General features: G+C 44.7%; 5 protein-coding genes and 5 non-coding genes across 11 annotated transcripts in view; 9 read left to right on the top strand and 1 right to left on the bottom strand.

The window, feature by feature from the left end:
• Positions 1-35,261: 35,261 nt before the first annotated feature.
• Fzd7 (frizzled class receptor 7) lies at positions 35,262-40,072 on the top strand. Its single transcript, XM_057758825.1, has one exon. It carries the CDS (start codon positions 36,050-36,052, stop codon positions 37,766-37,768), a length of 1,719 nt encoding a protein of 572 aa, XP_057614808.1. The 5' UTR covers positions 35,262-36,049; the 3' UTR covers positions 37,769-40,072.
• A 22,934-nt stretch (positions 40,073-63,006) lies between these two features.
• On the top strand, positions 63,007-165,211 carry Kiaa2012 (KIAA2012 ortholog). Its single transcript, XM_057758296.1, has 24 exons — positions 63,007-63,094; positions 70,544-70,647; positions 72,270-72,536; positions 83,892-84,051; positions 86,875-87,030; positions 87,219-87,226; positions 88,353-88,472; positions 89,887-90,049; positions 91,241-91,383; positions 95,420-95,588; positions 97,441-97,587; positions 100,897-101,064; positions 104,021-104,131; positions 120,075-120,154; positions 142,881-142,953; positions 152,809-152,899; positions 155,007-155,224; positions 155,319-155,377; positions 156,317-156,431; positions 158,461-158,792; positions 160,459-160,646; positions 161,489-161,661; positions 162,330-162,549; positions 165,041-165,211. Exons 1-24 carry the CDS (start codon positions 63,007-63,009, stop codon positions 165,177-165,179), a joined length of 3,492 nt encoding a protein of 1,163 aa, XP_057614279.1. The 3' UTR covers positions 165,180-165,211.
• Positions 165,212-168,371: 3,160 nt separating this feature from the next.
• On the bottom strand, positions 168,372-188,402 carry Sumo1 (small ubiquitin like modifier 1). Its single transcript, XM_057758586.1, has 5 exons — positions 188,238-188,402; positions 175,646-175,720; positions 174,305-174,382; positions 172,350-172,421; positions 168,372-169,195 (listed from the first exon to the last, which is right to left on the bottom strand). Exons 1-5 carry the CDS (start codon positions 188,247-188,249, stop codon positions 169,127-169,129), a joined length of 306 nt encoding a protein of 101 aa, XP_057614569.1. The 5' UTR covers positions 188,250-188,402; the 3' UTR covers positions 168,372-169,126.
• Positions 188,403-191,045: 2,643 nt separating this feature from the next.
• LOC130867152 (U6 spliceosomal RNA) lies at positions 191,046-191,150 on the top strand. Its single transcript, XR_009056419.1, has one exon. It is a non-coding gene; the product is annotated as a U6 spliceosomal RNA (small nuclear RNA).
• A 10,583-nt stretch (positions 191,151-201,733) lies between these two features.
• Positions 201,734-226,865, top strand: Nop58 (NOP58 ribonucleoprotein). Of its 2 annotated transcripts, none has more exons than XM_057758848.1 (15): positions 201,734-201,974; positions 205,527-205,603; positions 207,787-207,839; positions 210,649-210,770; positions 212,461-212,597; positions 214,494-214,558; positions 215,547-215,681; positions 217,513-217,658; positions 218,531-218,657; positions 219,710-219,873; positions 221,088-221,222; positions 221,505-221,566; positions 223,770-223,903; positions 225,990-226,153; positions 226,621-226,865. In XM_057758848.1, exons 1-15 carry the CDS (start codon positions 201,930-201,932, stop codon positions 226,669-226,671), a joined length of 1,617 nt encoding a protein of 538 aa, XP_057614831.1. In that variant the 5' UTR covers positions 201,734-201,929; the 3' UTR covers positions 226,672-226,865. The 2 variants fall into 2 exon arrangements, with proteins under 2 accessions (XP_057614831.1, XP_057614832.1); XM_057758849.1 differs by lacking the exon at positions 201,734-201,974 and adding an exon at positions 208,019-208,127 and having other exon boundaries at positions 205,530-205,603.
• Positions 206,549-206,634, top strand: LOC130867160 (small nucleolar RNA SNORD70). The gene has a single exon (XR_009056425.1). It is a non-coding gene; the product is annotated as a small nucleolar RNA SNORD70 (small nucleolar RNA).
• Positions 207,916-207,999, top strand: LOC130867161 (small nucleolar RNA SNORD70). The gene has a single exon (XR_009056426.1). It is a non-coding gene; the product is annotated as a small nucleolar RNA SNORD70 (small nucleolar RNA).
• On the top strand, positions 217,697-217,778 carry LOC130867163 (small nucleolar RNA SNORD11B). The gene has a single exon (XR_009056428.1). It is a non-coding gene; the product is annotated as a small nucleolar RNA SNORD11B (small nucleolar RNA).
• On the top strand, positions 218,717-218,800 carry LOC130867162 (small nucleolar RNA SNORD11). Its single transcript, XR_009056427.1, has one exon. It is a non-coding gene; the product is annotated as a small nucleolar RNA SNORD11 (small nucleolar RNA).
• Positions 226,866-253,932: 27,067 nt separating the features above from the next.
• The window catches only part of Bmpr2 (bone morphogenetic protein receptor type 2), a 98,443-nt gene continuing 74,875 nt past the window's right edge, over positions 253,933-277,500 (top strand). Inside the window, exon 1 of the mRNA XM_057758372.1 lies at positions 253,933-255,161. Within this exon, the coding sequence (XP_057614355.1) occupies positions 255,086-255,161 (76 nt within the window). The 5' untranslated portion in view covers positions 253,933-255,085. The remainder of the gene's footprint in view (positions 255,162-277,500) is intronic.

Raw genomic sequence — 277,500 nt, 5'->3', positions numbered from 1 at the left:
GAGGTCAATTTTTGAGTAAAAGGGAGAGCAGAGAAATATTTGGAGGAGGCTATGATATGAATGCTTGTCCCCATGTTCACATGTTCATAGCCTTACGTCCATGATAGTGGTGGGCCTGTGGGAGTCAACTAGGACATAAGGTGCCCGAAATATGTGGGATTTCACCTCTAGAAACCTGAGAAATCAATTTCTTTTGTTTTAAGACATTCAGTCTGTGGTATTTTTGTTTGCTTGTTTTGTTTCTGTTTTTTATCTCTCTGCCTATAGGGGGGGTACTTGTGCATGTGAGTAAACATAGAGGCTAGAGGGAGGATTCATGCATGTGTGTACACATGGAGGCTAGAGGGAGGATTCATGCATGTGTGTACACATGGAGACTAGAGGGAGGATTCATGCATGTGTGTACACATGGAGACTAGAGGGAGGACTCATGCATGTGTGTACACATGGAGACTAGAGGGAGGACTCATGCATGTGTGTACACATGGAGACTAGAGGGAGGACTCATGCATGTGTGTACACATGGAGACTAGAGGGAGGACTCATGCATGTGTGTACACATGGAGACTAGAGGGAGGACTCATGCATGTGTGTACACATGGAGACTAGAGGGAGGATTCATGCATGTGTGTACACATGGAGACTAGAGGAAGGACTCATGCATGTGTGTACACATGGAGATGAGACCTTGTCTCACTCTTGCTTTCCTTCATTTGGTCAATGCACATTGGTGGAACGCCTGTGTGCCCCACACGGCAGGAAATCCCAAGACTAGGACCATAACTAGAATACAGACCCTCCCTCAAAAAAGAAGTGGTTCTGAAGTATCCACGACAGGATGAAACATTGTCACAGCAGGGATAGAGAGCAAACCATGGGAACATTTGAAGGACAGGGCCCCAAAACTGAGAGGAAAGCAATAGAGTGTATCTTGCTGCCTATAGTGAGCCCCAATTGTCTGGTAGGGAGGACAACTTTCCCAGCTGAAGAAAGAACATGGGCAAAGTAGACCATATCAGTTGGCAGTCCTTTTATTTTTTAGATTTATTTAGATGGTTGTGAGCCACCATGTGGTTGCTGGGAATTGAACTCAGGATCTCTGGGAGAGTAGTCAATGCTCTTAACCTCGGAGCCATCTCTCCAGCCCATCATTAAAGCCAGAAGGAACAAAAACAGCTGAAGAAAGAACATGTCAGTGGACCACGTCAATTGACAGTCTTAAAGTAAGAGGGGATAACATAGGTCTGCTAAGATCAGAGATAGGAACTCAGTACAGAAACCAAACTGTGACACCACAGAGGGACAGATAATTTCAGTGCACAACTAAGGGATAGGAATTCTGACCCAAGGCGGTGAAATCCAAAAGGAATTGGTCTTTAAGTAGAAAAGCTCCCTGGAGGTACCTGTAAGACAGGTTGGTGTTTAGAGTTGGGCAAGTCAGGAAAACAAGGGCCCCTGAAAACCAGCAACAGAATGTTATTTCAGCGGCAGCATTGACAGCAAATGCCAGGCTGCTCTGGCAAACACTCTAGGAACCGGGTGATGCCAAGTGTTGGCAGGGGCAGGGGATACAAGGACCCTCGTACATGCTGATGGGGCTGTGAGCCGTTTCAGCAATTCCGGGGAACAACTGTAACAGTTGGTGAAACTAAGTAGGAGAAGAATTTACAGCAAGTGATTTTACTCTAGGCTGTAAATCTAAAACGTGGTTTTCTCAGTGGCGATAACGTTGATCGATTGGGAAGCTGGAGGGCATCCAAGAGTCGATCACTGGGAGATTGGGTAAGTACAGTAAACACACATCACGTAACGTGGCACAAAGTTAGAAGCAATCTTTTTTTTTTTTTTTTTTTTTTTTTTTGGATTTTTCGAGACAGGATTTCTCCGTAGCTTTTTTGGTTCCTGTCCTGGAACTAGCTTTTGTAGACCAGGCTGGCCTCGAACTCACAGAGATCCGCCTGCCTCTGCCTCCCGAGTGCTGGGATTAAAGGCGTGCGCCACCACCGCCCTGCTAGAAGCAATAAATTAAATATACTCCTAACAGCTTGGAGGGAATTTTAAAAATGTGGTGCTAAGCAAAAATAACAAAAAGGCAAAAATAAGTTGCAATGCCATTGTTGCAAATAAAAAATACAGGCACTGAAACTTTAGCGTAGCAAGTGGTCCAACCTTCTCCACTGTGGTCAGCATGCATCGCTTTCCTGTCCTAAATTATTTTTCCCACAGCACTTACCACCTTCCAACTATTGATAATTTTCTTTTGCAAGGAGGTGAAGGGAACAGTCAGGGAGTAGCTCACTATGTAGCCCTGGCTGATCTGCAACTCTATCTTGCAACCCAGCTGGCCTCAAACCTGCAGTGACCCCCTTGCTTCTGTCTCCTGGGGGCTAAGACTATAGGTATGTGCCATCACACCCAGCACCCATGCTAATCATTTTCTTTCTCTTCTATTTTTTTTTCTCTATATACTGGGTATTGAGTCCAGAGCCTTGAGCCTGCTAAGCAGACCCTACCACTAAGCCTTTATCTTCATTTTCTTCTGCCCCTTAGCAGAGTCTAAGGTATCTCAGGTCAACCTCAAGTTGTTGAGAATGGCTTTGGATTTGAACTTGACCTTCTGGTGCCCTGCCTCCACTTCTTGAGTGTCAGAATTACAGGTGTGTGCTGACGTAGTCACTTATGCGGTACTGGGGTACCCCAGTGCTTTGCCTAAGTTAGACTAGGATCTACCAACTGAGCTATACTCCCAGCCCCCGCATCCCTGTTTTCTTACTTTTATTTGTATAGATAAATGTTTATCATCCTGTTAGAACATACGGGCCATGAAAACAGGAGTCCTTGTCAGGTTTCTTCACCAGTGTGACCCGGAAAGTTCTGCCACAAAGCAGGTACCTCAAGTAACACTGGTTGAATGAATTGATGGCCAATGTTGTGCCTGAGTCCTAGGGCCCCCAAGAAGACCACCACAGAGCCACCCTTCCGAATGCAAAAGCAAGGTTTCGTTTACTAAGTTCGGGCAAACGTGGGTCCTCTGCCTCACAGTCTCACACAGCAGATGGGGGGAGAAGGACCCTGTCTACTACTGTAAAGGGTTTATAAAGACAAAAACCACAAAGCAGTCACAAGGTTACAGTCTCAAAATACAAAACTACTTATTCTATATCACACTCGGCTAAAGATTAGGTAAAACTCAGCTGTTATTCTCTGATAGGCTGTCATTCTCTAGGGGGCTTTGTTCACCCTCAGCAACTGTCCCCTGGTCATGTCCTCGGGACATCTGCCGACCCTCTGCTAACCACAGGGGCTGCTTGGAAACCTATCAACAGATGGGGGAAGTTAGATGGTCAGCATCTTCCCAGCTGTTTTGTGTGACTTGGGTTTTTCCCATTAGCTAATTCTTTCCCTAGAAGGGGGCTAGCGACTCCGGGGGTTTTCTCAGGGGTGGGGGTGAAGTTCAAAGTCCCACAAGGTCCTAGCACCAAAATGGAATCCCTTCCAGCCTCACAGCCAAGATACAAAACACAGTGTGTGAGGACACTTAACAGGCGAAAGGGATCCATTTTAAAGACTTTAAATGTGACAGCCTTAGAAAGTGGAAAGCACTCAGAGAAGGAAAGAACAGAAACCCTAAGAAAGCAGAAGAGGGTGTTGAGGCTAAAATGGGAACAAAAGAGGTATTTGATCAGGGAGGGTGTGGGGACAAGTCAGGAACCCGCCTTTTGAAGCTATGCAGAACCTTCTGGGCTTGGGTAGGTAGGTGGCTTCCTCCTTTGCCTCCCCGCCTCGCACTGGGCCAGCAATCAGTCATGCCTTTCTAAGGCATCAGATCTTGAGAACAGGAGCCCAAGGCTATGCCATGACAACCAGCTACGCCATGACAACCGGCTACTCTTATAAGGGAAACATTTAATCGAGGTGGCAGCTTACAGTTCAGAGGTTCAGTCCATTATTATATAGGGAGCATGGCAGTGTGCAGGCAGACATGGTGCTGGCTACATCTTGATCAGGAAGCAACAGGAAGTGGTCTTAGTATAAGACTGAGAGAAGCTTGAACACAAGAGACCTCAAAGTGCCCCCCCACACACACACACAGCTCCACTTTCTCTAACAAGGCCACACCTACTTCAACAAAGCCTAATAATGTCCCTCTCTTTAGGGCCATTTTCTTTCAAACCACCAAACAATCCTCATTCCCTAAAGATACCTGAGGGTCTGTGAAACTGTTGTGTATTGTTTTTTGATTCTCCAAGTAGTTGTGGCCTAACTTGGACCGAAGCCATTTCCATCCCCAAAGTAGACAGGTTACATGTCTTTATACTTAACTCTCCTCTGGGAAATGCAGTTATTCCCTGGGACAGGGTTGCTGCTCTGAGCTTCAGAAGCCAATGCAATGAGAACGCTGGGTGCAAGCCGGCAGACAAGGCGCCCAAACACCCCCTCAGCCCTGCACTAGCTTCAACATTCCAGGCCCACCCACCTGGGCCCTCGGTCACCAGGCGACCTCACGTGCGTGTATGCACAGGTTATAACCTGCCCTACACCCGGATCAGCTGCTCTTCCCAAGCGACTCTCAGCTTGCTGGAAACAAAGGCGATTGTTCTCTTAGGAATGCTCCGCGGGGAGGTGGATGTCTGTCCATCCTTTCTCTCTCTCTCTCTCTCTCTCTCTCTCTCTCTCTCTCTCTCTCTCTCTCTCTCTCTCTCTCTCTCTCTCTCAATCCCTTCCTGCCTGGGTTCCCGCCTTTAATCCCCAGGAGAGGTGTTTGAAATAGGGCCGCCCTTGGCACCTCTCCCGGTCCAACTGTGAAGCCACCGCTGGTGCGCCTGTTTGGTTACTGGTCCACAATCCCCCCCTCACACACACTCCGGGTGGGCGCACTCCGGCAGTCAGAGGCACATTTTCCACCCTGGAGGCTGAGGTGCGAGCAGAGGAAGGGATTTATTTTTTTTTTTAAACACACACTTGGAGATGCCAAGCTTCCTGTGGGAATCATCCTATTATTGAAAGGAGGGCTGTGTCTGTCCCTGCCCCCACCTGATGAAGCAGTAAATTGTAACAAGAGAATCTGGCTGAACAAGTTTCTGGTTCCTCGCTATCTTGCGGACAAAGAACTCTTTGAATATGGTTTCTGTGTTTGGCTTCCAGTGATGGAGTGGAAAGCGATGTTTTCACTATTGCTGGAATTTTCTCCCTTCGGCAATGTCCAATAACGGCCATTCACAAGGAGAGCGGCGTTGGGTCCCATGGGGGCAGGGAGGCCACGTGGCAAGAGAGCTGTGACCAGACCATTTCCTACTAATTAACCGGTGAATATTGATAATATTTCTCTCTGGAAGCTGCTGTAGATAAGGTGTCTGTTTCTTGCTGGTCACCAAATCATCAATAAGAAGACGGCCCCTTTTTTAAACAGGGTCTATAATCCAAACATGCTGGAGATGAGCGATTGATAGAACGCGCCCGTTTTAAAAGGAGTTCAAATCTAAACAGAATGTGTCTGGCTACTAACAAAATTAAATTACCCTCTGCTGAAGGAACTTCCCTTCCAGTAAAAACAAACTCAGAGTTGCAGATAAAATAGAAATTTGGGCATAAATTCTTGGCGGCTCCTAAGAACAAGCAAATGGCATTGTCAAATTTATGAGCTTAATTTTATTTTGTATTTGTTCCCTCTTTGATATATTTTGTCAGCGAGAAATAACTTTTTTTTTCTTTCTGTATTTGAAGGGTCAAAAGTCTAATAGGCTGGTCCAAAGTACCCAGAGGCATAGGTTTTATTTAACTTTCTTCTCTGGGCTGTTCTGGGAAATAATTCTTTTTTTATTTTTATTTTTTCTTAGAAACATGATAAGCAGGCTGCTGAGATGGACCAGGTATGGTTTCTTCCTGTCTGGGATGCTCTCAGGCCAGCATAGTCCTGGGATCTGGTAAGTACAGATGAGTCTACACGGAAACTAATGTGCTCACAAGTGAAACAGACAGATGCCAAGTGAGAAGGAAAATGGTCTCTGGATCTAAAATGCTTGGAGGCTGTCTAGGGAGGTTGCAGAGAACTCTCCAGAGAATGGATGAAGCCTTGACTCAATCCAGGGATAACCCACAAGAGACATACCCAAAGCACCACTAAGCCCTAAACGCTGAGCCTCCAGGTGCTGCTGATCAAAGAGCCCAGAAGTTCCACGCTGCGGACTTGGTTTATTAAGTGTTCCGCTGAAATGAGGTCTCCCCATGAAACCCAGGCTTTAACAGTGACTCTCTTTTCTCGTCTTTGAAGTCAGTTTCAAAATCTCTTCCCTGACAGAGAAACTTTATCTGCCACATACATCCTCAGCACCCCTTTTAGTTACATCATGAATATGGGGTCAGTGAGTCCGGGTAGAGCCTGCATAGCTATTTCAGACTGAGACACGCCATCTAAAGTGGCTTCGTGCTGGGGGAAATGTTGCTTTTTATTTTACTTTGCGTGAATGTGCTACAATGTTCCGTTACGGAAGGTGCTTCCAAGTCCAAACTGGATGGGTTTTCAGGGGAGTACCGGGGAAAATGTGGGTGTTTCATGGGTCTGTGTGGCTGCAAAGGAATGGCTCTTCATCACACAAAGTCACCACGGTCCAGAAAATGGTCTGAGCAGCCTAGCAGTTGGCCCAGTGATGACCACAGTGGGGTAAGACACCACCCCCCACCCCTCCACCCCCACACCCCCCCACCCCCGCCGCCGCCACACCCTTCTGTCCTTCTCAGCCTCCTTGTGGTATCTGTGGTTACCGGTAGGTTCTTCACCGTCCCGAGACCAATCAGGGAGCTCAACAAGGTTCTTGGCCGCTGTGTGATCAGTGTTGTGAGGCCCTCAGTGTGCCCTGGATTGCCACAATTAATGTGTCTCCTAAGTGTTATCACACCCCCGCTTTTTGTGCCCTGAGCCATTCTGTTTAAGCCCCCTTTCAAACTACCACCATTCCTTAAAGCTCCCGCCATGCGTGAAACAGTGGTTTTAAATTCCGGATCAATCTGGAACAAATTTAAGGAGAGCCCACAGACTTCATTCACTTCTCATTTGTTAATCTCCTATGTGATACCTAGGAATATGTATCCAGGAATGTGATACAGAAGTACAGCAGCAAACTAGGCTGGCCTTCATCACCGAGGCAAAGAACGTCCAGGACCACGCTGACCATTCATTCTCCCACCTTCCTGGGCGTTTCTCACGCATGCGTTCTCTCCCTGTCTCTTTGGCTCTGTTATGCAGGGATAGCCATGCCACGTCAGCCGGAGTCTCAGAAAAGGAGACTATTGGTGAAAGCGCACAGGGTCGAAGTACTGCTCAGCGGCTTCCTGGTTAGCTACTTGACATCTCTGAGCAGTTTCCTCTCCGGGTGACAATAAACCATTGTCTGGAAGAGCACAGGGGGGACCTCCAAATAGCAACAGGAGCCAACAGTTTCCGTCTGACCCGCGGTGGGAACCAAGGTGGTAGGCGTGGGATGCTACGCTCTACTTGTTACTACTGTTGCTGCCCTTGTTGGCCTCCCCATGTCCCGAGAGGGACTGTGTCACCTCTGCTTGGCCTAGGACTAGGAAGACCAGAGGGGAGACATTCGGTCCTAGGAAGTCTCCTAGGTGGATAGATGGGGGGCTATAACATCACACCAATTTGAAATGCTCATTCAAGGTGGCATTTTTCAGTAGCAAAAACCAAGGTTCTGTCTTTCTGAAGAAAGATCCTGTTGCATCTGCTGTTTTGTTTTTACTTTCATGTGGTTTTCAGCTGATTCTTCTGCTTCCAGGAATCAATCTTCCTCCTCCCCCTCCCCTCTTCTTCTTCTTCTTTCTTCTTCCTCTTCCTCTTCCTCTTCCTCTTCCTCTTCTTCTTCTTCTTCTTCTTCTCCTTCTCCTTCTCCCTCTCCCTCTCCCTCTCCCTCTCCCTCTCCTCCTCCTCCTCCTCCTCCTCCTCCTTCTCCTCCTCCTCCTCCTCCTTCTTCTTCTTCATAATTATGTTCTCTGGTAAGTCCACCAGGAAGTAAAGGATGCTGGAGGATTACTCTGAGTTATCAGAGCAGGGAACACTACAGGGGTTAGCAGTTCATAACTGAAAGAAATTGTCACCATCTAAAACCATCTTGTATGAGTATATACATTTTCTTTTTTATTATTATTATTTTTGTTGTTGTTGCTGTTGTTTTGAGACAGGGTTTCTCTGTAGCTTTGGAGCCTGTCCTGGAACTCCCTCTGTAGATCAGGCTGGCCTCAAACTCACAGAGATCCGCCTGCCTCTGCCTCCCGAGTGCTGGGATTAAAGGTGTGCGCCACCACCGCCCGGCGAGTATATACATTTTCATCTTCCCTCCCTCTCTCCTTCCCTTCCTTCTACATTTCCTTCTTCCCTCCCTCCATCCTTCCTTCCCTTTCTCCCTCTCTTCCTCTCCCCCTTGGGTCATGCACATGGTACATAGACATATATGCAGGCAAAGAATCCATACATGTAAAATAAACAAAAATCATTTCAAATAGGGGCTGGAGAAATGGCTTACCATTTAAGTGTACTTGCTGATCTCCCAGAGGACCAAGGTTTGATTCCTAGTACCTACATGGTAGCTTGCAAGAGTCTGTAACTCTGGTTCCTGGGAAATTCAATGTCTTTGCTGACCTCAAAGGGCATGGATGTAATAAACAGATATACATGCAGTCAAAACACCAATATGCATAAAATAATATTTTTTAATTTTTAAAATATATAGAAAATGTATAAGGTATTGTGTTCTTTGTATAAAAATATTTTTGGTCTTTAATATATGTAAAAAAATTAAATTTCACAGCTAACAGATTCTAGAAATTTCTGCAAGATAAACTAGACAGATACTCTCAATACATTTTTAAGTATTCTTTCAGCCAGGCATGGTGGCACACATGCCTTTAATCCTAGTTCTTAGGAGGCAGAGGCAGGCAGATTTCTGAGTTTGAGTTCAACTTGGTCTACAGAGCTGTTTCTAGGACAGCCAAGTCTACACAGAGAAACTCTGTCTCAAAACAAGCAGACAAAAACAACAAAAGTAAGAAAGAAAAAAATCCTTTCAATGTGCAAATTAAAATTATTTTTCTTGGTGTTAAGCCTAGGGTCTGGCTAGGCAAGTATGTTACCACTTACCCACATCTCAGGCCCCTAATTCACAATTTGAATACAATTTTTCTGTTTTCTTTTTACTCTTGACGTATCCAGTACTTCTATTTCCCACTGTTTAAATCAAAAGGGAAATTTCACCTGGCATTATTTATTTTTACTCTCTAATTCATAAGCCTCCAGAGAACATATCTTTTGTACGATTCTGTTTTTAAAAGCTTAAGGAAAACAGAAGATGGAATGCCATTGGCTAGGCCCCATAAGAGGTTGTTCAGAGGGGTCTCGCTTGTTTTTTTTTTTTTTAAGTCATATTTCAGGTCTTTGATGTTGACAGCCTTGAAATATTACCTTACAATTACATCATGACCATGAAATGACTTGCGCTGGCTAGTGACATGACTTTTTAAAGAGAGTTCCCGCTAAATACACAAATAATGAAATGAAAGGATGTCAAAGTATCCCAAATGATTGGTGATGGTATTAAAATGAGCAGTATTGCTATATATTGTGGCTCGAAGAAATTTATACTATTTATGGCCAGACCTTCAACTCACCAGTCTGTTTTCTCATTTTATGTTCCTTTTTTAAATGACGAGTAATTTCTTCTTTTCCTATTTCACATGATTTGCTGTTACCACAAGACATCAGAGTCATTGATTTTTTTTTTTTTTAGCCTTCATGGGGAAAAATGCTTACATTCATATCAGAGTCAATAGTGTAGCTGACCTAAATAATATCTCAAACATTTGCTAATTCAAAAAGTAGCCGCCACAGAGTATACAGTTCACATTTGACTGTGTGACGCAGCCATCCACCAAAAGGAAAGGGAAAGAAAAAAATAAGGTTCTCAAGAATGGTCATTGCCGGGTTGGCAGTGTGGCTCAGTGGTAGAGTCCTCCCCGACGTAATGCTTTAATGGTTTAACATATAGTGGCTATAATGGTTTCCCCAGCAGAAATAGAGTCAGAAACAGAAGACAGTAGAGACTATTTCAACCATCCGCCCACCCAACAAATGAGGCCCCAGAGTCAGTAAAAGTGAGGCTATGAACCCTGCATAGGTGCAGCTGATTTTCCTGCCCCTGTACTTCTCAGACATGAGGTGACTTTGAAGCTGGAGTGTAAAAAGAAAAAATGAAGTGTTTATAGTACATTCAAGCCTCTAAATATTAGGATCCAACTGGCTCATCTGGTTCCCAGCTAAAACAATGCGAAACAAAACAGCAACCTAATCCATTGTTAGAGCTGTGTAGAATTCAGTGAAGGGCATCCCTGGATGGGACTTTATAAGCCAGGGAGGGATTTTTCGAGAATAATTTAGACTCCACAGTGTTTTTTGCTCTACCATGCCTGGAAGATGCTTGATACAAAGTGTTCAGTTAGGTACAACTGCTGGATACAAGGTTCTGTGATGAAACAACAGGGGCAATTCTAGACCACTTAGTGAGTGTTTTAGAGACATCAGAACAAGATTATAAAGAGAGCTGTATTAGGTACATAGGCATCAGACCCTAGGACTAGCCACACTTCCGTAGCAGGGGCCAATTGTTATTGTTTCTTTCTTTGTTTTGTTTTTTGAGACATAGTTTCTCTGTGTGTATCTCTGGCTGTCCTGAAACTTGCTCTGTAGATCAGGCTGGCCTCGAACTCACAGAGACTCACCTGCCTCTGCCTCCCAAGTGCGGGGATTAAAGGTGTGCGCCACCTATTGCCCAGCTACGTGGACCAGTCTTGATATGGCCTTGATATGTCAGTGGCTTCAGCTTCAGAGAAAGTTTAGCTGAGGGGCTGGAGAGATGGCTCAGTGGTTAAGAGCATTTCCTGTTTTTCCAAAGGTCCTGAGTTCAATTCCCAGCAACCATATGGTGGCTCACAACCATCTGTAATAAGGTCTGGTGTCCTTTTGCAACCTGCAGGCATACACACAGACAGAATATTGTCTAGATAATAAATAAATAAATAAATAAATAAATAAAAGTTTAGCTGATCAATTAATTACTTATTTAAACAAAAAGATGTGGAACCAATTTATTTTTAGAACTAGAGAGTTTGCTGTTGGAGGTGGTGGTGGTGACAGTAATTTTGTTGTTTTGTTTTGACAGGATTTTTCTGTGTAGCCCTGACCGTCCTGGAACTTGTTTTGTAGACCAGGTTGACCTCAAATGTACAGAAATCGGCCTGCCTCTGCCTTCCAAGTGCCGGGAATAAAGGAGTGCGCCAGGCTGACAGCCATTTTTAGAACAATCTAGTGGTTGTAAAAACAAATCAGTAAATACAGACCACTCAGCTACATTAGTCCATAGCACATACAGTATGTACCGTTTGCATCGTTAACAGCAAACATTAGCTACTATACACATGCTGGGTCCAGGTAAGTAATCGCCTCCCTGCCACCAAATAGCGTGAGGAGCCCTGAAATACATCACGACTAGCATTTCTCCCTTCCGTTCTTAAACAGATAAGTTCAAGAAAGGCGAGTCCACCTGTTTCTAATTCCGCTCATTTACTCCTTAAGCGTCACCTTGCTGGAATGGTGCTGTCCTGAAAAGGAATCTCTGCAAGCTCTCTTTTTTTAAGTTTTGCAAGTGTGTAGACAGGCGGTCCATCACACAGAGTTCTCCCCTCTCCACCCTTTCAACTTCTGTTCAGTTCAAGTTCAGAACGAGTTTTATTTATTCAGTTAGACAGTCCAAGACGTTGGAAAATACACCACCCCTGACCATGGGGAAAGAACCAGACAGCAAACATGGCGCTTCCCACAAGTCAGTCCTAAGCCTTCTCTCACTCCTTACAAGATCAAATGGACACGGTGAAAGTCACGGGCAAATCTATTGGTAATCAAGAGAAACAAGGGTTACGAGATGGGGATGTGACTTTAAACAGAGTAGCTTACAATGACTCTTGGTAGCGTTATCTCAGAATGAAGCAAGAAATGCGAAGAGCAACCTCATTCGAGCTGACTGACCGGAGGGTTTCAGAATTCTTCTTGTTGCTTCCTTATCGTCGCTCGCGTTCCCCACGCTGGTCTGTGAAGCTGAGATCGTTACTTTAATCATCTACAGCCCTGCAAGCAGGACTCTGGACACACAAAATTTCAAGGGATGTTTGGCAGGACTGACTCTGGTGGACCAAAAGAACTCGGTGCCAGGTTTAGATTTTTAGTGTTTGCGGATACTCCTCCCCACACACACACACACCTTCTCATAATACAAGAGAAGGTTGTTTTCTGGTGTAATAGAGATATATTGGAATTAGAGTCTGGCAAGGTATTCGTTTGATCAACAAAACGCTGCACAAAGAATAATCCCAAATTGCTCTGCCTTCTATGACTCGACGGGAGATTCATTCTGCTAAAAATTTTTTCTTCTCCTGGCTTCCCCACAACCTCTTTAGAGGAAAAAGCCCTGACTGAAAGCCCCCATTTTACACAGAATGTTAATTTCCAGAGTGTAGGCAGCTTCTTCTTGAAGGAAAGAGCTGCCTTGAGCAGTCCGTTGGGTCCTGGCAGAGCTGCCGTGGGCAGTGCGTGGGTCCTGTGGAGATCCTCAACCTGGAGGATCCACTAACCAGTGTCTCAAGGCTCCCCACAAAGCGCTCTTCGGGACAGCTGTTGAATCCCAGAAGTCTGGCTGCAGATTCCACCCCCAGCCTTGGCTGTGCCCTGCCTGGACTTCTTTTTGCTTGTAGAGTAAAACCGCTTGGTGGAATGGAAACTTGAAACATTGTTTGGATGCTCCTGGTATTTGAATCACTCTCAAAATGAGTTTCACATGATAAAATGTTTGGAATCATTTTAAGGAAGAAAGGGGGAAACCGGAACTATCAAAAGAATGGTAATCTTGTAGTATAAAAGCCACAGAGTGACCCAAATGGCAGACGTCTGGAGGGTTGTAAGTGGCACTGGGTGACCCCTGGCCTCGATGGCTTCACAATCCTGCCGCCCACACTTCTGTCTGAGCATGTCTAGCAACATGTCAGTGCTGCTCTCCATTTGTACAGCTTTGTGGCTACCCAGAGAAAAATGAGGCCCAGCTGAAATGAGAGACAGGCTTCTGGCCAATCCCCAATCAAGAGGCAGTGTAATGGGCGGGGCTTGTCTCTTAAAGAGACAGGACAGACCAATACAGGCAGCCCACCAGAAAGTTCTTCCACGTACTAGCAAGACCTTTACTGCCGCTGGGTGGTGGCAGCGCGGGCCTTTAATTCCAGGCAGAGGCAGGCAGATCTCCGAGTTAGAGGCTAGCGAGTTCCAGGTCGGCCAGGAATGCACACAGAGAAACCCTGTCTCGAAAAACGGGGGGTGTTGATAAAAGACCTCTACTGTCTGATGAAATTGCCAAGGAAATTAGCATGGAGGAAATTACCCCATCTGGGCTGTATTAATGAATGCGTTAGATTCGCTATCATGACATGAGAGGGTTGGAAGAAAGGCAAAAGTGGTGTGAAGTCAACATAGCAACATAGCACCAGAACAACAGCCACAGGGAAAGAACGACCTAAGGGCTTGGGAATACGGCACACAGGGCTACTCCATATTAAGATACAGGAGGAGGAAAAAAAAAGTTATTCAAATAAAACAACACCATATCCCTGCCAAAAAGATAAGAAAAGTAGTCATGGGTCCTCTCCAAAGGATCTCGAAAGGAGCCAGGCTCCACGGAGGCTTCCGTTTTCCAACTCTGTCTCCTTTGCTCCTTTCGGTGTAGAGGGATGTGGATTTATTAGGCCGAAGTGAATTGAGTTTAATTTAATTCTGAAGCTTTCTCCACACGCCTTCAGACGGTTGGAGATGCTCAAGGTTGTGAAACAAAAGCTGGAGTCTCTGTAAGTGCACAAAGCTTGGCCTCGGAGAGCAGAGCCAACGCCTCGGGAAAGAGAAGTCATGATGAACGTGAGCACCAGCCCTGCTTTCAGGTAAGTTCAAGTAAGAAAAACGGTGGCATTCTAAAAAAAAAAAAAAAAAAAAAAAAAAGCCATCTCACAGTGACAATTACACTCACTAGTTTGCTTTGGGAGGTCATAATGTTTCATTCGGTGCCAGGAGTAACAATGTACATACATATTGAGACAGCTAGATCCGTCCAACATGAGCACCAGGGACCGTTCAGCTGCATCCCCCATTAGAAAAAGGCTGTGAATTCCTCTGCTCTTTTCTAGTTCCCTGGACCTGGCTTTGCTGACAACAGCTGGGAATGGCTGTCATCTCTCCCAATTCATCTTCATTTAAAGTGGAGGTAGCCCCGGCTTCATCACTGGAAGCTGTATAGCAGACTCCTCGGAGAGTATCTACTGTGGCCAGCGCCATTCGAGGCCCAGGGGGACAGAGGGAGCCAGGTTCCTCACAGGCTCCTGAACCAGGGCCACGGTTGCTAGGCAGTGGATTCAGAACAGTTACCCAAGTCAGGAAGTCAAGTCCTGCTTTTAGCTCTGCACCCTGACATGTGAGAGAAGTCACTTGTCCCGGATCCTCTGCCCACATAGTAATACATATAATTAGAGAATTACTTAACATCTTTTCTATAATGAGCATATACCCAGATATAGTTTCATGACCCCAATTAAAAAGGAATACATTCCATTCTCAGGTCTTCATGAGTAAAACCCAAATGTCCCTTCCCTTAGGTCACTTTTATCTCTTCGGTGTCCTCCAAATGCCATTCACAAGTTGGGAGTTTGTTGAGAGAATAAGCAAATGATTCACAAACCAGAGTTGGTTCCTCATGCTTCATCATCTGGCGTTTAAACGACTGTACCGCTCTCTGCCCTGGACATCTCCCATCTTTCCCACTTAGCATTTATTTCCTCTTTTTTCTGCTCATAGCTTCTGAACTGGCTTTGAGGGTGCAATCATGGTGGTTCTTTTAAACAAAGCTAAGAAACGTAACATCAGGCATGCAATCATAATAGTATCGAGAATAGACAGAGGTCAGAGGTTAGAGGTACGTCCTAAGGCGCTTACCTACCGCTGGGTCCTGCCCTGCCACCTGTCCTCTTAACCTGGATTTCCTGCTTACCCTTCATTTCTGTGGCTTTCTGCCTCCCTTTATAACAAGTCTCTTTTTGTTTGACTCAATGCCTGTTGCCTACAACTGAAATATTCTAACTGCTAACATACACTTTGAGAGTAGATGGCTTATTGCATTGGAATACCAAAATAAAAATTAGAAATCTTAGAACTAAAAGAAGTCTGGGAGTGATGGTGTTGGAGGGTCACAAGTGTGAGGTCACCCTGGCCTCTACAAAGACCCTGCCTAGAAAGAAAAAACAAAAAGGGGGGCCACCAAGATGACTCAGCAGGTAAAGGTGCTTGCTGCCAAGACCAACAACCTGAATCTGATCCCTGGAACCCACGCAGTGGGAGGAGGAAACCAACTCCATCCCAAGTTGGCCTCCGACCTCCATACATGCTGTGGTACAAACACACCTGTATCCTTAATAAACAAATAAACGTGAGTAATTTTGTTGTTGTTAAAAAATAAAATAAACTGATGAACTCTCCAAAGTCTAGCACAACTTTTTAAAATAAAAATTTCTAGACAATCAGACCCAAAGGCATGAAGTAGCATGATCATAATCCTAATACTGGTTGTTTTCCGTGCCTGGACCCCAAGTGAGCTGACTCCTTGGATAGGAGCCCTTCGGCTTTTCTACTGTTTCAGAGTTCAGCATTTTCTCCTAAGGTCACCGCCTATAACTGTGTTTTGCTACAAAGAATGGAAAAGCTGCCACAGGACACTTAAATACAGCCCAACAAGCCTGCAACACTGACTGACCTTTTAAAGTGAAAGTTTACCATATTCTGTAAGTGACTTGGCATAGCCTGGGTCCAGTGAAGTTTCATTCATGGGCAACAAAATTCATATAGGTTTCAAGTCTCTCAAAATATCATTTTGATTTATTCTAAACATTTAAAGATGCAAAGAACATTCTTAGTTCATAGACTGTACAGAAATAGGTATGGGGGCTGGAGAGATGGCTCAGTGGTTAAGAGCATTTGCTGCTCTTGCAGAGGACCTGGGTATACATAGTGACTCACAACCACTGAGAACTCTAGTTCCAGGGAATCCGACACCCTCTTCTGGCCTTCAGAGACACTTGGCATGCACGTGGTACATATATATATATATATATATATATATATATATATATATATATATGTGTGTGTGTGTCAAGTGTGAACACACATAGAAATGAATGAGGGAAGGAAGGAAGGAAGAGAGAGAGAGAGAGAGAGAGAGAGAGAGAGAGAGGGAGGGAGGGAGGGAGGGAGGGAGGGAGGAAGGAAGGAAGGAAGGAAGGAAGGAAGGAAGGAAGGAAGCCTTTTAAAACAAGACTAGAGTTAATTTCCATTCCAGTTAAGCCACCTAGAGTCAGATAGTCTGGGATTTGCAGGGATACAATGAACTTACCTGACAGATTCACTACAGTTCTACAGTGTCCAGCTACAGCCTGAACCTTAAACTCCCAATCCTCCTGCCTCAGATTCTGCTGGTCTGGGATTACAGGCATGTACCACCATGCTCAACTTTCACCCATACATTTTTTTTTGATTACTTTACTATGTGGGAAGCGTACAGCAAGGAATAAGATGCCGTCCTTTCTCTCTGTGGCTTCATGATCTAATTGGGGACTCTGGGCTTCCATGATTATAGTTTTAATTATTTAATTCTGCAGTGCAGGGGATTGAACTCATGGTCTCATATATACTCAGAAAGCACTCCCCCACTGAACTACATCTCCAGCTCATTTCATTTTATTTTTTTTAATATTTATTTATTTATTATGTATACAATATTCTGTCTGTGTGTATGCTGAAGGCCAGAAAAGGGTGCCAGACCTCTTTACAGATGGTTGTGAGCCACCATGTGGTTGCTGGGAATTGAACTCAGGACCTTTGGAAGAGCAGGCAATGCTCTTAACCACTGAGCCATCTCTCCAGCCCCTCTCCAGCTCATTTTAATTTGGGGGGAATGGCCGGCATTTATTGATCACTTGCTATGACGTATACCTTGCCCTTTAGATAAATTATAATTTAATCTTTATTAACAATGCCATGCAATGGCTCATTCTCATGTTACAAGTGAGGGAAGGGGAGGCCAGAGAGAGCACACGCTGGACCCCAGGTCATAGAACTAGACTTTATACTAAGACCCCAAGCTGAACCCTGGGGGCCCAAGAATTGTGTCAGGAGACCTTCCCTGGTATGGCTCCAACCACACTGTGATGTCAGCTTTCCCAGCTTCCCAGCCAGAGAAGAATGAATAAAATCCTCACCCAGATCTGTGAGCACCACAACCACCCACTCTTCATGGTCCTCCCCTGGACTCAGACCTGATGTCTGGATTCCTCATCTTGAGCTGCCAAAGGGTTTTGATCATCAGTTAACTTCCGTTTGCTTCTTTGCCCTGAGCTATCTATCCCATTGGCTAAGGAAACACAAATATTCTTCTGTCTCTTTAGGAATCCCCAGGGACAAACACGATAAGCTCAAAGCTTATTAAAAAATAAACTAGCAGGGGCTGGAGAGATGGCTCAGTGGTTAAGAGCATTGCCTGCTCTTCCAAAGGTCCTGAGTTCAATTCCCAGCAACCACATGGTGGCTCACAACCATCTGTAATGAGGTCTGGTGCCTTCTTCTGGCCTTCAGACATACATGCAGACAGAATATTGCATACATAATAAATAAATATTTAAAAAAATAAATAAACTAGCAAACAAAGAGAGACCAGGCAGCTAAAGATACAATTCAGAATCAAAACTCCACCACCTCCTATAAATAATGAAGAAACAGAAACAATGAACAGAAACAGGCATAGAAAGGAGAAACCCCAAAGCCAGATGTGGTGGGCCATGCCTGTAATCGAGTTTTTAGAGTAAACACACCTGTAATCCAAGCATTTAGAGTAGACACGCCTGTAATCCCATCTTTTAGAGTAGACACATTTGTAATCTGAGCATTTAGAGTAGACACTCCTGTAATCCCAGTGTTTGGAGGCAGAGAGATCAGAAATTCCAAGGCATCCTGGGATATATGAGACCTTGTCTAAAGAAGAGGAGGAGAAGGAGAAATTTTCACACACTGAAGAAGGGGAAAGGGAACAAGAGCAAGTAATGGGGGGGGGGAGACATATAATGTTTACTTTCATATGTGGACAATAAGTCACACAGAGGCACAGACACACAGACATACAGACACACACACGTGCCCTTGACATGAAGGCAGAAGCCAATCTATGTGAGCGTATGCTGGGGGTGGGCAGGGAACAAGAGAAGACAATGGGGGATAAACACAAGCAAAGAGCACTGATTTTCTGTATGAAAACAATGTCAGACCTATTATTTATGTGTTCACCTGCTATTTTTTAATTAACAAGCAAAGCAGGGTGGAGAAAAAGACAGTCAGCAAGTAGTCATTCTGAACAGAGAAGCAACAAGCAGACGTTCTAGGTTATGAGAGAATCGGGGGAATGAGGCACCAGCGAGCCTTCTCGGTGAGGAAGCGAAGGGGAGAGAAGCTCCTAGATGATTAAATACAACCACTCAAGAAACTGCCCAAATTAGAGAATCCGTGATGTGAAAGGCACAGGAAAAGTACTAGCAATAAACATTGAATCCAATTAAATACAGAATAAGGACAAACCCTCGGGAGTAAGTGAATGCAAATCAGGACACAGATGCTATAAACCCAAACAAATTAAAAAATCACAGAAGAGATACGGGCACACTAAAGCATCTCATTGCCTGACAGGGGTTCATCCAAACCCCAAAATCCCATTGAGTTCTCTCTCTCTCTCTCTTTCTCTGGCAAAGTCTCCTTATGTAGGCCTGTACTATGTACACCAGGCTGCAGGAACTTGCTTTAATCCTCCTGCCTCTGCCTACCGAGTGCTCAGATTACAGGCGGATGTCAGCATGTCTTACTTTCCATTAGTTCCCATCCTCATTGCTTTCTAGACTAGAATGATATTTGAAGGACTTCCAAGATTATTTTAATTACATGTATGTGGTAGGAGTAGGCACACGCATGTGGGGGAGTTGCCTTTTGAGACTAGAGATGTCTGGTGTTCCTGGCAGTTATATGAGCCTCCTGACATGAACCCTAGGAACACAAATTGGGGACTTTGCAAGTGTAGCATGTGTTCTTAACTGCCATCATCACGCTAGACCGCTGGAATGGTTTAATGCACTTTTGCATGTTCATTCATTTCAGTGTGTCTCTCCTTCCTTCTGCTAATGCTCAGGTAAACCCAATGCTTCTTAACTTTTTTGTTTATTATTATATGTGTATGTGGGTTGTGTGTGCATGAAAGTGTGTGTGCATGTGTGTGAGTGCATGTGTGTGTGTGCATATATGTGTATGTATGTGTGTGTGCCCATGATCTCCACGAAAGTCAGAGGACAAGTCAGTTCTCTCCTTCGGCCTTTCCGTGACTCCGGGATCAAATTCAGTTCCTCAGGCTTGAGCAGCAAGTGCCAGCCCTCCCTTTAAAGTGATTTTTTAAAGCACAAGTAACGTCATTATGTCACTGCAAAATGGTTCTATGTATATATACACATGGAGTATGTACATGTCTAGAATATCTCTGTCAGCTGTTACTCACAGGTTATTTTTGGTAACAACAAACACTCCTCCTTACTATGGTCTCGCTATGAGTCAGGCGCCGTCTTCAGGCCTTTCCTGTGAATCATGCGACTCGGAAGGAGTGAACACAATCTTCGTTCCCTTTTACAAGTGGGGAAACCGGAGCGTGCCGATGCCTCCTCCTGCAGTTTACACGCTGGCAGCTGGTTAGGCTAAGGGTCAAACCCAGTAGCCTGGGCTCTGGAGTCTGTGCACTGATCATTGCTACACACCGTTCTTCGTATCGGGCAGGTCACTGGTGGTTTTCGAGGTATTTGAAATTTTCAATGATGATGACGTGTGACATTTCTTTAAGGTCCAGGCTAATCAGATGGCTCGGTGGGTGAAGGCAGTTGTCCCGAACCCCAACACCCTGTGTTCCGCTCCCAGGACTCACATAGTCAAAGAAACAAAGACCAATACCGCTGACCTCTGACGGCCAATGCTCACATGTGCTGTGGTCACACATGTGTATGCACTTGTGTGTATGTGTGCATGCACGTGCGTGTGTGTGCATGCATGTGGGTGTGCGCGCGCACACACATACAAATAAATAAATAAAAACATGTTTAAAGGGTCCATTATTAAACAGCAATAACAACAACAACAACAAAAAGCCTGTCTACTCCTGCATGTTACCCAAGCTCACAGAGCAGAGCCAAATGATTTTTTTGTTCCCTTCCTCCTACTAATCCAGGCAGGCTCCTTGGAGGAGTTGAGAGGAGGAGGCTCAGCAGACAAACCCATCCAGGCTTTGGAGCAATAGATAGGCTTCCACTTCCTTGCTCATCATTGCAAAAGGATGAGAGTTTTATGGGCTTTGCGTGAATTAGCGGGAGGAAATAAGCCTCCTCAGTCCCCGTGGGTAGACAGCATGCACAGGAGAAGAAGCCAAGAGGCCCCAGGGCACAGACTCTCAGGAACCCAGGTTAGAGCACCTCTCAACAATTGACGGAAGGGACACAGCTTCATTTGAAACGACACGGTTTAGCCAGCAAGAGCCACTCCTCACCCAAGCACGGTATGATATAATAAGGGCAGAATTTTGTGTCACCTGGGAATGGTCCCGTCTCTTTGACAAGGATTCTAAAGCCCCTCCATCACTGTCAACTCACCCACAGAATCAATGACTAAAGACGAGAAGGACCACAAATGCCCAGCCCGTGAAACACGGAGACAGAGAGGGGCAGAGCAAGATAATAAATAAAACAAGAACCCGAAGGGAAGAGCTGCTTTGTCAGAATATAAATATTTCCCTTCCCCTTTTATCTTTAATGTAGTGTGAGAAGCTTATTAAAGGGAAATGCCTCCCATCCCTGGAGCCCTTGCAGAAGCTTGTGGGAAGAAGCTGCGGCTGGCCTCAGCCTCGGTACTTCTAAACTCTTCCCGGCTGGAAGCAAGTGGAAAGTGCAGAGCCATAAAGAAGGGCTGGGGAAGGAGGGGAAGCCATTGTGGCCATTAGGAGCCTTATCTCTATGGGCCTGGTGTCAGGTTAAGTTAATCACTAGAAGCCCCTTAGAGACTGAGAATGAGGAAAGATTGGACCTCAGATTCAGAGAGATGCATTGCTAAACTTACCCTCTGGGCTTCCTGAGGGCAACACCCAGGTTTAGACAAAGGGGAGTTTGTCCTCTGGGGTGAGCAAGGGAGGGAGTCCTGTGGGTATCCTCAGAGGATCCTCCAAGGTTACACACTCACGTAAAGCCCAGTAAGTGTGTAAGTTCCAATGGCTTTCCACAAGGCTGTGCTGATTCTGTTTAACACTGTCAGTATCTATGAGAACAAGGACAGGGCCTGGCCCACACCGCTTTGAAGAACGGTACATGAGCACATGCCTTTGAACACAATGCAGAGATTTTATTATATTTTTTCCCTGTTCACTATTTCTGCGGCTTTTCTAAGGGTTCTTCTCTTCTGGGTTGGGATCTGAATTCTCCCAGGCTTTGGGAGCTATCATGATTGCTAACATTTGGAGATATTCAGCCGTAGGGTCACAGAAGGTCAGGAAGAAAGTCATTCATATACCACGTGCCACAGAGAGCTGAACACTAAGGGTCAAAGAGAGAGCTAAAATTTGCTGCTAGAAGGGGTGCCTATCATCTGAGTTCTCCCAAGAGAGCTGGCCCTGATGCTCCTCTGCCATTGTCCTCCCCACCCCAGACCACACACCCATGATGCATTCTGATTTCGTCAGTGTCTTGAGTGGAACAGACTTTTTATTTATTTATTTTTTTAAGTCTGCCTTTCTAGCTCATCAATGCTTGGACCATTATATGACCTCATCAAGGGTCTAGAGCTTAGGTACCAACCACCCCATCATCCCTGAAGCAGAGCCTCTTAACATCCCATTCAGTCTTCTACCCTCCCCATTTTTGATGTCTCTTCAGATCTCATGCTCACTCATTTTTGGTACGGTCCCCTTACCCATGGAGTTCCATTAAGTTGGACTAAGACCACACAACAAAGCCATTCATTGCTAATTCCACCGCACTCCCGATCTCAGAACCAATTACACCTTACGGCAATGTCTGCGTTACAGACCAGCCTGTGATTCAGGGGTGGTGGTGGAGAAAGCTTAGCTGGTTCCTAGGGAGCTCTTCACTCATCCTTCTAAGCATTGCCTGGGAGCTATTTGAGATACCTGATTTAGCATTCCCTTCCTGATCATGAGAGGGCCTCTTTCCAGGGTTCCCACAAACCCTGCAGAGGAGGAGGCCGGGGGGGGGGGGGGGGGGGGGCGGGGAGTATTACACATGTATCTGAGGGGCGATCGTGTGGAAGAGGGATTAACTATGTTCTATGAAGATCAATGGAAGCCTTGGGGAGACAGACTTCAGTTTGATGTAATGAAGGACTTTTTAACAATTAAAGCTGTCTTAAAAATGAAGTGAGAGCCTTAAAGATGGCCCTCCCTTCGTGGAGTTCAGGCGAAGGTGAGGTCTCACCGGGCAGTGCGGCTCATTGGCCAGCAGTGTATACTCCTGGTACTTGGCAATGTGATTGCGTGGTACCAGTTCTGGAGTCAAGAGTGCCCAGGTTCGAATTCCAGGCCCAAAAGTCACTAGCTTCACAATCTTGGGCAAATTTTTCAGCCTTTCTAAAATGCCATTTCTGTATGTGTAATACACACACATATGAGATAAAAACACATTGCAAGGAATGGGGTATAATTTATTGGGAGATGAATTAATTATTTTAATTGACATGCAAGGGGCCCTGGCTTTGAACCCCAGGAACACAAAATACATATTTGTATTTTTTTTTTTCAAAGTGATAGAGAGCCTAGCAGTTAAGAGCAGTCTTCTAAAAGACCCAGGTTCTGTTTCTGGCACCCACATGGCTGTTCACACTCTTCTGTGACTCGGGGTACAGGAGATCATGGACCCTCATCTTGCTTCCTTGGGGATCCAGGCACACAGTGGTGCTCAGACATATATGCAGCCCAAATAGATACACACAGAAGATTAAATTAAAACATATTAAGAGGCTAGAGACACAGCTCAGCTGTTGAGAGCTCTTGTTGCTCTCGCAGAAAACGCAGTCATGCCTTCTCTCCGGTGGTAAAACAGAGTTTTCGAAATACTTGGTCGGAAAATTCTCCCCAGGCCTCCTAGCAGAATTAGAGATGTAAGCTGGTCACCAGGGGAGGTGGCCTATAAGTTTATAGCATCCTGGACCTGTGATGTCCGCTAGGACAGCTGGCTACGGAGGCGCTAGACAGAAATGCAACCTCATCTCCAGGAGCACCTGAGTTGTTGACTGTTTCTCTTCATTCTAGGGGGCTTTCTCTAGGCCAGATACACTGAGGCAGCTCTGGCTCTTCCGGGAGGACTGAATTTCAAGCTCTCTTTCTTTCCTTCCACACCTCTCCCCACCCACTTCTTATTCAAGGAGAGAATGGGTTCAAAGCTTGTTCCTTTGTGTCGGCAGGATCCCAGGCCTCCCTACAGCTTGGTACCCTCAGCGGCAAAGCGGGTCAAATAAAGAATGCCGGTGGATGACGGTTCAGGCAGTGAGGGATGAGGGTTTGAGGGATGTCTTTGGCATGGTGAGTATTAAATAAATGTTAGCAGTTCATAAAAATAGTACCGGTCCAGCTAGCCCCAGACGCTGGAGTCGGTCAGCTGGCTCACTCCCAACTGCTCAACTGGGATTTAAGTTAGGACATCACCGTCCCAGGGTGCCAAAACAAAGCAGGGCCAATACGGTCTTTAGAACTAGGGCTTTAAAACTGGGGGCCATCTCTTGTGGCCGGGACGAACTTTGTAAACGGACGGCTGGGAAGAGGAGGAGTGAAGTTTCACAGGGAGACCAAAGCGCCTTTTGCCGAAGTGAGAAGTCTGTCGCAGTTTTTTGTTTACCTCCTCTCTAGCTGTTTCCTCTGCCTCCTGGGCTGTCTTGCCTCTCCCTCTCTGCAGAAGCTCTTCACCGGTCTGCTGGAGGCCACAGGAGCAGGGGCAGCGCCTTCCCCAGCTCAGACACCAAGCAGACAATCCCTCCTTCCTCGGGTCAAGCTGGACCTCGACGAAACTTCTCCTACCCCTTCGCTGGCCCTTTCCGGTCCACCTCTGGCGACTACAGGCAGCAAGCAGAACAGCCACCCTCACTAACTTCCTTTCAGATCTCCCTGCAAGGTGCAGAAAGCACCCTGATAAAAACAGAGGCCCAGGAACCTAAACATGGATGTTAATTGCAATCCTTTCTGTCAGCCAATTCATTTCACACCTTGAGCATCAGCGTTCTTACCTGCAAAAGAAACTGAGAATTCGTAACCTTTCAGATTGCTTCTGAAAAACAGTTCCCTCGAGTCATTCCTTAATGCAGTCCTTCCGTCTTGATTTCTCTTATTCGTTTCTTAACATTTCCTCGTATTTATTTATCTTGCGTGTACGCGGTTTATTTTGCGTGTACGTGCAGGGCACCCGTGGCCGTGCACGCCACACCACATGAGTGGCAGTCGCAGGACAGTTAGAGGGAATCGATTTTCTCTGTCTATGAAGTGGGTTCCAGGGTTTGAATTCAGATTTGGTGTCAAATCCCTTTACCTGATGAACCATCTCACCGGCTCCTAAATACATATTTTCAAATCAGTGAAGGAGGCCATGAGCTCTTCTTACATGCTTTTCGACTCGAATTGAATTGGGCCATAGTAAGTCATTGACTCAATCATTTATTGGGCACCCCCCACCCCCGTGCACCTGGCATAGCAACCCACTGCAATCAGTGTGCCCCCCCCCCATTTAAGTAAACTTTTGTGACTAGCAATAAACAGAATAACTGGTGGGCGAGGCACGGAATTCAATGCAAACACAGATTCCTCAACGTATTAATAAGAGTAAACTAGGGAATAAAGGGCTTCTGTGTTCCCACCAGTCAGCATTCAAATAAAAGTCACCTTAGCTAGCTCGCACCTTCAAAGCCAAAGCTAGCACCACACAGCAGAGCACTTCCTGCTAAAGTCACAAGGAAAAACCAAGTCAAGGAACCAAGATTTTCACACGCAGAGGAGGAAACCTCAAAGCTCTCTCTCCAGTCTCCTACCCTCTCGGTCTCTCCTCAACCTGCCACCTCCCCTAGGGGGACAGCGCCAGGTCACGCCCCCTACTTCTGCTCAGGTGAAGCCATCCTCAAATCACAATGAGGGGCAGCCAAGCTGTAATGATCTGTGTTTATTTAGTAAATGGTTTGATTGCCCTCATTTGTGGAGATTAAGGGTTAATTTCCCAACTGCAAAGAGAACCTATTTCTCCAAGGGCAACCCCCTTATAATTAAGAGGAAAGAAACCAAAATTCAAATGACTCCTCACTTGCTCCAGCACCACCCCACTCCTTCCCACCCCATCTTGGTCTCTGGGGGAGAGGAGGGTGTCCTCCGCCAGGTATTCAAAGCCTTGGGTTCTCTGAGTTTTCTGAGCAAGGATTTGGTAAACAAAGGCTTAGGGATTCTTAGCCTCCTTCGAACTGACATCTGGCAAATTTGAAAACCACAGTTTCTCTCTCCTGCTCCCCTGGCTTTGACAAGCAAATGTTTCAAGGTTTGCATTCTCTGCCTTTTTAAATCGAGGAGTCAAAGCGCTTTGTCTGCACCTTAATGGAAGAGCCTGGCTCTAGAAGGTTAAAGTGCTGTTTATGATAATACGGAGGAGGCAGGGAAAGGAGAGGGAAGTGGAAACGAGACAAGCCAAGGCCACGCAGCCCTGAAGGGAACACTCGGCCCGTCTAACGTGGACTTCCTGAGACAAATCACACAGGCCCTGTTCACTTCTTCGCGATACACCCCGACTGTTGGGAGTCCTGGCTTAGTCCGAAAAGCCCCAGATAGAGCCATACCACAAAACTTAACTTCCTCTGTGGACAAGCTCTGGGGTGACCTTGGCTCCCACGAGGTCTCTCACCCACCACGTGGCTCCCTGCCTGGGACTGATGAACTGCACATTTGATTCAACAAAACAAATACCCACCTCGTGGATGCCAGAGCAGAAAAATAAAGTATAATCCCTGCTGGGGTCACCAAGCAGGAAGGGAAGCATTAAAGTGGATGCAATACAGGTTTGATACACTGACCAAATAGGTGTAAGGTTGGCTATGACTATCGAAAGGGCGTTCATCAGTACAGCATGGTGTCAGAGATCCTGACTCCTGAATCTCACTCCTTTCCCAAGTTGTAGGCTTCAAAAGAAGGGAAGGAGGTCATATCTATTGTGTTTATAGTGCATCCAACAAACCATTGCTGTCACCCACAATCAGATTCAGAGGCTACCACAATGGAGGCAAGAAAGGAAGCAAAGTGGATCCTATGTGCAGCCAACGACTTGGCCCCATTGCTTTGGAAAAAGAGAGGTTGAAGGACAATAGCAGTCCCCGCATCACGTTGAGGACAGCCTTAACAAATGTATTTCTCGTCGCAACCGAGAAGAAAAAGGCTCTCCTGAGCTTTTACTGAGAATTTACAGTCAATACATTGATTGCAATCCTATTATATTTTTCTGTTTTGGTTTGGCTTGTTTGTTTCTTGCTTGTTTGTTTTTATGCAGGGTCTGATGTATCGCAGACTAGCCTTGAACTTGCTACAGATGCAGCAGGGTATGACCTTGAAGTTCTGATCCTCCTGCCTCGGACTTCGTGAGTACTGAGATTACGGATGCTAGGCTACCCTGACGGGTCTTAGGGAATCTAGCCTGGGACTTCATGTGGTGTATGCTAGCTAAGCCCTTACCAACCAGCCTCATCCCAGCCCTGTTCTCAAGATCTTCATCCAGGCCAGCCCAGCAATACCAAGGCCTCTCTGCAGGACTGAAACTGGCTACTCAGCTGGGAGTAAATGCTTCTCCTAGGCTCCTGGGGATGATGTGGTCAGCTCTCTGAGACTGTGGGTCCACCCCCAACAGGTCAGAAGAAACGCACACCTTTAGCATTTTCCACATCCCGGCATGAGGTTGGTAGGGTTTTCTCTAGCTGCTTAGTAAAAGACAAGCGGTCAAATAGCTTCATTAGGGCATTGTGGGATTTCAGAGTGGGAAGAGAGCCAGGAAACAGCCCCCATGCAACGTGGGGTTTTGCCTTCTTCCTCCTCTTCCTCCTCCTCCTTTTTTCTTTAATTCTTTATTACTTTATTTTTACTTTATGGGTATGGGTAGTTTGCTTGCATTTATGTATGATCACCGCACGTATGTCAGGTACCCAGGGTGGGAGAGCAAGAGAAGGTGTTTGATCCCCAGGTTCCCTGTAGCTAGAGTTAATACAGTTTTTTGTTTGTTTGTTTTACTTTTATTTTTTGTTTTTGGTTTTTTTGTTTGTTTGGTTTTGGTTTTGGTTTTTCGAGACAGGATATCTCTGTGGCATTGAAGCCTGTCCTGGAACTAGCTCTTGTAGACCAGGCTGGTCTCGAACTCAGAGAGATCCGCCTGCCTCTGCTTCCCGAGTGCTGGGATTAAAGGTGTGCGCCCAGCTGAGTTAATACAGTTTTGCAAGCTGGAACTTGAACCCAGGTCCTCTGGAAGAGGACCCAGGGCTCTCACCACCGAGCCATCTCTCCTGCCCTCAGTCTTCTCCTCTTAAAACGCCTGATTCTTGTCCCTCCCTAACTTTCTTTCCCTTCTTCTTCCTCCCCCTTTCCCTTGGCCTTTTTTGTCTTCCCTGCTATTGTTCCTGCTGCGACCACTGAATCGCCCTCCATCTGCCCAGGTGCTCTGCGGCCCTTGCCTCCAAGGTTCTACTCCTCCTAGACCTTTGCCTTCCCTGTTCACTGGATATTTAAACTCAGGCTCCCCACACGATGGATCTAACTAGGCGACCACTCTGTATCCAGCAGACACACCTGTCGGGCAGTGGCGTCCGGACCGGCAACCCTGTGGCTGGGTCACACCATCTATTCATGACTCAGTCTGAGGGGTCAGGGTTCATGTGGTGCAAGGATGGTCGTGTCAGCCCGAGGAAGTGAACTGTGGGAGTAGCAGCTGTTACATTTCAGAATAGCAGCAGAGAGCCCGAGCCTCATAAATAAGGTCCCAGAAACCAGCATCTCATCATCCAGCCAGTCACTTGTCCAGGCCTCCCCCTTCTCTCTCTCTATCTCTCTGTCTCTCTCCTCCCCCCACCCCGTGTCTTTCTGTCACTCTGTCTCTCTCTTCCTCCCACTCTCTCTGTCTCTGTCTGTCTCTCTCCCCTCCCTGTCTGTCTCTGTTTCTCTCTCTTACATAGACACACACAGAGAGACACACACACACGCCTCTGCCTCTCTCTCTTACACATTCACTTCTTCTCACACACACACACACACGTCTCTGTTTCTCTCTCTCTCTCCTCTCTCTCTCTCACACACACACACGTCTCTGTTTCTCTCTCTCTCTCTCTCTCTCTCACACACACACACACACACACATGTCTCTGTTTCTCTCTCTCTCCTCTCTCTCACACACACATGTCTCTGTTTCTCTCTCTCACACACACAGTCTCTGTTTCTTTCTTTCTTTCTCTCTCTCTCCCCCCCACACACGTCTCTGTTCTCTCTCTCTCTCTCTCTCTCTCTCTCTCTCTCTCTCTCTCTCTCTCTCACACACACACACACACACACATGTCTCTGTTTCTCTCTCTCTCCTCTCTCTCACACACACATGTCTCTGTTTCTCTCTCCTCTCTCACACACACGTCTCTGTTTCTCTCTCTCACACACACACATGTCTCTGTTTCTTTCTTTCTCTCTCTCTCCCTCACACACACGCACACACACACACACACACACACACACACACACACACTACTCCCTTATGGTTCTCATGTTTCCAACCTTCATTTCAAAACTATAATCAGGCAGAATGAGGACCTGGAAGCCGGAGGACAGTCTGTAAGGTATCAGTGACACGTGCGTGGTGTGGAATAGGAGACTAGGTCAGAGGTTCCCAAGCCTGACTAACTCAGAAGAATCACCTAGTGAACTCTTAAAAGAATTGAATCTCCAAGTCCCATGCCAGAGATTCTGACCCAACATGTCTGAGGTGGCCTCAAGTTTCTGAATCTCTTCCCCCTTCCTTTCTCCTCTCATTTTCCTTCTCCCGCCCATCCCCCCTTCTCCTCTCCCATTCTTTCCCTCCATCCCTTTTTCATCCTTTTTTTTCCCCAGATGATTCTGGTGACCAGCTAGTTGTGAGCACCATTGTTCTAACTTCACTCTTCTAGAAGATTCTTTCACTACTGCTACTATGAATCTGTTTCCTGCTGTTCTGCTCCTAGCTCTCTGCTGGTAGGGCCTGCATTCTCTCAGAGGGATAGATAGCCTTAAAAAAAAAAATCACCGAATTTCCTGCCTGTCTCAGTGGCCAAGAGTGAAGTTAGAAGCCCACTAGGGCAGTTTCAGCATTGGGAACTAATTGTTCCTTGGAAAACTAGAATAAGTTGATGGGCTCTCCCAAGTGGGCTGAGTCCAACACTCAAGCAGCCACCGCTAACTCAGGCCTGATATCCCCAAGGTCATCTAAATTAATGACAGCAATTAGCCATAGAGTGCAGTGCAGATTTAAGCTTTAGTCTAAGCCTGGCTGCTGTAAAAAGTATTCTTCAGGGTTCTTATGAAATTTAGAAATATCAGATTTATAGCACCTGGCACTGTATAAACAGTGGTCATTATATTTTAAATGTGACTATTTGGCCGCTCAAAACAATAGGAAGGGAAGTTTTATAAGCCCACGAGTGTCCTACAAGAGCTCTTAGGGCTACCTGTGTATGTATTTTTTCAAGACCAAGCTCACTGACAGCGTGTTGGCTCATTCCCCCACCACGGCAGCAGTTTGTGAAACCCAGAATTTGAGAAAGGTACAGACCAAGGCTTTTCTCCCAGACAGTCATTACAAACATCCAGCAGGATACAGACCGCTGTAAAAAACAAACAAACAAACAAACAAACACAAAAAAATCCAACTTACCAACTTCAGCAAAGAGCCAGAGCCACAAATACATTGCTAAATGGGCTTTTTATTTCATCTTGAGCATCATATAACCAAACCAGAGTGCTGTCCTGATGATTTTCATGCACCTGGATCACAAGCATTACATCACCAACCCCCTCCACACACTGGAGGGAACTAGGGAGGCTAGGTGACTTGCCTGAGGCAGGTCAGGAAATCGGTCCTGAAAAGCAGAGCCAAACCAGTCTGCACTGGCCACCTGGGCCCTCATCCCACACCTTAGCACCTTCCAGAGTCACACCGGGATGCGGGTAGCAATTACCCACAGTGCTGTCACTTCCTTACCCAGATGACCCAAGTCTCTCTCAGACTGTGTTCCTGATCGCTAGAGTGATCTCCTTACTCTGCACCCAGGGGCTTCCCCAGAATTGCTTGAGGTAACTTCCTCGACATTCTTTTTCCCTTTGCCCAAAGATGTGTCCTTGAAAACAGTCCTCCAGGATCAGGGTTCCGCTCTGACTGTAACAGATACAACGTAACAGATACAGAGTGGCGCTGTCATTGGTCAACACTGTGTTCTTATTCTCAGACTGCGGGGTCAACTACCCAAGAGCTGTTTCTCTCTGGGTCCTCATCTTGACAACCCTCTTACAAAGAAGAAATGACCTTCTCAGGCTCCCATGAGTTCCCTACACCTTACTGTAATCTCCACCGCCTCCTAAGTGATGTCAATCTAGGGACTTTCCTCTAATGGACACAAATATGGCACAAATCACAGGTTGTCACATCAGGATTCGGTGGCTTCCCTCAGGAGGGTCATAGTCTAGGCCATTCTTCCTCTTCCTTTTCTTGCCATCTCTCACGAGCTTTCTCCCCTTCCGAGCTTTTGCTCTGAAGCAAGTGTCACATTTTGAGGCTCCTCAGGAGAGGTATGAATGCTTGGCGAGCAATTGATGGCTTTGGCCACCACCTGAGGCCTGGCCAGATGTCATTCGAGTTTGAAGTCATGACTAACACCCTGCTTGCGATAAGGACATAGACTCTAAGCCAAGGTGAGCTAAGTGCACCCAGATTCCTGACACTTAGGAACTGTAAGATGCCAAGTATTTGTTGTTTAGGTTGCTAAATTAGAAGGACTACTTTTTTATACAATAAATAAAACTCTTTTTGTTGTTGTTTTTTGTTTGTTTGTTTTTCGAGACAGGGTTTCTCTGTAGCTTTGGAGCCTGTCCTGGAACTAGCTCTTGTAGACCAGTCTGGCCTCAAACTCACAAAGATCCACCTGCCTCTGCCTCCCGACTGCTGGAAAACTCTTAACCAATGAGGAAAATGTTGGTTCAACAGGTTCAGCTACTGAATCCGCTATATAAATCATTTCTGCCTACGAACCATTACAGTATGGCCTCCCTCTTCTTTAGTCTGGATATCTTTAACTTCCATAACATTTGAAAGTACTTTAAAGATAAAAAAAATCCCTTTTGGATGGAGAACAAGCCAACACACTAAACTAAGATGAACTCAAGTTGATGTCAAACTGGCATCTGGATATCTCAAACTTTCAGTGTTGTGATATCAAAACTGGTAAAAGAGAAGCCAGAAAGAGAAGTGTGTGTTCCAAGATATCCTTCCTGGTCTTTCGTGAACAATTCTTTTTTTTTTTTAATATTTATTTATTATGTGTACAATATTCTGTCTGTGTGTATGTCTGCAGGCCAGACCTCACTACAGATGGTTGTGAGCCACCATGTGGTTGCCGGGAATTGAACTCAGGACCTTTGGAAGAGCAGGCAATGCTCTTAACCTCTGAGCCATCTCTCCAGCCCCCTCGTGAACAATTCTTGCAGCCAGAGTTTCATTACCACCACAGGACTGTGGCACCACGTGGCCATTTTCAAATCTGCCCTGACATCAGGATGCCATTTGGCTAGATAAGCCTGGGACTTAGCCAAAATAAGTAGTACTTGAAAAGATGGTGCTAATGACTATCACCACTTTCTTTGGGGCCATATATGACGATGACGTGAAGAAATAAAGGCCCTTGTTATTTTAAAGGGCAGGGACAATTGGAAGCTTTGCAGCAGACAGTTTCAAAATTTTCCACCCCTGGCTTTCCAAAGAAGATACCAGTCAGAGGCTTTGGGAGCTGGGTGTGGGAGGTGTTGCTTGGAAAGAAAATTAATCCTGGGGAGAATGTAAACCTACACTGAACACTTGCCAGAGAGTCCAAACAGACTTGGCTTCCTACATTAGGAACTTAACCTTTCTGGTCCACTCTTTTATAACATGGCTCCTTAACACCATGGTATTTTTGATTTTGTTTTTTAATCACAATAATTGACATCAGGCAAGCCTAGAAAGGTACAGCATTGTCTCTCACAACTGTAGTCTTTTTCTTTCTAATCTCTCTTTCTTTTCAGTGTGTGTGTGTGTGTGTGTGTGTGTGTGTGCGCGCGCGCGCGTGGGGTGGGGGGTGTTATTTGAATCAGGACCTCACTGTATAGCTCTCTGGTTGTCCTAGAATACACTATGTAGCCCAGCCTCAAGCTCAAGGAGATCCAACTCCCTCTGCCTTCGCAAGGGCTGGGATTAAAGGCGCCCGATACTACCTACACCCAGCCCAAACAGGAAATCCTTCTTTTCGTGGAGTAATTTTGAATTGAGATTTTCTTTGTTTGGTTTTTGGATAGTATGAAGGATTGAATCTAGGGCCTCTCACGCACTAGGCTTTTGCTCAATAACGCGCTAAAAGCCCCAAGCCCAGACTGAGTATTGCTTTTATTGTTTTAAATCATTTTTTAAAAAACAGTCTCCCCACCCCAACTCCTAAACTCTACTTTTGCTTCTCTACTACTTCTGCCTGGGAGAGAGCCCCAGACGTACAACGGGGGCATTCCTCCTCTAGGATGGGGTTCCTGCATCTCATGTGCCTTTCCTTATTCTACCCTGGCGCATCCCACGCGCTCTTCCTCCGTCACTATTTTTGCCTAACGTCAGAAGCTGCCTGTCTGGGACCAGAAGGATGCGCTGCTCATCAGCTGACTGGGTTCGGTTGTATTTGAGGCAGTGTTCTATCCTGCTGGTTTTCATTTTGTTCGACGACAGTGCTTGGTATTTCTCTCAATAAGCAGAGATGAGTTACCATCGGTGGCCTGATGAATAAGCACGAAAATTGGACTCAAAGAGGAAGGACACCCTGAACCCCATGGGGAGGGAAAAGGAATCCAAGCCCCACCACCCACACTCTCAGTGACAAAGCAAAACAGATCCCATGCCTTTAATATCTCCCAACAAATATCAACACAGCACAGTGGTAGGTGATAGGAAGGATGAGTTAGAAAGAGGAAGATGGAGTCTTGAAGAAAGTACATTTTAAAAAAAAAAAAAAAGGAAAATGTTGTCTATTCATCCTTATTGCTTTGAGGTAGATACTCCTAAGGGGGAAATAATCAGGTATGGGTAAACCTGATGGAAGGAAAGAGTTGATTTCTATTGGGGCGGTGGGGGTAAGTGACGCAGTTCTTGTTTCAAAGAGCTCTACTCTTTAGACGCACTAACCGGAGCACAAAAGAACTCCAAAGTGGAAGGAAAGATCTCAGCAAACCTCTGAGATAAAGTAAATAAAAGAAAATTACAAGAAACCCAACTTGGCTAGAAAAGGGAATCCAATTGTGTTAGGTTTAAGAATCAGCGTTTTCCTATCCTGGAGGCAGTGGCTTCTGCCAGCATTCAACATTCAAACTGATCAAAAATCCCTCAAGCAGCAGCAACCAACCGAGACAGGCAGAAGGACTCAGTCAGGAATAACGTTTTTCAAAGAGGACTGTCGAGACGACAGAGAGATTCAACAATTCAGCTTGTCATTTCCCTGCACGGGAATTCATAATATTCATGCTATTCCTTGCTGGCCCCTCTGAGAGGGCAGAGGCCCCTTAGTAACTTCCGACCCGTCCGGGGCAGCCAGACAAGGCGCACCAGCTCCCAGTGCCTGGAGCAGGGTTAAGATTTGACCGAGAACAAAAGAACGCTTGCCAATCAGAAAACGCTACCCCAGAAGGAAAATAACCCCTCTTTGTGTCTCGAAAGCCCTTTAATTAGAAAATGCCCTGGTTTCTAACGCGCATTAAAACTTTTCTATGTAGATTCCAAATGGAAAGATCAAATGGTTGTTTCTGCAACGAAGATAGGGTCCCCGAAGGCCACACACCGCAGTGCAAAGGGAAAACAGGGCAACCGAAGGCGCTCAGTAAATCGTACAGGGAGTTCCGGGCCACTCGGTCTCAGGTTACTTTCCTAAGCTTTCCCCAGCGGTGCCTGAGTGTTCTCCAAACCCCACTGGAACCTCTCGGGCTCCCAAGGCTCCCGGCCGTGAGCACGCGGGTGGGGGGCTGGCTCTTGAGCCCCGCGCACCCCCAACTCTAGGCCCTCTCCTCCAAGGGTCTGCACTTCCTCCCGCCGCCAAGTCCCCACCGCGGCCGACTCGGGTTTCTCCTTCCAGGCGGCCCCCCCTCTTTGTGACTGGGGGAAGGAGAGGGGATTGTGGCTTCACGTGGTCGGCTGGGGTGTGGGGAGAAAAAAAAGCGATCGTCAGTCGCACCCCCTTCTCGACCCACACTGATGCTAACCAAAAGCCTCCCGCCCAAGCCAGTCAGCCAGCCAAGGCTAACGTGACTCCTGATCACGTCTCTCCTCCCAAGTGCTGCGCTATTCTCAGCTTTTTGCCGAAGCCTTTGGCGAATGCGCCCTTCTGCTCAGGAATGTGTGTTTTAGGGTACCCGGAAGAGGAGCCAATCTTTCAAGCAAATTCCCTTTCTGGTGCGTTCTTCTCCCCTGAGCAAATTCTGGGTAAAAGTTTTTTCCTAACTTTTCTCTCCCGGTCCCCCGCCCCTCCCCTCAGGAATCCGCCCAGAGCGCTGCAGGCACCGCCTTTCTCGTTCCTTCGGCCGCCCCTTCCGACTTCCACCCAATCGGAAAGCGGCTACAGACAAAACAAAGCACGCTATTGGGCCTCCGGGGGGCTTGGGGCCCGCCCCCGGAGTGGTTTGTGAATGGGGGGAGGGAGGAGGCGGGGCGGCCCCCAAGCCCTGCGTGCCCGACGCTTTTTCTAGCCACCAGCGCGACTCCCAGGCGATACTCTGCGCTCCTTCCCCGGCGGGCGGGCGGCGGCAGACGCGGGGACTCGCGGGCCGGGACTGCGCGGGGCAGGCCGCGGGTGCAGGAGCCTCGGCGCTTCGGATTCCGCGCAACCGGGTTTCCAAAAAGAACTCACCCAGCTCTGAGCTCCTGAGCACGGATCGGACTCAAACTGAGAAACAGACGTTTGGCTGTAACTTGGGGCTGACCTTCCCGGGGCTGAAAGAAGCTCCAGGTTCGGTGGAGGAGGCGGCGGCGGCGGCTCGCGGGGCCTCTAGGCGAGAAGGCGGAGCTGCACCGCCTCGGCGGCGGCCCGGGCGAGCAGACAGGGGGACACCGGGCTCTGGCCTGGCGGAGGCCCGACTCGGTGTTGGGGGACGTGGGCATCGCCTTGCGCCCCGGGCTCGAGAGACTTGGGCAAACTTTGGAAGGTAACCGGAGACGCTTGTAGTCCGTCGCCGAAGAGAAAGCCGCACCGTTACGTCTCGGCGGGGAGGGTAAGGCGACACCCCCTCCCCCGATCCCCCATCCCAGACCCAGGAGTCTGAGCCCCCGGCGGCCGCGTGAGTGCCACGCGGAGGCGGGTGCGGCGCCCCCTCGGCTGGCGGCCTCGCCCCCGCCGTGCAAGCACCCTAGCGCCCTGGGCTCCGCGCCGCCCACGGCCCGGCCCCGGCGCCGGGAGGACTCTCATGCGCCGGGCGCAGCGGCGCCTCCCTGCATCCTAGCCGCTCCCCAGCGCCTCGTCTTTTTCCTCCTGCTGAGAACGCCACTGCACTCTCGGCCCGCGATGCGGGGCCCCGGCACTGCGGCGTCGCACTCGCCCCTGGGCCTGTGCGCCCTGGTGCTGGCGCTTCTGGGCACGCTGCCCACGGGCACCCGGGCTCAGCCTTACCATGGCGAGAAGGGCATCTCGGTACCGGATCACGGCTTCTGCCAGCCCATCTCCATCCCGTTGTGCACGGATATCGCCTACAACCAGACCATCCTGCCCAACCTGCTGGGCCACACAAACCAAGAGGACGCGGGCCTCGAGGTGCACCAGTTCTACCCGCTGGTGAAGGTGCAGTGTTCTCCCGAGCTGCGCTTCTTTCTATGCTCTATGTACGCTCCCGTGTGCACCGTACTCGACCAAGCCATTCCTCCGTGCCGCTCCCTGTGCGAGCGCGCCCGCCAAGGCTGTGAGGCTCTGATGAACAAGTTCGGCTTCCAGTGGCCTGAGCGGCTGCGCTGCGAGAACTTCCCGGTACACGGCGCCGGCGAGATCTGCGTGGGCCAGAACACATCCGACGGCTCCGGGGGCGCAGGCAGCAGTCCCACCGCCTACCCTACAGCTCCCTACCTGCCAGACCCGCCTTTCACTGCGATATCCCCCTCGGACGGCAGAGGCCGGTGGTCTTTCCCCTTCTCCTGCCCGCGCCAGCTCAAAGTGCCCCCCTACCTGGGCTACCGCTTCCTAGGTGAGCGCGACTGCGGTGCCCCGTGTGAGCCGGGTCGTGCTAACGGCCTCATGTACTTTAAAGAGGAGGAGAGGCGTTTCGCCCGCCTCTGGGTGGGTGTGTGGTCAGTGCTGTGCTGCGCCTCGACGCTCTTTACGGTGCTCACCTACCTAGTGGACATGCGGCGCTTCAGCTACCCAGAGCGACCCATCATCTTCCTGTCGGGCTGCTACTTCATGGTGGCTGTGGCGCACGTGGCGGGCTTCCTGCTAGAAGACCGCGCTGTGTGCGTGGAGCGCTTTTCGGACGATGGCTACCGCACGGTGGCGCAGGGCACCAAGAAGGAGGGCTGCACCATCCTCTTCATGGTGCTTTACTTCTTCGGCATGGCCAGCTCCATCTGGTGGGTCATTCTGTCCCTCACTTGGTTCCTGGCAGCTGGCATGAAGTGGGGCCACGAGGCCATCGAGGCCAACTCGCAGTACTTTCATCTGGCCGCGTGGGCTGTGCCGGCGGTCAAGACCATCACCATCTTGGCCATGGGCCAGGTGGACGGGGACCTACTCAGTGGAGTGTGCTACGTGGGCCTGTCTAGTGTGGATGCGCTGCGGGGCTTCGTGCTGGCGCCCCTCTTCGTCTACCTCTTCATCGGGACGTCCTTCCTGCTGGCCGGCTTTGTGTCTCTCTTCCGCATCCGCACCATCATGAAGCACGACGGCACCAAGACGGAGAAGCTGGAGAAGCTGATGGTGCGCATCGGCGTTTTCAGCGTGCTCTACACGGTGCCTGCCACCATCGTGTTGGCCTGCTACTTCTATGAGCAGGCCTTCCGTGAGCACTGGGAGCGTACCTGGCTCCTGCAGACCTGCAAGAGCTATGCCGTGCCCTGCCCCCCAGGCCACTTCCCGCCCATGAGCCCCGACTTCACAGTCTTCATGATCAAGTATCTAATGACCATGATCGTGGGCATCACTACCGGCTTCTGGATCTGGTCGGGCAAGACCCTGCAGTCATGGCGTCGCTTCTACCACAGACTCAGCCACAGCAGCAAGGGGGAGACTGCGGTATGAGACCCGGTCTTTCTCCCACCCTTGCCTTTTCTACCTCCCCGTAGGAGAGGAGGCTTGGTAGGGAAAGAACTGCTGGGTGGGGACTTGTTTCTGTAGGCTACCCCCTCCCCCACTTAGCTTTAACGTGGAAGTGAGAAGTTATTCGGAGGTGAGAAGAGATTTGGGGTGAGAGGTGATTTCGAAAGGCCTGAGTGAAAAGTCAAAAGGCGGTGTGGATGGAAAGACTGCTGGCTAAGACTTGCAGGATGCTAACTGATGCTAACTGTGAAAGATATGGGCCTGGAGGGCCCTTAGGGAAAGGTTGAGAGCCGAGACTGGTGAGTTCCTCCGGGCGCCAGAGCTGAGCCAGGGCTGAGTCCAATCCCTGCTGCAAGGCAAGTGGCTGTCCTCACTCCAGTGAGGCGGGGGAAGGGGGAAGATAGCGCTGTCTGCAGCCTGGCTTTGTTGGGAAGATGGGGGGCCCCCTGTGGTGCCCTTGTCAAGCGGTGGTCAAACCATAATCTCTTTTCACTGGGGCCAAACTGGAGCCCAGATGGGTTAATTTCCAGGGTCAGACATTACAATCCTCCCTCCCCGACCCCCTCCCGCCTGTTTTTCCTCCCCTTCTCCTTTCAAGTCTAGTAAAATAAGCATTTGGAAGGCCGGGGAGGCCTGCCTGCTAGAATCCTAATGCGAAGATGCAAAAGAAGACAGGAAAATTTCCGAGAGGAGACCGAGTGGTAGTCTGGTTCTGCTACTTTCTTCATTTTCTTGGGAAGGCGGGAGGCAGATAGAAAAAGAATGTTTTATTTGGTTTCATACCCTGAAAAAGAAGTGATGACTTGTTGCTTTTCAAAATAGGAATGCATTTTCCCCCTTGTCTTTGTTGTAAGAGACAAAGGGGAAAACAAAAGTGTCTCCCCGAGGAAAGCTTAGCTATGAAGGCAGCGGCTTTTCTAGGCAAAGCAGCAGAAATCTGAGCTTTCCCGTCGGTGGTTAATTTGGTTGAGATAAACATTCCTTTTTAAGGAAAAGCTAAAGACAGCGTGCTTTCATACCCATTCAGCTGAAGGTTCTGACTTGGATAAAGGAGATGCAAGAAGTTTTGTTATTTGTTTTAAACAGATTTAATTCAGAACACATGATCTAACAGGCTCTAGTAAACAGCTTAATGAAATCTCCCTCTATTCCGCACACCCCATTAGCCTAAATTTTGTTTGTTTGTTCGGTTTTTTTGTCCCCACCTCCTTCCGTCCAGTGTGTGTGTGTGTGTGTTTTGTGATTTCTTTGGAGTTTTGTTTCTTTTTTTGGTTTTTTTTGGGGGGGGTTGGTGATTTTTTTTTTCATTTGTTTGTTTGTTTTGGTTTTTCTAGACAGGGTTTCTCTGTGTATCCTTCCCTGTCCTGGAACTCACTCTGTAGACCAGCTTGGCCTCCAACTCTGAGATCCCCCTGCCTCTGCCTCCCGAGTGCAGGGATTCACAGTGTGGAGCACCACACCTGCCTCCCCCCACCATCCATTTGTGTTCTTCAAGATGAAAGAAGAGATATAATGCTCACAGAATCAAAACAAAGGGACAAATTCATTTAAAGAGTTGAAAACACTCTGCCCATGTCCCTTAGTTCCGTCAATCTGTGTATGAGAACCGGGTGAGAACCCTTCCTCTGGCTGCGGACCCAAAGAGGCGATGCGCCAGGATGCCAGCCAAGGAAGAGGGGGCGAGCTTGTACCGGGTTTAGAAAGTCATTAGAGGAAGGTAAACTTCAAAGTGATTCTGGAGTTCTTTGAAATATGCTCGAAGACTTAAATCTATTAATCTTAAATTATATACTTCCCCCCCCCCGTGATAGAAGTCTGGTTCTTTGGCATAATGGTATAAAGCTAACAGCATCATGGGAGCTAACCTTCACTCCACCTTTGACACTGACTGTCCTCCAGTCTTCAAGGCCGCTCAGTTTCTTAGAGCGGTTGTTAAATGCCAATCAGGAGGGTACTGTCAGGGGTACAAATTACTTTCTCTCTGTCACGTTCAGTGCAATGGAGCTGCTTTTACATTAAAGTGATCTTGTATTTCTGAAACTCAGAATATGATCTCACCTGTCAGATTTTTTTTTTAACTGCTACGACACAGGTTTGGCCTCTTTTGTGTTTATCTCTCAAGCGCATGTGAAATTTGTAAAATAGAGACAGTGCAGTATGTATATTTTGTAAATCTCCCATTTTTGTAAGAAATATATATTGTATTTATACATTTTTACTTTGGATTTTTGTTTTGTTTTTTGCCTTTAAAGATCTACTATGAAGCCCCACTTTATGACATGTACAGATCACAAATAAATTTTTTTAAAAAATATGAAGCGAGTGTTTCTTTACTCTTCCTGAGATAGCAAACCTAGGAACGAAACTTTATTGTGGAAAGAAGGTGTGCCGTGGGTGTGTCCCCTATAGAAGAGGATGGTGGCATGGGGTCCTGAAAGCTCTGTCTGTCCTGTGGTTTTGCTTTGTTATTTTCTGTCTCCTGAACAGGCCTTCTTCACACTACCTCCAAGCCAGTGTTTCTCAACGTCAGGGTTGGGGCCACATATCAGATATTCACATGACGATTCGTAACAGTAACAAAATTGCAGTTACAAAGTAGCAATGAAATAATTGTATGCTTGGAGTCACCACTCCATGAGGAACTGTGCTAAAGGAGTCGCAGCTGTAGGAAGGTTGAGAACTGCTTGCTGCTCTAACCTTTTCAGGGAAGCTTTTAGGACCTACTAAAGTTCAGGGTGCATGTCTCGCTGATCTGTAATTTAGTAACCTTGCCACACTACCCGTGCTTGAAAGGGGACTAGAAGGTATTTTGGATATTTCTACTGTTCCGTTGATCCACGACTCCTTGGAAATTGTGTGTGTCCCCTAGTAGGCCTTATCTAATTTATTAATATTTAAATACCTCGAATTCAGGTGGTAGGGAAAGTCCATAGATGCTTCCAGATAAGAGCAGAGGTCACCTTTGTTGCCCGCCCAGCTGGAGGCTTCCCTCTGCCTTCTAGGTAAACTAAAACAGGCTGGGAGCTGGGGGCGGGGGGAGTGACTCAGCAACTCACTGGAATAGACTCCTGCCTGACCCTCAGGTGGCCTCAGAAGCCGCTGACCCTGAGGTGGCCTCCAAAGCCACTCGGCTGTTACTTGCTCTTGAAGAGGCCAACTTAGGAATGGGATAAGGTTGGGGAGCCTCTCCGGGAAATGGTCAAGGCAGCCTCATGCTCCCAGTTCCAAGCTTTGATGGTTTTTCACTTGCTTCTTGTTGAATTCAGGTGCCAATACCCGGATGATACCCAAAGTAGGCGGTGCGCCACTGTTTCTCCCGTCCCACAACTGGCTGAAAGTTTCTGTCGTTCTAAAGCATAACAGAAACAGTTCTGTTTTCGTTCTAATTAACAGGCTCACACAGGCGGGTGTGTGCTACAAACTGGAAAGAATGAAAACCAAAGACAGACAGCTCTCTCCAGGAGGAGGACGGCTAGCTAGACACCGGCTCAAAAGCGGCTTGGTTTGTTTTTTGTTTTGTTTTTTACGAGTCTCCCGCGTTCTGAACATCCCAGTGGGCGTGAGGTCATTCCACCCGGTGAAGATTTGGGCAGCAAAGGGGAGAAAATTTAGGGACTTTGGATCTCTTGAGCTTTATCAAGTTCTCAGTCGTAAAATGACAACTTTTAGGTAAGCCATGCGTTTCACAACGGCAGTCAAAACTGCCTGTTAAGAATGTTTGTTTGCAGGGGCTGGAGAGATGGCTCAGCCGTTAAGAGCATTGCCTGCTCTTCAAAAGGTCCTGAGTTCAATTCCCAGCAACCACATGGTGGCTCACAACCATCTGTAATGAGGTCTGGTGCCCTCCTCTTCTGGCCTGCAGGCATACACACAGACAGAACATTGTATACATAATAAATAAATAAATATTTTAAAAGAAAAGAATGTTTGCTTGCAGACCAAGTGGAAGGAGTTTGCTGCTTGCTTACTTGCTCCTTCTCCTTTTCCCATTCTCTTTTTCTGACAAGGCACTTAGACCCTTCCAAGGGAAGCCTTGTAGCTGCTCCTGAGAACATATCCCTGCCTTATCTTTCCGAGCTCCCAATGATCGAAGCGGCTTGGTCTCTAATGAGGGAACAGGAGCCGCATGTGGAACAATCACGAACCCACTCTTGCTTAGCAGGAAAATCCAACTTTAATTCCCTTTGCATGAAGATGCCCTGTGAGGTCAAACCTTACCTTTTAGAAACCCCATGGGTTTTCCTAAAAAGTTGCATTTGAGCAGAAGCTTTGTGAGGGAGAAATGTTTGCAGAAGGGCCTGTGTAGAGATGAAGACAAACGTTGGCTGTAGATGGGTGCTAATCCCCAGATAAGGAACAAAAACATCGAAAACTTTTCTGTACTTTATAAAACAACACAGCAATGCATGCAACACCTAATCTTGGTAAGTGGGGGCGTGGGAGGGAAGTGCCCTGTTAACATCTTAGTATTATTTTTTTTTCAATTTTCCCAGACAGGTTAATATTAATTTTTAAATGTACTTAAAATAGTGATATTGGAAATTCTCTTGGTAGGACGATCGTTAACGTAAGAGCCAGAGGTTTGAGCCTGTAATTACTCTCAGAAAATCTCACTCTGCCCATCTTTAATTTCACTGAAAAGGCAGATGGCTATTTATAGATGGTATATTTTTGTGTATGCCTATGTGAATGGTGTATAACAGTCTACCGGGCTCCAGGAAATCCCAGAAAAGAGTGGAAACAGACTCCAGTGTGCAGTTAAATAAACATTTCATGGACCTCATGCTGGCCAGTTTTTATGCCAACTTGACACAGCCTAGACTCATTTGGGAAGAGGGAACCTCAGTTGAGAAAATGCCCCCTCCAGTTAGTTAGCCTGTGGGCGAGCTCACGGGGCATTCTCTTGATTAAGGATTGACGTGGGTGGCCCATGGGGGTGCCTCTCCTGAGCGGGTGGTCCTGGGTGGTAAAGCAAGCAGACTGAGCAAGCCTTGAGGGAAAAGGCAGTATGTCCTGCTATTCCATGGCTTCTACATCAGTTCCTGCCTCCAGGTTCCTGCCTTGGGTGCCTGCCCTGACTTCTCTGGATGGGAAACTACAAGCTGTAATGTAAAAAGCCCTTTCCACTCAAGGATGCTTTTGGCCATTGTATTTTGTCATAGCAACAGACACCCTAACTAAGACACATATTCTTTTTTTCTTTCTTTGTTATTACCCTTTCCTCAGTGAATTAATCTGCTTTCAAAAAAAATTCATTCTTGAACTCTTCTTTATAAGTCTTTTTTAAAAAAAAGTCATCTAAAACTATGTTGTTCACACTTCCTAGTAAATTGAACCTATTTAAAAGGTTCATAACAATGCCAGTTTTTGGTAAACATACTATATTTTTTATTCTCTTTTGTTATCTCTTGTGTGCATATGAGGAGGTAGGTGGGTGTGTGAAATAAGTATGTGAATATGGGTGTGTGCACAGGTGTGTGTACACACGTGTGTGTAACGGGGGCCAGAGACTGATGCTGACTGTCTTCCTCTTTCTTGCCCCCTTGTTGAGACAAGTCTCTTGCCAAATTGGAGCTCATCAGCTCCACTTGAATGGCTAAGCAGTGAGACCAATGACCTTCCTGTCTCCCCTCCACTCTAGAGTCACATCAACATATACACAGCTTTTACATGTGTGATGGGATATGTGTGGTTTACACGTGTGGGAAGACCCTAACTCAGACCCTTGTATTTGTGGGGCAAGCAAGCCATCTCTCCAGTCCTCTCTTTTGGGAGATTAGATAGGTAGGTAGATAGATAGATAGATAGATAGATAGATAGATAGATAGATAGATTATAGATGATAGATTAGATAAATGATAGATAGATAGATAGATAGATAGATAGATGATAGATAGATAGATGATAGGAAGATAGATAGATTGATAGATAGAGATTAGATAGATTATAGATAATAGATGATAGAGTAGATAGATGATAGATAAATGATAGAGATTAGGTAGATAGATAAATAGATTATAGATAATAGATTATAGATATTAGATAGATAAGATAGATAGATGAGAGAGAGAGAAAGAGAGAGAGAGAGAGAGAGAGAGAGAGAGAGACATATATATTCATTCTGGAATTTTCTCCTGTTTCATCTCCTGGCTCTGTATGGGGGGATGGGGGAGGGGTAGGATTAGGGGACATCACACACCTGCCATCCCAGCACTGCAAAGGCTGAGGCAAACCATCTGAGCCTTTGAGACGGGCCCAGCTTTATAGTGAGACTCTCAAAAACAAAGATTTTATTCCATGTACTTTTTGCTTTCTCTCCAAGCGAGTGATCTCATCATGGGCCAGGTTTACCCAGTTGCTTAGAATTTTTGCTGCTGGGTGTTTTAGTAGCAAATCTATACTCAAACCTTTGAAATGGTAGGGACAGACGTTTTTTGTGTCTGACCAGTTCGTTACACCCAGGCAGGAATTAAATGTTTCTCTAGGTTCCTCAAGCCTCTTTCAAAAACTGCCTAACAAGATAACCCTGAAGCTATAGTGAGGGGTTTGAGTGTGATTAAGTCAAGGGTCACTTAACTGCAAGAATACTTTGGGGAGCTCTGTTCTCCCACTTTTGCTAGTGAGTGCACTAACGCCTCTTACCTGTAAATCTCCTTCCTACCCAGCTCTGGCCTCAGGTTCAGCTCAGCGTTGGTATCAACGTGAGGTCAAGGGCAGCATAGACTAACTCTTTGTGTGTCCTTGGTAATAATGATTATCTTCTTCCTAGCTGTTGACATCTCCTGAGAGCCATCAATACACAAAGCCCTCAGTCCAAAATGGTAGAACGGACAAGACAACCTACCCCAAACCCTAACCATGGCATTTGGTACCTAATAAGTACTCAGTGAGTATCAACATCTTTATAATAAATACACAGTGATCTCGCTTACACATTATAACAACCCTAGGGGGTAGGTATAATTACCCCCCAGTCGGTGTGTGAGGAAACCTAGCCCTGCAAGGTAAGCCAGAGAGTGGCCGCGTTGGCTCTGGTTGGTGCCCCTAATCACCATGCCGCAAATATTTACTGAGTTCTTAATGTCTTCCATCCTCTATTATTCCTCTTAATTTGATCCAGATCGGTTCCAAAGGGAGGAAAATAACTTACATCCTGACAGGGCAGAACTGGGGAGGGGATTTTCAGTGCTAGTTCCTGATGAGTGTTTGGTTTTTTCTTAGAAAGAGGCAGAAGGCTCATAAATACTATTTAGATGCTTTCTTTTTCATTTGTGACAGTGTCTAGCCATGAGTTCAGTCTGGTCTGGACACATGTGGTCTGCCCGCCTCTGCCTCCTCGGTGCTAGGATTGCAGGCATGAACACCTAGACGGGTTCATCCTTCTTCCCCAATATGAATTTCTACATCAAGATCCAAGGATCTGGAACTGAGAATTAAGTTGGGATGTGTGACTAGAGATGCGTGAAATCCCAGGCTCGGTCCCCAGCACCAAAAAAAAAATTGCCTGAGTCCTGGAGATCAGAAGTTCAAGATCATCCAATGTTCCATAGGATACATGAGACCCTAATTTTTTTAAAAAAATTAGCCAGGCAGTAGTGACACATGCCTTTAATCCCAGCACTCGGGAGGCAAAGGCAGGTGGATCTCTGTGAGTTCGAGGCCGGCCTGGTCTACAAGAGCTAGTTCCAGGACAGGCTCCAAAGCTACAGAGAAACCCTGTCTTGAAAAACAAACAAAAAAAAATTAATTTAGGGAAGGCACTCTGAATAGCCTGGTAGAAGAATCCCTGAAATGTTGCATCAAAAACCACAGACCACCTAACAAAATCCCAGGGGTGAGAAGCCCCCTTTCAAATTGGTCAGGGAAATCTAAGAGACTCCCAAAACAAGACAGGCTATTGCTGTTGTACCTGGTGGCTTCTAGAGGTTGAAAGTAGGTTCCAATTGCTAAAGACATCCTGAACTTTGGACACAGGACCCAGACAATCTGAGCTAGATCTGATCGGAAAGCCTCTCTCCTACGGACAAGCTTTCACAGCACTGAAAGGCGGATACAAGCTGCCAAGGGAAGGAAGCAACCAAAGTCCTATCCAGCTATGAACCACAGCAATGACCAGCATGGTGCAATGACCTTAATGGTGTAATAATGGCACTAATATCTTGGCAGTAAACAACAGCTCTCTATTTGGACTTAAGGACTACCACCAACAGGGGGGAAATCATGCCTGGTACTGAAAACCTAGTCAACTACCCAGGGCTACAGAGCTCATACACCTTAGAGGAGAACCTGCACCTGCTGCTTTATTAAACCAACATAATCTCTAACTACACTCTAAATATTTATCTTTATACCATTATACACACACACGTGTGTGTGTGTATAAACATTTTTAAAGGCTATGCATTCAAAAGCATGCAAGGAGGGTACATTGGAGTTGTTGGAAGGAAGAAAGAGAAAGGGGGAAATGATGCAATTATATTTTAATTAAATTATGTATATGCATATATACATAAATTAACTTAATTAAATTCTGTGTGTGTGTGTCCCCTAGGAGGCCTCCCCTATTGCTATGGCTCCTTACTTACTCCTTCCAGTCATGAAGGAGAGGGTGGGTTCCAAATGGAGGGTTAAGGACGTAGTGGGAAAGTCCTGGCTTCTTGTTGACCAGGACAGGATGTCTCCCTACTGGTGAGTCAATGAGTATGAACATGACCAAAAACAAACCCAGCACCATGGAAATCCCCTTCCTGGAGGCCAATGCCGGGAATCACAGAAATGCTTCCATTGTGACTGTCACATACATAATGTCAATGTTATCATAGTACAATTATAATATAGACAGTTATCAGTTAGTGACTTTAAGTTTTATTATTAATTTGTTTCATTTGGGGAATTTTTTCCCAGACAGGGTCTGCCTATGAAGCATTCAATGATCTTCTCTCAGTCCTTGGGGTTAGAACGACATGAAGATCTTAAAATCTGTCAACTTTGTGCTAATCACTTACATTGACTCATTTTGTCCATACACGAGGAGATAAAAATTATTATTATTCTCGTTTAATGGGCTCTCCATGTCTGCCTAAAACAAAATGAAAATACAAGTACACACGAGTTTCAACAATTAACCCAAAGCATCTGCGGAGAAATAAATAGGCATTGCCTCCCCCCTTTTTTTTCCTTTTCTTTTTCTTTCTCTTGTGGGCAGGTGCAGGGTCTCACATACCCCAGGCTGGCTTCCAGCTTGCTATGTAGCTGAGGAACTTGAGCTCCTGATTATGCCGTCTCTACCTCCCGAATGCTAAGATTGCAACGATGTACTAGATGCCCAGCATATGTGGTGGTGAGGTTGAAGTCAGGGTTTCATGCATGCCAGGCAGGCACTGTTGCCCACCCTTGCCTCTTTCCTGGAGCTGACTGCCAGGATAAGCAGCATTTGCATCCCTGGTCCATGCTCCCTCTTCTGCATTTGCACCTTGACCGGCTTGCAGGGTTTCCCAGCAAGATTACTAGGTGTCTAACATTCTAGTTATAGAGGACGCAGCAGAGACTAGCAAAGACGAGCAAATAATCCCAAAGGTGTCCCCCAACACAGGCTAAACCTGTTGGGTAAAGACTAGGGTGGGTTCACATCTATTATTTTACTGTTATTATATTTTACTTATTTATTTTGTGTGTGCGTGCACACACAGAGACCACAGTCCTTGGCTGGAGGTCAGAGGACAATTTGCAGGAGTTGGTTCCTTCTTTCTAGCAAACGGGTGTTGGGGACCAAACTTCGGAGTCAGGCTTGGTGACAAGTACCTTGATCTACTGGGCCATCATCTCCCTGGACCTTCACCTCCAGTCTTTATTTCATTCAGGTCTGAGTGAGCTTAGATTGCTTAGAAAGAAAATCTAGATTCCCACTGTAGTAGATTCCCATTAGATAAAAGTTTTTGTTGGTGGTACATGGCTGATACTATTTAACTGTTAGCAGAAAATAATTCCCTGTAAGTCAGACTTCCAAACAGGCAAGCTAGTAAGTAATGAACTTTCCCAGGAAGTCGGTGAATGTTACACTAACTGGCTATCCATGCCCCCAGCTTCCAGGATCACATGCACGCATGCACGCATGCATTTACCAGGCCTTCTGGTAGCACTCTCCAAATGCCAAATGGCTTGATAAAGTTAAGAGCCCCAAGAAACAAGAACAAACGTTTCAGACCAAACCCTCCTCTCCTCTCGGCCCATGAGGGAATTAATTTTACTGTCTGTACAAGTGGCAAAAGAAAGGTTAAAAACTAAACCCTTAAGTTCTTCATTCCAGATCTACTTAAGTGAGTCCCCTTAAGAGAAGTGGGTTCTTGTTTCACTTGAAGTGGGAACCTATTTTACTGGAAGAGTCCAAACAGTGAGGAAATTCGATTCAGTAACTTCATCTCTGAGGAAGGCACAATTCCTCCATTCACCAAGTGAATTTGGTCTACAAGCTGTAAAAATGTGTACTCCAGATAATTGTGTCCCTTCATCTGCAAACCTCCCTCTTGGGTATTAAAATTGCTCTCTGCTTGTCTCTTGGGATTAATGGGTTCTGTCTAAGCAGCTGGAGTAACTCTTGGGGGGAAAAATCAATACAATATCTGATAGTCAATCAGAATACTACTTAGATGGCATTTTATGTATTTTAAATTAAAAAGCAAGATTTCCGCTAGTCAGAATATCAGGTTTGAGTAACACACAATAGAAAGACTCAGCAATTCTACCTCTAGACAGTTATGGCATAGGGAGAAAGAAGCAGTATTGAGTCTTTTACATCTGACTATTTGATTTTTAAAATGGAAAAAAAGATCAACCCAAATATATATCCGTTTGCATAAGATCAAGCTTCCAAACAATTACAACGGAGTCAGCCTCATTTTCCTCACTTCCTTCTTTAACCTAGAGATGTGTCTTATATATTTCCCAAGCCAAGGGAAAGAAATCACCTTTAATGTCAGCAGGCAGAAGGCAGAGGCAACTCTGTGAGTTCAAGGCCGCATAATGTTTCCATGTTTCAGAAAAAGGAAAGAAGGAAGGGAGAGAGAGAGGGAGGGAAAAGAAGGAGGGAAGGAGGGAGAGAGGGCGGAAGGAAGGGCAGAAGGAAGGAAGAAAGGAAGGGAATGAAAAGGGGAAAGGCAGAGAATTGGAGGATGTGTTCAAAGAAGAGAGGTGGGGCCTGGTAACACAGATCTGTAATTTCAACTATTTAGGAGGCTGAAGAGACAGACAGATCACAACTTGAAGGTCATCCTGGGCTATGGAATGAATTGTGGCCATCCTAGATAACTTAGACCCTGTCTCCCAAAGGAGTTTAAATAGAGTGTTTGAAACAGAGATCAGAAGTAGAGAAGCTTCAAGTACCGCAGAAAGAAAACCAAATAAATAAGAACAAGAGAAAGCACATAGACATAAGAGAACGCTCTGAACACACCTTCCCTGACCCACGACGCAACAAACGGCCAATTAATTAACTTCTCGTTGCTGTCATTCCCTGTACCCCAAAGTTACAAGAAATGACGTCACCAAGGGTGATACTTTACGTCTCATCCCCTCTCAGCCTCTGAGACACACGCGTTTGTTCCCACCATAAAGAGAAAAGGCTGAGACACCAAGAGGTTAACTTGCCAGGACCATGTGATTCCTGTGCCGTACCAGCCCTCTCCCGGCCTTACTGTTTTTTTTTCATCTAACCATGACTACCAAATTATTGATCTCCAAAAAACGGTTTGTTTCTTTGAAGTATCATTAGGCATGTGGTTAGCTCAAGCGGGGGAGCCTTGGTCCAGCGCAGTTACTTCTTAGCAGGGAATTAGACCCTGCTTTTCTATGCCCTGTGTCTACAGACCTCATTCCATGTGATAGGGCGCCACACAGGGATTATGGTCGCTGTTGGGGCTGATCTGCGGGTGGAACCGAAGTAGTTTTGGATTTCGTTCATCTCTTTTTGTGTTCTGACATAAAACGGTTGCAGAGAAACTGGGTGACGCCCCTGGAGGGCTAGGCACCATGGTCCCAAAAGGGCACCATTCAAATCATGGTGGTCGCAACATTGCTCCATTGTTCAGGCTCCAGAATCTCCCAGTTTTGGGGTTTCTAAGTGCTAAATGTAACCAAAATACACAAGGATACCCCACAACCCAAAGAGTTTTCTCCCCTCATAGCCTGAGATGCCCCTTTCCCTCCCAGGGGCAACCTAAGTAAGAAGTTGATGTTTCAAAGCCTTCCTACTCCTATTTTCCTAATGGGAAAAATGAGGGAAGGTGCACCAGGCTCTAAGATAGACCAATTGCAGCTCCCTCTGCAAACCTTGCAGAAGATGCAGGTAACAAGGGAAAAGAGCCAAAATCCCCGTGCTTCTCTGGACCTTCTTGGACACTGGCTTGCCGGCTGCTTCCTTGCAGGCCTTCAGGTTCCTGATGTCTACCGGCCTACATGAGACCCAGCAGCTTGGAGGTACATATTTCACCCTGCCAGACATTGCAATTTATCCTCAGTAACCCCCTTCCCTCAATTAGCTCATCACTCTGGACTCCCGTTTCTCTCCTCCACCCTCTTCCCCTTCTTGCTCAGATCGCTATAACAGCCGCTAACAAGATAGCCTTCCTGCCTCATGTTGGCACCTAATCCAACTTACTGCTGCTGTATGCCAAAGGGAGCGTGTGTCTTTTCCATGTCTGAAATTCTAAGCACGGCCCTTCATGGTTTCGCCTAGGCTCTCCAGCCTCACAATTCCCACAATGCAACAGGGGCTCACGTCACGATGATCGCAACAGGCAACGCTCCCGTGGAAGGATTTTGCAGCTATTGTTACTTTTAGAGGGGCGATTGAAGGTATCCCACCTCCCTTGCTGATTCCAGAAATGGGTAGGAATTTGGGTGCGCAGGAAAATCAGATTGAAGGCCTGGACATCTGTTCTGCATTACCGTAGTGTAGCAGGCTTTCTTATGGGACTCTTTGGGTCACCGCCTCCAAATAGGACTCAGAGACTTCTTATTAATTATGAAAGCCTGGCCTTTAGCTTAGGCTTGTCACCAACTAGCTCTTGTAACTTAAACTCACCTGCTTCTGTTAATCTCCATTTTGCCACATGGGTTTTTTTTTTTTTAACCTCTTGTCTATTATAGATGTTTGATTTGGTCCTCCTCTTGCTTATGACGGAGACTAGATTCATTTCCTCCTCTTCTCTCTCCCCCAGAAACCCCACCTATCCTCTCCTGCCTAGCTATTGGCTATTCAGCTCTTTATTAAACCAATCAGAAGGTGCCTTGGCAAAGACACATCTTCACAGTGTACAAAAAGATTATCCCACAACAAAAAGTTATCCCTAGGATAACTAAATGAAGCCCCAAAAAAAGGGTCTGGATTAAAAACATCAAACACGGTAGTTAGTAAGCACCATTAGAGCCCCCGAAGCAGAGACTTTCTACTTATGCTCTGTGCTCAGCACAGGACTCAGCACACGGCAAACGCTCAGTGTGCCCTCTGAATAAGGTCCCCAAATCTGTGTGCTTCCTAGAGTCACAGAACGCCACCCTTTTTGGAGAAAGGATAACAGCAGACACCATTAGTAAAAACAGGGTCATCCTGAGGAGGAAGGAACCCCATGCAGTGTCTTGTCCTTCCAAGAAACAGAGGATATGCCATGTTCTGACGGAGACAGGCCAGAGCCCAGAGCACTGCTGGCAGCTGAGAGAGGGTAGAGGGAGTGGGCTTCCCAAGAGATGCCTTGGCTTCGACTCTTGTCTCTAGAGCCCAGTGCCCTTCCTGCAACCTTTGTGAGCACTGGCTACAGCAGCAACTGCCCCAGGGGAGCCATGAACTCAATGAATATTTGTGAGATAAACTTCTTTAAAAAAAAAAATAAAGGAATATAACGATCACCTGAGGGAAATTATTTCAAACTAAATCAATATTAACCCTTAGAAACAGGATTTTCTAAATCAATTTCTTGCCCACTCCATGACCTCCTAATTCAGATACTGTGGGGACTGTGAGTGACGGAAAGACTACCTGGTTACAGTCCCTCACCAGAGCTAAAGTGGGGGGGCAAACAAAGACAGAAACTTCAGGGTTCCTTGCCAGGAATTACTGATGGCTGTGTGGTACTGGCACACGCCTTTAATCCCAGTACTCAGAAGACAGAGGCAGCTGGATCTCTGAGTTTGAGGCCAGCCTGGTTTACAGAGTACAAAGTGGGTTCCAGGACAGCCTGGGCTACACAGAGAGAGAGAGAGAGAGAGAGAGAGAGAGAGAGAGAGAGAGAGAGAGAGAGAGAAGAAGAAGAAGAAGAAGAAGAAGAAGAAGAAGAAGAAGAAGAAGAAGAAGAAGAAGAAGAAGAAGAAGAAGAAGAAAGACGAGGAGGAGGGAGGAGGGTGGAAGGGAGGAAAATCTGATGACATCTATGAATTCCATAGAAAAAGTGCAAGCGAAGTTGCGGGCATATATGTGTGTGCATGCAGGCACACACACACACACAAGATTGTAGACAAGAACCTTCTACCTTCCAAACTGGAAGATGCAGGTGGACTGCTAAGGTCATCTTTTCTCTGGACACACCAAAAAAGCAGCAGAGCTGTTTCTCTGTTAGAAACGGGGCCACTCCAAGCCACTGGAGAGACAGCCCAGGGGTTAGGAGCACTTCCCGCTCTTCCAGAGGACCAGAGTGCAGCTCTCAGCAGCCATGTTGACTCTGCTTATAACCCCAGCTCCAGGGGACCCGTTCCTCTTCTGCCCTCTTCAGCCATACACACCCACACATGTGGCATACACACCCAGATGCATAATTAAAAATAGAAATAATGGAGGAAAAGAATAAACTTAAAAATAAATCTGAAAGGGGCTGGAGAGATGGCTCAGTGGTTAAGAGCACTGACTGCTCTTCCCGAGGACCCTGGTTCAATTCCCAGCACCCACGTGGCAGCTCACAACTGTCTGAAAATCCAGTTCCAGGGCATCTGACACCTCCACACCAATGCACATAAAATAAAGTTAAATAAACCATAAAAAAAAATTTAAAAATCTGAAAGGAAGAAAGGAGACCACTCTGAGTCACCGGGGCCTCTTCTTCTGAAACAGACCCTGCTCCCATGTCCTCCCCAAGCGGCAGCTCAGCCTAGACACACAGAGGCTTGAATTCCAAACCTAGCTTCACTATTAAATTCCTTATTCCCCTGCCTCTTCTACTTGCTTGCAGGTCCATCAAAAGTGGGGTTCTGGGGGCCAGAGGATGGGTCAATTAGATAATGACTACAGAGGACTTTGTCCCTAGGCACAAGCTCCTATGTAAACATGAGATGTTATTAGACGTTATCAGACATCAGTCGGGTCAACAGTCGGTCCGGCCATAGAGGTGAAGTCCTCCTTCTTAGCACCTGTTTGCCTAATTGGGTCCTTTCTCTAAGGGAGAGTATGGGGGGGGTCTCCTGGTTAGTGTTGGGGACTTAATAGTGGCTTCAGCCATCCCCCCTCTTCCCACTCCTTCCCCACCCCCTCTCCACCCCCAGCAACACAATCAGATCATTCGGCTGCTTTTGGTGAGCAGCAACCTTTGGTAACGGTCCTTAATCTCATTGTGCACACATATTGAACCAGGCACCTTGGGGGAGGGGTCTTCCTTTATGATGTATAGCTTTAATATGAATTATTCGAAGACTTTAACAGGACCATAAGTCCCAGTTCATGTTTGGTGTTCTGAAATGGCTTTTATTGTCTCTGAAGAATGATTACATAGACCTTCCCCATCTCAGCTGTGCTATGGTACTTTGAAAAAAGAAGAAAACATAAATTCAGCAATTTCAGGGTCATTGGTTTCAGGATTGTGTGCGTGGTCTTTTGAGACCAGGTTTCTCTTGGTAACGGTCCTGCGTGTCCTGGAACTCACCTTGTAGACCAAGCTGGCCTCGAACTCACTAAGATCTATCTGCCTCTGCCTCCCAAGTTCTGGGGTTAACGGCCTGTGCCACCATGGTTTCAGAATGTTTAAAGGTAACAAAAATATAAAAAGTCATCTTCAGGGGCTGGAGAGATGGCTCAGTGGTGAAGAGCCAGATCTCAGGACCGATGGTTGTGAGCCACCTTGTGGTTGCTGGGAATTGAACTCAGGACCTCTGGAAGAGCAGCCAGTGCTCTTAACCTCTGAGCCATCTCTCCAACCCCACCCAGTGTTTCTTAATAAACACTTTCTTTTCTTTTTTATTAAAATGTTATTTTTTTATTATGAGGAGAGACTTGCTCATGCCGTGGAATACATGCAGAGGTCAAGGACAACTGGTTCTCTCCTTCCATAGGATCGGGCTTGTGTGGCAAGCACTTTACCCACTGAACCTTCTCACCAGCCCAGCACTGTGGTGGAATATTATTTTACGGTATGTTACATTTGTTTACGCTGTGGAGCATTTGTTTTAACGATGCAAAGATGTGCTGCTTTCATTTATGTTGCATTTGTTTAACTCTGTGAAGCTGTGTTACTCTGCCTGTCTAAAACACCTGATTGATCTAATAAAGAGCTGAATGACCCATAGCAAGGCGGGAGAAAGGATAGTAGGGGCTGACAGGCAGAGAGGATAAATAGGAGAAAAGGAAGGATGGAGAAGCAAAAGGATCTATCAGTGATAAAAGGAGAATTCTAGGGGTCAGCCACCCCGCTACTCAGCAAGTCACACAGTAAGAAGTAAAGAAAGGTATATAGAATAAAGATAATAAAGAAGTAAATAAAGGTATATAGAATAAAGATAAAAGCCCAGCGGCAAAAGGTAGATGGGATAATGTAAGTTAAGAAAAGTTGGCTAGGAACAAGCTAACTAAGCTAAGGCTGGGCCCTCATAAGTAATAATAAGTCTCCATGTGATTTATTTGCAAGCCTTTGGGAGCTGGGTGGCAGGCCCCCAAAGAGTCATAAAGCAAAGAGTGAAAAACAACCAACTACAGAGCACCTTATTATTAATAATAATAATAATAAAAGAATGATCATATCTGGCAAGTCCTGTCTCAGGCAACTTGGAAAGGCACAGTTAGGCTTCCACTGCTAAACTTCTTACTATTTGCTTCTGTTCTTTTCTATCTAGTGGCTCCGATGTGTGACAGGATGCAGAACCACCTTAAATGACCCCCTTCTTTAACCTGATCCTTGTCCCTGGGATACAAGTATTTATATCATAGGCTACATTTCAGAGATGTGCTGTTCCTGTAAGTCTTCTCCTGAGAATAGTGTTCTAGGAGCACGCTTCATCAGAAGGGAGTAAGAATGGATGAATGAGAGCCCCAGCAGGTTTGAAGAACCGTATGAAGCCCCGGAGTTATTTAAATACATATTTAACATTTACTGAATATAGCTTTGATTGCAGGAGGAAATTAATTAAAGCAGACAAAGGCTTCTAATCAGATTTATGCTATCTGACCGTAATGAGACCTGGCTCTGGGGCCATCCCAACAAGTTGATTTGGAGAGGAACAGAGACCGCTGTTTATTGGAATGGCAATAATTTGGGTTTCTTTCATTGACTCCTGGTGTGAAGACCTAGAAGCCTGCTGTTCTCTAAGAGGCAGCGTGGAAAGTTTCCAGGAAAGGCTCACATTCCTGGGGCAGCTTTGGAATCTACTTTCCACTGCAACCCAAGTCAGTCTGCCCTTGGGACTTGACTTAGTACCAACAAAATACCAGCTCTCAAAGGCAGGCTCCCCAGGCGGCAGCAACGGCAGCTGCACTGGGGATTGGGTAGGGATCCTGGCACTGAGCGCCAGTCAAGATGCTGGAAGGCATTTCCCCCGTCTTACCTTCCCCACATCTAAAGCGCTAAGGGCACCGGAGTCCAGAGTCCGGAGTCCGGAGGTGCCAACTGGGAAAATGAAGTCTCATCCCAGGTCTGGGTTCTATAGAGCAGAAACATGGGGAGGAGGGGGAGGGAAGTTGCTGACATCCTCTTCCCAAGGCTCCCAAAATCCCAAAAAGCATAACTGCCAGTCACCTGATGAAAAGGAGAACCTTCCATGGGAATTTAAGAAGGTACAAAATGAAAATAATCCTAACTCGCTTGAAAGCAGAGGCATGTTTCAGAGCTTGGCGTATCTTTTCTAGGAAATGTGGGTAAAAAGAAAGAGAGACTGGATGGGTATCCTGGAAGAGAAAATGGGAATTTCAAAGCCTGGTTCCTGAAGCTGAGGATGTAGCGCCATTGCACTAGCCCTAGAGTGGACCAGGCCTCAGCTTCACTCCAGCACTCTCGGTGATAATTGGTCATGTTTGTGCCCACCCGCAATCCCAGTACTCTGGAGCTAGACACTGGAAGACCAGAAGGACTTCCTTGGCTACATAGCTTGTTTGAAGCCAGCCTGGGCGACACGAGGCCCTGTCTTTTACAAAGAAAAAGAAATATCAAAGCCCAGGTTGCCCTGAAAACCTAACAGTGGGCCAGCATGCTCCCTGACCATGATAGCTGCCATCTGTTTCGGCACCTGTGACACATTACTGGGCAAACCTTGCCAGTTTTCATGGTATCATCCTAAGCTTACAGATAGAGGAGGTTCAGAGGTGTTATGGAACTGGCCAGGATTAGGTGGCAAGTTTAGCCAACGGTTGAGCCCAACTCCGTTAGACCCTGACTCCATAGTCTGTCCTTGGCTGTCCCAAGTATCGAACCTGGCAGTACAGTGTCCACCATCCTCATGAATTGGTCAAGCAGCGACCGCCGTGGCAGCCAACTATCCCAGATGTGAAAACAGGTGATGCTTTGATCCCCGAATTCATCTCGATGTCCCCTAAGTCTCTTTAAAAGGAAACAGACCTTTATTTCTCCCTCTCCCCCTATTTTACTTTTACCTTTCAAGAAAATAAAAAGGTACCAACCAGAGTCAGAAACAAAAGCCCTTTCCACCTTCTCCATCTGACCCATAGAGTTGCTGGAGGCAAGGGCCAGGCTGGGCCAGGCTAGACCAGACCAACTAAAGAACTTTTTCCCCCAACTCTTGCTCTCCTACCTCTTGACAAACAACCCTCAAAAATACACCCCTTGTTGAGTTCATGGCAAGACATGTTACATGGTCAGAACCACTGTGTGTGTGTGTGTGTGTGTGTGTGTGTGTGTGTGTGTATTCCAAGGCCTTTTGTATTCTAGGTAAGAACTCCACCAATTGTTCTCTCCAGCCCTTGTTTGTTTTGTTTGTTTTAGTTCATTTGTTTTACATACAAGGGTCATAGTCTATAGCTCAAGCTAATCTTGAATTTGCTACGTAGTCCCAGGTTGGTCTTGAACTCAGAATCCTCCTGTCTCAGCATACTGAATGGTGGTATTACAGATCTGCAACACTATAGCCTGCTAGGGGATCCTTTAAAAAAGAATCCCATCAAGTCATTCTGTTAATCAAAACCTTCAATGTAGTCTTGTCATCACCCTTACCCTGACTTACCAAAGACCACTTTGTCTGGCCTCTACCCTACCGTGGCTTGGATGTGGTTTGTCCCTCACCTCATCCCACGAAGGTTTGTGTTGGAAATGTGAGCCCCAGTGTGGCGATATTAGGAGGTACTAGCATCTTAGGGAAGTATAGCTGAATGGGAGGTCATTGAACCATCACAGTCCTATCCTCAGATGGGGCTAAGGTTCCTAAGAGAGTCATCATATAAAGCCAGACCGGATCCCTCCTCGGTGGCTGGCTGGTTTCCTGTCTTGTCATGTGATCTGTCCTTCTTACACATGTCCCCACCCTGGTGATGCCACAGGACCTTGCCAGACTAAGCACCATGCAGTTTGGATCATGCACCTTTAAAACTGTAAAATTAAGTCCTGGAGAAACAGCTCAGTCGGTGAAGAGCTACCACGTAAGCACAAGGATCTGGTTTCGAGCCCCAGAGTGTGTTTTTAAAAGCTGAGCATAGTGGTTGAGGCTTATAGTCTCAGCACCGGGGAGACTGAGGCAGGGGGAGCCAAGTTCAAACATAATCTGCTAAGCACACTAGCTCCACAGACCATTTTCTTCTTCTTTAAAAAAATACTTTATTTTATGTGAATGTACACTGCATGTGTGCAGAAGCCATTAGAGGTCAGAAGAGGTAGTGAATTATAGAACTGGAGTTATAGACAGCTATGAGCTGCCATGTTGGATGCTGGGAGCCAATGCTGGGTCCTCTTTAAGAGTAGGGAACTCTCTGAACCTCTGAGCCATCTCTCCAGCCCCAACCATTTAATTTTTCCTGACAGAATGGCTTTAGCAACCAAAACTAATTCATCCAGTGTGTTCTTTCCAGAAGAACTGGAGGATGCTACTTCCTGCCGAAATGCTAACGTGTAACAGAAAGCACACACACACACACGTACACACACATACACACACGTACACGCACATACAACTCATAACTGTCAGAGGAAAGAAAGAACAATTTACTCATATAAACTTCTCTGTGTGAGGCCAAGTGCTATCCTGCAACATTTTAATTATTTGTTGATAGGCTAACAACCCCCCTGGACTCCAAGCTGTCTGGGAAATAGGACTGCTATCCATGTCTTATGTCAGATCATAGCACAATGCATGGTGCATGCCTGTCGTTCAATACCTGTATCTGGAAGGGGAAGGAGGGAAGGGGAGGGAAGGAGGGAAAGATGGAAGGAAGAAGGGAAGGAGAAAGGAAGGAAGGAGGGAAGAGGAACAGAGGAAGGGACAGAAGGAAGGGAGGGAGGGAAGAAAGGAGGGACGGAGGGAGGGGAGGAGGGAAAGAAGGGGAGGAGGGAGGGGAGGAGAGAGGGATGGAAGGAGGAAGGGAAAGAGGGAGAAGGAAGGGAGGAAGGAAGGAAGGAAGGAAGGAAGGAAGGAAGGAAGGAAGGAGGGATTGAGGGAGGGAAGGGAAGGAGGGAGGGAAGAAAGAAAGAGGGAGGGAGGAGAGAAGGGAGGGAGGGGAGGAGGAAGGGAAAGAGGGAGAAGGGAGGAAGGAAGGAAGGGAGGGAAGAAAGGAAGAAAGGAGGGAGGGAGGGGAGGAGGGAAGGAAAGAAGGAGGAAGGGACAGAAGGGAGGAAGGGAAGAAGGGAGAGAGGAAAGGAAGGAAGGAAATAAGGCCACACAAACCTGGTATAGTAGCACATACTTGTCATCTCAACACTCAGGAGACAGAAGCAAGAGAATCATTGCAAGTTTAAGGTCATCCTGTGCAGTACGGTGAGTTTCAAGCCTGCATGAGGTATAAAATGAAAACGTGTCTCATTAAACCAAAACTAAAACTTAAAAAGATAAAGATATGCTTTAAAAATTTAAAAATGTATTTCATGTGTGCAATCTTCATGTGTGTATCTGTACCAGGCACTTCTCTGGTGCCCATGGAAGTCAGAAGAAGGCATCAAAGCCCCTGGAGCTAGAATTATGGACAGTTGTGGGTCACCATATGGTGCTGGGAATGAAACCCAGGGCCTCCGCAAGAGCAACAAGTGCTCTTAACTGCTGAGCCATCTCTCCAGTCCCTCTTTAAAAAGCTTATTAAAAGTAATTAAAATAAGTAAAAAATTAGGGCATTTCTCTAATTATCCTCTAGGTCTACTTTTTTTCCCCCTTGGTGAAAATTCCCCTTAGACATTTCTCCTGCTAGTTACAATGTCTTCTCCCTAAAGAATATCCAGCAGCACCAACTTCTAAAAGATGGCAGTAATTAGGAAGATAATTGGGAAGGAATAATCAAGCAAATGAAACAGGAGTTTTGGAACGCAGTGGGGATGCCGATTTGGCATAGTCACAAGAATTGTTTGTCCATCTGGGTCCTCCAAGAAACAGAGACCAAGACAAGATTAGATGTGTCTGAGATTTATTAGGGAAAACACCTGTGAGGGTAAACGGGACGGGAGCCAGGGAAGCAACAGACAGAGCACAGATCCATCCACATGAAGAGGAGTGGGAAGGAAGGCAGGCTGGGTAGAAGCATCTTAGATGGCTGTGCCATTGTAAAAAAAAAAAAATCCTTGCAGGGTTATTGGGAATCCCTACCCCATCACCCGTCAGAGGTACGCCTTGTCGTGGTGTCCCCAGGGCTTAGCCTGCCTGCCATGGTTCTGCTGGCATGCTCAGACTGGGCTAGGAGCAGCCCGTAGATGTCGAACTGGCACAAATGTGGTGATATAGTCAGAGTGTAGCAGCTAGGGCCCTGTCGTGTCCACTCCTTGGAGGTGGTGACACTGAGAGGTGCTTTTACATGGCTATCCCAAGTTGTGTCTTCTCTTTACACATCCCGTTTAGAACCTATGTCTTCAACATCCATTTGAGGGGCATCTGCTCCTCTGCCCATCTTTGAGTTCTTATAGTATTTCTAATATAATTTATATAATTTCTAATATAAATCAGTGTGTGCGTGTGTGCGTGCACGTGTGTGTTGTGTTTTTTTTTTCAAGAAGGAGTCTAGCCCAAGCTATAGCTCTCTTGAGCACATACCCAAACACAAAGACACTTGCTCAACTATGTTCATAACAGCTTTATTCGTAATAGCCAGAAATGGAAACAATCTACATATCCCTCGACCAAAGAATGGATAAAGGAAAGGGCTGGAGAGATGGCTCAGCGGTTAAGAGCACTGCCTGCTCTTCCAAGGGACCTGAATTCAATTCCAGCACCCACATGGTAACTCACAATCATCTGTTATTCTAGTCCTAGAAGATTCAACACCCTCCTCTGTGGGCACTGCACATACTTGGTGTACAGTTATCAAGGCAGGCAAAACCTCCACATACATAAAAATGAAGAAATATATTCACTTCCTTTCTACTTTCTTTATAGATATATAAAGGAAATATGTGTATATATATATATATATATATATATATATATATATATATATATATGAAGGAAACGTGGTACATTTACACAATGGAGTATTACTTAGCTCTTAAAAAAAAGACATCATAAAATTTGCAGGCAAGTGGTTGGAATTAGAAAAAAAAAGCATTCACGCCTAGGTAACCCAGAAAGACAAACATGATGGGTGACCAGCCCCACTGCCAGCAGAGACACTTCCTCCAGCAATTGATGGGAGTGACGCAGAGACTCACAGTCATCATCAGGTGGAGAGAGCCCAAATTGGACATCTCCATGGGGTCCTTGCCCTTGGAGCTTGGGGAATCCCTTGGAAGTGGGATAGGAAGGATTATAGGAGCCAGAGGAGTCGAGAACAACAGGAGAATCCAGCCCACAAAATCAACCAGGCGGGCCTCCTAGGGTCTCACAGAAACTGAAGCTGCGGTCACTCTTTGAGTTCGAGGCCAGCCTGGTCCACAGATCGAGTTCCAGGATAGGCTCCAAAGCTACACAGGGAAACCCTTTCTCAAAAAACAAACCAAAAAAAAAAAAAAAAAGTAAAGCTATGACAAAAGTTTCCACATCTTTATTCTCTGGGTCTTGGATATCAATCACTTCCTGCTCAGAGGAGAGAGCATGCTACAGGACAGGGAACTATACCTGCCTTCAATCTAACGCTTTGCCCTGAGGAAGGAGCAATGTAATTTTATTTCTATAAATCACACAGTCTTTTCAGCTCTATACCTAAGATGCTCTGCTTTTCAAGGAATTCTTCAGCCCCCAAATAAACAACTGTAGACAGCCTTCCATAGGGTTCATCTATGAATGAGTTCGGTTTGTTTTGATTTGTTTCATTGGTGCTAGGGACCGAACTTGGGGCCTCATGCGTGCTGTATATAATACATCCCAACACCTCTTCCACAGTTCTTTCCCCTCAGATTCTTTTTGTTGTTGTTTTGGTTTTGGTTTTTCAAGACAGAGTTTCTCTGTAGCTTTGGAGCCTGTCCTGGAACTAGCTCTTGTAGACCAGGCTGGCCTCGAACTCACAGAGATCTGCCTGCCTCTGCCTCCTGAGTGCAGGGATTAAAAATGTGCACCACCACCACCAGGCACCATCCACAGTTCTTTAAACTGGCTAAAGATCAGAATCACCAGGTGCTTCCCAAGCTTGCCAGTGCCCGGCAGGAGTGGGGTGCAAACCCCTGTCTGTCTCTGATAGTCTTTGTAGCATGCCTCCGTGTTAGGTCCTGTCCTCCCCACCTCCAGACTAAGGAGCTGAAATCAATTGTGCAGTCTCCCCAATTGTACCCCAACAGGGAACAGAATTGACTCGGACCCCAAATCTCTCTCAAATGCATGCTGTGAGTGTCCTCTGTAACATCTTTTGACAGCGTAGGTCAAAGTACGGTGATTCACCCTCACATAGACCCAAGGATCAGACTATCCTTGAAGCAGCAGGAAAGGTCCCTATTCCATCTCTTCCAGGCAATGGAAACACAAGTCCTGTATCCTTGGAACCTCAATTCTCTTGACTCTTCTCGCATCCCCATATAGACAAGGGTGCACACACACCAGAAGTCAACATCTTTGATCACCATGACTATAAATTTCAAATGCTTTTATTTCTTGGCCGTGCTCGGGGCTTAGATTTCTATGAGTCTAAATGAATTAGATGAAATTTGATTTTTTTTTTAAAAAAGGGGGGGCAGAATGAATTAAGCAGACAGACACAGGTGAACGAAAATAGCTTGCCTACTCTGTCAAACTCTGCTTTGTAATTTTTGATTTTATTCAAGTTCCAGACAAAACAACTCCACATGATTCTCAGTGAGGCCGGGAATCCCAAAAGAGTTCTCTTCTTTATTAGAGGCGCTAGCCAAGTTTTTTCCCCAAAAAAAATACGGAACCAAGAGCTCCTTTTTGCTGCCACTCTCAGCAAATCTGGAGCTGCTGACATCTTTGGGGGAGGGTGGAGCAGCTGTCAGACTCCCCAGGTTCTAAGGGAGACAGACTGTCCCGGCTTGCTGTACAAGCGGTCCACAGTCTGGATTTCTTGTCTGGGTTCTCTCAGCTCCGCCACGCCCCTTGTCAGAGCGCCTGAGCCCCAAAGTCACAGCACAGACCAGTTCAGGAAGCAGCTAGTCAATCACAAGAAGTCGGGAATTTCTGCCGAACAAAGAACTCCTGCGCTGGGAAACTTTCTGGCGGAGAGTCGTTTTCCTTCAGTCCCAGGGGAAAGGCAAACCCCTTGCACCTAGTCCTGGCGAAAACCAGGGCAAAGCAAGTGTGGTCAGCCCAATCATGGCGGAACGACCCCGCGCCCACAGATGCTATTTTTCATACCAGCTGCATCCCGAGCTAGGAGTGGAGGAGATGGTGATTAGTACTGGCGGTGGGCGGCTCGGTTGGAGCTTTCTTAAGAAGAAAGCTCTTTGAATGAGCCAATGAAAGCTGTTGCCAGGGAACCAGATGCCACGAACAGGCCACTTCAGCCGCGTAAGAATATAAGCATGCAAGCCTGGGATTGCTGGAGTGAGCATTAGGGTGCGTTTGGCAGCTGAGTCCTACCAGGCCGGTTAACCCTTTGCGCACCTAACCAGAAGCAGACTGTCAGGAGGAGGATGGTAAAATCCAAAGAGCCAAGTCACCCGGGCTGCTAGCACCTCCCACTGAAATGACTAGGGCAAAGCTGTCCTTCCTGTCTGACTGACAACTCCCCCGGACCAGATTTAGGATGGGTAGGTATCCCCAGGGGAGATGAGCCAGGGCTGGCAATCACATGATCGCAGAGGGCAATGCTCGTGTTACTACACTAATGATTCCTCCCAACTTGTGGCCAGCTTCTTCTGGCCATTGGCCTCAGGAAAGCAGATTCTGCTGCCAGTGTGTTCTGTGTGATGAAGAAGAGCCGCTTCCTCCCTCCCTGTATCCCCAGAACTTCCTGGACCAGTCAGAGTCTGGCAGCCTATCCTCATTTTAAAAATGCTGCTGGGAGGGGCGTAGGCACAGGCTAGCCCTCTGGAGAAATGAGGGACGAGCAAAATCGCCACGGGTGGGTCTTCTCGCCTACCTCCCAGAGATGCATACTGTCTTGTCCCTTGTCTTCTGTTTCCTTTTTTCTCAACACCAAACAGGCCTTCACATTGGCGTCCATTTCTGCACTGCCTGGTTAAGCAATCTCTACAGAGAAGCTTAAAAATTAATTCACAAGAGAACCTGCGTGTTTCCCTGAAGGAATCCATGCAAGCTGAACATGGGCAGTGGGGAGTCCCTGGGAGATTAGGGGCATCTTGGTTCACAATGCAAATTCAAGCAACGTGTGGACTTTGAATGATCTGGAAACACCCAGGTTTCCTGACTTCTTTTGCTTCAGTTCTGACTCTGTTGGGGCCACGGATGGGGGTGTAACTTGAACATTCAAAAACAAAATCTTACTAACGTGCTCAGATAACAGAAGGAGAATGTGTATTTTAACTTGGCCATTTGTTCCCAAAGATGTCTTTTCCGTATTAGTATTTCTCAAATGATCAGGGAATAGTTCATAGACAGATTCTTCTGCAATCAGAAAACAGAAATTATTCTTGCCACAGAGTTAAACAGAGAGCCGGAGGGCAGCTGATGGAGAAGTGTCTGGTTGTGTAGCCTAGTCCCTTGCTGCCTCCTCTGTGGGAGAGTGACCTTCAGAGCATTGGTTTGTACGGCAAAACCTTCCTTCCGTGGCCTGACAGTAGGAAGCTGTTCCTGTGAAGTCTGTCTTATGAGACAAAAGTATTTCTTGAACACTATTTATTGGCTGTATGTGCCTTTTGTCAGATATTTTATCATTTAAATAAGCATCATTCTAACAATAGGCAATAAAACTTTGTTTTGCTTTGCTTTGTTTGAGACAGGGTCTCTCTATGTAGCCCTGACTGTCCTGGAGCTTAGAATGTATCAACTCACAAAGATCCTCCTGCCTCTGCCTCTAATCTCAGCATTTGAGAGGCAGAGGCAGGTGAATCTCTTGAGTTTGAGATCAGCCCGGGCTACACAAGTTCCAGGTCAGCCAGGGCTACACAGTAATACCCAGTCTCAACAAGCAAACAGGACTGTAAACCTGTGACACAGAGAAAACATTCTCTTTTCCATCTTTGCGGTTTAATGGCTTGAGACCAGCAGAATCTGTAGGGTTTCTGTGAAAGACCTGTGCTCTGGCTCCTGTTAGAACTGCCCCCTCCTCCCTGATCAGTTCTTGGAATTGTTACTTTTGTTACCATTGATGGAGCTGCCCTGATCAGTTCCTAGAAACTGTTACTTTTGTTGCCATTGATGGAGTACCCTAATCAGTCCCTAGGAATTGTTACTTTTGTTGCCTTTGATGGAGCTACTGGCGAATCCGCTGTTATTAAAGAACCAAGAATGGGCGGTTGGTGTTTCTCCTACCAACTTGCTGTCTACCTACCATAAGCTTAAGAGTCCGCAGTTATTATGAGTGTCCCTGCTAGAAAAGGAAACCTGCAGCAAAGATTTTTAGAGGAACCAAGCATTTTCGACTCACAAAGCAAACCTCTCAAACAGACCCTGAGTAAGCAGATCCCTGGTGCCAAGCCAGTCAAGGTATGTGGCCTTGATTTACACCTAAGAGTAGAAAGGCTATGGGGGCCAACGCAGCCACCTTCTCCCGTCCTAACATTCCAGAGTATTCTGTGTTGCTTTCTGCATTGTCTTCCTTCACATCTGACCAGACTCACATGAGAAATCAGTTCTAGCACCTGAATAAGTCAGATACTCATCCTTAGCAAGCCTGTGCTTCTCCCAACAGGTCAAGAGGGTTGAATCTCCCACACTCTTTCTGCCTTTGTTTACTGAGCCTTGGGTTGGTTGATGCTTTTAACCTGTGAGTCTAAGCTTTGTACTGCAGCCAAGAAAACTACCAGCTACTAAGGCAGCTTTGACCTAATACTCTTAATGCTCTTCATTTATATCTCTTAATGGCTCAAAGATAATTACTCATCTCTTTGAGCATGCTACAAAGTGAATTGCTAAATGTTTAGTGAGCAGCTACTATGTGCAAGGGGTGACAGGGGGTGTAGATTAAGACCTTCTGTGAAAGAGCCCTCACGGTGTAAGGCAGCATGACATGTCAAAGGCAGAGGCTATCTTTTCAGGGTCTTTCAGTTTTGATTTTTTTTCCTGGAACCTGCGTTTGGTGTTTGTGGCAGATCACTGTGCTTAGCTCTCTTGACCTTCAGTTCACCTTTCCTGTAGTTCAAGAAGTTGAGAGCTGACCCAGACAAATCTACAAAAACCACTTTCAAAGAGGAGCTAGACAGGTGACATAAGAGTGGATGGAGTCTAGAAAGTCAGGTCAGAGGGCTAGCGTCTGAGGGGGGGGGAAGGAGGGAGAGAGAACAGCATCCCATGACTGACTGGGAGGCTGGGAGGCAGAGAGAAAGAGAGAGAGAGAGAGAGAGAGAGAGAGAGAGAGAGAGAGAGAGAGAGAGAGAGAGAGAGAGAGAGAGGGAAGGAGGGAGGGAGAGAGAGCAGCATCCCATGACTGACTGGGAGGCAGAGAGAGAGAGAGAGAGAGAGAGAGAGAGAGAGAGAGAGAGAGAGAGAGAGAGAGAGAGAGAGAGCAGCATCCCAAGACTGAAGAGGAGGCTGTGCCCTGTGCTGCAATTGTGGCACCTTCCTGATAGTCAAATATTAGCCTTGAAGGAGTCTCTTAGGGATAGTGACCACCACCCTAGTATAAACAACAAGTTAGAACCAAATTCAGGGAAGGTCCCATGTCACCTCTGTGTAGCTTTGTGAAACTATTCTCTCTGTGTTCTTCAGAAAGACTGCAATGGTGGATCCTGTAGACTGAAGATAGATAAAATTACACAAACACACTTTTGTAAAGGGGCAAGGCAGAAACAAAAATCCCATTGTCATCTCCCAGACCACTTTTGCAGAGTGGCATCCATTGAACCCAAGGACTTTGAAACTAGGGACAAATTCTCAAACACTCAGGGGGTAAGGCATCTATTTCCATCGTTTCATGTGGTTTTTATTTATTTACAGAGTACCATGGTTATTCATGATGCTTTACAAACCATAAAAACACGGTCTCCACCCTATAGAATTTACAGTGTAATTTAAACATGCTCGCCGCATGGGCTGACAGGTCAGGCATGCCAGGGGGTGGTGGCCGTGTTGTATAACACGGGTGTGGAGGGTTCTTTCTTGAGTTATAAATACTTCCCGGTTACGAGAGCCTTTCATCTGGGATCCCCAAGCACTTTAGAATGGCAATAACCCCGATTGCTTTCTGAATGCACTTTCCATAAACTGTTGTGGGGACTGGGTAAATGCTTTTAAATGCCTATTAATTGATCCGTAGATCTGTTCATTGTCCATATGAAACAGCACGGATGTAAACATGATGATTTAGGAGAGGCCTGCTGTGGCTTGGGGTCTGTCTGCTCACAGATTACAACCCCAGCAAGGCCTAACTGCCTTGCCTGGGCCTTGAGAAGGTCACTTGGACACCTGGGTGTTTTTCTCAAGCGAGATACTTGAGAAACTAGACTGGAACAGCCATCACTTCCTGGTGTCCCATTCACTGTCTGTGGGCAAATCGACATTTCAGAGTCTGTGGGGCTCACACACAAAAACGTTCATGGGAGCCAGAGAAGCAGAGTCACCGCTTAGCTGACAGCTGCGGCTCTCACTCAGAGTCCTCCCAATACTGTAATTTAAAATTTTCTGAGGTGTCTCGCACTCTTTTTAGCAATGCCATTTCTAAAATGTTGAAGATTTCTGTTTTCTTGCAACTGATGGAGTTTCCCTTTCTGTATCTCTCTCAACGGTCATATAGCAACTGAATAGTCATTCCTGACCTGTCTGACGAGTTCAGTCAAGTCCAAGGGAAGACTGGCCCGGGTTACAAGTCCTGAGAGTTCACCCAGAGGTTCATGAGATAAGCACCCTCCTTCCCATCACCTTTTACAAGTTTCTCAGACTTCCCTTTCAAAAGCCCCAGATGGAATCACATCACCTCCTTGCTTTGAAAACCCCATCTAAGTGGGCAGGAGGACCAGGAATTCCAGATCACCATGGCTACGCAGCAATTTCAAGGTCAGCCTGGGATATACAAGACCCTGTCTTAAAAGAGAGGATGGGAAAGGGCTAGGGAATAAAAGCCAGTGTGTACCTGACCTTCATGGCCGTGGCCGCCAGAGAGGTCACCCCTTTGCCATGTGCCTGCCTCCTATAAAGTCTTCTTTTATCCTTTCTCCTCTCTACCCTCACATCTTCCCTCTGAACTTCTGCCCTTTCACGTCCCACCCTAACCCTTCCTGTCTGTAGTCTTCCATGGCTCCCCATTCATGCCCCCCCAACACCCTCTGTCCTCCAGCTCTGGGAACACAGCTGTCTTTCAGGGAAGAGGTATTCTTCTAGACTAGGGCTTCCTCTCTGCTGTAGTTACCACTTGGGAAGCTTTGTGAAGGGTCTTCTTTACGTTTTGAAGAGGTATTGAAGAGGTATTGATAGGTGTGACTGTAGCCTAAGACCCCTGGAAACTATTTAGAGCCCTGGTTTTGGGGATTTTGTCCCACTTGTTGTAAGCAGGTCATTTCAGGCTATGCTGACCACTTGGATTAACAAGTGTTTGATTCAGCTTTCGAATTTCTGCTATATATTTGAAAAAATTTAGTTGTGATAAAAGATACAGAGGTTTATCATTTTTAACCAGATTTAAGTTAACAGTTCCTTAGAACTAAGAACATTTACCCTATGGTGAGGCGCTCTCCAGAGGCTTTCATTTTCCCAAAGGCAGTTTGCACAGAACACTAACTTTGCACATCCCCCCATTCCCCCTCCTCAATGTCCCCCCCCTCCCATCCTGTCTCCAACCTCCAGCCACCACCATCCCCTCCTTCCTGGTCCAGTGAATCAGACTACTCTAGATAGGTCATTTAGGTAACATCCTCCCATAGCTGACCAATATTGTCACTAGCGTATCTCATTTAGCGTGTCCCCAAGGTTCATCCGGATTATAGCACATTTTTGAGTTCCTTTCTCTTTTTAAGGCTGAATAATGTTTTATTGTCTACATATGTCAAATTTCGTTCAATCGTCTGTGTGTCAATGGATAACTGAATCGATTTCACGTTTTAACTGTTTCAGTCGGTGCGGCTATGAACACGGGGAAGACAAATCCGGGTGTCTGCTTCCAGAAACTCCTTTGAGGAATATACCCAAACATGGACTTACTGGACAATGTGTTGATTATATGCCTGGTTTTGTTTTGTTTGTTTGTTTGTTTTTTGTTTTATTTTGTTTTGTTTGTATAGTCATACCACTTTTCACGGAGAATGCATTATTTTATTTTAATTATTATTGCTTGCTTTTTGGCTTTATTTTGTTTTTTGAGACAGGGTTTCTCAAAAAAAAAAAAAAAAACTTGTAGCCTTGGCTCTGTAGACCAGTCTGACTCAGAGATCCACCTGCCTCTGCCTCCCTAATACGGGGATTAAAGTGTGTGCCACCACCACCACCACCACCACTGCTCTGCAAGGGTACGCCATTTTTAATGTACAAGGGTTTTTGAGTTTTCGCGTCCCTCATCAATGCTATTTTATTTTGCTTTGCTTTGTTTACAGCTTCCCAAGTGTGAAGCATTACCTCACTGTTAATTTGATTAAACTCATTTTTGAACCTCTGCGGTCAAGGTTTTAATTCCCCAGGTGCACTCAATCTCATTTCACAGCATGAGGTCTAACGCTAGGAGGTCTGAGCCTGCCTTGCGGTGGGGGCAGCGGGCGATGACGTGGCGCCCTGGGAAGACTCCGCAGAGAGGAAACCGATAGGTAGGTGGGCCTACAAGTTGTTGCGCTTCTGAATACCAACCAGCAGGGGGCACCTACACAAGCCGTTTGATTTCCCTGGTCAAAACTGGGTCCTAACCAGACACAGGGTCCTCTGACTTCCTGGCCCCCATGGGCTTGTTTTGTGCTCAGCATCAAAGAGAAGCAAGCAAGGGTGCCAAGTGACGTTCATTATGCAAGACAGTCATACCTTGCAGGACTTTTAACATTCTAGTGGTGTGGTATGGTCCTGGTGTGTGGGAGGTGCGGGGGTGGGGTGTGTGTGTGTTTGGTATAGCCTTGGTGTGTGTGTGTGTGTGTGTGTGTGTGTGTGTGTGTGTGTGTGTGTGTGTGTGTGTGAAATAAAATGTCCCCCATTGAGAACCAGAAATGCAAAGAAAGTCAGAACTTGCCCGTGTCTCCCAGTCACTCACACAAAGCAGCCATGAGTAAAATGAAGCCTTCTGTCTAGTTCAGGGGATCCTGGGGCACAGCCAAGGGACACATCACAAGTGGCTTTTGGTGACCTAGAAGACTTCCCGAGTCTGTTAATAGTTGGCAGTGACAGGCTCACATGTCAGGGGAAAGGGAAGACGCTTGTTAAAAGCAAGATGAACACCCATTAGAAAAAGACACCCCAATCCAGCTTCCCACCCCACCTCCTACCCCTAGGACTTGGTCCGGCCCCTTCAATGTCCAGTGGACAGCTTCCCACCCCCACCCCAGCCAGTGAAGCAGCAGTGCCTTTGCCTGGGTTAAAGGACTTCATTTCCCTATGCTGCCATAGCAACCAGGAAACAACCTCCCTTCACAATGAGAAGGATGTGGTGTCTTGGCCCAGATCCGCAGATGCATGTGGCCCTGTAGCAAAGCAACCAGGTCTCAGGGACACAACAAGGGTTCACGGGAGCCCAGAGTATACAGCCTGCTGTCTGAGGAGCCTTGCAGTTCCCCTCTCCTCCCCACAAAGATGTGCTCTGTCTAAACTGTGTGGCTGGAAGATCCTGGGTTTCTGTGAGAGGGGGAAATACATTTCATAAAAGACCCAATGTTCAGGGTCTCCTTTGGTTTGCTGTTGAGCTTTGGAAACCCTGAGGCGTGACCAGTTTTCAGCCTTCAGAACCGAGATGAACTGCTCTTGAGAGAGGGTGTAGTCAGGGAGGAGACATGCTCGGTCTCTCTCTCCTGAGCCGGGGACACGGGAAGTTGGTCCAGGACAAACAGAAGTTGGAAGTCTATTTTGAACCAGAGGTGAGTCTTAGAACTTGGGGGGAGTGGAGGGAGAGCACATTTTGAGCATGGGGTGGGACGTTCTGTCTTCCCAAGCTGTGCTTTGGTAAATGTTGGAGTCAAGATGGTAGAGGTCACAGGCAGATCTTCCCTTTTTGCCTGATCCCCATAATTGCCACGGGAACAGCCTGCCTGGCTCACCCTCACGCCCTACTGCCTTTGCTTGAGCCTGAAGGAGAATCTAGATTGTCTGGAGACTGAAAATTTAGTTCAAGACCAGAATTCCCACCTGTTCTGTAAGCGATATTAGAACTGACTGCCATTGCCTCTTAGGAGTTGTGCTCCGTTACTGAAATGCCAGTGGTTTTTTTGTTTGTTTGTTTGTTTTTGTTTTGTTTTGTTTTTGCCTTTGGGTGTTTGTTTTGAACTTTGTGGAATTCAATCCACAAGATTCCTATTTCATGGAGGACAAAACAAATCTCATTTTCAGAGATTTTTAAAGAGGTGGCATAATTTAACTCCTGAGGCCCACCAGGAACAATAAACACATCGGGGTACTTTGTAACTTCATAGGTCAGAGAGCTCTATCGTTGTGGAGGTTTGCCATGATATTTGACCTTCACTGTGTTAAAAGATATATAAAGTTTCAAAGGACTTCAGTGGCTGATGGAATACACTTACAAAGTATGTAACTCCTTTATAGGTTCCTATATATAGCCAAATTAGGCAATGTTCCACGATCTGGAATGTATAGGTAGCCTCTCTGTGCGTAGCTGAAATGGTAGTGGGCTGGATTAGTTTCTCATATTTAAACTGGCTACTAGTCCAAGCCGTCTATCGTCCTTGATAGTTCTGACTGCTTGCTTGCCTACCAGGAGATGCAACTGGCCTGTAACCTGTACTGCACTCTGCAGAAAGTCTGCAGGCAGTCACGGATCTCCTGAAAGTTGCATGGAATAAGATGGATTTGTGCACCAAGTTCTACTAACTTTTGTTATTGTGTTGGCTTTTTCTCTCTGTGTGTGTTTTAAGATTTCTTTTATCATTTTTAATTAAATGTAGGTGTGGATAGGATTGCAGAAAGTGGAAGGCAGAGACTGATCTCACACGCTGTCCTCTGACCTCTACACATGCCGTGGCACTTGGTTGGGCAAGAGTGTACACAATTGATGTGGGATTTCCCTCTGTATGCTGTGATTACCATTGATTAATAAAGAAACGGCTTTGGACATATAGCAAGGCAGAACTTAGCTAGGTGGGGGAAAAACTAAACTGAATGCTGGGAAAAAGAGGGTGGAGTTTGAGAGAAACCGTAGAGTCACCGCCAGAGACAGACAGGGTGAAACCTTGCTGGTAGGTCACAAACCTCATGGTAAAATATAAAATACTGGAAATGGATTAATACTAGATGTAAAAGCTAGCTAGCAACACACTTAAGTGATGGGCCAAGCAGTGATTGAAATAATATAGTTTCTGTGTGATTATTTCTGGAGTCTGGGCAGCCGGGAAACAAATAAGTGGCCTCCTACAACAACACATAAATAAATACACAGTTTTGAAAGCTGAAAACTTTGCAGAGACAGTATTGGCTACAGAAGGATTTCCCACAGTGTCTCAATCAAGGCATTTTCCTTTCCTTAAAGGACTATCTGAACTGGAAGTCCCCGGAAGACTATGTCCTGGTCAGCAAACCCCAGAATGGAGACAGTGCCAGCCAGCACTCCTGGAGCCTCTTTCTTCCTAAGACTTTCAGCACAAGGAAGGGGGCGCTGATCCTGTACTCAGAGGGGTTAGCTGTGTCAGCATGGACACCCAAAGAGAGGAGAAGAGGTCACCGGAAGAAGCCAGACCTTGAACTGCACACGCTTCAAGACCTCAAAGAAGCCATCTTGGCTTATGGAAGGAGACAGGTGGGTTTGGGAAAGGTGCTGGTGATGTGTTTGTAAATGCAACTGCAGCTTTGAACGCAACTTCTTGGTCCCCAGGGCATGAAAATCAGACTTCCAGCTTTGTCTATATGCCAAGAACTACTGTCATGAGGCTCACAGATCATTTATGGGAAAAACTTCAAAAGCAAAAGGACTCTGGTATTATCAATTCATATTTCTCTTTCAGTTACAGGGACACCAGACTGTAATCAGAACCCACGAAACCCTGCCTCACAGCCACGGGTATCATAATTCAACCTCTGATGCTCCTAGCTTGTGGAAATGAGAATTCTTTATTTACCTTGAGTCTTTTGGCATCAGCAGAAGTTAACTCCTCTTTCCATTTTGCATTTACTGTTAAGGGGAATCTCTGCTGCCCTCTGGCTCACTCTGTCTGATGTGCTGACATGCATGTATGGCTCCTGTTTTCTAAACCACATGCATCAGCCCTTTGGTGGAGGCCCTGAGAGAGTCTGTGAAGATGTGTCACTCTGAAATTCTAGATTGGAGATGGTGGGGAGAGTGAGCTACTCCCTAGTTTCAAAGGCTTTCACTCCCAATAAAACTTTAGCTTTTGATAGCAGACCCTTCACACACTGGTTCTCTCTTCCATGTCTACCCCTGTGTCCCACTTCTTCATCCCACCATCTCAATGATGGGCCCCTCAAATCCTCTTCTAATGCAGACTAGCTTGCCCCAGCAACCGCTTTCTCAACTCAACTTTGGTGCATGTTTCTGGATAACTCCTACACATCCTTCAAAACAGAACATGTCACCTCACAATCTTCTTCCCCTTTTCCAAGCAGAAATACACCCTGGCTTTCTCCTTCCACATCCCATGGTGCATTGCAAACTAGTCTCTTAGAGCAGCCAATGAGATGACATCTCCTCTAGGGCAAGCACTGTGTGAATTGGTTGTGTATGCGTTCAGTGTTTCTTAGTCTCCCACTGTAGTTACCAGGAGTCTTAATCACATATCCTACCACCTGCAGACCCTCTAAAAGGAAAACCTCTACTGTCCCCTCCCTCTATGAAGTAGAAAAGCTTAATGGCCCTGACCAAATACCCCACTGCCCTTTACCATGAAGTCATAAATTCTCAGCTGAAAGGGAAATATTTGTTAAATGTTTACTGCAACTTTAAGCTATTGTTTAGTTTGATAGTCCCAATGCCCCTGTGAGATGCAGGCTTTCTCAGCAACCTTCCTTGTCCACACATATCTATCCTTTAAAGACAGGATCTCACTGTGTAGCCCAGGTTGGTCTCCAATACAATCTTTCTGCTTTAGCACCACGCTGGCTCTTTTGCAGATAAGGAAACCGAAGCTTAAAGGGGTGTGTGTCTTGCTGAGGTCAGTGAGTGACAGAATCATCAGGATCCAAACCTGGGTCTGCCGACCTCTCCATGGCTAGCATGGGCATCCTGCTGTTTATGAACTTGAAGGGACTCCAGAGGTCATTGTGCCTGGCCCATTTGTTCTCTTGCTCTGCTCTGTTTATGGGGTTGAACAAAGGTGCCATGCAATTTCAGAGTCATCCCTGCCGACATCCCAGTTCTTTGCCAGTAGGGCACATTGGGAGAAGACCAGGAGGAGAAGAAGGGGAAAGACTGGAGAGTTCCCGTTCCATTCTGCCCCAGTTGACAAGAAACACCTGCAGTCCCACACCTGCTCCAGACTCTTGTGGGTGACCCTGAACCCTGCTCTTCTCTTTGTCCTTCTAGAAAAGGGTGGAATCAACTCCCCGAGACTGCGGATCTCAATGTTGCCTCAATATCTATTTGACTTTTGCACACTTCAATCACCTGTAAACAATACCTCAAATCAAATTCCTTCTGTGTTTAACATTTGTTTGTTTGTTTGTTTATTTGTGAGGGTGTATCTGCCATGGTATGAGTGTGCAGGTATGTATGTGCTTGCGTGTGAGAGCGCACACATCACAAAACACATGTAGAAATCAGAGGATAATTCATGCAAGTTACTTCTCTTCTTCCACCTTGCTAAGCCGGCATCCTCCTTGTTGCTTCTGCTGCTGGGCTTCGTTTTCCAGACTAGCTGACCCAAAGCTCCCAGACAACATTCCTGTCTCTCCCTCCCATCTCACCATAGCAATGCCAGGATTACAGATGCATGCTAAAGCACCCAGATTTTTTAATATGGGTTTTAGGGATCAAACTCAAGTCATCAGGCATGCACAGTTAACACTTTACCTACTGAGCCATCTCCCTGATTCTGGAGAATATTTATAATAATGACTAATACCGAGAATTGCTGCACCCGTTATCATTCTAATTGCATGACAGCCTTATTTAATCCTTTATAAGGTTTATACTATTCTCCTAGGGTGTTAAAGCATACATACATTTTACCCTTTTTATGTGACCAACACGCTGGCACTACACACATTCACATTATCGCACAACCATTACAACCATCTATTTCCACACTTCAAAAAAATTACAAAACTGGGGCTCATGGACCAAGCTGTAGAGACACTGGGTCTCCCCGATTCAACTGAGCTAAGAGCTAACCAACTAGTAGCCATGACAACACCTAGCAGAGAGCCGATAACCAGTAGATAGAGGCTGAGTGATCATATTCGTGGCCAGCATTGTCGTGGGGAGCCACAACATCCATACAACAGGAGGGCACATCCTGGTGAAGAATTCTAATTCATGTTTCAGTGACACGATACAGGCAATCTTCGAGACAAGCTGGAGTATAACTTAGTGATATGCTGTGGAACAGTTGAAGAGGGAGAGCTCTCTGATTCTTGTATTATTATTGAGTTATTGTTGTATGTATTTATGGGGTACAGTGTGATAATTAGATGCATATATAAAATGTGTCTTGATCAAACCAAGAGAGTTAGCATCCCATCAAAAGCATTCAAGCTGAGACATCTCACAGCTTCCCTTAGACTTTTCCCTAACCTCTTTTTTGCATAATTTTTCAGTTATTTTATTAGTATGGGTGTTTTGCTGGCATGTATCTCTGTGTATCACTGCATGTATTTCTGCATGTATGCATGCAGAGCCCTCCAGGTCAGAAGAGCACATTAGATTCCCTGAAACCACTACAGACAGTTGTGAGCCACCATGTGGGTGCTGGGAACTGAACTGGGATCTTCTGGAAAAGTGACTGGTGCTCTTAACCACTGAGCCATCTCTTAAGCCCTGTCTTAAACCTCTTATTAAGCTGGTAATAAGATCTGCATCTATAGTCCTGTGTACCCAGTTGGCTGAGGCAAGATCTTTTAAATCCAAAAATTCAAGACCAGCTTGGGTAGCATAGTAAGTCTCTCAAAATCCAAAGTCAGAAACAGCAACAATGCATACATTAATTTTTGATTTATACATAATGATTGTACAGATTTACGAGGTACAGTGTGGTGTTTCAGTACACATGTGCTATGTCTGCTCACACATACGTGTGTGCAAACAGGAGAACCGGAGTTTGACCTGGCTTAGCATCCCATTCTGTTTGGAGCCTTGGAGCATCTCGCCTCTAGTTATTGATAAAATAGGCAGTTGGTTCTTGTGAGCTAAGCCACCCCACTGTGCTGTAGAGCACCCGAACTTTCTCTTTCTGTACCCTTCTTACCTCCTCCTAACACACACTCCTACCTAGAGGTAGAGCACTAGAGTACCGGTCTACAGCCTCATCTGCTTCTTACAGCATCCGCGAGGGATTCTCTGCAGGTGTCGGGTGGGGAAATGAACTGTGAAGAGGTGAGAACAAAAACTTGGTTCAAATTGAGTTGGACCAAACCTTCTAAAGAAGTCTAACGCCAGGCGGTGTAACGCCAGCCTATTTAAACTCGGTATAATTTAGAAAAAAAAAAGTTTCCTGGTATAATACAATCCCCAGTGCACAAGAGGCATAATTACATTGAAATTCATCTCAGGGTACATGCCATTTCTTCCAAGAAGATGGGTTCCAGAGATAGGCTACCTGGACTAACTTAAGGGCCTAAGGAAGGATCTGGCCTGGTCATAAAGATATGGAGGAGATCACTTGTGCTATTAGACACTTCTGGTTGATGGTTATGGGAGCTTGGGGGAGCTCCTAGCAATACAGATAATGTACAAGTCGTTTAGATTATTAGGTAATTATTATCCAGTAGTCTAAATGACTGTCCAGGTTGTAGGAGCCTCATATGGTCTAGCCCAAGAGGTAACACAGAGCACCAGGCTGTTAAACACCTCAATTCCCAGTTTTCTGAATGAAGAACAGGTTCCACACCCATTCCTTTGAAAGGATAATACCGTGTGCTTAACATTCCTGGTTTTTCCAGAGATCTGTGGGCTCAAGGACCTTCATGTTGGGCTCCCAACACCCATGGGAGAAAGACTCCTACCCATTCATCTGATTGTGGGCATCTGGGACGATGCTATATCTTAGCTATTGCTGCCAAAATAAACGTAAGAGTACAGGTATGGTGATTTTATTTTCTTCAGACATTACCAGGTAGTGGGTTTGATTGTGAGATGGATCTGTTGCCAGTGTTTTTGGACCTCCAATCTGTTCTCCATAGCAGCTATATACTGATTAACACGCCCGTCAACTTTCTTCGCTCCGTATCGCACCAGTATTTAGTATTCAGTCATTTTTGTCCTTTTTAAAGATCATTCTGTTCTGTTCTCAAACTCACCACTCAGCTGAGAATGACCTTGAACTTCTGATGCTCTGGTTCCCATCTCTAGGGTGCTAGGTTTAGAGATTAGCACCCTATGCCTGGCTTGTCCGGCTGGAGATAGAACCTAAGGCCGTGACATGCTAGCAAACACCACATCCCCAGCCCCTGTGTTTTTGGCTTTTTTAAAATTACATGCATTATGTGTTATCTTGTGTGTGTGTTTGTGTGTATGAGTAGTTCAGAAGACAACTTTTGGGTTCCTTCCTCCTACCATGTAGGTTCCAAGGGTTAAACCCAGCTTACCAAGCTTAGCATCAAATACTTCTATCCCATGAGCTACCTCCCTGGATCTTCTTATTCTTTATAACAGTTTTTCTAATTGAGGTGAGGTGATCTCTTATTGAAATCTTGATTTACATGTCTCTGCAGCTAATGGCATTATGCCTTTTTCTTATAAAATCCCTTGCCCGTTTTAATTTCTTTTGAGAAGTATCTGCATAAATCCCCTCTCCTCCCTGACCCGAGACAGGGTTTTTCTGTGTTACTCTGGCTATTCAGGAACTCACTCTGAAGTCCAGTCTGGCCTGAACTCACAAAGATCCATTTGCCTCTGCCTCCAGAATGCTGGGATTAAAGGTGTGCACCACCACCACCACCACCACCACCACCACCACCACCACCGCCGCCTGGCTAATTGCCCATTTTTAAACTGGATTCTTAGTAACTTTTTTGGGTTCCTTCTGTATTCTGGATAGTAACCCTTTGTCAGAAGAAATACTTTGTATTATAAACACTCCATTATGCAGGCTTTTTGCTGTGCCAGAGCCTGTGATTCTGGAGTAATCTCATTTGTCTAACTGTACCTTTGTTGTCCGGGCTTTTGGCGTCTTCTCGCCATGACTGCCTCTGACTGGAAAAGCGGCCTCTTGGAGGAAGAAGAATTTAAACAGAATCTTGTGGTAAAAATAGAGACATAGATGAGCAGGAGCCCAGAGCAAGCAGAGGGAAACAGGGGCATCAGCCAGGCATGGACTCTTGGCTTGCAAAATACATCTGCAGAATCTGGCGAAGGCTGAATTGTGGAGAGCTTTACCTGCCAGCCCTGGCATTTCTGGGCATCTCTCTTCACCCCCTGTGGACTTTTACACATAGAACCAGGATGGTAGCAGCTGGCTGGCCTGGCCATTCTGACTTTCCTGGTGCCCTGCCACCCTGAGCAGGCATACAAGCCCTAAGCACAGCCGCCTTCTATCTTAGGATAAGTAGACAGGACTGCAGAGGCAAGGCTAGGCACAGGGACCCGGGAGAGGCCTGGTAGACGCAGAAAAGGCAGGCTGTCAAGCAAGCCTCTCATTAAAGGTGGAGCGGCTAACAGGCTGTTCCCTGAATGCTAATTACTTGTCTCAGAAGACGCCAGCAGAGGGTTGACTGGCAAAGCCAAGGCAGGCTGAGCAGCCTGAACCCACCGCAGCCTCCTGCCGTCCTGTTTATTTCTCTCATCCAGAAACTCCCTCCCAGGCTCCCTTCTGTCTCCCTCTCTGTTCTCAAGTAACCTCTGAGTGGGTGGTTACTGGGGAGGACGCTCTTGGGAAAAGAGGACTCGGGAAAAATATGGAAGAGAAACGGGTGGGTTCCATAAGTTTAGTTAGATTTCCTCTTTATAAATATGATCTAACCGTATTGTTAGAAATTTGATTTAAATTTAATATAAAAAAAGAATGATGTGTATTCTTGAGCCCGGCAGCATAATATTGCTATTTCTAGCATTTTAATATTTTCTTTCTGTCAGCCTTTCCACTGTCATTATATATAAGATGCACTCTTAAGAGGTTGTAATTACTCTGGGGGCTGGAGAGATGGCTCAGCGGTTATCCCTAGAGGTCCTGAGTTCAAATCCCAGCAACCACATGGTGGCTCACAACCATTTGTAATAAGATCTGGGGTCCCCTTCTGACATGCAGACACATATGCAGACAGAATGCTGTATACATAATAAATAAATAAATCTTTTAAAAAGAGGTCGTAATGACTGTAAGTCATTCTTCCATATTTCGCCTTGTTTCTACCCACATTATGCATATTGGAATAGCTCTCACCCTAACCGGCCTCCTTGGTGATCCTGGTCTTCCCTGAATGCTTCTGTTCATCCAATGAGGTGGCTTTGTTCACTACACAGGTGTCACTCGGGAAATTACCAAGAGAAAATAAATAAGAGCTTAAAGAAACTAGAGTTGGCAGAAAAACCATATAAGCACATGCACTCACCAACCCAGGACACATACATGCACATGCACACACATACACACCAACCCAAGATGCACACATACACACACACACACACCAATCCAGGATGCACGCATGCATGCACACACACACACATACACACCAACCCAGGATGCACACACGCATGCACATATACACGCACACACACACACCAATCCAGGATGTCTTTTCCCTAATCCCTAGACCCTGTTAGTATGTTACATTATAAGGCAAAGAGTAGAGGTTGAAATTGCAGACGGAATTGGGGCTGCTAATTGAACGGACTTTGGTTTGCTGAGGATTGAACCCAGGGTCTTGGACTCGCATGTCAAGTCTCTCCCACTGAGTTACACCTGTGGCCCTTGTGTTTTGTTTTGGTTTGGTTTTGTCTTGAGACAGGGTCTCCTCCTATAGTCCAGGCTGCTCTTAAACCTACAATCTTCCTTCCCCTACCTTCTGTACACTGGGATTACAAAACTGTGCTTGTCTTGCTGGTCTTAAAATGGGAAATTATTTTAGATTCTTTTGTGGGCCTGATGAAGTTACGAGGCTTTTTTTTTTTTTTTTTTCTGAGACAGGGTTTCTCTCTAGAGCCTTGACTGTCCTGGAGCTCACTCTGTAGACCAGGCTAGCCTCAAACTCACAGAGGCCAACTTGCCTCTGCCTCCCAAGTGCTGGGATTAAAGGTGTGCACCACCACTGCCTGCCCAGGTAGGGTTTTTTTTTTTTTTTAATATAAGGACTCAGGGGGCTAGAGAGAGATGGATCAGAGGTTAAGAGCACTGTTTTCTCTTCCAGAGGTCCTGAGTTCAATTCCCAGCACCCACATGGTGACTTACAACCATCTGTAATGAGATCTGGTGCCCTTTTCTGGCATGCAGGCAGAATACTATACACATAATAAATAAATCGAAAAAAAAAAAAAAAAAAAAAAAAAAAAAAAAAAAAAAAAGACTCATAAGGGAGAACCAGGAAGACTGTAGTGTAAGAAGGACCCTGTCCACCTTTGCTGGCTTGGAGCAGGGGTCACAAATCAAGGAACACAGGGTTATTTAGAAGCTGGCAAAGGCTTTAGGGGAACAGTTTGCTGGGATCTCCAACAGAAACACGGGCCTAGCCACACCTTGATATTATTGATGCATTGGGACACATCTCAAACTTCTAGCTGCTAGAAGTGTAAGATAATGCATTTGTATTAGCTGAGTCACTAATTGTATCTGAGTTGTTATAGCAGCCACAGGAAACAGATACAGTGGCCAAGGTCAGCTTTCAAGGGCTAAGTGAGACAATAGGCAAGTAGTTCAAATTCCAAGGCAAGGCCTCCCCTGACTTGTCTCGGAGACTCCTTGCACCTCAAGCAAGCAGCCCAGCCAAACTCCCACTGAAGCGTTCGAAATACTCACTAACAAGGGCAGCGAGGGAGGTCTTGTCCATCCTCACACGGTCATCCGTCTGCGTTAACAAGGCCATAGCATCTCAGAAGAGGCAGAGACGTGGACACTCAGGGAACAATCAGCTGCAGCAAAGGTTTAGAGAGAAGCGAGATTTCAAGCCACCTAGAAGAGGTCCCTATCTTAGTGGCCCCCACGAATCTAGAGATCACACACCCTTGGCTCCTGTCTAGTGACCCCCACAAATCCAGAGGTCACACCTTGGCTCCTGTCTAGTGGTCCCCATGAATCCAGAGATCATACCCTTGGCTCCTGTCTAGTGGCCCCCAAGAATCCAGAGATCACACCTTGGCTCCTATATAGTGGCCTCCACAAATCCAGAGGTCACACCTTGGCTCCTGTCTTAGTGACCCCCACAAATCCAGAGATCACACCTTGGCTCCTGTCTTAGTGACCCCCATGAATCCAGAGATTATACCTTGGATCCTGTCTAGTGGCCCTCATGAATCCAGAGATCATACCTGGGCTCCTGTCTTAGTGACCCCCATGAATCCAGAGATCAAATCTTGGTTTAAAGCAAAAACGATATCGCCAGCACGCCAGTCCAATGTATCTATCCCATCTTTGAGGAAGACAAGATAGTTCAGAAGCTCTCAAGAGCTTCCTGTTCCATCTCTTTGTCCAGAACTTGGTCGTGCAAAGGATTCTGGGAAAGGGGTTCGGTTAACAAAAAAAAAAATCAAAATGAGCTGGGAGTCTGTGAGTAAACAGCATCAAGAGGAAGAAGGATTTCACAATTTTCCGTAGTTTCCCACGTCCAAGGCCAGGAGAAGAAAGAAAGGCTCATATTGTCGACCACCTACTAGAGAGAAGTCTAGAATGTGTTACACGCCTCAGCCCGTTGCTCTTTCCGCTGAGAATGCTGAACAAGAAGAGTTGGGAAGTAATTAATTTGCCTAAGGACATGTGCTCAGCAGGAGTGGCTCTCAGAGCTGTTCTGCAGTCTCCTCCAGTGCTGGGGAAAATGACATGTGTTCACACAGCAAGGCAGACAGGAAAGAGACTGGGAGGACTGAGGGGAAGCGAACCCTCACCTCCCCAGGTCCCCAGGACCGGGCTTAGGAAGGCACGGCTCACGTGATTTTATGCACAGCACCTGAAAGCCCTGAAGGAGGGCTGGCAAAATGACTCAGCCAATGGGTGCAGTACCCCAGAACCTGCTTGGTGGAATCAGAAAACAAGGCTGTCCTTTCACCAGCACACACCCACGCACATACATATACACATATGTATGTACATGTGTGTGTTCAGGGATACACACACACACACATGATTCCTGAGGTAGGAAGACCCCAACCTCAAAGCCTGCCTGGGCAGCTTAACAAAATCCCAAGACAAAAAGGGGGAAACGGGGTGAAGCTGGGGATGTTGGTTGGCAGTAGAGCGCTTGCCTAGGTACCGTGTGGGAGGCACTAGGTTCAGCCTACAGTTTGGGCCGTGGGCTGCCCTAAAAGACAGAAAGTGCGTTCATCTCGTCGATGCGCTTATGTAACTTAGGTGACCGAGAAGTGGTGGAGCAGGGAGTACAACTGTGCGTTCACTTAGTTACCAATTTCCAAAGAATGTCTTTCTGGGACCTGTAAAATCAAACTCTAAATATCATGAACTTCCCACGCCTCACATGCTGCCAGCTCCGCTTTTGGAGACTCGGAAAGGCTTGAAGACTTGCCGTGGTCATAAGTCCTGAGGCAGCATGAGCCGTGGATGCTGACACCCTGACCATAATTCCAGGTGCAGACCGTCCCAGGCTTTCTCTTAAGCTCCCATCCAATTCTGCAGGGCATTCTGGACCCGCTCAGCGTGTCTGTAAAACTGGAGTGATAGATTTCTCAGAGGTACAAAGGGCCTCGCTGCCTGTGGAACGTAGGAGACATGGAGCCTCTGATTTCACCAGCCCCATTACTCTCCAGACTTTGGTCCTTTTGATACGTGAGCTAACATACTTCCTTTCTCATTGTATTGACCGTTGAGTCGGGTTTCACTGAATCCTAACAAGCTTGAGCATGCCGGACTCTAGTCTGAGCTCTGACTCTCCAGGACATCCGATGGAGCGCCTGCTTCAAACCATCTTTTGTTCTTCTGTTATCGGGATGCTACCTGGAGCTGAGTCCTGGTGCATCGGTGAGATTAAACGTCCTTGGGGAACAGGAGGTTTTGTGCTGATGAGAAACTTAAAGCTCTGAGTTCTGTCTGACTCCACAGGCGCCTGGTTGAGCCTTCCGCGCTCTGTTGTGGTTTAAATATAACCAAAGTTTCCATGTGAGGAATTTATAAACTCTGTGAGGCCCAGCCTGGAAGGCGCTCTGTAGACCAGGCTGGCCTTGAACTCCCGAGTGCTGGGATTAAAGACGTGTGTCACCACCACCCGGCTATTCACGGGCTCCACAAATCATCCTCAGCTTTTCCACATCACTAGAACTCGTGCACCTTACAGGATTATCGTGCGGTAAAGGCTTCCCATACAATAGAAAAGCCTCGTCAAGTATTAGATGTCTCTGTTTCCTCTGTGCCTTGCTTGCACAGAGGGACTGAATTTGGGAGGGAAAGTCCCAGAAAACTCTCCCTGGCCGAAACGAAACGCAACACAGTCAAATATTTTCAAAATGTCAGGCTCCCTGTGAACCCGGACAGGCACTGAGGACAGAGGTCGCAGCGCACTCTTTCCCACTGCCTCTGGGCCATTTTGAAGAGACTTACTTGATTTCCACTGCCGAAGGAATTCTCCCGAGGCTTTATTCTTTCCTAAAGCTCTCTACCAAGATGGGGTCTGGCATTTGTCATTTCTCCTTCCTCTCTGACTGCGTGTCTTCAGGGCTTTGCCCTCTGGGCTCTTGGATTGTGTTTATTAGGCAAGGCATCTGTTACTGCTGCTTTCTGACCCCTCCTGGGAGTCTCTGGATTGCTGGTGAGGATTGGGCTAACCGTCTTGCATCCTAGGAGACTCAGGGCTCAGCCACTGTACCATTTCCTGATTGGTATCCCCACAGAAGGAGCAGGACAGAGCCTGGCAACCTTACCTCTACTTCCGAAGCAAGCCAGAGAGCCAGACTCTACGGCAGATCCAGCCTGGGTATTCAGCCAAGAGATATCTCCGAGGCCTTTTGCGGACATGGCCCCCAGATACCATGTACAGACTTCAGTGCGCAGGTCAGTGGGGAAATGGGGGGGGGTGAACTCCAGTCTCCCCCACCTCTCAGTCTGATGTGAAGGTGTATTTCCCACTGATGCCAGAAACACCAGGATTTCAGGTCCAATTCTGCACTAAGGCGAAGTCCCCAAGCTTTGTAGTCTGCAAGCCTCTATCCCAGCTACTGCCTTTTATCTTTGTTGACATTTTCAGAAGGAAGGGCCAGCTGAGCACTTGGCCCCGCTCACACTGTTCAACCTCAGTTCCTCACATCCCGCAGTTCAGTCCAGAACTTGCTTCCCAACCTACTCCACACCGAGGCCTCAGAGACCTTCCCACTTAAACCCCAAGGTTCACAAGACAAGACAAAAAGGAGGTCTAAAGACACAAAGTATTTATTCGTCCAAGGTCAGTCACAGCCAGAAGCAGAGCTGGACCCAGAAGGCAGATCCTTCCGGCACCAATGGCTCCACATTCTTCCAAGAATTCCCAAGTTCCCTGTCTGAGGTCATCTCAGGTCCTCTTAAAGAAGGCAACTCTGGGGCACAGTCGCCTCAGGAGAGAGAAGAACGCCCCTCCTCCTGACAGAAACCCCAAATGCACTCTGTAGACTTAGGAAAATCTGAAGTGGGAATTTGAGTTGCCAGATCTGACACACTGCACCCACACAAACAGTGAAGCTCACAATATTTGGGACATATTTCCACTCAAAAGTGTTCATTGTTTATCTGAAACTTAAACTTAATTGGACATCCTGTATTTTATTTGGCAAACTGCTGGAGATGAGAGATGAGTGTTAAGACATGCCAGACCTCACTCTGCTGCTTGCGGTTCCTTCAGCACCAACACGCAAGACCAGAAAATTCTGGCTTGCTTCTTGTTTTACAGGTTTACCTGGGGAAGGAGCAAAACCATTCCTTGCCCCAGTAAGTGGGGGCTTGAAACGAAATAAGAAATGTGAGCTTGCCTGGCAACTGATTTTACTTTCAAGGCAGTCCCATGGTTCCAGGCTGTCCTGTTTGCTTACCACTTGTGAGAAAGAGCTTTCTCAACCAGAAAGGGCTGTCACTGGAAGGGGCCGTGGCAGGGCAGGCTACCATCCCACAGCCTGGGCCCAGTATCCTCAAGAAGGTAGCAGCGCCGGGCGGTGGTGGCGCACGCCTTTAATCCCAGCACTCGGGAGGCAGAGACAGGCGGATCTTTGTGAGTTCGAGACCAGCCTGGTCTACAAGAGCTAGTTCCAGGACAGGCTCCAAAACCACAGAGAAACCCTGTCTCAAAAAACCAAAAAAAAAAAAAAAAAAAAAAAAAAGAAGGTAGCAGCGTTCAAAACACCAAAAGATCTCACATCTATACGTGGTGTCATCTAGCATGTGTGGACTAAGAAAAGGTGCAGGGACCTTGCATTTGTGAGCCCCTTGCTATACATACCTCCTTGTTAAAGTCTCTCTCTAAAGTAGTTGGCAAACCAGCTGGTGGTGGTGGTGGTGCACACCTTTAGTCCCAGCTCTCAGGAGGCAGAGGCATGTAGATCTCAGAGAGTTCGAGGCCAGCCTGGTCTACAAGAGCTACTTCTAGATTCAAAGCTACAGAGAAACACTGTCTCAAAAATTAATTAATTAATTAATTGAAATAAATAAATAAAGCAAGTAAGCCCTTGAGCGGGAGGAGCAACGGTGAGACTCCAGAGAGAGTCCAGAGTCCCAACAGCTCCAACATTCTCGTCCCTCACTTCATAGTGTTAGCGAGTTCTCTAGTCTCTTCCGGCCACCCCCGTGATGAATCGACCCCACCCTTCAAGTCTGTTTCTTCTCTTTTTCGTCCTTTCTAAAAAGATTTCTGCTTGTATGTTTGTTTGTTTTGTTGTGTGCTTGTCTTTGAGACAAGATCTTTCCATAGATCCCTGGCTGGCCTGGAATTTAATGTCTAGATGTCTGGCTTCAAACTCGTAGACATCCCCTTGCTTCAGTCTGAGTGCTGGGATTAAAGGCATGAAACCATCATGCCCAGCTTTAAAAGTTGTTTAAATGAACGTTTGTCAGCGTACAGAGTAATGGGGTTCATGGGGTACCTTCACACACGTCATTAGTGTAGGCTTTCATTCCTTCTCCTTCCGACTGCCCCTCATCCCTCGTTCTGCACAGTTGGTCCCTCTTCTGCCTTACGACATCATTGCCCTCTCTACCTTCCACCTCCCTCAAGACTTTTTCCTGCCCTCTCATGATGCCCCTTTTAGCTTCCTCACCTACATGCACATGCGTGCGCACACATTTATGTAAACAAACACATACAAAGATTTTAATCTAGACTTCCCATCCAAGCCTGACTCTTCTACAAAGGCTTTTCTAACAATTCTAGTCAATCCTGAGCTTCTGGCCTCTGATACTCAGAGCTGGAGTGGAGTCCAGAGAGATCCATCTCTCCAACCGGCCGTGAGAAATCCATGACTAGTTCCTCCGTGTCTAGCCTAGCAGATGGTGGGTGCGTGGTCAAACTTCAAGAAGCACTGCAGAATGAGTAGATTAGGTTTAGAGGGATGATGACCAAGGGGCAGACAGAAGAAAGCACCACGATTAGATCTCTCTTTCTGAAGCAGAACAAGCCTCCAAGCCAACACCAGGGAAACAGTCATGGTTTTGTGTTTGTTTCCCAACAAGCACCTCGTTCTTAGGAATGGCGAAGTGCTCACAGCGTCTGAGTTTTCCAGTCCTTCTCATCTCTTGATTGTCCTCTTTAAAGTCTGTTCAAAGCCAAGACTACTGTGAGCGGGAACGTCTAGTTTTCTCCTGCCCTCTAGACTGGTCCTTATCTATCACATCAGTAACTCCTGCCCTGCCCCTCAGGACACATCAAGGATTCCATGTTGCTCCAGGGCAGTCAGCTTGGGATACCCAAGAATCTCAGGCCGCAGCAGGATCTCTCGGGTGTTCCCCGAAAATACCATCTCCTGCCTGTCTACCCTCCGTTTTGGATTCAACAAAGACCATCTTATGAACAAGGTACCTACCTGCTCATTGCTGTGTTTTCATCCTTCATGTGTGTGCACAGTGGGCTGTGCATGTGTATGTGCACGTTTGATTGCATGTGGGCACACATGTGTAGGTGGGTGTGCCTGTCCACACTGCGTGCTAAGGCCTGAGGGCTAGAATCACTGCACATTGCTCTTCCATCTTACCCACTGAAGCAGGTCTCTCAGTCAAACCCAAGCTCATTGCTAACCAGCTTGCCTTGGGGATCCCTTGTCTCTAACCTCTGAGGCTGAAATTCTGCACAGGCTGCCTTACCCACACAGCATTTAAGTGCGTTCTAAGAATCTGAACTCGGATCCCGAGGCAAGCATGGCTAGTACTTTAACCACTGAGATGTCTCCCCAACATGTACCTGTTAATTGCATCACCAGTTTACAGATGCTTGGATTTTCTTTTTTAACAGCTTAAAGTTTTGCAGAATAAGATTTAGGGATTCTGTTTTCATCGTCTTCATCTGGAAGATGCAGGGGTCAGTCTGGAAACTGTGACTCGTGTGCTATCCAGGAGAGTGTCAGTTAATCATGTATGTCTCGTGGGCATTGGAACGTAGCTACTGCAACTGCAAAACTGAGTTTTTAATTTAATTCTGATTCATTTGCATACAGATAGCCATATGCGGCTTGCAGCTCCTGTACTGGACAATACAAGTCTAGACTTTAGTGTTCAGATTTCTGAAGTATCTTCTCTAATATTATTTTGTGTTTGTTAGTGAGTTGGCTTTATTTTTTAATAAATATTTTAATAGATATTTTGAGACAGAGTCTCATTATGTAGCCCAGACTAACCTAAAACTCACAGTCCCCCTGCCTCAGCTTTCTAAATGCTGGGATTGCAGACATATGTCACCCACCAATTAATCCTGTGATTTTTGTGACAATGCCTTAAAAATATATAAACTTTGGGGCCATGAATCCGTTTTCTTCCCAAAGAAAACCACCAGGAGACACCCAGGAACCCCAATGTCAGGTTTGCAATTCAGCATCTCAGTGGTTGCAGGTCATGACACACAATCACACTGCCACCCAGGATCCCTTGCCCTTCATACAGAAATGGTCACTGTTGTTATCTGATTTAAGGCACCTCTATAAGGAAACGAGGGCAAAAATCAGGATCCCCATTTTACAAATGAGGAAACAGGATCCAAGAAGCAGCCTCACGTTCCTGACATCCAGGCAGCAGCCTTCTGACTTGGTAGTTGGTCCTGGCTGCCACTTCGGTGGAGGCTCCATGGTGTGTCTGTTCCCAGCTGATCCACTGTCCCCTCTGCAGATCCGCAGGGCCTGAAGGAAGAGGAAGCTGGCACAGATGCTCATGTGGACCAGGGCTCTGCCGCCCAGAACCACAACAATCCATGGACCCACCCAACACCACTCAGGAAGCAGTCACAGCAGGAAGATGAACTCCAGGCCGAGGTGCGGTTTCTGTCAGGACTCTCTGTTCCTCTTGACTTCAGAGTCTCCCTCCTTCGCCTTTTCTTGAGACGTCCCAGCAAAGAGAACCTTGACTCTGGATACAGTTTCTTAAACTATCACCCAAGGAACCCTGACATTGCCAGGTGCTCCTTTTAAAGGGGGGAGTGGTCTTCTGCAGGTAAAAGCCCTGAGAAAGCTGTCCACAGATTCCCCACCTGGGAAGTCACAGTAGGCTCTGGACAGGGGTGAAGGGGCTGGCTTCACTCCGTCCAACTCCTGGCTTCCCACACCGCTGAAACAGAGTCTCCCTGACTCCCCGCCCCATCTAGGTCTGTCTAGAAAGATAGAATTGTGGCCTTAGGCGTGGCCTATGTTCCTGACTAGCTGTAATAGACTAAGAACTTAACCTCCAGCCTCCTGAATGAATCCCTCGGCAGAATAGAGTTGTGAGTTAAAATGTAGAAGTGCTTTCTGTACTCTGAGACTGTGTGTGTGTGTGTGTGTATAGTGTAGTGTGTGTATAATGTGGGGACATGGGGATGTGAGAGAGATGTGTGTGTGTGTGGTGTATACAGTGTGGGGACGTGGGGGGATGTGAGAGAGATGTATGTGGTGTCTGTGTGTGTAGACATGGGAGATGTAAGAGATATGTGTGTAGTGTGTAGACATGGGGGATGTGAGAGAGGTGTATGTGTGTGTGTGTGTGTGTAGACATGAGGGATGTAAGAGATATGTGTGTGTGTAGTGTGTACCGTGGGTACATGGGGGTATGAGAGAGATACGTGTGTAGTGTGGGGACATGAGAGATGTGTGTGTGTACTATGTGTGTAGACATGGGAGATGTGAGAGAGATGTGTGTGTGTGTGTGTAGTGTGTGTAGTGTGGGGACGTGGGGGTGTGAGAGAGGTGTGTGTGTGTAGTGTGTGTGTAGTGTGGGAACGTGGGGTATGAGAGAGATGTGTGTGTGTAGTGTGTGTGTAGACATGGGGGTGTGAGAGAGATGTGTGTGGTGTGTGTTAGTTACACAGAGCAGCAGAGACAGTATCTGTTCCTATCTCGAATAATTTTGTTTGGCTTTATGAGGTCACACGTCAAGGAGAGCAGGGACATGGAAGAGCCACACTCCAGAAGGGGGAAGATTTTATGATATAAAGATCATGGTTTAGGCTCTTCATCCTGATTTCTTTTCTTTCTTTTTTTTTTTTTTCCTTCTGTAAAGCACTGTATGTCAGACGTGGCTGTGTGTCCTTCCCTTTTCTTCAATAGTTTCACAGAAACAGCCTTAGAGATTGTGCTGCTGTGGCCTTGTTTCCCACTCTGCAGAGAGACTTTGTCCTTGAACCCACAAGGCCTGAGTTACAGAGAGCTGCTTAATCCCCTTGTGTTTATAGCCTGTGTGTCTGTTGTTCCCTAGGAAGCACTGATAGAGAGCCACCTCCATGTCCATGCTCCAGAGGAAAGTCGCAATGAAAAGACACAGCCAGCCTCCAGGAAGGCCCTTGGGCGTGCCCACATCAGTCACCTCCAGCTTCCTAGCGACAAAGACCTCTTCACCGTCTACAGCGGTGCCTTCCCAGGTAGAAAAGCAGGTCTCAGTGTCAGAGCCTGAGGTCTACGTTAGAACACAGGCTCGCCAGATGCCGCTTCTCTTACCACTCACCTTGGAAAATAGCAAGGGGGGGGCAGTTAATGTGGGAACGAGACCCTGCGGGGCTCCGCTTTGCCCAGCGCTTAGCCGCATGAATTCCACCATTCAAGTGCTGAGTCTAGGATCTCAGACACATTGTTTAAGGTTGTTGAGGCTGCTTCCCACTCTGTGGGATGAGGATAAGGCGACTTTGAGACTGCCGTGGGGATTGCACGGGTTAGCACGTGTAAAACACGATGCACAATTTCCTTTCCGTTTTCAGTTCTCAGTACACTTGTGCTATTATCACCATTATTCTCACCACCGCCCGACTCAATCACAAGCTCCCAGAGAGTGAGACTGAGGGTCCCCTACCTGCCATGGCAAAGCCATTGCCATCTCAGTAACCCACACTCTCCCTCGTTTTCTTCTCATCAGTCAAATTTGCATAAAACTTCTATTTTCTAGTCATGCATATGTATTTGATTACATATTCATCCTATACATAGAAAGGCTCACGGGTTAGGAGATGGCGGTATAGATTTGTAATCTGAGCACTCAGGTTAGGGATGGCGGTGTAGACTTGTAACCCAGCACTCAGGTTAGGAATGGTGGTATAGACTTGTAATCCAGCAGTCAGGTTAGGAATGGTGGTATAGACTTGTAATCCAGCAGTCAGGTTAGGGATGGCGGTATAGACTTGTAACCCCAGCACTCAGGTCAAGGGATGGCGGTATAGACTTGTAACCCCAGCAGTCAGGAAGCTGGGGCGCCAGTTTAAGGCAGCTCTGCATTACATGGTGAGTTTCAGCTAGCTAGCTGGACTATAGTGTGTAAACCCCTGCTCTAACATAAAATTGAGGGCTAGAGAGGTGGCTTCATAGTAAAAGTCCTTCCTGCTCTTCCAGAAAAGCTCATTTCAGTCCCCATCACCCACACTGGATGGTGCACTACTATCTCAACCCAAAGGATCCAATACCCTCTGGCCTCTGCAGGCATGTAGCATGTATTGACACACACATACACACACACACAAAACAAATTTCTAAAAGAAAGAAAGAAAAGACTAGCAAGAGTTAAGATTCAGCAGTTCACCCCATACCTGCAGCTGACACACTTTCATTCCTACCTGTTTGTACAGATAATCAAGGGAACACACAACCCCACAAGACCAGAGGCAGCTGCTTGTCCCAGGAGCCTCCTGTTAGAGGGTGCCTTTTTCCTCCTATACCATCTGCCATGGGCTCAGAACAAAGAGCCCTTGGGGAAACAAAGAAAAAAAAGGTAGGGGAGTGTGCGTGGACCTGTGTTTGCAAATGTGTGTGCATATGTGTGTGCGTGTGTCTCTGTGTGTATGTGTGTGTGCATGTGTGTGTGTTTGTGTCAACAAGTGTGTATGTGTGTATGCACATGTGTGTATCTGTATGTGTGTGTGCAAATGTATGTGCGTGTCTGTGTGTGTTTAATTCCATTCTAGAAATTAAATAACTTAGAGAGATGTCTCTGAACTCACGAGGCGGAGCTGGGATGAGGTGCTGTGGCAGTTTCCTGTTGGAAATTGGAGTGATTCGGCAGCCCCCATCACTCCTGGGAACAACAGAACCCTGTCGTGTGAGGAGACAGGGAGTCTTTCTAAACACGTATGGGCAGAACTTGAGCCTGTGAGCAGCTGGTTCACTACCAGTTACAAATGCTAAGGAAACTGAGTCGAGCTATTTCACTCAGTTGACACTCAGTCAACTTTGCTAATGTAGGATAATTTGGTAAGCGTATGAACTCCTTTCAGAAGTCAAGAACAGGGCTGGAGAGATGGCTCAGGGGTCAAGAGCACTGGCTACTCTTCCAGAGGACCTGAATTCAGTTCCCAGCAACCACAGGGTGGCTTACAACCACCTGTAATGAGATCTGGCGCCCTCTTCTGACCTGCAGGCCTACGTGAAGGCAGAATACTCTATACATAATAAATAAATAAATCTTTTTTTAAAATGTCAAAAATCGGGCCAGCAAGACGGTGCAGCTTTAAAGGACTCTTGCCACCAAGCCTGACAGCCTGACTCAATTCCTGGGACTCACACAGTAGGATTCCAGGGCTAACTCCCACAAATTGTCCTTTGACGTCCACACGCACAGTAACAGGTGCCCATTCACGTATAAAATCAAAAAATAAATGTGATAAAAATTTTAGAAGGTGAAAAACACTTTCTTCCTTAAGGTGACTCTGGCCAGGGGCTAGACAGATGTCTCAGCAGTTGAGAGCCCTGACTACTGCCCCTCCACAGGATCAGGGCTCAATTCCCAGCTTCTATATAGTAGCTCACAACCATCTTTAACTCCAGCTTCAGGGGCTCTGACACCTTCACACAGACACAAACAAAGGTAAACACCAATGCACAAGAAATAAAAACAGTAAGTCATAAAGAAAAGGAAAGGAAAGGAAAGAAAAGAAAAGAAAAGAAAAGAAAAGAAAAGAAAAGATGACTCTGGCCATCTCTGACCTGACCCTCCCTCATGATTCTGTATGGAACGCTGGCATTTGGGAAACATCAATGGTGGATAAGACATGTAGAAGAAACTCCAAAATGTTCTGCCCCGTAGCTGCTGTGTGAATACGGACAGGCCATTACCATCTGAAGGTGTCTCTGAAGGACCGTACGCAATTTAGGTAAAGGGATGCTGTTTTCATTCTGCTCAGGACTCTGGGTGGTCCTGAGTCTCAGTCGTCTCCCAGGTTCCGTCGGGCCAGGAGTAAAGAGCAAACCTGAACTCCTGCATCACCACGGGATCAACACGGGCCTAAGCTCTCACACCTAGCCAGCCCTCACCTGAGCCAGGCACAGAGGAAAGGGGTGCCTTTGAGTCCCAGGCACTCATTCAACACAGGAAAGCAACATTTTTCACTGTGTTAAAACCCTGTGTCAATTTCTAATTAGAATAAAGAAATTAAGGCTTGGCTTCTTCAGCCATCCCTTACACAAGAAGTCTGAGTTCCCACACGGCTTTCTCAATGCGACCCTTGTGAAACAGAACCCACAAGGTCCGTATTCAAAGCAGGGCCGTTGGTGGGCAGCACCTGTGTGGGGAGGGTCTCTAGGAACAGAGATCTTGTGTGTGTGTTTGGCTAATCATTTTATTAATGTTTCAAAATTATAAATATTACTCTGCACAAATTGGATAGAATTTCCTTCCTCAATCAGCACCAAACATGTAGGATGCTTATGTGTGTTTCTGATTCCCGATTTTTTTTTTCCTTTTAAGCACTGGGGGAAAACAGAAAATCTTTATTTTTTTTCTTCCTCTGAAAACTAGCACTTACACATCTCAAAGCAGTAAATTCATATGTTAAATGTTGCAAACAAAAAGTGAAGTGTTCTGCAATTTCTGAATGACTGGAAATGGGGTAATATTATACATACGGTTGTGAGTGAGTGTGTGTGTGCGCATGTGCGTGTGTGTGTTTGAAGATAGGAAGTAGAAGCCAAGCCAAACGAGTCGTTAAAGCTGGCACGATGACTCTTTAATTGTGTTCATGTGACAACATGATCAGAGGCTGAGATTTTTCCACTAGGGGCCAAACTGAGTGCTAAACGCTAACAGGAAGAAATCCATCCTCTAGCAAATATCTTAGATTCCAAGTGTGGCGAGGCCATTCACGAGGTAAAGGAGGGAGAGTTGTGAGTTCAAAGCCAGCCTGGATTACACAGTGAAACAGAGGCTGGGAAGGCAACTCAGTAGTAAGGTGTTTGTCTAACATGCACCAAGCTCCACCCTCATCAACACACACACATACACTGCCACAGACACAGATACACCATACATACAGACATACCCTACAACACACACAAACACTTCACACACACATACATGCAGACTTACCACACACACACACCACAATCCAAACACACACACACACCATACATACAGACATACCACACACACACACACACACACATACACACACTGCACAAGTCATAAAAACAATCCACATTCCAAACACTACTGTGACTACATATACTAATTCATTTATATCTCCCAACTTTGCAGCATGGGTGGTAAGACTTCTTCCTCTTACTTTAAGGAAGAAATTGAGGCTTAGAAATTACCAAAGGGAGCTGGGGAAATCCTGTGGAGGATGGGGAGGAAAGATTGTAGGAGCCAGTGAGGTCAAGGATACCACAAGAAAATTCACAGAATCAACTAATCCGGGCTCATCAGAGTTCACAGAGACTGAACGGACAACCAGAGAGCCTGCACGGGACTGACCTAGGCCCCCTACATATATGTTACAGTTGTGTAGCTTTGCCCCCTTGTGAGACATCTAACAGTGGGAGTGGGGACTGTCTCTGACTCCACTACCAAAAAAGAGCCCCCATTACTCCTACAGGATTGCCCCATCCAGTCTTAATAGGAGAGGAGGTGCCTAGTCTCACTGCAATATGTTATACCATGGCTGGCTGATATCATGGGAGGTCTGCCCTTTTCTGAAGGGAAACAGAGGAATGGATAGGCAGGACATGTGAGCACGCACGCACGCACACACACACACACACACACACGACTGGGAGGAGAGAAAGGAGGGGAAACTTTGGGATGTAAAAAAAAAGTTACCGAAAGACGTCCAACCGTGGTGGTGCACACCTTTAATTAATCCCAGCACTCAGGAGGCAGAGGCAGGCGGATCTCTGTGAGTTCAAAGCCAGCCTGGTCTACAGAGTGATTCTAAGGTAGCCAAGACGACACAGAGAAACCCTGTCTCGAAAAACAAAACAAGACAGCAACAAAAAGAAGAAGAGGAGGAGAGGAAGAAGTTGTTACCAAGGGGAACCAGTTCCATTCTGGGCCCCTTCGTTGAACAGTGTTCTGCTCCTTGTTCCCTTTGCTTAACCTCTTAAGAACGTCAGTACACAGAAGTCCCAGCACTTCAATCCACACCGTTCTCCCTGTCACAATAGAGACTATTATTCTCAAAGGCTTTTATGGTGGGGAAAGGAAAGTTTGGGGCAGCCCAAGCTGGCTTTGAATTTGCCATTTGACTGTAGATGATCTTGAACTCCTGATCCTCTTGCCTCCACTTCCCATGGGCTGGAATTACAAGTCTGGATAAATCTCAGAAGAGTCAGGCAGGCAGTACATACTCGGAGCTCTCTGGAGACATCAAAGCAACACTCCCAACACACGCCAGAGCAATCAGCACCGGCTCCCAGCCCATCCATGACCTTTGCTCTCTTAGCAAGAAACACATTTAGATACTGTATCATTCAGCCCTCCGCAGGCAGCAGTTCTGATACCGATCACTTTGGTTTTGTGTTTAAACTTTCTCCAGGCGCCAAACGCTCTGAAATTACCTCCTATTTCAGAAGAATCACCCAGAGTCTTCAACCCCCTGAGGAGCCGTTTTAAAGCCAATGAACCCCCAATGGAGCTCTTCATTATTCCAATGGAGATTCATTTCCATGTCCCCCAGGCCTCCAAAGAAAAGGCCTGCGGGAGAGGTAGGTCCCCTGCCGACGGCACTTCTGAGGAACTTGGTCAAGTCAGAAAGGGTTAGAAGTCGGGATCCCTGCTGGTCCAACCCTTCCAGAAGTGCTGGCTGAGTTCGTCCTCAGGAAAAGAGCAAACAAAGGAAAATCCGTACCGGATTCAGTTGTCTACGCTGAGCCTTTCTTGCTTCTAAACTAGGAAAAGAAGACAGACAGATACATAAATAACTCCCGTGTGCCTTAGATAGTATAAATGCTCTGGAAGCTTACAAAAGAATTATGTAATACAAAAAAAAAAAAAGCAACTAAAAATGGAAATGGGGGAAAAATGTCCTAGTTAGGATTACTATAGCAAAACACCACCACCAAAAGCAACTTGGAGAGGAAAAGGTTTCTATTGCTTACATACCCAGTCACATTTCCTCCATTGAGGAGAAAGCAAGGCAGGGCAAACAGGCAGCAACCTGCAGACAGGAGCTGCTGCAGCAGCCATTGAGGAGAGCTGCTTACTGACTTGCTATCCATGGCTTGTTCAGTCTGATTTATTATAGAATCCAGGACCAGCAGCCCAGCAATGACACCACCCAACATGGGCTGGGCCCTCCCCCATCAATCACTAACTAAGAAAATGCCCTACAGCTGGATCTCATGGAGACATCTTCTCAGTTGAGGTTCCTTCCTTTCAGATGACTCTAACTTGTGTCAAGATGACATAAAACTGCCTGGGACAAAAAGCTTGATTAAAAAGATCAGAGAGATGGATATTATCAGACAACTTGGATGAAGTTAGGGCTTTAGGTTAAACATTAGATTTATTTAACTGAATATCCTGGCAGCCAAACTAAAAGCAATTATTGGCTATTTGGACCTTCATTTTATAAAAAGAAAAACTTTGCTCAAAAGAGTCTTTATATATATATAAAATATATTTTAATTTATATAAAATATTTATATTTTATAAATATAAAAATATATAATATATAATATATATAAAGACTCTTTTGAGCTCTCTCTCTCTCTCTCTCTCTCTATATATATATATATATATATATATATATATATATTGTTTGTTTTTTGATTTTTTTCAAGACAGTGTTTCACAGAGCCAGTCCTATATCTTGCTCTGTCAACCAGGCCGGCCTCAAACTCACAGAGATCCACCTGTCTCTGCCTCCCAAGTGCTGGGATTAAAGGTGTGCACCACCACCACCTGGCTAATCCTTTCGATTTTGAAAATTATTTCATTATCTAAAATACAATCTCAACAGTCCTTGTCAGGACTATGAGAACATGATCTAGGAGAACAGGTCCAGCTGAAGTAGGCACCTAGAGGAGGAGACTCGAGAGCCACCATTCCCGTGCTGGCCCATGCCACAGGGGAAATTCCCTAACTAAGCTGTTTTGCTTTGCCCTTGCTCCTGGGACCTCACTGGTCACTTTGGGACAAAAGATAACCCCCATTTTAAGGGACTCGGAGCTTCTAGAAACTTCAACAGAAATTGCTTCTGATTTCTTATAGAGTATCGACTTCTGGAAATTTTACAGGAGATTGTTTTGTTGAATTTCTTGGGGAATGTGTCCCTCCTCAGCATCACCCAAAGACGGAGAGAGGAAGGGAGGGAGGGGAAGAGGAGGGGAGGGAGGGACAGTCTGGCTTGGGCTGTGGCCCTTCCCTGGAACCAATCACTGTGGCTAAGATAATGTAGTCCTTTTATAATCCAAGCTCAATCACATGGTCAACCCTGGAGTCACAGAATGGATACAGATTTATTTAACTAAACCCCATCATGCAAGCAAGGAAGAGATGGGTCTCCACAAAGACAAGGCTCGTGCCAGAAACAACTTACTTTTCTTTGCCTTCTAGGTGCTCAGCACCCTGAATCCGATCCAGAACCAGAAGAAGCCACAACTTTATGGCGGCCTCCCCTGAAGCGTCTGTACTTAGAAAGGCCCAGGGGGATAACTGTGCATCTCCCAGTGGCCAGTGGCCAGGACACACCCTCACTTCAAGGTAGTTCCTTTTTCCCTCCAGCATCTCACAGGAACCTCACTCTAAAAGGAGACAAGGCAAGACACAGGAGGGTCCTCCACAGAGAGAAAGTCTTTCGGGGAGGTTAGTTCACCCCCAGCCTCTTGAAGACGGCTGTTTTTCCTGGCGGTCACTGCCTTAACCCCACAAGCTTCAACACAACTAACAGCATCTAGCTTGGAAATTACTTACTCACTGAATCAGCTCTCCATAATATTTTCTGGTTGCATTGGTAAAACAGAGCTAACCTGACCATGTGTGGCATTTAGTTCTCACCTGTCTTCAGGGTCTTTTAACCTCTAAGAATTCTCTAGGCATGGTTTTGTCCTGTCCTGTGGATTGTTGTTGTTGCTGATGTAGTTGAGTTTGTTTGGCTTGGTTTGGGATTTTGTTGTTGTTGTTGTTTGTGGTGTTCTGTTTGTTTAGTTGGTTGGTTTGGTTTTGGTTTGGTTTATCAAAACAAGGTTTCTCTGTGTAGCCCTGGATGTCCTGGAACTAGCTCTGTAGACCAAGCCTGCCTCAAACTCAAAGATCCACCTGCCTCTGCCTCCCAAAGATATGGGATTAAAGATATGTACACCAACCACCGCCAAACTTGGTTTGGTTTTTTGAGATGGAATCTCAAGTAGAAATACCGCCCAAGCTGTCTCCAAACTCACTGTGTATCTGAGGATGACCTTGAACTACTGATCCTCCCGTTCTATCTCTTGAGTGCTAGAATGACAGTTGCTCATGGGTACCTCAGGTTTCCAAGTTAGTTCTTATGACATCAGTGACAGCGTGTTCCATAGGAAGTGATGCAAACTGTATTTGGTCAAATATGGTGTCTGCCAGATTTCTCCACCGTGAAAATACTGTCAGGAACGGTGGCTTACACCTCTAAACCCAGCACTTGGGTGGCAAAGGCAGGTAGGCGGATCCTTGTGAGTTCAAGGCCAGCAATGATGTGGGAGGTCCTTCTGTCTATGTGTTGCTTTTATTGGTTAATGAATAAAGAAACCACTTTGGCCTATAGCAAGGCAGAACTTCTCTAGGCAGGGAAAACTAAACTGAATGCTGAGAAAGAAGGCAGAGTCAGTGAGAAGCCATTTAGCCCTGCCAGAGATAGACACTGGCTGGAACTTTACCTGGTAAGCCACAGCCATGTGGCGATACAGAGATTAATAGAAATGGGTTAAAATAAGATGTAAGAGTTAGCCAATAAGAAGCTAGAGCTAATGGGCCAAGCAGTGATTTAATTGATACAGTTTCTGTGTGCTTATTTTGGGGCTGAGCAGTCAAGAAACAAACAAGTAGCCTCCTACAACAAATTGGTGCCCATTTGTTGACAGAGGTTTCTGTCCTGCCCAGTCTCGCAGTCGTTCAGTCCCAAAGAAACACACAGAGGTCTACATTAATTATAAACTGGTTGGCCTATTACTCAGGCTTCTTATTAACTCTTACATCTTACATTAACCCAAAGTTCTTGTCTGTGTTAGCCACGTGACTTGGTACCTTTTATAAGAGAGTCAGTCTCATCTTGCTTCTTCTGTATCTAGGTGACGCCTGCAGACTGACTCCTCTTCCCAGAATTCTCCTGCTCTCATTGCCCACCTCTACTTCCTGCCTAGCTACTGGATAATCAGCGTTTTATTAAAATACAAGTAACAAATCTTTACAGGGTACAAGACCATTGTCCCACGGCAAGCCTGGTCTACATAGTGAGTTCCAGGACAACCAGGGCTATGTAGAGAGACCCTGCCTAAGGAAGGAGGGGAAAAATACTTCTTCCATTTATAATAAATAAACACCCTGTGAAATTTTAAGATTTCACGTGAAGCCAGTTTTTAAGACTAAATGCAATAGTTGTGTCAAATGTGAAACAAAGACCATCAGACCCTCATCTCTGACAGACAAGCCAAGCTTTTGTAGGTGTGGTCCCAGGTCCTGTCACCCCAGAACAGTCCATACTGCAGTGGAGAAGACAGAATGGAGATGAAGGGTTAAAACATGCTTTCTGGAGTACGTTTTCAAACAGTCCTGTGGCCTTCTGTCTACCATCTGGAGGGTGGTATAGTTGGCCCTCCAAATCAATATGTTTACTCTGCATCCACAGATTCAACCACCTACAGATCAAAAATATTTGGGGGAAAAAATCAACTGTACTAAACACCTGCTCTTTTTTATTTTTATTTTTTTGCTCTTCTCCCCTAAACAGTACAATATAACAACTATTTGCATAGCATTTACAGTATATCAGCTATTATAAGAAACCTAGAGACAAGTATACAAGGGGACGCATGTAGGTTATAAGTAAATGCTAAATGTCACTTTACATAAGGGACATAGTGAGGATATGAGTGTAGTGATACTTTGTGTTTTAACAAATAAAGCTTGCCTGAAGATCAGAGTGCAGAGTCAAGCCTCTAGAGGCCAGGCAGTGGTGGCTCACACCTTTACTCCCAGTATTTGGGATTAAAGTGCCGCACCTTTAATCCCAGCACTAGGGAGGTGGAGATAGGAGTGATGTGTTTAGGCAGAGAAAGGATTATAAGGCGGGAGAAGACAGAGCTCAGTGCAGTCTGGAGATGCAGTCTGAGGACGCAGTCTGAGGACAGGATCACACTTTTGGTTTGAGGATTCGATAGAGGTAAAAGGTCTCTCTAGTGGCCGGCTGCTCTGCTTCTCTGATCTCTCAGCTTTCACCCCCTGATATCTGATGCCATGTTTTTATTAAAAGCAATTATATTTCATGCTATATATGGGTATCCAGTCTATCCTGAATCAATACATCTGTACTTTGTCTACAACATAGCTTGAGAAGGGAATGTGATCATTGGCTTTGTCATCAGAAATCTGTATCCAGCTGGGTAGGGTAGCATAGGCCTGTGACCCCAGCATTTGGGAAAGTGAGGCAGAGAAACCGCACTTTAAGGCCAGACTGGGCTGCACAATCAGATACTGTCTCAAAAGGAAAGAAAACTGTATCCTATAATCAAAATCCCCTGAGCCTTCAGACTGGGGAGTCTGCAATCTCTCAGGCTCATCCCCATCTCTGGGTCCTGTCTATAAGAGAGTCACAGCTACCACTTCCCCACTCCTCCCCTCGAGGAAGGGCTCCTGTTCTTGCCAAGAGCAATTTCACTCTTCAGCCCCCTTCCCCTGAGCAGGTCTGGAAAGGAGAAACAGAACTGAAAACAATCAGAACCATTATCCCCAACACCAGCGACTATCAACCAAGCCAGAAAAGCCACAAACTGGTCTTCCCGGTTCCAGAGCTTTTCCACTCACGAGTTTCCGGCTTTGCTTTAGGAGATGGTGATATCCTGGTCCAGAGCGAGGACCAACCAGCGGGTCTCCCACTCCCAATTAAAGAACGCAAAAGTTCAAAGATCCAGAGGGACATGGACAGCCCCAGGACCTCAGGCTGCAGCAGTCCCACAGGTGACCCAAGTGAGAGAGCACTGCCAGAAAAACCAGGTAATCATTCTGGGGTGCGTGGAAACCGTACCCCATTCTTTTCTGTGGCTCCTGTCTAGATTCCCCACCAAAAGGGGAAATGGTGGTATTCCCAGTTGTATTGGTGAAATTAATGCTCAGCCGTCCCCCTAAAGAGTCTGACTTGTTTGGAGAGTTGGCTGCATCAGTATACACCAGCGACCTGTTGCCTCCTTCCGGCAGTCACACGTGATGATGTGGCTCCCTGAACTCCTGTGCCGCACACACCTGGGTTCAGTAGACATACTTAACATTGCTGCAGCCAGAACTTCCCTGGGCACAGGATCCTGTGGACCTGGCAGCAGATAAAGCTTCCAGAGGGAAATCATCCTCCAGGCCAGGGCGGACCTGAGGCCTGTTCCCGGGAGGGAAAAGATGCTGCCTTCCTATTGTAGGGTGAGGCAGGGCAAACCATGTCCTCTGTGACTGAGCCCCACATAGACACAGGCAGTCAAGGAGTGACCAAGATCAAATGCAGCACCGCAAGACAGTGCAGGGGCAGCGGGGACAGGGCTTACTTAGAACAAGACAGTGCAGGATGCAAATGTTGCTAAGAGTCTGAATTACCCTAAAAATCTCAAGAGGAGCCATCCTGGAAACTGACAGTCTGTCATCAAAGAGATGCAGCTGAGAGACTGAAGAGTCAGCTCAGGGATTAAGAGCATTTGTGCTTTCAGGGGATTCCTGGCCTGTTCCCAGCACCCAAGTGTCTGTAACCCCATTTCCACGGGATCTGGAACCCTCTCCTGGCCTCCTCAGGCACCAGGCATGCACGTAGCATATATGGATACATGTAAGCAAAACACTCATGCACATAAAATAAAACCAATAAATAATAAATCTTAATCTGTTTTTTTTTTAAATGCAGCCCACGCTCCTCAGAGCCATCCCTCCTCCCGCAGAGCTTTGGGCCATGTCCTCCTCTGGGGAGCACCACATGAAGGAGTTAGCCATGTGGAAGGAAGAAGGAACAACTCTCACTAGGGAACAGGGCTGAGAGCCGCAGGGAAACAACAGCTAGACTCCTATCCTTTCGTGATACTTAGAAACTGGCTATTTAAATCAGCTGCTCTCTCCCTGCCCCATCTGTCTCTCCTACCTCTCATTCTGTCCCCAAAGCACGTGAGGTTGAATTCTCGGAAGCATGAATTAAATATGTAAGTCAATAACTCCGTTCTGTGTTTTCAGTTTCTCTGTTTAGGGTTGAGGTCGTCACAATCAAACCCCTTCTTTCCCTCTCCTCCTTTCCCCACAAATGCTGTTGAGCCTTTTTTTTTTCTCAGTTTTATCCCCTTATCCATGATACAAATGGCCTAAGCTTAACTACTGTCCCTGCTTCACCAAGGGCCACCCTGGAGGTCAATAGCCCCAGAAAAATTACAGCGGACACAAACACACCTAGTCTTGGAGATTCTCATAAAGGGAGAATGTTATTAGACCAGAATAACACAGCCATAACTGAGACAAGGAATCCCAAGTGTATACGCTGGGTGTGTGTGCATGTGTGTGAGTGTTCGTATGGCCACGAATCTCAGAGTGTGTGACGGTATATGTATGCTAATCTGTCCATTTCAGTACATGTGTGTGTTGTGTGCATGATGCATGCCTATATGTGTCTAAGCATACGACAGTGCATGTCTGAGGTGCATTCAAGCCTGCAACAGAGTGCGTGTTTCAGTGCATTGTGCCCTTGTTGGAATGTGACATGCGTATAAGCTTGCATGCCTGCATGTATATGGCTGTGCGTATGTACATTTGTCTTTTGGGAGTTTGCACATGTATGCACATGCGTTTGTACCTTTATGCACATTTATATGCTTGCAAGTGAATTATGCATTTGCCCCTCAGCATCCACTCCAGCTGGAGGCCTGACTTACTGCTGCCCCTTTGCCTTAGAAGCAGGAAAAGTAAGAGTAATATGATATGAACTATATTTAGCCTTTGTCCCTGGTTTCTGTCACAGACCTAAAAACCCATGGAATTTCCAGATAGAAGTTTCTTCTTGTTCATGAGGAAACCTCTCTGAAAATGATGAAGTTTACACTAAGGGGTCACATATGCTCAGAGAGGATACAGAAGCTCCCAGACCCTGCCCTGTGCACCTCATCATCTGGCTGTTGGGCTCCTTCTAACACATTAGTAAACCTAGGGCCTTCTGTGAGTGTCTAAGAAAGTATCAATTTCAAGGAGGGAATCATGGAAGCCCCACTCATAACTGGTGAGTTAGAAGCACAGGCCACAAATGGGGGCTTGCAGTCCACAGTTAAAATGGGGAGAGCCTTGTGAATCTAAGCCTGGAACCTGAGGAATCTGGTGATTACTCCAGGTAGCAGTAGCAGCAATGGCCAGAAGTACAGGAAGCTCCACTGTTGTCTGCTAGAGGATTGCTTGGTGAGAGGGTCACAGTCTTTTTCTGTGCTGGGACAGAGGAGAAACGTACATTTTCCTTTCATAGTAAATTTACATAAACCTTGAGTCTTTGCAAGTGACCAAGGGACAGATGGCTTCTCTGTGCAGCCTGGGCTGCAATTCCTGTGTAGTCCCAGAGCTCAGTCCTAGCCTGTGATCACACATGTGCAATGCCACACAAAAGCATCTACGGAGAGGAAAAGCAAAAGCAAGAATCACCAAATCCTGTACCCAGGCTACGCTCAACTGGAGAGTGCCCTCCTGGCCTAGCCCTGCTACCTCCATCCAGACTCTGCATGCTGTGGTGTGGCTCGTGGGAGCCCCTTTATCTCCACCTCATCCTGGCCCCCAGAAGACAGGGCCTAGACAATAAGCCCGCTGTGCCGAGTGCCTCGGTGAGCCCTGGCAACCGGAGAACACACAAGCATCTCCAGTCACAGCCCACCTGGGCTTAGAGCAGCAAAGCCAGGCTCGGCCTCCCTCACCTGCACTAGGGCTAATGCTGTTTGCATGTATGTTTATTTTCAAGAAAACTCCAGAGATCCCACACTGGGACACTTCTTGCTGAGTACGGATGGTGAAAACTCCCGCCAGTCTCTCGTGAGGCGCACAGGAGCAGAGGTGCTCCCACTAGGACAAGGTAAGATAGCACACACTCCAGGGAAGGCTTGTGTTCAGAGGGGAATGTTTTACCTTCGGTTTCCAAAGGCTCCCAGTGGCAGCAGAGGCATCGTTAAAAGCAGCAGACAAGAAGCAGCCAGCTTCTCCCACTCCCTGACACAGAGGTTCCTCTGTGGTCCAGACACAATAACCCTATGTTCAAGGAACAAGTTCCCTCTTGCCGGAACATCTGGAGACAGGAGTTGCAGAGGGATGGCTTGGGAGGACTCTAGTATACCCATGCTGGTGCCTTGATCAGGATGATAAAGCCCTTTTGGTATTTGCCCAAACGAAACACGGCCTCTTCTCTTCTTTCCAACCACGTTCCCGAGGTGGAGTGGTTAATTGGTAATCCAATCAGGCATCCTCGTTATGTGTGTTTGTTCACCGCTGTGAGTCACCTGGCTCCTGACAGACAGCAGGGCAGTTTCCAAAACCCCTTTTGGCACAGCAACCTTTTGGAAAAGAGACGCTGGCTCTGGGCAATAGCCATTTTGCAAAGGAAAAAAAAAAGAAATAAGTCAGAGGGTGATGAGTGTTAAGCCTCCCCAGAAACCATCAGGATGGGCTTGCATGGGCTGTGCAGCCAGCAGGCCCCTTGATGAAGGAGATTAAAAGCTGCACGCATGGGTGAATTACGTCACAACTATCTTAATGAGCAGGTCCTGGATTCAGGGCCAGATTTCCATGGCCCTAGCTTGTCCTCTGTGTAGCCTGGTGATGTTTTCTGTGTTCATGGTTGCTCACCCAAAATGACAAGACACACACAACACACACAGATGCACACATGGCGTGGGGGAGGGCAGAGAGCCATCCCCCTGACTGCATCTCATAGCCTGTGTCTGTTGCTGCAAGTTCCACTCATTGTGGGGATTTCTGGGAAGTGTGATGCATTTGCTTCTGAACTCAGCACCCGAGAACTCCCATCAGCATTTGGGTTATCCCAGAAGATGACTTTTTAAATATCTTGGGTCTGAGTCTGTTGGAGCAGGAGTGAGGCAGTTGGGACAGCTGGTGTAACAGCAGGGAAGCAAAGGGGACTTTCACCTGCCTCACATTTGTCCAGAAGAAATAGTTTCTCTTTGGACAATTCAAAAGCAACCAGGAGAGACAGAAATGTTTTTGTTTTTTGTTGTTGTTGTTGTTTTGTTTTTTGTTTTATCGAGACAGGGTTTCACTGTAGTTTTAGAGCCTGTCCTGGAACTCGCTCTTGTAGACCAGGCTGGCCTCAAACTCACAGAGATCCGCCTGCCTCTGCCTCCCGAGTGCTGGGATTAAAGTTATGCGTCACCACCGCCCGGCTCAAGACAGAAACGTTGAAGCATTATGTTGGCTGTGGCCACAGGAGTTATGATGCATCAGACACTTCAGTATCCCCAGTTCCCATCACGGTCCCTAACACAAGAAGCAAAATCACAGCAACTGTTCGCTGAAAAAGAGTTCGGGGACTGAAATGGACTTGGGATAGAGTGTTTGATTGGCACGCACAGAGTACCGAGTTTGAGTCCCAGCAAATCCCAATTTCAGAGCTAGAAGGAAAAATAAAACTTAGGCTAAATAAATGGAGACTTGCCTGTATCTTCTCCTAGTCCTAAGGACAACACACTCAATCCGCTTGCTTCTCAAATTCAAAAGCATCCATTGTGCTCTTGCTGAATGAATCAGTTAGGCAGTCTTTCTCCATCTTTTCCTTAGTGTGCTTGGTTGACCTTCAGTCTTAAAGATAACTAGATGGTGCTTCAAAAGGAGAAAAGATATCTATTATTTTTCTTCTTGATTTTTCGAGATAGGGTTTCTCTGTGTAGTCCTGGCTGTTCTGGAACTCTCTCTGTAGACCAGGCTGGCCTCAGACTCACAGAGATCCACCTGCCTCTGCCTCCCAAGTACTGGCATTAAAGTTGTGCGTCACTACCGCCCAGCATGAGGAAATATCTTAAACTCACATCCTCCTACAATGATCCAAAGAACAGGTCTACCTTTCTAAGAGATTTCATTAATTGAAGCACTTTTTTTGAGGCTGTACTGATTTTATTTTATGGGTTTCGGATGTTGCCTGCATCCGTGTCTGTGCACCAGGTGCATGCAGTGCCCTCAGAGGCCAAAAGAGGGCGTCACATCCTCTGGAACTGGAGTTTCAGATGGCCGTGTGCTGAGAGTTGAGCCCTGGTCTTCTGGGAGAGCAGTCGGTGTTCTTAACTGCTGAACCATCTCTCTAGCCCCTGAAGGGTATTTTTGTTGTTATTCCGAGTTGTTTGTGGATCTGGGGGGGGGGTGTTGATCTTTAGATCTTTGATTTGATCTGACAAAGAGTATATTGAAAGTCCTTTCCCCTTTGCAAAAGACTTGTTCTACCACAAGAGACTCTGAAAACCCAGCTTTGTTCAGATGCTCAGATCCATCTTTTAAACTTTATTTTACTTACTTATTTTAATTTTGGTGCTAGGAATGGAATCCGGGGCCTCCCACACACGAGGCAAGAGATCCACTATTGACTATACCCTAGAGGCAATGTCCCACCTCCCTCTCAGTATCGCCTCCCACACATTCCCGCCTGCCCTCCAGTGACCCCTCCATCATCCCTTGATGGCCCGAATGTTCAGTTTCTGGACTTTTCTCTCCAGGCACTTTCCTGAGTCACCCCCCAAATATTTAGACAAGCTCTAAGTTCATCCTTTCTAGGACATTTCCCTGAATAATTTCACCTCTCTCCGTACAACCACCTAGATGCAACCTCGCGGCTTTCCTCTCTCTTAGTCCTACCTTTGTGATTTTGGATTGTTCTGCATCTGTTTTCAGTTTGGCTCGCTAATATATGAGTCCCAGGGAAACCTCCTCTCTATCCTGTGTCCAAGAAATGCGTGTTGATTGACTGAATATCCCAGGTGCCACACAGGAAAGTTCTTGGGGGAACACAGTTGGGTTTTTTTAATATTAAAAAAAAAAATCTTCAGAGGAAATATGATACCTCTGATGTTCCCGAAACTGTAAGGCTCTGTCAACAAGCATTTGGGAATAAATTCTTAGGCAATTAGATCATGATAGTTTGCTTTCAGACAGCAGAGAGAGATGAATATAACCTTTAAAAGGAGGAGAAGGGGAAAGATGTCAAGACTAGAGCTGTAATTTGGCTCACTCGCTCATGTTGGGCTATATTGCGACACTCCCAGAATTCAAAGGTTTAGGAAAGGAAAAGCTGGCTTGGAAGCGTCTAAGTCAAACATTGGTTACGCTCTCTGGATTGCTTATCCCTGATACAAATCCTCAAATATTCTTCTTGTCCCGCCGCCAGCAGCATGCATTTCCTCTCCAGAGTTCTTCTCTTCACTGGTTTCACACTGAGAGATATCCAAAGACGTCTGTGCCAAGAATTCAAGTTGGAACCTCAGGTTCCATACAGACTTCAATTCCTAATCCTTTCAGAGTTCTTAACTAGCATTCAGCCTTGCCCTAAATGGAGTTTCAGCCCAAAGTGAGTTTTCCGCTTGCTTGTTTGTTTGTTTTACTCTTGCTGTTTTGTTTTGTTGTCTAATTGCAGCCTTCCCCCTGCGATCTTTCCTGGTGTAGTGGTTTTAACGCATGTCTACAAATTACTTGACATATCTCGCCTCAAAAGGATATAATGGCTCATGCCTTATACTGATATGGACTGAAGTAAGGTGTACGGCTTTGGAAACAGAGTCTGGTCTTAGCCCACTGTCTGGTGCTGTCTTAGTTAGAGGTTGTTGTTGTTGTTGTTGTTGTGTTTTGTGTAGGGTTTCATGTGCATGTGTTTTGTTGTGTTTTGGGGTTGTTGTTGTTGGAGGGGGGTTGTTGTTTGTTTCTGTGAAGAGCCACCATGACCACAGCAACTCTTATAAAGAAAGCATTTCATCGAAGTGGCTCACTTACAGTTTCAGAGGTTCAGTCCGTTATTACCATGGCAGAGAACATGGTGGCATGTGAGCAGACATGATGTTGGAGGAGTAGCCGAGAGTCCTACATCTTGCAGGAAATCGACTGAGATACTTGGCAGTATCTGAGCATAGGAGACCTCAAAGCCCATCCCACAGTGGCACACTTCCTCCAACAAGGCCACACCCACTCCAACAAAGCCACACCTCTTAACTGTGCCACTCCTTCTGAGACTATGAGGGTCAATTATATCCAAACTGCCACATTCCACTCCTGGCCCCCATATGCTTGTAATAATATCATAATGCAAAAATGCACATAATGACACAGAATACACATTACCATTCCAAAACGCAGGGAGAAGGAAGCGTAGCGAGGAAATACTGGACCAAAGCAGAACTGAAAAAACAGGCCAATTACATTCAAACTACCACGGTTTCCATAACAGAATACGTGAGACTGAGTGATCTGAAAAGAACAGAGACTTCTTTTGATCCATTGTTCTGGAGACTGAGGAATCCCGGAGCACAGCATCAGCATCTGCCTGATGGGGGTAAGGGGAAGCTTAGGATGAAGGAAAAGTCAAAGGGATGCAAGTTAGTACACTTGAGTCCTAAGAACTCACTCCTACAGTGACTGACGCACACTCAGGAGCTTGAGAATACCCTTCATCGCCTCAGAAATTAGCCCACCCCAGGGGAGTAAAGCCCAAACACCTCTGATGTTCTGGCTGCTCTTCAGTTCCATGGCACAGGGTGGGGATCAAGTTGCAGTGTGAATAGGAGGACATTTTGTAGATGTTTTTGTTGTTAGTTTGGTTTGGTCTGTGTCACTCTGGCTGGTTTGGGACTCACAATGTCTTCCTGCCTCCGTCTCCAAGAGGTTAGTTCCAGGCTAGGCCTTTAGATTACCAAACTCCTCCCTGACATTTTGACTGAACCCTAATGATGACTGTACCAGAATCCCACTTTTCTGTTGCTCCTAAATTCCTACCCCAAATTTGTGAAAGATAAGTAAGCTTTATTGTTTTAACACACTAGGTTGAGGATAATTCATGTTGCAATAACAGATAACTCATTTTCTCTATTGAACCCTGGGTCAGGCAAGGGCCTTTCTGTGTTGGAGGATATGGGTCTGAGCATGGTTTCCCTTGAGGGCTTAACTCTTAGCAGCTGTAGCCATAAAGACGGTGCCTAGACATTTAAGGAATGCCTTCCAGTAAGTCTGTGTGAGGAAAAAGAAAGACCCCTGAAGTCAATGCCCACAGTCTTGGGTCTTATGACCCAATCTACTGGCTATGACTTTGGTGATCATGAATAAATAATTTCACTCCTTTGGACCTCAGCTTCTTCCTGTGGAAAAAAAGAAAGTTGGTTTGGTGTCCAATCTTCTTAGCACATGTCCCATGGTACACCAGTGCCCAAGAAGCTTATGAATAGCCTCGAAAGGGGAAGGGTTTGAGGGCAAATGTATTTGGGGACTACTAGAGTTAAGCAGAGTCCTGATGGAGCAGCATTGCCTCCTTAGAGATACAGAGCTATGCCTTTTCCCAAATTTGACTGATCACTGAACATTCTTTGTTTTTTAGCAAAATGTTGCATGGGTCTAAACCTTTCTTTTGGAGCATGCTTTGGAAAATGCCTACTGATGGATTCTAAGGTACCTCCCAGCTCCAGCAGCATTTGTTTCTACATAAGCCTCTTCCCCAGGAGGCTTCCTCAGTGGGAACAATTCTGCCCTCTAAGCTTGAAACAGGATCTCAGCATTCACTAGACTCTGTCCGTTCTTGCTTTCCTTCTCCAAACCTCAGTTCTGAATCATACAGCCCACAGTACATCCACCACTGGGTGGGAAGAAGAAAAGGAAAGCAAAAAGAAAGAGTCCCATGTGGTAATAATTCACATTGTTCTCTTGCCCAATCAGTGTTTGGTAATAACCCATCAGAAAGAATGCTGGCAGATGTTATCAGTTCTGTTGATCCCAGATCGAAAGTTTGAATAAAGGAAAGTCTGGCTAGGTGTGGTTGTGGGACACCCCACCTTCCTGTACAGTAGACTCTAGGAGACTAAAAACTACACTTCCCAGGTAACATTTGCAGTAGAAGCTAGAAGGCTAAAAACTACATTTCCCAGGTAATATTGCAGCTCGGGGATTGAATGAAAAGTGTGCTCTGCCAGTTAGCTTTGCTTGCATGAGTTTTGGAGGGCAGAAGTGAGGCAGAGACATATAAGTTTGGGGCTACTTATGTTGGCACCAAACTCATGAAGACAACATGCTAGAAGGCACTGTCTTAGTTAGGGTTTTATTGCTATGAAGAGACATCATGACCATGGCAACTCTCATAAAGAAAAACATTTCATTGGGTTTGGCTTATAGTTCAGAGGTTTAGTCCATGGTCATCATGGCGGGAAGCGTGACTGTGTTCAGGCAGACACGGCGCTGAAGAGTTAGCTGAGAGTTCTATATCTGGATCCACAGGCAGCAGGAAGAGAGAGAGAGCCACGGGGGGGGGGGCTGGCTTGAGCTTCTGAAACCTTAAACCCTCCCCCCAGTGACACACTTCCTCCAACAAGGCTGCACCTCCAATAATATCACAATAATATCACTCCCTGTGTCTATGGGGGTCATTTTCTTTCAAACCACACAGGCAGTTTCAACCGGTTTACAGCCCTGTTTCTTCCATGACTACCTGGGTAGTTTCTGCCCTACACTTAATCCTGGCTGATAAGCAATCCTTATAGTGGCTGCTGGGGATTCCCATCAGCCTTAGCACTGGACTCAACCGGGTCTGTCTCATGCTTCAGAAGGGACAGCTTGACCCAGTTTTCAAAGGGAAGCCAGGTTCTTTGCTGTCACCATGAAGAAAGCAGTAAGACCTCCACAACCAGCACTGACCACGTCTTGATGGCCAGCACCAAAAGTTCCTCAAGATGTTCAGGGTTCTCCTGACTTTCCTCCTCCTCCTCCTCCTCTTCCTCCTCCTCCTCCTCCTCCTCTTCTTCTTCTTCTTCTTTCTCCTCCTCTTCCTCTTCTTCCTCTTCCTTTTCTCCTCCCCCTCCTCTTCCTCCTCCTCCTCCTCCTCCTCCTCCTCCTCCTCTTCTTCTTCTTCTTCTTCTTCTCTTCCTCTTCTTCCTCTTCTTCCTCTTCTTTTTCCTTTCTCCTCCTCCTTCTCCTCCTCCTCCTCCTCCTCCTCCTCCTCCTCCTCCTCTTCTTCTTCTTCTTCTTCTTCTTCTTCTTCTTCTTCTTCTTCTTCTTCTTCTTCTTCTTTTCTTCTTCCTTTCTCCTGTTCTTCTCCTTTGACAGGGTTTCACTACCTACAAAGCAGGCCTGGAACATCCAATCCTTCTGCCTCAGCTTCCTGAGAGCTGGGATTATAGGCCTGAGCCACCACACCTGACTGTTTTCTCTCCTTTGATAAAGGCCTCTTGAGGTTCCTATGAAAGATGGCATCATCACCCCTCTATGGTCACTCCCCAAAGAAGAAAAAGGTCAAAGAGAAATTTAAAAAAAAAAAAAGTTTTTCCTCTGAACCTGCTAGCATTTTTATTACTATTGTTTAAGAGGTTCACTGTTTAGTCCAAACTGGTCCCAAACTCTCAGTAGCCCTCCCATGGGCTGGGATCACAGTGTACACCACCAGACCAGGCACAGAAATTCCTTCTTTGAAGAAAAAGCACACAAAAAGCTAAGGCATACTTAATAAATATAAAGCCACCTTGTCACACAACTCACCTTCTTCCTCTGGGACATGCTTGCCACCTCCGCCTTTCCCACTTTCCTTGCTCCCTTCCCAGGGCTGTGGACCCAGCACTGTGGCTCCTGTGTAGGTACCTCACAATAGAGGTGAAAAACAGATTCACCAGCGACTTTGTCTACCACAAGACAGGGGAGATAAGGCTGTAATCGAGGCCCAAGCAACATGACTCAGACTCAGGACTGCTCAAGGGGTCACTAACTCTAGCCTAGGAGACTAGGAAGGGCTGTTATGGAGGATTCCCATTTGCACAGGCCTTGGCGACATAGGTAGAAGAGAGGAAAGAGAGAACGGGGAGAAAGATGTGCTGCTGGAGACTTGCATGAACAGACGTAAAGAGAGGGAGAGAAGCAGAGAGCATGTGGCCCAGTATGAGTGGGCTGAGGACCAGGCCCCACAGGGTGCTGGGGCCTGCAGCAGGCCAGGGCCAGACCAAGGGAGGCCCGTGTGTCAGGCTAGAGCTGAAATGCCCCCTTTCAGACAACAAGGAATTGCAGGTTGTTGAGGAGGGATGTCATGATGCAACCCAACATGTGTGTGCTGACCTTCACGAGAGGACAGTAGAGAAGAGGGGGATGGCTCCAGCCGCCCCTCATTCAGACTATAGCTGATGACAGAAAACTCGGGAGATACAGAAAACCCCTCAGGGCAGCTGCTGCATGCTGGAGTTGAAACCAGGGCAACCAGAGACAAGTCGGTTGGTAGAGTGTCCACAAAATTGACTACAATTACCCTGTTTTTCCTTCCAGTTAAGAAATTACCAATGTGGGGTGGGGGCGCTGTATGTCTGGTATATTGTAATTAAGATAAAACAACAACAAAGGCCCTGGAGCCCGCATACGCATCGTGCCCCCCCCCCAGCAGCACCCACAGGGTCATGGTTCCCATGACTCCCTCATTTCTAGTCCCGTTCCCACCAGTTTAAGAAAAAGCAGCCGTGTGTTTCCTGGAAAGGCGGCATGGTTGGGGGTTTTGCCGGTAGAGAAATGCTTAGGCTTCCTAGCAGTGTGCTTTGGTAGCAATAAAGCATCTAAGGAAAATCCTGTGAGATTTCCTGGGAGCCAGGAGACAAAGGGAGTGAGTAGGTGCACGATGGAAAGTATGTGTGTAAAACCCTTCACCCTCCCACCCCCAACTCTCAGGGAGGTTTCGCTTTCAGGACTGTTCTAGCCCCCTTTTCCCTTTCAACCACTGGACCGTTCAATTCTAGGAGGGAAAATCAACATTCATTATGCAATTTATCTCTCTCCTTTTAATCCAGAGTGTCTGTCTCCACAGTCCCTACTCAATAATTAATGTTTGTTCTCATTTTCCATTCTCCAAAGCATCTATTCTTGAACTGAAGGCTCAACAATTAACACTAATTATGGCTTTTTCTCCCTCCACCGTTGGCTCTCTGGATTCCAGGTTGCTTTCTCAGCCTGGGTTCTGGGCGTGCCTGGGATGGCTTGTGTGTGCACAACACACACACACACACACACACACACGAGGCTGCACCACTGCAGCTGCGCAGATCCTTACTGCCCATTCTTTGGCAAACTCTAGTATACTTAGTATCAGTAATAGATTAATGAAGCAAAATGGATTTTAAAAGGGGAAGTACCTGTATTTGATTGAATAATTCACCTGGAAATAGGTCTCATCCAGTTTAAATTTTCTAAGCTGTTCTGTGATTTTTTTCTTCCTTATTACACCCACCTTTTATCTTCCTCCCTCTTTCCCTCCCCCTACCCCCACCTCTTTCTTGGGTCTGTCGTTCTTCTTCTCTTCAGCCATAAACCCATTTTCATTTTGACTAACAAGGACAGCTATAGTAATTCTCACCCCAGGTGACTCTATCAAATTGAGAAATAAATAGGTCTGTCTTTGGGGTCCAGTACTCCTCTTGTCTGTCCTGGTCCCAACTCACTTTATTTGGAGATGGTGACTGGGGCCTGAGGTGGCATCACACACCTGCAGCTCCCACCACACAAGTCCAACATCAGCTGACCACAGTCTCTGCTCAGTTTCAACACGGTGGCCCTGCAGGCACCATCTCTAAAAAACCTTGGATGAAATCAGCCTTCTCCTCAGTGGCTTTTGAATCCTAGACCAGCACAAGCACACACAGAGTTTCAAAGCTGTCCAACTCAGTGCCAGGCTTAAATCCAGGCATCCATTGACTTCCTATTTTTTCCCGTTTTAGGGTAAAGAAACTGGATCTTCTTTTTTTCAAGTTTTTCACACTCTCAGTTAAAATTCTTTATTGTTGCTCAGTCTGTCAATCTGTCCGTTATAATCTCCATCACAAAGAGAAAGGGTCCAATGCCTCTGAAAAGTCAGCTTTCTCTTTCAATTCATGAACATGTTACACCATACCTAGAACTCCAGAAATACAGTCTCCCCAAATACACCAGCAAAAAGGAAATAAGATGTACTTAGGATGTCGGAGAAATGGGGGGATCCTCATAAATTATTTCGGAAAGACCACTGGTTGGTACTGGGCAGAAATCTTAGTAGTGAAGTTGGCTTTTCCCAAGTAATTGCACCCAGCTGACCCAAGCAGGGCCATCTCCAGGGATATCCCATGACAATAAGGTGGCTGTAGCCCCCTACTGTGGGGCACAGTTCAGCCTGCACAACTACAGATTTAGGAAGCTGTCTGGAAAACCTTCTGTGACTTAGGTCTTAAATGGAGGACTGAGGGCAATTCCTCCTTCCAAGATTCCTTTCATTCCCCCTGCAGAGAGATGCAAACCTTCGTACCTCCCCCTCCACCCACAGACATGGCCGCCCCTGTTTCAAAACAGGGAGAAGGGCTGATTACAAAGAGGCTGGTCTCCTAAAAACAGTCTTTGCTGGAGAGGAAATGGTGTATGGTCTTCTGGTTGCTCATCTGGGGAGGCTGCCATGAACCCCAAGTGAGGGACACGCTGTATTAATGCTGGAACTACAGCAGAGGGCAAGAGATTGCAAAAGTAGAAGATACAATCGTGTCCTCATGATGGCAAGATGGGTAGACAGGAAGCAACTGGGAGGAGCAACTTCACCCCTTTGCCAGCATCCTCAGTGGGGAGTTTCTGTGTCCCTTTACTGCAGAACTGAGCAATGGGCAGCTCTTAAATAGGAGCCCTGTTCTGAAGACAGTGGTGATGGTGTTGGTGATAACCGTGGTTGTAGGACGGTAACAATTACAGACTTCTGATGTGCCAAGCATTGTGCTGGTTCCCATCGTCAATTCTTTCACTCATTCTCAAGCTGTGCTTCTTCTGGTTCTCAGAGTAGGAGAGCTTTGCTTGGTCCCCTGATGAGCTCACTGACCATAAAAAAAAGTTCTCACCTTTCCTGGTGCCTGACAGCCCCCCCACACACACATTTATTTTTAAGGTGCTAGACCAATATAACCGAACTCTTATCTTTGGTTGTGAGCCTAACCTTTAAGAGCTGAGCCATCTCTCCAGCCATCAGCGGTTGAGAGCACTGGCTGCTCTTCTAGAGGTCCTGAGTTCAATTCCCAGCCACCACATGGTAGCTCACAACCATCTACAATGAGATTTAGGGCCCTCTTAAGTAAGAGACCTGGTCAATCATCCTCATCAACTTAGACCATGAAACCCAACATGGACAAGTGCAACAGAACCGCCATTATACAGGCTGCCCATGAGTGCAAAAGATAAAAAAGATAGACATAACACTTCCCTGAGAACGGGTGATGCTTCCTGGAACTGAGCAGCTCACATCTGTTGCTGGAATCATCTACAGAATTGTCATACGTTTTTGTTTTCTGAGTACTTTGTTTTAATGAAATTTTTTAGATTAAATCGATAGGATCCTAAAAATAGTAAATCGTTGACGGACTTTGTGAGCATTTAGACACTGGAAAGTCAGTTTCAACTCTTTGAAAATGTCTTCAAAAGTCAGGAACATGTTGAATGATGATAAAAATAAAACAAGTCAGAGACACATTGAACAACAAATTTTTTTAAGCATACTATTTTTAAAAAGTCAGGAATAGGCTGTGGATATAGCTAAGTTGGCAGAATACTCACCTAGCAATAAATATGAAAGTACAATTTTATATATATGTAATGTATATAAAATTCATGGCCTATAATATATGATATATATATATATATATTCATGGCCCTAAAGTTGCTGGTATTGGTGATGGAAATAAGAAAAATGATCTAACAATTTAATAACTCTTTTCCAAAAACAAAAAATGAGAATAGGAAGTATAGTTCTGCACAGTACCGTAGCTAGCTCTTCACTTGTAGACTCCCTGACAGACTGAAAAGGCTCCCTTGTTCTACTCCAGTTTTGTTGGGTTGTGATACTTGCGTTATACATGCATCCTGCCCAGAACCTGGGATTGCTGCAGCAGCAGCACCGCTGGACACAGGGACGAGGGCCCATGCAGAAGACAACAACGCTAGATTTTAAGGCTCGCATGGATTTTTAAGAGAAGAGAATTGCTCCTAAAATAGAGCTCAGAACATTAGCTTTTCTTTCGCCATAGCAGCTAAAGGTTAGAACTCCGCTAGCCAGTCATCCACAGCATCACTCCCGTTCTGTGGCCCTCGGGGAATCTGTGCGCCTGAAGCATGAGAGATTGCTTCAGGCCTCTTAGCTTCTCCTGCTTCCTTCACACGCTGTGTCCAGAGGTTGGTTTCCCTACAACTCTTCACTTGGAAGTCAATGTAAGCACCAACACTGGAACATGTTCAGCAGAAAGAACTAGTAAAGGTTGTTTTACAAGACACAAAGAAATTGCTCATTCACTAATTCAGCCAACACCACATGACCATCTGCTAGCCACAAATACCACGCCAGGCCCAATAACACAGCTGAGAGACAGAGCCTTAATGATAGAATGATTGCTGAGTATGAGTTATGAAGTATGGGGGCTGTTGCTTTGGGAAGGAAAGAAAAACACCCACAGCAGGGTTTCTACAGATATGTGTAGGAACTAGCCAAATGGAAAAGAAGGACTCTAGAGGGAAAGAGACCTCGGGAGAGTTAGGGAACATAGCAAAATGAAAGAAGGATGAGCAACTTGTAATGCCTGGACGGCAGGCGCACAGAGGGGAGGGGAAGGCAGAGTGAGAAATGGGCCATCCAGGGCAACCAAAGAGGTGCTCATTCATGAATCTTATGACAAGTCTTCACTGGATGGTCTCTTAAGTCACTGATATTTATTGCCACACAATTGAAATTTAAATTCCACAGTGCAGCAGCTTAATTTCCATTTCAGGGTTGGTAAACTGCCATAAACCTCTGGACTTCTCCCTAAAAACAAAAACGATGAACCTTTAGAAGAAGTGTATATTCCCCAAACCAAAAGCTAGACCCTAGAGACTGAGCTAGGCCCAAGAAAAGTATGTAAATAGAAGAACTGATATCCCAAATTGGAAGAAAAATAGCGCTCTCACATTTGCAAGGCTTGTCCATATTTAAATCCCGACTGACTCATATTTTCTAGACAGGCTCCTTAGCTGGACCTCCCAGGGGTATGTCTTTCGCCTGGAGGCCTTCTCGGGTCCCTAGCAATGGTTTAATACGCCTATCTCACCCTCTTTCTCAGCCAGGAAGATTTAAAAGGAAAATGTGTATCATAAACAAAGCCTAAATCTTATCCTAAGAATCTGATAATGGCATCCCCAACAGGCTGGCTTGGAACTTGGTCTCTTTGCATTCAACAAACAGACTTGAGATTTATTATAACACTCCATAGGTCATAAGCATCTTGAGTCACGTCATATAAAATATTTTTAGATATTTTTAAGGAAAGGTCATTGGCACAGCAGCCTCCTTCCTTTTATAGTTAAGTTTACCCTGGGAAGAATTTTTTTTTTTAATAATCTGGAATTTGCATTTGCCATTTATGATCAAAACACAAAACCTTGAAGGTACCGGGGCTGACGTGGGGCGGGGGTGGCTTCTCTTAATAGTTCCTGCTGGGGCCAGCAAGGCTCTGCACGAAGCTGTGAGGAGGCCACAGCACTTGAGGTCTCTGTGTGGCAGATGTATCGCCTGCCTGACGATGGCACGGAAGGCTAGGAAGGAAACTCTGTGACAGTACCCCAGCGATCAAAGGGTGCGCTCTTGAGAAATGGCGTGTGGAAAAAGGCCCTGAACAGATTTCAAGAGGCTCCTGCCAGCACCTCCAACAGCTCCTGCCCTGGTAACCACAGAACATTTGGCCATTTCAGAGCCTGCCGGGCCGGTGTTTACCAAGCCCTGACTTGCAGAAGGAGCCAGGTGGCCCACCTGTCCTGATAAGGCAGCTCCTTGGAGTTAGGTTTCTGTCCCGCCACCAGATGGGTCCCATCAGAGTTTCCCCCACTCCGGAAAACAAGCACTGTGAAACAGCAGGAGTAAATATAATTGTCTTTCACTTTTATTTAAAACAGCAATTTGGGAATTAAAGATTGTCAACGCAGATTTAAATAGAAGGAAAAATTAAAGGAGCCAAACTCCATGCTAGAATCAGTTTCTCGCTCCGCCTTCCAGGGTTTGAGTGTTTGGTGAAGAATGCCACGATTTGAGGAAGGCAGAAGGGGTTGAGGCTAAAATCCCTCTAGGCAGGGTCACCTCTGAATAGCCTGGTTATCTAATGGGAACGCTATCTCCTCGCTAAAAGCCTATGGCTAGATTAATGGGAGCATTCGAAAATCTGATCAGTCTGGTTGGTGGGCCGCCAGGGATGTGTTTTCTGTTATCTCAATAGCGGCAGACCTGTTCATCACAGAAAGGCCCCAGCAGCTTCAGGCGGCCCGGAAGTGCTGAAGCAGTGTGAGGTCTTTGGTTGTGCACACCAGCTCCTGAAACAGGAAGAAGGCCCCACCGTAGGTTGACAGCCAGTGGCTTGGGTTGCACAAGAGGTAGATCTCCCCACGTCGCTCCAGAAGGGAGTTTTACCACCCCCATTGCTTTATCTCCCAGGAATGCAGCTGGAGCCTCAGCTCCTCCTTGACAGCATGGACCTCAGTAAATTACCAAGGTCTTGACCCAAGAGCTGAGAAGTCCTAAGAGATTTTTCAGTCTCCTATCTAGAGATGTGTTTACATTTCTTGAACTCTGGCTGACTGACTCATTCCCCTGCTGTTGCAAGAACTTCCCTTATGTATTAGGATTTATACATTTCTTTTCTGAAAAGCCCAGGGTTCTTTCCGAGCCACTGTGAAGTGAACCTCATCATGACACAGTTCTGCTGGGTGGCTGTGTCTGGAGGATGGGCCCTGACCAGGCAGCTGGGATGTGGCAAGCACAAGACACAGCTCAGGGCACCTGGCCTCTAGCTCCCGGCCGAGCTAGTTTAAAGTGGAGGCTTTGACCCCACACAAACCCATTCTCTGAACCTCAGTTTCCCCAATCCGATTTAGACTAAAAATGTGTTTTAAGTTTATGCAGAAGTCATCCTCAAACAAATCAGGAAGAAGAAAAAAAAATCCTGAGGAACCACAGAAAAAGAGCCTATAAAAGATAGATACTGGCCAGGTGGTAGCTCACGTCTTTAATCCTAGAACTCAGTAGTCAGAGGCAGGCAGATCTCTGTGAGTTTGAGGCCAGCCTGGTTTACAGAGCAGTCAGGGCTACACAGAGAAACCCTGTCTAGAAAGTAAGAGGGGGGGGAGGGGAAGGGAGGGGAAGGGAAGGGAAAGGAAAGGAAAAAGGGGAGAGGAGAGGAGAGGAGAGAGAGGAGAGGAGAGGAGAGGAGAGGAGAGGAGAGGAGAGGAGAGGAGAGGAGAGGAGAGGAGAGGAGAGGAGAGGAGAGGAGAGGAGAGGAGATTAGTGACACTTTACTTTGGAGAGTGCCATCACGCCCACAGCCACACTGACTTTTGCCTCTCTTTGCTACACTGCCTCACTCCACACTGAGGAGCAGGGAAATCTCGGCTCTCTTCCTGGAAGCTTTCAGAGCCTTTTCCCACTTCAGTAAAGTGTGATCATACAAAATTTATATTCAACAGCATCAGCAGTTTTTTTTACATCAATATTTCCTTTTAAATTTCAGCTTTTATCTGAATTCCAAGAGCACAAAAACATCTACTTTTTCTTTTTTTAAAATACCAATCCAAAGAAAATCCAAATTTAAATATAAAGCTTAGCCTCACTCAATAAGGTGTTGAGACGTGTCTGCAGAGACTCTGGGGTATAGGTAATGCCATAGGTGTGTGCTTTTAATCTTAAATGCACAATGAGCTAAGTGTGTGTGGCTATCATATGGTTTGTACAAAAGTTCATGAGACCTAGATCTGACACCTTGACCCCCCTTTCTCTCTGACTTTCCCCATAGCAAACACCGAATCCAGAGCCAATCTCCATCGAAATCCTTATGAAACCTCCTCACCTCTGACTCAAGCAACAGAGAAGCAGGTACAGTATTAACTCTGAGTGAGCGCAACCCGGGGAGTCGAGACTTGTCTGGGGTTCTTGTCCTGACTTGCTATGTGACCCTAAATGAGACTCTTATCTCTCCGGGCCTCATTTGTCTCATCAGTAAAATGAGCAAGTAAGCCGTTACGTCACTGGGTTCCTTGACTCTCAAGCTTGGGTTCTATTGTGTGGTCCTTTGTGGGTGTGAAGAAGCAAAGCAGACTCTTCCCAGACTTCTGCAAAGTTAGAAGGGGAACAAGAACACAGCAACAGCAACAAGCAGAAGGGCCACATTTTCCTTCCAAGTGGGCAGAGAAAATAGCGTTCACGTTTGCTGTTGTTGTTTTTAAAGCATCAAGGCTAGGAGCTGGGAAGCCGGCTCCCTTGGTAAAGCACCTGCCGTGCAGTCATGAGGGTCTGAGTTCAGATCCCCAGGCCCCACATAAAAAGCCTGGCACCCTGGCAGGCACAGTGGCTACATCTGTAATTGCAGCACTGTGGGAGGTGAGGAGACAGGCAGGAGCTTCCCCTGGAGCTCCCTGGGAAGCCAGCCTAGCTGAATGGATGGGACTGTTTCAACAAGTAACAGGGAGGATAAAGGAAGACAACAAATGTCAAGCCCTGGGCTCCATACTCATACACACACACACACACATGAACACATACACACCCATGCACACACATACACACACCCATAAACACATCCATGGACACACACACCCATGGACACATATACACACACCCATGGACACACATACACACACCCATGGACACACATACACACCCATGGCACAGATACACACACCCATGGACACACATACACACACCCATGGACACACACCCATGGACACACACATACACACCCATGGACACACACATACACACTCATGGACACACATACACACACCCATGAACACACACATACACACCCATGAACACACATACACATTCATGAACATACACATCACACACCCATCAACACACATACACACCCATGGACACACACATCACACCCATGAACACACATACACACCCATGGACAGACGGACACACCCATGGACACACACATCACACACCCATGAACACATACATCACACACCCATGGACACACACATCACACCCATGAACACACACATTACACACACCCATGAACACATACTCAAGCTAGGGTAAAGATGGAAGGTGCTGATTTGGGAGGCTTGTGAATATCTAATGATTCAAGGAAATGTGTGCAGAAATAGTGATAAGCAGGCCTCATGGGAAGCTCTGAGGGTGACACTCTCTTCAGAGTCTCAAGAGAAAGAATTCCTAGAGCTGCATTCAGGGACTGGGAGACCTGAGGCCTGCTCTTGGCCATCAGTGCTCCAGGGGCCTCTCCTTTGTCTACAGCCTGAGGCCAACTCTCTTCCCATTCCTCTCTTCTCTCCAGCTTCCTGCAGCTGCCACACGTCCCTTTTCCCAGCACTCAGTAACAGTCCGTCTGCACGCATGTTTGAGCTGAGCTCAGACAGGTTAAACTGCCAGGCTTGGGTCAGGCCTCCCCTGAAGTAAAGCACAATTAGACCATCTCTCTGCTACTGAGGAAGCCCAGAAATAACGTGTGTGTGTGTGTGCATGCGTGTGTGCGCGCGTGTGCATGTGTGTGCATGTGTGTGTGAGCGTGTGTGCATGTGTGTGTGAGCGTGTGTGCGCGCGCGTGCGTGTATGCTTGTATGTGCATGCGCGTGTGTGTGCGAGTGCGTGTGTGTGCTCATGTGTGTATGCGCGCATGTGTGCGTGTGTGTGTGTGTGTGCATGTATGTGTTCATGTGTGTATGCCTCCATTCAAGACACTCTTCGTAGGGGATCTGAAGACCTTAAGTAATCACAATAGCAATAATAGAAAGCTGTAACTAAGAAAACACAATATATTCTGATAATCGCTCAGCTCCAAAGGCCTTACAATTCCTACCACTACTCCCAGCATGGTCCAAACTCATGCGGCCTAAGGCTGTTCTGGAGGAGGCCAATAGTGCCTGCAAAGAGTGGCCCAGCCGGGTCCAATTAACAACTGAACTAAATTACAAACCTTGCAGTCAGGCTGAACGTAGACTTTGGGTCTTTAAGCTCCAACTCTGGTTCCTCTTGCAAGGCCTTGACGAGTTCACAAACTGAGACTGTACTGTGCCTACTTTTCCCTTCTGAGCTCCTTGGCTTGTTGACAAGACCGTGGCCTTCTTTCTCTAAAAAGACGCCCGGGAAGGAGAAGCCGTATGAAGAAAAGTCTAGGGAGCCCCACCAGCCCCCAAGCCAAGAAAATGAGGTGGAAGGTGCCGAGGAAAGTCCTCTCCCCCCTCCCCCTTACTTCTTGAGGCTAGCGGCCATTTATTAGGTTAATCACTGCCTCGGATTTTAACTACTTCCTCAGCCTACTCCACATAAGTGACTAATTTCATGTTTACTATAAAGCATCTGGGAAGGATTTAGAAACAAATTTCTACCCAACAGACTTCAGTGTCCTACCTTGACGGGCCATGGGCCCAAGCAAGCCGTGGCTTCTCTGCCTCTGCTAGGGCCTTTTCTTGCAACTGAAGAACAAAATTGGCTCTCAGCAGCAGCAGCAGCAGCAGCAACAGCCTCAGCAGCAGCAATAATCAAGCCCTTCTTTCTTTTCCATTAATCCCTCACTGACTCACCTCCTCCCTCCATCGTCAGGGTCTGGCCATATCATAAGATCTCCCACACAAAATACTTTAAAAAAAAAAAAAAGTCATAGTGCTAGCTGAGCATCCCCAAAGGTGGGACCTTTGGGATACAGCGGCTCCGAAGCCACAGGCCTAGACTGAGTGTCCCCGGGGTCTGGGGGCTGCCTCGGGCGCCCCCTCCCGGCAGCATTGAAAACGTCCGCTCTGAGCCTTCAGCAGCTGTCTCGCCAGGGCCAGAGCAGAAAGGGTGGGGAGACAGACGCCTTGCCTCCCTGTACCAACCCCAGGAAGAGGTCCCAGAAATCCCTACCACACCCAGCCCGAGGTTCAGGGCCTCAGCGCCAAGTGCATCCGTCAAATCAGTGCCGCAGCTGCCAACAGCAGCTTCCGTGGAGTTAGAGGAGGGGGTTAAGTCAGAGAAATGGGGGGGGGGGCGCTACAAGGGTAGTGTAGAGATGAAAAAAAGCAATGAAAAAGAAAGAGAAAAGAGACAAGCAGACATGTTTCAACTCCAAGCTCCCATTTCCCCTTTCAAATGAACGGCCTCCCCACTGAGCGCAGAATCAAGTATTTATGAAGGCATTTTTTGCATATTAATAGCTGCGTAGGGAGGAAGCCCGCCATCTCTGAAGTCCTAAGGTATGGTGCCCTTTTTTAAATACAGGTCTTTCCAGCTCCTCGCAGAATTTGGTTTTCTCCTTCAGATTTATTTCCCCTCCTGCCTTGTGGCTCCTCCTGGGGCCCTACAACTAACTGATTAAGAGAAATTAGTTCCTGGGTTGTCTCGGGAGACCCAGTCCTGCTCTTCCCTCTGTGGATCGCTGACATCAATCGCCAGAGCTTTTCCTCTTCCCCGGGGGCCTCTGTGGAGAGGCTTCAAGGTTGAGTGAGGTGACCCGCACCTGAAAAGAATGTTAAAATCCTAAATGAAAGTTCCAGAAGGAGAATTCAATACATCCATGTAGTAAGAGGAGAAACTAAAATTAAAAAGAAAAAAAATCAATCATTTCATTAACTTGGATAGATAGTACTTGTCTGTCCTCGGTGAGGCAAAGGAGTCAGACAGCCAAGATCATCCTGGACGTAGCAAGTTTGAGGCAGGCTGGGATACGTGATCTTCCTAGAATCTTTGATTTAATCCTGGGCAATCCCGAGGTTGGAGCAGGCCCTGGGGAGGAGCCAGCCTGGGCATTGCTCAGCACCCCTGACTTCCATTCACCAGATACATACTTGTGATAGCCAAAATGTTTCCACACGTTGCTGAACGTTCCCTAGGAAGCAACTGAACCCAGATTTTTCTCTTTGTCTCTTTTTTATTCCTTTCTATTTTCTTTTCTTTTTTTTTTTTTTTTTTTTTTTTTGGTGTTGTTATTCGTTGGGTTTTTTTGTTGTTGATGTTGTTGTTCTTTGTGGGGTTTTTTGTTGTTTTGGTTTTTTTGTTGTTGTTGTTTGAGACAAAGTCTTATGATGTACCCTAGGCTGGCCATCCTCCTGCCTCACTGAGATTATGGGTACCACGCCTGCTGTTTTAGTTGGGGTTTCTGCTGCCATGAAGAGACACCATGACCACATAACTCTTATAAATGAAAACGTTTAATTGGAGCTCACAGTTCAGAGGTTCAGTCCATTATCATCATGGTGAGACGTGAAGGTAGGCAGACAGGGTGCTGGAGAAGCAGCTGAGAATCCTACATCTTACAGCTAACAGGAAGTGGTCTGTGAAACTGGGAGTAAGTAGCCTGAGCATAGGAAACCTCAAAGCCCACCTACAAAGTGATGCACTTCCTCCAACAAGACCACACCTCCTAATAGTGCCAATCCCTTTGAGGTCCATTTTCTTTCAAAACATCATACCCACTTCGATTGAATGTCTTGAAAGTGCAAATCAAAATCCTAAGTCAATCATGATTGCACCTATGGTTGTTGCTTTTTCTATTTTGTTCTCAGGCATTCATAAGAGAAAGACTTGAAAACAGTACACACAACAAGGCTAGCTAGAAATTAGGGTGTGCTAGGTTCAAACCTTACTTCATTCTCCTGAGGTTATTTCTTTTTTTCTTTTTTTTTTTTTTTTTTTTTTTTTTTTTTTTTTTTTTTTTTTTGGTTTTTCGAGACAGGGTTTCTCTGTGGTTTTGGAGCCTGTCCTGGAACTAGCTCTGTAGACCAGGCTGGTCTCGAACTCATAGAGATCCGCCTGCCTCTGCCTCCCAAGTGCTGGGTCTCCTGAGGTTATTGTTTTCCTTTTTTATTCTTTCTTTCTATTATAAAGGAAAGAAAGATTGTTTTCCTTTTGCATTCTTTCTATTATAAAGGAAAGGAAAATTATAAAGAGTTTGTTCGTGTTCGAGATGAACATGGTGACATGCTCTTGTAATCTCGGGATTCCTGGAGGCTGAAACAGGAGGATTTACTGCTTCAGAACCAGACTGAGCACCTTGTCTGGAAAAAAAAACAAAAAACAAAACCCAGGGGGCTGGAGAGATGGCTCAGTGGTTAAGAGCACTGGCTGCTCTTCCAAAGGTCCTGAGTTCAATTCCCAGCAACCACATGGTGGCTCACAACCATCTGTACTGAGATCTGATGCCCTCCTCTGGCGTGCGGGCATACATCGAGGCAGAATGTTGTATACATAATAAATACATAATAAATAAAGGAAAGCTTTAAAAAAAAAAACCCAAGGGAAAAAAATAAGTAAATAAGTTCTTTCCTGTTTTTTGTTTATTGAGAGGATCCCCTATGCAGGCCACCAGGCTGGCCTCCCACTCACAAACATCCACCTGCCCCTGCCTAGAAGTCCTGGGATTGGAGGCATGTTCCACTGTCCCCAGCTAAATAAGTAGTTTTTATTTTTATTTTTTTCTTTTTTTGGTTGCCTCCAGAAAAAAGACAACAAAGATAAATAAAATAAAGCAAGCCTCACCTGTCTTACCCTTAGTCAATTTCCTTTGCTGAAACAAACTCCAGCTTAGAAAGAAAGAGCTAACGTGCTTTATAACGTGCTGTTTCTTGGGCGTTTTGGTTTGGGGTTTTGCTGTTGTCTCTTTGGAGATCAGAACTTTGGCAATTTCCTAAAAGTTATGTTAAGCTAGAATGACATTCCTTTTCCTTAGGTCCTTTCTATCTCCACCTCTCCTAACTAGTTTAGGTTTTGGTGAGCTTACTGTAGCATAATTCGTATTTAATCTTACAGTAAAAAATCCCCCCGTAGTGAATAACTCCGCTGATGCAATAAGTCAGATCAGACCAAATTAATAAATCCAGGTTTAATCTGAGAAAAATATTCCTGGGTGGTCCCAAGAAAGAGAAGATACGAGGGGAGACCATGAAGGGATCTATGGGCCAGACCTTAAATACCCTTCAAAGGTAGAGCCTCTGCAAGGTGGGCTTTCTTCGGGCAGGATCTGGAGAGGGCGGCTCCAGGGAAGATTCCCCAACATTACTGTCTTAAGTTTATCATTTTGGGGTTTCAAAATGTGGCCTGTCATTCTGACTATGACAGGGTTTGGGTCAAATAAACCTGTGTGTAGCCCTCACCTGTTTCACAAGGGATGTTTGAAGCTCCTATCAGCCTTTCTCCTTCTGGACAATAAACCCATACATGCACCTGTAAACACACTGTGTTGTACAATGTAGACATTTTTTTTTGGGTCACCAGCTCACAAAAAAAAATAATTCAGAGGCTTATTAATTATGAAAGCTTGACTTATAATTTAAACTTGTCCCACTAGCTCTTGTAACTTAAATTAACATATTTATATTAACCTGTTTTGTCTCTTGGCTTTTTACCTCTTTTCCCTTTGTACCTCCTGTTTCCTCTTCTTATCCTCTGGCATCTCCTGCCTAGATTCATCTCCTCTCCTTCTCTCTCTTTCTCCCCAGAAGCCACACCTAGCCTCTCTTGCCTAACTATTGGACATTCAGCTCCTTATTAAACCAATCAGAAGGTGCCTTCGCAAAGACACATCTTCACAGTGTACAAAAATATTATTTCCATACCAGGCGGTGGTGGCGCACACCTTTAATCCCAGCACTCGGGAGGCAGAGGCAGGCGGATCTCTGTGAGTTCAAGACCAGACTGGTCTGCAAGAGCTAGTTCCAGGACAGGCTCCAAAACCACAGAGAAACCCTGTCTCGAAAAACCAAAAAAATTTTCACCCGTCCAGCTAAGCCATACCATACCTTGTCTTCCATTTAACTTTTTAGCTTTAAAGCTTCCAAGCTTTAAAGGCAGATTTTTTTTTCTTTTGTCACCTAATTCTTCTTAGTATTCTGGTGTCTAACATGAAAGCCACCAGAAGAAATTGACAAACAAAATACCTCATTGGCATGGAAAATTCTGTGTCATGGAAAATTCACAGACCATAGAAACACATAATTCATGGGAAAAGCCCACAGTCCTTGGAGGATGATACTGAGGTGGTCATGTTTTACCACCACGGTATCGATAAAGAGGTTGAGTCGGCATTCTCCCTCATCTCCTGCAGGCTTCAGCGCTGCTGAATACTGGTGGCCTTTTAGACTTGGTTTTTCTGCTCCCTGGAAAAGCTCTAGTCATGTGCTCATTTGGAGATGTCACTTGGCACTCTCCTTAGAGATCCTTGTGAGGGTGTGAGATGAGTTCCAGCATCGATGCCAACAGTCAACTTTTTTCCTCTTAGAGGCAACTGTTCCATGCCCCCTTTCCTGCAAACATGCGTCCCCTCCCCCTCTGCCTTCCCCACTGCCTTCTCTCATTTTTATAAATATCTCCCTGGTGGTGAAACTGGATTCAAAGGATTTCTGAAGACCTAGAGCAAACTTCCTTTCTGGCCCAAATCTGTCCATTCCCAAACTCCCTAGACAATTCAAGAACGAGTTCCTAGAAGGGTTTATTTTTTATTACAAAACTAAAGTTTTATATGTCGGATTTATGTGGCTATCATTATTCCAATAAGTCTGCATGTACTGATGTCTTGGTTGCTGGTGACACACAACACCTGTCTAGTTAAGATCTCCTTCTGTTTTCTTTTTATTGTGGACAATTTCAAACGCATGTAAAAGTAAAGGGAATAACACAGCAAATCCCCACAAATGTGAACAATTTTCTCCCCATTATCTTTAGAGAGTCTTTCTGAATAGTAGGTAATAGCAGCTGATGGTTTGGGTGTTTTATACAAAGGACTTGGGATTATCTTTCCCAACCTTTATAACAGCTCAATTGTAGGTATGGTTATGGCCTCCATTTTACACGTGAGAATGTCAGGACCACCAGGACCACCATCACCCGTGACCTGCACCTCCAACGAGGCCTAGCTGAAGATTGGGGATCTCATAAAAGCACATTTAGCTCCCGTCTTCTTGCTTCCTGGCTCTGTGGCTTGAGGCAGGTTACTTAACCAGAGACTCAGTCTCCTCCTGTGTAAGGGAGAACATTTCCCCCATGGCGTCCTGGCAAGGAGTAAGGGAAGCAGCTTGCACAAGGGGCTTGCACAATGCCAGACACAGGAGGCGGCTCAGTGAAGAATCCCAGCTCTCTTATCCCCGCTGTTATTAGACAGGACCTGTAGCTTATGTGGGGAGGAGGGAAGCAGAGAATTGGGGAGCTTGGAACACAATGGGCTCCCCACCCCACAGCTAGTGGTGCTAGGGAAAACTTCGAAGTTAGGGGACAAACAGGAGAGAAAAGAGGACATTTTTGATTTTCTTCTCCAACCCTCTCCTGTCCCAGCATCACTGGGACTAGTTCAACTTCACAGTCTTTCTAAATTATGGGGTTGACAAGCTTTTATGGCCCAATCTAGAAATCCAAGCACCACGACCAACTTGTTTCTCTAGTGACTGATTTAAAATGACCCTTTTATAGTGGAATCAAGTTGAGATTCCCTGGCTGTTGATTGTCAGACTGGAAAAGTCACACCAACAAAACAGAGTGGGGGGGTGGAAGCCCTAATTAGGAGGAAATTTGGGGGAGGAGCTGTTTCTACCTCTCACCCCCCATCTTCCCATCTCTTGTCCAGGGCAGCTGTATCACCCAAACCCAGAGGAGGTTCTATCTTAAACCCAGCTCTAACCCCCTCACAGAAAACACTGGGCTCCAACCTCCCTAGGGGTTGAGCAGATTTCTCTTTTGGCTCAAAAGTTTTCTCCTCCAGCTCCAGCTAAGCTAGATAAACAGAGATTGTGTTGTGTCAACAAAACACTTAATTAAATTGAGGACAATATCAATTAGAATTCCTGGATAAGATTTATTTCCAGATAATAGGAGCCCTGGAGCGAAAGTGCCCTGTGTTTTCGTGACTCAAAAATCTCCTTGAGAACAATGGAAGTGAGCACTTTTTTGTAGGTAGAGAAACTGAGTCCCAGAAAGCTCAGTGACTCAGCAAAAATCACCAAACTAGCCCTCACCAAGAGGAGGACCAGAATTGCTGGATTTCTTTTCTGAGAACAGGACTTGGGGGCTAACGGGCTAATTTGATAAACACTGAGGAGAATGCCAACAACTTTTATGAACTGGAGATAGGAAAAAGTAGATGAAGGACTTGAGGTATAGCTCCGTTGGCAGAGTTCCGTTGGCAGAGCCCTTGCTTGCCTGGTGTGCTTGGAAGCCTAGGTTCTGTCCTTACCACTGCAGGACTGGGTGTGGTGGCACCCACCTGTAATTCTGGCTCAGGAAACAGAGGATCGGTTCAAGTTCATCCTCAGCTGTGAAGGGTATTCAAAAACAGCCTGAGACACAGGAGACCCCATCTCAAAAAAAAAAAAAAAAAAGGAGGGGAGGGTGATGGAGACCAACATTCTTAATGGGAGGAGGAGAACAAGGAAACCCTTTGATGTCTAAAAGTCAAACTGTCTCCGCCATGCCCACTGCTCCTAAAAAGACTCACTCGGGGGGCTGGAGAGATGGCTCAGAGGTTAAGCGACTGACTGTTCTTCCACAGGTCGTGAGTTCAATTCCCAGCAACCACATGGTGGGTCACAACCATCTGTAATGAGATCTGGCACCCTCTTCTGGTGTGTCAGCATACATGGAGGCAGAATGTTGTATACATAATAAATAAATCTAAAAAATAAATAAATAAATTTATAAAAAAAAAAAAAGACCCACTCGGCACATGTAGCCCACACTTCCCGGCAAACATAAAAGGCGGTGGCACCTCAGTTGGCAGAGTTGGATAAAACCATGGAACCAGTGAGGATGCTGAGCACATTGGCGGTGGGTGGAAACACGATGTAGGTTGCAGGCCCTTTGTCCCCTAGGAGGCTTCCAGGTCAGCTATTCTCAACCTGTGGGTCCTGACCCCTTTGGGGAATCAAGCGACCTTTTCACAGGGGTCAACTAAGGCAAATGGGAAACAGAGTTGCTTACATTTATACATTGTTACGATTGTTACACTGTTACGATTCATAACAGTAGCAAATTCACAGTTATGAAATAGCAACGAAAATAGCATTATGGTTGGGGGTCGCCACCACATGAGGAACTGTGTCAAAGAGTTGCACTCAACATTAGGAAGGTTGAGAACCACTGTTCCTGGTCCTTTGTGACTCTCTGTGCACTAGAATGCACCTTCTCTCCCAGGCAGAGGAGACCTGAACACATAAAAGGTCTGAGCTCAAGGATGGCTGGGTAGGAGACAGGTAGCAGTGTCTGCAGTGACCTCAGAGATCACCCTTTTGGAGAAGCCAGGTCACCAGGAGCCCCCCCAGAGTTCCATGTGCAACCCAACCCCACCCGTGTTCCCAATCCTACTGCATTTTAGTGCCCTAGGCTGCCAAAGGAAGAAGTAACTAGATGGCAAAACTCGGAACTTGTGAAGCTCCCTTCCAGAAGCTCCCATTTTCAGGATTTGGTTGTGGGGAGGGGGAGTTCAAATCCCAGCCCTCCTTCTCCTCTATACCTAGAGACTAAGCTTCTCATATCTCCCTTCCCCACCAGGGTTCAAAGCTCCCAGGAATAGAGGAGTAAAGCCATGGAGGGGGTCTGGTGCTCAAGACTCTTCCTTTAGTTTGCTCACAGGAGGGGACAAATGCCCTGTGTGCACAGAGGTTTGATGTAACAGCTTCAAGGACTTCACAGGGGTTTCAACAAAGGCATCTCCAGGGCTCTGCTCCCTCCTCCCGAACATTAAGATAATGGTGGGGTGTGTTCAAGTCTTGGCTACCCAGGCCCTCTCTCCCTCCTCCTGTTTCCTTCCCCACAGCTCAGCTTGCCCACAGGTTCCCAGAGACTTTTGGCAGCTGGCTCTCAGGCAGAGGGAAGGTGTGAGCTGCGTGGGAGGTGAGGCGGTTAGACGGCCAGAGTGTTGCAGCCTACTTAATGAGGGACAGGAGCTCCTGTTGGAGCCATTAAGCGGCAGCTACAAAGGTGGGGAACCCCAATTAGAAAGGAGTGGGAGACATCAGGAGGAGGCCCCGCGGGACACCTACAGGACAGATCCTTGTCTTGGATGACTCTGCGGGACTCCTGGGTGGAGATGTAGCCGTTCGGGTTCCGAGTCTCATTTTAAAGCGTGCTATCCCAAGGTCTGTCTGTAGAGGAGCGCAGTGAGGCTTTAAGAAATCTCAAGGGAGGAGGGGAAATGACTAGGGGGCCGTTCTCCTTGAGTCTATGGTTCAGATGTACAAAAGGAAATGATAAGCCATTTACTTAATTTTAACAGGCATCCCCTTTCAGTCTGGCTCATATATGTTCCTATGGATTTCTGTATGCAGCCAACTGCTCCCTTCTGTTGATGGCTCAACTGAAATCGCATTATGTTTACAGCAAGATAATAACCCCGGATTTTCCGTGACTCGCTCCGTCAGAGCATAAGATTAGCTCTTGAATTCATTAACAGCCCTCTCCTTTTAAATGTCAGATAACTGTTTAAATGCCAAGCACTTTGCGTAATGCCTCCTGTGCAATTCAAATCAGCTTTATCACGTTAACTCACTCATCTTTAGTGTTCCGTTTACTGAAGAGAAAGGCTTCCAGGTGTTTTTAGCAGAACCTAAAAATAGCATAATATTTACAGTAGACATAGGGAAGGGGGCTGGACGAGTTTCAATTTTTCTCTGAAATAGGTCACCTTTCCATCCCTTTTAAACCATTTCCACCAAACTGTGCATGTGATAAAACAGCTTCAGGCCTCCGCTTCCTTCCAGCCTGCATCCCCTACCCCCTTTCCCTGCCTTCCAGGCAGCCCTGGGTTTTCTTCTCCTTCTTGCCCTTTCCTTGGGTTACTCTTTTGGCTGTTGTCTCAGTTCTCAACACACCCCAGAGCTGCGTGGGTCAGTTTTGATTGCTCCACTCTGCAGACACAAAGAGGAGCTCGCAAGGTCAGGATGGGGCCTAGAAATCAAGAACTCTCCTTTCCTTTTCTTTTTTTAAATAAATACTATGTATATAGTGTTCTGCCAGAAGAGGGCACCAGAACTCACTACAGATGGTTGTAAGCCACCAAGTGGCTGCTGGGAATTGAACCCAGGACCTCTGGAAGAGCAGTCAGTGCTCTTACCCTCTGAGCCATCTCTCCAGTCCTCTACTTTCCTTGAGTTGGACCTCCAAAATCATCAGACCACAGAGATACCTACAGAGGTTCCCTCCTGACTGCCCTGAGGCGTATCACCAACCGTCCACATCAGTTCCCAGTCTATCACTATTACAACATCTTCATAGATTGAGTCACCATCAAAAATCACCCGCTGACCCATGCTAGCTTGTCTGGCACACGGTAGCCACAATAAATACCTGTCTAATGAACCGACAAACCACCCAAGCACAGGCCCTGCTTTTCTGTTTCTAACTCTCTGACATCTTTTTCCTCTTACCTCTTTACCTGTTCAATCATCTTGGCTCCCATCTCCCAGTCTCTCTTTTGCTCTCATCCATTTGTAGAACTGCTTGACCACCACCACCATCATCATCATCAATAATAATAATAAACAGTACTTCTCTTAAAGCATTTCATCAAGCTACAACTGATAGCTCCTAAACGACAGGGAGATGAGCAGAATGGCCAAGAGAATTGTTAAGAGGAAAAGACAAGTCCAGGGGTATAGATCTCAACAAGTCAAATTGAACTCCACACAGGAGTTGAAGTAATTCCAGCCATTGGACCAGGTCTTGGCCATGGCCTTGTCCTCCAGCCCAACCCAGAATAGATGATGAAGAAATTTCTCTCAGATTATGTCGCCTGATTTCTGTCATCCATCCAGTGATTCCCAACGTGTGGGAAGTTCCTTTACACCATGTGAATATTTGTTGCTGTGATTGATTTAATAAAGAAGCTGACTGGCCAATGGCTGAACAGGATAAGGCTAGGTGGAAGAGCCAACCTGAGGCTGAGGGCTATGAGGCTGGACAGCTTGGGTCCTGTCAGATTCTAACTTGAACCAAAAACTTATATTGGAACTGGAAGAGGGGAAAGGAAATTTCTGCCTGAAAAGCTAAGCGGGCAGAGATTAGGGTTGAAGCTGGAATGACAAGAAAAAAAATGCATTTTTCTAGAGAAACCTTTATCTTTAGGCACGTTTCAAAACAAAGGGGAGGGATGTGGTTGTTCGTTGGAATGACGGCCACTTGTGGGCTAATTCCTCATGAATGCTTGCAAATAATTTATGGCTGCCTGGAGAGACAGCTATCTGAAAGTTAGTCTCCTAGAAAATATGGAACTGATCAAATTCCCACCCAGGGTGATCTCACGGCACATCAATGTACGTGACCCCAGCAAATCGGCACCAACAGAATCAATAACTTTTCTCTTTGCAAATGAGGGACCAGCGGCACTTGGAGGTCAGGCCTGTGGAGGTCAAGGCCTGTGGAGGTCAAGGCACACTTCCTGTAAAGGTGCGTCTTGTGCCCTCCCTGTCTGACGGGAGCTGAGTTGCCTCTGCTGCTCTTCCATCTCTTTCCTACTCTGCAGCTCAACAAGTGCAATCAACCATGCTTACATCTGCAGTCTCTGAACCAGGCATTGCTAGAACCAGGGAACAAGGCAGCTATGGCTCCTGCCTCAAGAAGCTCACGGTCAGCTAGTGCAGACTAGGTCGCCCGGCCTCCACCGTCATTAGAGGTCATGACTGGGAGTGCCTGATCCTCTGGGAGGCCGAGGGGACACAAAGGATGAGGAGGATCAGAAGGGCAGTGGGTGTTTCCAGGAGAGTGACGGCCCAGCTCCTTGGCCTCTCCTCCATGTCCTTCTGCTGCTTTTTCTCCAGATCGGGAGTAAATCACATTCAAGCACAACTTCCTTCTTTGTTCCTTCTTCCTCTCAGTAGAGTTCAGTGTGCACCATTTCTCCCTACTCCGCTGGGTTTGAAACAGACACCCAATAAGTATTTGCTGAAGGACCGAAAGAGGCCAAAAAGACAGGGATCAGGCAAGAAGGGCCTCATAAATGTTTTAAGATAGTTGGCTGTCCTTCCATCCAAAGGCAATGATGATTGGACACAGATGAGGACCTGGTCATATCACTTCTGAGATCGCCCAGGTTGCAGTGGGAGGCAAGGGCTGAAAAGCAACTTCAGACCCAACTTGGAGTGCCCTGAAATGTGGCACCATTTGCTCATTTTGGTGACCACAGAGAGTGTGGCCCAAGAGATCATAGAGCCCCTGGGGCCTCCCAGTCTCCTGTCTCTGAACGTTCTTCCTTCCCACTTTGGCACATTTGTTCAAATCACTCTTCCCAACACATCAAACGCAGCTCAGTTTGCAAATAAAGATAGATATGATCTCGCCGTGATCATATATATGGCAAGACAGATTTGATGACCTCTCTAGAAGGTATGTAGAGATTGGTTTTTTTAAATTACATTTTTAAAAAATAGTCTATGGTGGCCCTAGCCTATGATCCCAACACTTTTGGAGGATAAAGCAAAAGAATCCTAAGTGTGAGCCTGCTTGGGCTGCACAGTGAGAGACTGTCACAAAAAAAGAAAGAAAGAAAGGAAAAAGGAGCCTTGTCTTGGACAATGATCTTACCTCTTCCAAACGCCGTCTAAATGGCTCTGGGTAAGTTGGTTTCCTGATTTGTGAAGTGGGGGACAGCGATTGCCTCCCAGGGTCGCTGTGGGTAGTGAAAGAAATAATCACCAACCAGAAAGATCCCTTTTCCTGCGTCTCTGGATACTATTAACTAGTCCAATTGTTCTCAATATATTTGTGTTCCCTGTGTCATTAATGACAAAAATAGGAATTGCTATTAGTTTTGTCATGATGAAAAAAAATGCTTTTTATAAATATTAGGGGGTTGGACCGGCTCTTGTTTCCCTGTGTATCATTCCTATAAAAGTCAGGCTTTCTGCTTCTCTCATAGGGAGCCCCACGGTCCTTGGAGGCAGCAGCTCAGAAGATGGGAGAGCCTCAAAGTTGTATAAATAAAGGGCTGATATGTTCAAACGAAAAAGAATTTTACACACGCAAGCTGCACATCGACATGATGCCGTTCCTGAAGGTGATCTCACACTGAGAAGACAAGGGGTTTATAGACGCACACACAGGAACGCCAGTTAATACACTTCTGCATGCTACAAAAACAGCTCAGAAGTCCCTCTGTGCGCTCACTTTATCAGAAAGGACAGAAAACAGGCAGGTTGTGGCAGATGAAGGAAGAACAAATTAGGACCATAATCCCAGCCAGCCATCGGGGACAAACCAGTTGGGTGTCTGGTTTAGGTAGTGGGGGACAGTGGAACAGAGAGAAAAGGGGTCACTTTGAACTGCCTCATAAAACAGGTAAATAGGATTCATTTCATCTTGACGGTAGCGAGCATAATTGCTACTGTTTGCCCCTATAACTTGGTAGAACGACATTCCTGAAAGTGCTGATTCTTGAGTTAATTATTTCGGGTTTGGATGTGGATTCTCTCCTGGATATCAGCCCTTGTTTTCTGTTCTCTGAGGGCTCACTGATCTCCCAAGCTCAGCTTCTCTTCTGGTTAAGGGCACTGAGCACTCCTGAGGTGAGGATGCCATTGGTCCACCCTTTGCTATACTCCCCTCCCAGTCCAGCATGTAACACAGCCCCAGCCGACAGACGGTGCTCCACAGGTACTTCATAAGCCGGCCCACCCTTTTCATCCTACAACCCTTTGGTCGAAGGCTTTTTCCCAACCCCTTCTTTGGACCTCTTTAGAGTATGCTGAACTGAAAAATGGTCACAAAGTCAAAGAAACTGCCCAGGAGTGGAGCCAAGATAGACATGGAGAGACTTCAGATCCTTCATCCTCTCCTAGAGGAAACCATCCTAGACTCTTGATAAGAAGAGTCTAGGAAAGACAGACACAGGAGAGGACAGACACTTGAGAACTCATGATGACATGCTATCTAGTGTCGTGAGGACCGACAGGAACTGTGGATGTCCCAACCTTGGCTAAGCCAGAGTTCTCAGGCCATGCTTCTGTGGGCTTCACACTCTACAAGGTAGGAGTCGGGCTGCGAGTCATACAGATAGCTAATGATTCTCACGTGCTTGGGATCTTAAGAGTTGGGAAGTAGAGGCAGAAGGATCAGGAAATCAACACCAGTTTCAGCTACACAGGGAATTTGAGGCCACCCTTGGCGGTAGGAGACCTGCTTTGCAAACAAACCAAAAAACGCCTGTAAGTTTACCCAACATCTCTTGATTTCTGTGACTTTCCTTGGCTCTTTCTAATGGAGGCAAGATGGCTCCTGGCCTTTTTTCCTAGGGTCATTTCAGAACTGAAAGATACAACTTAGCTTACATGTCCTAATGAAGCCACTGGTCCCGCCTGGATCCTCAGGGCGAGACCATGGAGAAAAGAAGCGTGACTTACAAGACAGAACGCTGATTTCTAAACAGCAAAACAAAAGACGTTTGTTATAAGAATAAAAAAAAGAGAGAGATTGCCAGGCTGTTAGCTTATGTTGGTGAAACGACCCTTTTCATTCCTAGGGTCAGTGTTGTCTTTGCCTTAAAGAAGTATGGCTGATTCCTTCCGAAACAGTGATTGAATCATCGATGTCACTGTTCATTTGTTCTTTTGATTAATATTTTGAGTGCCTACTATGTGCCTGGCACCTTCTGAGTGTCTGGGGTACGTCCATGAACAGAATAGACTGTGGCAGGCTGGGGCTGTAGCTCAGTTGGAAAGGACTTACTGAGCATGCTCAAAGGTTTCTAGGTTCCATCTCCAGCACAAGAGGAGAAAAAACAAACAAACAAACAAACTGACCGAGATCCCTGCTCCATTCCAGGTTAGTGCAAGGGGGAAACACTAAGCAAAACGAAGGAGCAAAGATGAAGTATGTCTAAGGTGACTTTAATATCATGTGTAACACTAATTATGTGTCATATGTCTAATGTAGCATTCCTTAGCATTGCTAAGGAAACAAAAAGAGAACACGTTTATGGAGCAACTGAGAAGCACAGAATTCTAAGGAGGAAATTTTGAAAGTCTGATTGAAATGCATGCAGGATCTACCCATTCTGCACGCTGACCCGGAAGGTCAGATATACTCTCTCTCAAGAAGACAGAAAGAATAGATAATAAGCTTTAAGTCCACAGCTGATGCAGGCATCAGCTAATGGAACTCTCAAGCTAAAAGTGGAGGGAGCCGACCATGCCTGCAGTTAGAGCAGCTCACATCTGTCCTGGAGTCCCAGGCTTTGTTCACAGAGACAGGTGCATCCCACCACCCAGAGGATCACCGCCACCGCCTCTGTGGTCACGCCAGGGAGGGTTTCTGTGAACAGAATGGGGTAACAGGGAAATAAGGCCTAGCTTAAGACGCTGTCCAAATATGAAGCCACTGCTTTATGAGGTAAGGTCTAGTCCCAAGCGTGTTTTGTTAACTTGGCAGGAATAGGTAGGGCAGAAGGTCTACAAGCTAGTTCCAAGATGCAGTGAATGCATGAGGTTTAGATAATATTGCCAGGAAAAATATTTAGGACGGCAAGTGTCGCCTTCCCAAGAGAAAAGCAAGGCCAAGATGAAGCAGGACATAAGCAATATTAAGGTGTCAGTCCAGTAGTAAGTAGTTGGCAAACCCCAGGTTTTCTCTGGTTCCAAGTGACCTTGCAATCCTCGGGAACACCAATTCCTCTTTGCAAAATAGAGATGATTACAAATAGTCCTCTCCACACCTGCTTCCCAGCAATGAGGTGAGAATTGCATAAAATAACAGTTTTGAACAGGTTCACGTCTGTAACAGACTCAGCCCAGGGGAGGAAGAAATAAACACTTGCTGGTCTCCGCTATGGCTGAGTCCCTCACACACGCTGAAACTTGTTTAAACTTCCCCACCCATCTCTCCAGTGAGAATTCAGATTCCCCTGCACTCAGGAGAAACCCAGGCTCACAGATGACCCATGGCATGGCCGACCATGCAGGGAGCTAGGATGAAAAGCCACACAATGTTGACCGAGGTCTCTCTGCGCGGCGTCTATAATTTAATTCACATCTTTGTTCTGGCCTCAGAGCCTTAGAAGGAGCAGGAATCTGTTTGGTTTTGGGGGTTGTTGTTGTTTGGTTTTTCAAGACAGGGTTTTTCTGTGTAGCCCTGGCTGTTCTGGAACTCACTCTGTATATCAGACTGGCTGGAACTCCCCTGTCTCTGCCTCCCGAGTGCTGGGGTTAAAAGTGTGTGCCACTACTGCCCAGCATGTTTTCATTTTTTTCTTTCCTTTTTATTATGTACCCAGGGTTCTACCTGCATATATGTCTGCAGGCCAGAAGAGGGCACCAGATCTCATTACAGATAGTTATGAGCCACCATGTGGTTGATGGGAATTGAACCCAGGACCTCTGGAGGAGTAGCCAGTGCTCTTAACCTCTGAAGCATCTCTCCAGGCCTCTTTCTTTTTTTTTTTAATTTATTTTATGTATGTATTTTATGTATGTATTTGCCTGCATGTATGTCTGTGTGAGGGTGTCTGGTCCCCCTGAACTGAGGTAACAGACATCCGTGAGCTGGCATGTAGGAGCTAGGAATTGAACCTGGGTCCTATAAGGGAGCTAACAGTGTTTTCAACTAAACCATCTCTCCAGCCCCTCCCGCACACATACACACACACACACACACACACACACACACACTCATGAAATAAATGAAAAAAATTAAAGAATTAATTGTTGCTGTGGGGTATCAAAATTTTGGGAAATTCATGTGACACAGAATTTCCAAATCTATCTTCCAAGTTGAACATTTAGGGAACTCTATGTAACGTCTACCATTTATTTTCAATAAGGTCTTTTTTGTAGTACGGATTACCTTTGAACTATGTAGCTGATGTCCTTGAATTTCTGATCCTCCTGCCTCTACCTCTGAAGTGCCAGGACTCTAAGTGTTCATCACTGGGTCCAGCTCTCTGTGTATTACTTATTATTGCTGTCATCCCAGTGACGGAGGGCCTGAGGTTCCATGACAAGTCATCTAGGCAACTGGAGACAGACAGACAGAAGCTCCCCTTCTCTCTTCTGTATCCCCTTCCCAGCAAAACCCTGGCGAAGCCTGCTGTGCGTCTAGAGGCACCATGCCCAAATGGAGGGCCCAGTTTGAGGGTGGAGGTCAAGTCTGGTGGAGGTTTTCCAAGGACAAATGAGAGCTTCAGATCACTTGACCAGAGCCTGGCTCACCAGCAGTTGTAGAAACTGAGGCTTGGGAGTTAAGTCGTTCCCTGGTCTCCACTTGAGAGCAAGCTTTAGACTCCACCACCCGTGAGTCACTGGGAACTGCCTCACAGAGAATCCCAGAATTGCCTGGGAGTTTACAGTGTTCTTTACTCTAATGGCTTCCACCCAGGCCTCGAACTCCACATGGCTGTCCTTGCCCATCCTAAACACAGTACTATCGGCAATTTGCTTTAAAAAGAAAAAAAAAATCTTTCCATGTTCACTCTGACTGTGCAGTTCCCACCTTCAAAGATGTATTTCTTTTACTAGCAGAAAGGTATAACATTCGGTTTTTCTAAAACTCCAAAACTGTCCCGTGCATAGCACCAAATGTGGCCTGTGTCTGTTTTACATGGTTTGCCACTGCAGCCGCCAGGCTCACACACACGCACACACACACTCCCCACGCTGCTCCCTCTGTTTGGAATTGCCCTGCCTTCCTGCTCCTGCAAGACTTCATACTCTGCCTACTGGTAAACAGACCCTACTGAGCCTAATTTAACTTCACCTCCCTTGAGGTCCCGGGGAAACCTGGACCTATCACAACATTTACACTCCGTCCCAGAACTGTGAGGTTTCTTGTCGTCTTGCTACAGGAAAGCAAGCTTTCTGCAAATAGATCTTTCAACCCTGTGTCCCCAGTGCCTCACGCAGTCCTTGGCACATGGCAGGTAAATGTCATTTGCGGAAGGAGCAGCAGACAAGCGAAAGGCTTAGGCAGAGTTACAGGGCTGGGATTTGAATCTTCATCTGTTTTGCTCACTCAACAAGATGAGTGTCGATAACCCCAAAACTGTGACATCTGAAATGCTCCCAAATTCGAAAATCTTTGAATAATGAAGAGTCACACAAATGGAAAGTTCCGTGTCTGAGCTCATAGGATAGGTCACAACATAAATGCACTTTTAAAATGGTGTGTAAAGCTATCCTCAGGCTGTGTACGTGAAATGTATCTGAAACATAAGTGAATTTTGTGTGTGCATTTGAGTTTCATTCCCAAATGATATCTCATCATTTGTTTGTATATATTCCAAAATTCAAAACGTGTGTGTGTGTCTGTGTAAGTGTGTGTGGTTTCTGTGTATGTGTGTGTCTGTGTATGTGTGTGTATGTGTCTGTGTATGTGTGTGGCTATGGCTATGTGTGGCTGTCTGTGTGTATCTGTGTGTGTCTGTATATGGTTGTGTGTGCCTGTGTGTGTCTGTGTGTCTATGTGTGTCTGTGTGTATCTGTGTGTCTGTGTATATGTGTCTCTGTGTGTGTATATGTATGTGTGTGGCTGTGTGTGTGGCTGTGTATGTGTGTGTTTGTGTGTGTGTCGTCTGTGTGTGTGTGTCTATATGTGTGTGTGTCTGTGTCTCTGTGTGTCTGTGTACGTGTGTGTCTCTGTGTATGTGTGTGGCTGTGTGTGTATATGTATGTGTGTGTCTGTGTCTGTATGTCTGTGTCTCTGTCTCTGTGTCCCTGTGTGTCTGTGTATGTGTGTCTGTGTATGTGTGTCTCTGTGTGACTGTGTATGTGTGTGTCTCTGTGTATGTGTGTGTCTTTGTGTGCAAACCCTGAAACACTACTAATTCCAAGCATTTAAGATACTTGTGGTTTGATCACTCAGTTTACTGATTTTATTTTAGTGTCTTGTTGCTGTCTGTTTGGGCTTTGTGGTGCTGGGGATTTGAACCAGGACCTTGCATGCTAGTTAAGTGCTCTACCGCAGAGCTATGCCCCCAACTCTTGGTTTGGATTTTTCAGACAGTGCCTCCCTTGAAGCTGCGAATGCCAACTTGACTGGGTGGCATGCCCAGGAGATGAGTAAAGGGCACCTCTGGGCGTGTCTGTGATGACATTCCCAGGGAGGACTAACTAAAGGGGGGAAGGCCTGGACGTGGTGGCCTCGTCCCATAAGCTGGAGGCTAGGATGAAATTAAACATGGACAGGGAGAGCCACTGGGAGTGTAGAAACGCTGTGAACGCTGTCTGTGCTCCCCGGCCGCCACGGTGCGTGCTGTCTCCATGCCTTCCTGCCACAGTGAACTGACTCCGTGGAAACTATGAAACCAGATATTTTCTCTCTTGTCTCTCCCAGGCGTTTGTCATAGCAACGGAAGTAACACATCTGAGCTGCTCTGTTTACCTCCTGAGTACTGGGATTCGTTTTGGTTTTCAGTTCATGTTTTGAATCTGAATGCACTCAGAAGTCCTTTTATTTTTATTCATTGGGGGTGGATGGGGCTCACGGCCTCACACTCACTATGTAACTGAGGATAACGTTGACCTTCTGATGTTACACACTCGCTCCACCCCCGGAGTACTTGGATTACAGGCGTGTATGCCGTGCCTGGCCCCGTGTGCCCTCACTGAGTGTAGAATGCAATACATACAAACATAGCTAGCAGGGTAGATTTTCATGGAAACTGGCATGTTACTACACACTGTTCAGGATCTTATTCTGAGATTTCATACAGTTCAGAGAGTTACCTTGTTCTTCCTAAATCACCACAATTTACTTAACTGGTCTCTAGTTGGTTGGCTATATGGGCTATTTCCTTCCATTCTGGGTGCAAAAGCCGGGAGCAGCTGCATCATCGGCACGGGGCTCTCTTTGGGTCACCAACTCTGCCTGCTGTGGTTTTCTTGGTTGTTAAGGAGCTGCCCTCCAACCACTAAAGGAAGACAGAGGTTCTTGATCCAACTGCACACTGGAACGAGACACCTTAAAAATGTACTACCCCAGCCAGGTGGTGGTGGTGCATGCCTTTAACCCCAGAACTCGGGAGGCAGAGGCAGGTGGATCTCTGCGAGTTTCACACCAGCCTGGTCTACAGAGAGAGTTCCAGGGCGGCCACAGTTACACAAAGAAATCCTGTCTTGATAATTTAAAAAAAAAAAAAAAAAAAAAAAAAAAAAAAAAAAAAAAAGATAATCTGTAGGAGGAGGGAGGCCACTTGTTTGTCCCAGCCACCCGACTGCTCAGCCCCAAAATAACCACACAGAAACTGTATTAATTAAAACACTGCTTGGTCCATTAGCTCTAGCTTCTTATTGGCTAACTCTTACATTAATTTAACCTATTTCTATTACTCTGTATATTGCCACGCGGCAGTGGCTTACTGGGTAAAAATTTTCAGCATCTGTCTCTGGCTCCATAGCATCTTTCTGGCTCCGCCCTTCTTTTTCCCAGCATTCAGTTCTGCCTTCCCTGCCTGCCTAAGTTCTGCCCTATCAACAGGCCAAGGCAGTTTCTTTATTCATTAATAATTTTCAAGCATACAGAGGGAAATCCCACATCAATAATCTCATCATCACCATCCCCACTAAACACTTCTAAAAAAAGAAAAGGAAGTTGGGGGACAGCTAAGGAAACTTTAGTCCGTTTTACTTGGAGGGCGTGGACAGAGGGATGTTTGCATTTATTTTGTCTCCTTATTCTTTGTGGTATGTAAACCCAACAGGAACATGGAGATGAAACTGACTACCACGAAGAACCAGGAGGACCCCACAGAGGGAATGACAAAGACAGCCAAGGTAGAGTCAGCTGACGCTGGGCATACAATCCTATCGCTGGGATTGCCCTGGGTTTGCCCTGGATGAACTGTCTGCTGCCCAGACCCATTAACAAAGAATGATCTTACCATTTCCCGTCAGACTCTGCCCTGAAACTTGAAACACGCTTATTGTTGCAAGAAAATGTGGGTGACGGGCTTTCTCTTCCTGGATTACTTAGACATCTCCTTCCTGCTAGAGATGCAGGCTGATGCCAAGAATAGAGGCTTCCAGGATGTACAAAAAACCCACTCCCCGTTCCCACCCTAAGCATCTCCATTTCTCTGTCCTCCTGCTTTCACGGGATTGTGGATATGTGGGTGAGGGGCCTGGGGTTCCACGCCTAGAGAGGGGTGCGTGCAAGGACACAGGACCCATCATCTGTAGAGACCTAGCTGCTGTCATCAAGAAAGTCTTGAGCCGGGTGGTGGTGGTACATGCCTTTAATCCCAGCATTCGGGAGGCAGAGGCAGGTGGATCTCTGTGAGTTCGAGGCCAGCCTGGTCTACAAGAGCTAGTTCCAGGACAGGCTCCAAAGCTACAGAGAAACCCTGTCTCAAAGACAGGAAGGAAGGAAGGAAGGAAGGAAGGAAGGAAGGAAGGAAGGAAGGAAGGAAGGAAGGAAGGAAGGAAGGAAAAAGAATGCCTTGATACGCCTAGGTAGATCTCTGTGAGTTCGAGACCAGGCTGGTCTACTGAGTTACAGGACAACCAGGGTTACACAGAAATCCTTTCTCAAACAAACAAAAAGAAAACTTGATGGTGGATTCCTTAAAAACAAGCCTGCATTTGTTCAGGTGGTAATGGTTCTGTGAAATACTTAGCCTGGGACCACTGGGTTTGGAGGCATACGAGGTTCTTATTCCAGAGACTCAGTTAGACTCTAAGGTCTTTTGCAGGGCACCTTGGCACATTGCTTGATACTGCAGCCAACTGGGCCTCCAGGAACTGAATTGGTCTCTGTCCTTATCGCCTCTGGTTTTGTTCTGGTTTTGCTTGTGTGTTTTGAGGCAGTCTCACTGTGTGACTCTGGCCGTCCTGGAACTCACAGAAATCCTCCTGTCTCTGCCTCTGGAGTGCTGGTATTAAAGCCGGTTGCCATCACGCTGGAATCTTCGTTTCTTCTTGCAGAAGTGAAAACGTGTGTGCAGGCCCATCTCTCCTTTCTAAGGGAAGTTTCCAGACCACACAGAAGTGAAGGGCTTACTGTTGCTATACAGAGGTGTCCAGCAGAGAGAGCACGCGGGCTGAATGCCAGCCTGGGCTCTGAAACCATTTGAGGCACCTAGGAACGCTTGTTTTCTTGGCCCCTTTTTAAAAGTCCCAGGCAAGTGTGCTACTCAGGTTGGTAACATCAGGTCTGTGCTACTGAATTGAGCTTGAGCTGTAGAGTGGTTACATCCACCTTCAGCTCTGCATACCCGGAATCTTTGTCTGCAGTCGCCAGGAAGAAATGCAGCCACTTAAAGAATACCAGTCTCAGCTGGGGAGAGGGGCAGGGCAGCAGTGCACGCCTTTAATTCCAGCGCTTGGGAGGCAGAGGCAAGCGGATCTCGGGTATTCCAACAAATGATTATCTACCCTCTTGAAGTCACTATTTACCAATCTACAAAACGACACTGGTTCTTTCCGACTCCTTTAAGTTGAAGATTTTGATCTTTTCCTGTTTATCTTTCACTGTTTCTTTCCATTGACATCATAGTAAAAAAATAACAATTTTTATACTGATTTTATTTTTTTTCTATAAACGTTTTGGGTTTTTTTGTTTTGTTTTGTTTTTTACGTGTCTGGGTGTTTTACCTGCATGTATGTCTGTGTACTGTGTGAATGCAGGGCTTGAGGGTATCAGATCCCCTGGAACTGGAGTTACAGACAGTGTGAGCCACCATGTGGGTGCTGGGAATAGAACCCAGGTCCTCTGGAAGAGCAACCGCTGGTCATAACCACTCTTAACCACTGAGCCATCTCTCCAGTCCTCTACTGACTTTTAAAGACGTCACTCTTGGTGGGTATCAGACACAGGATGGTGGTGTGAGCCCTGGGTTGGTCAAGGTTTTAAGGAAGGATTCTTTTAATATGAGGTCCTGTCACCTCCATCTTCAAAGCCGTGTGACTCTGGCCAGAAAAAAAAAAATGCTGACCTTCAGGTCCTCCTTATTGTAAATCACACATTCAGAATGTGAACCCTGACAAGGCTCAGAGATCTCGGCCAAGTGCAGTGAGGGCTTTAGGCACTACAGACCATGGCCCAAACTAAGCAATGACCAAGTCAGTCAAGACAGATTTCCTGTCTCATGGCACCAGGGCCGGCTCCGGCCGCGTTCCTCGGAGGTTAGCCAGACATTCTCTAATGTAGTGAAATGTCACCATGGAAAGACACAGAGGGACTTGCCTGTCCTTTTCAGAAAGGATTTCAGGTCTTGGAAGGCAAGAAGGAAGTGCTAAGGAAGAACTTTAATTGCTTAAAGAACAGTTCTCCCCTTTGGTCTTAATGGACAAGTGGGTTTTGTTTTGTTTGGGATTTTGATTTTTGCCCTACTAAACTCAGTGGTGACCTTCATGGTTTGTTATACGGATTGAACAAGAGACTGGGGATGGGGGTACCACTCAGTGTTGAGCATCTGCCTAGCGTGTGCAAGGTTGAGTTCAATCATCAATACTATGTATGTTACACACATGGACATAAATAAAATTTTAAAGAATAACTGAGCTAGGGAGATGGCTTAGGGTTCCGCTTTCAAGTTCCCCCAAGGCAAGGTCAACCAACAACCTCTAAATCCGAGCAGACTGGGGAAATAACTCTTGCCCCAAAGTCCAAGGAAAGAATACAACTTCATCTCTAGCTACCTCCTAGACCAATGGTTCTTTTATCAGTGCACTTCAGAATTAGCTGGAAGTCTTGGTTTTTTGTTTTGGTGTTTCAAGACAGGGTAGTATGGAGCACTGATTGTCTTGGAACCCATTCTGTAGACCAGGCTGATCTCAAACTCAGAGATCCACCTGCCTCTGCCTCCTGAGTGCTGGGATTAAAGGTGTGCCCCACCACTGCTCAGCTTCACCTGGGAGATTTACAAAAGGTTTCAAAGGCATTTGCCTAGAATTCCAGCAATTGGAAACCTAAGATGTGAGGTGTGCAAACCCAAGTCCTACGCTATAGAGACAGACTTTGTATCTAAAATTAAAGTAAACAGGGCTGGAGAGATGGGTGTATAGTTAGGAGAGCTCTCTTTCTTCCCAGAGGACCGAGTTAAATTTCCAATTCCCACATCAGGTGGCTAGCAACAGCTGTAGCGCCAGCGCCAGTATATCTGTCGCCCTCTACTGGCCACTAAAGACACCACACAAGGCATACACTTACACAGACACACATGTACATACACATAAAAAAAACTTACTTTTTTTATTTAAAGAGACAACACAAATAAAACCAACAATGGTGAAAACCAAAACATTTCTGGGCTTCTCTGCAATATTTTTAACCTGGTTCCCACTTGATGCTGGAGGCTCAGGGACCACACTCTCAATGGTAGTCTTGAGACGTGTTTCTCACGTTTATTTCTCTGAACTTTCCAGGGTCTATTTAGTTGTTTGTTTGTTTGTTTGTTTGTTTGTTTGTTTGTTTAAGTAATAGGGGTTGGGGAAGGAATTGGTGAGCAGGCACTATTTAGAATATGCTTAGATGCTGAGACTATGTCTCAGGCAGCTAGGGCTGAGGTTCAGTCAGGACACCATCAGTGCACCAAACACAGGATTCAGTCCCTAGAAACACATAATCTGGGTGTGTGGCACGTATCTGTAACCCCATACTCAAGAGGTGGAGCCAGGGAGATTGGAAGTTCAAGGTCATGCTGGCTACCTAAGCGTTTGAAGCCAGCCTTGGACATATAAGATCCTATTTCCAAAAGACAATAAAAAGGAATGCCTATCTCAGACCAAGTGCTTGAGGACAGTTAGCTATCCGTTCAGTTTGTAAGTCTTATTTTTAACTATGTATATTCATGTATACATCTGTGCTAGACACAGGCATGTGAATGAGGGTACCCATGGAAGCCAAGAGGCATCAGATTCTCCCTAGAGTTGGGCTTACAAGCGTGTGTGAGCTGCTCAACATGGGTGCTGGGAATCAAACTCAGTCCTCTATAAAACAGTGAACACTTTTAACCACTGAGCCGTCTCTCCAGGTTCCACCCTGTTTTATCAAAACCTCAATCATAACCATAACCTGCATCCTGTCAGGAGCCCACATGAGGATTTCTTTAAACCCTTGCATGTATGCTCTTTGATGAACACATTTAGTTCTCTACTGAAGTCTTTCTTGAGCTCAAGACCAGACATCACTGTGATTAAGAGCACTGATCGTAGCGTCTTACTTCCTGGGTTCAAATCTTAACTCCCGGGCTGGAGAGATGGCTCAGAGGTTAAGAGCACTAACTGTTCTTCCAGAGGTTCTGAGTTCAATTCCCAGCAACCACATGGTGACTCATGACTATCTGTAATAAGATCTGGTGCCCTCTTCTGGCCTGCAGGGACACATGCAATAATACATAATAAATAAATCTTTAAATAAAATAAAATGCTGCTAGTTTTAAAAAAATCCTAGCTCCACCACTTAGCTGTAGCCTTAAGAAAATTAATGAATTTCTCTGGACATCTTTTTCCTTTATCTAGAAGGCAGGGGAACAAATGGTATTTACCCCCTGGGGTGGTTGTGATAAAGAGGAGTTGAGTGGATAGGTCTAGATAAGTATCTATCACAGATGGTCCTCAATATGTGTTATTAGCAACTTTTTTGATTTGTATATTTTTTGTTTTTGAGACCTAGGCTGACCTCAAACTCACTATGCAGCTAGGGATGGCTTTGAACTCCTGTGGCTATGACTTCTACCCCCCAAATGCTGAGATTGCCAGCATGTGCCACCATGCCCAGCAAACCTATTTAAGAACAAACAGAAAAGGAAACCTTTAATTATATAGTCATAATTTGTATTAATATCTTATCAAGAGAGCCTTGTTCTAACATGATAACTACTTTCCAAGTCAGTCTCTGCAGCAGGGCAGATGGCACAACATCCCTCCTTGAGGAACAGGTATGGTAGTGCCTGCCTGTAATCCCAGGATATAGGCATATGGCCATATAGCTAGCCTGGTCTACATAACGAGAGACTCTGTCTCAAGAGACAAAAGAAAGCCATTCCTCGAAATGTGGCAGAATGCTTTAAGATTTATGCTGGACAGCAAATTCAGGTTCTCATGCATTTAGGCAAAGCCTCTACCACTCAGCTACCTTCCCAACCTTGCCTTAAGATAGACTGACTGTAACCCTGCATGAAGTACGTGAAATCTCAAAGGAGCAGCCTAGAACAGTAATGGAGGGGAAACCTCAGAAAGCAATGAGCCTTTCCACGACTCCAATCAGAAAGAGAAGGCCCAGGGCCTGCCACCTTATCAAAAGGAACTTATGGGGTTGGAGAGATGGCTCAGTGGTTAAAAGCACTGACTACTCTTCCAGAGTGTCTGAGTGCAATTCCCAGTACCCACATAGTGGTTCAAAATCATCTGTAACTACAGTTCGGGGGACTCAAATGCCTTCCTCTGGCCTCAGCGGGCATCAGGCACACACCTGGTGCACAGACATACATAGACGCAAAATGCTCATACACATAAAATAACAATAATAAAAGAGAGGGATGTGTGATCGGTGTCCTGTTCTAACAAAGGCAAAGTAATATAAGCAGGATGAGACGCTCACTCGTTTCTGCCTTGGAAACGAAGCCAAGCTGGCAGGTGGCGGGCAGATAGGGGGCAGGGAGGCTCCACCACCGGGCTGGGAGTCCCAGGTTCCCTCTCTGCTCGGAAATGACCCTAGGAGTGCTTTTTTTCCTTCCATCGTGTGGGGTCCAGGGATCCAGCTGAAGCCTGCAGGTTCTGCCACAAGTTCCCTCTCTCAGTCAGGGTTTCTCTTGTAATAAACACCAAGACCAACCCTCGGGACCCTCTGACCCAGTTACTAGGAAATGGGGAAAACAAGGTCTTGATGACTGAACCAAACTAAACACAAGGGGGCGCTGCTCCCCACAAGCAGAAGCAGGCAGGCCCAGCGCACATCAGATCTGTTTCTGTCCCGTAGGTGCTGCCCCCTTCCTGCCTCTGAGAATCACAGTCGCTTTTCCTAGCTCGGTTTGTTTTCTCTCTCCACCCCAAACAACAGGCTCTAGCTGCCCACACTGTGGCTGGCCTAAGAGGGGCTAGGATAGTCCTGCTCCCTCCACTGGTCTCTGTGGTAGCAAAGGAAGAGAAAGGAACATTTGATGCGTTTGTGAATTGTGCGAATGGGGGGTGTGATTCCCACCAATCCGAAGGAGAGCTGCCTGGGGAGTCGAGGCTTTGTACTTCGAAAGCAAGTTCTTTCTTAGGAAGCATCTCACACTGTCTGCTTCTCATTGCGCTCCAAGTCACTTGCTGCCTCTGCTTCCACGGGAGACCCGAAGTCTTACTCAGTTTCACAAATGTGTGTTGGATAGCCCCATGTCTTGTGAGTGTGCCTAAAGACAAGGCCATTCTCCAGACCTCGTACACGTTCCATAAGTGAATGAATGAATGAATGAATGAACGAACACACTGAGTTGTTAGGAGAGCCATGATGACAATGTCAAGTCCCCTACCCTCAGGAACTTACAGCGGAGATTTTAACTTTGGGCCCCACAAACTTCCCTGCTGGATTCAGCTCCAGCAGGGGTAATAAAGGTGTTGGAGGGGCCTGCTTGTTCATCCGGGCTGCCCAGAACCAAAATAAGTTTTCTCGGGTTTTATGTGGATTTTAGTCAACCACGTTGGCCCCAATTTGTTGGAGGAGGTTGCTTGTTCTTCCCGGCCGCCTGGCTATCTTAGACCCAAAACAATCACACAGAAACATGGATCCTCCGCCTGAGATTTGATTAAAGGTGTGCGCCACCACCACTCAACTACCATGCAGTTCTAAAAAACAAAAAGGGACTCTTTTAACATAACTACAAGACCATTGGTCTTGCCTAGCTTTATGTCAACTTGACACAAGCTAGACTCATTTGAGAAGAGGGAACCTCGGTTAAGAAAATGCCTCTGCCTGCCGGTGATTAAACAAACTCCTTAAATCCCAGCACTTGGGAGGCAGAGACAGGTGGATCTCTGTGAGCTCAAGGCTAGCCTGATCTACAGAGCTAGTTCCAGGACAGCTACAGCTAGGGCTGTTACACAAAGAAACCCTTTCTTGAAAAACCAAACACACACACACACACACACACACACACACACGTACCTCCATAAAACCGGGTGGTAGGCAAGCCTTTAGGGCATTTTCTTAATTAGTGGTTGATAGGGGAGGCCCAGCCCATTGTGAGTGGTGCTGACCCTGGTCCTGGGTTCTCTAAGAAAGCAGGCTAAGCGAGCCCTGGGCAGCAAGTCAGTAAGCAACACCCTCCATGCCATGACTTCCCTTAATAGACTGTGATTCAGGCTATGTAAGCCTAATAAACCATTTTCTCCCCAAGATGTAGAAAAGTATCTAAGATAACATTATCACACCTCAGCATTCAAAGAATTCTTTAATATGGCTGACTGTGTTTTCATAGTTTCCAAGTTCTTATTGTTCTACAATTGTAATTTTTTGAGTTGACTATAATCAGTTAATATGGCCTTTAAGTACCATTTAAATGATAGGTTCCCTTCTAACTCTTCCTTCTCCTCTTCAAGTTTATGCTCAGGGAATCAGGTCACTTTGTCCTGTTGCATTTCCGGTGGGGTTGATTTTGCTATGTCCTCCTGTTGTGGTTTCTTGTGTCTCTGCTTTCCTGTTTCCGGTACTTGGTCCTCAGGTCTAGGGATTTAATTAGATTCAGATTTCATTCTTCCTTTTGGCAAGGCCAGGTCTGTGTCTCTCAGGACACAGAATGTTCATTTGTCTTCTGCTGATGCAGTATCTACAGATCTATCAGTAGTGAGGTTGGCAAAATCACAATACCAGGTGGAATTCTGCAGCGCACAACGCCTGTCTGCACTCTAGCTTTGGGCAAGGGGCTGGAGATTGAAACATACAGAGACACACAGAATCAGAGAGACAGAGATACGGACCTCTAGTCACTGGTAAGAAGCCTTTTATTCAGTAGCACCACGGAGGCTCATATACCCAACAGTCAGGTGGGCCAACAGGTGAAAACCTTATCCTCTGATCCTCAAGGCCAAGGCAACGCGTGCTCGTGAAGCAGAGCTGGTAAACAACTCTGACACAGCTTTCAGTAACTCAAATCAGAAGGAAAGTAAAGATCTCTAGCAGGGAAGAGCAGCTGGAGGCCAGGACTCCAAATGGTCCCAACAGAATTCTATCAATCCTTTCTCAGTTTTTAGTTTGTGTTCTTTTGGTTTTTCAAGTCAGGGTTTCTCTGTGTAGCCCTGGCTGCCCTGGAACTCAATCTGTAGTAAGATGGAACAGTATAGTTTTAAGACATTATATGAGTTCATTTCAATACATAGAAATAGACTTGAATAGATATAATCTTCTCTATAACCTTGGATATAGTATTCACAGAGAGGAGGAACCATTATCATAAAGACGACAATACCAAACAGGTGTGGTGGCACTTGAGACCAGTCTGGGTGACCTAGCAAGATTCTACATGGAAAAAAAGGCAAAGAGACGATGGCAGCCCCTCAGTTAATCCCTCAATTAATCTAAGGCAATTGTGAAAATCCCATCAAATGTGTTGACACACGCCTGCAACTCACACTTGGAAAAATAAACAAAAGAATTTCTCTTTACTGAATCACATCCCCAGATCGCAAATGATAGAGTTAACTGCCAGGCTAAGCCTCTGTTTCTGGACAGTGCAATTGCACCATCTGGTGGCCATCTTTTGCTCTGCACCCAAGTTCGAAAATTTGTTCATGGGGCTGGAGAGATGGCTCAGAGGTTAAGAGCACAGCCTGCTTTTCCAGAGGTCCTGAGTTCAATTCCCAGTAACCACATGGTGGCTCACACCATCTATAATGAGATCTGGTGCCCTCTTCTGGCCTGCAGCATACATGCAGACAGAATACTGTATACATAATTAATAAATAAACCTTAAAAAAAAAAAAGAAAGAAAATTTGTTCATGGCAAGGCATGCCTTCAACAAGAGCTCCCCCTATTCCCCCAACCCAACTCGAGCCACCATGTTGTAGAAATAAATCCTCACGGAGATCTTCTTGCCATGGAGATACCATAGATACTGTAATCATCTCCTAGCCTGACCACGGTATTTGAAGGTCGTCAGGCTCCCGTCCCTAAGCTTCCATTATACAGATGACACTGTTTAGAGCAATTTCCTTTCTGCAGTTTTAACCACAGTGGGGCTTTTGTTTGGTTTGGTTTTAGTTTTTCAAGACAGGGTCTCTCTGTAGCTTTAGAGCCTGTCCTGAAATGAAACTCCCTCTGTAGACCAGGCTGGCCTCGAACTCACAGAGATCTGCCTGCTTCTGCCTCCCGAGTGCTGGCATTAAAGGCATGGACCACCACTGCCCAGCGTCTCTAATTTTTCATTACCAACAAATGAAATGAACAAGTTGTTACAAAAGTTGATTTGTTCTTTTGAGTTGTTTCCTTGTGATAAACTCCCTGATGAAGGTTCAAAGGGGTTTTCTGGCTCTAGACACATACTGTGCTATCATTTTTCTGAAGGATAGTTTGTAATTTTAATGTCACTTGTTACAAAAAGCTCTCATCTGCACTGCTCAGGACTCGCCAATAGACATTTCCCCCTCTCCCGATTTCCTCCTGGGAAAACTGCCTGGGTTGTTTGCTGATGGAGGATACTCTGTTTCCACAGACCCAGAGTCAAGGGATGTGACTCTTGACCGCTTCAGTACTCTCGTGGATGAGTACAACCAGACCCCTGAGGCTGACACTGTGAAAAGCACGTAAGTGTAACACGTGTGTGTGTGGCTCGTAGCAACTGTGGCTTCTCCCCTCCATCATGGGTTTTGCTTTCATTAATTCACTCTGATTTTTTTAAAAAAATTTATTATGTATACAATATTCTATCTGTGTGTATGTCTGCAGACCAGAAGAGGGCAGCAGACCTCGTTACAGATGGTTGTGAGCCATCATGTGGTTGCTGGGAATTGAACTCATGACCTTTGGAAGAGCAGGCAATGTTCTTAACCACTGAGCCATCTCTCCAGCCCCCTACTCTGATTTTTGTTTGTTTATTTTCTGAGATTCATGCCATCACATGCTGGCAGCTGGGATTAAAAGCAACAGGTCCCTGGGTAGTTTATACATGGATGAGTGAGCCACCTAAACCGAGTTCTCCAGGTTAGGTGGGGAAGAGTGAACTTCAGTCACCTTGAAGCAGCTCTTTGGTGTGTCAGCAAATCTGACATTTACAGAGACCGTAGAAGGCTGAGACAATCAGTTCATCCTGGCTCCTCCAGTTGTTAACTCTGAGCAGAATAAAGATGGCCAGCCATCACCATGGCTTCTTCTCATCCCCGCCAACGCAGGAATACTTTCCCTGGATGCTTTCTGTGATCTTACTGGCAGCAGCCCAGACAGGCTGGTCCAGGCCTTTGTCCCCAGTCTCCTCTGGTTGTGGCCTCTGCTGTGGTCTTCTCCACTACCAGGTGGAACGAGACCTTATTGTGGGTTCCATGAGCCTAGGGTGATTAGAGATCAGCAGTATAACTCTCTGGTCTAAAAGGTTTTGTGCCAAGCCAGAAGCAAAAGAAGGAAGCCTCCGTGGTTGAGGCAGTCGCTAAAGATTTTTCTTTCTTTCTTTCTTTCTTTCTTTCTTTCTTTCTTTCTTTCTTTCTTCCTTCTTTCCTTCCTTCCTTCCTTCCTTTCTTTCTTTTTTATTTTTGCTTTTAATCCCTTTTCTGCAACATATTTTAAATAGGTTATTACATCTCCCTAGCTAAAACCAATGAGATAATCAGAGAGTTCTTTTTTTTCCACAAGAGGACAGAAAAAAAAACATAAACACTCCACAAAATGCATTACAGTTATTGTGACTTAAATTGGGATTTAACACAGATTCCTAAGTGTGGAAGAGAAAAACAGCAACACAGTCAGGCCCACAGTGCTCATTTGCAGCGGGCTCGTTCCTTGGGGAAACAGGTTTTCCTCGCACATTCTGAAGCAGACTTCTGTGAGTTTTTATAGGTTGTCACTGAATGACTTAAAGACTTTAAAGACTCATATATTTACAGGAAATTCCATTGACCTCATTCAATAAATATTTCTCAAGTCTCCACAGGAAGGCCCTGGGCTAGCACACCACAGTAAATATATTGATTTAACTAAAAAGAAAAAAAGACCCAGATGAGACCCAGCACCCAGCAGGCACAGGGCATCTCTGATGCTGTCCTTGCCACCCACAGACATAAGCCAGCGATGGCAACGACACTAGAACACACAAGACTGGGCACACACACACCACCTTGTAGTGGCTGAATCGATTGAGAATAAAACTCATAGAGGAAAAGTAACAAATGGGACAATTACATGTTTTTGAGGTCATCTTTGTTAAATGTCGTTCTCCTTTCCCGGCTAAGCCTTTGACAGAAGACATCTCAGTTGTGTGATTCTGTGAGAGTGATCTGACGGCTACACGGCACCACACGGATCAATCGCCAGGGTTGATTCAGCTGATCTGACTGGCGAGGTGTATGGCCCCTCCTCCCTCGCTGTTCCACGCATGTCCCTCCCGAAGCTGCCAGCCCCACTGAAGAGGACAACCTTCCCCAAACACGGGAGAACCTGTCTTTCTTTGGTCCAGGGTCCTCTCGTAGGCAATGAAAAGAAGTGGACTGTTTCTCCATATGTTTACGTACGAGGGCTTAAGGGAACCCCAAAAGTGAAGCTCACCCTTCCTAACCGCCCTTATGCGCGAACACGAGGAGAAAGTTGCCTAAGCATGACAAATATCCCAGCAGCCGATGTTCGATTGGCATCTTCCCTTGCTCTCTTCCCTCCCGCTTACATGTTTGGTCATGAAATTGGTCTGCTGGCTTACTCTTTTCAAAGGGACAGGGATCTGCATGGAGGACTACTAGAACATGAGCCTGCATCCCCAGAGAAGCTGGGGTCTGAGACTGCATCTCTTCTTCCAAGGAAAAAAAATAAGAAAATGAAACCGAAACCCAAATCGTTCGGCCAGCAGACCTCAGCTGCCGCCAGTCACGTGAGTGTGAAAATAGAGAATCTGGTCCAGAAACCCTGCCTGGACCCCTCCAAGGCTCCACGTAGACTTATGAAGGTTGCTTAATAGATAAGAACACCTCACAAAAGGGGCAACGGGGGGGGGGGGGCGAGGTCCAGCCACGGTCTGCTCACCAGGACCTGTACTGCGTCCCAGACTGCATCTTCTTGTGAAACCCTCCGAAACTACAAAGCAGGTAACCAGGGCCCCACTCTGCCAACCTCTTTTGGGAGATGTTGTCACAGTCCACATGGAAAGGCTAGCATGGCTCTTGCTACCTGTTAGGAATATTTCCTAACGTGAGCTCTCTGCCAACGCCAAAAATCCCAATTAAGCCAAATCACAAGCCGAATTAAAGGATATCCAGGTTTTAATGGGATTCCTGCACTCTCGGGTGACCCCCGAGGGGAACCGGGAAGCCGGCAAAGCAACCATGGTGGGGGCGGAGGGGACGGGGGGGGGGGCACCACGAAGGAACTCTCCCCGCAAATAGACTTGGGGAGTGGTCAAGATTTGGTGGGCCGCCTTGACACTCATCCGAGGAGGGGTCAAAGTTTGGCGGGCATAGGGGCGGGGCCTCCAAAGATGGGGGCCAGAGACTGGGACTTACGCTACCTGCCTGAAGGTTTTCTCAGAGTTAGCACACGATGTAGCAGTCAGTGGACACAAAGCCGGTCTGAGTTCCATCAGTTGGCCAACAGTAGCAGCGCTAACAAACAAGAAAATCGCTTCCTTTGCATCAAGCTCTGCAGACCATGACATAACATCAGAAAAGAATGCAGGCCATACAGAGCTTTTCTTACTCTTTCTTCTCTGAAATTTTTCCTGGTTATTTTAAAGAAAAGGTGTCCTTTTCCCCACCAGCTCCACACTCTGAAGTTGATCACCTATTTCATCCAGAACTCAAATGTGTTCCATTCTAAGCCACCTTGTTCTTCCGGCACAATCTCCATTTGATAAACTCTTTCTCTTTGGAGCCTGTCCTGGCCCTCGTACACCAGGCTGGCCTTGAACTCACAGAGTTCAAGCCTCCCAAGTGCTGGGATGAAAGGCCTGCGCCACCACCAGCCGGCTTGATAAACGTTTTTTAGTTCTTATGTGAATCAAGGTCCTCTTTCTAAATTTCTTCCTTTAGGGAAAGGATTTGGTTGACAAGGCGAAGAGGAAGAAAAGAACCAAGACAAACGAGGACAGAGGACCCAAAACAGAGAGAGAAGGAAGGGTCTTGGGGCATGCAGAGGCTGCTGGAGGTAAGGAAGGATGCCCGTGAGGAGTAGCTCAGACTCTAACAGGCAAAAAGGTAATGTGGACAATGGACTTGGCTCCTGCAGGTCAAGCTTTGCCTGACTACCTGGCCAAGCTGGCGCTTTGCAGTCTGATTTCATAGAAGTGTCTCGGTGCACATGAGCAGAGAAAACCATGGCTGAGTAGAGACCTGTGATGACCATGACGGGGGCTGCTAACAACGGCACTCTGTGAATGTTGAAATGAGTACCGCCATGCTGTCTCACCTGAGGCTGAGAGAGGTGGGGTAAACGGCATCGGAGGAAAAGTGGACCCAGGGTTTGTTGCAGTGTGCATCACTATGGCTGCCACTATGAGCTGATAACTACAGGCTGAGATCTGTAATCTGAAAAAAAACTGAAATGCAAAATGGACCCAAGTCTGAAACTTCCGGAATATCAACAAGATGCCACAAGTAGATTGTGTACCTGAACTCACAGAAAATACTGTGTACGGCTCATGAGTTTACAGTGTATTTAAACTCAGCTTTTTGTTTGGTTGGTTGGGTTTTCAAGACAGGGTTTCTCTGTGGTTTTGGATCCTGTCCTGGAACTAGCTCTTGTAGACCAGGCTGGCCTCGAACTCACAGAGATCCGACTGCCTCTGCCTCCCGAGTGCTGGGATTAAAGGCGTGCGCCACCACTGTCCAACTTGAATATAGTTTTATTTTGATTCTGAATAAAACCCCTTGCTACTTTAAGAAAAACATCAAACCTTTACCTTCAAGCTGAGGGCCAAATGTTTACATGAAGCATTAACAAACTGTGGAGTTGGGCTAGGATCCAATCACCAGGATTTTAAATTATATGCATTTAACATATGTGTAAATATTCTAAAACCAGGAAGGATCCCTAATCTGAAATGCTTCTGTTCCCAAACATCTCAGGAAAACGATGCCCAGCTTAGGCGGTGAGAGCTTAGGAAGGGGAGGATGAGGTAAGGTCTGAGTGTTCTGAACCTTAGAAGACCTCAGACGCTTCCGAACTTCCTTTAGCCTAAAACTCACACCTCCTCTTTATCATTCCTGAGATTTGTGAACCCTTTAAACAAGTCACTTTTTTTTTTTTGCAAGGACAACAGAGGGTCCCTGGAGACAACCCTGGAGACAGATCTGATTTTGGTTTGCTCTTGGAACTCTTTTTTTTTTTTTTTAATATTTATTTATTTATTATGTATACAATATTCTGTCTGTGCGTATGTCTGAAGGCCAGAAGAGGGCACCAGACCTCATTACAGATGGTTGTGAGCCACCATGTGGTTGCTGGGAATTGAACTCAGGACCTTTGGAAGAACAGGCAATGCTCTTAACCTCTGAGCCATCTCTCCAGCCCCTGCTCTTGGAACTCTTGCTGCAATTACATTTATTTAGCCCTCAGCATTCCCAGGAGTAGGGAAAACAATGCCCTTGATCCTCTGAGTATTAAACCGACCCCGTTAGAGCTGTGATCTGGGCAGGACCTGACAGAGATTCTCCTCAGGAGTCCTGCCCCATCGTCATCAGGGTGAGATGGAACCTTTCTTTGGGCTCATTGGGGATTGAACCTTGGGCCCTACGTACTAAACGCATGCTCTACCACTTAGCTGTATCTGCAGCCAGAAATGCAACCTTTCCAGCAGTGATACTGCTGCATGGTTGCATCTTTATTGGTCTAAATATAACGCAGGGTTGCTCTTCTCAAATCATTATTACAATGCATATTCTATTCACCCAGATTCTAGTCATGAATTCAGGAATATGCGCATCAATTTATCCCATGCTTAATCTTAAAGGTTATTAAAGAGCCAGGTTTGGTGGCACACGCCTCTAATCCCAGCACCCGAGAGGCGAAGGTATAAGGGTCTCTTTGAATCTGAAGACAGTCTGGTCTATATAGTGAGTTCCAACACAGCCCAAGCTACATAGTGAGGTCATGTCTCAAAAGGGTTACTAAAGAGAATGAGCGGAGGTCACGTTTTTCCTACTCAGTAACCTCTGTCCCCCGTTGCTTCCCCCAGGAAAGTCAAAGGATTCAAGAACTGAAAAGAAATCAGAGCTAATTCCGAGAGAAAAGAAACTGAGAATCAAAGTGAAAAGGACACGGAAAGAGAGGAACGCGGGAATGGCGGAAGAGCTGAGTGAGCCTGACGTTGCCAAGGAAGCAGGTGGTACCTCAGAGAAAGGTCTTCTCCGTCCACACTCTGCCACCGAGGACCCTTGGCTTTCTCCTGAATCGGACGCGCTGGAGAGCCAGGTTTTTATAGACGGAAGATTGTCACACACACAGGCAACGGGTGTCACTAACAACATGGAATCTGAAAAAGAGAGAAGCCCTGAAGACCCTTTCAAGGTACGAACAGGTGTCCTCTCTTTTTTTTTTTTTTTTTTTTTTTTTTTTTTTTTTTTTTGGTTTTTCGAGACAGGGTTTCTCTGTGGCTTTGGAGCCTGTCCTGGAACTAGCTCTTGTAGACCAGGCTGGTCTCGAACTCACAGCGATCCGCCTGCCTCTGCCTCCCGAGTGCTGGGATTAAAGGCATGTGCCACCACCGCCCAGCCAGGTGTCCTCTCTTGGCAAGAGGAAGCTTTTCCTCTTCACTCAGCAGAACTTCAGATGAGGGAAATGTCCCTCAATAGGTTGGACTTCCCAAAACAGCTCTATTACGTGGCAATTGATAGATAGATAGATAGATAGATAGATAGATAGATAGATAGATAGATAGATAGATAGATAGATAGATTGATTGATTTTTGAGACAGGGTTTCTCTGTGGTGCCCTGGCTGTCCTGGAACTCTCTCTGTAGGTCAACCTGACCTCAAATTCAAGAGATCTGCCTGCCGCTGCCTCCCGAGTGCTGGGATTAGAGGTATGTGCCACTGCACCTGGCAAGCCGTGGTCTTACTTGTTCTTCTTTGGTGGCTTGAGACCCTAGTTAGAAGCCAGACCTGATCTCACTTTGAAGTGAGTGAGGCATTCTGGGATGCCCCCAGACTGCCAGGGAATGTGTCCCATTCTAAGGAGTAGGAGGGAGATACGGGGGCCATCCGTGAGAGGTGCGTGTCTCACTGGGACAGAGAAAGGGAGACCCAGAGGCTGTTAGAATCAAGCCACGCCCTTAGCTTGGTCTGGCACATTGCAAAGGCTATGGTGTACAGCAAGACCAGGTAGCTCATGGCATGGCTTTCACGGGGCGCATTTTATGAATTGCTGCGTAAGCTCCAGTGACCTCGATTCTAAGGTGCACGTTTGAATAGAAAATTTGAATGAGCCAGGCAGTGGTGGCACACCTAAAATTGTGACCGAGTAAGGAGGCAGCATTGGAGAGAAAAAGGAAGATACATTTTATAAGCTGGGAAAAAAACCTCTACTGACTGCATACTGAATCTGGTAAAACACCCTCTTTTGTCGTTGTTGCTTGTTCGTTTGTTTGTTTTTCAAGACAGGGTTTCCTGTGTAACAGTTCTAGCTGTCCTGGAACTCACTCTGTAGACAGGGCCTGCCTCTGCCTCCTGAGTGCTGGGAATAAAGGCGGGTCCCACCACCGCGCTGCTAAAACAGACCTCTTACCAGGACCGTGTCCCCCAGCCCCAGCTTCAAGTTCCAAGTTTCTAAAACTCCAGGAGTCCCACCCCCACCCCCGAGATTTTCATTTGTTGGCCCAAATGGAGCCCTAGCATATTTTAAAGCTCCTTGGGCAGTTCTGAAGTGTGGCTAGGGTTGTAAAGGCCAGAACTTCTGACACACAGGAGTATGATGGCACCTCTGTTATCTCAGTGAGTACTGGATGTAGCCGTAAGGAAGACCGTATCAGGACAGCCGTGCTCCCCCAATCCCAAAGCAAGTGAAAGACTTGAATGTAGGTCATTCCAGCCACTCGGCCGGCCAGGCAAAGGCAGTCTATGCAACTGTGGTGGCAGTGTTAAGTCAGCTTTAGGATTCCATCTCTGATGAAGAGAGAAAACTAATCTGGGCTGCAGCTGGGTCTGTCCCTTACACTGATACCACTCTGGTCTCTTAGGCCCTCCTGGATAAGGCTTCTCGGGACAGGATTCGCCTAGAGAGGGCAGAGATGAGGCTGCTGGAGGTGGAGCGCAAGAGAAGGGAGCAGGAAGAGCTGGCCAGGCTCCATAAGGAGCAGCTGGAGAGAGCAGAGAAGATGAAGGAGGAGCTGGAACTGGAGCAGCAGAGGCGCGCTGAGGAGATCCGGTGGGCCAGCAGCCCAGAGACACAAGGCAGGGCAAACCTTCCCCAGGGGCATAGCTCGGTGCTAAGGCTCCTGCCCTGACCCGAAATCACAGGAACAACCTGGACCAGAGATAAGAAACTGCCTTGACCATGTGGGTTATTCAAGATAGATGCTCATGCCGGGCGGTGGTGGCGCACGCCTTTAATCCCAGCACTTGGGAGGCAGAGGCAGGCGAATCTCTGTGAGTTCGAGACCAGCTTGGTCTACAAGAGCTAGTTCCAGGACAGGCTCCAAAGCCACAGAGAAACCCTGTCTCGAAACCCCCCCCCCAAAAAAAAAAAAGATAGATGCTCATGGGGAATTTGGGGGAAGGTGTTGAGATTCATTCCCACATTTATCCAACGTCTGCTGTGTCTGCTCTGTACTAGGCTTTTAATCTCCACAACCCTAAGAGGCAAGAATTTCAAGATCCATACTTGAATAGAAAATAAAGGGGCTAAAGAGATGGCTGATCCTCTAGAGGACCTGAGTTCCATTTCCGTCACCCACAAGCCAGCTCACTGCCACTCCAGTTCCCAGGGATATGCCTATGCAGACAGGCAAAAAAATCCCCATCCACATAAAATAAATTTTAAAAAAATAGAAAATAAAATGCAGAGAATTTAAGGCGCTTAAATCCTGTGCCACAGCACTGAGCTATATGCCGAAACGTATAGGTTTCTTCCTCTAGACCCCTGTCTCTCATCTCTACCTTTCAACCGTGGCTGTAGAAAACCTGTTCTCGAAGGTGCTTCCAAAGCCTATTGCCAGTTGGTTGGGCCTGTATCTTCTGCCCTTCCTCTGACATCTGCTGTGTTCTCAGCCTGAGGAAGCAGAGGCTGGAGGAAGAGCGGCAGCGGCAGGAGGAAGAGGAGAGGAAGAGGAGGCGCCAGCTGCAGGCGGCCCAGGAGAGAGCCCGGCAGCAGCAAGAGGAGCTCCGGAGGAAACTACAAGAACTGCAGAGAAAAAGGCAGCAGGAGGAGATGGAGAGGGCTGGTGAGAAAACCCCTGAGCTTTTTTTTTTTAGCTCCCATCTCCTGGACCAAACATATTTTTAAATCCACATGTGTAAGCTGTTTTGTTCTTTTTCCCATAATGGTAATTATGTCTGACTATAGAGGGTGGATATAAAAGGATGGAATATGAACGGAAGACTCTTGTGGAAATGACTGCAGGGTTGGGTCGGTCTTCCAGTTCAGCAATTGCCCTGGCCAGCATTGCTCAGGCACTATCTGAACTGCTCTACTTGGCCCCTTCCCAGACAGGCAGAGATAGTCACGAATATCTGAAGAGCCTCAGGCCACACCTTCAGGGGTGGATCAGATCTTTTCCAGATCAGCAAACTTTTCCAGACAAGGCAGAAAGTTCAGCAGATGATGCTGTGGTCAATTCCTGGTTCGCACTCTTTAGACTAGTCAGAGTCTAGGTAGGTCAGCGTGTTTCTCTAGACCCTGGTCTGACGCTCCTGCCCACACAGCTGAGCACTGCCCCATGAACTAACCGTTAGGAAAATCTTCCCTAAGGCTTTTTAATACCCATAGGCACTTTGCCAGAGGACTTGGATTAGTAAACTCACGGAGGCTCTCAAATATTAGAAAGGCAGACCAGAAATACCAATTGCTCTAGTGAGGCCCCTCCACTGAACACCTCTTTATGTCCCGCAGAGGCGGAGAAGCAACGGCAGAGAGAACTGGAAATGCAGTTGGCAGAAGAACAGAAACGCCTGATGGAAATGGCTGAAGAAGAACGGCTGGAGTACCAGTGGCAGAAACTGGAAGCAGAAGAGAAGGCTCGGCAGGAGGCTGAGGAAAAGAGGCAACGGGAAGAGGCAGCGGCAAGGCTGGCTCTGGAGGAAGCCATGAAACTTGCCCAGGAGCAAGACAGGTACTTCTTGTAAGCAAGAGTTGGACAGAAGCTACCGTCAGGGCTTGTTTCGGAGGCTTGATGACCTGGTGCCAGTTCTCACCTTACACGGCCTTAAACCACAGTTCTCTCATCCCCTAGAGCACGGCTAGGAAGACTACTAACAGGGCAGGATTCTATCATGGCTTATAGAACTTATATTGAAGCTAGACGCACATTTAAGAGATCATTTCTCTTTTTTTTTTTAAATACTTATTTATTATGTATATAATATTCTGCCTGCAGGCCAGAAGAGGGCACCAGACCTCATTTCAGATGGTTGTGAGCCACCATGTGGTTGCTGGGAATTGAACTCAGGACCTTTGGAAGAGCAGGCAATGCTCTTAACCACTGAGCCATCTCTCCAGCCCAGATCATTTCTCTTAATCTGGTTTACAGATAAGTAAATCCCAGGGCTAGTGTGCAACAGGTTGGTAGAATATTTAGATTATGTCCTATGTTCAACTACCCAGTAAAAGAGGAACAAGATCTCCATCAGGACCAAATACTTAGTTATGGCCAATACCAAGACACGTTGTGTAAATTGTAGACTCTAGGGATTCAGAAGTATGATATTCACAGTCAAGGGATGAGGATGGAGAGATACCGAAAAAGACAATCTTTTTGGTTTTGTGTGGTTTGGTTTTTTTCGAGACTGGATTTCTCTGTGTAATATCCCTAGTTGTCCTGGAACTAGCTCTGTAGACCAGGATGGCCTCAAACTCATAGATTACCTGTCTCTGCCTTCCCACTGCTGGGATTAAAGGCATGTACCATCACACCCCACCATGTTTGTTTTTTAGGCTAGCTACAAAATGCTATGCAGAAAAACTTTAAAGATGTGACAGAAAGCTTGTCATATGACATGTTAAATAAACAGAAGCCCAGGCCGGGCGGTGGTGGCGCACGCCTTTAATCCCAGCACTTGGGAGGCAGAGGCAGGCGGATCTCTGTGAGTTCAAGACCAGCCTGGTCTACAAGAGCTAGTTCCAGGACAGGCTCCAAAACCACAGAGAAACCTTGTCTCGGAAAACCAAAAAAATAAATAAATAAATAAATAAATAAATAAAATAAATAAACAGAAGCCCAGCATTGCTGGGATGAGGGTGAAATGTGGTACTTTGGATGAAGCCAGGGAGTTACGCCAAGACCAGAAGGAACTAAAGTTCCTTCTTACCTGGGGCCAAGAGCACTTCGATCTTTTACCACCATAGAAACGGGAAGGTGAGCTAGGTGTGGTGGCACAGTTCTGTAGTTACGACACTTGAGGGCAGCTGCGGCAGGAATCTTGGAGGACTCCTGGGAGAATTGCAGCCAGATTCTTTCTCAAAACTGTCAGGATAGACGAGGTACAACCTAGGAAATCATGTCTCCAGCACTAAATGTAAGCACTCCCTCCATTGATTTCTAATTTTCCACAAATTAAATGGACTCTACTCTTCTCTAAAGAGAAGGCACCAGAACTCTCAAGACTTCATTAACCTTGAGTCGTTCCTTCCTTGGACTTTCTTCAGCGGTCAGGGGCATTACAAAGTGGGGGATTAGAAAAGTCCTAATTCAGCTTCAATAGTCTAGACATCACGTATCGTAGCAGTAGTAGTACGACAGAAAGCAAGCTCCTAGAACCCCAACTTTCCATGAAAAACTGACAGGCATTATCAAGGTACTAGAACAATTATGTAGAGCTAGTTCCAGGACAGGCTCCAAAACCCTGTCTCGAAAAACCAAAAAAACAAAACAAAACAAAACAAAACAAAAAAACACAATTATGTAAATAAAACCAGTTCAGGTAGCTGAGCAAGTGCCGATTGAGCTGACTTCATCTCCATCTGTGACATCCACCCCTGTACTTTAAACTTTTCTGGACTGTTTCCTCATCTCTAAAGCAAGGGAATCCACTTTAATCCTAGCACTCAGAGGATTAAGCCTGCGAGTTTCCAGGACAGCCAAGGGTACCCTATCTCAAAAAAAAAAAAAAAACCCTAAATGAAGCAAGCAAACAAGCAAAGGAATCCCTTCCAGCAACACAAGTTTAAGAACTGGGAATTACCACTTCCCCTCTTCCTAATAGGACTCTCATGATGCCCCCAAATGTCTCATGTAAAGGCACTAAATGAACAGAGTATGATCTTCCACTAAAACCCACAACCCAAATCCAAAACTCTACCAACTTCTAAGACTGAGTGCACGCCTTTAGTCCCAGCACTCAGGAGGCAGAGGCAGGCAGATCTCTGTGAGCTCAAGGCCAGCCTGGTCTACAAGAGCGAGTTCCAGGACATGCTCCAAAAGCACATAGAAACCCTGTCTCAGAAAAGAAAGAGAGAGAGAGAGAGAGAGAGAGAGAGAGAGAGAGAGAGAGAGAGAGAGAGAGAAAAGAAAAGAAAGACTGAATGGAAAGAAAAGAAAAAAGAAAAGAAAGACTGAATGCTGAATGCTAAATCATTTCTGGAACTGGGGTGGGTTGTCTCCTTAGGCAAAAAGCAGCTTTAGAGAAACAGCTTCGTTTTCATCAAGAACTCTTAAAGGAAGCCAGCGGTCTGCAGTGGACACAGAACATTTCCAGACCATGGGTCTACTCATATTTCCAGTTCCTGCAAATCCCCAAGCCATAAGGCTAGAAGAAAACAAAAAAGTAAGTTGAGAATTGCTGACAGAAAAAGCTATACTTCTATAATAAAATTCGGGCCTGAGCTCAATTAGTCCATTTCATCTGACTTCCCTCAACCCATACCTCCCACTTTTAGAGACACAGTTTTTCTGCGTAGCTTTAGAACCTGTACTGGGTCTCGCCCTGCAGACCAGGCTGGCCTCGAATTCACAGAGAGCCACCTGCCTCTGCCTCCCGAATGCTGGGATTAAAGGCCTGTGCTACCACCACCCAGCCCTCCTCGCCTCTTTACCCTGGACTGGAACCTCTCTATTCCCCGTATTCCTGTACACTCCACACATGCGAACCCAATAACTTACCACTTACTTAAATCCTTTTGTGTTTCTAGGACCACATTAAGTTCAAAAGCCTTGGTGCTAAACCATTCCATAGTTCCAGCTGGAGACACCAACAGTCTTAGATACTGTATGTATCTGAGTATGTTCAAGAGTTGATGGTGAATGGACATTATTTTGTCATGCAGTAACTCTGGATTAGCGAAGAGGAGTTAATCATGTATTAAATCCCTCTATGAAGCACTTCATCCTGGGAATTTAAAACAAATGTCTTCCGAGAAGGCATGTTTGGGATCACTTAATACAGGTTCCCTTGAGCAAAAGGGGCTGTTCTGTGAAAATCCTCTCAATCCTTAAAGAGCGGCATGTTTAAACAAGGCTGTAGCTGTGGAACCCAAAACATGCTTCCCTCCTACTACTCACTGTTAAATGTTCACGGCCACAGGTAGTTGCCGGGGGCTACATCAACAAAGGAATACAACTATTCATCAACTCAGAAATCCCAATGCTATTTTTGATCCTTGAGAACAAACTTTATGATTTTATTCCCAACTGTGCCTTTAAAACCTACACATAAAACTCTATGACATCATCCTATCCGAAGTCTTTAAGTCATTTAGCAACTCTTCTAAAAATGTCTAGTAAACATCCCTTTTAACAACACATCACAGGCGGTGGTGGTGCTCTTTAATTCCAGCACCAGCCCTTGGGAGGAAGAGGCATCAAGGCCAGCCTGGTCTACAGAGCTAGTTCCAGACAGCCAAGAAAAAAAAAGAAGAGAAAAAGAAGCCAACCCTGTCTCGCTGGGCAGTGGTGGTGGTGCACACCTTTAATACCAGCACCTGGGAGGCAGAGGCAGGTGGATCTCTGTGAGTTCGAGGCCAAGTATCACAGAATAGTAAAAGAAATTGTTTGAAACAACATAAAAGGATGTTAAATCAAGCATTGGTGTTTTTGTCTGTATAAGGCTATCAGATCCCCTGGAGTTACAGTTGTGAACTACCATGTGATTGCTGGGAACTGAACCCAGCTCCTCCGGAAGAGCAGCCCGTGCCCCTCACCACTATGCCATCTCCCCAGCCCAATTTTCCTAACTTTTGATCCACACTTGTGTTAGTTTTCTTATTACTACAACAAAACTATACACACACCCCAAAAAAGCACCTTAGAGTTAAGCAGCTGGTCACCCTGCATCAGCACCAGGTCAGGGATGGATGCTGGCTCTTGGCTCACTTTAGTCTTCTTACTCAACCCTGGACCCCACAGAATGGCAGTACCCACAGGGTAGGAATTCCCACCTCAAACCTTTCTGGACACACACCCGAAATCTTCCCAAAGTGACTTCAAGCCTAGGGAAGTTGACAACCAAGATTTAATCAGACACCGCCTACAGGTAAAGAACTGTATTTACTCACAAGGTATTGCTTTGTACAGGAATTACTTCTCCAGCCTAGGAATTTAGCTAATTTTCCCATTCTGTACTGCAGGAACTAAGTAAGTCCTTGTTTCATGAAAAACAGAAAATGGCAAACACTAGGGATAAGATCATAGTAAACTTAAATGTCACTTTTTCTGATGCTTGTCAATCAACACACACTCAAGAACAAACACGCGCGAAACCATTACCGCTCATGTTTTCTCCCTTTTGCAAATTTAGGGTACCGCACCGAAGCACCAGACAGAGTGGCTGCTAAATACTACTTGGGGTCCTTTCCTAATATTATCTATTACACTTCTGCTCCCAAGTGTCTATTTTAAGAGTAATACTTTATCAGTCAAGGGTATTTTTTAGGCCAACAGTAGAGTGTACTTTAGAAGACCCTCCAAAACCCCCAAAACAAAAATTATTTCTACCATTAAGCTCCACCACTAAATGCTGAGCCTTCATATATCCATGAATTCTGAAAAGCTCAAATAACCAATCAAATCTGTTAATTGAGCTTGACAGATGATGCAAACTCAACATTTTCTACAATTGAACCTAATTTCCAGTTACTACTTAAAGAACCTAACAGTAAATGCCAGGGAAGTCTAAAAGCTCCATTTAGTACAACAGAAGTAATTTTAAAGATAGGGTCAAATGTGAGTTTCAGGCAATCTTCTTTGTGAGCAAATTACCTGAGAAGGGTATGTAAGCTGTTAGCAGTGTATAAAATGCATCTCAGAAAGGTTTATTTGCTAAAGTAGCCAGATGGCACAGTATCTGGAATGACATGAAATTGGATGTGCACATACATATATAGTTCTGCGACTCACTGGAATTTTCTTAAAGATGAATTTATTATTATGTATAGTATTCTGCCTGCATGTATGCTTACAGGCCAGAAGAGGGCACCAGGTCTCATTATGGATGGTTGTGAGCCACCCTGTGGGTGCTAGGAATTCAACCCAGATCCTCTGGAAAAGCAGCCAGTGCTCTTACCCACTGAGCCATCTCTCCAGCCCCCAACTCATTGGATTTTAAAAATACTCAAAAAGGAAAAACAAAACGAAAAACAAAACAAAACAAAAAACCCAGTAATGGTTTATGCATAACATCCAAGAACAGCACAGTCAGAAAAGACACGACAGTGGTGTTTCTCTGTGAAACATTCCTGCTGTCCTCGAACTCAGAGGTCCACCCACCTCTGCCTCTGAGTGCTGGGATTAAAGGCGTGCGCCACCACCGCCTGACAGTGAGTTTTTAAAAAGGCACTGTGATCATAAGTAAACGATTGATTCAGGAGGCACACCAGTAACTCCCATTGCTTCAAGTCATTAAGGTCACTACTGTCAGCACTAAAGAAAATCCTATCTGGGGCATTTTCATCTTTCTCCCTACAAAACTAAATAAACTAAAATAAAAGGGGCTTTCGTACGGTTTTTACAAATATTGTTTATTTTAATGAAGCTGGTACAGACAATGTCCCTTGAAAACCCATGTCCCAGGCCAAAAACTACAAACAGAATCAAAAGGAGCAGTGTCTGTTGCGTACACTTCTGCAAGAGTAACTTTCCTACTAATTGCTGATGGAAATTACAGCTTTCCTGGGATCTTCAGACAGCCTGCCTTACTCTTCTCTCCGGTGAAGCCATCCTGGAGGTAGCTGTCACTCTCACTGTACCTGTCATCTTGACTACAAACGTGATGCTCTTCTTTTGGTCCAGACCCTCAGATTTTAAAAGTAGCTTCAAGCTGAGGAAAGGTCATTTTCCCACAGTTCAGGTCTCTGAGGACCTTCCATCTCCCACTGAAAACCACGGTCCAGGCGTGAAGCAACTGCATGCTGGAACTTCAGGGCCAACTGGAAGGTCATAGGAAAGCTCCCACTGGTCCATCTTTTTATCATCACAAACTTGAAAATACACAGTCCTGAAAAGGGTGGCCTCTCTGTGCACATATGAAATTGTTTAAAATAAGGGCAATATTAAGGGAGCTGAGGTCTGATCACCAAAAATCAGCACAACAAAAACAACCAATAATGAATATTGAACACTAGAATTCAGATTACCAGATGTTCTAAAGAGATGGAGCGCCAGTATTCAATTTTCATTTTGAACACCACATTACAAAAGAACTATTTTTAAAAATAAAAAAGGATTAAGGGAAAAGGAAAAAAAAAATAAAAAGAATTATCTAAACCCTTGAATGACCCCCCGTTTGTTCCTGATAAACTTCAATCACATCTTCTTCCTCCATTCCCAGCTGCAAAAAAAAAGAGAAATATGTTAACACTGAACTAAAAAAGCAACATTTTTACACTGGCTGCAATTATGTGGCCACTATTTTAAAGTACAAGACAATCCACGTGTCACCTGGAAATAACCCCCAGGCTGAAATTCTTCTCCCGTGAGGCCAACACCTGGGAAGTGGAACACCTTTTAATCCCAGCACTAGGGAGCCAGTGGCAGGCAGATCATGGTGAATTTGAGACTAGCCTTGTCTATAAAGTGAGTTCTAAGACAGCCAAAACTACATAGTGTGACCTTGTCTCAAAAAAACAAACAACAAAAACCTGAATCAAGCCATTCAACAAAAACAGCACTTGCCTGCCACGTGCAAAGCCATGAGACTGCTCTGGCCCAGACTGGGAGGGGAGGGACACTCTGCTTATTCACTCTACAATATGGAAGTGGTTTGTTTTGTTTCTTCTTTGGGGAGCGGGGATTTGATTTTTGAGACAGGGTTTCTGTGTAGCTTTGGAGCCAAGCTGGTCTCAAACCCACTGAGATCCACCTGCCTCTACCTCCCAAATGCTGGGATTAAAGGCGTGCACCGCCGCCACCACCACTTGGCCATAGATGGTAATTTTTATTCTGCACTTGTAACTTCCCTTTAATCTGAAAAATATTTCAAAATAAAAACTTCTTTAAAATATGGAGAAAAGTGAAGAACAACACAGGTATCAAGTTGAAGGTACCTTAAATGGGCAACATCTAAAGGACAGTCACACATTTAAAAAAAAAAAAAACTTTGCAGGCCACTGGTTAATTAAAATGATTACAACTGGAAGTCACTAAAGCCCAGGAGGCTGGATACACCTGTGAGAGGTTCCTTCTTTCCTTCTGTCTTTGGTTTTGTTTTTTTGAGACAGGGTTTCTGTGTAGTCCCAACCATCCTTAGAACTCCACATGCAGACCACCTAGGCTGGCCTCCAGCTCTGAGACCCACCTGCCTTTGCACAACTACACCAGTTTAGCTGAACCTGAATCTCTAGAAACGGGAAGATCTACCTTCTGGTGGCAGTTTATATAAAAGACTTGGAGGAAGGAAGTTTTTGCTCTTTGCCCACTGTTCCTGGAAAGCTCGTTTCTTCACTGGTATTACAGCCCACTTCTTCAGGATACTCAAAACTAGCTGAGACGTCCCAGCCTCACGGACTGAACAACTACTGATCCTTGGACCTTCCACTGGTAGACAGCACTGTTGGAACAGCACTCTAATAAGTTTCCTTTATATAAATATTCTTCAGTTCTGTTCCTCTAGAGAACCCTACTACAGCAACTCCACAATGAATGGGTCTGGCAATCATCATTTAACAGAGGCAGGTAGATCCCTGTGAGTTCCAGGACAGCAATGGCTCTGTACAAAGAGACCCTGTCTCAAAGCAAACAAAGGAAACCAGCATTACCCATAATGGAACAGAGAGGCACCATGTCATACTCAGAAACATACAGCTCCACTCTGGCTCTAAATGCCACAAAAGATATTCCAACTTTTTTCATGCCTTATCAAAAGTAATAGCTAAATAGGAAAAATGGCTTATTTAAAGCAAAGTGACTTTATTAATCACGATTATGAAAACACTTTGTAAACAAACGCAAAGGACTGTTGAACTATATATTCGGATCTGAGGGACTGCTCCAGATTCCCTAAGTCCTCCGAGGTTACCATCAACATCAAAGTACCAGAACTTGACCAAATGTAAGATGTGTCTGTCTTTTAAAGACAGACCACAGATGTCCTTTTTTTTTTTCGATTTTTCAAGACAGGGCTTCTCCATAACTTTTTGGTTCCTGTCCTGGAACTAGCTCTTGTAGACCAGGCTGGCCTTGAACTCACAGAGATCCACCTGCCTCTGCCTCCCAAGTGCTGGGATTAAAGGCGTGCACCACCACCACCCGGCTGACCATAGATGTCTTATCCAATCCTCCACCCCTCTTCTTAGGGGCACTTTTGAAAGTACATAAGGAAATCTCAATTCAATAGATTATTTCCCCTCTCTGATAAACCAGCAAGAATTTCACAAAAGTGCATTTAATGCTAATGAAATGTTAAAAATTTATATAAATTTATTTATATATATATAAATTTATTAAATATTATTTGTGTATGAAGGTATGTATGAGATGAGGGGGGAGAACAGGCAAATGTGCATGGCTTGTGGGTAGAGGCCAAAGGACAACCTCATGGAGTTAGCTTTCTCCTCCCCCTCTGTGGGTTCCAGGGATAGAATGCAAACTATGGTGGTGGCAAGTGCCTTTACTGAGCCATCGCAATGAGCCACCTCATCTCCCTAAGAGAAAAAAATTCCCTTTTTAAGATTTATTTTCAGCAGAACAGGCTCCAAAACCACAGAGAAACCCTGTCTCGAAAAACAAAAAACAAAACAAAAACGATTTATTTTCAGCTGGGTGGTGGTAGCACACACCTTTAATCCTATCACTTGAGGCAGAGGCAGAAGGATCTCTGAGTCTGAAGCCACCCTGGTCTAGGTTGAATTCCAGAACAGCTAAGGTTGTTACACAGAAAAACCCTGTTTCAAAAAAACAAATCAAACAAAAACAAAAATATACATTTGACAAAAATGTATTTGTCAAATATTTGTCAAATGTATATTTTTTATTTACACACACACGCGCGCACACACACACACACACACACACACATCATGTTTGTGCCTGGTACCCAAGGAAGTCAAAAGAGGGCAGCAGATCCCTCAGAACTGGAGTTACAGATGATATACCATATGGGTGATGGGAACTGAAACCAAGTCCTATGCATGAGCAAGAAGTATTTTTAACCTCTGAGCCCCAAGGAAAAAGCTATTTTTGTCCCCAGGATGTTGCAACAGACACGGGACCCAGCATCGCAGGATGCCCATGGTAGAGAAATGACTCCCTCCCATATATGCATCATGACCCTCATGAACAGGTATGCATGTGAACATATACATAATAAATAAATATAAATTTTAAAAACTGTTACTTTTTTCTCTTTTATTTTGGCACTAGAGATATCAAACTCTGGGACACACACATACTAAGCACATTCTCTATCACTAAGCTACAATCCTCATCTGTTTAATCCAAAATCTTATTTATTTCAAAAGTTTGATTCAGAAAGAAACTATACTTACTTCTTTTGGAGTATGGTTATCAGCAATTCTCTGACCTTCAAATAGAAACCTGAGTGAATTCATTGGAACTCCCTAAAAAAAGAAACTGTGTGTAAAAACTTTAGGTTTTAAATAACTATTATACTCTAAAAACAAAAACAAAACAAAACAACATAAAGGCTTAATAAACTACATTGATCATAAAATTAGATTACCAATTCAACCATGATTACCATATAATAAGAACTAATTATTTGTTAGGAAGGCTATCCTGTACCAAGTACTTTACTTGCAGTCATAAAAAAAGCTCTTTGTAAAGACTCAAGAGGTATTACCACCTCATCTTCAGTTTACAACTAGGGAGCTTATGGTCTGTAGATAAAAGAAGTTAGCTAAGAATTTTAGCCCCAAATGATTAATAAGCCTTTCTTCCCAACCATATTGTATTTACTTCCCCCTAAGTCTGAGCTAGCATAAAAGAAAATAAGGCTGGTTGGTGGTAGCACACACCTTTAAAACTACACTCGGGAGGCAGAGGCAGAAGTATCTCAATGAGTTCCAGGACAGCCAAGGTTGTGTAAGAGAGACCCTGCTTCAAAACAAACAAGCAAAATTTCAACCTTGGTTATCTCTAATGTACTGTTTTTCTTGTTTTGGTTTTAATTTTTTGAGACAGGGTTTCATGAAGCTCAGGGTGTCCTCGAATTTCTTTAATAGTGGAGGATAACCTTGAATTCTTGACCTCCTCCTATCAGTGTTGGGATTACCCAGCATGAACTACACTCTTACATATGCTTACATACACAGACACACATACACACATCTGTGTATTTGAGGCAGGGTCTTACTATGTAGCCCTGGATATCCTGAGACATTTTTAGCTGAAGCTAAAGATTATTAATTCTTGAACTTCCCCCCAATTTTTATTTAATATTTGTGAGCATAAGATGTATGAATGTAGACAACCATACAGATACTTTTACACATATAATTTATTTTATGTTCATTGGTGTTTTGCCTCATGTATGTCTGCGTGAGGGTGTCAGAAGCCCTGAAACTACAATTATAGACAGGTTTGAGCTGCCATGTAGTTGTGGGAAATTGAACCCAAGTCTTCTGGGAGAGCAGCCAGTGCTCTTAACCACTGAGCCATCTCTCCAGCCCCTATACAGATATTTTTTAAAAGAGAGAAATTATCTTGACATATGCTTGAAAATATGTTAAATAATTAGCAGCAATCTATATTATGTATAAAGAAAAATACTTTTAATTTTTTGTTTGTTTGTTTTGTGTTTTGTTTTTTTGCTTTGTCTTGTTCTTCAAGACAGGGTTTCTCTGTGTAGCTTTAGAGTCTATCCCGGAACTTGCTCTAAAGACCAGGTTAGTGTCAAACTCACAGACATCTGCCTGCCTCTGCCTCCCAAATGCTGGAATTAAGGCATGTGCCACCACCACCAGGTATTTATTTTTTATAGGGTGTTTTGCCTGCCTATATGTGTGTGCACCATCTGTGTGCAGTGCTCACAGAAGGGCATCAGATCCTCTAGGACTGGAGCTGCAGATGGTTATGAGCCATCAACTGGGTACTGGAAGAGCAGTCAGTACTCTTAACTGCTGAACCGTGTTTCCGGCCAAGAAAATATATTAATTATAGATTTAAATTTGATATAAATGACCTAAACCTCATAGAAGCACAGGGAAATTTCACAATAATCACCAAAAAGGCTTGCCTTTATTGTTATATACAGATGCAAACCATCAAAAATATTCATTTGAGCAATCAGTAAAAGTGCGTTACTTTCAAACGTTTTCTATATCCTACTAAAACTTTGAAATGGGTCACAAAAGGAAAACCATGCATGAGCAATGACAGACAACACTACGGTATTTCCCTTAAGTTTCTAATGGTGAAAACAGAATACATTTCAACAACCTTCAGTAAGGAAGTGCTGTATTTAACATCACAGTATACAAACCTGTCTTTGACAGTACGATTCCTTGAGTTTCTTAAGATGTGTTGTCATTTTCACTTTGAAATGTATCTCACTGCTATCCTAAGGAGATAAAGGGAAACATTATTCCTTCTTTTTCTACACTACTTAGCTAACTTGAACCATATTATTTAATTACGTCTTGTTACAGTTTTCTATCATAATATTCTTTTTAGCATTCCTAACTAGTTTTATTAAAAACAGTCTAGTCAAAATCCAAATTACCTTTAGCAACTCACTATAAAAATAGCAAACCAAAGATGTTTTAGGTATCAAAATTATTAATATAAATTTGTATGCCAAATAAAAGCATTCTTTCGTTACATCATATCCATAAAAATACTGTAAAAAATAAAATAAACTGTTACAAACCCTTATAAGCAATAAAAACAAAACATACTGGGGGCTGGAGAGATGGCTCAGAGGTTAAGAGCACTGGCTGCGCTTTCAGAGGTCCTGAGTTCAATTCCCAGCAACCACATGGTGGCTCACAACCATCTGTACTGAGATCTGGCGCGCGGGCATACATCAAGGCAGAATGTTGTATACATAATAAATAAATCTTAAAAAAAAAAAACATACTATCCCATTCACACCAACTAGTGTCCCTAGGGGGTGTCAAACCTAAGAGAAAACAAACTTTTTTTAAAGTTATTTATTATGCATATAATGTCTGTCAGGGAACTCCTGTAACAGGGAAGGGAGGTGTAAGATCAAGAGTAACAGCAGACACTAACATCCTAAGCAACTGAGCGCGCTCACTGCGTCCATATACCACACTCAAAGCAATAAAAAAAAAAAAGAGTAAGAAGACGGCTGGGGATATGGTTTTGCCAGGCCCTAGATTCCACTACACACACACATTTAGACGCAGTAAGCAGACCTCCCAGCAAAATAACACTTTCTCAACGATCAAGGAAATGCATAGGCAAAACTGTCACAGTGACATTGATTTCACCCTTGGAAGAGGGTGGAAAACTATCATACTGTGATGGTGAAGGGTGTACCATTTCACTAATTCCGATCTTCTAAAAGAAGTAACAACATGCCAGTGTGGTAGCACATGTTTTTAACTCCAACACTTGGAGGAAGAAGCAAGTGCATCTTTGAGTTTGAAGTCAGCCTGGTCTGTGTAGTAAATTCAAGATCAAGCAAGAGTACAGAGTGAGACCCTGTCTCAAAAACATTATCAGCCTCTTTTACCCCCAACACATACATGTACAACAAGGGAAAATGTAATTTTTAAATAACATGTCCTACCTAATGTTTTTTCCTATGTTTTTACACATTGGAAAAATGTCAAATGAGAAAAATAATGAAACTCACCTGTCCAATAACTTTGAGCTTAATGTATTCTCCTTCCTTCTTATCCCCTAAGTCCTCAGTTGAAGGTTTTGCCTCCTGAAAGAAATTTCCAGATTAACTATTATAAATACTCTGCTGTTTATGAGCATCCATTACTTTCCCCCAGGTAACAGACTCTGCACCTGAAAATACAGAGCACACTTATTTTTCCAACACTCAATTACTCTTCAAACTCCCCATTCACTAAAAATCAATAAAGCGCCCCCATTTATTTATTTTTTATGTATACAGTATTCTGTCTGCATGTATGCCTGCACACCAGAAGAGGGCACCAGACCTCATTACAGATGGTTGTGAGCCACCATGTGGTTGCTGGGAACTGAACTCAGAACCTCTGGAAGAGCAGCCAGTGCTCTTAACATCTGAGCCATCTCTCCAGTCCAAGTTTGTTTGTTTGTTTGTTTTTAACAGCATTATTTCCTACAGTAAAAATCTAAAATTTAACCATGTCTTAGTCAGTCACCCTAAGGACTTAAGACAAATTAATGAAAATGTTTCTAACAAGTTAAAGGTGACAAAGATGCTGGTGTCAAGAGGAGCAATTTGGAAACTCTTGCCCTAAAGTCAATTCCTCTTAACTAGAAGTTCATCCTCCTAGAGTTTTTTTTTTTTTTTGGTTTTTCGAGACAGGGTTTCTCTGTGGTTTTGGAGCCTGTCCTGGAACTAGCTCTTGTAGACCAGGCTGGTCTCAAACTCACAGAGATCCGCCTGCCTCTGCCTCCCGAGTGCTGGGATTAAAGGCGTGCGCCACCATCGCCCAGCCCTCCTAGAGTTCTTAGTAAACATTTTGAATCTAAGAGTTTGTTCTCATGGTCTATCCTGAGGCAACCTCCTATACCAAGATATGGAAATATATCACAAGCAAAGGCTATTTAGAAAGGACAATCAAATAGGAAAGTATTGGTCTAAATACTAGAGTCAAAATGAATCAGTTTTATATCATCTAGTATTTTAATCCAAGGTTACAAGGTAATAAGGCCTGACTGAAAGCAGTAACAAAATGGGAACGGAAGAGGCTGGAATCTAGGAGTGAGAAAGTACAGAAAAAGGAGACTTATGGGAAGACAAAAAGATTTACAAACTCATCTCAAATAAAGGAGTGTTTCAAAGCAACTGAAATTAACAGACTGAATTAGATGAGAACAATTTCAGCATAAAGCACATCAGTTGAGTCATTCTTAGTGAAACAATGTCCTGGAAAGTGTCCCACACACTTCAACCATCACACTTAAATATTTAAAATATTCTTGCTACTTGTATTAATTCAAAACTAATCCAGTCAGGTAGTAAATTTCTGTGAGCTTGCAGCTAGCCTGGTTTAGAATTCCAGACCAGGTAGGGATATACAGTGAGACCCTGTTAATCCACACTCACTAATAATTAGCGCACTGAGGCGGGTATGATGGAACACTTTAATCCTTTAATCCCAACACTCAGTAGAAGCAGGTAGATGTGAAAGGTCAGTCTGGACTACAAAGTGAGTTCCAGGACAATTAGGCCTGTTACACAGAGAAACCTAGTCTCAAGGGGGGAAAAAGTAAGAATCAACAAACTGAATTTTACACGTAAAGCACATATATATCTATATAGCACATGCTAGTACAGCTAACACTACATTCTCTGACATTTTCAAATGAACAGAACACAATTCAATAGCATTGATAATTATTCCAAGAACTGACAAATGGTATTGCACAATAATAAAAGTTTCTACACAGCAAAGGAAAATAATCAATAGAAGCCGGGCGGTGGTGGCGCACGCCTTTAATCCCAGCACTCAGGAGGCAGAGGCAGGCGGATCTTTGTGAGTTCGAGACCAGCCTGGTCTACAAGAGCTAGTTCCAGGACAGGCTCCAAAGCCACAGAGAAACCCTGTCTTGAAAAACCAAAAAAAAAAAAAAAAAAGAAAAAAGAAAAAGAAAATAATCAATAGAGTGAAAAGAGCCTACAGAATGGGAGAAGTCTTTTTCAACTATATATCCAAAGGGGGATCACTATCTACAATCTATTAAGAAAAAAAAAAACTCCAAAAATTAAATACAACAAAAACCCAAACAATCAATCAATGGGCTATGTTTCCTCTCAAATGTAGACTCTAGATTGAAATTTAAATTTGCGCCGGGCGGTGGTGGCGCACGTCTTTAATCCCAGCACTTGGGAGGCAGAGGCAGGCGGATCTCTGTGAGTTCGAGACCAGCCTCCAAAACCACAGAGAAACCCTGTCTCAAAAAACCAAAAAAAAAAAAAAAAAAAAAAAAAAAAAGAAATTTAAATTTGCATGTATAAAGGAGACTATCTACAGTGGGCGATAACAGGAGGGGGTAACAGAAGGGGGTAGCAGAGAGGACTGCAGGAGGGGACTACAGAGGAGGAAGAGAAGGGATAGAGGGGATGGAGCAGGAGGGGACTACAGAGGAGGAAGAGAAGGGATAGAGGGGATGGAGGGGGGGGACAAAGACAGCAGGGGGTCTGGGGAGGGGCGATACAAAGATCTGTATGTATACAGTAACATGTACATGTCATTAAGTGTGAGGAGGGGGAGAGACTGAGTAAGCATACCAAGCTCCAAGTAACTTTTTCCTCCAAGATCAGTACAGTGTCTAAGGAAATGCTTAGATGACAGAAGAGACAGTATGGGACAGGATGCCTGGTTTTTATTCAGCTGTGCTTTCAATGCTTGCAGACTGGATATCTGCAGGCAAAATTAACATCTTTAGTCACAGTACTTCACCTGAAAAATAGGTGACTATCTTCAAACACTGTCTTGCCATATTTCTATGAATTTATAGTCATACTGAAGAGTTACTTCTTCCTGCAAGTATCCAGAAAGCAAAGAGCTTATTCTCTGTGGTGAAGGGCAATAAAAGGCAACCCCCAACCCTGAATCCCTTTAAGAAGAGGAGAGGAAGTGAGTTTTGTTTAGATTGGCATAAAAGAAGATATTCTAGTTTTGTCTAGGCTAATATGGCTATATAGAAGATACTCAGAAACAGCAGATCTCTGTGAGTTCGAGACCAGCCTGGTCTACAAAGCTAGTTCTTCCAGGACAAGCTCCAAAGCCACAGAGAAACCCTGTCTCGAAAAACAAAAAAAAAAAAAAAAAAAAAAAAGATACTCAGAAACAAAAAACAACCCCCCCTCCTCTCTCTATTCAAACACCACAGACCTCCCCTTCTAAAGCACAGTTTTTCTTGAAACCTATAATACTCAAAAAGCACAAATGGCTTCCAACACCTTAAGGTCTAAAAACAAACCCCACAACATTTCACTACATACATACTGACCCCATTCTCACTTCCCTCACATTCCTTTCAGTAACCTAAGAAATCTCTCCACTGTTTGCTAAAGACTCATCTTTGTCTATGCCACGTTAAAACAGCATAACCAAGGCAAATAATAAAGAAAGCCTTCAACTGAGTTTACATTTCCATAAGATCAGAGTCCATGATGGTAAAGCAAAGGTGAGGTGACAACAACATCTCAATACAAGGAGGAGGCAAAGAATGGGCACTAGGAATAGCTGGGTTTTTTGAGACCTTAAATCCATCCCCAATGACACAACTTCAACAGGGCCACACCTCCTAATTCTTCTCAAACAGTCATCAACTAGGGATCAAATATTCAAAAATATGAGCCTATGGGGCCATTCTCATTTGAACCAACCCCTCCACCCACACACACAAATATGTCCATCGCCTTCTCCCATCTTCGGCCGTGTATGGCCTAGTTTCCTTTGCCTGAAGTAAAGACAGCTGACGTCTACTACTGTAAGGCCTTCTCAGATCACAGCAGTCTCCACCACTATCTTTCTTTAACGCCTCTACTTGCAGTTTATTCGTACCCCACACTGGCCTCCTTGACTTGACTCTCTACTGCAATCTTTATTTTCCCACCACAGTCACAACTGACAAGTCAGTATTTGCTATGGGCACTTTTACTCTCTCCTGGCTGTTCTCTGGGGTATGTATCAACATTCCACTCAAAACTGTCCTCAGTTTCAACTGCAGTCCTTACTGCTAAATCCAAAGGACACTCAAATTTCTCCATTTGTGCCTTCTCATCTCAGCTGTTTTCTTCAATTCTCCTTCAGTCCTCTGCTTTCCTTCCTTGCCATCAGATGACTCTTAGATACCGTGTTGATTAATTTTTGTCAACTTGTCACAACCTAAAGTGTTTTAGGAAGAGAGAACCTCAATTGAAGAATTGCCCCCTAGGGTGGGGCACTGGTGGCATCTTTAATCCCAGAACTCAGAAGGCAGAGGATCTCAGTGAGTTCCATGACAGCCAGAACTGTTACACAGAGAGACCCTATCTCGAATTGCCTCCATCAGAGTCCCCTGTGGGCAAGCCTTTAGAGCATTTTCTTGATTCCGGAGATCCCAGTGCACCCTTGGGCAGGTAGTCCTGGATCATATAAGAAAGCAGGCTGAGTAAGTCACGGGGAGAAAGTCAGTGAGCAGCATCCCTCCAAGACCTCTGCCACAGCTCCTGCCTTCTGATTCTACTTGAGTTGCTGCCCTGGGATCCCTCAATATTGAACTATGACTTGGAAATCTAAGGAAAGTCTGGTTTGGTCAGTGTTTTATAATAGTAACAGAAAGAAAAACAAGACAGACACAAATACTAACATCATCCTCTCCAACCTAACAATTACAGAGCTCACACTTTTATCCAAGGGCCTGAACTTGTGCATGTTAGGTATCTGAAGTATGTGAAGGCATTACTTCTAATTCCTGTTAGACTTATTTCCTTTTTCAGAAAACCACAATCAAAAACTGAGAACAACATAGTTCAGGGGCAAAACCCATGTCTGGTGTACAAAAAGTTCTGAGTTCAATAGCATTAAAGCCAGCAATCACAGCAGCACTCAAACAAACAAACAAAAATCCTCTCTGGATTCCCAATTACAACAGTTATCCACACTCATCTGACTACAGCAAACACTGTGACGATCTATGACTTCTCTTTCAAGTTTCCTATTTAATCATTCATCATTGCGACAATTCTCATTCTCTACAATCACTAAACCACTGTAGGAATGGACATCTCTACTTCTTGTAAAACCGCCTTAATGCAGTCATGCACCTTCTCATGGACTCACAGGGTCTCACTATATAGACCAGGCTGGCCTCAAACTCAAGAGATCTATCTACCTGCCTCCACCTCCCAGCACTAAGATCAAAGGTGTAGGCCACTACACCCAGTGAATGTCTTTTTCCTACTGACAGACTAGAAAATAAAAAGATCGTAGACAAAAGGAAAAAACTAAACCTGTCTCCAATAGTCTTGGGGTCTTGTATGCTTTCCTTCTCTGTCCTGTACTTTTTTTAAAGGCAGCCAATACAGAATACAGCACACTTCACACAACAGTGAAAGCATTCGGTGTAAGTCTGGGACTGTACGTCATCAACGCAAGGACAGTTCTAGAGAGCAAATCGACCTGGCTGGCAAGAATATACAGTCAACAGAGCAGAAGTCATGAAAATTTTCAGGACTAAATCACTGGGAGATTGAACCCTCCTAACTGGTAAAGGAATTTACTGGGAACTAACCACCATAACTCTGCTCTCCAAGGAACAACATGGAAACAGACGAATGATTCTGGGAAGTGAACTAAACTGGAAGATATGGAAAACACAGAAGTTTGCATTTAAAGTGCACTAAATTCATACTGTGCTATTTCAAGTTCAATGATCTTCACAAAGGGACAATTCAGTCACATGGTCAGAGCATCTCATCCAATCCGCCACTGGTCCTTACAGCTACACAAGGATTGCTAATTCTTACTGAAAGAGGAGGAATCCCTGGAAAATATTAAATTTTCGTTTCGTTTTTGGTTTTGAGACAGGTTCTCTCTATGTAGTCCTGGAACTCACTTGATACACAGACCAGGCTGGCCTTAAACTCGAGATCCTCCTGCCTCTGCTTCCTGAGTGCCCAGATTAAAGCGGTATTCCCTGCTCAATCTTTTTTTCTCTTTTTTGAAGATATATATTTTATTTTATGTGTACAGTTAATATAGTTTATGTGTATAGATGTTTTGCCTGCACGTATGTCTACATACCACATGCATGCAAGTGCCCACGGAGGCCGAACAGGATGTTTGATCTCTGGAAACTGGAACTACAGGCGATTGTAAAACGTCATGGGTGCTGAGAGTTGTACCAAGGTCCTCTGAAGAGCAGTCAGTGCTCTTAACCACTAAGTCTTCTCTCCAGTACCTATTTATTTAATTCATAACTATGTTTTTTAAAAAGGAGGGGAAGGAAGAAGAAGAAGAAAGCTAGGTAGAAGAGAGAAGAAAAGTAGGATACAGTATTGTGGCTATTATTAAAAGAAATAAAAAGCCCTTCACAAAAAATGTGCAGTGACATTGTGGATTGTGTCTCCTAGAAATGTCAGAAGCTACACACCCATGAAGTCCTGTCTATCTGGCTGTTTAAACATGACCTGAACGTGGATGACACCAACAGACATGCTAATGTGGGTGGGGAGGGGAAGCTCAAAATAACAACTAAGAACTACTAAGGAATGTCAAGGGGGGGGAACAATAGTCTTTCCCACAAAAAGTGCACAAACTGGATAAGCCAATACCAAATGGTCAGCACTGAAAACACATAAGCAACAGTATATCGACTATGCAGTTATATTTACGTACTTAGGACTGCTCACAATTAAAGAAAAAGAGTGTTTGAAAGAGCAAGAGGAGTAAGCTATCAGGGAGTTCTGGACGAAGGAAAGGGAAAGGGGAAATGATTTAATTATAATTTAAAAAGAAATTTAAAGCCCTATTTACACATGAATGCCTGAGACTGGCTTCCAAAATAGCATGGAACGGAGCTGTAGATTTGAAAAATAAGACAAGGTAAGACATACGGGGTACACTGTATATATTATTTAACTTTTCCATAATAAAAATTTTTCAAAAGCCAGACAATAGTGGTCCAAGTCTTTGATCCTAGCACTTAGGAGGCAGAGGCAGGTGGATTTATTTTGGGGTCAGCATGGTCTACAACGTGAGTTTCAGGACAACCAGAGCTACATAAGAGAAACCCTATCTTGAAAAACCAACAATAATAATAATAATAGTAGTAGTAGTAACAATAATATTTTTTAAAAAGCCAGGCGGTAGTGGTACACACTTTAAGATTTATTGTTTATGTATTTATTAATTTTTTATGTGCTCTGTCTGCATGTACAACTTTATGCCAGAAGAGGACATTAATCCCACTATAGATGGTTGTGAGCCACCAGTGGCTGTTGGAAATTGAACTGAGTCCCAGTGTTTCACCCCTTTAGTCCCACTGCTCAGGAGGCAGAGACAGGTCAAGGCCAGCCTGGTGTACACAGAAGGACAGCCAGGGCTACACAGAGAAACCCTGTCTCAAACAAAACAGAATAGAACCACTGTTTTCCCATTTGTAAAGGGCCCTATAACACACGAGATAAGAATATAAACTTTTTTTCTACATTTTCTCCACCTCATACACCAAAGCAATCTGTGCCTACACTTGTTTCATGAGAAAAACTAGCAGCATACTTGTCCAACCTAAGATCTATCAGACAGTCTGTTACTCAATCCAAAAGCAATCCTGAGCCGGGCGGTGGTGGCGCCCGCCTTTAATCCCAGCACTCAGGAGGCAGAGGCAGGCAGATTTCTGGGAGTTCGAGACCAGCCTGGTCTACAAGAGCTAGTTCCAGGACAGGCTCCAAAACCACAGAGAAACCCTGTCTCGAAAAGCCAAAAAAAAAAAAAAAAAAAAAAAAAAAAAAGTACTAAAAGCAAGTATCACCTGGATTATGTTTAAAGCAAGTCTATACTGGATAGGTCCTCACAGATGTAATCTCAACACTTAGCTGATTCAGGAGGAAAACTGGCACAAATTTGAGCCTAGCACATGGTACAACATAAGAACTGTCTCAAGAAAAAAAGGCCCACAGTACTACTTTAATATACTTCAAAAGACAGGCCATCTTGTGAGTTCGAGACCAGCCTGGTCTACAAGAGCTAGTTCCAGGACAGGCTCCAAAACCACAGAGAAACCCTGTCTCGAAAAACCAAAAAAAAAAAAAAAAAAAAAGACAAGCCACTATGTACAAATACCTTCAGTAGAAATAGGAACGTAACACAGCAATGGCATTCAGTGATATGCACATAGGAGGCTAGAGAGTAGGGCTTATGTAAGTACCAGAGTTAACCCATGGGGCACACCATTTATAAAGCGCTACTATGTGGGGGCTAGAGAGATGGTAAATGAAAGCACTTGCTGCCAAGCTCGACATCCTAAGAGCAATCCAGGAGAAGCACACAGTGGACCCAACTCCACAAAGCTGTCCTCTCAGGTCCAGGTGAACTCAGGGCACCCACAAAAAATAAATGTAATACAAAGTTTGAACTACTATGTTGTCTTTTGTTTTTTCCTTTCTGCGGGATTGAGATCGGGTCTCACATGAGTGTAGGCATGTGCCAACACTCAGCTACTATATGTATTTTAAAAATTCAGTACAGGTGGCTGGAGAGATGGCTCAGAGGAATAGAGCACTGGCTGCTCTTCCAGAGGTCCTGAGTTCAATTCCCAGCAACCACATGGTGGCTCACAACCATCTGTAATAAGATCTGGTGTCCTCTTCTGTACTGCAGGATACATGAAGGGAGAAACCTATATACATAATAAATAAAAAATCTTAAAAAAAAAAATAAACAGCACTCGGGAGGCAGAGGCAGGCGGATCTCTGTGAGTTTGAGACCAGCCTGGTCTACAAGAGCTAGTTCCAGGACAGGCTCCAAAACCACAGAGAAACCCTGTCTCGAAAAAAATAAAATAAAATAAAATAAAATAAAAATTCAGTACAGTATATATGCAGGGTGTGATGGTAGAGACAAAGGCAGGAGAATCATTGTGAGTTCAAAACCATCCTTGTCTGTTTCAAATAAATAAAGTACAGGAGCTCTTGATGGGATATAGATTACACAGACATCTTCCATCTGCAAACCTTTAAATAACCGGACCTAGATAAGGCAAGAAAACATAACTCCACCCTTCCTCCTTCCTTCCTGTCTTTTCCTTCAGATCCTTATTAACTGCAAAAAGATAACTAAATGCAAGGAGAAGAGGAGGCAATCACATATCTTTAAACGTATGTTGCAGGAATATGCAAGTTTTTGTTTTGTTTTGTTTGAGATAGGGTTTCTCTGTTGCTTTGGAGCCTGTCCTGGAACTCACTCTGTAGACCCGGCTGGCCGCGAACTCACAGAGATCCTCCTGCCTCTGACTGCCTTTGCCTCCAGAGTGCTGGAATGAACTAAAGACATGTGGCACCACCACTGACTAGAGCATATAAATCATGAACTACAAGACTAAGATGATCATAACAGTATCTGTGTGAACCTGCCTACAAGTCTGTTAAATCATGAACTACAAGACTAAGGTGATCAGTAACAGTATCTGTGTGAACCTGCCTACAAGTCTGTAAAAACTGAATGTTCACAATTATCTATGTAAATATCCACAATTTCAGAGAATTCCCAAAGAGAATGCTAAAGATGTTTTGAGAGACTGTTATCTACAACACTTCGGAGCCTGGCTAAAGAGAGCTTAAGGTTAAGGGCACTGGCTGCTCTTCCAGGAGACCAGATCCAGTTCCCAGCATCCATGTGTGGGCTCACAATCATCCTTAACTCCTGTTCCAGGAGATTTGATGCTATCATGACCTCTGGAACCACCAGGCACACACACAGTACATATACATACATGCAAGCAGAATACTCACACACATAAAATAAAATCCTTTTTTTTTTTTTTTTTTTTTTTGGTTTTTCGAGACAGGGTTTCTCTGTGGTTTTGGAGCCTGTCCTGGAACTAGCTCTTGTAGACCAGGCTGGTCTCGAACTCACAGAGATCCGCCTGCCTCTGCCTCCCAAGTGCTGGGATTAAAGGCGTGCGCCACCACCGCCCGGCCATAAAATAAAATCTTAAGAAACAAATTAGAATGATACTTATGTAAGGAATATTTTATGTAAGTGCTATAACAGAGCTAACCTAACTACTATGAAATATCACAATTATTTGAAAAATATTTTACTTTCATAGTGTGCTGGTACACATCTTTAATCCCAGGAGGCAGAGGCTATCCTGGTCTACATAATAGGGAGTTCCAGAATAACCAGGGCTACATGGAGTAGAGACCATCTCAAAAAAAAAAAAAAAAATTCAGTTTTGAAATTTCAACTACTCAACTGTGAATACTATTATAATATTTCAATATATTATAAAATAGTTGTTGGGCTGGAGAGATGGCTCAGTGGTTAAGAACATTGCCTGCTCTTCCAAAGGTCCTGAGTTCAATTCCCTGCAACCACATGGTGGCTCACAACCATCTGTAATGATGTCTGGTGCCCTTTTCTGGCCTGCAGACATACACACAGACAGAATATTGTCACTGACCATCCATGAAAGAATGACAAAATTTAATTAATTACACACCAACTAGCCAGGTATGACAGCAAACTCTAATCCCAACTACTCTGCAAGGCTGAGTGAGGGAGGAGCATTCCAAATCCAAAGACAGCTGTGCTACAGAGTCAAGTTCAAGACCAACCTAAGCAACTTAATGAGACTAAGCAGGAGAGATGGGGATTGAGCTCAGGGATACAGAGCCATGTCCAATGCCCAGTAATCCCAGTGAGGTGAGTACTACATCTAGTGCAGTTTCACAGGCCCTGAAAACAGACTGTGTCCTACGTTCTTCATATTCTTAAATGACGTGAGTTCAAACCAGAGCAAAAATAATTGTAAAACTTATTCCATAACTCTTTCATCAGGCCAACATGCCTTCTAGTTTCTTCTAAAATAAAAGGCTGATGAAAATAAGCATTTACAGCTGATCTTTCCTTCCTTACTTGTAACTAAGAAAACAACTGTCTGGAGAGATATTCATGAAGTCATTTGTATCCAGATTAAATAGAAATTAATCCAGATTATTAATAATCAAATCCACCCCACAACTAATCTACAGTATGAGTAGGCTAAAAATTAGAACCACCTTGGCCTGGCAGTAGTGGTGCCCGCCTTTGATTCCAGCACTCAGGAGACAGAGGCAGGCAGATCTCTGAGTTTGAGGCCAGCCTGGTCTACAGATCGAGTTCCAGGTCAGTCAAGGCTACACAGAGAACCCTGTATTGAAAAACAAAAAAAAATAATAATAATAAAAATAAAAAATAAACAGTTCAACTACACTGTAGAGTTGAAAGAAAAAGTTTACTGATTATCACTATAAATGTCAAAAAAAAATACTTTGAAAATTCAAATTCGTCTAAGCAAACAAAAGAAGACCAAAAAAGTTCTTTGTTTTGTTTTGGAGACAGGGTTTTTCTGTAGCTTTGGAGCCTGTCCTGGAACTACCTCTTGTAGACCAGGCTGGCCTCGAACTCAGAGATTCACCTGCCTCTGCCTCCCGAGTGCAGAGATTAAAGACATCCACTACCACTGCCCAGCTCAGACAAAAACTTTATGTATCAAAAACTACCCACAAACGTGGTAAACAATAACAGGATGAAGAAAACTTTAGGTGGCAGTGTTTCTATCTGAACGTGAATAACCATGCAAATTCTTGACAGCATTTCACTTTTAATTGGCAGTTTTCTGTAAAAATATTCTACAACTGCACAATACACAGTTTTTCTCTTTTCTATTTATCACCTGAAAGAGGGGATATGGGAGCGCAAATAATCAAAATACATTGTTTAAACGTATGAAATTGTGAATAGGGAAAAAAGGGAAAGATGTGTTGTTTTGGAAAAAGTCAATCATCTGCAGGCTAATGCTAGATGAGATGGCTTGCTGGTGGTAGGACGCGAAACACTTTCGTTGTTTCTCGGTTATTCTGAGCACTCCCACAGCTAGAGAGTTGATGGACCAATCCCGAGTAAGAAATGCAAAGTACAGAAAGAGAGTCGACCGCTCCGCAACCCCAGATGGAAAAAAAGACTCAGAAGGAACAGCGGCGGACCGGCCCTCCCCGCAAACACAACGGAAAGCGGCGTCTTCTGGGTTCCCCAGAATCTCAGGCCAGGCTCCCTCGCCGCCCCGCGCCCCGCCGCCCGAGACCCCAAGTGGAGCGGCGCCGCTCTGGGGGCCACCTACCCTCAGCCAGGGCCGCTCTCCCGTTACATAACTAGGCCCGGGGCCCTGCTCCTGCCATCAGTCGGCTCGAGGGAAACGGCCGTTTCCCCAAGGTCGCTCTCGGCGACTGGGGAGCGGGCCCGGGCCCCCAGCGCACCCGCAGGAACCCGGGAGCCGTCGAGGGAGACGCGGCGCCGAGCAGCGGGACCGGGGGGGAGGGGGGCGCCGCGAGGGCGGCGGAGGGCGGGTGCGCCCCGGAACCCCGCGGTTCCCGGCGGCTCGGCCCCGCTCGGCCCCGTTCGGCCCGGCGCCCCTCGCGGCCCCCTCCCCGCCGGCGGCCCCCTCCCCCAGCCGCGTCCCCTCCCCCGCGTCCCGGTGCCCGGCCAAGCCCGCGGCCGACAGCCCGGAGCCCCGAGGCCTCGGCCCGGTACCTGGTCAGACATGGTGACGGTAGCTTCCCCGGGGGTCTCCGCACCGCAGCGGCCTCCGGCAGGCTGAACCTCACTCTGAGGTTTACAAATCTGTCTCTTCCCCACAGCACAACACCGCGGCTGCAGGGACTTCCGCTACGTCTTGCGTCACTTCCGCTGCGCGCAGAGGAGCGTTGGGGAAGACGGGAAAAGGAGGCGGGAAAGCGCCTTGGGGGAGGCCGGGGGCGTCCGACCTGCAAAACGGCTTGCCTGGAGCGAGAGACTGGGTGTACGGCCGGCGGAAGAACCAGGCCCGCTATCTCAGCCCCTCGGGAGACCAGGGCTTCGCCACCCCAGGCTGAATGTCCGGGGTCAAACTGACGCCCTAGACTCCTCCCTCTCGGACACCTTGCGCGCCTGAGGGCAGAGCCTAGACCGGTCTTTGTCTCCTCCCAACCTTCCGTACGCCCCTAAGTACAGTGAGTTCCCGGGATAATGCTTTTACTACCTCCTCTTGCTTGCTGCCGGCGCACTCATGACTTCGATTTAAAAACCACAAGGAAAAGACGACCCCTTGGGACACACTTTTTGTTGTTTTGTTTTTTGAGACAGGGTCTATCTAACTACGCAGCCCTGGCTGTTCTAGAACTCAACTATGTACATCAGGCTGGCCTCGAACTCACAAGATCCTCCTGCTTCTGCCCCCAGCTCTAGGACACAGTTTTGAGGGCTATAGATGACTAAAATGTTGTTGAAAGTTTTGAAGTTGTAGACAGAAGGAGCTACCCTCAACCCATTAATTAGTTGCATTTCGTCAAAGGAAGACTTAAAATTCTCTGACTACTACTATCCACAGCATTCAATGAGGATTAAGAATAATCCCAGCACTCGGGAGGCAGAGGCTGGTGGATCCCTGTGAGTTCGAGGCCAGCCTGGTCTACAAAAGCTAGTTCCAGGATAGGCTTGATAGCTACAGCGAAACCCTGTCTCGAAAAACAAAACAAAAAGAATATATATAAGTAAAGGGAATAAAATTGAAAGTTCTAAGATAAATCAATAATCCTTCACACTACAAGACAGTAGTAAAAGGATCTTTTCTATAGTTAGTAATGAAGTGATTAGAGATGTCCCAGCCATCAAAGAGCACTTGGTTGTTCTTCCAGAGAACTCTGGTTTGAGTCCCAGCACTCACATACTCATTCACAACTACCTGTAATTCCAATCCCAGAGAATCCAATGCCTTTTTCTGGCTTCGGTCAGCACCAAGCCAGGCCTGCACATATGGCATAGACATACACGCAGACAAAAATACCCATACACATTAAACATTTAAAAATTAATAATATAATTAGTAATGAGACTACTGAACATTCAGATGCAAAAGAAAGAATTTGAAATCCCTATCTCACTGCAAATGCAAAATTAAAATGTCTCAAATGCGTGTATATATAAGACTGTCTTAGTTAGGGTTTCTATTGCTGCAATGAAATGCTATGACCAAAAATCAAGCTGGGGAGTAAAGGGTTTATTTGGCGTACACTTCCACATTGTATTCCATCAGTGAAGGAAGTCAGCACAGGAACTCAGATGGGGAGGAACCTTGAGGCAGGAAGTGATGCAGAGGCCAGGGAGAGGTGCTGCTTACTGGCTAGCTCTCCAAGGCTTGCTCATTGCAGGGGTGGCCCCACCCACAATGGACTGGGCTCTTCTACATCAATCACTAATTCAGAAAATGTCCTATGAGCTTGTCTGCAACCTGATCTTATGGAGGCATTTTCTTTTTTTGTTTTTAATTTTTTTTTTTTTTTTTTTTTTTTTGAGGCAGGGTTTCACTGTGTAGTCCTGGCTGTTCTGGAACTTGCTCTGTAGGCCAGGCTGGCCTCAAGAGGATCACAGAGATCCTCTTGCCTCTGCCTCCCGAGTGATGGGATTACAGGCATGCACCACCACTGCCAAACTGGAGGCATTTTCTTAATTGATGACCCCTCCTCTCTGATAACTTTAGCTCCTGTAAAGTTGACATAAAGCTATTCAGCACGGGCTGGAGAGATGGCTCAGCGGTTAAGAGCATTGCCTGCTCTTCCAAAGGTCCTGAGTTCAATTCCCAGCAACCACATGGTGGCTCACACCATCTGTAATAAAATCTGGCGCCCTCTTCTGGCCTTCAGGCATACACGCAGACAGAATATTGTATACGTAATAATTAAATAAATATTTAAAAAAAAAAAAAAGCTATTCAGCACAAAGACCTAAAAGTAAAGCTCTTAGGAGAGAATATAAACAAATCTTTATGACTTATATTTGTTGATTTTGCTTTTGGAGGCAGGGTGTTTATATTTGGCCCAGGCTGTCCTGGAACTCAGTTCTCACAGTGTCGGCCTCCCAAGTACTAGAATTTCAAGTTTACACGACCCCACCCAGCTTGGATTAGATCAATGATGGATTTTCAGATATGACACCAAAAGCAAAAATAACCAAAGGAAAATTGAAAATCTGGAGTTCATCAAAAGTTTAACTTTTGCCGGGCGGTGGTGGCGCACGCCTTTAATCCCAGCACTTGGGAGGCAGAGGCAGGCGGATCTCTGTGAGTTCGAGACCAGCCTGGTCTACAAGAGCTAGTTCCAGGACAGGCTCCAAAACCACAGAGAAACCCTGTCTCGAAAAAACCAAAAAAAAAAAAAAAAAAAAAAAAAAGTTTAACTTTTGCTGTTCAAAAGACAGTAAAAAAAAATGAAATATTTGAAAATAATACATTTGCCAAAGACCTAAAATCAAATGTATAGAGAAATCTGTTACAACTCAGCAATAAAAAGACAATCCAATTTAAAAATGGCCAATAGGGCACATATACTACAATTGGAAAGATAACAGCAAAGATTACCATAGCCCCTGTGCAAGGCTGACACAAAAATCCATGAAGCAGTACATAGTCTTTATGCTGAGGTCATCCCCACGCTGTAGGCCTCCATCAAGAACATCAAGTGATAGGTCACCCTGACTTGTCCACTTCAGAGAGCTTTGTCTTTGACTTGCTTTGATGGTGGGTGTTTTACCAGCAACCCGCCCCCCCCCCCCCCGCCCTAAGAAACAGTGTCTGATATGCTAATGATGACAATAAAGCAGACTCTGATTTTCTTTGTGGAAACTGTCCAGAGCCAGGCAGTGGTGGCACATGCCTTTAATCCCAGCACTCGATTTTGAGGCCAGCCTGGTCTACAGAGCAAGTTCCAGGACAGGCTCCAAAGCTACACAGAGAAATCCCGCCCTGAAAAACCAAATAAATAAATGAAAATAAAAATTGTCCTGTGGGACATTGTTTTCTCCATCAAAATGCATAAATGGCTATGAAAAGATGCTCAACATCACCTGTCACCACTGTCAAAAGGACAAGCGGCTCGGTGAGCAAGCCTTAGTCTGTATTAGTACCAGCCTGTGCTGTTTAAGGAGAACTTGTCTGGGGGAAAACCAGCAGTAACAACATGTATGTGCACAGGTCTGGGTTTGATCTCAAACACCGCAAAAAAAATTTAAAGAAAATTACAAACGGGGCTGGAGAGATGGCTCAGTGGTTAAGAGCATTGCCTGCTCTTCTAAAGGTCCTGAGTTCAATTCCAGACAACCACGTGGTGGCTCACAACCATCTGTAATGAGGTCTGGTGCCCTCTTCTGGCCTGCAGACATATGCACAGACAAAATATTGTATGTATAAATAAATAAATAAATAAATAAGTAAATAAATAGAAAATTACAAAGAGATACCACTTTACACCCACGGAGATGGCTAACTGTATGAAAGATGATAACCAGTAGTGCCAAGCCTATGCAGAAATTGAAACACACATACACGGGTGGTAGTAATCGCCTTAAACTGTAAAACGTAACCATATGACCTAGCAATTCTTCTCCCACATACTCGAGAGATGCAAACATACAGCCACACAAAACCAAATGCACAAAGGTTCACACAACTTTATTCATAACAGTTGAATGTCAAGTAATAAATGGATGATAAAAAAAAACAAATCTTAGGTAGATGAGAGATGGCTCAGTAGTTAAGAGCACTGGGGCTCTTCCAGTAGACCCAGGTTTGATCGCCAGCACCTACATGGGAGATAACAACCATGTAACTCCAGTCCCAAAAGATCCACTATCTTCTGGCCTCTACAAGCATTATACACAGAGTGAACACACACATGCAGACAAAACACACACATAAAATAATATATATACATGTTTAGTAAGATAGCTTATTGGGTAAAGATGCTTGTTACCAACTCAGAGGATGTAAGTTTGATCTCTAGGTCCGACGTGGTAAAAGGAGAAAAACAATTTCCTCAAGTTATCTGTAGACAACAGGAACATTCCTTTACATTGTGTGAAGATGTCACTGTGATTGGTTCAATAAAAAGATCAATGGCCATTAGCTAGGCAGAAAGAGGTCAGACAGGTCTTGTGGAGAGGAAAGGCAGAGTCTTTGGCAAGGCGCAAAGGAAACAAGATAGGCAAATGGAGATGAGGTAACAAGCATATGGAAGAATGTAGCTTAAAAAATATTAGAGTTTTTTTTTTTTTTTTTTTTTTTTTTTTTGGTTTTCAGCAAGCCAAGCTTTCATAATTAATAATAAGTCTCAGTGTCCTTTATCATGAGCTGGAGGCCGAAAAAAAAGTCTGTCTACAGTTGTCTTCTGAACTCCACATATACATGTGCATACACACAAATAAAATATAATTAAAAAAAATATGATGGAACATTATTGGGGTTATAAAAAATGAAGTGCTGATACATGCCACAATATGGATGAACTTTGACTCACTATGCAGAGTGAAAGAAGGCAACTCCCAAACATGATTCAATTATATGACATGCTCAGATAGGCAAATCAATGACCACAGATTACTGAGACTGCACCAACCTCTCACCAGGGCCAGAGACTATGGAGCAAGTAGAGAGCAACACAGTCTCACTATGTAACCCATGCAAATACAGGTTCAGGGGGTAGCTGGATAATTCAACCGGACTTGCAAGTGTAACAACTTAAGTTTGATCCCTGGGATGGGCAGGGTAGAAAAGAGAACTGACTCCTGCATGTTTGCTCCGGCTTCCATACACAGGCCATGCTCCTTGCATGCCCACACACTTATAAATAAATGTAATTTAAAATTTCTTGGGGGCTGGGGAGATGGATCAGAGGTTAAAAGTACTGATCTTCCTGAGTTCAAGTCCCAGCAACCACATGGTGGCTCACACCATCTGTAATAAAATCTGGTGCCCTCTTCTGGCCTACAGGCATACATGCAGACAGAACAGTGTATATAAAATAAATCTTTTTTTAAAAAAACATAAAATTTCTTAAAATAATGTAAGACAGATTCAGTGGAAAGGGAGAGGGGTATAGGGAAGAGGAGACAAGAAAGAAAATGAGGTAGATGAATATGCTTAAAGTACATTAAAACATATACAGAAATGTTCCAATGAAGCCTATTTGCACAATTAATGTATGATGTTTTATAAATCTAAAAGATTGTTTATTCAACAGGGGTTTTTTTGCTTTCATTTTGTTTTGTTCCATTTTGAGACAGACTCTCACTATGTAGACCTGGCTAGCCTGGAATTTACAATGTAGACGAATGCATATGCAGAGATCTACCTGCCTCTTCCTCCTGACTACTGACTGGGATTTAAGTGACCTTTTACCATGCCCGGCTACTTGTTTGTGTTTTGGAACATGTTCTCATTATATAGCCTTTAGTTGACTTCAGATTCATGATAGAGATAAGCTATTCTCAAACTTGTAGAAATCATCCTGCCTTCCTCCACCTCTAAAGTGCTAGAATTACGTGTGCTCTACAATGTCCAGAAAAACAAATCCATTAATAATAGCTATACTACAGACTGAGGGGTGTTTACTGGTGAGCACTGACCACTAAACAGGCAGGCTTGGAAAAGACTAAAGCTTTGTTTGCAACTATGTAAAAAGAATGTATCTGCAGCTGCTGTATTTTTAACTTTGGAGTTGCAAGTAATCCCAAAGTCCTCATTTATGCCCTTGGTTAGCTCTGCTGTAAAAGCACAAAAGAGGGGTCTCCCTCCGTCTGTGGGGTCTCCTCCCAACATCCCATTTTTTATCCCACCTGCCTCAAGCTCAGACCCAATCTTTTGTGTTTTTTCAGAAATAGCCACCATACTAAGTAAAAATGGCTGCATTTCTTCACAAAGAATATTCAAATGATGTCATTCAGTATTGAAACAACAAAATTAATATTAGAGTTTCTTGCTGGCATTTTAATAAATTACCATGAACCGTGACTGGAATCTGAAGTCTGTAATGCTTGCTATTTTAGGGAAGAACTAAATTGGTAGGGAAAGCAACAGGAACTGGTAGAAGGAAACAAGTTTATTAAAAAGCCAGCACTGAGCCGGGCGGTGGTGGCGCACGCCTTTAATCCCAGCACTCAGGAGGCAGAGGCAGGCGGATCTCTGTGAGTTCGAGACCAGCCTGGTCTACAAGAGCTAGTTCCAGGACAGGCTCCAAAACCGCAGAGAAACCCTGTCTCGAAAAACAAAAACAAAAAAAAAAACAAAACAAAACAAACAAAAAAAAAAAGCCAGCACTGGCAGTCAGGTGGTGGTGGCACACAACTTTAATCTCAGCATCTGAGAGGCAGATGCAGGCAGATCTTTGAGAGTTTAGGGCCAGACTGGTCTACAAAGCGAGTTCCAGGACAGCCAAAGCCATTACATAGAGAAACCCTGTCTCGAAAAACAAAAAAACAAAACAAAACAAAACAAAAAAAGCCACCTCTGAGGCAGGCAGTGGTGGAACACACCTTTAACCATTTAATTCCAGCATTTAGGAGGCAGAGGTAGGCAGATCTCTGAGTTCGAGGACAACCTACTCTATAGAGTGAATCCCAGGACAGCCAGAGCTATTACAGAAGGAAACAATCTCAGAAAGAAAAACAACAACAACAACAATTGGGAGGCACAGGCAGGCGGATCTCTGTGAGTTTGAAGCCAGCCTGGTCTATAAGAGCTAGTTCCAGGACAGGCTCCAAAGCTACAGAGAAACCCTGTCTCGAAAACCCCCTCCAAAAAAAATTAAAACTGTGTAGCTCTGGCTGTCCTAGAACTTGCTCTGTAAGTTAAAGGAGTGTGCCACCACTGCCTGGTTTACATAACATTTTCTTTTCTTTCTTTTTTTTCTCTTCAAGACAGGGTTTCTCTGTATGTTGGACACTTAAGGAGAAGCTCCACGAGACCACTCTCACACCACAGTTGATGTAAAAGCAAGAGGATTTAATTAATTCCGTCGCGACAGGGTCTTTCAGCATTCAGGAAGCCAAAAGACCCCAAATAGCTGGTACTGGCTACTTTTAAAGTAAAAAGCCACATAAACAAGGGGGGAGTCTGGGGGTTGTTTTTCCAACTATTAGGATTGGCTGATTCAAAGGGCTACTAGCAATGATTGGTCTGAGCCAGGGCTGGAGGACAGTTGCCAGATCAGGTGAGGTAAGAGGAAACATTTGAGGGTTAGTTCGACCCCTTCCCAGGGACCAAGTCAAAACATCAGGAACTGAGTCAACACCTGAGGGTTATCTTGCCCCTATTTCAATAACTGAGTTCTATCTGGAGAACACTCACAAGGACACAGAGAGATGGAAAATCCCCAACATTTCGGTACGTGCATGTACGTCCTGAAACTCATTCTTTTTTTGTTTTTTGGTTTTTCGAGACAGGGTTTCTCTGTGGTTTTGGAGCCTGTCCTGGAACTAGCTCTTGTAGACCAGGCTGGTCTCGAACTCACAGAGATCCGCCTGCCTCTGCCTCCCGAGTGCTGGGATTAAAGGCGTGCGCCACCACCGCCCGGCCTGAAACTCATTCTGTAGACCAGGTTGGCCTCCAACTCAGAGATCTGCCTGTCTCTGCCTCCCAAGTACTAGGATTAATGGCTTGTGTCAACACGACCCAGCTATAATATTTTCTTAAAACTCAAAATTTTACTCTGTATACTGTTCTAGCTTCAAGGCACAAAATTTGACATGTTGCAGCCAGTTTCATTGTTTAATATTCACTGTAATCTCTTCTCTGACTCACCAATTATTTAGAAATCTATTCTGACATTTTAAAACATGAAGGAATTTCCTATGAATTTATTACTAATGTCTAGCTTAATTTCACTATGATCAAACAACATACTCTATAGATTTAAAATTCATTGAAATTTGCTCAAGTCCTAGTGTATGGCCAATTTTGGTTAGTGGTATATGTGTACTTTTGAAAATGTACATTCTTTATGTGCGTGATATGTATGTTGCATTGTGTGCTCATGTTCAAGTTTATAGATGTGAAGCCATAAGTAGATGTTGTGTATTTCCCTCCGTGGCTGTTTGGTTTCATTCCCGATGATGAGGACGTAAAGTTTGTACATAATTCCAGGTTATAGTCGATTACTTCAGGGAAGTCAGAGCAATAGGCGCTGGAGACAGCTGGTCCTGTCGCATCACATCCACATCCAGGACAGAGAGAAGACGCTGCTGAGCTAGTCCAGCAATTATAGTCCAGAGAGAGACTACTGCTGCAGAGGACCTGAGTTCAATTCCCAGCACCCACATGGAAGCTTCATATTCTGAAATTCCAGTTCCAGGGGATCTGATGCCCTCTTCTGGACTCGAAAGGTGCCAGTCCTTAAAGATGCATATATCCCAACATAGAATCGCACATGTACACATAATTTTAAAAGCCATCTTTTTTTTTTTTTAATGCAGGGAGAAGACAGGCAGTCGTGTCACATACATTTAATCCCAGCCATTCAGGAGGCAGAGGCGGGTGGATCTCTGTGAGTTTGAGGCCAGCCTGGTCCACAGAGTGAGTTCCAGGACAGCCATTGCTACACAAAGAAATCCTGTCTTGAAAAGCCAAAAAACCAAAACAAACAACCAAAAAGAAAGAAAAAAGAAAGAAAGAAAAAAAAAACAAAGAGGAGCCAGTGAGATGGCTCTGTGGGTAAAGGTACTTCTTGTCACCAAGTCTGACAACCTGAGTTTGATTCCCAGGACCCACATAGTGAAAACAGAGAACCAACTTCAGTAAGTGGTCTTCTATCCTCCACAGGAATACTGTGGTTCTCATGGTAACGTACATGCACAGACACACACACACACACAACGCATGCACATACACACATATACATTTGTAGTCTTCAAAAAGAAAAATCTTTTAAAATAAATCTGGGAGGGGAGTGTTTCATGCATATGTCTGGAGGCTGGAGGTCCAAGCAGAACAGCACAGCTCTTGCAAGGCTTCTCTTGGATAGGTTATCATCTTGGCTGGACCATTTGTGCACTTCTGTGAGGTTTCTAGCCCTCTCCTTAGAAAGTTACCAGGATCCAATCTTGGAGGTTCTCCGTTCTAATCTAACCACTTCCCAAAATAGAATGGCTGGGATTACATCTGTACTTTCTTATCTTTCCTTTTCTCTTTTTCTCTTCTGCCCCCCCCCCAACAGGGTTTTTCTGGCTGTTCTGGAACTCCCTCTGTAGACCAGGCTGGCCTTGAACTCACAGGGATCCACTTGCCTCTGTGTCTCAAGTGCTATGATTAAAGATGCCTGCCACAGCTGTGCCCAGTACATCTATCCACATCCCACCAGCACAAAACCCTGGGGATTAGTCTACTCCATGACAAGTGGACAACTGTATTTGAACTGCAACACTAGGTTGTTTTTCTTCTCTGAGATTTTTTGTTTTGTTTTTGATTTTTTTGTTTGTTTTTTGAGACAAGGTTTCTCTGTGTAATTGCTCTGGCTGTCCTGGAACTCATTTTGTTGACGAGGCTGGCCTCGAATTCACTGAGATCTGCCTTTCTCTGCCTCCCAAATTCTGGGATTAAAGGTGTGTGCCAACATCACCCGACTCTTCTCTGAGATCTTTTTCCTGCTAAATCCTCATTGCCTTAATAACTCAGATGCATTTAAAAAAATACATTCCATATTTTTATCTCCACTTTTTCTAGTTTCTCAGAACAGAGTAAGTTCAAAACCATGACATAGCCTCCTACTTCCCTAAGTAGAACTTCCCCTCCTAGACAAAACAGCATATATTGTCTCATCACTTGGAAGGTTGAGGCAGGATTGGTACTTTGAAGTCAGTCTGGAATAGAGTGAATTGTTGTTCATCCTGGATGCAAACCGTTCCTCAAAATTAAATATTGCCTAGACTGACCTTGACCTCACTACATAGCCAAGGCTGGCCTTGAACTCCTTGATCCTCTTGCCCTGCGCTGTAGGTAATGGGATCCCAGATATTCATCAAGGACAGCACCTAACATAAAATCTTCATAAAAGTGAAAGGACCTCTATTGCTGGTGAGGCTGTAGCTCAACATTAGACCATGGGAATCTGTGGCTTTTATCTCCAGCAGAAAGGAGGGAGGGACAGAGAGATGGAGAGACGGAATGAACATGGTTGAGTGCTGCTATTGCTCCCTCATTGCAAAAATGATGATTATCCATTCAACCTACACTGACTGGGCCTGGCGCACAACCGTGGTGGGGTAGCCAAAGAGGATAAGCAGGATGCTTGTGAGTTCAAGGTGAACTTAGGTCACATGGTAAGAACCTGTGTCTGATGTGGGATTCCCCTCTGTAAGCTGTGAAAATGTTTTATTGCCATTGGTTAATAAAGGAGCTGCTTCAGCCTATGGCAGGGCAGAACAGAACTAGTGGGAAAACTGAGTGCAAGGATTAGACGGTGGAGTCGAGGAGATGCCCTGCAGCTGCTGAAGGAGAAAGGTGCTGCTGGAACCTTACCTACCGGTAGACCACAACCTCATGGTAATACACAGATTAATAAGGTACTACCGGGAGTTTTCAGAACATTACTGTATTTGGCCAATATCTAAATCCATATCTGAGACAGTTCTGAAGGACAGCATTGTGGGAATTATGGAAGTGGCAGATACAAATGCTTACTTGTAAGGAAAAGAATTTTACTTCCAAGCCGGGCAGTGGCGCCTTTAATCCTAGCACTCGGGAGGCAGAGGCAGGCGGATCTCTGTGAGTTCGAGACCAGCCTGGTCTACAAGAGCTAGTTCCAGGACAGGCTCCAAAACCACAGAGAAACCCTGTCTCGAAAAAAAAAAAAAGAATTTTACTTCCTGAAGGCATTCCTTTATTTAAACAGTAAAAGAATTCTTTAATCCCAGCACTCGGGAGGCAGAGGCAGGCGGATCTCTGTGAGTTCGAGGCCAGCCTGGTCTACAAAGGGAGTTCCAGGACAGGCTCCAAAGCTACAGAGAAACCCTGTCTCAAAAAACCAAAAAAAAACAAAAATAGTAAAAGAATTACCTAATCAGATCTTATGATGACTAACACCACATAGTTCTTTGGACACAGGTAAGCATAAACTGCAGGTAGACATCTCCAGGAAATGACACATATTAGGGACACGAGACACAAAAATAGAAGGAGCTAGAACTAGAAAGAGACATAGTTCTTCTAGCTCATACATCTCCCTACAGCCTTCGTCTCCCAAATGAAGCGATTTTGGTGTTACTTTCTGCCCCATTATATTGTTAGACCCTTTCTCTCCTCTCCCTTTGGTTTCTCTTATCTTCCTAAATATGATGAATTTTACTGTTCTAATCAACTCTGCTCTTGTCTGCACCCCAGGTTTCCCTTAGAATCCCTTTTCATTTTCTACAGGTCAGTCTTTTCAGAACTGTGCTATTGAAATCCAGTCACAGAGTCACAGGGTCACACAGATATCTAAGTATCTAATCTTAGCACTCTGAGGCCAAGGCTGGAAGACCAAGATTCAAGGCCAACCTGAGTTAGATATAGAGACCCTGTTTCAAAAAACCAAAAGAGGGCTGTGGCTATTAGTATTTGGCTGCAATGCACTAAGTCTTGGGTTCCATCCCCAGCAACAATATGTAATCTCAATACTGTCAACATAAAGGTAGGTGGATCTATGAGAATTCAGGTCACCACAGCCTACAAATTTCCAGGACTACAAGAGAGACCTTGTCTTAAACAAACAAGCAAACATTCAAGGTCATTCTCAGCTCCTCCTGAGTTTGAGGCCAGTCTGAGGTACCTAAAACCTTGTCTCAAAATAAACCCAGCCACGAAGGCTGAAAGTTCCCATAAAAGAAATCACACTGAGACAGGCTTAAATTCATGCCTTGAGATCATTTCAAACACAACAAAAAACAGAAGATGTTGGTATCTATACCTATAAACAAAATGTGCTCGCAACCAGTTTGACGAGAAAAAACAACCGGGAATGGTCCCGGTATAAAAATTCATAACACTGGGGCTAGAGATGACTTAGAGGTTAAAAGCACTTGCTGCCCTTGCAGAGGACCGGGTTAGGGTCCCAGCACTGAAGTGGCTACTTATAACTACCTACAATTCCACTTCCAGGACTTCTGTGGACACTAGGCACTACACAGTGCACTTACGTACAAAAAAGCAAAATTCAGACGCGTAAAATAAAGTTTTTTTAAGTCCTCTGCAAGAAAATATGCTCTTAATCCTTGAGCCATCTCCTAAATAAAACTTTTTTTTTTTTTTTTTTTTTGAGACAGTGTCTATGTATTCTTGAAACTTGATATTCCCAAATGCTGGGATTAAAGATCTGTGCCACAACACCCGGCTAAATAAAATATTGAAAACAAAAAAAGCCTTGGTGTTGTTCTGATGTTTTCTCTTTAAGGCACGGTTTGAAAGAGAGTAAAGTTTAAAGGCAGTAAATACCAATTTTATTTTTCAGGCGTTTTGAGACAGTTCTCTCCACATAACCCTGGCTATTCTGGAACTCACTATGTAGACCGAGCGGACCTGGGACACATTGATTTGCCAGCCTCAGTTTTGTGGTTTTGAGTGCTGGGATTAAAGGTGTGCACCACCACACCAGGCCCTTTTGAAGTCTTGGACTGCATTTATATGCACAGTCTTGTTTGCTCAGACTCGGGACAAAACAAACAGCCAAGTCCTGGCCTTTTTAAATTCAGATGCCAACAGCAGACACGCTGATCTAGTCAGCTCTGAAGTTTTCTTTCTTTTTTCTTTTGATTTTTTGAGACAGGTTTTCTCTCTGGCGCCCTGACTGTCGTGGAACTCACGCTGTACACCAGGCTGTCCTCGAACTCACAGAGATCCTCCTGTCTCCTAAATGCTGGGATTACAGGCGTGCGCCATCACCCGGCTAACTCTGTATTTCTTTAAAGATAAAATATGTCACTCATATGGCGGGGCAGGGCATAATGAGGTGTAAATATATATAATATATATGTGTGTGTATACATTGTGTTTATAAACTACATATTTGATTTACATAGAATTTACTTTCCTTCACCGCACAAACCGGCAACGCCAAATTAACAGTGCAGGGCCTCAGAAGTATCGCGATATTCTGATGCCCTCTTCTCTCCCGACTTCGCAGGCGGGAAAAAGCCCGGAAGTTACCTCACGCTCTGCTGCGGCCGGAAGTGACGTCTCACCTCAGCATCCTTAGAGAAGGAGACACGCACGCTGGCTGCTCCATGCGGGGAGGCGTGGGACGCTTCGGCGGTGTGGTCTAGCGGCTCCGAGGAAGGCGGGCGTGTGTGCGCTCCCGCTTCCCCGGCCTAGCGAGTGGGCCGTCGGTGGCCGAGAGGTTCGGGGTTTGCAGCGGCGTAAGAGCTCGCGGCTAGCCGCGCCCCGGCCTCACCATGTTGGTCCTGTTTGAAACGTCGGTTGGCTACGCCATCTTTAAGGTAGGTACGGTGGAGGTGTTGCTCCGAAAGGCCTGTGTGGATGGGGTAGACGGGGAGCATGGTAAGACTTAGAGGCCGACACGACGAGCACGTCCGAATGTCTTTTTTTTTTTTCCCAAATGTCTTTTAAGTTTCCTGGGCTCCGGAAGGGTATGAAAAAGTGAAGGGGCCGGGTGTTGAAGTGAACACGTGGCTCGGCGGGCTTTAGGTGATCCGCTCTCCTTCAGATGATTAGGCTCATAATAAGGATATTCGCGGTAGATAGAACCTAAGGCTTAGTACATGTTCAGCCCCCTCCCAATCACAGCTGCATCCCTAACCTAACAGTTCATTCATTCTTTCACTCATTTATTTATTGAGACAGGGTCCCGCTGTGTAGCCTTGGCTGGCCCGGAAAACTATTTAAAATAGACTGACTAGATTAAAGCCCGAGCCCAAGATCAGTTTCCTTTGGGCACGGTTGGAAGCTTTTGAGTGGTGACTTTGTGTGGCTTGACTTATTAAAAGTTTGCTGTGTGACGATAGCGGGAAGAGGAAAGGAAGAAGAATGCTTGTGCTTTAATGTAGACAACATAAATGTTAGGTCTCAAAACACAGGACAGATGGCTGAGGTGCCTATTAACTTATCAGCCGACTAGACGCCAATACACCTGTTACAGGGTCCTCCTGGGCTGGACCCTTTACCCGGCTTCATTGATTCCTGTATAACCCGGCCATTTTGGCTACGCTGGTGATCTTGATCTCGTGGCCGCTGGACTCTTCCGGATCCCTGGCTGTGCTTTCCCTTATATCCACAATAAACCTCACCTCCCAATAACTACGAGTGTCATATGCTTTTTTTTTGGGGGGGGGTGGATTAAGTGAGATTGCAAAAATGTAGGAAGGTTGGGGGCATGGTGTTCATGATTTTCAATTTGGGCTGTGTGAGGCTTGCCGATATGTTAGGTGATGTAATTGTGTAATCGGGGAGTTCATGGTTTCAACCTTGAAGTTTAGAATACAGTCTCTGCACATACACATCTCCATATGATTAAATAAACTTAACCCGGAACAAGCCTGTAATCCAGCACCACAGAGGCAAGCCTGGTCTTTTATAGCAAGTACCAGGCCAGCCAAGGCTGCACAGTGATTCTGTCTCAAAAAAGGAAGAAAGAAAAGCAAGTAGAAAAGTTGTGTGGTTTTGTTTGTTGTGGTGGTAGGTTTTGTTTTTTGTTTGTTTGGGTTTTTTTATATTTATTATGTATACAATATTCTGTCTGTGTGCAGATCTGCAGGCCAGAAGAGGGCACCAGACCTCTTTACAGATGGTTGTGAGCCACCATGTGGTTGCCGGGAATTGAACTCAGGACCTTTGGAAGAGCAGGCAATGCCCTTAACCACTGAGCCATCTCTCCAGCCCCTGTTTGTTTGTTTTTGTTTTGAGACAGGGTCTAATTATGCAGCCTTGGCTGGCCCCAAAAGCATTTTAAAGTTGCCTGTGTGCGGGAAAGGGGGAAGATTTTTATCCCTAGCACATGCATGTGAATCCCAGAAGAGGGCTTTAAAGTCCTTAGAACTGGAGCTTGAGGCCATTATGAGTTGTAGTGTGGGTTCCTGGAACTGGACCCAGGTTTTCTGCAAGTCTGCATCTCTCCAGTCCTGTGAGACAGTGCCTGTACTGACGACAGAGGACTGCTTTGTGGTGTGTTTCTCTTCTAGCTCAGAAAATGGGTTCTGAGTATTGAGCTTAGATTGGCACTTGCACCTACTGAGCCATCTCAGCCCTCTGTCTATTGTGAGACATTTCACAGTAGGGAGAACATTTGTGTACTCAGTGATTTGGGTTGCTTTTTGGGATCATTGTTGCTTATTTGTTATAAGATGGGGTGAGCTCACTATGTAGACCAGGCTGGCTTCATTCACCTGTTTCAGCCTTTAACAGACTCATTTTGTTTTACCTCTATCTTGCTCCATTACTGATGTATTTTGAAACAAATAATTCTGGATAATTTTTTTTTTTCGAGACAGGGTTTCTCTGTGGTTTTGGAGCCTGTCCTGGAACTAGCTCTTGTAGACCAGGCTGGTCTCGAATTCCCAGAGATCGCCTGCCTCTGCCTCCCGAGTGCTGGGATTAAAGGCGTGGGCCACTACCGCCCTGCATGGGTAAATTCATTTTATATACGTATTTCAGCATGTTCAGGCTGTAATATACAAAGAAGTGATTTTTTTAATATTATGTATTATGCATACCTTTATGAAGGCTTGCACACCAGAAAAGGACACCAGATCTCATTACAGATGGTTGTGAGCCACCATGTGGTTGCTGGGACCTCTGGAAGAACAGAGTTAACCTCTGAACCATCTCTCCAGCCCACAGAAGTGTTTTTAAACTGAAAAGCAATATAACAATGCCAAAGATTTTTATGGTAGCAATAACTATACACTATTTGTACTTAGAAATTGTTCCATTTTAGTTGAAACAATGAAACAATGGATTTTTGTGTGCAGATATTATCAGTTTCCCTGTGTGAAAACCAGTAATTTGAACATGGTGGCGGCTGGGTATAATGGATAGTGCCTGTAATGCACTTCAGAGGCTGTGACGGAATAGTCTGGGGTTCGAGGCTGTTTAATCTATATAACAAGCCCCATTCTCCAATGGGACTTTTTAAAAAATATATAAAATTAGATAATTGTGAAACAAAGCTTTTTGTTCAGAAACAATATATAGTAGCACGATTGGGAATACAATAGCCAAAGTGTTTTTGCTTTCATAGTTTTTGTAAATGTTTGGATAAATATGAATCACTACGCCTTTATTACATTTCCTTTGTTGCTTTAACTTTAGTTTTAACTATGACAGTGTGGGGTTGAAGAGATGGCTGAGTGGCTGAGAGCACCTGTCCTTGCAGAGGCCCTAGCTTCCCAGAACCCACCTCTTCCAGCCGGTGCTGCACGTAGTTTGCATGCAGGCAAAACAGTCACATCCATGAGATAATCTTAAAGTGAAGAGGGTGGTGACAAAATACAGCAGTTCTGTTAATGCAAATATTATATTCCAAACAAATGTTATCTTGTTTGTTTTTTGAGACAGGGTTTTCTCAGTAGCTATAGAGCCTGTCCTGGAACACGCTCTGTGACCCCGAATTCAGAGCTCTCCCTGCCTCTGCCTCCCAAGTGCTGGGGTAAAAGGTGTGTGCTACCACGCTGGGCCAGAAATCTGTTCTTAACATGTATCAATACAAAAGAATGTTTAAGAGCTTAGGTTGAAAATAGAATCAAAATACCAGTAGGGGCAGAAAAAAAAAAAACCACAGGAAATGTACTAGGTTAATTATTAATTTGACCAAAACTTAGGCTGTATAAGAAAACTAGCTCAACTCAATAAAAAGTAAAAGAAACATTTCTCTACTTGTTTTTTTGTTTTGTTTTGTTTTTCTCTGTAGCTTTGGGGCCTGCCTCTGCCCTCTGAGTGCTGGGATTAAAGGCGTGGGACAACCCCGCCCAACTCTTTCTACTCATATTTTGCATGAGTAAGGTTGTAGCTTGAAAAATGTAACTGGTCTATTGCAGGTTCTGAATGAGAAGAAACTTCAAGAGGTTGACAGTTTGTGGAAAGAATTTGAAACTCCAGAGAAGGCCAATAAAATGTAAGTAATATTGAGTCTAAGGATTTAGGCATTTACACTAGTTTGTGGGTATTTCCATTTTGGGTGTTATTTTCAACTTTTTGGTTTTTAGAACATAGGCTATCACAGCGAATCGGTATTGTAGACTGCAGTGGACAGTGCCCCAAGATTAATGTTTTATGAGATGTTTGAAGGCACTAACAAGAGTTAAGTGTAAATTTCTTTTATAAAAGCAGTAATTGTAGCTGCATCTTCCATGACTTTCATTTCTAGCTCTAGGGTGTAATAAATCAGCTAAGTTGTAACTCCTTGAAAAGTATGTTGTGATTCCTCCATGTCTTTTGGTAACTAATGGGTTGGGAGAGACAGTAGGCTTTTCTTCAAGGTAGAGCCAGGGTTGCTGTTTGACCATTTGTGAGTCACCTTGTGAAATAGCCCACTGGATGCATGTGGTCTGAAAAGACGCTCGATGATCTTATTGGTGCTGGTGGATTCGGAGGGCACATAGCTATGGATCATTCATCTGTTAGTGCTAATAAATACACAAAAGAATAGAGTGATAAACCTAGACAAAGGGCAAACAAGTCATTGTGGTGCTCCATTGACAATAGCATTATTGAACAAATCGAGAGATGTCCATGATACACTCAGGAAAATCAACTTCAGAGTAATTGGCTTAATGTGATTCAGTTTATGTCTCTCTTGATCCTTAAACGTTTAGACAAGTTCTGAGAGACTGGTGGCACTCCCTCGAGGTAGAAACAGGGTTAGAACAGGGCCAGGGAAAGATAAACTCAGTACTTTGTTGTTAACATCTGTGTGCTTTTAAGTATACATTTGATGGACCTTACCAGCATTTACTTTCCCAGGTAAGAAAACTTCGTTTCAGCTAATAATACTGTTTTAGGCATATAGAGACTAGTTTTTCCATTTTAGAGGGTATCTGCTTTGCTGGGCTAATCTTTATTCATTGCTGTCAATGATGTATTCCTTTGGAACTGAGTCTAAGTGATTTAGCAAAAGTTCGTCACTACCACTGAGACAGCAATGAATACATTTCTTTATACAAAAAACATTGTGACTGTAAACGCTGTAGCGATGTTGAAAAGCAAGGCTGACAATAGGTTTGCTTTTGTTTGTTTTGGGGAGCGAGGAGACAGGGTTTCTCTATGTAGCTCTGGCTGTCCTGGAACTTACTCTGTAGACCATGCTGGCCTCAAATTCAGAGATCCACCTCCGCCTTCCAAACACTGGGGTCCAAGGCATGGGTGGGTAATAGGCTATTTTTCACGTGTGCTTGGTGTTTGTTTATCTAGTTAGTGGCTGACAGTGCTGAGGATAGAACCCTGGTCCTCATAACACAAAAGTAAATTATAGTCTTGGCTGCCCTGGAGCTTAATGTGTAGACTACGCTGGCCTTGAATCCCCGCCTCTACTTCCCAAGTGCTGGGACTAAAGGCGTATACAAACCGCACCCTGCACTTTTTTTGGGGGCGGGGGGGTTTCGAGACAGGGTTTCTCTGTGGTTTTGGAGCCTGTCCTGGACCTAGCTCTTGTAGACCAGGCTGGTCTCGAACTCACAGAGATGCACTTTTATTTTTATGTGTTTTTTTTTTAAATATTTATTTATTTATTTATTATACAGTATTCTGTCTGCTTGTATGCCTGCAGGCCAGAAGAGGGCACCAGACCTCATTACAGATGGTTGTGAGCCACCATGTGGTTGCTGGGAATTGAACTCAGGACCTTTGGAAGAGCAGGCAGTGCTCTTAACCGCTGAGCCATCTCTCCAGCCCTGTGTTTTTTTTTTTTTTTTTGGTTTTTCGAGACAGGGTTTCTCTGTGGTTTTGGAGCCTGTCCTGGAACTAGCTCTGTAGACCAGGCTGGTCTTGAACTCACAGAGATCCGCCTGCCTCTGCCTCCCGAGTGCTGGGATTAAAGGCGTGCGCCACCATCGCCCGGCCTTATTTTTATGTGTTTTAAAATAAGTTGAAACAAAGTTCAAGTAGTAACCTGCACTGCCCTTGAGTTTGTGATCCTTGTGTGACTTCCTAGTAGCTGGAATTTCAGACACGGCCACCACATCTAGCAAGTTTCTTTTAGTAGTATATGCTATAGAAACATCCAGCTTCTCTTTTTCTGGCTATGTAACTTTTGCAGAATTACTGTGTTCCAATAATGTATTTGTTCTCTTTCAATTCTAGAGTAAAGCTAAAACATTTTGAGAAATTTCAGGATACAGCAGAAGCATTAGCAGGTAAAGTAAGACTAGAAACTTTATTTTACTTATTTAATTAAAAGGTTGTTTTCTTCAGTTGCCTGAGTTAATCTTACTCAATGTTGTCGATGATGCATCCTTATTGGGGTGAATTCAAGTGATCTGACCCATTCGTCACTACCACTGAGACAACATTGAGGTAGCTTTTTTCACTGTAGGGCTGGTTTCCCCCATGTGATGAGAAGTGATTAGATTGATCTCCCTGTGGAAACCAGCAGCCTAATGCTGAAGCACAGTTCAGTAAAAGCTGTTCTACAAGGGACCAAGGTAACGTGGTCATGTACCGAGTCTAATACTTGTGTAATTTAAGGTGAAGTTGAGGATAGCCACCTGAAATAGAAAATGTAGAAACATATCAATATTCGAAACTGAAGGGAAATAGAGTTACTTAAGTGTAGGCAGGTACTGTGCACAAGCAAACCACCAAGGGGCGTGGATTTATATGTTTTTATTTACATGTGCTTTGTTTTAAAGGAGGGAGTGATTCATAGCCTTCAACGTTGGCTTATGATGGACGAACAGGCATGCTCTGGATCGCTAATCAGTCCATTATTTGATAACAAAGGGCTGTAAGGAAGAATGGTTTAAAACTAGACAAGATTTTTGTTTGTTTTTAGGGGTTTCTATGAATATCCCCAGCTGTCCTAGAACTCATAGATATGCATGCCCCAGCCTCCTAGCACACAAAGCAAGTTTCTTTACCATTAATTACTAATAAATTAACAGCCCTGTGAAGAGAGATTATCTGTTATAAACAGTAGAAAGAAAATTTATAATAAACATTTTGGAAGTGAGAGAAATTAGTAAGCTATGTCAGGAATGCCATCATATAAACCTCTAAAATGTCTGGTCTGATAAAATGTTTTTATCAAACAGATAAGTTTTTTCCCAGGAGTTAGTAGTATGTCTCTCTCATGAGGCAGCTTAAGTGCTGGAGACCAGACCCAGGAATTCAAGCTTGTTTGGAAAGCACTTTACCAACTGAGCAATATCCCAGGTCCTCTGAGGCAGTTGTGGGGACAGGCAGGTACCAATGCCATGATACGCGAATGAAAACAAGAAGACACTTTTGTGATGTCACTTCTCTCCTTGTGCCTTTTCATAGACTCCAGGAATTTAATTTAGTTGTACAGGGTCGAATAGCATTTACCTTTTTTTTTTTTTTTTTTTTTTTTTTTTTGGTTTTTCGAGACAGGGTTTCTCTGTGGTTTTGGAGCCTGTCCTGGAACTAGCTCTTGTAGACCAGGCTGGTCTCGAACTCACAGAGATCCACCTGCCTCTGCCTCCCGAGTGCTGGGATTAAAGGCGTGCGCCACCACCGCCCGGCTAGCATTTACCTTTTAAAAAAAAAAATATTTATTTATTATGTATACAATATTCGGTCTGTGTGTATGCCTGCAGGCCAAAAGAGGGCACCAGACCCCATTACAGATGGTTGTGAGCCACCACGTGGTTGCTGGGAATTGAACTCAGGACCTTTGGAAGAGCAGGCAATGCTCTTAACCTCTGAGCCATCTCCAGCCCTTTTTTTTTTTTTTTTTTTGAAAAATTTAGATAGGTGATTTGTCTGCACACCATAAGGGGGCATCGGATCCCACGGGTTGTAAGCTGCCTTGGTGGTTGCTGGGAATTAGACTCAGGACCCCTGGAAGAGCAGCCAGTGTGCTTAACTCCTGAGTCATCTCTCCAGTCCCCTGAAGTTATTTTTTTCTCCCCCATTCCCCAAGACAGGGTTTCTCTGTAGCCCTGACTCCTGGAACTTGCTGTATAGAGCAGGCCTTGAACTCACAAGAAATCTACCCAACTCTGCCACCTAGTGTTGGGATTAAAGGCATGCACCACCACACCCAGCTTTTGAAATTATTTCCTAAAATATTTGACGCATTTGATTTTTTAATTTCATTTTTAATGAAATGGTAACTATTTTGTATATGATAACTTAGAATAGAATCTAGAATTATTCTAGTGTAGAGATTTTACTCAGAAAAAAAAATTAAGAGAAGGGTTATTGTGCTAGGTTAAAATTAAAATTGTGTGATATAGAATATTACAAACTAGAGATGAGCCAAAGACTCTTGCTGAGGACCTGGAGTTCAATTCCCAGCACTCAACATGGCAGCTTTCAGGTGTTTGTGATCCCTGTTGCAGGGACTCTGCTGTCTTCTGGCCTCTAGAGGCAGGAGGATACAAGTGGTGCACAGGAATACATGTAGACAAAATAACCATATATGTAAAACAACAAAAATTTAAACTAGGAATATGAAGTTCAACTTTTAATTTTAAAGTGTGTGTGGATCTGGCCCAAGGCTTTTCATATGCTAAGCAAATGCTCTATCCCCAACCCAAAAGACAAAAAAATTTAAGTAAGGAATGAATAAAAGGAAGAAGTCTCTTTATAAAAAAGTAGATGCTAGGAAAACAGTGTTGAAGGTAGATTGAAATAGCCAGGTATAATAGGACACTCCTAGCTCCCAGCAATGGAAGACTAAAGGGAAATCACAAGTTTAAGGGGAGCCAAAGCTATAGCAGTGAGCTATAAAAAGTTGAATCCTAACAACCTTATTATTTGTGTATGGAGGCAGGTGTCACAGCCTGCTCCTCTCTGCCTATGAAGTACTGGGAGCGAGGGTGTGCACTACCATGGTGGACATTTATGAATAAAACAAATACATGAATCGTTTATATTTCAAAAGAAACATTTGAGTCTTTTTAAAGGTAGTATTTGCTTTAAAATTTATATCAGAACTTTATTAGTTACAGTTTTTTCTCTCCTCCCCTCCCCAAAAAGCATTCACAGCTCTGATGGAGGGTAAAATCAATAAGCAGCTGAAGAAAGTTCTGAAGAAAATAGTAAAAGAAGCCCATGAACCTCTGGCTGTGGCTGACGCTAAACTAGGAGGGGTGATAAAGGTAAGGAAGGCGGGGCCGTCATGGTTCTCCATGCCTTTCAGACCTATGTGGTCGGATGTCACGTGTTCTCACAATCCCTGTTTCTTTTAGGCAGCATGAGAAGCTGAAGTGGAAGTTGCAGAAACAGCTGTTCCCTGTACATTGTAGAAAACAGATAACAAGGGCCTGAGAGATGGCTCAGTGGTTGAGAGCATTGCCTGCTCTTCCAAAGGTCCTGAGTTCAATTCCTGGCAACCATATGGTGGCTCACAACCATCTGTGGTGAGGTCTGGTGCCCTCTTCTGGCCTGCAGACATACGCACAGACAGAGTATTATATAAATAATAAATAAATATTCAAAAGCATTTTTAAAAGAAAAAAAGAAAACAGATAACAAGAAAGGATAAAGAAGCCCTCGCCCTGATGCTGTAGTCTGTTAATATTTTAGGATAGCCGGGCGGTGGTGGCGCACGCCTTTAATCCCAGCACTTGGGAGGCAGAGGCAGGCGGATCTCTGTGAGTTCGAGGCCAGCCTGGTCTACAAGAGCTAATTCCAGGACAGGCTCCAAAACCACAGAGAAACCCTGTCTCAAAAAACCAAAAAAAAAAAAAAAAAAAAAAAATTTAGGATAATCCTTACATAAACATTTTCCCATTCAATACAGTCATTAAAGATGTGTTCATTGGAAGCTTTTAGTACAAGAGAGAAAACCTGAAGTGAAGTCTACCAGTGCATCCCTGCAATGAGTTGTTTGAGATGATATAAAAGTATAGTTCAGGGGAGCTGGTAGAAGACTTCTTACTCATTAATACTGGGGGAGGGGTGTATTTAAGAGACACTTACCACTGGAGGAAAGACGTAAAGATTGAAACTTTTTACCTTTACTTTTGATTAAAATGCTGTAGCATAGAAATACTTCCATAATTCTAAAGTTAGGAAAGGGACTGGAGAGATGACCGGGTGGTAGAGAACACACACAGTAAGTACTCTGCAGAGGACCCGGCTTCAGATCCGTTACCTGTCAGTTCAGTTCCAGGGGATCTGACACCGTCTGTCCTCTGAAGGCACCTGCACTTCATGTTTAGTTTCCATCAACTTTTTTTTCTCCTGGTAGAGATGTGTTTCTGTATCCCTGGTTTTCCTGGAATTTAATTGTAGACCAATCTGGCCTTGAACTCAGATCCGCCAGCCTCTACCTCCTGAGTGCTGGGATGGAAGTTGTGCCCATCACCTCCTGGCCCATGAACTTTTTGTTTTGTTTATTGTTTCTTTCCTTTTTTTAAAAAAAAGCTATATGTCTTTGTTTATTTTTATTGTATGAATATTTTGCCTTTGTGTGTGTATGTGCCTCGTCCCTGCGGAGGTCGGTCAGAAGAGAGCATCAGATCCTCTAGGACAGGAGTTACAGGCAGCTGTGAGCCACTGTGTGGATGTGGGGAATCAAACTCAGGGCTTCTCCAAGAAGCCAGTGCTGTTATTCACTGAACCATCTCTCCAACCCCTATAAATACTGTTGTAATAGTTCGTGTTGTTTCAGAATCCAGTGCGGTAGCTCATGTTTGCCATTCCAGGATTCTGAGGCAGGATTTTTACTCTGAGCTTTAGGTCAGCCTGTGCTACAATAATAAGTTCTTATGTCACTATCTGAAAACCAACAAAGATGCATTTTCAGGAGAATTTCCTTTTCATCTAATATAAATGTTCTTATAGGAAAAACTGAATCTCAGCTGTATCCACAGTCCTGTTGTTAATGAGCTTATGAGAGGAATTAGATCACAAATGGATGGCTTGATTCCTGGGGTGGAACCACGGGAGATGGCAGCCATGTGTCTTGGACTGGCTCACAGGTAACACTTGACAGAAAAATTAGGAATACTCACTTTTATACATACATTTAAATACTATTTTTTATTGTTTTGTTTTTTGTTTTTCAAGACAGGGTTTCTCTGTGTAGCCCAGGCTATCCACCTGCTTCTGCCTCCACAGTGGTGGGATTAAAGGTGTGGGCCACCACACCCAGCTCTTGCCTGTATTTAAAATCTCATCAGATTTTCTTTTCCCCTTTAGTGTTGGGTTGCTTATTTCATGTCTTTTCTCTGCAGTGGTCTGAGAGAGAACTTTTTTGCTATGTGCAATTGTATGTGGTGTATGTCTTAAGGCCAGAAAATGTTGTCCTTTTCTGTTTTCCTTATTTCTTTGAGGTAGAGTCTTTCTTTTTTTTTAAAAAAAAATATTTTATTTATTATGTATACAATATTCTGTCTGTGTGTATGTCTGCAGGACAGAAGAGGGCACCAGACCCCATTACAGATGGTTGTGAGCCACCATGTGGTTTCTGGGAATTGAACTCAGAACCTTTGGAAGAGCAGGCAATGCTCTTAACCACTGAGCCATCTCTCCAGCCCGAGGTAGAGTCTTTCTTGGAACCTGGGACACAGGTTTCCTGGGCTAGGCTCTAAATCAGTAGACTCCATCAATCTTGTCTGAGAGCTGGGTTTCAGGCATGCATGGATTGCTCCCTGGTGTATAGGTGTTGGAATCTGACTCCTGGTCACAATTGTATAGCATGTGCACTATTGCTATGCTGTAATCATCGAAAGCAGTATTTTAGCAGCTGGATATGATGGGCCATGCCTTTAATCCTAGCCTCTTTAGGCAGCAGCAGGTAGATCTTGGAGTTCTGGAATGGCCTGGTCTCTAGAGCAGGTTCCAGACTGCAAGAGTAACACATAAACCCTGTTTCAGGGGAAAAGCGAAAAGGTTGTGAGCATATTATTTAAAAATAATTCAACACACCGTGTGGTGGTACGTGTCTTTAATCCCAGCACTGGAGGCAGATATAGACAGGTCTCTATTCGAGGCTAGTCTGCTCTACACAGCAAGTTTTAGGACAGGCTCCAAAGCTACAGAGAAATCCTGTCTCAAAAACACAAACAAACAAAAATAGTTCAATACTTTAAAAAAAAAAGATTTCTTTTTGTGATTAAAAGTCAGAGATACTGAAAATGTCCTGTAATGTAAAGGACACCCTACAATATCGATCGCAAGGCTACAAACGTCATTAGTGGTGAGATCTGACACCTTCCACCTGCAGTTCCCGTAACATTGTTTTCAGGTGTTATACAAATGTTATGCTGTTTCTTTTCTGGAATGCTTTGAAGTCGTGCTGTGTAGCCACACAGCCCTACAAGATCAATATAACTTGCTCTATCTTATTATTACTTACTCTCCCCACCAGAACAAATTCATATGGAAATACATATAGGCCGTGGTCGTCAGCTCTGTGTCAAGTTCAAGGCTAGCTCAGTTGCAAAGTATTTATCACACAGTCATAGGATTTGAGTTCAGGCCCCCAGGACTCACATAAAAGTCCTGGGCTTTAATCCCAGCACTTGGGAGGCAGAGGCAGGCGGATCTCTGTGAGTTCGAGACCAGCCTGGTCTACAGAGCTAGTTCCAGGACAGACTCCAAAGCCACAGAGAAACCCTGTCTCGAAAAACCAAAAAAAAAAAAAAAAGTCCTGGGCTTGGCAGCATTAAAATCCCAGAGCGTGGGATTTTACACAGGCAGGTCCTTGGAGCTCATTAGCTAGCCAGCCTGTCCCGCTATGCAAGTTCTAGTCCAGTGAGAGAACTGCACTCGCTACCCACTGACATGAACACACCAGTTCGGGGAAGGTGGGAATGGGGTGCCTTAATTGAGGTCCTTTGTAAAATGTTGTTTATTTCTCTTCATCTCCTTAGCCTGTCTCGATACAGATTGAAATTCAGTGCTGATAAAGTAGACACAATGATTGTTCAGGCAATTTGTAAGTACATGGCAGAATCTGATCTGTTTAATTCTGTTTTTCTCTCAGCTGTTGTTGCTAATTTTGTCTGTTAAAGATGAACTAGATGAGTAGATGGCTGGGGAAGCAAAGTAGGAAAAGATAAACCTAGAATTATGTTAATATTACATACCACTTTCTTCATTGTAAGTGCTAAAACTGCAAGAAAGATTTGTGTACTTAAGTGTTCTTTTTTTCACCTGTCTTTTTTAGAGGTCATGGATTGAACAATTTTAAGAGACATGGAAGTAATAAAAACTGCTTTGACTAACATATTACTAAATGTGTATCAAGAATTAAAATCATGGGCTTAGTAGTCCCTTGGGTTGTCACACCTCTGTTCATAGAGTATACTAGCTGAAAAGGAAAATTTTTATCAATAAATAAACAAAATTAGATACAGGTGCATACACACCTAAGATGGCATTTGGTCTTTAAAAGAAATAACGTAATACATGCCACAATGAGGAAAACTTCTGTGAAAGAAGCCAAACAGTGTAGAAAGTTAGCTCCTGCAAAGGACCAGGATTTAATTTCCAGAACCCACATGGTGGCTCACAACCATCTGTAATGAGATCTGGTGCCCTCTTCTGGCCTGCAGGCATACACACAGGCAAAATATTGTATACATAATAGATAAATATTAGCCGGGCGGTGGTGGCACACACCTTTAATCCCAGCACTTGGGAGGCAGAGGCAGGTGGATCTCTGTGAGTTCGAAACCAGCCTGGTCTACAAGAGCTAATTCCCGGACAGGCTCCAAAACCACAGAGAAACCCTGTCTCGAAAAACCAAATAAAGAAATAAATATTAAAAAATTAGTTTGTTGCATAATGGAACAAGTCTGAAAAAGGATGGTGTTAATGGTTTGTATGGTGTAAATGTACTCAATGCCACTAAATGCTTGAAAATGCTTCAAGACAATTTGTTATCAGTCCCTCATTGCTTCTGTTTTTATTTCATGTTGCAGCCTTATTAGATGACTTGGATAAAGAACTAAACAACTACATTATGCGGTGTAGGGAGTGGTATGGCTGGCACTTCCCCGAATTAGGGAAAATTATTTCAGATAATTTGACATACTGCAAGTGTTTACAGAAAGTTGGTAAGTCGGTTGTTTGCCCTTTATGTTAAAACTGCATGAATATAGCTCAGTATTAATTATACATTGATGTAATTTAGTAGAATTGGTTTTAAATTTTTCAGGTAAGTGACTTCTTTTAAATATCTTTTTTTATATAACTTATTATTTATTTATTTATTTAACTTTTATTTTATGTGTATTGGCGTGAAGGTGTCAGATCCCCTGAAACTTTTTTTTCTTTTTTTTTCTTTTTTTTTTTTTTTGGTTTTTCGAGACAGGGTTTCTCTGTGGCTTTGGAGCCTGTCCTGGAACTAGCTCTTGTAGACCAGGCTGGTCTCAAACTCACAGAGATTCACCTGCCTCTGCCTCCCAAGTGCTGGGATTAAAGGCGTGCGCCACCACCGCCCGGCCCCCTGAAACTTTTTACAGACAGTTGTGAGCTGCCATATGGGTGCTGGGACCTGAACCCAGATCCTCTGGAAGAGCAGTCAGTGCTCTTAACCACCAAGCCATCTCTCCAGCCCCTCTTTTAAATATCTTAACTTTCCAAGTAACAAAGTCACTAGTTCCAAATGGTTCCAACTGACCCAGATAACAAAGATTATTGTAGCTATAAATAATGCTTTCAGCTTTTATGGTATATTTTAAGATTGCAGCTTTACATTAAGTTAGGCTCTAAAAGTTGATTCCATGAGAAATCCAAGCAAATGAGGTTAATTGCTGCATTGTTTTAGAAGCAAGTTAAAAAACAGGCTGAATAGACAGTAGGATAAGAATGTTAAGTCTTGAGTAACCTCAAGGTATATTATGAAGACTTTGTGAGATCCAGCTAAAGTTCATAGTTTCAGCCAGGTCGTGGTGTTGGTGCTGACACTAGGCTGGCCTCTGGCCTACAGAGCAAGTTCCAGGACAGCCAAGACTACACAAAGAAACCCTATTTTGAAACAAAAACATATATAGTTTCAGAATGTTGCATCCTTTGAATCCTCTTATGGTATCCTTAATTCTTTTCTTGGGGGGTGGTGTGTTTTGAGATAGGCTGTCCTGGAACTTGCCTTGTAAACCAGGCTGGCCTCGAACTCACAGATACACCCACCTCTGCCACCCAAATGCTAGGATTAAAGCCATTACCACCACTGCCTGACCCTTAATCCTATTCGTATCTGTCACCTTTTATGAAATATGTTTATGAGATGCTTTGTCTTATTTTTGTTTTCAAAATAATTCTTGGGGTGTGTTGTTTTTTGATTGTTTTGAGTCAGGATTGCTATGTGTGTCTTTAATACCTATCCTGGAACTTGCTCTGTAGTCCAGACTGGCCTTGAACTCACAGAGATCCACCCACCTCTGCCTGAGTGGATTGTTTGTTTGTTTTGGATTTTTTTGTTTGTTTTGAGGGAAACATTGAGGTATTTTTCCTTTTGGGGGAGGGGGTTCGAGACAGGGTTTCTCTGTGGGGTTTTTTTTGTTTGTTTGTTTGTTTTTTGGTTTTTCGAGACAGGGTTTCTCTGTGGTTTTGGAGCCTGTCCTGGAACTAGCTCTTGTAGACCAGGCTGGTCTCGAACTCACAGAGATCCACCTGCCTCTGCCTCCCGAGTGCTGGGATTAAAGGCATGCGCCACCATCGCCCGGCTGTTTGTTTGTTTTTTGAGCCTGTCCTGGAACTAGCTCTTATAGACCAGGCTGGTCTCGAACTCACAGAGATCCGCCTGCCTCTGCCTCCCGAGTGCTGGCATTGAGGCATTTTCTTTGTGGGCCAGGCTGTGCTACTATTTGAGTTATTTCCCTCCCCTCCTCCTCTTCACTGTTTTTATTTGAGAATGATTCTGCTTATCTTCTATGCATTCCGCAGGCGACAGGAAGAACTATGCATCTGCGACTCTCTCTGAATTGCTGTCAGAGGAGGTAGAAGCAGAGGTGAAAGCAGCCGCAGAGATATCTATGGGAACAGAGGTTTCCGAGGAAGATATTTGCAACATTCTGCATCTGTGTACCCAGGTACGTTACACCCGCGGGGGCTGTAGTTGAGTCTTTGCTGATGGCAATGATGATGTTTGCATTGTTGTTCACCTGACAGTATATGAAGGTGTTCAGTCACTACCTCATCTGATGCCATGTTTTTGGGTGTGCGTATGCAATAACGACAACATGAAGTAATTTATGTGTATTTTTTGTTTGGGTTCTGGTTTTACGAGAAGGAGTCTCTGTTGCCCTGTCTGTCCTGAAACTCACTATGTAGACCAGGCTGGATTAGAATTTACAGATTTTCTCGTCCCCACCATCAGGGATTTCCCAATTGTGGGATTAAAGGCATGCACCAGCACACCTGGCCTGAGCATTATATTTGGAAGAGTGGTTTAACCTAGTTTGTTAAGAGTACCAAGAAGCCGGGCAGTGGTGGCGCACGCCTTTAATCCCAGCACTCAGGAGGCAGAGGCAGGCGGATCTCTGTGAGTTCGAGACCAGCCTGGTCTACAAGAGCTAGTTCCAGGACAGGCTCCAAAACCACAGAAAAACCCTGTCTCGAAAAACAAAACAAAACAAAAAAAAAAGAGTACCAAGATAATACTGATCAGATTGCTTAATTATAGGTTTTTTTTTTTCGTAATTTTTTCCTCAGACTTTCTGAGTGCTGGGATTATAAGCATGAACTAGCATAACTAGCTTTATTTTATTTTTAGAGGTTGTTCTTACCAAGCACCTAGGATTGGTCTTATCCCCGTGCTCTTGTAATCTTGCCCCAGCCATTGTAGTGTTGACTTAACTGTCAGTAAGTTGCCTGTGCATATCTACTTGTATCTATTGCAATCTGATATTCTCAAAATGCATCATACGCTCTTTACCCATAACCTTTGTTATCCTCATTCCAGGTGATTGAAATTTCTGAGTATAGAACTCAGCTGTATGAGTATCTGCAAAATCGCATGATGGCCATCGCACCCAATGTTACGGTCATGGTTGGGGAGTTGGTTGGAGCACGACTCATTGCTCATGCAGGTGACAGTGTTAATGTGGCTTGTAACATGAGGGTAACACTTAGTACAGACTGGGGACCATGGTTCAATGATGATTCCTGTTGCTTTGCCTGAGTTCTTTTTGAATAATGAGGGCATCTTCAGTCACTACCTCTTCTGAGACACTGTGGTCCTTAGTCAAAAGGCTAAAGTTAGTTTGCTATCATATTTTAGCCATAAGTTTAATCAGTTTTCAACATCTAAAGGAAAAATCGTACCAAGATTTGAATACATTTTAAAAATTACAGTATTAACAGGATACATTGCTATACTTCATCACAGATTTCTTTTAAGCTGGAATAATTCTTTCAGCGATATTAGACAAATACTCCAAGTCTCCTTTTCTGTAAAGTCATGATACATGGGCTGTTTCCATTATCTTCACTCTGGTTCAGTCGGTAGGTAACCTTGCCAGCAGCAAGAGATCATAGACTAAAAACTGAATTTGTACTTTAAATATATTTCTAATGTTTGAGTTTGTACCATTAGTGTCTTAAATATTTCTAAAACTTAAATGCAGCAAATCCAACCAAGTATGTTAGTCTATATCAAGATTTTTTTTTTATTTCTAAATTATTTAATTTTATTTTATGTGCATTGGTGTGAAGGTGTCAGGTCCTCTGGAACTAGAGTTACAGACAGTTGTGAGCTGCCATGTGGGTACTGGGAATTGAATCTGGGTCCTTTGGAAGAACAGCTAGTGAGTGCTCTCAACCACTGAGCCATCTCTCCAGCCCTAGAATGTTTAATTTATCTCTACAGCAAGGGTAACAGTGGCTCTGTACCATTGATATGACTTGATGTATCTATAGCAGTAGCATACTTTATTTTCAGAGTCTTAGACGATGGTCAAATTGCTAATGTTTACATCACTCATACTCACATGATAATGCAATTAGAATTCTCCAGCTCATAGCTTTCCTTACAGTAGGAATGAAAACATTTAGGGTTTGAGGAAATTCAGTACACTAGTATAGAATTTTTATATACTTGAAAGTACATATTTTAAAATTTTTTAATTAATTTATTTTGTAGGTTCTCTTTTGAATTTGGCCAAGCATGCAGCTTCTACGGTTCAGATTCTTGGTGCAGAAAAGGCACTTTTCAGGGCACTCAAATCTAGAAGAGACACCCCTAAATATGGGCTCATTTATCATGCTTCTCTTGTAGGACAGACAAGTCCCAAACATAAAGGAAAGGTGAGTTAAGTGTGTTTTGTTTTGTTTTTTTCAGTTCTTTTTTTTTTTTTTTTGTTTTTTTTTTTTTTGGTTTTTCGGGACAGAGTTTCTCTGTGGTTTTGGAGCCTATCCTGGAACTAGCTCTTGTAGACCAGGCTGGTCTCGAACTCACAGAGATCCGCCTGCCTCTGCCTCCCAAGTGCTGGGATTAAAGGCGTGCGCCACCACCGGCCCAGCTGTTTTTTCCAGTTCTTAAGGGCTTCGATTGTGAGCTGCTATGTCTATGTTGAACTATACCCAGATTTTCAGTAAGACCAGCAAATGCTATTAATATCTGAGCCATCTTTTTGTTAGTTTTTTTTGTTGTTGTTGTTGTTTATCAAGACAAGGTTTCTTTTTTTTTTTTTTTAAGAATTTTTTAAGAAAAAATTATTATGTATACAATATTTTGTCTGCGTGTATGCCTGCAGGCCAGAAGAGGGCACCAGACCCCATTACAGATGGTTGTGAGCCACCATGTGGTGCTGGGAATTGGACTGAGGACCTCTGGAAGAGCTTGACCTCTGGGCCATCTCTCCAGCCGCACGTGGCCCCCCCCCCCCCCCCCCCCCCCGCAGCCATCTTCTTAACCCTTGAGCTTTACTTCCCCACCAAACTCGTTTTGCTCCTATTCTGATTATAGTATACATTCAAACTGCAGTTTCAGGTAGCGTGAGAGGCAGAGACAGGAGGACTCTGTTAGTTCAAAGCCAACCTGGTTTACAGAGTCAGTTCCAGAACAGGCACCAAAGCTACAGAGAAACCCAACTTTAGTTTTTCAAATGTGTGTGTGCAAGCCTGTGGAGGTCTCTCTCCTTCTCTCATGGGTCATGGAGATTGAACTCAGGTCAGGAAAGGGGTAGAAAGCCAGGCGGTGGTGGCGCACGCCTTTAATCCCAGCACTCGGGAGGCAGAGGCAGGCGGATCTCTGTGAGTTCGAGACCAGCCTGGTCTCTATAGGCTCCAAAACCACAGAGAAACCCTGTCTCGAAAAAACAAAAAAAAAAAATTTTTAAAAATAAATAAATAAATAAATAAAAAGAGAGGGGTAGAAAGACATGACTAGACCTTTTCATTCTAGTCCAGAATCAATGGTAGTATGGTGATTTTCTGTAATTTTCTCTTGAGTAAACAATTGAGTATTTATAATCTCCTTGGAAATAAGCATTGCTGTCTGGTTTATGTTTTGTTAATAGATTTCTCGAATGTTGGCAGCCAAAACTGTCTTGGCTATCCGATACGATGCATTTGGTGAAGATTCCAGTTCTGCAATGGGAGTTGAGAACAGAGCCAAATTAGAGGCCAGACTGAGAATTTTGGAGGACAGAGGGGTAAGAACCACACCCTGTCTGGCAAATGTTAGCCTACCAAATAAATTACAGTTTCATAAACACAAAAATCGCCTGGAAACAGCTTTTTTCCATGTTTTAATTATGCTTATATATTTTCTGCTGTTGATTTATCTTTACATTAGCCAAGAAAGTGTGTTAAACAATGTTTTCCGTTTGAATGTGTTTACTCAATAGCAAAGAATTTATCACATACTGCTGTATGCTATCCAATAGAGGATATATTGTAGATTTTTGACTTAGTAATTTTATTTTTCTCCTTAGATAAGAAAAATAAGTGGAACAGGAAAGGCATTAGCAAAAGCAGAAAAGTACGAACACAAAAGGTAAAGTATATATAGAATGAAGAGTCGCTTGTTTAAATATTTTTTATTGTAAATTCAGTGTGAAATAAGGGGCTAGAGAGATAGATGAGCAGCTAAGAATGTTCATTGAGGTTATCTTGGAGAAGACCAACATGGTGGCTCACAACCAGGTACCCTTGTACATACACATACATACAGACAAAACACTCGTGTGCATAGCAAATCATTTTTTTAATTATTTATTTATTATGTATACAATATTCTGTGTGTTGTCTGCCTGCAGGTCAGAAGAGGGCATCAGATCTCATTTCAGATAGTTGTGAGCCACCATGTGGTTGCTGGGAATTGAACTCAGGACCTTTGGAAGAGCAGGCAATGCTCTTAACCACTGAGCCATCTCTCCAGCCCCATAACAAATCATTTTTAAAACTGATGGGGCCGGGCGGTGGTGGTGCACGCCTTTAATCCCAGCACTCGGGAGGCAGAGGCAGGCGGATCTCTGTGAGTTCGAGAACAGCCTGGTCTACAAGAGCTAGTTCCAGGACAGGCTCCAAAACCACAGAGAAACCCTGTCTTGAAAAAACCAAAAAAAAAAAAAACTGATGGGATTGGAGCAATGGCTCGGTAGTTCAGAACACTTACTGCTCTTGCAGAGGACCTGGGTTTGAGTCCCAGGACCCACATGGCAGCTCTCAGCTGTCAGGACACGCACACAGAAAAACAAGGTTTTTTGGGTTTGGGGGGTTTATTTGTTTTTTGACAATCTCATTTATTTACTGTACCCGTATTTTAATAGTTTGTAGTTGTGGAATCACTTAAGTCAAATTGGCAGGTAGATAGGTAGATCTTTTGTGTTTGTTAATATGAGCAATTTTCAGGAACATGTTAACTACAGCCATCACCATGCTGTGTACATCTTTTATATGCATAATTTTTCCTTGCCATTTAGTTTTTCACACTTTCAGCTTTTTATGTATTTGGGGGTGGGTTGTGTGTGTGTTCACAAGCCACGGCACTCACGTGGAGGTCAGAGGACAACTTTCAGGAGTTGGTTTTCCTTCTACTATGTGAGTTCTAGCGATTATCAAATGCTCTTCCTCATCGAGCCCTCTGGCTGGTCCTTCATAAGCATGCATTCATTCATTTGACCTACTTGGTAGTTCATAGTCATATAGAAGCATTGTGGCCTTACTTGCATGTAGAGGGCGCTTTGGTTATCATTTGATGATAGGCTAGGTTGAAGGCTTGTGAGTTTCAGTGATTGGGATGGAGCTGTGATCGTGTATCAAGGGCCTCATTCAGTAAACCCCTTGGGAAATGGGTGCAGTGTGGCTAGAGATGATGTTCATCCATCATAACTGTTGGAATTTAAAATTGTTCTCCTTAGTATCACAGCTTCTTGGGTTATGATCCCTAGTGAGGTATGTGTGGATTTTAATGGCAGCATAGGTTAGAAGGGGACCGAGCAGTATTTAATAGCATTGATTGTAGGCATATAGACTCCATGATTTGGTTGACTTGTGTGGATCTCTGTTATTAAATGGTATTTACAGCTTATAAGTTGAGCAGCCATTCATCTACAGCCCTGCCAGACAGAACTCTGCTCAGTTCGGTTCAGATTCCTGTACTGCAGCTATGAGATTTAATTTAATTCACGTCGTAGGGGATCAGTGTGTTCTTTGTTACTGTAAAATTTTCTCGGGTTGGGGCTGGAGAGATATCTCAGAGGTTAAGAGCATTGCCTGCTCCTCCAAAGGTCCTGAGTTCAATTCCCAGCAATCACATGGTGGCTCACAACCATCTGTAATGGAGTCTGGTGCCCTCTTCTGGCCTGCAGGCATACACACAAAGAGAATATTGTATACATAATAAATAAATAAATATTTTAAAAAAATTTTTTTTCTCGGGTTGTGGTAAAGATTTTTCTTAAATGGGATTGCAATCAGTGCGGTTTTACTTTGTAGTTAATTGGAAAGTGATTTACTTCATTGTTTCCCTTTTAATGCTGTTGTATTTCTATATAATAGAATTTAAATTCTAAGTCTAAATAAGAATTTGACTCACATTGAGTGTGATTGACTTATCTAAACTACCTTAAAACCGCTAGAATGAAACCATTGTGTGCTTTTGCCTTATCCAGCAGTATTTGCTTTTTTTTTTTTTTAATTATTTCAGTTACAGGTATTTGTAAAGATTTTCCACAATTTATCTTTTTTTTTTTCAGTGAAGTGAAGACATATGATCCCTCTGGTGACTCCACACTTCCAACTTGTTCTAAAAAACGAAAAATAGAAGAGGTGGATAAAGAGGATGAAATTACTGAAAAGAAAGCAAAAAAAGCCAAGATTAAAATTAAAGGTTAGTTGGATTTTTTTTTTTTAAATATTTATTTATTATGTATACAATATTCTGTCTGTGTGTATGCCTGAAGGCCAGAAGAGGTGTGCCCCACCGCCCGGCAAGGTTAGTTGGAATTTTTTAAACAAGCATTGCATTTTTATTCTGTTGGAATGGGAGTGGCATGGAAGAGTGCACAGAAGTTTGAGGATGCCACGTATGACTGGATCCAGAAATCAGACACAGGTCCGCAGCCTTCCCCACAAATGCATTCAGCCAATGAACCATCTTGCAGGCCCTCGTTAGAATTTTTAATTTTTGCCAGACGGTGGTGGCGCACGTCTTTAATCCCAGCACTCGGGAGGCAGAGGCAGGTGGATCTCTGGGAGTTCGAGTCCAGCCTTGTCTACAAGAGCTAGTTCCAGGACAGGAACCAAAAGCTACGGAGAAACCCTATCTCGAAAATCCAAAAACAAACAAACAAAAAAAAAAGAATTTTTAATTTTTAAAGATTCTTCAATAAGGATCTTTTAAAACTACAGACTAAGTATGAGAGAAATGTCTGTCATTGCATTCAGTGAAAACTGATAGTGTTTTAATATGCCATTCTGTTCTTTGACAAGTTAAGCTGTTGTTAGATTTTGGTGTCTTTTTTTAAAGATTTATTTATTATGTATGCAACATTCTGCATTCATGTATGCCCACACACCAGAAGAGGGCGCTAGATCTCTCATTACAGATGGTTGTGAGCCACCATGTGGTTGTTGGATATTGAACTCAGGGCTTCTGAAAGAGCAGCCAGTGCTCTTATCCACTGAGCCATCTCTCCAGCCCGATTTTGGTGTCTTTACCAATGTGTAGAACTCAGGATTTTACTAAATGTACAAAGACTTTATATCCTGTGAAATATTTGTAGTTAGGTGGCTTCTAAGTTGGTTCCCCTGCATTTTAGTTGCATGATTAAAAAGAGATATACGTTGGTGCAGCTTCATTGTTTGGTTTATGAATAGACCCCGAGGAATATCATATTGCAGCCTGCTGTTCATTATCAGAGTATCTCAAGGATACCAGTCAACTTGATAATAAGCAAGCGCCCCTGATCCTGCATCCCTGCTGGTATTTAACTTGTGTTTCTATTACTGAAAGATTTGAAAAACAAACAAAGGCAAAGTCTTATTTCCAGTATTTGAAAGCACGTTCCAGAGTGGTTTCCTTGATTAGCAGTTGTATGTTCAGCCATTGGCTTTCATGCACCTGCCTGTCATCTACGCATACAAATGATTCACAAAATTCTCACTTTCCGCCATCGCTGCCCCTTGTGTTGAAATATCCATGTGTAACTCCGCTTCTGATAGCTCCCTGTTTCATTTTTATCCTTAGTATTTATTAGTCTGTTTAGTATATTATTTACTCACCTCTCACTGAAGGTTTACTAGGCTGGGTCTCTGTGTGTGTTGTGGATGTATGCCTGTGTCTCTAGAGATTAGAGGTAAGCATTGAGTGTGTTCTGCCTTAGTTTGTTCCTCTGTCTAGATTGATTGACCCACAGGTTACAGGAACACTCCATCTGCTTGTCCCCCTCTGTGGGGTTACAGACTTGCAACAAACACTCTGCCTGACTTCTTGGTAGAGTCAAGAGTAGAGCCAAGCTCAGGTCCTTATGCTTGTGCAGTGGGCACTTGAACTATTGATCCATTTTCTGCCTTCAGGATCTTGAGCAGCTCTCACTTCTTGACCTTTTCTAATGTAATTGACGCTTCCAGGTCACCACGCTACGTAACTGATTGCCATTTATTTTATTGCTGACTTCTTTTTTTTTTTTTTTTTTTTTTTTTGATTTTTCGAGACAGGGTTTCTCCGTAGCTTTTTGGTTCCTGTCCTGGCACTAGCTCTTGTAGACCAGGCTGGCTTTTTTGCTGACTTCTATTAAGTAATAGCTGGTGGTAAAAATTACTTCTGATCTTGGTCTAGATTATTTATAGTTAATAGTGTTAGACAATAAAATGATCCTAATAATAAACACTAGAGAGTTGACTGTAGTGAAAGGAAGAAAAATATTCTAGGGTTTGAGGGAAGTCTAATTCAATTCTAATTCTTCCTATGCCAGCTGAAGTAGAAGAGGAGGAGGTGGAGGAGGCGGCAGCAGCAGAGGAGGAGGAAGAGGTAGAGGAGGAGCCATCTGTAAAGAAGAAGAAGAAGAAGGATAAAAAGAAACACATCAAGGAGGAGCCACTTTCTGAGGAAGAGCCGTGCACCAGCACAGCAGTTCCTGTATGTGATCCTGGTTGTTCTTTATCTCTTGAGTTTATTACAGGACATTGTTAACGAGCCTGAAGTATGGATGTTAGTAATAGGAATTGTTTGTATTCGAGGTCAGAAATGACCAGGTGTTTAAAGGAAGATGTAATAGAAAAGTGAAGTTGTTTATTCTCTTTTGTTTTGTTATAGAGGCCTTTTCTCATTTTGTTTTTGTTGTTGGATTTTTTTTTTTCATGAAAAGAATTTACTGGAAGGAAGGAAGGAATGTGGAGTTTTGTTTTTTTGCTGTACTGAGGATTGAGCCGAAGGCTTAGTGTGTACAAAGTGCTGTGTCACTCCACCATACCCCAGGCTTTCCTGGGGTTACAGGTTTAGATTTTATTACAAAGTTTGTTTTCTGGGAGTAGATACTACACTTTATAAGGATAGGTTAATATATTAACACTGTTTCAAAAGCATTTTTTGTTGCTTATTTTCAGAGTCCAGAGAAAAAGAAGAAAAAGAAAAAAAAGAAAGAAGCTGAGGACTAATGGAAAGGAACCCTAATGTCACCTGAACACATCATGCTTAAGACTGGGTTGGGGCGTACAGATGCCGTGTAAAATAATGAAGGGAGATTAAATCCAATAGCGATTATCTGTAGCTTCTCAAACCTTTTTTGTGTCTTGTCAACAACTGTTAACCTTAGAGTCTTTGATACAGAAATAAAAGTATTTTCTTTGTATTATAAGGAGTTCTGTGGTCTCTTTATGTTTAGGTAGGGAATTTCTAGCCCTTTTTATCTTTGACTTAGCATTAATTGAATTTTGATTGTTATTTTTTTTTTGGTTTTTCGAGACAGGGTTTCTCTGTGGTTTTGGAGCCTGTCCTGGAACTAGCTCTTGTAGACCAGGCTGGTCTCGAACTCACAGAGATCTGCCTGCCTCTGCCTCACGAGTGTCGTTTTTGTTTTTTCGAGACAGGGTTTCTCTGTAGCTTCAGAGCCTGGCCTGGAACTACCTCTTGTAGACCAGGCTGGCCTCAAACTCAAAGAGATCCACCTGCCTCCCGAGTGCTGGGATTAAAGGCATGCGCCACTGCAGCCCGGCTTTGTTTTTTTTTTTAAATATCTCAATGATGTTTTGTCTACATGTATGTATATTCCCTGCGTGCTTGCCTGGTACCCATGATGCTGGAAGAGGGCTTTAGATGACATACAAATAGAGTTACAGTTGAAAAGCACCATGTAGATGCTGGGAACCAAACCAGGCTCTTCTGCAAGAGTAGCAAGTGCTTTTAACCCCTTAGCCATGTCTCTAGCCCCTCAAAATAATTATGCAAAAGTTCCTTTAGGTATGGTAGTAAATGCCTATAGCCCCAGCACTTGGAAGGTAGCTGAGGCAGGAACACCATGTCCAAAGCCAGACTACATAACACCCTTTCTCAAAATTGGTTCCAAGCCAGATGTGATGGCCTCTGCCTCCCGAGTGCTGGGATTAAAGGCGTGCGCCACCATCGCCCGGCTCTATTAACTGTTTTATTGTTACTGATTTTTTTCCCTGCAAAAATATTCAAGGGCTTTTTGTTTTTATTGTTTTGTTTTGTTATGTTTTGAGGTGGGGTCTTGCAATGTGGTCTCTGAACTGCTGGGATCAAGTGATGCTCCTACCTGTTGCTTCTTGAGAAACCTGAGCTGCAGATTCACACCAGGATAATGTGTGTGTGTGTGTTTGTGTGTGTGTGTAGTGGCTTCAATAGTATCACCAAGATATTTCCAGTGAGAAGCAAAATGGGATGCAAAGAGTAGTAAAAACAGTTTGTTTAGACCAATTTCCTCTCTTGACTTTGCGTTCTCAGATTTTATCATTTCTACTCCAAGCTGAGAAGTCACCACGGGTATGGGGTTACTGAAGCCTGGCCCTCACTTGATAGTAGAAGAGTCGCAAGACAGAACTGCCTCTCTGATTCCTAAAACTCCTTTTCTAAAACATTAGGCTGTGAAATGCTGACTACATTTAACACAAATAATCTGGTTTGAAGCTAGAGAGATGGTTCAGCATTTACGAGTACTGGCTGTTGTTGCTGAGGACCTGGGTTCAATTTCTAGCACCCACATCGTGCACAGATATACATGCAGGTATACAGACAGACATACAAGCACTAATATATATATACATATGTATATTATATTATGCATATGTATATGTATAATATATACATATGTATATTAGTGTTTGTGTGTATAATATGTATATATTATATATGTGTGTATATATACATGAAATAAATATGTATTGTTTGGGGTTTTTTTTTGTTTTTTGAGACAGGGTTTCTCTGTAGTTTTGGAGCCTGTTAGATCACACTGGCCTTGAACTCACAGAGAACCACCTGCCTCTGCCTCCCAAGTGCTGGGATTAAAGGTGCACACCATCATCGCTTGGTTTGTAGAGTTGTATTCTCTCTCTCAACAGGATTTATCTATTTCTCTGTGTAGCTCTGGCTGGCCTCGAACTCACTCTGTATGTTAAAATCTGACTTGACTTTAAAAGATTTTCCTTGTATTAACTCCAATGCCCTGGACGTGACTGAGTGTCCCACCCCTCCTTCCTGTGAGGACTTTTTTGTCCTATTCTTCCTTAGAGTCTTTCTGTTCCTATAGTTTATTTTTGAAATTTGTGTTTATTATTATTGTGTAGCTCAGTGATGTGCAGTGGTCAGAAGACAGCTTTATGAGGTTGTTTTTCACCTTCCACCTTTCTATGGGTCCTGAGGATCCACTCAACTGCCAGGCTTCGTGGCAAACACCTTCCCCGACAGATCTGTCTTGCTTGTTCCTTATTATTTCTTAATCTCTCATCAATTCTCGAAATTGGGTTTTCTTTCCACTTCCCAAATCACAGACGTCCTCCCATCCCGTGAAACCCAGGGACTGGCTGGCCTGAGTGTTACTGTAATTGTATTCTGGAGAAAACCCTGTCTTTGACTGCCAGGAATCTCAGTTTTGGGGTGAGGGGGTGTGGCAAGACTTTGACACGGTGCCAAGTCACAGCCTTCTTTCCCTTTAGCCATCCGCAGGCGACTGGCTGGAGCCCATGGGTAAAACCACAGATCCAAGCTTGGAAGGAATGGACTTATGGGTATTCTAGAGGAAGGCAATCATTTTTCTGCCATACAAACAGGACCACTTTCAAACCACAACCCAGCTGATTTATACGCCTTCCGAAATGTTGTTCGTGGGTCAGCAGTGTTGCAAAACCTGTTAGGATGCTTTTTTCTTTCATCTGAACTAGAGGTTGGAACTACAGATGCGGTTCTAGGGTAAGCATGTGCCTAGCAAACATAAAACCTTCTGGCTCCCCTGGACTCTGCACATATGTGGTTCACTAACATGCACACAGGTAAATACTCATACACATTAAATAAGAATAAAATCTTTTCTTGTGTTTGGTTTTCTGAGACAGAGTTTCTCTGTGTATCTCTGTCTGTTCTGGAAACTCGCTTTGTAGACCAGGCTGGACTTGAACTCAGAGATCCTCCTGCTTCTACCTCCCAAGTATTGGGATCAAAGGCATGCACCATTACCACCCAGCTGCAAGAATTTTCTTTTTCTTTGTTAAGATTCATTTATTTTATGTATATGAGTCTTCTATCTGCATGTATTTCTTTATGCCAGAAGAGGGCATCAGATTCCACTAGAGATAATTGTGAGACACCATGTAGTTGTGGGAATTGAACTCAGAACCTCTGGAAGAGTAGCCAATGCTCTTAACTGCTAAGCCATCTCTCCAGCTCTACAGGATTTTTTTTTAAACTGGAAATAATTTTTGAACCAAACTCAAATTACAATATTATATTTGTCTCTAATTCTATAGTTACATGACAGGAGACCTTTTAATTTTTACTGCCTTTTTTTTAAAATATGAAAACAAGTTTGTGACTGGGCGATGGTGGTGCACAGCTTTAATCCCAGCACTCAGGAGGCAGAGGCAGGAGGATCTCTGAGGGGCCAGCCTTGTCTACAGAGTGAGTTCCGTGATAGCCAAGGTTATACAGAGAAACCCTGTCTTTAAAAAAAAAAAAAAAAAAGGCCGGGCGGTGGTGGCGCACGCCTTTAATCCCAGCACTCGGGAGGCAGAGGCAGGTGGATCTCTGTGAGTTCGAGACCAGCCTGGTCTACAAGAGCTAGTTCCAGGACAGGCTCCAAAACCACAGAGAAACCCTGTCTCGAAAAACCAAAAAAAAAAAAAAAAAAAAAAAAAAAAAGAAAAGGAAGGAAGAAAGGGAAGGAAGGAAGGAAAGAAGAAAGAAAAAGAAAGAAAGAAAGAAAGAAAGAAAGAAAGAAAGAAAGAAAGAAAGGAAGGAAGGAAGGAAGGAAGGAAGGGCTGGAGAGATGGCTCAGAGGGTAAGAGCGCTCGCTGCTCTTCCAGAGGTCCCGAGTTCAATTCCCAGCAACCACATGGTGGCTCACAACCATCTATAATGAGACCTGGTGCCTTCCTTGCCAGCAATACATTGTATGCTTAATAAATAAATAAATCTTTAAAAAAAAAAAAAAAGAAAGAAAAGAAAAAAAAAGAAAAAATCCTCAAGGGAATAAATCAAGCCAGTATAATTCTCTTTTTCTTCTTACTTTTCTAGTGATTTATGAGAAAGACCTGAATAAATGGACATTTCACAAGAGAAGGAAGGCCATCAAAGATAAGCATTCTATTTGATTTCATTGAATTTGAAATAACATCTCGCTCTGAGGCCTGACTTGCCTGGAATTCCCTGTGTAGGAGGGACTGGCCTCAAACTTAAAGGAATTCTTCCACCACTGCCCCTTACATACTAGGATTACCACTTCTGGCTTTTTTCTTTCTTTCTTTCTTTTTTTTTTCCGTTTTGAGATAGGATCTTGCTAGATAGCCCATGGTAGTCTTTAACTGATGCTGTCCTCCTGCCTCAGTGCTAGAATTATAGGCATATACCACTATGGCTGGCTTAGTAAACACTCTGGATAGAGAGAAGGAGACCTCATAAAAAGGAGAGAGAAAACTAACAGGAAAACAGCCAGTTACAGTTGGAATGGCAAATGGGACCTAGACAGAGGTCTTCTGTTGATGTTTTGTTTAAGTCTGAAGGGAGAGGTGTGGATATGTTCACTTGCTAAAGGGAAAGAGCCTTACTCATAGCAAGATCACGAAGAAGACAGGAGAGAAGGGAACCCAGGATCCAGAAGCAAGGACTGAACTCAAAACGGGGAAGGAAACGGGAGTTAAGGGCTGGGTTGCCTTTGCCACCTGTTCCTGGGAGTTAGATCCTGTTTTCTGTGGAAGGCAGGAGGTCACCTCTTGAGGCGTGCCAGGAGCTGAGAGGGACAAGGGAAGTGGCCACTGTGGCAGGGTAGGCCCTTGAATTCAGAAAAACGTTGCCTATCCAGGGGTGGATTTCTCTTAACAGCCTGAATAAAGGTTCCTAAAAAGCAGAGTTAAATTTATCCAGGCTTGGGGCCTGTCAGGCAGGGACAGTAAAAAGACGGAAGGTGGACAGGTTAGTGGAGTTGTTGCCTAATGTCTTGGTTAGATTTTATGTTGATTCTGAACTCCTGATCCTCCTACCTCTCCTTCCTAATTGTCGGGGTTGCTAGTAGAACCGCCACGGACTGTTTTTGCTTTTCCTTCCTTCTTCGCTTTTCTTTCTTGTTTTTAGTCAAGGTGTTGCTATGTCCTCTACACTTGTCCCAGACTCCCTGTCCTGTCTTAGCTGCCCCAGTGCTAGGCTTGCAGGCAAGTGCGACCACGTCTGGATTTTGCTGGGCCTGTTTTGTTTAGATACTTGAATCTTTAGATACTTAAAGTTGTCGGCAGAGAAACCAGATGGACAGGTTTGTTGTGCAGAAACAATAGGCTTCCCAGATAGCCTGGGTGTGTGCTGAGCCATATCATCTAGGCTCAGATCATCATAAGTACACTCTGTGATTCTCACACAATGACAAAACCAAACAGTGGCTCTTTTCTCAGAGAATCTCTGTTAGTGGATGATTGGCTACTCTATCCAGCTCACAGGGTTCACTTTCTGCCGTACTTCCTCACTCAGGCCTTCTAACCATCTTTCTTTCTTTTTTAATTTTTTACATGTGAGTGCTTTGTCATCCTGTACACCTGCAGGCCAGAAGAGGATATCAGATCCCATTATATTATAGATGACTGTGAGCCACCTGGGAATTGAACTCAGGACCTCTGGAAGGTCAGCCAGTGCTTTCAATCACTGAGCCATCTCTCCAGCCCCTTGACTGCCTTTCTAACATCAACCACATCCCTCTACCTGTAACTTTTCATGTATGCAGCTGTTTCTTTACCCAGACGTATCTGCTTCTTCCAGCAGATTGTAAACCTCCCAGAGAAGGCTTCCCAAGATCTAATTTAGTATGAGAAGGGCTGGAGAGGGAGCCCAGTTGGCAGGATGCCTGTTTAACTGAGGCATCCAGCCTGGTGGCCCGAGTGGTTTCTCAGCCACACCAATGTGAAAGCAGCCATTGTTGGGCTACCCAGACCATACCCTGTAAGCCAGCCTAACAAGCCCTGTTTTGATCTATAGTCGTTCTGTGGGTTGCTTTCCTCTAGAGAGCCCTAACTGCCACCATGTGTATCAGTGAAGTACACAATAATAATGTCGCATAGGAGAGAAACACTGTTTCCATTGCTTCTGGCTCCTCCCTTCCTTGGAAATTGGAAAAGAAGCTGCCAGTAGAAGCAAGTACTCTACTTGCTTCTACTCATCTTGAAAACACTTAAGATTGTGTCTAATGCTGCACTGCTAGAATATAAATTCTGGCAAACAGCCCAGGGGAGTTAAAATCCTTACTTTAAGCACATTTGAAGAAGGTGAGGGGGAGGAATAAGAGAAAGGTAGGAAGGAAGGAGGGGGAGAGAGAGAGAGAGAGAGAGAGAGAGAGAGAGAGAGAGAGAGAGAGAGAGAGAGAGAGAGAGAGAGAGAGATTGTAGTTATGACCTAACCACAGTAAAAACATCTCTTCGGCGTCCCTCGGTTTGGTATTAATGGAAGCCTTTTATCTTTAGAACTTTGTGCTTGTGCGGCCAAGCGGAGGAAGGGAAAATCAGGCAGGAAGCCGTTGGCATAATCATGTTCTTGGGGTCCTTCCCCAAGTTCAGAACTCCGCTTGAAAGCTCACCCCCCCTGGATCTGGGAGGCCCCAGGCTAGCATGGGAAATCAGTGGGAAAATGTTCTTTCAGACGGCAGAACCCAGCGTCCATCAGAAAACAAGGACAAATGAATAAAGCCACCGGCAAGGACAGGCTGGTCCTTATGCTGCCCATGTGAACGGATTAAGGTTTTCTTCCTAAATGTTCTGTTCCTTACACCAAATGCTAATGTGCTCTGTCCTAAGCTAGGGTGTACAGCATTAAGGGATCATTTCTAAGAGCTCCCCACCCCGCTGGCCTCCTTACCTTGAGTCAGAACACTTTCAAGGAGGAATAATGCATTTTAAAGCGAATGCGGCAGCCTGTGCAAGCTGGAAGAATCACTTTCTCCCATTTTCTATGATTAAAAAAACACTTTTATTTTGGAGTCATAATACAGTTACAGACAATTTACAAATGTAACACAGGGTTCCACAGACCTGTCGAGTTTCCTCATGGTTACTATATTACGATGTGGGCACATTGATTACAATTAAAGGGGTGATGTTGGTCTCTGCTTTCCTTCCTTTCTTCTCTCTCTCACTCTTTCTGTGTTGGGGTAGGGTGTGCACAAGCCACAGTGCAAATGTAGAGGTCAGAGGACAGCTCTGTGAATTGTCGCTCTCCCTCCTGAAGGTTCCACACTTGCCTCATTGGGCTTCCAGGGCCTTTACCCACTGAGCTCTCTAGATGTCACTGTGTAGCCCTAGGTGGCTTCAAACTCACAGAGGTCTGGTGTGGAAAGTCCTTCTGTATGTAAGTTGCTTTTGTTTGTTAATGAATAAAGAAGCTGCTTTGACCTGTGATAGATCAGAATAGAGCTAGGCAGAAAGACTAAACTGAATGCTGGGAGAAAGTAGGTGGAGTCAGTCAGAAGTCATAGAGCCACTGCAGGACACAGACGCTGGACCTTACCAGTAGGACGGGACCTTACTGTCTGGTCACAACCACGTGGCAATTCACAGATTAATAGAAATGGGGTAATTTAAGATATAAGAGCTAGCTAGCAATACACCTAAGTGATTGGCCAAACAGTGACTTTGTTTTTGTTTTTCAAGACAGGGTTTCTCTGTAGCTTTGGAGTCTGTGCTAGAACTAGCTCCTTTTTTTTGGTTTTTCGAGACAGAGTTTCTCTGTGGTTTTGGAGCCTGTCCTGGAACTAGCTCTTGTAGACCAGGCTGGTCTCGAACTCACAGAGATCCGCCTGCCTCTGCCTCCTGAGTGCTGGGATTTTTTTTTTTTTTTTTTTTTTTTGGTTTTTCGAGACAGGGTTTCTCTGTGGTTTTGGAGCCTGTCCTGGAACTAGCTCTGTAGACCAGGCTGGTCTCGAACTCACAGAGATCCGCCTGCCTCTGCCTCCCAAGTGCTGGGATTAAAGGCGTGCGCCACCACCGCCCGGCTGAGTGCTGGGATTAAAGGTGTCCACCACCACCGCCCGGCTTGCAGTTTTTTTTTTTAAAGATTTATTTATTTATACAGTATCCTACCTGTAATCCAGAAGAGGGCACCGGACACCCCATTACAGATGGCTGTGAGCCACCATGTGGTTGCTGGGAATTGAACTCAGGTCCTATGGAAGAGCAGTCAGTTCTCTTAACCACTGAGCCATCTCTCCAGCCCCAATGCAGTTTCTGTGATTATTTCAGATCTGGGTACCCAGGAAATGATAACAGATTGGTGCCCCACATTGGGTGTCTGATGAAACAGAATGAACCAGATGGGGGAATGCGAATCAAAGAATCCCACACTAGCTCTAAATAGGATATACTAAGGTTTTTCTTTGTTAAAAGGGAAACTCATGGATCACAACGAGGAAACAGGAATGGGGTTGAACATCCAGGTGTGGCGTGTGGGAAGAGGCCAAGTGGGCGTTCCCGTGGAATTTTTCGTACCCAAGGCCATGCCCAACCTGGTCCAGCTTCTCAAGGCCATTGACTGAAGGAAGTTCCCCATCAGAGATCCTCTTGCCTCTGCTTCCTGTGGAGAATATATATATATATATATATATATATATATATATATATATATATATTGTTTTTTTGAGACAGGGTTTCTTTTTTTTTTAAGATTTATTTATTTATTTATTTATTATGTATACAACAATCTGCCTCCATGTATGCCTGCATGCCAGAAGAGGGCACCAGATCTCACTACAGATGGTTTTGAACCACCATGTGGTTGCTGGGAATTGAACTCAGGACCTCTGGAAGAGCAGCCAGTGCTCTTAACCACTGAACCATCTCTCCAGGCCGAGACAGGGTTTCTCTGTAGCTTTGGAGCCTGGCCTGGAACTAGCTCTTGTAGACCAGGCTGGCCTCGAACTCACAGAGATCCGCCTGCCTCTGCCTCCCGAGTGCTGGGATTAAAGGCGTGCGCCACCACCACCAGGCCTGGAGAATATATTTTAATGGGAGAGACAAACCCCAGATAAATACACAACATAGCTTTTTTCTTGTTTGTTTAGGACTTTTTTTTTTTTTTTTTTTGGTTTTTCGAAACAGGGTTTCTCTGTGGTTCTGGAGCCTGTCCTGGAACTAGCTCTTGTAGACCAGGCTGGTCTCGAACTCACATCCGCCTGCCTCTGTCTCCCAAGTGCTGGGATTAAAGGCGTGCGCCACCATCGCCTGACACCATTCTTTTTTTTAAAATGTTTTATTATTTATTATATGTACAGTGTTCTGCCTGCATGTACACGTGCAGGCCAGAAGAGGGCACCAGATCTCACTATAGATGGTTGTGAGCTATCATGTGGTTGCTGGAAATTGAACTCAGGACTTCTGGAAGAGCAGCCAGTGCTCTTAACCTCTGAGCCATCTTTCCAGCCCCACAACATAGCTTTCTACAGTAATAAATCATACGAAGAAAAATACATAATCAGGACAATGAAGACCTTATAAACGGGGTGAATAGGAAAGGCCTTCCAATGGTCTGTTATCTGAGCAGAGGCTGAAGAAAGTAAAAGCAGGCAGTGTGGGAAAATGGGGAGTGGAAAAAAAAAGGGGGTCCAGGCAGAGGGGTTAGCAATTTCAAAGGCTAAGAGGTGAGGATGTATTTAATTTAATGCAAAAAGAAAGGGAGTTGGGGCACTGGATTTGATGTGAGGGCCTTTTAGGTCTTCTCATTGAACTTGGCATTGAGCGACACAGAGAAGAAATCTAACTTCCCAATATCTCCTTTTGGTGACTTTGGCTTCATAAGTATGAATTTCTCTCCACATCACAGTCCTTCTTCCTCTGCCTCCATACTTAACTTATTTACATATTTTCCTGCACTAAAATAACCACACTGTTCATTTAGTGTAATCCTAACAGAAAGGTTTTCTTCTTCAAGATCTAAGCAGTGTGACCAGGAACCAGGGACAGGGCATCGGGGGATGGATAACTTGGAAATGGAAGAACTGGAAACTAGTGGAACTTAGGGTTGTAGAGATTGGGTAGACATAACCGTCATTGCTTCCTCTTCATGGACGAGGGTTTCAAGGTCTTGAAGATTAAGCAGTGTCCCAAGATTACAAAGCGAAGTATCTAGACTAAGCCTGGTGTTATGGCCTAATTATGGCCTCCTGAACTCTTAGGGTGAAACTTAACAGTTAATAGTATAGTCAACAAAAGTAGGACCTTTAAGAGGGTAACTGAGGGTGGCTCACACCTTTAATCCCAGTACTTGGGAGGCAGAGGCAGGTGGATCTCTGTGAGTTTGAGACCAGCCTGGTCTACAAGAGCTAGTTCCAGGACAGGCTCCAAAGCTTCAGAGAAACCCTGTCTCAAAAAACCACACACACACACACACACAAAGACGACAATGGAGGAGCTGGAGGGATGGCTCAATAGCTAAAGTTGAGTGGGGGAGGAGGGGTGGGAATCAAATCCCAGTCCTCTAGAGAAGCAGCCAGTGTTCCTAATCCTGAGCAGCTCTCTGACCCCCATGAAGCCAGCTTGTGATGCCTGATATTTTATCACAGCAGCATGAAATTCATTTCTTTTTCATTAAAAAAATGCACCTAAAAGGACATAAAAGTATTTGTGTTGTTTCATGAAATCATACTCCCTTTTCGAGAGAAGAGAGAATCTGGGCATGATGGCTCATGCCTGAAATCACACTCCTTGGGTGGCAGGAAGTTCCAGAGTTTGAGGCCAGTCTGAACTACATAATGAGACTTTGTCTCAGGAAGACAATGTACATAAGGACTTGGGTTTGATCACCAGAGCCATGAGAGAGGAGAAGAATGTCAAAGAGAAGGCATAGGATCCTAGGCAGGGTGGCCTTATACAGGACTGTACTCATCGGTGGAGCTTGAGGAGCCCTGGATACGTGTTCTCACCTGGAAGTGTCTCCCAGGAACACTGGGGCAGCAGCCTCACATGTAATACATCCCCGCCATAATATGTCCTGACTTTTAAAGTGACCAATGTACTAGGAATGCGTGGAAAAAAGTGGTGGGGAGCCGCAGGAGGGGATGTCAGCTCCCAGGGTTTTCACTGGGAACGCTATTGGGGAACTGGAATTTTGAGAATGGATTGAGTTTTGCTGGGTAAATATAAAAAGAAACGTTTGCTAGGTGGAAGAAATAAGATCAATTTTACCTTTTGTTGTTGTGAGACAAGGTCTCACTTTTAGGATAGCCTAGAATTTTCTACATAGCCCAGGCTTGCCTTAGACTCTTGGCAGTCTTTCTTATTTGCTTTATAAGTGTGAACCACCATGCTCAGCCTAACATAATTCTTTCAAGCCGGGCGGTGGTTGTGTACACATTTAATCCCAGCACTCAGGAGGCTGAGGCAGGTGAATCTCCATGAGTTCAAGACCAGCCTGGTCTACAAAAGCTAGTTCCAACCGGGCGGTGGTGGCGCACGCCTTTAATCCCAGCACTTGGGAGGCAGAGGCAGGCGGATCTCTGTGAGTTCGAGACCAGCCTGGTCTACAAGAGCTAGTTCCAGGACAGGAGCCAAAACCACAGAGAAACCCTGTCTCGGAAAACAAAACAAAACAAACAAACAAAAAAAGCTAGTTCCAGGACAGGCTCCAAAGCTACAGAGAAACCCTGTTTCGAGAAAACAAAAATAAAAAAAGAAAGAAGGGAAAGAAGGAAGGAAGAAAGAAAAAAAGAAAGAAAGAGAGAAAGAAAGGAAAGAAAGAGAAAGAAAGAAAGAAAGAAAGAAAGAAAGAAAGAAAGAAAGAAAGAAAGAAAGAATTTTGGGTTTCTGTCAAAAGAGGAGAGAAAGGTAGAGATGGAAGCATCAAAGACAACTGCTTATCTCTGGGTAGATATGGACTATATCTTAGAAAATTTCTGGTGGTTGTTCAATAGATGATAATCGTGAAACCGAGACTGATCTTAATCTTAAGGGAAATTAAAGGGCACTGAGCTATGGAGACAGATATAATAATGGTGCTTCTGCGGTGGAAAACTAATAACTGTGTTTCCCCTTTTATACAGCAATAGCCAATGCCTTCCTGCGACCGTAAACTTGACCCTGTCTGACGTAACTAGGAACAAGCTTGTCAACACCAATGTATATGCCATGGAAGGATAACTTCCTGTAGCCAGTTTGCTCTATGTCTTCCATGAGCTCTGGGAACTGAACTCAGGTGGTCAGGCTTGGGGGCAAGTGTCTTAACTCACTGAGCAGTCCCACTAGTCTAGAGAAAAAAAAAATGGTTTTTGTTTTGTTTTGTTTTTGAGACAATCTTATCAGATAGCCCAGCCTGACCTGGAACTCACTATATCAACCAGGCTTGCGGAAAGCCTGTAGAGATCTGCCTGCCTCTGTCCATGAGCTGGGAGTGAAGAAATGAGTCGCTGTGCACAGCCAGAAACTGTTTTGGTCATCAGCCCCAAGGATCACTCTGGTAGCTTCCAGAGCTGGGCTAGAATCCAGGCATTCTGAGGAGGCATAGTCTTCTTACTTCTGCACTGAATCTGGCCATCCTGAGGACATTAGGACAGACTTTCTGAAGAATCTGCAGGAAGGGACATACCTAATGACAGAAAGTTCAAGGCGAAGTCTGGGGAAAATGATAGTGTTTTGAAAATCAGAAGTCCAATGTGGGGGGAGGTTGTTGAATTTCCTTGATTTCCTATCAAGTTGAGTCCTGCACAGCTGGGCCTGCCCTTTGTTTACGAGTTGGCTTGAGTTGCTGCAGGCAGTTGGCTATGCTGTGCAGCCTAAACACCCAGGGCTGACTTCTTCCCACTTCTGCTTGGTGGTGAGAATTCCTCCAGTGTGTGTTGTTTGCCAAGAAGGATCTTCACTTGAGAAGAGGACTGGGAACAAAAAGAATCCATGGGGCTCTTGCTCAAAAAACTTTCAAATAAGCAGGTAGGGAAACTTGGTTGAATTTTAAGATTATCACTCGTTTGGAAAACGAGCTTTCCAATGCTAGTTTTCTAAATGCTAGATCACTTGATCTTTGTTCAGTTTTTATTTTATTTTTTTTTATTTTTTAAAATGCGTAGCCTAGGCGGGCCTCGAACTCGTGATCCTTCTGCCTCTGTTCCTTCAGCAAATCCTACTGGCCAGTTTTTTTTTTTTTTTTTTTTTTTTTGTATTTAAAAGGTTTTAAGAACTTAAACTTTTGCTGGGCGGTGGTGGCGCACGCCTTTAATCCCAGCACTCCGGAGGCAGAGGCAGGTGAATCTCTGTGAGTTCGAGACCAGCCTGGTCTACAAGAGCTAGTTCCAGGACAGGCTCCAAAACCACAGAGAAACCCTGTCTCAAAAAACAAAACAACAACAAAAAAAAAAGAACTTAAACTTTTCTCAACAGTGAGACATGTCTGCTTCTGGCAGCACCAGTTACTTCGAGAAGATATGGGCATCGAAGAGGCTCTTTTTTTTTTTTTTTTTTTTTGTTTGTTTTTTTTGTTTTTCGAGACAGGGTTTCTCTGTGGTTTTGGAGCCTGTCCTGGAACTACCTCTTGTAGACCAGGCTGGTCTCGAACTCCCAGAGATCCGCCTGCCTCTGCCTCCCGAGTGCTGGGATTAAAGGTGTGCGCCACCACCGCCCGGCTCAAAGAGGCTCTTTGTGAAGTTTGCTAGTCATTTGGGCAAAACTGCTCCTGCCTGGACTGCTTGGTGGCAAGCTGTATGAACTGGACATGCAGGGCCCACAGAGATACGACTGCTGAACTTGCCATCTCTCCAGTCCCCAAAATAAATAATTCTTTAAAAAAAGAGACAAACTCTTAGATAAAACACAGAAATAGATGTTCATAATATTAGATCGTACAATAACTTAGATAAGATGCTAAAAACAGGCTGGGTGGCGGCACATGCCTTTAGTATCAGCACTTAGATTATTAAATAAGTAAATAATATATGTAATTGTATGAATTGATATAAAAATTTTGGAGGATCGGGCGGTGGTGGCGCACGCCTTTAATCCCAGTACTTGGGAGGCAGAGGCAGGTGGATCTCTGTGAGTTCGAGACCAGCCTGGTCTACAGAGCTAGTTCCAGGACAGGCTCCAAAAAAAAAAAAGCCACAGAGAAACCCTGTCTCGAAAAACCAAAAAAAAAAAACCTTTGCCGGGCGGTGGTGGCGCACGCCTTTAATCCCAGCACTCGGGAGGCAGAGGCAGGCAGATCTCTGTGAGTTCGAGACCAGCCTGGTCTACAAGAGCTAGTTCCAGGACAGGCTCCAAAACCACAGAGAAACCCTGTCTCGAAAAAAAAAAAAAAAAAAATTTTGGAGGATACACACAAACACCCACCCACACACACACACATATATATATATATACATACATTCCTATACATAGTCACATGTTAGTTATGTAAGTTATATCGTACAAATAATATGATTAGATACATTCATCTAAACATCAGTTAAAGCGGAGGGGTGGAAAATGAACATTTTTTAGTTGGACAGCCAGGTCTAAGGTACATGTTTGTGATCACAGTACCTAGAAGTTAGAAGCACCACAAGCTCAAGGAAATACCAACATAATTTGGGGTCAGCCTTGCCTCAAAACAAAGGAATGAACTCTAGAAGTTGTTTCTGGGATGTGCACAGTACAGCTAGAATTTTGTGCTACAAATAGTTAAGAGGGCCAGTGTGGTGGCTGGGGTGGCAAAGGGTCTTGTGGCTGAGCCTGAGAACTTGAAATCTGTCTCCAGGAACTCAAGTGGTGGAAGGAGAGAAACAGGTATTACATGTAAGCTGTGGCATTTTCCGGTCCCCAACAGAGTCACAAAAGATGTTTAAAAGAAAGTTAAAAACCAATTAACATTTACAATTTTGTGTCTACAGAAGAGGCAAAAAAACAATTTCAGTATCACTCGCAGAGCTTGGTGTGCTACATTTGTCTGAGTGCTAAATTGATCACTCTTGCTACTATGTAAAAAATATGAGGCTGAATCCTGGGGGGGATTATTATATGCTTTTGAAATATATATTTTTAAAAATTGCATAATAGCATCCCTCTGCTGAATTACATTGCCGAGTAGAAATTCAAGCTGAACAAGTGAGAACCAAGTTCAGCTCTGGAGGAGGGGGTGACCTCCCATACCTGCGTTATCTGTCTCTCCCAGATAAAGATCAAGTGTCTTTCATATGGGATTTCAAAGCGGTTTAAAGTTGTTAATTAGTTCTCTTAACAACTATGAGAATTAGGTGCGTTTGATTATACCTGTTCTCCACCTGAGGAGGCAGACACCGAATGATTTCCCAGCATTATATACTCCATCACTGCCAGTGAAAGTAAGAATTCTTTCACTTCGTCAGCAATTTTCTTTTCTTGAAAAGTGACAAAGCGGGCTGGGGAAATAGCTCAGCCATGCAAGCATGAGGACCTGAGCTTGCCAATGCTAGCATGCAGCCTAATACGTGTAATACCAGCACTGGGGAGATACAGACAAATGATCCTTGGGTTTGCCAGCCAGTCTAGCCTAATCGGAAAGTACCAGACCCCAGGGAGAGACCCTGTCTCAGAGAACAGGGTGAGTGGCTCCTGAGGAACCACTCCAAAGACTGACCACAGGAACGCACATACATGGACATAAATAAACACATACACATGAACATTCACATATGCAATACACATCACACACATACACACACAGAAAGACAGAGAGAAGAGAGAGAGAGAGAGAGAGAGAGAGAGAGAGAGAGAGAGAGAGAGAGAGAGAGAGAGTGAGAGAGTGAGAGAGTGTTTTTGGGCAAATAAGCCAAGCTAAAATAACTATTCATATGTTGAATATTTTAAAAACACAACTATATTTTACTTCTTATGTTTTCTGTTTCTTTTTCCCCACCTTCACCTACTGTGGGATAATGTTCTTGTACACTGTAAAAATTTGTGCCAGGCGGTGGTGGTGCACGCCTTTAATCCCAGCACTCGGGAGGCAGAGGCAGGCGGATCTCTGTGAGTTCGAGACCAGCCTGGTCTACAGAGCTAGTTCCAGGACAGGCTCCAAAGCCACAGAGAAACCCTGTCTCGAAAAACCAAAAAAAAAAAAAAAAAAAAATAACAATAATAATAAAAAATAAGCCAGGCGGTGGTGGCGCACGCCTTTAATCCCAGCACTTGGGAGGCAGAGGCAGGTGAATCTCTGTGAGTTCGAGACCAGCCTGGTCTACAAGAGCTAGTTCCGGGACAGGCTCCAAAGCCACAGAGAAACCCTGTCTCAAAAAACCAAAAAAAAAAAAAAAAAGAAAGAAAGAAAAAAAGAAAATAATAAAAAATAAAAAAAAAAAATTGTCACTCAGGAGAAATGGCTCAGAGGTTAAGAGCACTGGCTGCTCTTCCAGAGGTCCTGAGTTAATTCCCAGTAACCACATGGTGGCTCACAACCATCTGTAATGAGATCTGGTACCTTCTTCTGGTCTGTAGGCGTACATGCTGGCAGAATACTGTATACGAAATAAATAAATAAATAAATCTTTAAAAAAAGATTTGTCACTCATATTGGTTTAATAAAATGTTGATTGGCCAATAGCCAGGCAAGAAATATAGGTGAAGGGGGTTGGAGAGATGGCTCAGCGGTTAAGAACATTGCCTGCTCTGCCAAAGGTCCTGAGTTCAATTCCCAGCAACCACATGGTGGTTCACAGCCATCTGTAATGAGGTCTGGTGCCCTCTTCTGGCCTTCAGACAGAATATTGTATACATAATAAATAAATATTTTAAAAAAAACAAAACAAAACAAAAAAAGAAATATAGGTGAAGCAACCAGACTAGGAGAATTCTGGGAAGAGGAAAGGCAGAGATGCAGCCACCAGCCAGATGCAGAGGAAACATGAGAATGATTTACTGAGAAAAGGTACCAATCTACGTGGCTAACCATAGACAAGAATTATGGGTTAATTTAAGTTGTAGTTGTAAGAACTAGTTAATTATAAGCCTGAGCTAATAGACCAAACAGTTTATAATTACTACAAGCCTCTGTGTGTTTCTTTGGGACTGAATGACTGAAGGACTAGGCAGGATGGAAACTTCTGTCTACATTCATCCCACTTTCAGTGAGGTTTATTAGGAATCAAAGGACTGTAAACTCATGATTGGGGCTTGTGATAGAAAGGAGAACGTTATTATTGTTATTATTACTATTATTATTATTTTGGGGGTTCGAGACAGGGTTTCTCAGCGTAGCCCTGGTTATCCTGAAACAAGCTCTGTCATTCAGGCTGGCCTCAAATTCACAGAGATCCACCTGCTTCTGCCTCCCAAATTATTCTGTAATTCCTTCCACAGCTTTGAATTTCTGACTATCCTCCTATTTCCGCCTCCTGAATGTTGAGGTTGTCATTACTTTATATTATTATATAATAATTATGCATTTTATATCTTTTAGTGATTCTGTAGGTTGAACCCATGGCTTTGCACACACAAGGCAAGAACTCTACCACTGAGCTATACGCAACCCTATTTCTTTCTTTCTTTTTTTTTTTCTTTTTTTTTTTTTTGGTTTTTCGAGACAGGGTTTCTCTGTGGCTTTGGAGCCTGTCCTGGAACTAGCTCTTGTAGACCAGGCTGGTCTCGAACTCACAGAGATTCACCTGCCTCTGCCTCCCAAGTGCTGGGATTAAAGGCGTGCGCCACCACCGCCCGGCCGCAACCCTATTTCTTATGACTGCAATGACGACCTGTGCTCTAGACCACACTCATGGAGATGCCAATGCAAAAAAAACCCCAAAGAATCAATAAGTAAGTACAGGAATAAAAATACAAAAGGTGCGGCAATGTCCGGGACGGGCACCAAAGCTAGAGAGAAACCCTGTCTCGAAAAACCAAAAAAAAAAAAAAAAAAAAAAAAAAAAGGTGCGGCAATGGTTTGTAATCTGCAAAACTTAAACTTTACTGACTGGTCAAACAAGTCTTAGATATTTGCCTCCCTGGGCTTATTCTAGAAGGCAAGCACCTTGCTGTTGCTGGAGTGATAGTTCCTAAAAATGCTTGCTGATTTTCTAAGTGTAAACTAGGGAGCCAGCAACTTCATCCATAACTCTCTTTCCATTTGTTTTCCATCCCGGTCCTGTTAATTTCTCTTCCCCAATCCTTAGTACTGGGAAACCAGAGTGACTCCTTTCCGTCGCTCCTCGGTTTCACCACCGCGGCTGCTGCAACAGTTGCATGGGATTGAATTTTGGAATTACTGGGAAAGAAATCTTCGAGAAAAACATTAAAGCAGGCCGGGCAGTGGTGGCGCACGCCTTTAATCCCAGCACTTGGGAGGCAGAGGCAGGCGGATCTCTGTGAGTTCGAGACCAGCCTGGTCTACAAGAGCTAGTTCCAGGACAGGCTCCAAAACCACAGAGAAACCCTGTTTCGAAAAACCAAAAAAAAAAAAACATTAAAGCAAGTCTGCCAACAAGAGATTGCATCTCGACTGGGACTTCCTGTGCTCTTACCTCAGCTCTGCCTCACGCTTAAAGGATTTAAAGGAGAGTAGAAAGGTCACTGGGAATCCCAGCAAAGTCTGCAAAATCCAGAACCTACCTGGAGACCTAAAGTTAAGATTTTTTTTAATTGATTTTTTTTATTGAGCTCTACATTCTAAAGTTAAGATTTTGTTTGTTAATTTTTGTATTTGTGTTCCCTGTCTGTATCTTAAAACAGCTTAAGATCTCGGGCATTGTTCTCAGTGAACCAAATTGTTTATAAATGTGATGATAATATCAGGCAAAAGACCATGGGAAAGAAGTGGCCGGTTTTATCATCTTGATTTCATACTGCTTCTAAGGTTAATGACAGAGGAGAGGAGTTTTTTTTGTTGCTCTTAAACTCCTGTCCTTTTTAAGTTTAGTAATTTTCTTAAAATATTTATTTATTTATTATGTATATAATATTCTGTCAGTGTGTATGCCTGCAGGCCAGAAGAGAGCACCAGACCTCATTACAGATGGGTGTGAGCCACCATGTGGTCGCCAGGAATTGAACTCAGGACCTCTGGAAGAGTAGGCAATGCTCCCAACCGCTGAGCCATCTCTCCAGCCCAAGTTTAGTAATTTTTAGAGTTAATAATAACATGCTTTCTACTTACATTTTAAACACTATTTTTATTTTTAATTTAAAATTGTTTTTTTTTATTTTTATTTTTTACTTTTTTTTTTCCCCCAAGACAGGATTTCTCTGTGTAACAGCTCTGGCTGTCCTGAAACTTGCTTTGTAGACCAAGGTCTTGCCTCAAACAAAGCAAAAAACAAATTTGAATCTTGAGAGATGACTCATTAGTTAAGAAAACTTTCTCCTCTTCCAAAGGATCAAGTTTGATTCCCAGCAACCAACGCAGGTCACCTCCACCCCGACTCCAGAGGAACCAATACCTTCTTCTGGTTTCCAAGAACTCTAGCATATATGTGACACACACAGGCCTACACTCATACACATTTATAAAAAGTTGCTCTTTAACTCTCAAGAAGAAGGGATTTATTCAAGCAGAGGTTCACATTTCAGGGCATTAGTTCTGTTTGGAAGCTGCCTCTAAATATTTAATTGGTTTTAACTAGGGGAATTCTAGATTGAGAAAGAAGAAACTTATTTTGGATGTGGGTTTTTCTTTGTTTTAGGAAGCCTCTCCAAAGGATGGATGTGTCCTAATCTTGTTCAGGGTGAAGGCCGGGAGTATGGGTATTACAGTAGCTTCATTCTTGCACAAATTGTGCCCTTGAAATTATCTTTGTAATTTCTGAAAGCAGATAGTACAGCACAGTTATTTGGAGGTCAGTATGAAGGGCCAGATAAATATTTATCAAAAGCCAGGAAGACTAGAATGCAAGGCCATAAGAAGGTCTTGTTTTTAAACTTGCGTGCATTTCAAATGCTCAGGCAGCAGCCTTAGCCTCTGGGTGAGAAAAATGTGAACTTGCTTAATAACCAGAGAAAGTGTTGGAAAATTATCAAACATCTGTAGAATGTGTAATAAAAAGGATATTCATTATGATTCCCCTGCCCCCTGCAAACCCTCCAGGCACAAAGAATCTTTTTTTTTTTTGGTATTCCGAGACAGGGTTTCTCTGTGGTTTTTTTTTTTTTAAATATTTTATTTATTTATTATGAATACAATTTTTGTCTGTGTGTATGCCTGCAAGCCAGAAGAGGGCATCAGGCCTCATTACAGATAGCTGTGAGCCACCATGTGGTTGCTGGGAATTGAACTCAGGACCTTTGGAAGAACAGGCAATGCTCTTAACCGCTGAGCCATCTCTCCAGCCCCTTCTCTGTGGTTTTGGAGCCTGTCCTGGAACTAGCTCTTGTAGACCAGGCTGGTCTCGAACCCACAGAGATACACCTGTCTCTGCCTCCAGAGTGCTGGGATTAAAGGCATGTGCCACCACCGCCCGGCACAAAGAATCTTATATAGGATCAAATGTTTGTCTTGCTTTACGTCCTTAGTTGGCTTTTCACTTTGGTTATTATTTATTGGACAGTTCCTGGGTTTGTAGCAGCAGAGGATTTGGTCACTGCTCTCTGATGTCACGAATCTTTCTAAGGAAATACAATTCTCACATATACTGTATGAAATAATAGAGGCTACCAGGCAGTGGTGGCGCACGCCTTGAGTCCCAGCGTTTGGGAGGCAGAGGCAGATGGATCTCTGAGTTTGAGGCTAGCCTGGTCTACAAGGTGAGTTCCAGGACAGCCAGGCCTACATGGTGAAGCTCTGTCTCAAAACAACAACCACAACAACAACAAAAAAGAAATAACTAGAGAAATATACTTTATGCTTTAGCAGGAACATTAGAAGCTCATCACTGAGAAGCACAGAGTTTCCAAAGATGAATACTGATATTTTTGCAAAGTAAGGTTTCAGAAGGGGTTTGATGAGAGCTGTTGATTGATTAGTAACTTCTCTAAGTCACTGATCTCTAAATGAATATGCTAAGATGGGAGTCTGACTTTTTAGGGCCGCACGAAAGACACTTATGTTCTCACATACTAGCATTTGAGTTAAGTAGAACAATTTGTGTTCTAGCTACGAGCAGGTGAAAACAGAATACTTAAAAGGATAATAGTTACGGTGGTGTGTGCCTTTGATCCCAGCACCTATGAGGCAACAGCAGGTGGCTCTCTGTGAGTTAGGGGTTAGTCTGGACTATATGGTGAGACTCTGTCTCCACCCTCCATCACACTCCTCAATCAATATAAACCTTAATAAAGCACAGTAATTGTGAATATAACCTGAAGAAGACTCTTTTGATGTAGGAATGAAATGTAAAAGTAGCCTTAAAATCTATAGCTAGAAATAAAAGGATTATGGCTGTGGATATTAACGGTTCTAACTATTGCACATCAAGGTTAAATAGAAGATAGATGGACTCCAGAAACTTCAAGATAACAGCCCTATTCTTAGTCTTAATTTTTTTTTTTTTGGTTTTTCGAGACAGGGTTTCTCTGTGGTTTTGTTTTTTTGTTTTTTTGTTTGTTTTTTTAAATATTTATTTATTATGTATACAATATTTGTGTGTATGTCTGCAGGCCAGAAAAGGGCACCAGACCTCATTACAGATGGTTGTGAGCCACATGTGGTTGCCAGGAATTGAACTCAGGACCTTTGGAAGAGCAGGCAATGCTCTTAACCACTGAGCCATTCTCTCCAGCCCCTTCTCTGTGGTTTTGGAGCCTGTCCTGGAACTAGCTCTTGTAGACCAGGCTGGACTTGAACTCACAGAGATTCACCTGCCTCTGCCTCCCGAGTGCTGGGATTAAAGGCATGCGCCACCAACGCCCGGCTAGTCTTAATTTTTTAATTTTAATTTTTTTTTGAGACAGCGTCTCACTTTGTAGCCTTGACTGGCCTGGAACTCACTGTGTACACCAGGCTGGCCCTCAGACTCATAGAGATCTGTTTAACTCTGCCTCCCTGCTGGGTTTAAAGGCTTCCACACCCAGCTTGTTTCTCATATGTTAGGGACAGTCTTAAACAATTTATTTCAACAGTGTTTTTGAGGAAAACTACTAAGCTTCTTGCTAGGGACAGTGACTAATCAGGCAGTTACACAGTGCCTCATTTTCTTTTTATTTATTCTATGTGTCTTTTACATCATGTATCTTGATCCCAATCATTTCCCCATCCCTTCACATCCACCCTCCACCCTTTTACCTCCTCATACAGTCATTTTAAGTTGTTTTTCCATCAAATAATGAAAGCTGGTGACCGAAGTGCAGTGTGACCATGCATTTAGACATTTATGAAAAGGAGCCTGTGCAGGCCTCTAACCCAGCACTCAGGAGGCAGAGGCAAGTGGATCTCGGTGAGTTCGAGGCCAGCCTGGTCTACAGAGTGCGTTCTAGGACAGCCAGGGTTACAAAGAGAAATCCTGTCTCAAAAAAAAGCAAAGGGGTAATAATTAAATATTCTTTAATTTGCATGTATATGTGTAAGGGTATTTGAGTACCATGACTCTTGTGTGGAGGTTAAAGGACCAGGTGGTCAGACTCAGATTGCCAGGCTTGAGGACAAGTGTCTTACCTGCTGAGGCATTTGCTGGTCCCTATGTATTCTTCTTACAGATAGTATTGTCTAACCTGACTGAAGAACGGCGAGCATTCATGACATGGAGCATAAAGTATGTTCTTGGCAGACAAAACAACCAAGTGCAAAGGCTCAAGGTTCTGTGTGCTTGAGGAACTATGTTGTTTGGTAACATGGAGCTCGGCCAGGGCACACAGTTTGACTGCTTTCTTTGTATGCAAAACTTCCTAGTATGAAGTCTGGTGTACAAAGATAAATGAGAAAGGACCTTGTGTCTGTCTGTCTCTTTCTTTCTTTCTTTCTTTCTTTCTTTCTTTCTTTCTTTCTTTCTTTCTTTCTTTCTTCCTTCCTTCCTTCCTTCCTTCCTTCCTTCCTTCTTTCTTTCTTTCTTTCTTTTTTTTTTTTTTGGTTTTTTGAGACAGGATTTCTCTGTAGCTTTGGGGACTGTCCTGGAACTAGCTCTTATAGCCCAGGCTGGCCTCGAACTCACAGGGATCCGCCTGCTGCTGCCTCCCAAGTGCTGGGATTAAAGGCATGTGCCACCACCACCCGGTCTTTCTTTCTTTCTTTCTTTCTTTCTTTCTTTCTTTCTTTCTTTCTTTCTTTCTTTCTTTCTTTCTTTTTTTTTTTTTTTTTGGTTTTTCGAGACAGGGTTTCTCTGTGGTTTTGGAGCCTGTCCTGGAACTAGCTCTTCTAGACCAGGCTGGTCTCGAACTCATATGTGCTTTGTCTTTTAACTACAGGCCTCAAGGATTTAACAATGGGGTGGTGGTGGCACACACCTTTAGTCCTAGCGTTCCCAGGCTGAGGCAGGTAGATCTCCAAGTTCAAGGATACCCTGTTCTACAGAGCAAGTACAACCTTAGGTACAAAGGGAAACCCTGTTTTAAAAAAAGAGACAGAAAGAAAGGAAAGGGGGGCTGGAGAGATGGCTCAGTGGTTAAGAGCACCGTCTGTTCTTCCAGAGGTCCTGAGTTCAATTCCCAGCAACCACATGGTGGCTCCAAACCATCTGTAATGAGATCTGGCGCCCTCCTCTGGCATGTGGGTATACATGGGGGCAGAAAGTTGCATACATAATAAATAAATACATCTTAAAAAAAAAAAAAAAAGAAAGGAAAGGAAACAATAGGTCATGTATCGACTCTTTGATCAACAGAGCCAGTTTCTGGCATCAGTAAGGAAGAGCTCTTATGTCAGTAAAGAAATCCAGGGCAAATCAAGCAAACTGTGGAAAATATGGGGCTAGTGACATGGCTCAGGGAGTAAAGGTGCTTGCTGTGCAATCTGAGTTAGAATCCTGGAACTTCCCCTTACTCTGGTAATAATAATAACACACTTTTAAAAGTTGTGGAAAGCCGGGCGGTGGTGGCGCACGCCTTTAATCCCAGCACTTGGGAGGCAGAGGCAGGCGGATCTCTGTGAGTTCGAGACCAGCCTGGTCTACAAGAGCTAGTTCCAGGACAGGCTCCAAAGCCACAGAGAAACCCTGTCTCGAAAAACCAAAAAAAAAAAAAAAAAAGTTGTGGAAAATCTAAGTCTTCTCCGGAGAATTTCTCTTTTGGGGGGTTGGCATGCGGGTTTGAGACAGGGTCTCTGTATGTACCTCTATCTGTCCTGGAACTCATTAAGTAGACCAGGCTGGCCTCGAACTCAGGGATCCACCTGCCTCTGCCTCTCAAGTGTGCCCCACCACCGTCCAGCTTTAAATCCTAAAATTTCTAAGCAGCTTTTTTTTTTTTTTTTTTAAGTTTGTGTGACTATATCTGTGTGAAGATACGTACACATGTATGAGCATGTCCCCTTGGAGGTTAGAAGAGGGTGTTTATGTCTTGGAGCTGTAGTTTCAGAAGCTTTTCACAGTTCTCAGAGTCTCCCTCTCATAACAGAGTAGGGTTCTATTTCCAACTCTTCTGATGTTAGATTTGGCCATGTGGTTTCACTGGTCAATAAAATGTGAATATACATTGCTTCTGATGGAAGATTTTTAATTTTTTTAAACAGCCAGAGCAAGACATTGAACATCTAACAATTAAATTTTATTATACCTATTCTGGCAATCTTGAAAGCCCATGTCTTAGGGAAGCATCCAGCAATCCTGGTACCTCAGGGAATGCAGTGAGTAGAATCCCTGAAAAGCACACTATGCAGAGTTCCATAGATCTACAGGACCGGCCGGTCCAGAGAGATATTCTAAAATTGCATACAGCCGGCCGGTGGTGGCGCATGCCTTTAATCCCAGCACTCGGGAGGCAGAGGCAGGCGGATCTCTGTGAGTTCGAGACCAGCCTGGTCTACAAGAGCTAGTTCCAGGACAGGCACCAAAAACTTCAGAGAAACCCTGTCTCAAAAAATCAAAAAAAAAAAAAAATTGCATACAAACCCCACTTATGATAGGTTCCCTAATGCTTCTAGCCAACACAAACCAGGGTAAATACATTTGTCTCAGCCAGCTAACAAGATCTGGGGGATGTTAGTATAACTTAGCCCATCCTGATCACTGGATAGGACCTTGCTATCAGTTTTTTTTAAAAAAATATTATGCATACAATATTCTGTCTGTGTGCATGCCTGAAGGCCAGAAGAGGGCACCAGACCTCATTACAGATGGTTGTAATCCACCATGTGGTTGTTGGGAATTGAACTCAGGACCTTTGCTGCTCTTAACCTCTGAGCCATCTCTCCAGCCCCCTTGCTATCAGTTCTGTTTTCACTCGTTAGACTTGTACTGCCTGTCTTCTCTAGTAGATTATTAAGTCATTGCTAACTTTTGTTCCTTCTCACTGTGAATCATCACATCTCAACTAGAGAGTGACTGTAAGGGCAACAGAAAAGGAAGGAACTGCATACCAAGGTCTACTGATTAATTATTCCTGCTAAATTAGTGGCATGAACTTTTTCACCATGAATTTCCTAATACTTCCTTCCTACATAATTTATTATACATATATAACATGTACAAGGGCACTTAATGTTTCTTAGGAAAATTTTATGCAAATAATAATTGAATAATAAAGTACTTGACCGCAATTCGAGGAAGAAAAATTGTATTTCACCAGCTAATAAACTTCCTGCACCTTCAACATCTGTCATTTCTCTGAGAACTAGATCAAATGTCTTGAAAACTAAATGTTAAAACAATGCCAGTTCCTTATTTTAGGCCTTTTAGTCAAAACAAAATTTGGTAGTAAAGGTAAAGAGCCAATGCATATGCTCCTTATTTTTCAAAAGGGATTTTATTTCATAGAAAAAAAAATTCTCTCTGCCTGAAGGATAAACAATATAAAAATAGCCGGGCTGTGGTGGCGCACGCCTTTAATCCCAGCACTAGGGAGGTAGAGGCAGGCGGATCTCTGTGAGTTCGAGGCCAGCCTGGTCTACAAGAGCTAGTTCCAGGACAGGAACCAAAAGCTACGGAGAAACCCTGTCTCGGAAAAAAAACAAAACAAAAAACAAAAAACAACAACAAAAAAAAATATAAAAATATTTCAGCTAAAAAGAGCCCTGGGCAGGTATTACCACAAGTCTTCATTATAGCAGATATTTACTATGATAACAGAAATCAGTTTAAGGAATGTGATTTATTAACATCACGTTCAGATAAAGAGATAAAAGACTTGAATAAGCAAGCAAACTTGAGGAGTGTATTTATGAATGTATACTGGAACAGCTACAATGAAAGACCGGCAAAACCAGCCTTCAGAACAGCCTTTCTGCCTACCGGGAGAAGGGAGGGCTAGACTTCATCTCTTAGATCGCCCTCCCACGCAATTTTTCCACCTCGCAGTTAAAGAATTAAACCCAGACTTCCGATCATGGCGCCAAGCACGTCACCTTCTCCCTGCTCCCCTAGCAAAATCCCACCCAAGTCGACTGACCCCCGCAGGGGATAGTCATAGTCCCCTCCCCTATCCTGGTTGCCTGAATCTAACCAAACTGTGATTAAAAAAGAAATAAAGAAAATGCTTAAAGCCGTCCTGGGAAACTGCGGTGCGGGCGAGACCTTCTGCATGGCTTGAGTGAGGAGACAGGCTCCCACTCCATACCTGGAGGCAGAAGTCTGCGCCGGCCGCAGCTCTCCTGCAAAGCCCCTCCAGCCTTTGTGCACACCTCCCTTCCCGGGAGAGGCCGCGGGGACGGCTGCTGGAGGAAAAGGCCGACCCGGGTGGCCTAGCGCGCGCACTGGGCAGCGTCGCGGTCCTCCTCGCGGAGGCCGAGGCTTTTGTTTGCACCGCGAGGGGAGGGGAAGGCGACGCGGCCCGGGGTCTCGGCTCCCGCTGCAAACAACTGCGGCGGGACGTCCTCCAGACTTTCCGCCCAGACCCCAGGGTAGCATGGCCTCTCTCTACGCACACACACGCACACACACACGCTCGCACAGATCGCCACGCCATCCACGTGCGGAAGGGACGCGGGTGTGAGGAGGTGTGTGTGTGTGTGGGGGGGGGGGGGGGGAACCGAGGCTGCCCGCCCCACGCCGGCCCCACCCTGCCCCGGGTCCGCCCGGGCGACGAGACGCCGCGCCAGGGCCAGCCTGGGAGCGAGGGGCGTGGCCGGGCGGGGCCGCGGGCGCGCAGGCGCAGTGCGTCTCTCAGACGCCGCCGCCGCCGCCGCCCGCGCTGCACCACAGGCCCGAGACAGACAGGGGTCGGGGAGAGAGAGAGAGGAGGAGGAGGTGGCGGCGGAGGCGGGGCGACTCCGGTGACCCGGAGCGCCTCAGACTGGCAGCTGCGGCGACTCCCCCCTTTGTGTCTGGTCTGCTCGGAGTCGCCGGAGCCGCTTCCCGGAGGGGCGCGGGGTGTTTCGCAAGCCCCCGCTGCCCACCCCTTCCTCGGCCACCTACGTCCGTCTTCCCGCCGCCCCCCGCCCTCGGCCCGCGACGCCCAGAGCTGCGGAGAGCGAGGCGGCGGTGGCGGCGGCGGCGGCTTCTTCTTCCTCGGGCTGTGCTGTGATTCGCTCCTGAGAGCCGTCGACGGGAGGAGACCGGGCTTCTTCCACGGTGCTGGGATTTCCTGCAGGCCCCCGCCGACAGCGAGGCCGCGGGGCCGAGAGCCCTCGGAAGGCCAGCCGGGGCCGCCCCGCACCTCCCTGCGTGCGGCGCTCCGGGGCTCGCCGGGGCCGCGACCCTCGTCTCCCCTCCTCCGCGCCCCGAGGCCCGGCCTGCTGCCTGCCTGCGCGACCCTCGCGCGATTGTTCCGAGGAAGCCGTGGGCTCGCCCATGGAGGCCGGCACCTTTTTCGACCCAGTCGGAGGAGTGGATTTATTGATGTCGGAATCCGAGTGAAGCAAGCAACGAGGCGAAACTTTCAACGGAGACCCTACCAACTGCACTCCGAGTCCGGAGCGATGCGACTCGGGCGGCCGGGCGCCACCGCCCGCCCCGCTGCGCCCTTCCCGGCGGTCGAGAACTTGTTCTGATCCTCAGTGCCCCCATCGAGTCCCCGCCCTCCATCCCCCCACCCCCACCCCCGGCACTCTGGATATGTTTTCTCCCAGATCTGGATATTTTTTTGATATCGTGAAGCTACGAGGGAAATAATTGCAGGCATTTCTTCAGGGCTCCCTGCTTCTCTCCTTCTCCCCCCCCCCCAACGGACATGCCTTCAGTTTGGGGAGCCGAGGCACCCTGTCCTAGGCGAATGAAGCCCCCCAGCCACGAGGGAGCGAAATGAAGGGAAATTCTGCAGTGGAATGAGAGCTCTCCAGCTAGGTCCTCGCATCTGCCATTTGTCCTTTCGAACTGCATTGTAATCCGGGCAGGATAAATCAGACGGCGAGACGAGCAGCCTCTGGCCGGCTTTCTCCGCCCGAATTTACTTTCCACATTTCTTTTCTTTGCCTTCCTGCTTCTTGGCTTGCCCAGGGATGACTTCCTCGCTGCAGCGACCCTGTCGGGTGCCCTGGCTGCTATGGACCGCCCTGCTGGTCAGCACTACGGCTGGTGAGTAGCCCTGGGTGGCGCGTCCGGGCTCCTACCCCAGCGGGTGGCGAGGGAGGGAGCCTGCAGAGGCCGAGGCCTGTGCTGCTCGCCCTTCTCAACGTGTGCGCTCGGATCCCGGTGGAGGAACCTGCCAGGGAAATCACCTGCACTGTTTTCGTGTAATTTCACGTCCCCACTCCCTGGTCGTATTCCCTGATCCCTCCCCCACGGGGGGGGGTGTGAGAAAGACATATTGGGTGTGGTATCTTGACATTTTTAGCTGTGAGGTAATGCAAGGATTAAAAATATTATTTCAATCGCTAGTGAATTGTGTCTATTAGATTTTGGAGATAGAACTGGTAGTTTTTTTTTTTAATGTAAAGAAGCAGATTTGGTTTACAATAGAACTAAATACTCACCTGATTGAACCTTATTATTACATTTGGATCACTCTTTGGGAATCCGCGTTACTTTTCGTTATTCAAAAATGTTACCGGATGAATAGAATAATGTCGAGGAAGGCAGAGTGTGAGAATCTTGATACGTTGTATAATACTGTTTGTTGCTGCCATCGTTAATGTTGTTTTGCTCGCAAGAATCTTAGCTATTCCCTGTCTTCTCAGCCTGGACATTTGTACTTTGTATGCTTTTGGAGTTACTGCTGGGCACACAAGTGTTTTGATAACTTTGCTATTAGTCATCTGGCGTCTGTTGGCTTTCCTGTCATTGAGACAACTTTGACCCCGCATCAGACTTCTAGGAGATTTGACTCCTGAAAGTTCTTTGACATTTACTAACGTGTGAAAGGAAACGGTCCTCCCCTTTCCCTTGGCCATTTCCTTTTTAATTCTCAGTCGCCTTGAAAAAAAAAAACACAATACATTTTCTCACTGCAGTTATTTTCAAGCAACGATTTTCGTGGTCTGCGTTTAGAAAATTTCAGGAATGAATTCTTAGTCACATGAAGTATGCATTTTAAAGCGAGTAGACAAAGTAATGGTTTTCCAAATTTTTAAAAGTAATTTTCACATTCAGTAACATTTTCAATGCTGTATTAGACACACAGATTACTTGTTTAATTTACATTTTAGAGGTCTGTCGTTTCCTTTTGTGAATTTGATACTATTGTCTATTGTTGATTAATATTTAGTATTTTACATTTTTGGTTGTGAGCCTAGCCTTTAACGACTGAGCCATATATAGTGTTAAAATCATTGGAAGATCTGATTTGATTACATTTTGAAACTTGATGTTTTAATATTTTTGATTTTTTCATTTCTTTCTGAAGCAAAACTGAAATGTTCTTCTCTAAATTTCTTTGTTAGCTGTCTAAATTCTCTAGCCACAAGTCATGTGGCTCTTGTAAAATATGAAAAGAGCAGAAAAGGCCTAGACACGTAAGCAATCGTTCTGCAGGCAGAAATACAAGAGCGTTTTGTGTTTAAATTCTCTTGAGCATTTTAGAATGCAGATTCTCATTTATAGCGTTGCCCTCGTCATTTTGTGACCAGAACTGATAAAAGTCAGAGAAAAATTAACACTGATTTCAAAACAGTTTCTATTTGGTAAATGAATTTCGTCCTCTTTTAAAAGGGTCTTATATGTAAAGGATCCTTGTATAAACGTGGTCATAGTCCCAGATGATGGCATTTCTGAAGCTGGATCCTAGAGCTGTCATAACTGGTGTTTACTGAGTGCTCGCTATACACCAGAAATTATTAAAAGAGCTTTACATATATTTTCTCCTCTGATCCTCCTGACAGTTCTGTAGCCTAGGTTTTTATTCCCGTTTTATGGAGAGCGAGAAAATTAAGTGCAGAATTTTAAGTAACTCATCACAGTAAACTGAGGAGCCGGGATTATAGCCTGCATCCTTCCGCGGTGCCGACAGCAGGAGCAGCAGAGCCAGCAACAGCTTACTCTCACTTTAACTGGAGCGTGAGATTTGAAAGGAAGCTTGGGCATTTATAAAATAATGGTATGGGTACTGGTCATGCACTGCCATGGTTCTGAACGTGTTAAAAACTTTGTCTCATTCTGTGAGTTCGAGGTCAGCTTGGTCTACCTAGAGAGTTCTAGCCAGGGCTCCATAGAGAAACCCTATCACAGGAACAAAACAAAAACCAAAACCAACTAACCAAACAGAAAACAACTTGGCATGATAGTGAATTGGCTTAGTAGTGCAGCTTTATTAAGTAGCAAGTGACTAGGAAAGCCATGTGGCTGGTAGGTGCAGTTAGTGCAGTGGAATGGGAAAAAATAGTGCACAGGGGCTGAATGTCTAGAAATTCATTAATTATATCTTTAGTAACACTCATAGGGACTTACTGCATACTAAACTGTTCCCTTTACAGTTAAATTTTCTAGTTTTTGTGACGAGGTCTCATGATAGAGCGCAGGCTGGCATAAAACTTGACTTAGTCAAGCTCTGAGACTACAGACAGCTACCATGTTTGGCCCTAAAACCTAGGTCTTTTCAAAAGCAGTGAAGATGACCGAGGATGACAGGCTTTATCTACTTGAGACAAGGTCTCCTGAAGCGTGACTGGCTTTGAACTCGTAGAGCTGAGGCTGGGCTTGAATTTACCTGCTTCCACCCCTCCTAAGTGATGAAATACAAGGGAGACTTGTTTTAAAACATTTCTCTTTTTGGTCTTGGAGGTGGATATGATAAGAATACATATAATTTGTGGATATCTTCTGTGGAATTAGAAATAAGCTGGTAATAAATGACAGAATTTTAAAAATTACTATTTTATGTGTATGGGTTTTTTGCCCTCATGTATGTGTGTGTGCGCTATGTGTACCTGGTGCCTGCAAAGCCTAGAAGAGGGAGTTATAGATGCCCTGGAACTGGAGTTAGAGAGGTTGTGAGTCACCTACCATGTAGGTGCTGGAAATCAAACTTGGTCATCTGGAAGAGCAGCCGGTACTTTTAACTGCTGAGCCATCTCTCCAGCCCTGACAAAAAGGATCTTACTCATTCTTAAAGTAAGCAGGTATTTTATTAGTATTATGAAATAATTTTATTTTGAATTAGCTTGATACAATTATAGTATAAAATATATTAAAGACTATGAATTTAATCTTTATAAAATGAGTGCTGTGTATTCTGAAAAGAAATTCGTTAGGTAATAATTTGGCCTTTGATATAAATAAGAAAAGTGTTCAGAGAAGTAAATATGACCCACCGTGTATTTTCAAAATCTCAGTTATTTCACATTTTAATTATCACTTGTTTATCACTTAAGCTGTATGGATTTAATGACTTCTAGAAAGTATGAATTTCTTTTAGGACTTGGACAGAAAAATTTTAGAATGTGTTGCCTTAACCAAACATGTATATGTTCTCGCTTTTATTGTTAATATAGTGCTTGACAAAAAGAATTTAACCTTTTACAGTTTTTGTTCAAATATGCATGACTGTAGTGGTCAGAAGGGTAGGTAGAGGAGTATTAGGATAGACAGGATCCAGAAGGGTAGGTAGAGGAGTACTAGGATAGACAGGATCCAGAAGGGTAAGTAGAGGAGTATTAGGATAGACAGGATCCAGAAGGGTAGGTAGAGGAGTATTAGGATAGACAGGATCCAGAAGATAGGTAGAGGAGTACTAGGATAGACAGGATCCAGAAGGGTAAGTAGAGGAGTATTAGGATAGACAGGATCCAGAAGGGTAGGTAGAGGAGTATTAGGATAGACAGGATCCAGAAGGGTAAGTAGGGGACTATTAGGATAGACAGGATCCAGAAGGGTAGGTAGAGGAGTATTAGGATAGACAGGATCCAGAAGGGTAAGTAGGGGACTATTAGGATAGACAGGATCCAGAAGGGTAGGTAGAGGAGTATTAGGATAGACAGGATCCAGAAGATGGCTAGGTAGAGGAGTACTAGGATAGACAGGATCCAGAAGGGTAGGTAGAGGAGTATTAGGATAGACAGGATCCAGAAGATAGGTAGAGGAGTACTAGGATAGACAGGATCCAGAAGGGTAAGTAGAGGAGTATTAGGATAGACAGGATCCAGAAGGGTAGGTAGAGGAGTATTAGGATAGACAGGATCCAGAAGGGTAGGTAGAGGAGTACTAGGATAGACAGGATCCAGAAGGGTAAGTAGAGGAGTATTAGGATAGACAGGATCCAGAAGGGTAGGTAGAGGAGTATTAGGATAGACAGGATCCAGAAGATAGGTAGAGGAGTACTAGGATAGACAGGATCCAGAAGGGTAAGTAGAGGAGTATTAGGATAGACAGGATCCAGAAGGGTAGGTAGAGGAGTATTAGGATAGACAGGATCCAGAAGATAGGTAGAGGAGTACTAGGATAGACAGGATCCAGAAGGGTAGGTAGAGGAGTATTAGGATAGACAGGATCCAGAAGATAGGTAGAGGAGTATTAGGATAGACAGGATCCAGAAGGGTAAGTAGGGGACTATTAGGATAGACAGGATCCAGAAGGGTAGGTAGAGGAGTATTAGGATAGACAGGATCCAGAAGGGTAAGTAGAGGACTATTAGGATAGACAGGATCCAGAAGATGGCTAGGTAGAGGAGTATTAGGATAGACAGGATCCAGAAGGGTAGGTAGAGGAGTACTAGGATAGACAGGATCCAGAAGGGTAAGTAGAGGACTATTAGGATAGACAGGATCCAGAAGATGGCTAGGTAGAGGAGTACTAGGATAGACAGGATCCAGAAGGGTAGGTAGAGGAGTACTAGGATAGACAGGATCCAGAAGGGTAGGTAGAGGAGTACTAGGATAGACAGGATCCAGAAGATAGGTAGAGGAGTATTAGGATAGACAGGATCCAGAAGGGTAGGTAGAGGAGTTCTAGGATAGACAGGATCCAGAAGGGTAAGTAGAGGACTATTAGGATAGACAGGATCCAGAAGATGGCTAGGTAGAGGAGTATTAGGATAGGTAGAGGGGTATTAGGATAGGTAGAGTATTAGGCTAGGTAGAGGAGTGTTAGGATAGACAGGACCCAGAAGGGAGAACTAAAGTACCCGCTGGCAGACATCTGTCATGCATACTGTTTGCAGTTATTTTGTAAATCTTAATGGGGTGATACAAAGAAAAGACGCCAGCCCTTGCTCAGCCATCTCATGCCGTGTATCTCATGACGAGATACAGGTTAGAGTACATGCTATTTGAACCAAGGGTGGCACTTGGTGAACTGTTAGAATTTTGAAATTTTTTCCTGCTACCTCTCTTTTTTAAATTTTCTCTGGGTATCTTTTTGCTCTTCTCAATTCTCTTTTAAAATACCCCTCCCCCATGAAGACCTCTGTAAAAAGAGCAGTGAAAACAGCACTTCCTGGCTTCCTAGCCTACACTTCTTCCTTTCTGCTGCTTTCCAGTGCAGATGCCACCAGGACTTCATGTCTTTAGCTTTTATTTATCTCAGCCTTTCTAGTGCCGGGAATACAGAGTGAGCCATCACAGCCAGCCAGTAGTAGTTTTTTTTAAATTTTTTTTTTATGATTTATTTATCTTTATTTTATGTGCATTGGTGTGAAGGTGTCAGATCCCCTGGAACTGGATTTTTCAGACAGTTGTGAGCTGCCATGTGGGTGATGGGAATTGAACCCGGGTCCTCTGGAAGAGCAGTCAGTGCTCTTAACCGCTGAGCCATTTCTCCATCCCCCAGTAGAAGTTTTCTAATGGCCAACTCTAGTCAACTTCCAGCTCTTTGACTTCTACGGAACTCTGTTCTGCTGCTATTCCTCTCCCTGCTGATTTCCCTCTTTGCGATTCCTCTCCTAGGCTTTAATTATCTTCGAAGTAAATGATGCCTAAGTGAAGTGTGCAACTGGAACTGGAAGTCCTGAGTTCCTGCTTCCTGTTACTACTGCTGTTTACTTTGGGCAGATTCCCAGTGTTGGCATTTGGGAACTGTGGGCATGGTCTAGATGACACTATACTTATGTAGTGTTTTTGCATATTGAATGAGAAAAAACAGTGGCCTACATAATTATTAGTAGGCATATAAGCACTTTGAGTAATATGTTTGCTTATTATGTGTATTTTTTTCTTACATTGATATGGCCAAATTTTATAAGTCCTTGTGCATACTGGGCAAAACTGTATCCCACTGAGAAACACCACAGCGCCAATATTTCAAATTTACCTTAGATTGGAGAAATTTTGAGGCATTTTAAAATTGCAACATAACAAAACATTATTTATTTATTTATTTCTTTTCTTTTTTTTAATTAATTAATTAATTTATTTATTTTGGTTTTTCAAGACAGGGTTTCTCTGTGGCTTTGGAGCCTGTCCTGGAACTAGCTCTTGTAGACCAGGCTGGTCTCGAACTCACAGAGATCCGCCTGCCTCTGCCTTCCGAGTGCTGAGATTAAAGGTGTGCGCCACTACCGCCCGGCTTATTTTCTTTATTTATTAAAGATTTCTGCCTTATCCCGGCTACCGCCTCCCATTTCCCTCCCCCTCCCCCCGATCAAGTCCCCCTCCCTCATCATCCTTAAGAGCAATCAGGGTTCCCTGCCCTGTGGGAAGTCCAAGGACCACCCACCTCCATCCAGGTCTAGTAAGGTGAGCATCCAAACTGCCTAGGCTCCCACAGAGCCAGTACGTGCAGTAGGATCAAAAACCCATTGCCATTGTTCTTGAGTTCTCAGTAGTCCTCATTGTCCGCTATGTTCAGCGAGTCCGGTTTTATCCCATGCTTTTTCAGACCCAGTCCAGCTGGCCTTGGTGAGTTCCAGATAGAACATCCCCTTTGTCTCAGTGTGTGGGTGCACCCCTCGCGGTCCTGAGTTCCTTGCTCGGAAAAACATAATAAAAACGTTTTACAGCCAGGAAGGTGTTGATGCGTGCTCTTAATCCCAGCACTTGGGAGGCAGAGGCAGGCAGATCTCTGTGAGTTTGAAGTCAGCCTGGTCTACAGAGCGAGTTCCAGGACAGAATCCAAAGCTACACAGAGAAACTCTGTCTCAAAAAAAAACCCATAAACAAACAAATAAAGTTTCTATATTGAGTGCATATGTTGAAGTAGCCCCATGAAAGTGTAAAGAAGGGCTCTGTAGGGCTGTGCTGTAATGAAAATAGAAGATTGGTGCACATCAGATGTGTAAGGAGTGCTCTAAAAATATACGTTTGGAAAGGACTTTAAAATGTACTTTAAGGGTCTGGAGAGATGGCTCAGTGGATAAGAGCATCGCCTGTTCTTCCAAAGGTCCGGAGTTCAATTCCCAACAACCACATGGTGGCTCACAACCATCTGTAATGTCTGGTGCCCTCTTCTGGCCCGCAGGCTTACACACAGACAGAATATTGTATACATAATAAATAAATATTTAAAAAAAATAAAAAAATAAAATGTACTTTAAATAATTAGAAGTTTAATAAAGATTAATTCATCTGAGTTGGACGTGGATACCTTTAATCTAAGCACCGGGGAGGCAGAGGCAGGAAGAGTTCCAGGCCAGCCTGAAATGAGCTGTGTAGAGAGACCTGGTTTCATCTGCTATCTTGTCATTTTAATTCCAAGCCTTTGAATTGAAAGTAAATAATGCTAAGGTTAGTTTCAGCTCAGCCTTTTAAATATGATATATATATATATATATATATATATATATATATATATATATATTTTTTTTTTTTTTTTTTGGTTTTTCGAGACAGAGTTTCTCTGTGGTTTTGGAGCCTGGCCTGGCACTAGCTCTTGTAGACCAGGCTGGCCTCAAACTCCCAGAGATCCGCCTGCCTCTGCCTCCCATGTGCTGGGATTAAAGGTGTGTACCACCACCGCCCGGCCAGCACTCAGTACTTTTATTGCTGTTGAATTTTGGAGCTGTTAAAGGCTATAATACTCACTAGTATTTGATTAAGCCTAGAAGTGTTACCTTTCTGTTCATGAGTTAGAGGAATCACACTCAGGTCTACAGGCTGCATTTCCCCAATTTTGTATGTGTCTTTTCTTAATTTTTAGCAACTGTGTGTTCAAACCACATGCTTACACATGCTAGGCAAGCGCCACCATCGCCTCACAATCTCTACACTACTTTTAAAATTTGCTGAAACAAAAACTACTTCAAAAAATAAAAATTTGTGAAAAACTACACATACTCATTTCAGAAATATTAGAAAATATCAGAAAGATAAAGAATAGTAGAGAAAAAAATCAGTCTTTACCTAGATATGAGCCTTTTTTATTTTTATTTATTTATTTTTTTGAGGCAGGGTTTCTCTGTAGCTTTGGAACAGCTCTTGTAGACCAGGTTGGCCTCGAGCTCCCAGAGATCTGCTTGCCTCTGCCTCCCGAGTGCTAGGATTATAGGCATGTGCCACCTCTACCTGGCTAGACATGAGACTTTTTGAATATCATACTTTTCCCTCACCCCAGAACTGAACATGGAACCCAGGACCTCACTCAAGGGTAGGTACTACCCCAAACTACTCTTTGCATATCTTCATTTTGATTTAAATGTTTTCCATGCAACCACTTAAAGTTATACTGTGCATGACATATTGATGTATGCACATATGTAATTTCCAAACCTAGTTTCTATAATGAATCTGTAACCTGATTATAATTAATTTACTTAAGGCCAGGTTTCAGTATGTAGCCCATGCTGCCCAGAACTCCTCCCTCAGCCTCCTGCATTATGGGATTTTGGTGTGTGTCACTTTAGTTGGCGTCTAGAAGCTAAAACTCATTTATTTTTTTGATATTGGAGACTGAGTCCATGTGTCCTTAATGTGTGTGTGCCCTCCCCTCAGGTCTGCAGCCCCAGCCTTGGACTGAACCGAGGGGTGCTTTCTAGTTTGTCTTGTAAACTTATATCATTCAGCAAACTGACAATTCTATCTTTTCCAGTTGTTTAATCTGCAAATAGGCTATGTCTTCTCTCTCTCTCCCTCCCCCTCCTCTCTCGCTCGACAGCTTTCCTTTTTTCATCATTTTATTCAATCTGATGTCAAAACCTCTTGGTTGCCTTCATGATGTGTGTGGATTCTGACTGCTTTTTACCAGTTCCACCGCTACCCCCTCTACCCAGACACCACCACCGTCTTATCCTGTGTAAAGTTTCACCAGTCTTCTTTCCTGTTTCTGTCTACACTTACCATACTATTTTAACATAGTAGCCTGGCGACCCTTCTCGTGTCCCCCTTTCTTAGTGGTTCTAGGGTTGCCTGTGCAAGGCTAATGCTGGTCCACTGAGCTATCTTCAGTCCCATTTACTTTTTATTCTGAGACAGAGTCTCAGAGAGTTGCCTAAGCTTGCACTGAATTCAAGAGGTAGCACAGCTGATCTTAAAACTTGTGATCCTCCTGCCTCAGCCTCCCCAGTAGTTAGGATTATAGACCTGAATCACCAGGCCCCATTTAAATCATGACATTTCTTTAATTCCTCCAGTACCTCTCCATGGCACTTGAAATAATACTCACAAATCATTTCAAATACGTGTAAAAAACACGGTATGATGGTAAAGCCTGTAATTCCAGCCCTTGGAAAGGGGAGGGAAGAGGCTCAGAACCCCAAGGTCATCTGGGTTACATAGTTCACTCTACAAAACACCCCAAGGTGATCTAGTCCTACTGTTGATGATGTCATGAACCAGTTTCTCTCTCGCTCAACTTTAATCCTGCTTTTAACTTTACAGAGAAAAGTTCAGAAAGTTAGGTATTTTAGAAAAGGTTTTTGAGTTGCCTTATACTATATCATTTGACAGTGGCTACAGTTAATGAGTAAATCTGCGTGCTGAGGGAGTAAGGGAGGAGTCACAAACAGTTGTTTATTTTGTTTTTTGAAACAAGGTTCCTCTGTGTAGCCTTGGCTGTCCTGGAACTTGCTCTCTAGACCAGGCTGACTTTGCTCAAACTTTTTTTTTTTTAAGATTTTTGGTATGTTTCTTTTATATGTATGAACATCTTGTCGGCATGTATGTATGTGTACCACATGTATGCCTGGTGCCCTTGGAGGCCAAAAGAAGGTGTTGGATCCCATGGAACTGGAGTCACCTTCTGGGTGCTGGGAACTGAGCTAAGGTCCTGCAAGAGCAGCAAGTACTCTTAGCCATCTCTCCAGCCCCAGCATTTCTTGAATGTTCAGTATATTTAAGTTCTTTTTATATTTATATCTGTTATCTCACCGTCCCTTAAACAGCCTGAGCAATATTATTTTTCTGTTTTCTTTTCCTGTGTGCGTATGGCTTAGCTTTGAACCCAGGGTCTAAAGCATCTGGCTAAGAGCTTCGCATTGGAGCTCTCTACACACTATTATTATTATTGTTCTTTCTGTGGACAAGTACACTGACTGAGTGGGAGACTTGAGATTAAGATTATTGCTCCAAAGCAAGACATTCATATAATATACAGTGTTACCCTGAATGTATAAAATGACTTAGAAACCGTGTTTGATGGTCTATAATCTTAGCATTTGGGAAGTCAAGGCCACTGTGGGAAACTTGATGAAACTGAGTCTCAAAAAAGTGCTGACTGTTCCCAACCAAGTAAACAAAAAACTTGAATGTACTGTCATTGTAGCTCCCTTAGTGTGTAGGAAAACTTGGGGCTTAGTCCCTAACACTGTGCAAACTGGTGGGCAGGAGTCTGGGGAGGGACATCAGGAGGGCCAGAATTTCAGTGTCATCCCAGGCTGCATAGTAAATTCAGGGCCAGTCTGGACTATGTAGAAACATACATTTAAGCTAGACGGTGGTCAGTGCCTTTAATCCCAGCCCTGCAAGGCAGTGGTTTACAGAGGGAGTTCCAGGGCAGCCAGGGCCACACAGAGAAACTCTGTATTGAAAAGCCAAAACCAAACCAAACCAAAAACTCCCATGCATTTAAAATAAACAACCTCCCCCCCAAAAAAAAATCAAAAATATTTTAAATACTTAAAATTTTACATTTAGTTATTAAAGAATAATTGATCAACTGAATTGTCTCAGTTGTAGTCTCTCGTTTTGCTACAAATTATAGCAGATATTTGAGATTTTGATTTCATTTATAATGTTCAAATGTCGGTGGATAAAACCTGCCTTCCCTTGAAGATGGGAAGCTTCAGTTGTGGAAAACAACAGAGTAGGAGTGTGATGATGACATCATCTAGTTGAGGATGTGTTTATAATGTTTCCATGTGTTCATAGTGATTAGAACCCCTAGGGACCAGTCTAGCATGAAGAGTAATTTATATTTAGTGACTGCACCAAAAGCAGTGTTGCTGTGATAAGAAGGCAAGATTAACCTAGTTCAATGGTGATGCTGTTGAGTTGTTTTTGTCCTTTGGCCAAAACCCATGTGTTACCTTGATGAAATGTTATGAAGAACGTTAATTTATAAATTTACTTTATCTTTTAGCACTAACCTTTTCCCGATTATACAGCTACTCTCTAGGAATCCTTGTCATTGTTTTATACTGAGATGTCTGAGAAGCCACCACTCCTGGCCAAGTCATTCTTTTAAAAGCAAAATATTGGGTTGGGGACTGGAGAGATGTTTTAGTGGTTAAGAGCACTGGCTGCTCTAACAAAGGACCCAGGTTCTATCCCCAGCCCTTGCGTGGACCTTACAACCATCTGCAAATCCAGTTCCAGGGAATCCAGTGCCCCCGTCTGGGCTCCAAAGGCACCAGGTACACACACATAAGTGGAGGCCAAACACTTGTCTTAGTTAGGGATTTTTATTGCTGTGAAGAGACACCATGCACACAGCAACTCTTTTTTTTTTTTTTTTTTTTTTTTTTTTTTTGGGTTTTTTGAGACAGGGTTTCTCTGTGGCTTTGGAGCCTGTCCTGGAACTAGCTCTGTAGACCAGGCTGGTCTTGAACTCACAGAGATCCACCTGCCTCTGCCTCCTGAGTGCTGGGATTAAAGGCATGCGCCACCATCACCCGGCCACAGCAACTCTTTTTTTTTTTTTTTTTTAATTTATTTGTTATGTATACAATATTCTGTCTGTGTGTATGCCTGAAGGCCAGAAGAGAGCGCCAGACCTCTTTACAGATGGTTGTGAGCCACCATGTGGTTGCTGGGAATTGAACTCAGGACCTTTGGAAGAGCAGGCAATGCTCTTAAGCACTGAGCCATCTCTCCAGCCCCACAGCAACTCTTATAAAGGAAAATGTTTAATTGAGGTGGCAGCTTACAGTTTCAGAACTTTTCCATTATCATCATGGAGGGACGTGGTGGTGTGCAGGCCGACCTGGAGAGGTAGCTGAGAGCCCTACATCCTGGAGGCAACAGGAAGTGGTGTGTTTCGCTGGATGGTATATTGAGCATATGTGAGACCTCAAAGCCTGCCCCTGATGTGGGGTGTCCTTCTGTATATGTGTTGCTCTTATTGGTTAATGAATAAAGCTGCTTTGGCCTGTAGCAGGGCAGAGTATAGCTAGGCTAGAAGAGATATATAGAGTAGGTGGAGTCAATGAGACACCATGGAGCTGCTGAAGGAGAAAGACACATACCTACCTCATGGTGCTACACAGATTAATAGAAATGGGTAAATTTAAGATGTAACAGCTAGCTAGAAATATGCATGAATCATCGGCCAAACAGTGTTGTAATTAATATAGTTTCTGTGTGATTATTTGGGTTTGGGCAGCCGGGAAATTAACACGTGGTCTCCATTTACATGCCCCCACAGTAACACACTTCCTTCACAGGGTTATGTACCTACTCCAACAGAGCCACACCTCCTATACTACCTTGTGAGCTTATATTCAAACTACCACAACACTCAGACACATAATTGAAATTAAAAGATATCAGGTTGCTTTTTTTCTTTTAGCTAAAGAGAAGGGCCATTGGCCCTTGGTTCCATCCTCATTGTAGTAAAGAAGAATTGTCTCTGGTGTTGAGCTTTAAGAATCTAGTAGAAGGCCGGGCGGTGGTGGCTCACGCCTTTAATCCCAGCACTCGGGAGGCAGAGGCAGGCGGATCTCTGTGAGTTCGAGGCCAGCCTGGGCTATAGTTCCAGGACAGGAAACAAAAGCTACAGAGAAACCCTGTCTCGAAAGTCCAAAAAAAAAAAGAATCTAGTAGACTTCCCCCATCTCTTGATCTCTACCTAGTCCTAGCTTGTCTAGCCTCTTTGTAGCTTTATGACTTTGTACATTTTAAATGTAGTTTTGATACTGGAGAGTCCTGTGACTATTACTTTAATTTTTTATTTTTAAGAGAAGGTTTTACTATGTAGTTTACAATAGCCTGTAATTCTTACTGAGAAAGGCAATGGAACAAGAGTGGTGGTGTCAGCATTCTGAAGATATGATGTCTGGATATATGAAATATGTCTAAGTGCGTTCTCTTAGTTCTCACGTACTTGATTGATTGTAGACGTACACCAGCGTACCTGCTTGGGGACATTACAGAGAGCAAACAACTGTAGTTGAAGGAGAATCCGAATGAGGTAAATACCAGTGTCAAAAGGGAGTTAACAAGCACTAGTCTTGAATTACAAAAGGATGCCCTTTTGGTCTGCATTCTTCATTTTGTAAATTAGGTGAGCAGATTCTTGAAATCTTCCCAGCCTATTTGACTTATTTAGGCCACTAATTATAGCATTGTTGTTTAGAACATGACATCTTTTTGTTAAGGTGCTGAGAGAGTCCTGTGAAATTCAGCTGAGTCCTGTCCTCACAATTGGCATGAGAATTATGTTGGAGAAGCAGTGGGTTTCTATAGCAAATGAATGTTGTTTAAAGGAACGAGTTTTGTAAAGGATTTACCAAAAAATAACCCCAACACCTATAAAATGCTTGTGTATTAGATTCTGTGGAGAATAACTAGCGAAGTGAGATAATTGCTATTTATCAGTAGGAACGTCCCCATTTTGAATGTCTGCTGTGTGTCAAGTACAGTGCAGGCTGAGTTTTATCCTTTTCTTTTTTGATTTTTCAAGACAGGGTTTCTCTGTGTAACAGTCTTGACTGTCCTGGAACTCACTTTGTAGACCAAGCTGTCCTTGAACTCACTGAGATCTGCCAGCCTCTGCCTCCCAAGTGCTCGGATTAAAGGCGTGCGCCACCACTGCCCCAACTTTTTATTATCATTTATTTGTGTGTGCGTGAACATGTGTGGAGGTCAGAGGACAACTTGGGAGTTCTCTTCTTTCACCATGTAGACTCCAGAGATAAAACTTAATGTCAGTATTCCTGAACGGCATACATATACTTTTAACAGTATCTAATTACTTGACAGTTATTTGTTGCAGACTTTCTAGTTAGAGGCATTGTGCTAAATATTTTGTTTCATGTAGTTATTATAAACTTTGCTGCATGTTTTTTTTTCATGTATGCAGATATTTAGGCATAGAAATTCCTGGAATGTAGCAGAACTTTTTCAACCTAGGATATTTTGACTTTTAAAACTTTTTCCCAGCACAGCACTTGGGAGACAGATGCTGGAGTTCTAGACCAGCCTGGTCTACAGAGCGAGTTCCATGACAGCAGGGCTACATAGAGAAACCCTGTCTCTAAAACCAAACCAAACCGAAGGGAAAAAAAAACCCGAAAAACCTCAAAAAGTTTCTCATTGCTGATTTCTCTGTTGCTAGTATATAATTCAGGGCCTTACCCATGTCAGGCAAATGCTCCTTCACTGGGTTATAGCTTGAGCTCACATGTCAAGTACTCTTCTTTTGGGGGGGCTGGGAGGAAGACAGGGTCCCTTACATAGCCCATGGTAACATGGAGCCAACTGTGTAGCCAAGGCTGTTTTTACTGTCTGAGGGCTGGGTTTACAGTTGCTAGCCGCCATGCCCAGTTGTTGTCCTTTTTAATGTTTGCCTTTTAAACTGTGGCTATCCTGGTCAGCAACTGCAACTCCGCCGCTACCCTCAGCCTGAAGAAATTCTGTTCTCTCAGGCACCGACTCTTTCAAAACTACTAAAAGAACTTAATCTATTAAGATCCAGAAGTTGAGGTAGAATCCTGCTTCCCAGAGAGGCTGAATAGCAAGCAGCTCACCTCCTCATGTCCCCCAGGAAGTCTTTGTACTTTTCTCGTCCCTCTTTATAGACCCTTCCCTGACTCCTCCCTACTTCCTATCAGCTAGCTGCTAATGCAGCTTCTGACCACAGGTGAATTTTATTTAATCAAACACATCTTTTCATCATTAAACAAATGTCCCAGAGCATAAACAAAAGTAACACACCTTAAAGTAGTCTACAACACCTAGTTTCCAAATTTCGATTCTTAATTATATTTCCTCGCAATACATTTTCATTTTATAAGGCAGAATTGATCATACTGAGGTGCCTTTAATGTTTACATTCTGTGAATTGTTTTCTCTGTAAATTTAGCAAGTTAAAAAAGATAAATTGATTAATCACTTCAAAGTAATTACATACTATTTGGTTTGACAGTTTTCTATTTCACCAGTTGTTTTCATTCATCATATATTCATTAAATATCTAACATGTGCAATCATACACGAGTGCTAGCATACAGAAGTGTGGGCTGTGATTCCAATATTTGATATGTGTTCAGCTGCTAAGTTATGGGTTAAAGTATCCAGGTTTGGCACATGCCTATGGTCCCAGCTGCTAGGGGAGCTAAGGTTGAGTGAGGAGCCAGATAATAACTGGAGAACCATATTGGCTAGTTTTAGGTCAGTTTGACACAAACTCGAGTTATCTGAAAGGCAGGGACCTCAATTGAGAAAATATCTCCTTGAGATCTGGCCGTTGGATATTTTCTTATTGGTGATTGATGGAGAAGGGCCAAGCCCATCGTGGTGGTGCCATCCCTGGGCCGGTAGTCCTAGGTTCTCTAAGAAATCAGGCTTTGTAAGTCATGAGGAGCAAGCCTCCTCCATGGCCTCTGTATCAGCTACTGCTTCCAGGTTCCTGCCTTGGCTCCCCTCAGTGGGCTGTGACTCTGGGTATGTAAACCAAAGAAACCCTTTCCTCCACAAGTTGCTTTTGGTTGTGGTGTTTCATCACAGCGATAGTAATCCTAACTAGAACAACCAAAATATAAAATGTCATAAAATATACAGAATGCTTATAGGCAGTAATAAAATGATCGTAACAGTATAGATATTGGAGAAGTCATTGTGACTGGACAGGTACTAACAAGGGCTTAAAATTTCCTTAAGGCTTGGCGAAGGAACTGGTTTGGTTATGGAGTTCTTTGGAAGAGCAGCCAGGAGAAGGCACTGGGACAAACACCTAGGAAATACACGATTGTAAACTGTAAATAGGGTGACTGAGGTGCTGGCATATGTTAGCTCAGTTGCTCTGAAAATTTGAGGTTTTGCCTCCCAAGTGCTGGGACTAAAGGTGTACACCGCCACCGCCTGGCTTCATTAAAGGTTTTAGAAGTCACCACTAAAACCTGGGCATAATGGTACATCCCTTTAATTCCAGTAATCAGTAGGCAGAGGCAAGTGCTCTCTGAGTTCCAACATGGTCTCCATAGCGAGTTCCAGCCAGCTAGAGCTTCATAGTGAGACACTGTCTCAAATTAAAACCAAACCAAACCAAAAGCATCACTAAGAAAGAATACTGTCAATTAGATTATGAAACCTTAGTGATTGTAAAACTAATCCTGCAGGGTGTGGTGCCACATGCAATTAGTCCCAGCACTTGGGTGACAGAGTAATTAAAAAAAAGACAAATCTCACTTTCAAATATGTTGAAATGTGAGATGAGATTAAAGATAAAAACTTGCAAGGTTGTGGTGGCACACACCTTTAATGTCAGCACTTTGCAGAGGCAGATGGATCTTTATGAGTTCGAGGCCAACCTGGTCTACACAGCAAGTTCCAAGACAGCTAAAGCTACACAAAGAAACCCTGTCTGGAAAAAACAAGAAAACAAAAACAAAACCTCACAACAAAAACTCCAACAAACCCCATTAAAGGGTAAAAAATGAAGTACAACATACATTATGAGTAAATTAAGCCATGTCTTACCTCTTCGAGCTTATTTTACACACACACACCTTTATATTGATTTATTTTTGAAATAATAGGTCTCTAGCTCTGACTGTCTAAAACCAGGTTTGGTGGTGCACACCTTTGATCCTTGTACTCCAGAGGTAGAGGTAGTCAGATTTCTCAGCTTGAGGCCAGCCTTGTCTACAGAGTGAATCCAGGATAGCAAGAACTACACAGAGAAACCCTGTCTTGAAAAACCAACTAAACAAAAAACCAGGTTTATGATTCCATCTTGCCCCAGTTAGCATGACCGTTAACAATAAAACAAATGATAAGAAATACTGATAAGGATGTGGGGAGAAAGGAACCCTTATGTATTACTTTTGTGTAACACAAACTCTGCTCTTTGCTCTCTAGGCTACCATACGGTTCGCGAGCTGAGCAAGGGGCTAGAGATTGAAACATACACACACACACACGACAGAGACATGGGTCATCCTTGAATTCCCCAAGAAGCCTAGAGATTGACACACACACACACACGACAGAGACATGGGTCATCCTTGAAGCCAACTTTATTGTGTTCCAGGGCAGCTCATATAGGATCTCCCTGACCAGTGGCCATGCACTAACTCTCAGCTGCAAGCCCACCAGAAACCACTTACCTGCCATCAGGAACTCCTGAGGGTCTCGTGCTCAGAGCAGCTGCAAACACAGGAAAACAAATTGTTTGCTCAGAGCAGCTGCAAGCATAACAAGTTCTTTACTCCTGCAGGCAAGGGGTCACAGGAAATTCCTGTATCACTCCTCAGTATCTGTCTAAGGAGTCGATACAGTGTACTGTAGACATACTGCTGTATAGCCCTGCCCCGTGTCACTCCTCAGTATCTAAGGAGTCGATGCAGTGTACTGCAGATATACTGCTGTATAGCCCTGCCCCATGTCACTCCTCAGTATCTAAGGAGTCAATACAGTGTACTGCAGATATACTGCTGTATAGCCCTGCACCGTGTCACTCCTCATTATCTAAGGAGTCGTCGATACAGTGTACTACTGCAGATATACTGCTGTATAGCTCTGCCCTATGTCACTCCTCAGTATCTAAGGAGTCTAGACAGTGTACTGCTCTGTGATTATGATGTAGTAAAATGTTGGAAATCCTAAATGCTGGAAAATTTTTAAAATGAACACGTAGCAAAAAAGATTTGGGAAGCTTTTGTGAAGAGCTTTGTTGTTTGCACAGTGTTGCCTGTGCATCCTGCCTATTTTAGGCAAAGTCTATAATGCCCAGTAGTCCTGTTGCCAGGACTTCATTAAGCTAATGCTGGATTGTAGCCAGACATTCAGTTGGTCAAAACCCCATACTTCCTTGAGACCTACGAAGAGCAGCCGAGAGAAAGAGAATGAGGTGGAGAAAGGGGGACAATGAATAGCGGGCTGGAGTAGACACAGATTTTTATTGTATCAAGTAGGTTTAGCTGACTTTTAGAATAAATTTAGGGCCGGGCGATGGTGGCGCACGCCTTTAATCCCAGCACTCGGGAGGCAGAGGCAGGTGGATCTCTGTGATTTCGAGACCAACCTGGTCTACAGAGCTAGTTCCAGGACAGGCTCCAAAACCACAGAGAAACCCTGTCTCGAAAAACCAAAAAAAAAAAAGAATTTAATACTCCTAAGCTCTCTGGTTCTATAATAGCATTCTGTTACTTCTGTTAGCAAGAAACAATACTGATAGTTAAACTTGTTTAGTTTTCCTGTGTAGTTTTTTTTTGTTTTTCCCCTTTTCCTTTTAGCTTTTCAAGACATGGTTTTCTGTTTAACCCTGGCTGTCCTGGTCCTCATTCTATAGACCAGGCTGGCCTCAGACTCAGAGATCCACCTTCCTCTACCCCAACACCCACCCCCAGTGTTGGAACTAAAGGCGTGGTCTGCCAGCTCCTGGCACTTTCCCATGTATTTTTAAACAGACTAATACTTTTTTTTTCTATTTTAAAGAAATAGAAATTTGCCTGGCTGTGGTAGCTCACACCTTTAATCCCAGCACTGGGGAGGCAGAGGCAGGAGTATGAAGCCAGCCTGGTCTACAAGAGCTAGTTCCAGGACAGACTCTAAGGCTACAGAGAAACCCTGCCTTTTTTTTGTTGTTGTTGTTGTTTTTTTTTTTTTTTTTTTTTTTTTTTTGGTTTTTTCGAGACAGGGTTTCTCTGTGGTTTTGGAGCCTGTCCTGGAACTAGCTCTTGTAGACCAGGCTGGTCTCGAACTCACATAGATCCGCCTGCCTCTGCCTCCCGAGTGCTGGGATTAAAGGCGTGCGCCACCACCGCCCGGCCTGTTGTTTTTGTTTTTGTTTTTCGAGACAGGATTTCTCTGTAGACATTCATGTATTTTATTTTTCTCTCTGCATGGGTCCCTAAGGTGGGGTGGATATACTCTGAGACTTTTTTAGGGAAATGTGAGTGGTCAAACATATTTCTTGATAGTTCTAAGATGTTATTTTAAAATAAACATTGTTGGGGCTGGAGAGATGGCTCAGCGGTTAAGAGCACTGACTGCTCTTCCAAAGGTCCTGAGTTCAATTCCCAGCAACCACATGGTGGCTCATAACCATCTGTAGTGAGATCTGGTGCCCTCTTCTGGCCTACAGGCAGGATACTGTATAAATAAATAAATCTTTAAAAAAAAATAATAAAATAAACATTGTTTATTTCACTATGTTGATAGTTTATACTAAAGACACAGCTGGCATCTTATCATCAAGACCAAACTATGAATTTACTTTGTGTTCTTTGATTCTGAGAACTGCATTTTTCTAAAAATATTTATTTATTTATTTATTTATTTATTTATTTATTTATTTATTTATTTATTATGTATACAATATTCTGTCTGTGTGTATGCCTGCAGGCCAGAAGAGGGCACCAGACCCCATTATAGATGGCTGTGAGCCACCATGTGGTTGCTGGGAATTGAACTCAGGACCTTTGGAAGAGCAGGCAATGCTCTTAACCTCTGAGCCATCTCTCCAGCCCCAAGAGAACTGCATTTTTTAAATGCCAGTTTGAGCTGGTTGTTGGTGGCGTACACCTTTAATCCCAGCACCCAGGAAGCCAAGGCAAGTAGCCGAGTTAGAATCAGCCTGGTCTGTAGAGTGAGTTCCAGGACAGCCAGGGCAACACAGAGAAGCCCTGTCTTGAAAAACAAAAGAAACAAAACAGTTTTACTAATGAATATCCTTAGAAGAAATGGTAAAATTTAATTTTATTAAATTTAACAGTCCTTTCATTGTTTATCTTTTTAGTGTTTTGTACTGCACAATGAGAGCTACAAGTATTTCTGCCGCTACAAGGGTTTCTGCTGTGTGACTCCCAAAGGAGTCAAGACCAGTAGGTTGAGAACCCCTGATCTAGGTAGCTCATGAAGCTGAGAAGGGAATGTTAGTGCTGACTTGGCCTTTTCCACTTCCCTTTTAGTCCAGTCTAGGGTCCCAACTCCAGGTATGGTGCTGCCCCTGCTCAGTGTGGATCTTGCTTTCTCAGCTCACCTCTACAGATGTTCTAGGAACCATGTATAGACAGTACGAAAAGCTTACATGTTTTCTGATTCTGCTGCATAACTTTTAAGAAATTGGTGCTTGTCCAATTTTGGCATAATACGAAAAGGGACTTCTTAGGCCTGGAGAGATGGCTCAGTGATTAAGAATACTTGATCTAGATTAGTTCCTAGCATCCACAGGGTAGTTCACAGCCATTTGGAACTACAATTCTGGAGAATCTGATACCTATGTGTGATCTGTGCTGGCATCAGGCACGAGCACAGTGTGCACACATACACCTAGGCATAAAACACACACACACACACACACACACACACACACACACACACACACACACATATTAAAGCTAGATGGTGGTGGCTCACACCTTTAATCCCAGCACTCAGAGGGATCCTGAACTGAACTCACTCTGTAGACCAGGCTGGCCTGGAACTCAGAGATCTGCTTCTTCCTGCCTCTGCCTCCCAAGTGCTGGTATTAAAGGCATGTGCTACCTGGCCAAAACATGTATTTTAAAAAAGGGTAATTTGGACAGCTTTGAGGGTGTAAACAGATATCTGTTAATCACTGAACACCAGAGATTTCCAGCAAACTAGGAGAAGCTAGGAGAGAGGCATAACCATATCCTGAGTTAATTTTTCAGAAATCCCTATTAGATGCTGACGTTTTTAATTGTATAGATGAGGTACAGAGTGGCCCTATGATTTGTATTGTATAAAGTTTAGAATGATTGATCAAATTAATTGGCACAGTAACCGTTAACCACCTCAAACACTATCACTTATTCACTCTGTCTTCTGCCACACTTTGTAATGTGAATTCTATGCTTTTTTCCTTCTATACCAAAACATCTACACACACAGGCATGAGCACATACACTTATACTTTAGTTTTTAAAAAAATTTAGTGTATTTTATGCATATGAATGCTCTATTTGCATATATATGCCTGCATGACAGAAGTTATCAGATCCCATTATACCCATTATAGATGGCTGTGAGCCACCATGTGGTTGCTGGGAATTGAACTCAAGGCCTCTGGGAAGATCAGCTAGTTTAGCCATTTTTCTATCCCATTTATATATATTTAATTTTTAATTTTTTTATATTTTTTTTAAAAACTTGATTTTATATTGCATATGTTTCACAGAACTGTCTGTATACCTTCTGGTCAGTATTTTACTATAACAACATTAATAAAGTAGGAAAAAACCTATTGTGATTCAAGTCGTGTTAAAGACTGTTTCTTTTCCTTGCTGTTAGACCATCTGGATACTTTTTGAACTTCATTTAAAACATTGGTCTCCAGTTTTTTATTATATTTTAATTTGGATACTAATGAAGTTTTATGGTCCTGAAGCCTGAAAAGAAAATCAGATGTAGTAGCAACTATTGTAGAACGGTTGTTTCCTAAGCCATCATGATTTTGATTCACTCATTAGAAGTCCTGACAAGGAAAGGTTGTGTGTTGGCAGGGTGCCTACATCATTGTGTGACCCTCTTACTCAAAGAACAGGAAATGAGAGCTGTCAAAGGCCCTAAAATACCCAGCCTTTCTCTTTCCTGTATGGTCTCTCTTTTGATAAATCATATTTATTAAAACATCATTTAATATTATTTGAAGAAAGGAATAGTTAAAAATGTAGATCTTCACATGAACTTTGGCGTTCTTTACACTTGTGCAGTGCTCATTAAAATGCAGATAGAAAATATTTAGAAAGTAATTAAAAATTTAGATCATTTTCATGAATTTTGCCATTTTTTATTATCTGAGAAGTGCCCACTGAAAATGCAGATAGAAAAATAATTCTTTTTCTTTTTTTTTTTTTTTTTTTTTAAGTTTTTTGAGACAGGGTTTCTCTGTGGTTTTGGAGCCTGTCCTGGAACTAGCTCTTGTAGACCAGGCTGGTCTCGAACTCACAGAGATCCGCCTGCCTCTGCCTCCCAAGTGCTGGGATTAAAGG

The sequence above is a fragment of the Chionomys nivalis genome, chromosome 26, assembly GCF_950005125.1.
Source record: "Chionomys nivalis chromosome 26, mChiNiv1.1, whole genome shotgun sequence".
Taxonomy (NCBI): Eukaryota; Metazoa; Chordata; class Mammalia; order Rodentia; family Cricetidae; genus Chionomys; species Chionomys nivalis.
The sequence above is the reverse complement of the archived record's forward strand: the minus strand, read 5'-3'. Positions and strand labels throughout refer to the sequence as shown.

Coding starts and splice junctions, on each gene's coding strand:
- Sumo1 (XM_057758586.1), bottom strand. Junction 174,383..175,645: donor AGCTCAAAGTTATTGGACAG/GTGAGTTTCATT, acceptor TTATCTCCTTAG/GATAGCAGTGAGATACATTT. Junction 169,196..172,349: donor ATAACCATACTCCAAAAGAA/GTAAGTATAGTT, acceptor TTTTTTTTGCAG/CTGGGAATGGAGGAAGAAGA.
- Fzd7 (XM_057758825.1), top strand. CDS start 36,050: ATGCGGGGCCCCGGCACTGCGGCGTCGCACTCGCCCCTGGGCCTGTGC.
- Nop58 (XM_057758848.1), top strand. CDS start 201,930: ATGTTGGTCCTGTTTGAAACGTCGGTTGGCTACGCCATCTTTAAG. Junction 214,559..215,546: donor AATGATTGTTCAGGCAATTT/GTAAGTACATGG, acceptor TTCATGTTGCAG/CCTTATTAGATGACTTGGAT. Junction 218,658..219,709: donor ACGACTCATTGCTCATGCAG/GTGACAGTGTTA, acceptor TTTATTTTGTAG/GTTCTCTTTTGAATTTGGCC.
- Kiaa2012 (XM_057758296.1), top strand. CDS start 63,007: ATGAAAGCTGTTGCCAGGGAACCAGATGCCACGAACAGGCCACTTCAG. Junction 120,155..142,880: donor CTCAAGCAACAGAGAAGCAG/GTACAGTATTAA, acceptor TAAACCCAACAG/GAACATGGAGATGAAACTGA. Junction 162,550..165,040: donor CTTGCCCAGGAGCAAGACAG/GTACTTCTTGTA, acceptor TTGTCTCCTTAG/GCAAAAAGCAGCTTTAGAGA.